The 264,811-nt window shown below is 37.7% G+C and overlaps 1 protein-coding gene across 6 annotated transcripts; it reads left to right on the forward strand.

Annotated features, from left to right (window-relative positions):
• The first annotated feature begins 44,351 nt into the window (after positions 1 to 44,351).
• On the forward strand, positions 44,352 to 215,508 carry STXBP5 (syntaxin binding protein 5). Of its 6 annotated transcripts, none has more exons than XM_055432787.2 (28): positions 44,352 to 44,655; positions 45,876 to 45,973; positions 64,671 to 64,752; positions 68,633 to 68,733; positions 98,020 to 98,154; positions 98,500 to 98,563; positions 103,462 to 103,545; positions 110,439 to 110,562; positions 122,519 to 122,597; positions 150,434 to 150,588; positions 151,778 to 151,850; positions 153,885 to 154,032; positions 154,236 to 154,303; positions 154,570 to 154,610; positions 155,454 to 155,674; positions 156,166 to 156,344; positions 162,477 to 162,602; positions 164,683 to 164,834; positions 170,569 to 170,634; positions 177,331 to 177,390; positions 177,488 to 177,535; positions 188,283 to 188,333; positions 193,123 to 193,362; positions 194,469 to 194,838; positions 195,145 to 195,310; positions 203,520 to 203,631; positions 207,598 to 207,818; positions 210,392 to 215,508. In XM_055432787.2, exons 1-28 carry the CDS (start codon positions 44,503 to 44,505, stop codon positions 210,431 to 210,433), a joined length of 3,459 nt encoding a protein of 1,152 aa, XP_055288762.1. In that variant the 5' UTR covers positions 44,352 to 44,502; the 3' UTR covers positions 210,434 to 215,508. The 6 variants fall into 6 exon arrangements, with proteins under 6 accessions (XP_055288762.1, XP_055288763.1, XP_055288764.1 ...); XM_055432788.2 differs by having other exon boundaries at positions 170,572 to 170,634; XM_055432789.2 differs by lacking the exons at positions 177,331 to 177,390; positions 177,488 to 177,535.
• The last annotated feature ends 49,303 nt before the right edge of the window (positions 215,509 to 264,811 follow it).

Below are 264,811 nucleotides of genomic sequence, written 5' to 3' on the forward strand. Positions count from 1 at the left end.
TCTCACATCCACACATGACTACTGGAAAAACCATAGCTTTGACTAGAGGGACCTTTGTTGGCAAAGTAATATCTCTGCTTTTTAATATGCTGTCTAGGTTGGTCATAACTTTTCTTATAAGGAGTAGGCGTCTTTTAATTTCATGGCTGCAGTCACCATCTGCAGTGATTTTGGAGCCCAAAAAAATAAAGTCTGTCACTGTTTCCACTGTTTCCCCATCTATTTGCCATGAATTGATAGGACCAGATGCCATGATCTTAGTTTTCTGAATGCTGAGTTTTATGCCAACTTTTTCACTCTTCTCTTTCACTCTCATCAAGAGGTTCTTTATCTCTTCTTCGCTTTCTGCCATAAGGGTGGTGTCATCTGCATATCTGAGGTTATTGATATTTCTCCTGGCAATCCTGATTCCAGCTTGTGCTTCCTCCAGCCCAGCGTTTCTCATGATGTACTCTGCATATAAGTTAAATAGGCAGAGTGACAATATACAGCCTTGACATACTCCTTTTCCTATTTGGAACCAGTCTATTGTTTCAGGTCCAGTTTTAACTGTTGCATATTTACATGCAAAAGACCAATTTTTCAAATTAACTGTAAAGCTCCTAGTGTTTTTGATTTTTTAAGGGAAACTGCTCTACCCTCTTTCATTTCCTTGTATTTCTAAGACCTGGAATGAGGTTCTTATCCACCATGCTCATGAATGTTGAAGGTGATAATGGTCTCCTGGACATTACTTGCACTTTTTTCTCATAGGAAAAAAATAAATCCTACAAAAATATATATTTCAAATCATAAGAATTCCAACAAGATAGACTGATGGAGCTGAAAGTTTCAGATGAATAGCACAGTCTGGGAATTTGGAAAGTATCCAATAGAACGTGTGTTCTCTGGCTAAAGAGTTGATGAAAAGAGACCTTTAAGCTGTGTCTTGATTTCCTTTCTTTGGGACTCCAGTCAGCCCCTAACACACACACACACACTCTTCAATCATTCTATCCTACTGTATTCAAAATCAGAGAGAAAACTTCTTGACAGTGAAATGAACGTAGAGGAGCTTTCAGATGAGCATGCACTAAGATATAGAGTGAAAAGCAAACAAAATCCAAAAATATTTCAGGCCGCTGTAGCTTGTGTCTCTGAATTTCACCCAGGATTCTGAGGAAAGAGTGAGCTGCAGTTTTCATTTAATTCAATAAGACACCCATTTGGCAGGGTTAACCTTTTCCCTTTTGTGTCTTCATTGTGACTTAGTTGATACAAATTGCTTTCATTAGGGCATTAACGGGCTTCTGGCTGTAGTCTCAAATGGAACCTGTTGTAGGGGTTCAGTACATAAGTGGTCAGGATGCTGTTAACTGTGGTTTAACATTGGGAAGGAAGAGATGCAGGCTTATAAAGGATTGCTGAAAGTGTCTGTCTGAATGGAAATTCTGGGACCTTAAGGGATTGAAACAGAATCATGGATTATACACCTTTCTAGTCTAAGACAAGATCACTGAAGACCTTTTCGAAATTTCCTCAGTGACATCAGCTATATACTGTATATAGGAAGGCTTGGTATATTTGACGCTACCATATTTCTCTAATGTGACCAAGTAACAGTAAAGCTGGAAGAAATGGAAAAAAGTGTGCTACATGGGCTGAAGACAAATGGAACACAACAGCACGCCTAAGGCTCTGAGACAGATTTTAAGGAGTGATAGGCCAGAAAAACTGGAGAAGGCAAAGGCAACCCACTCCAGTACTCTTGCCTGGAAAACCCCATGATCGGAGGAGGCTTGTAGGCTGCAGTCCATGGGGTCGCGAAGAGTTGGACACGACTGAGCGACTTCACTTTCACTTTTCACTTTCATGCATTGGAGAAGGAAATGGCAACCCACTCCAGTATTCTTGCCTGGAGAATCCCAGGGACGGGGGAGCCTGGTGAGCTGCCGTCTATGGGATCGCCCAGAGTTGGACACAACTGAAGCGACTTAGCAGCAGCAGCAGCAGGCCAGAAAAACAAACTGGCAATTTTTCAGAAATTATAATAAAGATTAAATTTTCATCATCTCTTCCCCCACAATGCCAGCCGACTGACAAGGTAGAGATGCCAAACTGCTTTGGAGACAGTTCTCCTAGCTTGACTCACAAACAGAGGATAACATAGATCCAAGATGTTTGGTACTTTGCTACTAATTTTGGAACTCAGATTTAAGGAAATACTTGTTCAGTCATCTCAGTAATCCCACTCAAAATACAGATTATAACAATGGATACATTGAGCATCCTCCACCTTCATAACAACTGAATATCTCTCATTGTTTGAATCATGTCTAGGCTATAAATTACAATAAGGAAGCTGAGATATTGGCATGTACTAGGCACTTGGTAAATATCTTTCGAACAAATGTATGGATGAACTACTAGCTAAATAACTGGAGGTCTCAGTATATGGCTACACAAATCCTGCCAGTGCAGATAAAACAAAGCCTAAAAGAGTTTGTATGTATCACAGATAAAGATAAATATTTTAAAGATGAGGTCCAAGCAGATTTGCTTGTAGAATTCTATATGGGATGGTTCTTGGTGAACACATTTCTAATCGTGATAAAAATATCAGCAGCACATTAGAGCAAAACATTCATGTATTTCTCATCCAGCAGACTTTACCAAATTAGTGTCTGTTCTTATCATTACTGTTCGATAGATCCTGCGTATTAAAAAAAATCAATGATTTCTCCTTGGAAAGCAAAGGATTTGTGATATTGCTATGGAATCTTTCTTCTCTTCATTTGGGTAACATTTTGATCTTCTTTGGAATAATATACATCAAACATCAGTTCAGTTCAGTAGCTCAGTCATGTCTGACTCTGAGATCCTATGGACTGTAGCACACCAGGCTTCCCTGTCCATCACCAACTCCAAACATAGCATGAAAATATTTTTCATCATTTTATGGTGTGAATGGTACCTAGAATTTGGAAAACATGCTATTCTACACGAAAGTTGAGGAACTTGCTTGAAGGTACATAGAAGAGTAGAGACAGGACAACATTATGTGTCCCAAGATTTTAATCTGATCCTAAATTCTTTTGCTCAGAATAATGTTCAGCTCTAATCCTTTAATTCTGAGGAATAAATACCCATCTAATCTAAAAGCCACCTTTCTGAAATTCTCTTTTATAAGCTTCATTAATTATTTTATTTATGCTCCTGGAAAACAATGTTCAAATATATACAGGGCCCAGGCAGGTAAAACACATAAATGAAGTGATGTGACCAGTGGCAAGCGACCAAAAGCCCTGGTTTCTGGGAGATGAAGATGATGAGAACTCTGAGAAGCTAGAGATTCAAACCCAATGTTGCGGATCCAATTTTCTAAGAGAGGGCAGAAATTCAGATTTGTGTACAAGGCTTTTCAATTTCATTGTGTTTATTTTGGGAACTAATTAAAATGTAAAACACCGTCCAGGCCAAAACCGCAGACCAAACTAAGCATGTCTGTGGGCTGCATACAGCTAGAGGGACAGCTCGCTTCCTTTTTATATTGCCAGATTGAGCTGCTGGGGGTATTTTGCTTTCGGTTTAGATTGGCTTCTAATTTATTGGCAATAAATTAAGAAAGCACAGGAATGTTTTCAGTAATGCCAACATAGATGGACTTGCACAGCCTCCCAGGATGAATACACAGCAGGAAAACACATTTGAAGTTGAGAGGTAGTGTTGTGTGCTAGTTAAGTATATAAACTCTGGATCCAGCCGTCTGGGATCTTTGACTCACCAGCCATGAAACCTTGGGCAAGAGATGTAATTTCTCCATGGATCAGTTTCTCATCTCTAAGATGGAGATAATATCAGATATCATGACAGTTACATGAACACACACACACAGAGTACTTAAAATCTAAGTTGCGAGAGTGCATGCTCAGTCGCTTCAGTTGTGTCCAGTTCTTTGTGAGCCGATGAACTGTAGCCCGCCAGGCTCCGCTGTCCATGGGATTCTCCAGGCAAGAACACTGGAGTGGGTTGCCATGACTTCCTCCAGGGGACCTTCCTACCCAGGGATCTCCTGCATTGGCAGGTGGGTTCTTTACCACCAGAGCCACCTGGGAAGCGCAAAATCTAAGTTCAGTTCAGTTCAGTTCAGTCGCTCAGTCGTGTCCGACTCTCCGCGACCCCATGAATCACAGCACGCCAGGCCTCCCTGTCCATCACCAACTCCCGGAGTTCACTCAAACTCATGTCCACAGAGTCGGTGATGCCATCCAGCCATCTCATTCTCCGTCGTCCCCTTCTCCTCCCGCCCCCAATCCTTCCCAGCATCAGAGTCTTTTCCAGTGAGTCAACTCGTCGCATGAGGTGGCCAAAGTATTGCAGTTTCAGCTTTAGCATCAGTCCCTCCAATGAACATCCAGGATTGATCTCCTTTAGAATGGACTGGTTGGATCTCCTTGCAGTCCAAGGGACTCTCAAGAGTCTTCTCCAACACCACAGTTCAAAAGCATCGATTCTTCGGCGATCAGCCTTCTTCACAGTCCAACTCTCACATCCATACATGACCACGGGAAAAACCATAGCCTTGACTAGACGGACCTTGGTTGGCAAAGTAATGTCTCTGCTTTTTAATATACTATCAAGGTTGGTCATAACTTTCCTTCCAAGGAGCAAGCGTCTTTTAATTTCATGGCTGCAGTCAGCATCTGCAGTGATTTTGGAGCCCAAAAAAATAAAGTCTGACACTGTTTCCACTGTTTTTCCATCTATTTCCCATGAAGTGATGGGACCAGATGCCATGATCTTTGTTTTCTGAATGTTGAGCTTAAAATCTAAGTTAGTGCTATCTAATTATTTGCTATTACTTATGAATCACAAATCTTAGCACTGTTGAAAAGTAACAAATGTCTATGTCGCATTAGACAACAGTTGACTCCACAAGTGGCCTCAGGAAACTTTCTTCCTCAGACAGAGCAGGTGTGAGAATCAGGCTGCTTGTGGTAAATTCCCACTATTTTGTCCTTAACACCAGATGCCACCACTTCTTGGAAATGTCATAACTGCATATTTCAATGAGAGGAAGAAAACTTTTGAAACACCAAAAATACTAGCAGTTAATAATATGTTAAGCTATCTTTTCACTTTTCCCTTTTTTTTTGGAGATCACCCATTTTAAAGTCAGAAACATTCTATTCTGTTCCAGAGTTGAAAGGCAGAAAAATCAAAGGACTTTATTTTCCTCTTTCAGGTGATTGAAGCATGAAACTTATGACAGATGCTTGAGTTGGATAGAAGTTATCATGCTAATTCATTCAAGACAATTTTCACATTCTGGAGGTTTTTGCCTTTTTAAAGGGTACCCTCCCAATTTTTTTGGAATGTCTAGAAATAGAGAAAACAGAAGTTCACATGACATCGTATCCATGTTACTGAATCAATTGTACATTTTTTAAAATATTTTTTAATTTATTTGGCTGCACCAGGTCTTAGTTGCAGCATTCTGGATCCTTAGTTGTGTGTGTGAGCTCTTAGCTATGGCAGGTGGAATATATTTCCTGACCAGGGATTGAACCCCAAGCCTCTGCATTGGGAGCATGGAGTCTCAGCCACTGGACCACCAGGGAAGTCCTAATCATGTTTTTGAATAGCAAATGATGACACAAAACTCATTTTCTGTGGCACAAGCACATTTGCTCACCAAAGAAATTGAAGGTACACTACCCTTTAAAGGTTCCATAACTTTGCTTTAAATTTCCCATATTCCGGCAAAGAGATTAAAATTGCCAGGCCCACCATGTTTTTCATGCTACCAAATTCTTTCTTCCAAAGGCAGGAGAGACAAGTGTGAACTCTCAGAAACGATGCTGGCCAAATTTATCGAGACTGAGAACATCTATTTCCACTCTGATCTTGTCAAGTGCTGCTAGGCAGTGGCCTGATGCTCATGTGAAACCCAGCCCAGGAGCCAAGAAAAGCAGACGTGCCGAAGCACAGAGTCACATTATAAGATGGGAAGGCACATTAGAATTAACAGGCTCCACACCCCACCTCACCCTGCACTTAACAATGAAGTACCAATGCCCAGAGAGAGATACAGTTTACAAATGTGCAGCTAGACATTTGGTGGCTGGCACACAAACCTAATATTGTCAACTGATTAAAATATTTTTTCAATCCTATACTGTGTCTACATGTTTCTAGAAGTGTATTAAAATTAGAGATGAATAACGTATAACATTAACTGTTTTTCCTCTCAAAACTATTTGAAAATCCTCAGTTTTTCTCAAATATGACGGCTGGATCACTTGTATATATAGACATCACCTGGTGACTATAGAAACTCCAAATCCCCCAGCCCACTGCAGACCTACTGGGTGGGGAGGAGATTGGCTCCATGCACTTTCAGTACACATCTCAGGGGACTGTTATAAAAAATAAAGTTTGAGAATAGTTCATGTCTGTGATCTGCGATGTACATAATCCAGGTGGGATTGTCAGAATAAGGAAAAACATTCCTACTTAATTTATTCAAAAATTGATATACTTTAAAATCTCAAACTTGAGTCTGCTTTATAAATTCTAAATGTGCTCTTGCCTATGTGTACTCAGTGATTTTTTCATAGTCACTTGCTCACCTGGCTTTGAATTCTGGGGAGGGACCCAAAATGAGTCTTCTTACTCAAAAGTCAATGAAAGCATTTGGCATATATTAGGTTGCATGCAGGGGTGCTCAGTTGTGTCCAACTCTTTGAGACCCCATGGACTGTAGCCAGCCAGGCTCCTCTGTCCATGGGATTTTCCAGGCAAGAATACTGGAGTGGGTTGCCATTTCTTCCTCCAGGGAAATCTTCCTGACTCAGGGATCAAACTCCTGCAGTAGGTTCTTTACTACTGCGCCATCTAGGAAGCCCTACGTTAGGTTAAGGAGTTGTATTTTCCTGCACTTAAAACAGACCTACAGTTCGAATTTAATACTGTTTCTGAAAGTAGAGCATACATACAGGCCAGGGCATTTCAAACTCAAAGAATGGCATAGGAACTATCATCTAAAGATAATGCTTTTGTAACACACTGCTTTTCAAGTGAAAGTGTTAGTTGCTCAGTCATGTCCAAGGCTTTGCAACTCCATAGACTGTAGCCCACCAGGCTCTTCTGTCCATGGAATTCTCCAGAACACTGGAGTGGGTTGCCATTCCCTTCTCCGGGGATTCCTGACCCAGGGATTGAACCTGGGTCTCCTGCATTACAGTCAGATTCTTTACTGAATGAGCCAAGAGAAAAGCCTACTTTTCTTTTTAATTCAGTCCTTAATGTAAAAAGAAATACCATAATTAAAATTAAACATTATCACAGGTTAGAGTTTAAATTGTACATCAAATTCAGAAACATGACAACTTTTAAAACACATTAAACCAGCAAGTGGCATTTCAAATACAGAAAATCCACAGACCAACTTTTAGAATTTGAACTTAAATTTGGCTGTCTTCTTTTTCTCTCAGCCACTATTCCCATCAGTGTCATTCAAAACAGACTTGGCACTCTATGGGTGAATTAGGGTGTTTGGTTTTTTGCGTTTTTTTGACATTCTATTTTAAGACCAAAAACAAATAAATTTTGTTTTAATTTAAAACAATAATGATCGGTAAATCCCAAGGATGTATGCTCAGTGTTTCATTATAAAGGAGATATTTTTTCTTGTTTTCTGAAAACAAATATAATATTACATTGTTTTGGTATTTTTATTATGGTAAAATCTCTCTATTTATTACATTTCCAGGATGCATAGTTCATTTTTATTATTTCCACATTAAACTGGAGCTGTTTTCTTGATGTCAGCCATTCCATTTAGACAACTAGATACTCGGTACTCTTATACCCCTGATATTTATATCTTTTAGGAAACAAAGATATTTAGAATAGTCAAAACTAATTTAACAACCATCTAGAAAGATGAAGAAAGCGAAAATTACCTCTGAACTACAAAATTCATATCCACTGAATATGATGAATATCTATAAAACAGGGTTCATTATGTAAAATTTTCATCACTTTTTCCATACATTGCTTTTATGTTGTCATATAAAGCTATAGCCATCTATAATACTGTGACAATTATAACCGGACATGGAACAACAGACTGGTTCCAAACTGGGAAAGGAGTATGTCAAGGCTGTATATTTTCACCTTGTTTATTTAACTTCTATGCAGAGTACATCATGCAAAATGCCAGGCTAGATGACTCACAAGCTGGAATCAAGATTACCTGGAGAAACATCAACAACTTCAAATATGCAGATGATACCACTTTAATGGAAGAAACCAAAGAGGAACTAAAGAGCCTCTTGATTGAGGGGGAAAGAGGAGAGTGAAAAAGTTGGCTTACAACTCAACTTTCAAAAAACTAAGGTCATGGCATCCAGTCTCATCATTTCATGGCAAAGAGATTGGGGAAAAAGTGGAAACAGTGACAGTTTATCTTCTTGGGCTCCAAAATCACTGCAATGGTGACTGCAGCCACAAAATTAAAAGACGCTTGCTCCTTGGAAGGAAAGCTATGGCAAACCTAGATGGTGTATTAAAAAGCAGAGACATCATTTTGCCAACAAAAGGCTGTCTAGTCAAGGTTATGGATTTTCTAGTAGTCATGTACGGATGGTAGAGTTGGACCATAAAGAAGGTTGGGTGCCAAAGAATTAATGCTTTCCAACTGTGGTGCTGGAGAAAACTCTTGAAAGTCCCTTGGACAACAAGGAGATCAAACCAGTCAACCCTAAAGGAAATCAACCCTGAATATTCATTGGAAAGACTGATGCTGAAGCTGAAGCTCCAATACTTTGGCTACCTGATATGAAGAGCTGACTCACTGGAAAAGACCCTGATATACTGGGAAGGACTGAGGGCAAGAGGAGAAGGGGGTGACAAGGATGAGATGGCTGGATGGCATCACCGACTCAGTGGGCACGAATTTGAACAAACACCAGGAGATAGTGAAGGACAGAGAAGCCAGGCGCGCTGTAGTCCATGGGGTTGCAAAGAGTCAGACATGACTGAGTGCGCACACATGCATATCTAAAATTTTATTGGGAAACGAGGGGCAGAGGAATTCCATCTGATTGGCTGACATTTAGAAGAATTAATATCAATAACAAACCAAAATTCAAGGATCCAAATCCTTCCATATCTGAATTGTTACATTAATGCAAAGAGATGGATGACTTGCTGTGAAATTCTACACCTGGGACCACATTTCTGCACCTGGTCAGCCTCACACTTCTAATCAGTAATCTCTCCAAAGTTCATTCCAGATTAGAGATCAGAGCTAACATTTACTTCTACATGTACCATTCTGTGGGCCCTTATTTTGTTCCAGGAGTTGTACTAAATTCTTTACAATCCTATTAGCTTGTTTAATTATAAATCTTATTTTACAGTTGAGAAAACTAAGAGTCTGTGCCCTTAATAACTGTAGCACATAATTGGAAGCATCGTTTCTTGTAAATGTTTTATTTTTTATCCATTTATGTTTGGTTGCAATTCTTTTTCTTTTGCTAAAAATATTCCCTAGGTGAATAGACATAAATATATGCTACCATATTTCAGATAAACAATGTAATATATCTCTCTCGGGTTCCAAGTGTAAACATTTGTATCTCTCTGGGAATGGAAAGTATGCTTTCTTGTTGCTGTTGTTCAGTTGCTAAATTAGGTCTGACTCTTCGCAACACCACTGGATTGCAGCTTGCCAGCCTTCCCTGTCCTTCACTATCTCTCGGAGTTTGGTCAGACTCATGCCTACTGAGTCAATGATGCCATCCAACCAACTCATCCTCTGTCACCCTGTTCTCCTCCTGCCCTCAATCTTTCCCAGCATCCTTTCTTATGTAAACAACACTAGTGACTAGGAGTGTAATAATCTTTGGACTGAGAAAGCATTCCAGTCAATCCTAGCCAGTATTCTTCTACTGCAGAACATTAGTAAGGGCTTGTTGTCTATAAACCCTTAACATTCTCCAAGTGGACATTTGACAATTCCAACTCCAAGGTAAGCAGCAAAGAGATTACGATCTTTACTTTAGAGATGAGATAACTGAAAGGAGGGGCTCTCGAGTCAACTGATTTACTCAAGATTATATAGTTAAATAATGGCAGAGTTTTGTCTATACCCTTGGCCTTCTAATGACTCGGTCAATGCTTTTCCAGTAGAATGTCCCTCAAATAACATTCACTCTCTGAATATTCAGCCTTTATAGCTCACAACTTTTAGGGATTTGATAATTTTTCCAGAAATAAACAACTTTATATAGAATACAAAATTAAGCTGAACAAAAAAAAAAAAGGCATGACAATACAAAGCAAAGATGTAATAAATTTCAAACCTATCATAAACAGTCACAAAAATATTTTTTGGAATATTGGATTTGACCTGTCAAAAAATTTATTCTCCTCTCTGAAGATGCCTTTTTTTTTTTTTTTGCTTATTAAAATCCTTGTTTTTCTGTGTTCTGTCTGTGGTTTTGTATCTATTTCTTTTTTCCTTTCTAAGGTCCTAAATTTTCATATTTTACAATTCTAGCACTGATATTAACCACTCATAGTTTTGTCTCTTAATCCAAATTTTCATTAGATATGACGAATATACTCAGTCCTGTCTTTGGGTATGTTTCAATCAGATAATGATAAATAGGATTAATATATAAATAAAAAATATAAATATATATACATGTAATACCACTAAAGCCTACCAAGTCAGGATAGAGGATGGGCCAGGCAAACACACAAAACACGTCTGCTATATGTTAGTAAATGTCTATAGAACATTATCCTAGTGGCTACAATAAAGGAAAACGTACAGCATTATGGATGTACATGGAACAACACGTAAACTACACCAGAAAGCATAACGCAAAGTTCCAAGAGGGGTAATATATGAGCTGAGATTTGAAGGATGAATGGTCAATAAGAGTTCAGGAAAGATAAGAAAGTTGTGTGTTTAAAGCAATGGAATCAACATGTACAAAAATAAGATGTATCATAGACTTTGACATCTTAAGGAACTATAGGTATTGCAATATGAAAAAAGTAGAGGGTTAGAAGGGGAGAATAACAAGAAATAAATCTGGAGGGTTTAATAGGGACCAGATTACAGAAGATTAGTCAGGCTCATTAAGGGGAGTGATTTTATCCTAGAAGCAATAATACTCTTTTAAGGAATCCTTGAAGGAATTACAGGATTAATTATTAAAGGAATAATAATCCTTTAAGGAATTTTAAGAAGAGTTATGATATGGAAATGCTAATAATAATGTTCAGTTCAGTTCAGTCGCTCAGTCGTGTCTGACTCTTTGCGACCCCATGAATCACAGCACGCCAGGCCTCCCTGTCCATCACCAACTCCTGGAGTTCACTCAAACTCATGTCCATCGAGTTGGTGATGCCATCCAGCCATCTCATTCTCTGCCGTCCCCGTCTCCTCCTACCCCCAATCCCTCCTAGCATCAGACTCTTTTCCAGTGATTCAACTCGTTGCATGAGGTGGCCAAAGTATTGCAGTTTCAGCTTTAGCATAAGTCCTTCCAATAAACACCCAGGATTGATCTCTTTTAGAATGGACTGGTTGGATTTCCTTGCAGTCCAAGGGACTCGCAAGAGTTTTCTCCAGCACCACAGTTCAAAAGCATCAATTCTTCAGTGATCAGCTTTCTTCACAGTCCAACTCTCACATCCATACATGACCACTGGAAAAACCATAGCCTTGACTAGACGGACCTTTGCTGGCAAAGTAATGTCTCTGCTTTTTAATATGCTATCTAGGCTGGTCATCGGAGAAGGCAATGGCAAGCCACTCCAGTGCTCTTGCCTGGAGAATCCCATGGCTGGAGGAGCCTGGTGGGCTGCAGTCTGTGGGCTCGCTAAGGGTCGGACACGACTGAGCGACTTCACTTTCACTTTTCACTTTCACACATTGGAGAAGGAAATGGCAACCCACTCCAGTGTTCTTGCCTGGAGAATCCCAGGGACAGGGGAGCCTGGTGGGCTTCCGTCTATGGGGTCACACGGAGTCGGACACGACTGGGGTGATGCAGCAGCAGCAGCAGCAGCAGCAGGCTGGTCATAACTTTCCTTCCAAGGAGCAAGCGTCGTTTAATTTCATGGCTGCAATCAGCATCTGAATGGTTAAATTTTTTGAGTACTGATATATTTCAGGAACCATGCTAAATGCTTGGGATGTACCATATCAACTAATTATCATAAAACTCCATAAGGACACTATAAGTATCTGCATTTTTCAGATGAAACCGTTGAGACAGTACTTACTGGCTCAATAAAATCATAGCCTAGTATGAATTTGAGGGGAGCAAGATTAGAGATAGAAAAAGAAGGTATAGGGTTGCTGCATGAATCCTAACCTTAGATGGCTGGGACTTAATCCAAAGCAACAGAGAAGTGTAAGGAGAAAAAGGGCTGGAGAGGCAAGTGATAAGGGAGTCAGAACCAAGAAGTCGTTCAGATTCTATGTGGGCCAAAGGAAAAGGATTATCGGATAAGAACTCCATGTGTAATGGATAAGTCATCTGGGATGGCAATGACACCAGAAAGAAGTAAATTTGAAGAGAAATACATTAGACTTGGGATATCTTCGAGATACTAAGGTCGAAATATCTAGTGAGCACTTGAATACACAAGAAGAGTTCTCAGGAGAGGCACCAAAAAAAAGGTAATTGCTCAAGCAATTGGAAAATATTTCTCACATGAAATTCGAGGACAAGTATTTCAGGCTGGTGGATGGCTCTTCCTCATGCAATTATTCAGGGGCCCTGGCTTATGGCAGCTGTTCCATGTTCAACTTGTGGTTTCTCTAGTCTCTCTGCTTAGAGAAAACAGTGGAAGTTTGAGGCCAGATATTTCCTCTTAAGCAAGTAGGAAGTTGAGTATGTATCTTTTAATCATCTTCCCCAATGCTAGAACCACAACATGCCCATACCTATTGCAATAGGGCTACGAAATGCTATCTTTAGTTTAGTGGACACAAAGCAGTTACAATTCTACAATTGTGGAAGAAAGAACAGCTATCGAAGTAGTTGGAGAGCTTAGCACCATGGAAGTGAGTTAGATTACCTAGGAAGAATGCCAAGAATGGGATGGACAGATTAATAATCCTTTTCAGTCTATGCAAGAACCATCAGAGAGATTTCCTTGTCTTTTTGTAAATACTGAGTCACACTTCTTATAACTTGGCCCCCTGCTTTTTGAGTACTTGATTATCTGACTCTTATTTATTTCATAACACAAAATACTATGGCAAGAAATGGCCCCATTTCCTGTTACAATTTCAGGTTTATCACCCTCACCACCAACAGCATGCTGTAGTCTCAACCATCTGCTTTATCTGTAGAGATCAACCAAAGCATATAGAAAGCATTTTATAAAACATTTGTATAAGAGATAATTTGTAGGACAATTAATATATTACCTACGCCAGGGTTAAAGGGGCTTAAAGGGAAGGAATGGTGGTCAAATCAAATTTATCTGATGATCAGATAATATTTCACAGGCAAACGTACAACACAGTTTCAAAAAACTAAGTTTATAAGAAAAGAGGTATCAGATCTTGCTTGACAACAGTTAACATAAAGACCTCAAGTTTTATTTGACTACAAGATCAATATGCAGGAACACTGTGCTACAGCTGTTTAAAAAGTAAAGCAATCTTAGGCTTTATTAGCTGGTTTGGCACACACAACAAAAAATGTTGGTACAAAAACATTTTACACTGTGCAATCGGGAGTGCCATGCTAGCATTTACAATGTATATTCATCTCAAATTCCTCCTCTCCCTTCCACTTATACTCAATTAATATCAGTTCAGTTCAATTCAGTTCAGTCGCTCAGTTGTGTCCAACTCTTTGTGATTCCATGGACTGCAGCACACCAGGCTTCCCTATCCATCACCAACTCCCAGAGCTTACCCAAACTTATGCCCATAGAGTTGGTGATGCCATCCAACCATCTCATCTTCTGTCATCCCCTTCTCCTCCCACCTTCAATCTTTCCCAGCATCAGGGTTAATTAATATCAGGTCCCACCTATTCTACATTTTAAATATTTTTTTATCATTAGGATATTGAATTGGAATTGGAGATAACAAGTCTGAACTCATTTATATAAATACAGACATATATACACATAATGGATAGTATATAATTTTACAGGAAGAGGTATAAACAAACAGAGTGGGGCAGGAAAACCATAAAATAAGTCTAGAACTTTTCATTGTACCAGAAAGTACGAAACTATTAAAATAGGGACGTGTCAAAAAAGACAGGGGATCCATCCTAATGAATGTTAAAAAGAAGGGATGAAAGTTTGACAAGCATGAAAATACACAGTTTGAGAGTAATTGCCACAAGTTACTTATTAATTACAAAGAGAAAAAAATAGTAACTTTATAGTAAATTAATCTAAAAATACAAATTTATTAAAGTTATCAAGATTAATGTCACTCATAAGAAAGGCAAAATGATAGTATGTGCTTCCTGATATGATACCCTGAGAAAGACACAACATAATTGCTATGCTATTGCAATCAAAAATATGAAATCTGAAGCTGATATCAGGAAACATCAAAGAAACCCAAACAGAATATTCTGCAAAGTTATTGGCTTTACTTTTTGAAAACATTAAGATCATGGGAATTCCCTGGTGGTCCATTGGTTAGGACTGGGCACTTTCACTGGCAAGGGTACAGGATTGACCCTGAAGAGGAGGAACTAAAAGCCCACAACCCACATGTGGCCAAAAAAAGAAAAACTCAAAACACATTAAGATCATGAAAGAAAAAGAAAAGTTGAGGAACTGTTTAGGATTAAAGAAAAGGAAAGAAACGTGACAATTAATACAACAAGTGATCCTGGATTGTATCCTGGGTGAGAAAAAAAGCTACATATTATTTGAATAAGTTGTAAACTTTGAACAAAAAAGTAAGAATTAGATATAACATTGTACGAATGTTATATTTCCTGATTCTGATAGAAAACATATTAAAGTATTTGTGCATAAAAAGAAGATAAATGGAAATAACAATACTGAAGTAAATGGGGCAAAATATTAAGAATTGTTGAATCTGGGTGGAGGATATAATAAGAGTTCTTTGTAATACGCTTTCCAACTTTCAGTGAGTAAGGAATTGTCTCAAAATTAGAAACTAAAAAGGTAAACTTCTGAATCTGACCCAAGTTATTAGCAATAGATCATTTTCTAAATGTGGTAAATATTTCCAAAGCAATCTAGGAGGGAGATTTCATCTGCTATGTACAAAGAAAAAAAAAATGGAAAAGTATATAAAGCCTCTGTTTACCCTGTTGTTCAATAGGCCTATTAAAACATACCCTGTACCAGGGAAATCATATCATTATCCAGCAATCACTGGAGTAGTCAGCTTTCAATAATGGAATTTCAAAAACTAAGAAAAGTATAAAACTAGATGTAAACGACTATGTTTTAGGGTACTAAGAGATCTAAATGTAAAAATATGCCAAAAGTGTCATGTTTGGGCATTTTCATATTCAACATGTATCTGCTAGAAGCAACACTGAATGCTCAAAAGAGAATTCTTAACAGAGTGCTTTACCCTGTTATAATTCAATGTCACTAGTTACTAGATGAATTTTAAAAGATACCACTTACATATTTTAGTATATTTGTATTCCTAATAAGGACCCTATGAATAAAATACTATTATCCCACTTTTACAAATAAAGAAACTTAAGCAAAGAGATGTTGACTAGCTTTCCAAAGTTCACCTGTTCTGTAAGAACTTGACCTGGGGCTCAAACACTGTAGCACCATAAAAGATGTTACCATCTCTTCTTTCTCCTCTCTACCTCCATGGAACTGACATAGAAAGACTCCAAAGGGACTTCCTATTGGTCCAGTGGTTAAGACTCCATCTTTCAAAGCAGGAGGAGTGGGTTCCACCCTTGGTCAGCGGTCTAAGATCCCACATGCCTCGAGGTACAGCCAAAATTTAAAAACATTATGAATGACTGTTTGTCAAAATATAAATGAGCAAAACTGATTCAAGAAGAGACAGAAAATAAAAAATGCTAGGAGAGATGGAAAAGATTGTTTAAACTTTACCTTTAAGAGAAAAAAAGACTCTAAAGACACACATGTTCTAAGAGACTTTGCTCAGGCATGGTAAGTAGAAGAAAAACTATATAGAGTCAGCACAGCTATCCTCTCACCCAAGAGTGTCCAAAAATGTTATTCATGCTGGCAAAAATACATTCGAAGCAAGCTAAATGTCCAACAATAGAAATTGCTTAAATGAATCACAGTAGATACAATGAAATATAACATTTTCAGAAAATGCTAATGGATCATAAGAAAATGAATGCCATAGAATGATCGTTAAAAAAGAGAAGTATACAGAATTATTTGAACAGTATGATTCACATATACAGACCTAACATTTTGTATATGTGTGTGTGTGTGTGTGTGTGTGTGTACACATACATAGGAAAAAGGCTAGAAGGAAATAAATGCTTATCATGAGTATTGCAGGTTTCATAGGTTTACATTTGTGTAAGAAAGTGTTAGTCGTTCAGTCATGTCTGACTGCGAACCCATGAACTGTGACCCATCAGGATCCTCTGTCCATGGAATTCTCCAGGCAAGAATACTGGAGTGGGTAGCCATTCCGTTCTCCAGGGATCTTCCCAACCCAGGGATTGAACCTGGGTCTCCCCATTGCAGGCAGATTCTTTACCCTCTGAGCCACCAGGGAAACATTTGTGTATATTTGTGTACCTTATCTTTATTTTCAAAGCTTTCTAATAGTTGTTTCTATTATTTTATAATTTTTAAAAAAGCCAATAAACAACACTAAAAAGTTTCAATGCAGTTTTTGAAAAGATAAGAAAGACAATCAATAATAGACAGTAAATCTAAGAGTCCTGGGAGAGAGACTGAGTCTACGTTCATCAAACAGGCCAGGAAGTGAAACCTAACCAGTTGAGTCCTAACCAGTTGTGGGCTCTTTGAGGAAGAGATTTGGTAAGTCACTGACCAAAAGAGTATGAGAGAATTGTCAGTCTCACAACCACCCTCACGTAGGTTTCCAATAACGACACTGGGACCATCTTCTAAGTAAGGGATAGCAAAAAAAGCCAAGAAAAGTGTAGTGTATCCACTGTTTATAAAAATATTCAGAGAAAAAAAATCAAAACTAATAAGTCTTTGAATTCAGAAATTAAAAAGAAATGAAAATAGAGAACTGAGGTTGTTCTGTACAATACTGTAATGGTAGATACATGGCATCCTGCATTTGCCAAAACCCATAGAATGTACAACATCACAAGTTAACCCTTAATGTAGATTGTGGACTCTGGGGCATAATGATGTGCTAACTTAAGTTTATCAATCATGACAAATGTCACTCTAATGTCGATAAGGAAGATGTTGTATGTGTGGAGACAGAGAATATATGGGAACTCTCTGTATTTTCCACTTAATTTTACTGTGATCATAAAGCTAGTCTAAGAAATAAAGTTTCCTAACTGAACTGAAGTAAAAAATAAAATTTTTTAAAAATGGAATTTTCTTATAAAATCCAGCTTTCTATGAAACCACTGAAGGAGATCTACTTGGATTGATTTAATTTGAATTGATTTAATCTTGTTGCATTTACTTGAATTTAGATTATAATATGTGCCTCTGGATTTTATGCCTACATCCCTTAGGAAGTAGGACAATTATTTTTTGGGTGAGTGTGTACATGTGTGACTGTGCAAGTGCGTGGGCTCACATGTGGATACAAGGATGACAGAGCTAGCTACTAGAGATAACAATATTTCAAGGCAAATGTTTGCCCTTTAAGAAAGGGTAGACTCCAGCAGAGAGGCAGACGTGCAGTCAGGGCCACCTCTATAGATATACATGCTGTGTACTGCATTAACCCCAGGGGGCTCTCCACAGAGCTGACGAGGAAATGACTGTCATAACCTGGAATTGCTTGTTTGTCCTATATAAAGTTAAAGATGGGCCATGCGGGCATACATGACTAGGCACCCATTTCTTGGAGGCAGTGATGGAGGCTTCATAGGCGAAGTGACAGAGGACTTGAGACTAACATGATGAAAGATGGAGGGCACCTGCCAAGCATAAGCCAAAGCAAAACTGGGCAAGAGAAGATAGTGTTCCAAGTTTCTGGAAAGTAAAATGAAAGGTGAATAGAAATAAGATATACTGGAGAATTCGTAAGGGACAACATGGCAAGGAGTGAAAATTCTACACTGGAGGCCGGGAGTGAAGAGATATGAAAAGTTTTGAATGAGGACATGAAAAGATTAGATTTTATTTTAGAAAATAATCTTTCCTAGCAAGAAGGGGTTCCATACTAAAAGCAGGAAGCCAGTGAACTCAACACTGCAATAAAATAAGGGCAAATAATGAAGATCCAGAGTAGGGTGAGTGGTGTGACAGGGAGGAGAGGAGGAAACAGAACAAAGGGCTATTGAGAAGGCAGAATCCTGGGTATCTAATTGAAGACGGTGGTGAAAGGGAAGACAAACTCTCCTGGCCGTATGTCCAGAGAAGACCATAACTCAGAAAGATATATACACCCTAATGCTCACCAAAGCACTATCTACAACAGTCAGGACATGGAAGCAATCTAACTGTCCATTAACAGAGGAATGGACAAAGAAGGTGCAGTATATATATGTACAATGGAAAACTACTCAGCCATAAAAAGGAACAAAATTGTGTCATTTGCAGAGATGTGGATAGACCTAGAGACCATTACACAGAGTGAAGTAAGTCAGAAAGAGAAAAACAAATTTCATATATTAATGCACATATGTGAAATCTAGAAGATGGTATAGATGTTTTTATTTGAACAGCATTAGAGACACAGATGTGGAAAACAAATGTATGGATACCCAGGGGAAGAGCGGAGGGGTGAGATGAACTGGGAGATTTGGATTGACACATATACACTATTACCTATAAAGTAGATAAATAATGATCACTGAAGAATTGAGGCTTTTGAACTGTGGTGCTGGAGAAAACTCTTGAGAGTCCCTTGGACTGCAAGGAGATCCAACCAGTCCATTCTAAAGGAGATCAATCCTGGGTGTTCATTGGAAGGGCTGATGCTAAAGCTGAAACTCCAATACTTTGGCCACCTCATGCGACAAGTTGACTCACTGGAAAAGACTCTGATGCTGGGAGGGATTGGGGGTGGGAGGAGACGGGGACGACAGAGAATGAGATGGCTAGATGGTATCACCGACTCTATGGACATGAGTTTGAGTGAACTCCGGGAGTTGGTGATGGACAGGGAGGCCTGGCGTGCTGTGATTCATGGGGTCGCAAAGAGTCAGACACGACTGAGCGACTGAACTGAGCTGAACTGAATGAGAACCGACTGTACAGCATGGGCAACTCTACTCAATGCTCTGTGGTGACCTAAATGGGAAGGAAATTTTAAAAAGAGGGGATATATGTAAACATAGCTGATTCACTTTGCTGCACAGTAGAAACTAACTCCACATTGTAAAGAAGCTATTGTTTAGTCTCTAAGTTGTGTCCGACTCTTTTGAGACCCCATGGACTGAAGACCACCAAGATCCTCTGTCCACAGGATTTTGCAGACAAGAATACTGGAGAGGGGTGCCATTTTCTTCTCCAAGGGATCTTCCCAACCCAGGGATCGAACCTGGGTCTCCCACACTGCAGGCAAGATTCTTTACCTCTGAGCCACCAGGCGAGCCCTATAAAGCAACTATACTCCACTAAAAGTTAATTAAAACAATAAATAGCAAAAAAAAAAAAAATGAAGACAAACTCTCAAATGACTGCTCTGGCCACATGGCATGGTCACTGGATGGGCAATGATAGTCTTTTCTGAGGAGAAGAACATAAGGAAGGAATCATGATTGAGGGAAGAAATGAGAATGTTGAATCTATGACCCACCTCCCAGAGTAATGGAAATAAAAAATAAATGGGACCTAATTAAACTTAAAAGCTTCTGCACAATGAAGGAAACTGTAAGCAAGGTGAAAAGACAGCCTTGAGAATGGGAGAAAATAATAGCAAACAAAGCAACTGACAAAGAATTAATCTCAAAAATATACAAGCAGCTCATGCAGCTCAATATCAGAAAAACAAATGACCCTCAAAAAAATGGGCCAAAGAACTAAACAGACATTTCTACAAAGAAGACATACAGATGGCTGACAAACACATGAAAAGATGCTCAACATCACTCATAATCAGAGAAATGCAAATCAAAACCACAAATAAGGTACCATCTGATACCAGTCAGAATGACTGCATCCAAAAGCCTACAAACAATAAATGCTGGAGAGGGTGTGGAGAGAAGGGAACCCTCTTACACTGTTGGTGGGAATGCAAACTAGTACAGCCTCTATGGAGAACTGTGTGGAGATTCCTTAAAAAACTGGAAATAGAACTGCCATGTGACCCAACAATCCCACTGCTGGGCATACACACTGAAGAAACCAGAATTGAAAGAGACACGTGTACCCCAATGTTCACCGCAGCACTGTTTACAATAGCCAGGACATGGAAGCAACCTCGATGTCCACTGGCAGACAAATGGATAAGAAAGCTATGGTACATATACACAATGGAATATTACTCAACTAATTTTTCCCTGGTGGCTCAGAGGTTAAAGCGTCTGCCTCCAATGCGGGAGACCCGGGTTCAATCCCTGGGTTGGGAGATCCCCTGGAGAAGGAAACGGTAACCCACTCCAGTATTCTTGCCTGGAGAATCCCATGGGCGGAGAAGCCTGGTAGGCTACAGTTCACGGGGTTGCAAAGAGTCGGACACGACTGAGCGACAGAACGGAACGGAAGGGAATAAAAAGAACACATTTGAATCAGTTCTAATGAGGTGGATGAAACTGGAGTCTATCATACAAAGTGAAGTAAGTCAGAAAGAAAAACACCAATACAGTATGTTAACACATATATATGGAACTTAGAAAGATGGTAACAATAATCCTATATGCGAGACAGCAAAAGAGACGCAAATATAAAGAACAGACTTTTGGACTCTGTGGGAAAAGGTGAGGGTGGGATGATTTGAGCGAATAGCATTAAAACATGAATATCATCATATGTTAAATAGATCACCAGTCCAAGTTCGATGCATGAAACAGGGCACTCAAAGCCGGTGCACTGGGACAACCCTGAGGGATGGGATGGGGAGGGAGGTGGGAAGGGGTTCAGGATGGGGACACATGTACACCCATGGCTGATTCATGTCAATGTATGGCAAAAACCACTATAATATTGTAAAGTAATTAGTCTCCAATTAAAATAAATGAATTATTATTTTTTTTTTAAAAAAAAAAGGGTGCCAGTGTGGTATCCACATAGAAATGTTCTGCTGACAACTGGATATTTGGATAATTTCTGTGCCACTGACATGGAAAAACCATTGCCTTCGGACGATCTCTATTTGCTATGCAGACACACAAAAGGACCAAGAAACATGCAGAGGGAGGTGGTCCTGTTAGCTCAGAGACAATGTTCACCCCGGGAGCAGGGAAAGACTGATGGTGGCCCTGAACCAAGGTCAACAATTTCCTCTCTTCTAAGGCATCATTCTTTTGCTGCCGGGCTGCTATTCTGGAGCATGTTGGCAGGATAGAGCATGCGTCACCTCTCAGCTCAGGGGGGTGCTTAGCTAGTGTCTTCCTTCGTGCAAATGGTACAAATGAAGCTGAGTACACACACAGTGAGATTTTAAAACATCCAAAGAAGAAAAACAAATAAACCACTTGTTTATCTATCTTGCTATATGAGCATCAAGACTCACATTTATTATTAATAATATTACTGAATGAAGCCCTCTGGTAGGCGTTCCAAAAAATTATTACACACTGTGCATCATCCCAGAGATTCCAGAGAACAAAACTTCAAATACAAAAATGGCAAACAGAAACACAACCCTCAGGTTTAAAGGGTTTAAATGAACAAATACATAAATATGGAAGTATGCAGTTTGAAGAATGGGGAGCTTAGAGAGTTGTAGGCAAAATTAAACAGAGAGAAACAGCCACCTCCCTTCCAAACTACTAAGAAAAACTTGAGTGAGGACACAAAACTTTTATGTAGAATGATGAGTTTGGATTTCTGGGACTAGGAGAACTAGCAATATAAAAGAAATCTCCTGGAAGGGTTTGTAGGAAGGGGTGGGATAATCTGATAAAAGGAGAATCATGTCAGTTTTCTTGGGAAGAGATAATATGTTGGATTACAGAGGCAGAGAGTGGGGATCCAAGTTTAAACTTTCAACGGGAAATCGTTTTGATTACTATTACTGATATAATGCCTGCACTTAATAATATTTGTTTAATTGATCTATATAAGTCATGAGGGAAGTTACCCTATATTGTGGCTTATTTGATAGAAGTAAAATTCAAATTACATCACAGTTTTCTAAAGCATTTTTTCCAAGGGTTAATTTGAGTGCTGTTACCTCTATTGTTGTAAGTTTCCAGTTTTCAAGTATAATGACAATGTGCTTAAAAGTGCATATTTTAGCAATTAAAAACACATTTCTATTTTAGGTGAGAGAAATAAGCTGACAAGAGGGACTCTTGAACAACAAGGAAATTATTTTCATCCAAATATCCTTAGTAATTAAAAAGAGACTGAAAAGAACTCAGAACATGTTCAGTACTATATTTCTGCCACAAAATATTGGTACAATGAGCATTTTTATAACTGCAACCAAAGAACTTTCCCCACTGGTAACTATCAGGATCTTCTCTTTTATTAGCCTTTGACCTGCTTCATTTTGTACTCCAAGACCAAATTCGCCCATTACTCCAGGTATTTCTTGACTTCTTACTTTTGCATTCCAGTCCCCTCTAATGAACAGGACATCTTTTGGGGGTGTTAGTTCTAGAAGATCTTGTAGGTCTTCATAGAACTGTTCAACTTCAGTTTCTTCAAGATTACTGGTCAGGGCATAGACTTGGATTACTGTGATAATGAATGGTTTGCCTTGGAAATGAACAGAGATTATTCTGTTGTTTCTGAGATTGAATTCAAGTACTGCATTTTGGACTCTTGTTGACTACGATGGCTACTCCATTTCTTCTAAGGGATTCTTGTCCACAGTGGTAGATATAATGGTCATCCGAGTTACATTCACCCATTCCAGTTTTAGTTCACTGATTCCTAGAATGTTGACACTCACTCTTGCCACCTCCTCTTTGACCACTTTCAATTTGCCTTGATTCACATTGCCTAGACCTAACATTTCAGGTTCCTAGGCAGTATTGTTCTTTACAGCATCGGACTTTACTTCCATCACCAGTCACATCCACAAATGGTACGGACCTAACAGAAGCAGACGATATTAAGAATACACTATACAAAATAGATCTCCACAACCCAGATAACCACGATGGTGTGATCACTCACCTAGAGCCAGACATCCTGGAATGCAAAGTCAAGTAAGCCTTAGGAAGCATCACTATGAACAAAGCTAGTGGAGGTGATGGAATTCCAGTTGAGCGATTTCAAATTGTAAAAGATGATACTGTGAAAGTGCTGCACTCAATATGCCAGCAAATTTGGAAAACTCAGCAGTGGCCACAGGACTGGAAAAGGTCAGTTTTCATTCCAATCCCAAAGACTGGCAATGCCAAAGAATGCTCAAACTACTCCACAATTGCACTCATCTTACACACTAGCAAATGCTCAAAATTCTCTAAGCCAGGCTTCAGCAATACATGAACCGTGAAATTACAGATGTTCAAGCTGGATTTAGAAAAGGCAGAGGAACCAGAGACCAAATTGTCAACATCCGTTGGATCATCGAAAAAGCAAGAGAGTTTTATTGACTATGCCAAAGTCTTTGAATCACAATAAACTGTGGAAAATTCTTCAAGAGATGGGAATACCAGACCACCTGACCTGCCTCCTGAGAAATCTGTATGCAGGTCAAGAAACCACAGTTAGAACTGGACATGGAACAGCAGACTGGTTCCAAATGGGGAAAGGAGTATGACAAGTCTGTATATTGTCACCCTGCTTATTTAACTTATATGCAGAGTACATCATGAGGAACGCTGGGCTGGAGGAAGCACAAGCTGGAATCAAGATTGCTCGGAGAAATATCAATAACCTCAGATATGCAGATGATACCACCCTTATGGCAGAAACCAAAGAAGAACTAAGGAGCCTCTTGATGACAGTGAAAGAGGAGAGTGAAAAAGTTGGCATTAAACTCAACATTCAGAAACTAAGATCATGGCATCTGGTCCCATTACTTCATGGGAAATAGATGGGGAAACAGTGGAAACAGTGACAGACTTTATTTTGGGGGCTCCAAAATCACTGCAGATGGTGACTGCAGTCATGAAATTAAAAGACGCTTGCTCCTTGGAAGAAAAGTTATGAACAACCTAGACAGTATATTAAAAAGCAGAGACACAACTTTGCCAACAAAGTCTGTCTAGTCAAAGCTATGGTTTTTCCAGTAGTCATGTATGGATGTGAGAGTTGGACTCTAAAGAAAGCTGAGCACTGAAGAATTGATGCTTTTCAACAGTGGTGTCAGAAGACTTGGACAGCAAGGAGATCCGACCAGTCCATCCTAAATGAAATCAGTCCTGAATACTCATTGGAAGGACTGATGCTGAAGCTGAAACTCCAATCCTTTGGCTACCTGATGCGAAGAACTGACTCATTTCAAAAGACCCTGATACTGGGAAAGATTGAAGGCAGAAGGAGAAGAGGATGACAGAGGATGAGATGGTTGGATGGCATCACCAGCCCAATGGACATGAGTTTGAGTAGAGTCCAGGAGCTGGCAATGGACAGGGAGGCCTGGCATGCTGTAGTCCACGGGGTGGCAAAGAGTTGGACACAACAGAGTCACTGAACTGAACTATCAGTATAAAACAGGTTTTGCAAATCATAGCTTATAAACAGAAATTTACCAGGCTAGAATTATTTTATCCCCTGTAGACATTAGTGATAATATTTATTTTAAGAAGGACTTAAAAGTGACTTAACTTTGTAAACTTGCAAGTCAGAAGAACAACATACACTTGACCTTTAGAACCAAATACATTTTAAAATCTTCCTCAATCTGACCTGAGAGAGATTCACTTCTCGTACTCCATCATATGCCAAATAAAAATACTAGCAGTAACAAAACTGTTTTAACTGAGCATGTACTGTGTACAAGGCATTGTTCTAAATGTGTTTCATGGGCGGAATAACCTAAGCCTCAAAGTCCCAGTGAGGAGGTACCTTACATGATGGTAAAAGTATGGACTATCTACGGCTTTAGGCCCTGAAACGTTTTTATAAGGGTTGCTCAGTCTCTCAGTCATGTCCAACTCTTTTACAACCCCATGGACTGTAGCCCGCCAGGTTACTCTGTCTGTGAGATTTCCAGGGCAAGAATACTGAAGTGGGTTGCCATTTCCTTCTCCAGGGAATCTTGCCACCCAGAAATGGAGCCCTAGTCTGCCTCTCCTGCATTAGCAGGCGAATTCTTTACCACTGTGCCACCTAGGAGGCCCCTTTATAAAGGCTAATTAATATGCTTGAAAGTGAAAGTGTTAGTCGCTCAGTATTGTCTGACTCTTTGCCACTGCATGGACTGTAGCCCATCAGGTTCCTCTGTCCATGGAATTCTCCAGGCAAGAATACTGGAGTGGGTTGTCATGCCCTCCTTCATGGGATCTTCCTGACTCTGGGATAGAACCCAGGTCTCCTGCATTGAAGGCTGGTTCTTTACCATCTGAGCCACATGTTTGGAGTATTAAGTGAAGATACTCAGAAATGTAAGAATGTAGGACAGAAGGGATTTCTCTGGTGGTCCAGTGGGCAAAGAATCTACACTCCCAATGCATGGGGCCTGGGTTCAGTCTCTGGTCAGGAAACTGGATCCCACATGCCACAACTAAAAGATCGTGCATGCTGCAACTAAGACCCAGCACAGCCAAATGCATTAATCAAGGCTTTTAAAAAGAATGTACTACAGGAAAGTCATGGTAATTGTACTTTAAAGATTTTTAATGGAGAGAAGAAAATTTAGCAGATGAAGAGTGAAGAAATTTTACAGCTGAGTCAGATTTGACCTTGAAGAAGAATTCACAAGGAAAAGGATAGTGAAAGAAATGGGGGAAATCAGGTAGAAGATAGGGACTAATCTTCCAAATAAAGCTGAAGCAACACATGTTCCCCCATAATCCTGGTTTCTTGTTTGTTTCGTTTGTTGTTTTTGCCATTCTATAACTTGGGCTACTCACAAAGTGAGTTTGGTAGAATTAAAGGGTTCTAGACAGAGCAGCCAAGAAACTGGGTTTTCATCTTTACTCTGTCATTTATTCACTGTGTGACACTTTACAAGTCACTCTTCTCTGAGCTTCTTTTCCTCACTCCTAAAATAGGGGCAGTGCTAGGTAGGTATTGTGAATATTAAACAGATAATATGCTTTTAAAAGTGTAAAATCCTATGCAAATGAAGGATATCCTCTACATTATTTTCAGGTTCAGTCACTGAACATGATTCTTCCTTTTCTTCATCTTTTTTTTCTTGTTGGCATAACGAAGTATCTTGGCATCAGCTTAGTATTCTGTTATGCTAAACTTTTTAAATTCTTAAGTAGAAAGGCAGTTAGTTAAATGACAGAATGCAAAAGCATTTCTGAGCTGGAGCAGGACTAAATTCCTGAACCCGCACTTCAACAACCCCTAGACTCAGGTCAACAAGTCTCAAGTCAATAGAATTCTTTGTCCATCAAGCCAGTCCATCATCCATCAGGGAATCTATTCTTGGAGAATGGCTCCAGGCAAGGGATAAACCTGAATTTGGAATCAGACATAATTAAACAATCCCTTCCGTTTCCGTTCCGTCGCTCAGTCGTGTCCGACTCTTTGCAACCCCGTGGACTGTAGCCTACCAGGCTTCTCCGTCCATGGGATTCTCCAGGCAAGAATACTGGAGTGGGTTACCGTTTCCTTCTCCAGGGGATCTTCCCGACCCAGGGATCAAACCTGGGTCTCCCGCATTGGAGGCAGACGCTTTAACCTCTGAGCCACCAAGGAAGCCCAATTAGTACAAATGACCAGCTGAACAATCTATGCTGTGGTAAGATATAGTTTATTTTCTGATTATGGTATATACATCTTGGAACAGTTTAAGTTAATAGAAGCTTACTATATACTTTAAAAAGTGAAAAGTGAAAGTTACTCAGTCTTGTCCCACTCTTTGCTATCCCATGAACTGTAGCCTGCCAGGCTACTCTGTCCATGGAATTCTCCAGGCAAAAGTACTGGAGTGGGTTGCCAACTCCTCCTGCAGGAGATCTTCCTGACCCAGGGATTGAACCCAGGTCTCCTACATTGCAGGCAGATTCTTTACCCTTTGAGCCACCAGGAAAGTTCTAACACTTTTCCTCACTACCCTGTCCTGATGAACTTAGATGTAAGAGTTTCCTGAGGTTTGATGTAGCACAATAGTGCATAGGGGAAGCAGAGGTAGCCAGTCTGCCTCAGAGTTACAGTGGTGATGGCTGGAGTCAGTGGAAAAATATCATATGTTGTGCTCAAAGGAGTGCCATTACCCCAGAGTCAGAGGTAATGGCAGAAAACCATGTAATGTATCCATTGGGGCAGAACAAAACGCTGAGCCAATATCTGGAATAAAACAGGACAGAGCAACTGAGCCTAGAAGGTGGGAAACCAGCCTAACAGAATTATGATTTGCTGTGCCAACATTCAGTGTAGATTTACTAAAAGAAGGTATAACTAAAGAGTATGGTGGTCCTCTGGTTAAGACTCCAAGCTTCCAATGTAGGAAAACTAGTTCAATCCCTGGTTGGGGAACCAAGATCCCATATCCTGCAAAGCATGGTCAAAATAAATAAATAAATAAAATGTTAAAATAATAAAAATAAAAAGTTTTAAAAAAGAAAGCATGTAACTAAAGTATAATATATACATGCATATTTATTGGTGTTGCTTTCATTTGGTTTTTGTTTTTTTCCTAACGTGTTGAATCAATATCTCCATACATACACCATTTCAGTATATAATTAATTATGGATTATTGATAATGGAAACACCAGCATCAGGCACCATCACAACAACATCACTCTGACCACCAACTGTGATGCTGAACCTTAGGATTGTTACAGTCTTTTGAGTTTTCTAGTTGTTTGGATTGTGAGCAATCAAGAATCCATGCAACATTCTCCAAATTACTGATTTAGAAAATTCATTAATCACAAAAAGTAAATAAAAAGTCAGTGCTAGCAAAGGAAAAATCACAAAGGCAGAGATAACGAAATATTAGGAGGAATGGCATTTATTCCAGTACTTGGGTAGAAAATCAACTCAAAACTTTGATAAGTGAAGTGAAATGGGATGAAAATCTGAGGAAAAAGATAACTGGCTGCTGGAGAAGGGTCAGTTAAACCTGGGAGGAAGTCAAGGTCAAGGTGAATTCACAGAATACTTGCTATGAGGCTGCTTAAACTTTGATTTTGAATCTTAAATTTTTCCCTGATGAGGTATATCCCTAAATTCTAATTAGGAAGGAAGGGTTGAAGAGTTATATATAAGCATGGGGAGCCCTACTCCCACACCCTCAGATGGAGTGCAGAATTGGTGAAAGGTACCACACCGCCGAAGAATCGATGCTTTTGAACTGTGGTGTTGGAGAAGACTCTTGAGAGTCCCTTATACTGCAAGGAGATCCAACCAGTCCATTCTAAAGGAGATCAATCCTGGATGTTCTTTGGAGGGACTGATGCTAAAGCTGAAACTGCAATACTTTGGCCACCTCATGCGACGAGTTGACTCACTGGAAAAGACTCTGATGCTGGGAAAGGTTGGGGGCGGGAGGAGAAGGGGACGACGGAGGATGAGATGGCTGGATGGCATCACCGACTCTGTGGACATGAGTTTGAGTGTACTCCGGGAGTTGGTGATGGACAGGGAGGCCTGGCGTGCTGTGATTCATGGGGTCGCGGAGAGTCGGACACGACTGAGTGACTGAACTGAACCACACAAACATAACTATTCAATATCTTATCAAGTATCTTCTTTCTCCTTTGGCTCTCTTTAAGTCTGATGATCCACAAGTGAAGAACCTGCACTTCCTGAAACTGAGCAGAACCCTGTGGGGTCCCTCCGTGTCCTCCACCTCTTACATGTAGAAAAACTGAGGTCTCCCAGGTCTCCTCTGAGTCGCAAAAGAGCTAACTTAAGCAGTTAATGATAAGGACAAGAGAGTCACGGAATCCTTCCATGCCTGATGCACATTCTTAAGTTGTTTTACAGATACCATAACTGCCACCAAAGGGAAAGAACTAACTGCATGATGACCAGACTATAACTATGACATAACTGCTCCTTCTTGAACAGCACTAAATCTGTGGCTAGCACAATTCCAAGAAATGGCCTTAAGAGAATGGGATTAACAATAATCTGTATTTTTGTGTGCATCCAAATAACTGTGGCTTGTACTGCCTGTACATGTAAGCAGACACTAAAACTGCCAGCAAAGAAATGCTACAGGCCCACGTCAGCATCTTCCACTCTAAGACTATGGTGTCCTATGTCAGCCTGAAGAAGTTAAAGAAGATAGACCTTCACCCATAATCCCATACGAATGTAGTCACGTTTGACACTGGGGATTTGTAAGCAGCTCTTTGCAGGAGGCTCTCTGTCTTGTCACATTACTAAAGCTATATTTTAACTAACTTTCATATGTGATGTCCCCATGCTTAACTAACTTCTGGCCCAAGCACACCTTTCAAATACTTTGCTCACACAATGCCTCACATAACCTGCTGAATCTTTTCTTAGATTAAAGAGGTAGAAATGAAGAATAAGTGCTTAACAGATGACTACAACTTTTCCCCAGCTTCCCCTTTAGTAATCTGGAGAGCAGACTCTGTGAACAAGATAGCATCAAAAGAAGGCTCACGAGGAGTCAGCACTTGCATGCAATGGCAGATGGCAAAGAATCTGATGCTCTATTTTAACAATTCACTGAGATTATTTCCCCGTTTTTCCTTTAAAAACTTTCATGGCTGTGCAGAATCTTCAGAGTTGGTTCTAGGACACAAGCCTGCCTTCTCCCCAGGTTGCTGACCTCCTGAATAAAGCAAATTTTCCTTCTCCAACCAACACTTGCTTCTCAAGTATTGGCTTTTGAGTGGTGAGCAGCCAAAACTGAGTTCAATAACATTCCATTCCAGGTAAGGTTCAGAGAAACTACAAGCTTCCCAGAAAAGAAAGCAGGCACCCCCATCCAGTTGGTGAAGCCAGGAAAACAAACATATCAGGACGTAGGCATAGGAAGGCTGAGAAAGGTCCCCTGGTTTGAGGCTCACAACTAGACAAAGAATGCCATATTAGATGGGTATAGCATAGGTACTACCCCCTAGAAATCTGTTGATACATGGCTATATCTCAGCAGATCCAGGGAATAGAGTTGGGCTCCTAGGACCATCTCTTTCTCCTTTGAAAGACTTATTTATTTCCTGTGTTGAAGACCTGGTGAGTCAAACCAAGGCTGACAAGTCAACATTTCTCTTTATCTACCAGGGCAGCATTGAGAAAGGGGACAAAAAGCAAACACCTTGGAATGACTGAGTTTACAAACTTGTGGTTGAAAAAGCCCTCAGTTTACCTGATGTAACAAGACTAATTTTCCACATCTGCTTCAAACAAATGGTGGGTAAGCTTCAAGTCAAAAAATAATTTTATCATTTGAAGATGAAGAATGTTTCACTGTCTTGTATACTGTGAACTTTGTGCCTGCTGCTATAATAATCATGTTTAAAATAAGCAAAAGAGATCCTCCTTTGGGGATCTCTGTCCCTTTCCAAAATATGCTCCTGGATAATTATTTGGCTGCCACCAAAGCAACAATCAGAGCTGCATGGTGGCCAAGAAAATCTCAGATCCTATGTTTGCTAATTGGACATAACAATTCATGCTCGGGGCATCAGGCAAAACGGGATTTATTCCGCCAGGATTGTTTTGGCTCCCATTTTTTGGTTAGCATCAATAACTCATTCCAAGTTTTTTGATCCCTAAAACTACTTTCTTGGCAAGTGGCACCCAGTTATCTACCCAAGTATAAGAAACATTCATTCCACTATATCTGGAGAGACCAGAACTTTCTGTGGGAGAAGATGAGGATTTGTAGCTGGGTAGATCTTTGTGCTTCTCAGAAACTTGATCACTTTAGAATAAGACCAAGTATGAGAATTAATTCACCAGGAACTATAGTTATAAACAGATGACAATAATATTCTGGCATACGATCTTTCCATTTAAATATCCTATAAATATAAATCATAGCTTGTAAATCAAATTACTGAGAAACAAATAGGCCAATGACATAACTTAAGGTTTAATTAATTAAAATTTGAAAATTTTCAGTTCTTCAATTACAAATGGAGGCCCAAATAATCAGCTCTGCCTGATCTCTGTAGTAGATGCTTAGGTTATAAAACAGTATTGGGGAAAAAAAGAAACTCAGATTGAATTTTCAAAGGATTCTTAAAGATTTCAATTTTTTCCTCTGTATACAAAACTTGAAGCAGAGAAAGTGACCTAAAGAGGACACTACTTCAGTCTTGTAGAACTCCAAATAAGGGAAAGTTCTTTGATTTTAAGAATAGTCAATTTTTCCTAAGAGAGATTAGCGTGCAGTGTACTGACAAAACTTACATTTCTATTACTTTTTATTTTTTATTTTTGTGTGTTGGTAGTTACTATCTGATTTGATCTCTATAGCATGTCTTGTCTTTTTCCCACTTCACAAAGGGACATTTATAATTTGAGGGGTTAAGTGACCAGCTAAAGGGTTATTTGGCTTATACTAGAAACGAGAAGGAACTCCTGCCTTCTGGCCCAGAGCCCATTAATTCATTCTGTCTCAGTCAACTGTTCTATGCCCCAGGGACACAGCAGAGATGAAAACAGCCCCTTACAGATAAATGGAGAGTGTGTCAGGTAGTGAGCAGGCTTGATTTTGCCAGGATTATTGTGGCTTCCATTTATGGGTTAATCCCACTCCCTCGTTCCAAATTCTCTGACCCCTTAAAGCTATTTTTCTGGTGAATCCTCCTGAATTTCCAGTTCTCCACGCAGGTGTAAGAAACATTCATTCCATAATACCTGGAGAGGCCAAGGCTTTCTGTGGGAGAAAACAAAGTTTTGCAGCTGGACAGAGCTTTTTGTTTCCTTCAAACTTGATTATTTTTAGAATTAATAAGAGCAAACATTAGAATTCACAATTAATTAGAATTAAATAGAGCAATTAATTAGAATTAATTCATAAGAAAATAAAAGTCTCTTCCAAAAAGGGGAAAAAATAAGGAGTCTGGAGCAGATATGGGAAGTACCAGTGTGTATGTTTGTGAGTGTGTGTGTTTGCACACACACATGCATGCACGCACATATGCACATGTGTGTTTGGGAGGGAGGAGGGGTGAAACATGGGAATGGATCACATAAATATCTGAGGAAAGAGAAATATTGGCCAGAGGTCAGAGGTCGGCTAAATTCAGCTCACCACCTGCTCATGTAAATAAAGTTTTATTGGAACACAGCCACACTCATTTGTTCAGTGCCTATGGCTTTTTGCACTATATTAGAAGTGTTGAGTCATTGTGACTGAGGCTGTATGTGACCCATAGAACTGAAAACATTTACTCTCTGGCCCATTAAAGAAAACATTTGCTAACTCCTGGTTCATGCAGAAGGAAAAACAGGCGCAAAGCCCGTAAGGCACAAAGTGTGTTTGTTGGGTTCAAGGATTAGTAAGAAACCAAGTGTGGCTAAGGTGAGTGAATCAGTGAAGCATGAGATGAGATAAGCACAGACTGACAGGGACCCTGCAGGGCCTTTCCAGGCCCCTGCATAGAACTTTGACCTTTATTCAGAGTGAGGTGGGAAACTACTGGAGGAGGCTGAGTGCCCACAGACACACTCTGACTTACATTTTAAATTGATCACTTCCTTAAGAATAGAGAGGGTGTGAATTTGGTATATACTGAAAAAATCCAGGGGAAAATTATTCTGACCTGGACTAAAGCATGAAGTTGGAAATTGTGAGAACTGGTACATGAATATACTGTAAAGAAAGTTTTGATGGGATTTTTTTTTTTTTTTGGTAAACTTGAAATAGAGGTATGTGGCATGTGTGGGTGTGTGACGGGGGCAGGTAGGGAAGTAGATGATCCAAGATGACCTATGTGGGCCTGTACATCTGGGTGGACAGTCACCATTTACAGACAAAGAGACGATTATGAGGGAAATAAACTGTAGACTGTGGCTGGAAGTGAAGAATTCAGTTTGGATACTAAAATTTTAGATGTCTTTTGAATATTCAAGTGGTAGTGTCAAGAGGCATATATGAATCACATCTGGAGTTCAGGAGAAAGGTTTGAAACAGACATACAAATCTGGGAGTTATCAATGTTTAAATAATGGTGAAATCACAGGAATGGAATAAGATCACCTAGAGTACATACAGACATCCACAGAAATTGATTTGAATAAAATTCTAAAAGATGATGCTGTTAAAAGTGCTGCACTCAATATGGCAGCAAATCTGGAAAACACAGCAATGGCTACAGGACTGGAAAAGGTTAGTTTTCATTCCAATCCCAAAGAAGGCAATGCCAAAGAATGTTCAAACTACTGCATAACTGCACTCATTTCACATGTTAGCAAGGTAATGCTCAAAATCCTTCAAGCTAGACTTCAACAGTATATGAAACAAGAACTTTCAGATACACAAGTTGGATGTACAAAAGTCAGAGGAACCAGAGATCAAATTGCCAACATCCACTGGATCATAGAAAAAGCAAGGGAATTCCGTAAAAACACCTACCTCTGTTTCATTGACTATGTGAAAGCCTTTAACTATGTGGATCACAACAAACTGTAGAGATTTCTTAAAGAGATGGGAATACCAGACCACCTGACCTGCCTCCTGAGAAATCTGTATGCAGGTCAAGAAGCAACAGTTAGAACTGGACATGGAACGATGGATTGGTTCAAAATTGAGAAAGTATTACGTCAAGGCTGTATAATACCCTGCATATTTAATTTATATGCAGAGTACATCATGCAAAATGCCAGACTGGATGAAGCACAAACTGGAATCAAGATTGCCTGAAGAAATATAAATAACCTCAGATATGCAGATTAAAGCACCCTAATGGCAGAAAGTGAAGAGAAATTAAAGAGCCTCTTGATGAGGGTGAAGTGAAGTGAAGTAGCTCAGTCGTATCCGACTCTTTGCGACCCCACAGACTGTAGCCCACCAGGCTCCTCAGTCCATGGACTTTTCCAGGCAAGAGTACTGGAGTGGGTTGCCACTTCCTTCTCCAGGGGAACTTCCCAACCCAGGGATCAAACCTGGGTCTCCCGCACTGCAGGCAGATGCTTTACCGTCTGAGCCATGAGGGTGAAAGAGGAGAGTAAAAACAACTAGCTTAAAACTCAACATTCAACAGACAAAGATCATGCCATCTGGTCCCATCACTCCATGGCAAAGAGATAGGGAAAAAGTGGAAACAGTGACAGATTTTATTTTCTTGGGCTCCAAAATCACTGCAGACAGTGACTGCAGCCATGAAATTAAAAGACACTTGCTCCTTGGAAGAGGTTATGAAGAACATAGTGTATTAAGAAGCAGAGACATCAGTTTGCTGACAAAGGTCCATCTAATCAAAGCTATGATTTTTCCAGTAGTCATGTATGATATGAGAGTTGGACCATAAAGAAGGCTGAGCAATCAATGCTTTCGAATTGTGGTGCTAGAGAAGCCTCTTGAGAGTCCCTTGGACAGCAAGGAGATCATACCAGTTAATCCTAAAGGAAATCAGTCCTGAATATTCATTGGAAGGACTGATGCTGAAGCTGAAGCTCCAATACTTTGGCCAACTGATGCAAAGAGCTGACTCATTGGAAAAGGCTGATTCTGGGAAAGACTGAGGGCAGGAGGAGAAAGGGGAGACAGAGGATGAGATGTTTGGATTATATCACCGACTCAACGGACGTGAGTTTGAGTAAACTCCAGGAGATAGTGAATGACAGGGAAGCCTGGCAAGATGCAGTCCATGGGGTTGCAGAGTCAGACACGATTTAATGACTGAACAGCAACAATTTCTGTATGTGAAAAACCTGTATGTGACAGGTTTTGAGCTAAGAACTTTGTATATTTTTTCTCTCATCTTACAACCCTCTACTTAGGTTTTCTTTTACATATAAGGAAATGAACACTTAAGTGAGCAGTCTGACGTTACCTAGCTAGTGACACAATCCACGTATGCCTGCCTCTGTGGTAGTGGCCTCTCTGCTCTGCCAGGACATAAGGAATAGGAAGACAAGAGTGAGCATCAGCTCTGTATATCTGAATACTGAAGGACTCATAGTTTCCCAAGTAGGCTACCCAATAACACAAAATTATCACCAGATGGGCACCTCTGCTTTAAGTTTCAGCTGCAGTGAGAGGCTTCGTAAAGGAAACCACTAGGCTGGTGAAGCACGATAATGCTATCATGGAACTTCCTTCTCAACTTCCTGAATTTAACAAACTCTCGCATCATGAAGAAGCAGAAAATTTCTCATTTAAGAGCAGATTAAGAGGCAGACACTGCAGAGGAATGCACGCATCAATGTCCTGCACTGCATCACAGGCAAGTTGTAGGTTACTAAGGTTAGATGCTCTTGCAGGACACTGGACAAATCCTTCATTAAGTCACAGGAAAGAAACCTCATGACTGAAAACTGGATATGAATCATTTAAAACAGCACAGAGACAGAGGCTATTACTCAACAATAGATCTGACCCATGATGCTACTAAAATCCTTATAGCATTAATTAATCCTCACAAAGAAAAAGTTTCCTGGTTGACCGGTAGTCTCAAACATGATCTTGCTTCCACTGGCCTCATGGAAGTGCAGTCATTCAACAGCTAAACATAACGTGGAGCATCATGCCTCTGTCTTCCTACAGGCCCGGGCTGAAAGTAATCATCACTTATTTTACCCCTACAGAACTCAAAAGAGGTTCATCTCTCCATGTTGAAGGGTGAACAGGAACTAACCTATGTGCACAAGGGCTTCCACTTACCCTAGTTAGGAAGCCACACCTTGAGGTTACACCCTCTTTATGGTTATGAGGAAACCAAGGAAGGGATGTTGTGTTTTGGGCCCTGCTGAACAAGATTGTCTTGGCAAAAATATTTAGGTCATGCTGGTCTGGGTGAAACCTAGTCAGAGGTTTTGGATGAATAATAGGGAACTGAGTGATTCCAGGGTCTTTCCTCCTCCACCCTTCATGTTTCCCAAACCTAGGTGTTGCTTCCACAGAAACCCATCCTCTGGGACAAGGTACCATGGCGATAAGTACATACCCGATGGGAGGGCATTATTAGTATGGAGAGATTGAAATGATACACAGTAATAATCCTCAGGAGAATCAAAAGATGCTTTTGGCATTGATGTTTGTCATTCCTTTTAGGGATTTTGCTTCTTTGTCACTGAACTGCCATCTTTTTGAGTGCCATAAGCAAGTTTGTCATGTTTGTATTTCCCATAACGCTCAGCAAAGTACCTGTCACCAACTGGGTACAGAGCAAATCTTTGTGAAATGAATACCAGTCATCACCCTGCTGGCAGATAAACATAAGCACCAGAATTCAGTCTCCTGATCCTGTCTTCTGGAAACTGTGCTAGGTCAGCACTCTTCTGTTTCTCCCTTGCTCTATAGACTTTAAACATTTTGTGTCCTCAACATCATAATTATTATCTCTCTGGATGTATTTATGAGCCAGGAACAAACAGAACTAAACCACTACAATGTACATAATCATGTTTCTTGCCCCTTCCCTGTGAAAAGTATTCTTTGTTTGTGCTTCCAGGCTCTTCACTTTTTTTTTCCCCCTGATTAACTGAGAATATTAGGTGAGTGTCAGAGAGAAGGGAGTAGATGCTGTGATACAAGAACATGTCTAAGTGGATTGAGGAATGGGGATTTGCAGACAGTGAGTAAGTTATCCAGCAAAGGCTAGGATTCCTAAGGAGAGAGGGATCTGGGGTACTGGAAAAACTGCCATGAGGTAGGGAAGAGTAGTGGGGCATGTATAAATAGGTGAAGAGAATGTCCTGTGCTAAATGCTTTACCTTCCATAAAAGTTCGTCTTAAGAAATCATTTAAGAAAGATCGAATTCCAAGGCTTCAAGAGCTAGGGATATGTCACATTTTGGTGTACTGACGTGTTAGTAGGTTATTTAATGGGATTCCCAGGTGGTCCATTTGTGTGTGCATGTTGTGGGGGACCATAGTTGGAGACAGGGGACAGGTGAGGTGGAGAAGAACAAAGCAGTGGGGTTGGGGGTGGAACAAAATAGTAACTTTAACTGCTTTTCAAAGCTTACTCAGTTTCTTCAACATATTAAATGTGATTAATTGCATAAAGTACAAACTTCATGGTTAGCTCTTCAGTCCACAAATCAAAATATGAAAAGTTATTTACAGTAAGATTTAAATACTAAAATAAGATACTGTAAAAATTCTGGAAGCATTATTTCTCACCTCAAATATGGCCCCATTGTAGGACTATCATTCCCACTGTAGAAAGATTATATAATTAGAAATATTATAGAAATAGAAATATTTATAAATATATAAAAATATATATTAAATATATATATAATAAATATTTGCACTATTTATATTATATAAATATATATAATAAATAAATATTTAGAAATATATCTCTAGAAATAGAATTATATAATTATAATTTGAAATATATTAGAATTTATTGAGGACCTGATTGCTCAGTTTTTAAGTTTTAAGAATCTGACATTATTTCTCTATTTCTGAATGCCTCACATTTTCTGTTTAAGTGCTCATTTGGTTCAATTTGTATTGTTTTGCATTTCCCTTGCACTTTCCCTTGAACTTCAGTTCAGTTCAGTGGCTCAGTCATGTCCAGCTTTTTGTGACCCCATGGACTGCAGCATACCAGGCTTCCCTGTCCATCACCAACTCTCAGAGCTTGCTCAAAATCATGTCCATCGAGTCTGTGATGCCATCCAACCATCTCATCCTCTGTCATCTCCTTCCCCTCCTGCCTTCAGTCTTTCCCAGCATCAGGGTCTTTTGCAATGAGTCAGTTCTTCACATCAATTAGCCAAAGTATTGGAGCTTCAGCTTCAGCATCAGTCCTTCCAATGAATAGTCAGGACGGATTCCCTTTAGGACTGACTGGTTGGATCTCCTTGCAGTCCAAGGGACTCTCAAGAGTTTTCTCCAACACCACAGTTCAAAAGCACTACTGTGGGCAAGACTCCCTTCAAAGAAATGGAGTAACCCTCATAGTCAACAGAAGTCTGAAATGCAGTATCGGATGCAATCTCAAAAACAACAGAATGATCTCTGTTCATTTCCAAGGCAAACCATTCAATATCACAGTAAGCCAAGTCTATGCCCCAACCACTAATGCCAAAAAAGCTGAAGTTGAACGGTTCTATGAAGACCTACAAGACCTTCTAGAACTAACACCCCCCAAAGATATCCTTTTCATCACAGGGGACTGGAATGTAAAAGTAGGAAGTCAAGAGATACCTGGAGTAAGAGGAAAGTTTGGCCTTGGAGTACAAAATGAAGCAGGGCAAAGGCTAACAAAGTTTTGTCAAGAGAATGCACTGGTCATAGCAAACACCCTCTTCCTAACAACACAAGAGAAGACTCTACACATGGACATCACCAGACTGTCAATACTGAAATCCGACTGATTATATTCTTTGTAGCAAAGCTGGAGAAGCTTCATACTGTCAGCAAAAACAAGACCAGCAGTTGACTGTGGCTCAGATCATGAACTCTTATTGCAAAATTGAGCCTTAAATTGAAGAAAGTAGGGAAAACCACTAGATGATTCAGGTATACCTAAATAAACTCCTGATTAATTACTGATCAATTTTCTTTCCCTTGAACTTACTGATCTTTGTCTAGGCACTTTTGTATTTAGTTCAATGATAATCTTACAGATAATATTAAATGGTAATAGAGGTAATCCATGGAATAATGAAGGCTCATTAATATCTGACTAAACTATTTTTCTAGAAAGGCTAGAGCTTGACAAAGAAGATCACAACATAGTGGATCCTGCTTGTTCCCAGACAAGGCTTGTTTATTTAGCTGATGATATTTGTCCAGTTCATGCAGGTACAAATGGTGACTGGAAATTCTCCAGAAGTCATAAATGTGGAAATTAAATTGCAACACCACTCTTCTAAGTGCTCAGGCTGAAAACGGGGGCATTATCCTTCCCTTTTCTCTTTCTCTGATACCCTACCTCATTCTGTCAGCAAATCTTGGCTCTACTGCTAACATATAATTCAGAGTCAGACCCTTTCTCACAGTAACCACTACTTTTAACCATTCCAAGCCACCATTTCCTTGCTGGGCTACTGCAGTAGCCTGTTAACTGTAGGGAGAATTGTGAGTATAAAGTAAAAAGGGTAGTGAAAAATGGCTACAATATCTCTACATTCCTTTACATTTGGGGCAGGTTGTATCTAAATTTCTGACCAGAATATTTGATTGCAAGAACCAGAAACCTATTAGAACTCATGAACACAAAGAAAGAAAGTATTGCCAGATTTCCCAAGGAATAAGGATTGGGAACTGGAAAGTCAGGAATGGAGACTTTCCACCTCACTAGAGTCACTTCCGGAGAAGGCAATGGCAAGCCACTCCAGTACTCCTGCCTGGAAAATCCCATGGATGGAGGAGTCTGGTAGGCTGCAGTCCGTGGGGTCGCTAAGGGTCGGACACGACTGAGCGACTTCAATTTCACTTTCACACATTGGAGAAGGAAATGGCAACCCACTCCAGTGTTCTTGCCTGGAGAATCCCAGGGACGGGGGAGGCTGGTGGGCTTCCGTCTATGGGGTCACACAGAGTCGGACACGACTGAAGTGACTTAGCAGCAGCAGCAGAGTCACTTCTCTGGTATAGTTTGTGTGTCTGCTCGGTTCTCCTAGGTTCCACAGATGTCTGGCCACTCTCAGATTTAATCCCAGCTCTACATGACTTCTTAGTTTGAGGCTAATTAGCATCTTTATGAGTCAATTCCAGATTCCCAAAAGAAGCTGATCTCTTGGTTTGGCTTACTTCAGGTGTCTGCCTTTGAACCAATCAGTTTAGACCAAGACACATGGTCATGGGATCAAAACAGAGGTGCCCAGTTCTAGCATTTCAGCAGGGCCTAGGGGACCCATTCAGAAAAGGGGGCGTGAACCAGGCAAACTAACTAATTAACATCTCTACTGCAATTTACGGATAATTTAAATTCAATATTCTGTTAAATGGTGTAGTGAATCAATTATTGTCATGCACACATCCTTTGGGACTCAACAAATGAAAATTAAGTCAATACAAATGAATGCTTAGCAGGTGAGGCAGAGTTTGTCTACCTTCCAGAAAGCTTTTGCCAATAACATAATTTCTTTTTAAAATATTTATTTTCAGTTTCTACTTTATCCTTATCAGTCAGCATCCAACTGCCCCTGTGAGACCAATAACAGAGCCTTTGTTAGCCTGGTAGCCTTTAAACAAGATAATGAAGATGGGTAGATTCAGGAATGTTATGAATTCTTGGTCTTTGCCTTTCATGACAAATAATTGAATAAGCTGCCTTACTTTTTATGTATCTTTATTTTTACCTTTTAATTTCTATTGAATTAACAGTATTGCTTAGAGCTGTCCTGACTCAGCTAAATGTATTAATAATACAGCTATTTATAATTTGTCAGTGTTATATATTATTATGTCATCATCTCCTGGTCCCTTCTTCAATAAGCAGGTAAGAAAGAATTCCATTTGGAAGAATATCACAGAAAGCCATTGAATTCTCCCAAAGGCAGAAAGCTATTCAATTGTTTGGAATCGATACACTGAGTCTTTCAAGCAAACAAAACAAGAATAAATAAATAAAATTTTGTTGTGAGATTACTATGGGTAAAACTACCCTATGTGCTAAATTTTAAATAAATAATATAAATTATTGATTTTTTAGTCATTTTTTTGTAAACTTTAAATTTCTAATTAATTTTAATTTTAAAATAAAATCCTAATTTAAAACCAATTGATTAGTTTAAACTGATAAGAAATATCATGAGTTTGAGGATCCCTTATTTTATCTTTGCCATCACAAAAGTAGATGTTTGGGAGTGTTGTTGCTTTTTACCTAACAGAATTCTAGATATGTCTATGAAAGAGGAGAAGATGGATTGCAAGTATACAAAGCTAACCTACAGTAGCAGATATGCTCAGTATTCATTTTAAATTGTTTAAAGTTTACATATCCTCTAGGAACCAAAGTTTTGAGAATGTCAGGATGAGTTCATAATCTGATGAGAGGGATGAAGTATAAAAATCAAAACAAAATTCCAAAAGTCCCCGCCCCTTAAATTGGTGTGGTACTGGCCTAAACTGGTGATCTGTTGAAGTCCCTTTCTCCCTAAGGACCCTGATAGTAGTTTTTCCATTTTACTATGTGTACCTAATTAGTGCAAACTTTACATTTTTCTTCCCCAGTTTATCCTCCAAAATTCAAGGAAGAAGGTAGTATTAACCTCATTTTACACATGAGGAATCTGACCCTTAGGAAAAGTAAGGAATTTGTCCGAGGTTGCCCATATTACCAAGGTCTGGATTGAAATCCATGTCTGGCAGAAAACAGAGTCTAGGATTTTTCCACTATACCACAAAGCCTCTCAGCAAGAAATTGTCCCTTCTCCAGAGTTTCATAATCCAGTGATGACAAATCATCCAACAGATATATTTTCAAACTAGGTGAAAAGATGGATCATAAAATTCTGTGGGGAAGTGATCTGTTTTGCAATTTACTCCTATGGAGATATATCTATTTTTAAAAAGCTATCCAGGTAATTCTGACCATCTCAGAGCTGGCTTCTAATGCTTTTCTCCCTCATCTTCACCTAGCCAACTCTTCATCTGGGCTCAACTATGATGAGTTCCCCTTCTCCAGGCCTTCTCCTGCCTTCTCTTAACCTACTTCAGTCCTTCTCTTGCATGATTCCCTCAATGAACTCATCACATTGTTTCATAATTATTTATTTACTTGAGGTTTGCTCCCATTTGACTGGGGAGCTCGTTGAAAGCTTTGAGTCTTCAGTACCTAGCAAAGCGTTCGACACTCAAAAAATGTGTTTCACAGAACTAAATCAGTAAACAAAAATTTCAGAGCCACTTAGAAATGGCCTGAAAAAAATCTTAAAACTTGTTTTTATCGCTGGTTACACCTAGTGAATTAACTAAGTAACTCAATAAATATTAAAAACAATTTTATAGGTTTCAAGTGTGAGACACCGTTCTTGGATGCGGAAGCTCCGGAGTACTACATTTCCCGAAATTCCTGAGGCTCAGTCGCCACTGGTTTGTTGACTGTTCTTGACAGCCCATCACATCAACCAATACCCTGACGAGAATTTCCCTGCGCCGGGCGGGAGGCGGCCAATCATAAGGAAGAGGGCGGGCACTTCTGATTTGTGCTCAGAAAAATCCTCTGTAACTCAGAAGCTTGAGGGGTGGGAGTTGCTAGCTTTCGGAGAGTGTGCTTCTTCCCACTCCCACCTCACGAATTAGAATTCGTCTTTATGGATTTCCAACCTTTTCTTTACGTTTCTCCTAGTTTCCACTCCTTCTTAATCAAGTACCTCTGCTTCCCATCCACCTTTCCGTGTTAAACGCACTCTCCGGAAAAGGTAACCGCAGCATGAATCTATCTTTTCAAACTTGAGCTAGACATCTGCCTGTGAGCATCCAAGTGAGATTGTGACAGTGAAGCAATGGAAAGATTCGAGCGAAAACTTCCTTCTTTCCCCTTTCTCTTTGCAAGAGTGAAGAAGCTGCTGGAGATTGCTCAGTGGACAACAGCATTACAGGACGGATTGAAGATTCTGAAATGAGTGGCCTCGCTGTTTACTTCCACCCTCGCTCCCGCCCCCATCTCCACCACCTTAGCGTGCGGACTGAATCCAGGGTTGGTGTGTCATTGGTTGGGGCAGACACCGAGCCCTGGAGCCGGTTCCCTTTGGCAGCCTATCCCTTTCTAGCAGCTACCTGCCAGGTCCACGCTTTCATCCTACCAATAGTAAGAGCTTCAGGAAAGAATTCATTTCCCCCCCTCTAGGTTCATCTCCTTTCTTAGTACCTTTCTAAGTCTGTCATACTCTTGCCACAGAAATAACCGTTGTCTAGACGCTCTTTTTCCAAAATCCAAATCCAAATCAATCCAAAACAAAGACCATCAATAAAGCAGCAACAATCATTTTGCAGCCAGCAGCCGGGAGTGTGTGCCTCGTTAAAGGGTGAAAATATAAACCCTCGCTTTAATGACCGATTTTGAAATAAAGGTTTCCTGCTGCTTGGTAGTCATCAACATTTTTACTACCCCAGCTGCAGGAGAAGCAGCTGCATCCTCTGGCAGGGCGATTGAGATGGGAGAAATTTAGCCACGGTCTGGGATTTTCGCAGAGGATAATTTAAGCCCCAGCTCCACTCCCGCGGCGGAGGGGGTGGGTACGCGCGGTGCGCATGCTCAGCAGCCCGGCTCCGCCGAGGCCCAGCTGCCGCCACCGCCGCGGCCAGCGCTGTACCCGCGGCTGCCGCTGCTGCTCGGAGCGGGCGTTGGTGCCCTGTGCCGAGGCGCCCTGTCAGACGAGAGGGAGCGGCCGGGCGGGACCGCGGGCGGCGGCGACGGCGGTGCCTGAGGAGGGCAGCCGGGGCTCTGGAGGAGCGCGGGCGGGCCGACCCAGCCGCGGAGAAGCGAGGCGGAGAGCGCGGGGACCCACCCCGGGCGCCCTGCGTGCGGTGCCCGGCGGGCAGCGGCGCTGAGCGGCGAGGAGGCCGAGCGGCGGACGCGGACGGAGAGCCGGCGACCCCCGGGAGGAAGAGGAGGCGGATCCGGAGCGGGGGGCAGCGCCGAGGGGCTGCGGGGGCCCGGCGGGCGACGAGCGGCGGGGCCGCGGGCCATGGACGCGGCGGCGGCGGCGGCGGGGGCGAGCCGGGGCGGCGGCGCGGCGCAGAGTCAGCCCGCCGCCAGGTGAGGCTGGGCGGCGCGGGCTCGGGGCGCCGCCGCCACTGCTGTGCCGGCCGAGCCGCGGAGCGCGGCGGCGGCGGCGGCGGCGGCTGAAGCGGCGGCCTCGGGGCGAGAGGGGCCGCCGGCGGGGCTTCTGGTCGCCGCTGCTCTCTAGTCGTCGCAGCGTTTCCTGTTCGGATTATCTCTCGCTTCTCCCCAGCTGCCTCCTTCCCCTCACACTCCCACTCGCGCCTGCTCCTCCGCGCCCTCGGTCGAAGCTGCTCTCGGCCCGGGCCGGTTCCCCCGCCGCCTGGGGACGCCCCTTACCCCTGCTCCCGGGGTGCGGGGGAGCCCCGCCGCGACCATGAGGAAATTCAACATCAGGAAGGTGCTGGACGGCCTGACCGCCGGCTCGTCCTCGGCCTCGCAGCAGCAGCAGCAGCAGCAGCACCCACCTGGGAACCGGGAGCCCGAGATCCAGGAAACGCTCCAGTCCGAGCACTTTCAGCTCTGCAAGGTGAACAGAGCGCGCAGCCCCGCGAAAATTGGGGTCGTTCTAGGGGCACCTCGGGCTTTACGCCCGAGTGCCAGGGTGAGAACGCCAGTAATACTCAACACCGCGAATAAAGGGCTCTCTCCCCCAGCACACATTTGCTTGGTGGGCTAGTTTGGAGATTGACATCATCTTACTCCTCTTTTCGTTGATTTTCACATGCGGCAGTCATTTCAGGATTGCTTCCAACATACTGACCTTTAATTCGTATTCTTAACTACTTTTGTATTCAAGCATTTTGGTAGCTCTTTCACCGACTTCCAAGTTTCCTTTGGGAACAGTGTCTAACGAATATTGTTTATGAAAAAGCTAGACGTGTTCAACTAGATGTTGGCTCATTTTCACTTTTAAATGTGGTAGGAGACTTCACATATGAAATCACAGGGTCTTGTTAGCCTTGTGTTTGGTGAAAAAGTTAGAAGTGGAATTTTTGCCTATTAATGGTACGGCAATTGCCATAGTGATGTGTAATTCAGAAAGAATGATGCAGCGAATTAACTCACCAGCTGCTCAATGAGAAATACAAATTTGTGTCGGTATTAATACCTGCCTTCTTCATAAATACCAGGCGTTCGTAAGTCAGAGTTTAAGTGTGTATATACTTTTTGCTTCAGTAGCCTAAAATTAAGGATTTAATACCAAGATACAAAAATAGATGCTCTATTTATTTTCATTCTGTTAGGATTGCAACGTGATGAGATAGATTTTTGCTAATTCCTTTGCTGAATCCTTAATTATGACAGCGTTTCCGTAAACGTATTTGAATTTAGCCTAGAAATCAAGTAAGGATGAAGTTATCACACTTGAAATAAGCATGAGTTGCATTTTTAAATGAATTTAGAGAATTTTTTTACCACTGTCAACTTTAATAATTTGTTCTCAGACATAAGAGTAAAAAGAATGTTCAATTTTCTTTTAAAGAGTACCACTGTGATGAGAAAGTAGAAATGTAACACTGAGATCAATTTTTTTTTTTTTGGTTTCAGTTTTTACTTGCATAAGTTTTTATGTGATGTAGAATTCATAGTTTTCATAGTTTTTTTAAATAGCAGTGCATGTATGTGTGTTTTGTTTCAGTTATAATTGGATCTTAATTGGTTCTCGGTTCTAATGTCTGTTGACTTTTCTGTTTTAAAACTTTGCTTCCTGCCCTGGTTGCTGTGATGTCACTTGCCCATGCCCAGACTGTTCGCCATGGATTTCCCTATCAACCCTCAGCCCTGGCCTTTGATCCTGTACAGAAGATCCTGGCAGTGGGAACTCAGACTGGTGCTTTAAGGCTGTATCCTTTCATTTCATTTAATTGAACTTTTCCCCAGTCATTCTCTATTGCTGATTAGTTGCTTTTCCTGTGTAATTCTAAAGAAATGGTATGATCAGGTATTAATGTGAAATCCTGTGGTTGTGTTTTTCCCCGTGATTATACATACGTTCAGGTTGTGTGTTCTTTGTTGTGTCTTGACTCTCAATTTATACATAGCTAAAAACATGTATCCACAAAAGAGTTCTAAAGGTTTGCGATAATCATTACTGTCTTTGCCAGGAGGTAGAAGTTTTTAAGGGGAAATATATCAACTTATAGTAGTGGTCTATTGAACAGACTATGTTGAGGATGAAGCTTAAAGACAATTGCACAAGGCACATTTTATTTGCTTTTTAAAAATGTTGTTCATGGTAGATGTTCCAGTTATGACCTATTTATTATTCTCTTGAATTAGAGATTGAATTTGAATTTGTTTCTGACGTGATCATCTAGAAAAATTAGAACACAAATGTAAATTTTATATAGTTATGAAGTGTTGCTGTTTTCTAGAAGTTTTAGAGCATTTTCTTAGTATAATGCAAATAGAGAAGTATAGTGTCTTGATATGTTTTCCCATCGTGGTCTACATTTGTGATGTATATGTAAATACTGTGAGGTTAACTACTCTGAAGTATTAGTATAGAGAAATTTTTCCTGGTTATGCATGAACTAAATTTTATCATAGCATGTTTTTCCAAATATCTACTCGTTCTTCAAGATCATTTTTTCAGTCTGAACAATGGAGAATATTTAACAATTCCTCTCAAACTATTTAAACTTGAAGTAAAATTGTGTTTACTTTTACTATGGCATTTACCTACATTGCCTTTATTTTTAAACTTAAGCTTAATATTTTAAAAAGTAAATGCTTTGTTCACCATCAGTAGTGTATCCGCTTCCTATATATTAGTGAAGTAATCTGTTGGTAATAAATAGGAAAAAAACACGAGATAATAAACAGAGAAGCAAGGAACTGTGCTCTCCACATTTTAGATTTATCTGCCTCCTTGAGAAGGGGGAGGGGGTGGGAAGCTTGCATTTGATTTAACATGTATCTTGCATTTCCTTACCTTTCAAAGTCTTCATTTCAACATAGGTTTGTATATGGTATCAGGATATGCCTCGTTTCCTTTGTGATTAATGTGCTATGTTCAAAATGCTTATAAAAGTTGTCATTGAATTGTTACTAAGTGAAGACTATCATTCGTAGTAAGTATCAATAGTACTGTCATACCTAGTAAAATGGTAATATCTGACCAGGGTAGATCTCAGTTTGTGAGTTTCTAAGACAGTATGTCTAAATGGTTCTTGCCCAAATATCTGGTTGATACTGAGATATTTTTTATTTCATTTGTTTCAATATTCCTGTCTCCAGTGATCAACACCTTTCTAGTCTAGGGTTCCTATTTTAGTCTTGTGAAGGTGGGATTTAAATTTTGGCAGTGTGGGTACTAGTTGTCTGGCACAACTCTGTGTAGTGACAAAAGTAGTGCGTTGTTGGATCTAGATGGACTGTTTACAATGAAAAGCAAATTTTTTTGTTCCCAAAAGGAGTATCACCTGGACTCAAAGGGGGAAAAATGTGGAACTAAATTAGTTATTTTTAGATTATTTTGGTTTTCTTTTCAGTGGGTTTAATTTTTACTATTTTGCCAATTGAGACCCAATGTGGTCTCAATTTTTTTATGTACATAACTGTTTTAACAGCCAGTCTGCTCCTTTTATAAGTTAATGTAATAAGTACTGCAAGCAAGGCTGACTTTATAAAACCAAATATTTTTCTTAAACAAGACTTTTTATCCTTCATGCATTTGAGTAATTAGCATATTATTAATACACAAAGGGAGAGGTTAAAGTGTTAGGCCTCATGTTAATTGCCAAATGACAGCAGGGATCAGGTGTACAAAATCATCACTTATATCAATCTTTTGCTTTTGTACATGTTTAATAGTTAAATACTATATGAAAAGTAAACCTATAATTTGCATTTACACTTAATTTTTTTTAGAACTTTTCTTACTATATTTAGAATGAAATTAAGAAAGGAATTTATCAAATATATTTCTGCTTTCCCTTTTTATGAGATTTATATGAACATTCCAGAGTGATAAATTGGTTTGCCTACCAGTAATACCACCTAGTCATTCCTCCTGTTAAGTTTAGGTAGAAGATAAGCTCATGAGCTTTATTATGGCTTTGATTTGTACAAAGCGACTAAGATCTTTTTATTCTTATATAATTTCTACCATATGTGGTTTAAAATTTGTTCATTTTTCCATGAAAACTGGGCAGCTATAGTTTATTTCCAAGCTCCATGTTGATTTAATGTGCAGACTTATTCTAAGTCTGTTCTTTTGCCCTAACTCTTTTATGTTTTTCACTATTTTATTCAGTTTCTTTTAGTCTTTTCTTTTCTTCTCATATTAGACTCTTATATCCTATAACACTGTTGTTCTAAAAGATGTCTTTAGGATAGAAATATACTTGTAAATCAAAGTTTTTTCTTTCATTTAACTGTGGAGCAGAGTAGATTTTTAAAAGTGGGATTGGGCTATTAGGATTTGAATTGCATATCTAATTTAACTAATAGAATATCTTCCTAAATGTTGAAGGACTATATTAAGTTCTGTTTTGAGATTAGGAAAAAAATATGGAATTTACGTCAGATATCTAATGTTTGTAGATAAGAACTGTGGAAATCTGAATCCTTGAATAGTATCTAACCAATAATGAGGCAGGATAAATTGAATGTATTTGCTGCATTAATGTATAGCAAATGACTGATCTAATTATATAAACATGCTTTATGCTCAGCCTTCTTGGCTTCTGGAGTGAATGTGAAGCTGGAGTGAACTTATTGATAGGAAGCAGGAGAGCATAATTTTATATGCCAAGTCATATAGTAGTGATTTAATTATCTTAATTCTCCTCTTGCCATGTAGAAGTGGGTGCAGTTTGATTCTTCCAAGTAATCTAGGCATCAGAACTATTGGGATAAAATAATCATCTGTCCCCAAATGGAATACATAAAAGGGAAAAAAAAGGTTCTAACTGAAGAATGAAGGTATTGCTAGGAATGCTGCTGTTGTCCTTATCTAGACTCCTGGTTTACTAGTATAATTTTGAATTGCATCATAGTCTGTTGTAACCATGGTCTACCCTGATCTTATTTTTAAGGTATTTTTCCTAAACATAATATATTTTACATGTATTTCAAGGGCTGTGCCAAAAAATGGAATTTCAAAGTTACTGAAGTTTTGTAAAAATCCGTGAGTTTTTTAAGTATCAAAATTATCAAAGGACCTCATTTTTGCTTTCCTGACTTGTGGAAAACATGGTCGGCAGTCTCTGCTTTGATAAGGTATAGACCTGTCTTTCAAATTGCAGTGTAAGGTTATTGAATGCAGAGTTACAAAAGGCTTTAAATGTTAACATTTGATTATGAATTGTGCCCTTATCTCTTGTTCATGTCTTGCCATTAAAGAATTATGTGTCCTTGAGTTAGGTTTTTTTCTTACTTTTAAAATGAAGATGCTGTATTAGATGATTTCTTCAAGAAACAACTTTTTTATTCTAAGTAGCTATATATTGTCCTGAATGGGGAAAAGAAGTGAAAATGTTTCTTACTTTAAAGGATTAGAACAACACATAGTTGAAATTCGAATTATTTAGGGGTCTACTTCCCAGGTGGTGCTAGTGAAAGAACATCCCTGCCAATGTAGAAGACATAAGAGATGCAGGTTCGTTCCCTGGGTGGGGAATATCCCCTGGAGGAGGGCATGGCAACCCACTCCAGTATCCTTGCCTGGAGAATCCCATGGACCGAGGAGCCTGGTGGGCTATGGTCCATAGGGTTGCAAAGACACGACTGAAGCGTTTTAGCTGCAGTAGCAGCTACTGACATAACACAAAGTGAAACTACAGTTGAATTTATTGCATTTGCTGACATTTCTGCACATTAGTAGATGAGGATTCAGAATGGTAGGAAAGAAAAAATCGGAAAATTATTGTAGGCTAACTGAGGTCAAAAGTAGAGAAAAGAGAATTATGGTAGTTTGGAGAGATGCTAAAGAGACTGGTTGAAATTGTGATCCTGATTGAGTTGGGAGAAATAAGGAACCAGTTGGTGGAAAAACTTGAGTGTCAACTTGAGTTACCTGGGTGTTATTCAGTAAGGAATCATTGTAGTTGTGGGAGAGATATGCTGTCAGGTAGACTGTGACCTTTCGGATGATTAACAGGGCAATGTGTCATGGATGAAAAGAATAGAACCAAGGCAACCTTAGTATGTAACTGTTAATCCATATGGGTAGTAAAGTGGATCCAAAACAGGGGAAGGAGAATGGGAACTGGAGAAGGACTTGAGGACTTCTTTGTATCAGATCTTAGAGGGAGCTGCAGATAAAGTTCTCAAATACTGCCCTGAGGCAATTACAAGACAGAAATGGAAAACTTGGTAAAGAAGGTGGCAGAGTAGTATTGAGTTTGGAATTATGTCATCTTTTAGTTTATTCCTCTTGCATTTTGAGAACGTAGCTTATACCTATTTTAGCTTAGGAAGTTGGTACAGTTTTATATTTGATTGCCCTTGGGTTGGTCCCCAGTGATTTCTTGGATTTTGTTGTTGAGCTTGTGTAAAGTCACTGTTAGCTGTTTGGCTTTGTCCATTTATTCTCGGTCAGTGTCTCTCAGTAATGCTAGCATTTGGGGCTGGATAATTCTGTGGTTTTGTCCAGCATGTTGTAGTCTGTTTGGTATCCATGGTTCCTACTTACTAAATGCTAGGTTACCTCTGCTGTCAGTGTGGCGACCCAGATGCCCTCACACTTCCAGATGCCCTCACACTTCCAGATGCTCCTGGTTGAGAACCACTACACTCTGCCTTAGGTCTTCCACCAGTTAAGTTGGAATAACCCTCCTAGCTCATGAAGTGAGAATCAGAATTAAATGCAATAATGTCAATATATAGTTTTTAAGAGCCTGCCAGGACTGTTTTGGTGACTGTTCAATATGATATTATTATAAATACGAGTTTTTCCTGTGGTTTTAATTTTCACTTCTTTCATTTATTTCAGCAAATGCTTGCTGAGAGGCAACTCAGTGCCAGGCACTGTGTAGGAAGGCCTTAATTTCATTTACTTTTATAGCTGACACAGTCTTCGAAGAAAAGATCTTAAAGTACTATTTTTGTCTCTTTTAAAACGGTTGTGTTTCTTTCAACCACAGGTTTGCAAAATTGTTATTTAGATGTGATAATATGTGAAGATTTGTTACATACAGCGGTTGTTAAATGACTGCTTAATGATTTTGTACTATAAGTTAGCATTGCAGTGTTTGACTTGCTGCTTACGAATTTTATTTTACAGAAAATCACAATGTTGGAAAAATTTGGAAATAGATTTTTGTTCAAAGTAGTTAAAAGTGAAACAGTTTAGCTAGAAACTGTTTTTTAAAAGCCACATTTTTATTACTATTCTTCCCCACCATCCTTTTTGTTCATAGAGGAATTCTAGTCATTTGAAATTCTAGCTGTAGAGGAGAAACAAGGACTTTGAAACACTTTTATTCCTCTTAACTCATTAAAGAGGACTTTGTATAAAAGGAAGAATGAGTACTGTGTCAGCTATAGGTTGTGCTTCTCAGCATGGATTATGGCAGCAGGAAAAAAAGACACATTGACTTTAGAAACTACCAGAAAAGCTGTCTGCCTGCAAGCAGTTATTTTACAATGAATTTCTTGTGGAGGGGAAAAAAGTGTGATAGAATGTGAATGGAATTGAAAAGGGATATGTTAGTTACTGGTGAATCAAATTTGTGGTTGGTAAGCACTTTTAGCTTTAAGTAAGATAGGTTTGTTTGTTTTCTGTTAGGTATTCTCTTTGTTTTCCATTTGTTTTTTAAGTATAATTTGCTTTTAAAATTATAACCTGACTTTGCCATTCTGGCGGAGAAAGGTAAAGGAATGTTGGAGGAATTACCTTATTAAAAGTTTATGTTCTGGTCTTCAGACTAATTTTGGATAAACCAACTAAAATCTCTAGGCTTTTAGTTTCCTTTTCTGTAAAACTAGAAAATAGGGATCTGTGATTTCTAAGAGTCCTTCAAGCTCTATGATCTAGAATTTCTGCGGAGGATTTGGGAATGCTATGGACCATCTCTGTCTATAGAGTATCTTCTGATTGGTTGTTCTGAGTACCTGTTAGAGAGGGTGAAGTGTTGGACTCACTTCCTTTGTGGGTTCCTTTACTTTGTACCCATTGACTGCATTCATAAGTCAGCAGATAGAGTTGTAATCTTTTGTTTACAAAAGGAAGCAGGGAAGAACATGTGAAGAACATTTTTTTATTGTTGAAACAGCAGCTGACATTGAATAAGATGGTGAGTTGTTGCTTTTCCTTGTATAATCGGTCAGTCCTCAATATGACATAGGAAAGTTAGGGAATTTTTAAATATTGTTAACAAAGTTTCCTTTATTGAGTGTTAGTGGTCAGGATGTAAAATTAAAATGAGATTACTTAAAAATAATGCTGGGTATGATTGATATGATTTTATTTAATTTTATATAAGAAATTTAATGGAGACTAATTTCATTGACCTGCTAGCATGTAATTTGAATAGCAAATCTGGTAATTGTATAGTACTTGGAATAGTAATAACTAGCAATGTACGTGTAAATAAGTGAACTCTAGGGATGATTATACTTTAAAAAAAGATAAGCTTTGGTTGTCTTTCTTTGACTTTAACTTCATGCACTTGGAAGTGACACCTTATTTACAAGGAGGAAATTAATAATCAGAGTGTCAGCATTGATTTGTAATGTTTAAATGAGAATATCCTGTCCTGATTTGGTGCATTATCATCATTGGAAGGTGTATTCGGTATTTTAAGATTGAGCATTAATGAAATGTCTTTGGTTTGAACTAAACAGATGTCTGTTTAAAGGTATACCAAAATGATACAGAGAAAAGGACCTTTACCTATATACTATCTTTTAAATTTGGGTCTTCCCTGGTAACTCAGCTGGTAAAGAATCCAGCCACGATGCAGGAAACCCTGGTTCGATTCCTGGGTCAGGAAGGTTCCCTGGAGAAGGGATTGGCTACCCACTCCAGTATTCATGATCTTCCCTATGGCTCAGGTGGTGAAGAATCCACCTGCAGTGCATGAGACCTGAGTTCTACCCCTGGGTTGGAAAGATCCCCTGGAGAAGGGCATGGCAACCCACTCTAGTCAGTACTTGGCCTGGAGAATCCCCATGGACAAAGGAGCCTGGTGGGCTATAGTCTATGGGGTCTCAAAGAGTGGGACATAATTGAGCAACTAAGCATACCTTTAATATTTGAATGCCTTTTGTTAAACATAATATAGTACTGTAAAACTTTGGAGGAAGTAGAACAGAGTAACTGACTTGATTTCTATTAAATAAACAAAGAGTTCATAAAACTGTCATCATCAAAGACTACCAAAAGGTACTTGCTATATCTCCCTTGCCTTAATCACTTGTGAGATAAGTCACTCTAAGAAGAAAATAGTACCTTCAGATTTAAATACTCAGACTTCTTACTAAGAAGATGTTCAGGCTTCCGTATAATGTCTTGTACATTTAATTTGAACCCATTTCTGATTTTTATTTGTAACATCGAAGAAGAAAGACAAGTTAGTTGTCTTCCATATACCATTATTACAACTTTTAACATTTTTAAAGAATTTAGAGAGTAGTCATCTACTTCTGGATTTGGTGATCCCAGTTGCTTTAATCTCTCACTCTTTTGTATTCATTTTAAAGAAATTTTGAATTCTGTTAATTGCTCCATTCAATGTGTTACTTTTGTTTTTTGGTTTTTTTGGGGGTGGGCAGTGCTTGGGTGGAAGGAGGGTTACTATTAGCGCTCCACAGTGGGTCATGTGTTTAATGATTCCTTAAGTCTAGACTCCTTTTTTTTCTCCATTAAAATAATTTAAAGCTGAATGCTTTTGTTTTTGTGATGTATTTTTGGTTTTAATTTCATCCCTACTTCCACTCATGTAGCCATCTTTTTCTTAATTCACCATTGAAAATCTAAATTTCTGTATTACTATCCTTTTATAAGTAATATCACGTAGTCATTAAGTATCTAAAAATAGATCTTTAGGAATTTATTAACTGTCAGAAATGTTATGAGAAGATGCAGTAGAGTTGAAAGCAATGCAAATTAGAATCAACCAGTATCCTCTGCCTTATAAAAAGTTCAGAAATTTGGACAGTTGGTCAGTATACAATTATAAAATCAAAACAGAAGGAACATGCAGATTCTTAAATGGTTCGCTTAGTATGGTCTCTACTAAAGATCATATAAAAGATGAGCTGTATGTGTCCATACAAATGAAGTAATGAAGATCTAAATCTTTAATTCAGGAGTCAGCAGATCTTTTTCTGTGAAGTGCTAGGTAGTAAATATCTTGGCTTTATCATCTCTGACCCAGCAACTCAACTCTGCTAGTGTAGCACAAAAGCAGCCATAGACAGTATGTGGAAAAAAGAATGTAGATACTTCAGTATATAACTTTATTTAAAATCAGGCAGTGGGCTAGATTCAGCCTGCAAGCTGAAGTTTGCCAGTCTTTGCTCTAGTTTATTAGGCTTCCTTGCTTTTAAATTAGGGAGGAATGCTCAGGAAGGAATTATTGGGCTTCCCAGGTGGCTCAGACAGTAAAGAATCTGCCTGCAATGCAGGAGATCCAAGTTCAATCCCTGGGTTGGGAAGATCCCCTGGAGAAGGGAATAAACCCACTCCAATTTATTCAGCTTCCTTACTTTTAAATTATGGAGGAATGTTCAGAAAGGAATAACTACAGATATTTTTATAGTTAAGTTTTATAAAGTACACTTGCACACTCAAATTTTTAGTCAGAATTAGAAAAATACTGTAAAGAACCAATGATACATGGTACTGTTATATGCCAAGTTAACTTATTTTCATAAGTATTTTTTTGACCCTGTGAAAGATGCATTATTTTTCTGGTGAATTATAATTACTGTGATAATGAAAATAACTTCTCAGGAATCCTTTGGGGACAGTTCAGTCATCAGTTCTATTATTGAAGTATTCAGCTTGTTTGAGACCTTTTCTTCCTAATTTAATTTAAAATATATTGATATTTGTAGTTTTTTCTTAATATTTTCATTAATGTTATATTAAGATAAATAGGAGCATTTAGATACTTTTAAAAATAAAAATGAATGTAAACATTTTGTTAAAGTGTTGTGATTTCTTAGATGTCTGCAAATTTTGATGAAAAATCATTTTCATCTGTGGAAGAAAACCTGAAAAAATATACTAACAACAGCAAAAACTCGTAAAGTTGTGAGAAGGAAATTTGTGTGCATGTTACCTTCTTTAAGAGTCAGAGAGGCTGCTCGTCCTTTCTTGGGATGAATATACACGGTACTTGAATTGAAAAATTATATCTACTTGGAAAAATTTTTATCGTTGTTCACTATCTGCCTGTAACTTTTCACTAGCAGTAACTGCAAACTTTATTCAGTAAATAAAGCGAATTTCTACTTAGTTTCACTTTTCCAACTGGTGTTAATCCTTCTGCTGCTGCTGCTGCTAAGTCACTTCAGTCGTGTCCGACTCTGTGTGACCCCACAGACGGAAGCCCACCAGGCTCCCCCGTCCCTGGGATTCTCCAGGCAAGAACACTGGAGCGGGTTGCCATTTCCTTCTCCAATGTGTGAAAGTGAAAAGTGAAAGTGAAGTCGCTCAGTCGTGTCCGACCCTAAGCGACCCCACGGACTGCAGCCCACCAGGCTCCTCTCCATCCATGGGATTTTCTAGGCAAGAGTACTGGAGTGGCTTGCCATTGCCTCCTCCGGTTAATCCTTCTAAAGGTTATTGTATAAAGACAAATGAAATGACATACTGAACATATACATTTTTACTGGTGCTATGATTTAAAAATGAACATTGATCTAGAATAACTCCCTTAATATGGGCATGAATACAAAGAAAAGAAATTAGCTAATGCTTTTGACTTTAGTACAGACTTCATTGGGAAATTAGAGTTTGCTAAGCACATGATGCTATTTGCAAAATAATGTAGACTTAGAAATTATACAGTAGTTACTATTGAATAATGTTTTATTTTTTTAATTCGGGATATTTTTATAACACCTTTTGGTTGTGTTTCCCTTTCATTAGGGGCTATCTAGAACTTTTGAAGCTTTTCCTGGTGAGGTTGTCTGTTGAAGAGTGATTAATCCTACCCTTTCTTGAAAGTACATAATCTTTTGTTGTAATGGTAGTACCTTGGCTTTTTCACAGCAGTATTCTGCCAAACGTGACTAAATCTAGTGGCATCAACTATTGCAGTACTTTCTGCCAAATTGCTTTCCTTTTGTGTGTGTTTGTATATAATATGTATATATTAATATATATATATATGTAGTCTTTTGAAAGGGACAAAAAGTATTGAAACAGATTTTCCATATTTACAGTCTTTGTACTATATTTTTCATAATGTGTTTTATTTTTCTTATAAAATTCACTTGTCCATACATACTTAAGAACTTAGCCATTAAGCATCTGAGAATGGATGCTGGGATAAAAGACTGTTACTTGATACATAAGAATGTATGTTCCTTTTTGTTTCTTTAACCCAGACCACGATTATTTATGACTGTATTTCACAGATCACTGAGCAAGTGGTTCATTTGAAAATATATTTATGTATCAAAAGCCATTCTAAAGAACTGCTGTGATAGTAAATATAATTCATTTTGACCCCTTTAGAGATAGTCCTAACTCCAAAGCAGTAAATAATAAGATTAAATATTTTTCAACCACTCTGTTCAAAAATAATACATTCTCATTCAAAACAATAGTGGATGATGTAGCTCAAGACCTATTCCAATCTATTCAATTAATGCTATAATTGGGGCTTCCCTGGTGGCGCTAGTGGAAAAGAATCTGCCTGCCAATGCAGGAGACGTGAGACACGGGTTCAATCCCTGGGTCAGGAAGATCCCCTGAAGTAGGAAATGGTAACCCACTCCAGTATTCTTGCCTGGAAAATTCCGTGATAAGCGGAGCCTGGCGGACTACAGTCCATGGGGTCACAAAGAGTCAGATGTGACTGAGCATAAGCACTGTGCTGTAATTGCACTTTAGATGCTGCAGTCACTTTGTGTTGATGTGTCACTCACAAGAAAAGCAGTCAAATGGCATTGGACATTTACTGTAAATTACTAAAAATTGTGTTAAGAAAGTTTTAAATGTTGACCTGTGCATCTTTCATGGTTAATTTTAGTATTTTGTTTTACTGTAGAAATAGTGCACAGTATAATTTTGCTTAGGTAGCAGACTAGCAGAATGTTAGAATTGTGAGTAAGAAGTAAAAATTACGTCCACCCTTATGAGAGTGTGGCTAGTTGCACTTCTTAACGTCTTAATTTTCTTGGTAGACTTTACTCTTCAGAGCAGTTTTGGCTTCACAGCAAAATTGAACAGACAGTACAGAGATTTCCTATATATCCTTATTTCCACTTGGCACAGACGCCCCCATTATCAGCATCCCCCCCAGAGTGATACATTTGTTACAGTTGATGAACCTACACTGACACATCGTCACTCAAAGTCCATAGTTACGTAAGGGTTCCTTCTTGGTATTATACATACAGTGGGTTTTGACAACTGGATATCGACACGTATCCACCTTTAGTATCATACAGAATAGTTTCACTGCCCTAAAATTTTCTGTGCTGTACCTATTCATCTCTCCCCTTTCCCTACCTCTTGGTAACCAGTGATCTTTTTACTGTCTCCATAACTTTGCCTTTTTTTTGGAATGTTTTATAGTTGGAGTCATACAGTCAGCAGCCTTTTTAGATTGTATTTCACTCAGTAATATGCATTTGAGTTTTCCTTATCTCTTAATAGTTGATAACTCATTTCTTTTTTGTGTTAAATAATATTCCATTGGCTGAATGTACTGTGGTTTGTTTATCCATTCACCTACTGAAGGACATCTTTAGTTGCTTCTAAGTTTTGAAAAAGTAGGTATACACATCCATGCATGGTTTTATGTGTTGATATAAATTTTCACCTCCTTTGGGTAAATACCAAGGACTAGGACTATTAGATTGTATGAGTATGTTTAGTTTTATAAGAAACTGCCAAACTGTCTTCCATCTGTCTTCCATTTGGTACAGTGCTGTACCATTTTGTATTCCCACCCAGCAGTGAACAAGAGCTATTTGGCTGCATGTCATCATCATCTTTTGGTGTTGTCGGTTCTGAATTTTGGCTCTTCTAATACATTTGTAGTGATATCTCCTTGTTCTAATTTGCATTCCCTCCAGTAACCTATGTGGGGCATCTTTTCATATGCTTATATGCCATTTGTATATCTTCTTTGGTGAAGTGTCTGTTAAGGTCTTCGGCTCATTTTTAATTGGGTTATTTGTTTTCTTATTGTTGAATTTTAGGAGTTCTTTATATATTTTGGATAATGATCCTTTATCAGTTGTGTTTTGCCACTTTTTTCTTCAAGTCTGTGGTTTGTCTTGTTATTCTGAGTTCTGCGTTTCACAGAGCAGAAGTTTTCAATTAAGTCCTGTTTATCAATTTTTCTTTCTTTCATGAATTGTGCCTTTGATGTGTCTAAAAATTCGTTGCCAAATACAAAGTCATCTAGGTTTTCTCCTATAAGAATTTGATAGTTTGGCATTATACATTTAGGTCTGCCATCCATTTTGAGTTCATTTTTATGAAGGATGTAAGGTCTGTGCCCAGATTAATTTTTGGTGGTAAGGGAGGGGAAGTGTTCTGTAGGCCTGTGTGTAGGTCGCAGTCTTTTTGCAAGCCTGTGCTTCGGGACCGTGAACTTCTCAACTGTTCTCAATTCCCTGCTCCTCCCATCTCCACCGGAGGAGTTAGGGTGGCTGGAGAGGGTTGAAGTTGATTTCCCTTCCTTCATACCAGTTAGGTTCTGATAAACCCCCAGCAGTTTAGGCTCTGTTTATTGCTCCCAAGGGTAGACCTTGTTACAAACAGAACACTCCAGTATATTTAGAAATGGTTGCTTTTCCCTTTCCAAGAGGGCATTTTTCTCAGATAGAACATGGTAGAGCTCTTGGAGGTAAAACTCCCAGAATTGTGGGAAATCCCCCCTCCCCATGACTGGGTCCACCTGGGATTTCTCACAAACTTGTCTACGGTAAACCTCCAGCAGTTCATCATCAAGTGCAATCTAGGTTTTCGTGTCCCAGCACTGATTCCTGCAAACGTGTCTGCTGGTTGGTTCGTTTTGTTATGTTGTCATTCTCTGTATTGGCCTGTCTCTGCAGTTTTGGGAGCAGCCATTTGCCCTATGAATTCTTTTAAATCTAAGAAAAGTTGTTGATCTTTAGTTTGTTCAGCTTTTTATTTGTTAGGATGAAATGACAACTTGCAAGTGTCTTATGTGCTGGACCAGAAATCGGAAGTCTGCATTAATTTTTATAGGTGAAAAATACATGATATTTAATTTTTAAAAAGATGTTTAAATTGATGTTTGTCAAGTCGATGAAACTATAAAGTTAGGGGTACTGTACTATAAAAGTGAAAATGAAAATAATTGCTATTTGACAAAAATTTTAGTATTGTAGATACAAAGTTCATAAAATATAAAATGAAATGTTCTTCACTATCTTAAACCTATCAAGTTGATTAGAACTAATTCAGATGGAAGTAGCAAATTTTTAGAAGTTTGAAAAGTAAGACCCTTGATGAGATTAAGGGGATTCATGATAATTTTTCAGATTATTTTTCTTCAAATGAAACAGTTTAATTTGTTGTTCTTTAATAACTAAGTTGTGCCTCACTGTTTGTGACCCTGTGGACTGCAGCAGGCCAGGCTCCTCTGTCCTCCACTGTTTCTTAGGGTTTGCTAAGATTCATGTCTGTTGAATTGGTGATGCTAACCATCTCATTCTCTGCCACGCCCTTCTCCTTTTGCCTTAAATGTTTCCCAGCATGAGGGTCTTTTCCAATGAGTCAGCTCTTCGCATCAGATGGCCAGGCTAATTATTCATATATAAATATGTACCTTGTGTCTATGTGCATGTGTATATCTATATGAATTTCATAGAAGATAATTCTTAATTATGCTTTTGCCACAAAGTTTTCCAGGTTTTCTCAGCCATGGCTACACATTAGAATGATTTGTGGAACTGGAGGGAAAAAAATGAAATAAAACAATGCCCAAACATGTGCTTAGATTTCCTCTCTAGATAGAAAATTCTGATTCAGTGAGTCTGGCATGGAGTTTGACATTTGTTATTTCTTTTTTGTTGTAATTGTCCATGGCTGCTTATGATATAGAGCCAGAATTAAGAAGGACTGGTTAAATGTTTGGTAGACAGGGTAGTATTCTTAGTGAGGCAAATGGTAGATAAGAAGCACATTCAATACAGTGTATGTAGAGAGGATGTCATTTTTAAAGCAGTCATAACATCTTGAGATTTGTGGTATTACCGTGAGGAAACAAGCTGACACTTAGTTCTGTCATGGCCTTTGGAGCCAGTGCTGTGAAACTGATGTGCGAAGTATTTATGAAGATGAAAAGGAACTGGAATTCTGGGTGTGCCTTACTCATCTTCCTAGCAGTGTATCACTGGACATGAGAAGCAGTAGTGAAAGGCCACGGAGTCTGATTAAGAGGTTGAAAAGTCCAGTCTTGAATTGCAGGGGATCCTTAAACCCGTCAGGTGAGGCAGGCAGGGGCGCAGTTCACAGGTGAAAGCATGGCAGCACACGTAGGTTGGCTTAGTTTTCAGGGTCCAGTTTGCATTTTTCCCATTTTTTTCTGGTTATCTGCTGCCTTTAGAACTTTCTTTGAGAACAGATTGTATTTTTTGTTTTCCCTTTTGTTTGTTGCCCCATTTATTCCTCATAACAGTACAGAATAACAGAATTGAAAGCTTTCACGTGCAATGTGATTTATGTTCACACAGAGTAAATGGTAGGCTAAAGCTCATCCTCTTTTCATTTTCAGAATCCTTTTGTCAATATTCTTTGACCACACTATGGCGGTATTTGGAATTTATCTTTGTTACTGAAAAATAATCACATTACAGTTTAAGACTTAGGCCATTAAAAGTGAAAATCATCCACCAACCTTTTATTCGCAGAACAGCATGCCGGTTCAGTGTAGACACCTTGAAGGCTTACTGGAATACTTAAAGAGGTATGAATTACCCTGTTTGCTGAAAGTCTAAGGATGTATTAAAAGAAGTGGTAACAGAAGTTAGTGGAAATCTTCCGGCTTTCTGAGGGATTCAAATGCTGCGCCTGGGCTTACTGTTTTTAATGGCGTCAGGGAAGAACAGTTTACTCTTAAAAGTCTTTCTTAGTTTGTTGGCAGAATATCTGCTCAAAGTTACATTCACAGAATGTTACATAATTAAACATGGGATAATTTATTAGTTATAATTTATGAGTTCATGAAAAATATGGCTATCCACATCCTTGTTTTAAACTTTGCAACATATAAATGTATTTTCAGATACTGCACAGGATGTCAAAGTCCTCCAGTTGCTTTCCACTGTATTCCAGTCTTCTGTTTCTGGTTGCAAAATTGATTATGTCATTTCTGTTGTTGGAACAATACTGATACTCTCTTTGACTTTTTCTTTGTTGACAGGAATTGATGAACAGATTCTCTAAGAAGATATATAATTTAAAAGATCTTAATAGTTTACTCAGTACAGTACAGTATGTAGCACTGATCATTACCACATTCTTCATAAAAGTAGAGGTTGTCCAAGCATGTATATACTGCACAGTGGCAATGACAGCAGTGAAGTTTGCCGAGGAATTATTCTTTCAGAACGTGTGACTGGCTGAGGTCCCATTGCCTGCTTCTTTTACTGTTTTTTATTCTATTTTGCTGACGGTACAGTGGAAAAATCCCAGAAGAAAGAAGAAGCAATAAGAGGAGCTATTGCTATGATTGTAATACCGACCTAACAAATGACTGGAAGGTCAAATGAATAGGCTGGAAATACAGATTTCCTGGAATTTTGAGAGCTATAATCGATCCTAAAGACAACCTAGTCTAGTCTCCTGATAGAAATAAGAACTTTGAACGTGTTTCTAGTATCCTGTACTGTTCGTTGACTTTCTGAAAAACGAGCTTAATTTTACCTAAGAAGCTATGACAGGACATAAACAGGTTTCTTAAATTTTATAAAGTCATTCATTCATAGATATTTATTAAATGCCTGCTATGTGCCAAACACTATTGCAGGTTCTGGGAGTGAAGAGATAAGATCATCATATTCCTATTAGCTGAAACTCTTAAAAGTCTAGGTAGGCTGTAAGGAAGGCTTTCAAAACTTTATTGTTTTTATGGTATTTACTTGCTACGAAAAGTTACATTTGGTCTGGTTTTATTGTTTCAGACTAGTCTGACTTTCCTGGTCTCAACTATAAGTGTTTCCTTTATATTCTCAGCTTTAAAATGACTTGAAATAAGTCAGGTGATGTTTAGATGTGAAAATTTTGGGGAAGTGAGGTTTGATGATGGTGTGTTTGTGTCTCTGTGTATGTCCTGGAGTTATTAATAGACTGCATGAGTTCAAACCCCAGCTTCCTTACTAACTAGCTGTATGGCTTTGGGTAACTTATTTAACTTTGTGTATAAGTTTCCTCATTTGTAAAAATGTTGCTTATAATAGAGGGTACTCTTTGTGAGGTAATACATGTATATAGTGCTTGGCACATTGTTCTCAGCAAATGTTAGCTAGTATGATGATAATGATGATGTACTTACTTCTTCACTCCCTCCATTTCCAACCAAATATGTATGTGTGTGTGTGTGTAAAACTGTTTAGGCAACTGAATGAATGCTTATTTTGAATTTAAATTTGGCACAGTATATAAAAGATTCTACTAGATCTAGTAGATCTTTGTTCCTGCTTATCTGTCCTCTGTCCTTACATATGTCTTCCTGGTTATTCTTCATTAATAGCTGGTTTTATTATATTACTTATTCCTGTAAATATTTCTCCCTTCCCTCCTCCCCCCATTGCTTTCTTAGAGGATTCCCTGCAGGACATCTGGTCCTATCTAAAACATTCATAAGATATATGGTCCATGCCAAAAGCTTCTTGAATTTGGTCCTGTCTAAAATGTCCGTGAGCATACTTGATCTATGCAAAATGGTTTTGGACAGGACCCAGTTTCAGGAACCTTATGGTGTGGACCCCAATGTCTTAATGGTCATTTGAGACAGGATTCAGTGTCTACTCACCTTGAGGGTCATGTCTAAATTCGGAGATCATGTCTGTATTCAGAGACTCTGCTCCCAGTCAAACAGCCTCGTCTTCTGCAGTTCCTCTTCAGGAGTCTTGCTGGTTGGTGCTTGTCTGGACAAGAACCACGAGTGTAGCTATGTAGGAAGTGTCTGGCATATGTCATGGGTCAGGTATATTGTTGGTTTACTCCAGAAACAAAGATGACTAGTAGGATTAGGTAGATATTAAAGCCTTTGATAGGTAAGCTGTAAACAAATTAAAGGTATCTAAGGTAGGAAGATTGCAACATTTTAAAAAGAATACATTGGAGTTCAGAATTAGAAGGTAAGATAAAATGACACAAAGAAATGTCAGTGTAGCCTTATCTCGGCTATACTTTCTAGTTGTGTGACTTGAGAGAAGTCATTTTCTCTGTGCTTCAGTTTCCTTATCAATTTGTGTGTGTGCGTGCTGTCACTTCAGTTGTGTCTGACTGTGTGAGACCCTATGGACTCTAGCCCACCAGGCTCCTCTGTCCATGGGATTCTCCAGGCAAGAATACTGGATTAAGTTGCCATGCCCTCCTCCAGGGGATATTCTGATCCAGGGATCGAACCCACATCTCATGTCTCTTGCATTGGCAAGCGGGTTCTTTACCATTAGCGTCACCTGGGAAGCCCCCTTATATGTTTATATGAGGGATGTTTTATATTCTTCATGGTTGTGAGGATTGAATGAGTTAATTTGTATACTAAGTTTAATATAATGTCCAACATACAGAAAATGCTGTCCGTTTCCTGTTATTATATGGAAATTAATAGATATTTACATTTTAATCTGTATTCTAGTATATTGTAAGAGACTGATAACATTCATTGGTGATATAACTTGCCACAGTTAAACATATTTATGCGGTTCTTCATTATATTTTTAGCCTATGGTATTTAAAAATGACACTACAGGAATAAAAAATACTAGTGAAAAGATAGTTGTTTCTAAAAGCAGTATTCCAGAATGACATATGTCTACTTTTCAGATTTGTTTACTGACTTGGGAAAAATTGGGTGCTCTGTAGATCAGCTACCTTTTCTTTTATTTTAAATGAAAGAAAAAGACTAGGGCCAGAATAAAGTATATTAAATACATGTAGCTTGGTTCTGTATATTGCTGTTTTTAACTTTTTTTTCTAGAAGAGATAGCTGTCTTATTTCTTTTAGATCTGAAATCTCTGAGATTTCTGACTCTCAACAGAAAGTAGCTGATTAGATCGATGCGTAATCTAACTCTAAATCTCAGCCTTAGTAAATAGCCTGTATTGAATATCAGGCCATCAAAATGTTTGTCTGTTATGTAACTTTATCAATTGCTATAAAAAGCCCACACATACCATAAACTCCTTAATGAAATTCACGACAGCTTTGGTCGTCCAGGAGTAGAATGTTACTGCCAACATGACAGTGGAGCTGCGGTAATTCAGCTTCAGTTCCTGATAAATGAGGTTAGTGAGCTGCTTTAATCTCTCTTTGCTTACCTATGAAATAGGGCCATATCCCATCTTTCAGAATTCTTGCATGCAATTATATTTTAATATTTGAGTAAAACCAAATTTCTTGTAGGCCAGCACTAATAGTAATTCACTTTAAGTCATCATCATGGACAGTTCCATAAATAATGTAAGATGTTTCTCAAAACAGTGTTGAAAATAGAATGACATAAAGTAAGATCTTTTTGGTACAATGTGCTGCATTTAAATTTTATTACACGGATATTGAAAGTTACGTAACGTATAAAAATCTGCATTAATTTTTTTCAAAGATTGATCTTATTATAAATAACAAAATGTACTTCTTGCCAATGAAATACAACCAGGAAACCAAAATCCATTAGACACTGGTTATTGTCCAGAGTTCTTGCTGTATCACTTATTGGGTGAAGTAATTGATGCCTTTCTTTCCAATACAGTGTAAAGTTGGGAGGGAATTAGAGATACATCATTTTATTAGCAGAGTAAACAATGTGTTTGCAGGTTTTAAACAAGTTTGAGCAGCTCTGACAATAGATGTTTTCAGATGTAGGAACAGGCAGGAAAAGTTGTTCATAGAAGAAAAGCAAATTACTCCAGAAAAGATTCTGCTGTACTTGGATGTGAGGGTATGTGGGCATTCTTTTTGCCCCTGGGTCCTTGGGTTTCATGGAATGAATTTTTAGATGTAAATAAGAGAAAGGAAATACTTTTCTTCATATCAGAGGATTTAAGTGAGGCAGTAGGGATATACAGAGCTAAAGAGTAATATAAAGATTTTAGTAAAACTAAAAAGGGCAATATATTTTAGTAAAACTGTGATCCAAATAATACACAGTTGTGTAGGTTTTTCAAGGTCAGAGGGAAAAACTTCAGTTTTCAATTCAGTATTCTGTGTAAGATTGAGTAATAGGCCTTGTAAAATGTTAAGATACACATAAAAAAATCACTATGTAGAAAGTTGTTGAATCCATATGTGAGATTTTTTTCCTTTTTTAAAAAAAAATTATGAAATAATTAGAATGGCCACTAGCTTCAAGATAGAGAGCCTATGTACCCTTTCCCCTTTCACCCATAGTAATGCTTTACATAACGATAGTAACATATTAAGCCAGGAGAATGACATAAATACTAGTGACTAGACTACAAGCCTTATTTCGATTTCACCACCAGTTTCTACACTCTCACTGTGTGTATGTGTGTATAGTTTCGTGCAATTTTATTGCATGCATACGTTTCATGTAATGACCAACGGTAATAAGGTACAGGTCAGTACCAGCACATAAGGAATGCCCTCAGGCTACCTCTTTATACTTGCAGCCCTTATTGCTCTCAGTCCCTAATACTTGGCAACAGCTAACCTATTCTCCATCTTTATATTTGTGTTAAGATCATTTTTTTTTAAAACAATATGAGCGATGTAAATAACATTGCAAATTGATTAACTATGCACCTAAATTTGGTCTACCCTGGTAGCTCAGGTAAAGAATCCACCTGCAATGCAGGAGACCCCGGTTCAATTCCTGAAGCAGGAAGATCCCCTGGAGAAGGGACAGGCTACCCATTCCCGTATTCTTGGGCTTCCCTTGTGGTTCAGCTGGTAAAGAATCTGCCTGCAATGCGGGAGACCTGAGTTTGATTCCTGGATTAGGAAGATCCCCTGGAGGAGGGCATGGCAACCCACTCCAGTATTCTTGCCAGGAAGATTCCTGTGGACAGAGGAGCCTGGTGGGCTATAGTCCATGATGTCGCAAAAAGTCAGATACAAGTGATCAACTAAACACAGCACACCTAAATTTTAGAAATCTTAACTAGTCGATTAAAAATATTATAATCTTATTAGTTGATTATATATCTTAATTGATCTTAGTCATTATTCATAATCTAGGATTGTTTTCTGTAGAATTTATCATAAAGTTCTTTGATATTTTACATGTTTAAATGTTACACTTTAAGTACTTCAAAAGGACAGTTTTAAAACATGCTTAGCAAAATATGACTGTTTAAATGGGAATGGCTATGGAAATGTGAAAGTTGAGAGTAGCTGTTTGCTTTCAGTTTTGGAAAACTATTATGTAGGTAAATGAGCCACCATAGGCAGTCAGCTGTATTTTGGCTCTGCATCTTCTCTTCTTCCTTGAGATACTAAGATGGGACAAACATCTTGAGAAAGAAGATGACCTGGTCTGAAACTATGGTGGAAGTAAGAAGGAAGAGTCAAATCTTGGATACTCTGAATCCTTTGAGTTATCTGCTTCAGAGTGATGAAGATGCCTTCTAGTGAAAAGGAGAGTATGTGGACTTTAAGTATTTCTGCTTTCCAAGTCATATTGGGGCAATAGGAGTAGTTACCCAGTAGAGTAGCCCTCATCAAATTTCACAGGTGGAAAGGACTTGGTGAGGTCATTGAATGTAGATTGTCTTCAGAGCTATTTTAGTTCTCTTGGATAAATGAGAAACTCTTCCTATTTTAAAAGACAGATTTTAAGATTTCTCATCATAACCTGAAGGATTGGAATTGCAAATCGTTTTTGAAATTAAGTTCTTCATGTTGAATCTATTATCTTATTCTCTGTTAGATGAAAAGTATCTTCTTCCTCTTTTGAGGAAAAACATTCATATGTCTTAATAAATCAGCCTTAGTCTATAGATTTTTAATCCAATTCACACATCAAAATCACTGCTGGCGATTTAGAAAAATAAATCTGCAGTGGTCCTTGCTCTAAAAATTCTGATTTGTCAGGTTGGAGGTGAGACTGAGTCCCCTGCATGATTCTCACACGGTGCCAAAGGTTTTCTTTTTCAGACCTGATAGTGTTTAATAGTTTTGGCTATTCTAACTTTCTAAATTAGTCAGATTCTTCAACCCTTTGGACTCTGAAATTGTAGAGAGCTGAATGCTATCTTTGTTTTCCATATCATTCTAGTAGTAGAATTATGATCTCAGCAGAGTACGTTCATTTGTCTTAAGCCAAATCAAAGTTACTTCATACCATATATTTATCTTTTAGTCAAGGGAGTATGTACGGTAAGGACAAAGTAACTTATGGTCTGACTTCTAATTTTACATAACTAGTTGCTGATAACTATATCCAACTAGATCCTAGTATCAGTTCGATTCAGTCGCTCAGTCATGTCTGATTCTTTGTGACCCCATGGACTTTAGCACACCAGGCTTCCCTGTCCATCACCAACTTCCAGAACTTCCTCAAACTCATGTCTATCGAGTCTGTGATGCCATCCAACCATCTCATCCTCTGTCATCCCCTTCTCCTCCTGCCTTCAATCTTTCCCAGCATCAGGGTCTTTTCTCATGAGTCAGTCGTTTGCATCAAGTGGCCAAAGTATTGGAGCTTCAGCTTCAGCATCAGTCCATCCCAATGAGTATTCAGGACTGATTTCCTTTAGGATTGACTGGTTTGATCTCCTTGCAGTCCAAGGGACTCTCAAGAGTCTTCTCCAACACCACAGTTCAAAAGCATCAATTCTTTGGTGCTCAGCCTTCTTTATAGTCCAACTCTCACATCCATACATGACTACTGGAAAAACCATAGCTTTGATAGACGGACCTTTGTCAGTAAAGATCCTAGTATACTTTTAGTTTATAAGCTATTAAATTGTACTTTAATTAAATTGTTGAAGTTTAAACATAATTTTTATATATCCGTATACACATAGTACACTTTTCTACGTCTGCTGCTTAGAATTTGGGTGAGGCAAATGTTTCTCAGAACTAAAGCTAATATTGGCAAAAAGCTTTGAAATTTGAGAAGGAGATTTTTTGGCAGCTCTTTTAGTAGCATTAATGTTTGTAAATATATTCTATATAAAATATATATTACACTTTATTTTTAAGGGAGCTCTTGTGAGTGCCTTGGCTGATGACACCTTACATTTATGGAATTTACGTCAAAAGAGACCTGCCATACTACATTCACTTAAATTTTGCAGGGAAAGGTAAGAATTTCCTCAGTTATTTTATGTATATGCTATTTTATACTTCTTGAAAATTTTTTGAATATTATTCTTTAATCTTTTTTGTGTGTGATGGATTTTGTGTACAATCTAAAAAATATTTCAAAAACTTAAGCTGCTGTACAGTAAAAGGCATGTTTCCTTCCTTTTCATACCCATCTTCCTCTACAGAAGTACCCACAGAAATTTCTTTAGTGTCCCTCTAGAACTATATAAATACATAAGCAAAAATCTCTGTGTATAGCTTTTTTATTTGCATAAAGGTAAGGCATAACATATTCTCTGTGTAACTTGTATTCATTTAATAAAACTGATCAATTTTTTTCATGTTGCTATATTTAAATCTTCTTTAGTCATTTTTATAACTGCTTAATACTTCATTGTATGGAATCTCCATAATTTATTCAGACTGTCTTCATGAATTAACTGTAAGTTTGATATATCTAAGACTGGGTTTAATATGAATGGACATTTCTGTCATTTTCAGTTTGTTCATTTGCTCTGTGATGTTGCATATTTCTGTGTCCACTTAGGCAAGTATATCTGTAATATAAATTTGTAGAAGTGAAATGACTTGGTTATAATATAAATTTGTAGAAGTGAAATGACTTGGTTATAGAAATCTCACATGACGTGAATTTTGTGGGTGATTGGAAAAGGCTTTTTCACTCCAATTTTGTTAAACATTCTCCCATATTTTTTTAAAGTACTCTTAAAGCTGCATTTTTGTGCTTAAACTTTGATTCATGTGGAACTTTGGCATGAACTGTGCATAAGGAATACAGTATCCCCTCCCCATTGTTATGAGGTGTATTTTTTTGTTGTGTATATGTGTATTTGCTATGCTGTACTTAGTCGCTCAGTTGTGTCAAACACTTTGTGACCCATGAATTGTAGCCCACCAGGCTCTTCTGTCCATGGGGATTCTCCAGGCAAGAATACTGGAGTGGGTTGCCATGCCCTACTCCGGGGACCTTCCCAACCCAGGGATTGCACCCAGATCTCCCACATTGCAGGAAGATTCTTTACCATATGAGCCACCAGGGAAGCCGTAGAATATGGGAGTGGGTAGCCTGTCCCTCCTCCAGGGGATCTTCCTGACCCAGGAATCGAACTAGGGTCTCCTGCATTGCAGGCGGATTCTTTACCACTTGAGCTACCAGGGAAGCCCATGTATGTGTGTGTATATATATGTATATCTGTGTGTATGTATATATATGCATGTGTGTTAAGGTTAAGAAATCTGAATCTCGCTAGCATCTGAATGCGATGGAGTTAGTGTCAGGCCATGTCTGTGAGAAGGTAGTCATTAGACTCCCCAATCCATGTCTAAGAATCAGGCCATGTCCCTGCCTTGATAAATATCAGTCCATTCAGGTTATATAAACTGATCAATCTGTTTGTGAATTTGGGCTTCTGCCCACAGTGGCCTTCCAAAGTAGACAAGCTAAAGAAGCTGCTGGGAATATAGCATAGACTTTTCTAGCCAACACCAGAGCACGTCTGCACTGTATGTCAGACCAGAACTGGCAGGTGGTCAGTAGCATAGTTAGCTATTGGGCTTCATCTTGTCTAGGAAGATAAATCCCTAATGGCTTGGAATCGTGGTTCTACTGCTAGGAAAGGGGCAAATATGGTAGAGGAGTTTATGGAAGGAGGGAGCAATGAGATAAGGGAGAAAGAGCATGGAAAAAGTCAAGGTTCAGTTCTTCTCCACCCAATGGGAGTAGAGCCAGCCTATCAACTTGCTGGGCAGAGTTTCTTAGTCTATTTGCCAGTGGGCTTTCAGAAGAGGCCCTCCATCAGCCTCAAATGCCCTTGGGCTGGTGAAAGTAGTGGTGGGCATCTTAGTACTCATCTTCTTCTTGTTGGTCTCAAAGCACCTACTGGCAATGGAAGTGTAGGTATATCAGAGTTGTTGTCAACCTGGTGCATTGTTACCCTCCAGAGGGCATTTGACACTGTCTGGAGACATTTTTTTGTACACTTGAATTGGGTTGGGTGAGCAGTGCTACTGTTATCTAGTGGATAAAACCACAGTTACTGTCAAACATGTTAAAATACACAAGACAGTCCCCTATAACAGAGAATTATCTGGTCCAAAAGATCAGTAGTGTCAAAGTTCACAAAAGCCTGCACTCTGGCACATCAAAGTGATATCATTTGATCACTGTGGGGTGCCGTGCAAGATCTCTTAATCCACCACCCACTGAAGGGATTCTTCCAGGATGTAGAATTCTAGTAGAGGAATACCTCTGATAATTTACCAGTGGCATGCCCATATTGCTTGCTGGGACACAGGAATGTGGCAGTATGTCATCCAAGTTCACAAACATACTCTGCAGGTTATCATGATAATCTTCATGCAGGAAGGATCAGGCCTCAAGTAGTCCCACAGTGGTCAGAGTCCCATGATTGTCTGGTATGTAGTAAAGTTTTCTCTGTAGTACCCCTAAGGTTGGTTTCCAAAAAATTCTAATAAATGTGGATAAGGAACCATAAGCTAGTCGATAAGGTACCTATAGGCACATATATTGACAAACGGATGGCACTTTTGTGTGAAAAATGAAAAAGTATCCCCTTTTGGTGGATACAACTTAAGAGTCCACCATTCTCCTCCTTAGTGGGGTGCCATTGTGCAGGGTGCAGCTGATACAATTGTGTGAGGTGATCCTAAAAGTTACAAATCAAATCAACTGATGGAGTTCCCATTTTCAGTTCTGTAATATACTCTACCCACCTCACCAGTAGAAACTAGTTGGTTCTGATCAAATTTCAGCTTCCCTTCAGCCTTTATTGTGCTGTGCTTAGTTGCTCAGTCGTGTCTGACTCTTTGCGACCCAGTGGACTGTAGCTGGCCAGGCTTCTCTGTCCATGGGGATTCTCCAGGCAAGAATACTGGAGTGGGTCACCATGCCCTTCTCCAGGGGATCTTCCCGACGCAGGGCCTTAATTAGGACAACAAAAAGCAAGACACTATAGCATGGGTAACTTGGTTCTTGAATATTCTCTTTGCATGAAATCCTCTAGGATGGCCACAAACGTCTGTAGCATCTGTTGTACCTCAGTGCTGAGAAATGGGACCAATGCCTCATGGTAGAACTTTGTTGTGTTTTCTTGAGACTAAAGTTCAGATTTCCTCAAATGGTAGGAAGGGGCAAGATGGCGTTTGGGAGTCTACTATTCTGCAGCGTCTGGTTCCAGGTGGGGAGGGGAAGACCTGCTACAGCTCTAGGAACCTGCCCCTTATTCTGCCCCTCACCCTGAACTCTGTCATTTACGACTTTTGACTCTTCATAATGCCCTGTAATCTCTGCTCTGGTGGAAGCCTTCTGTAGGAGCAGCTGCCCCAGGCAGAAGGAGGGATGGAATCCTATCATTTCCTGCCCATCCTTCCATTTCCCTCATTTGCAGGTATCCGTTCTTTTCTTTATACAGCTGCTTCGCATTCTGTTTTTATATCCGTGTCAGTCAGGATAGTCTGGTATTATACTCTAAAATGTTAAGAGTTAAAGGAGCAACAGTTTATTTTTACTTATGCTGTATGTTCTTTGTGGATTTGCCTGAACACTCTTTATTATCATTATCATTTTTATTCCAGAATCTTGGCTGAAAAACAGCCAGTCTTTACAGCATTAGCAGTCAGTGTAGTGAAGAGTAAAAGAATATGGAGAAGCATGCTTGGCTCTTAAAACTTCCGCCTGGACGTGATATATATCTCTTCCATTCTCATTTCTTGGGCCAGAGCAAGGAACATGGCCATCCCTAGTTTTACTCATCTAAACTAGAAGAAAAAGAGCTGGAATATTTATGAATACTTATAACTACCATGCTGCTGATTTTTATTATTGACATTGAAGTACAATAAGCAGTAACCTAGTTAATTTTATCCTCATTCCACAATGGATTTGGGCTAACTGAATAGTTAAGTTACTCTATTTCATCTTTATGCTATGTATTTTTATTCTGAAACTAGGAAAGGCAGCAAAAGTATGAAAATTTTATAAATCTATTTTATTACATTCTGAACAATTGTTAAATGCTTCAAAGTTTTTATTGTAATATGGTCTTATTTTAATAAATAGTTAAATTTTCTTATTTTAGTAGAAACTTACATAGGAATTACAATGGTTTAATTGTAATTTTTCATAATGTGGATTTTTTCTGGTCTTAACTTTTTGAAATTATGCTATATGTTTGGCCGCTAAGTTGTGTCTGGCTCTTTTGCAACCCCATGGACTGTGCCACAATATACATAACATAAAATTTACTCTCTTCACCATTTTTAGGTGCACAGTTCAGTTGTGTTAAGCAACCACATCATGTGGATATTTTGATAAGATTTCACGTTTATGATTAAGAAAAAAATGTAGAAATTGAAGTCTCAAATTTTGGTTGAACTATATGAATTTAGACATTACATCACTGCTTTGTTTGTTGGTTTTGGTAGAAACTTTGAATTTGACAAGTAAAATTCTATCTGGCAGTTGCCTTATCAGAATATGTTCAGTTTAGCTTCTATGTTTCTTTTTTTCCTTTAAAGAAAGTTTAATTGGGAGAAAGGTGTGGGTTTATAATTAACTGCAACTATCTGCTAATCTTTTTACATCACCTTGAACTATCATGACCAGGATTCTTTTTTAAAAAAAGTTTTTATTGGAGTATAATTGATTTACAATGTTGTGTTAGTTTCTGCTGTACAACGAAGAAATAGCCTGTATGTCTACATATATCCCTCCTTCTAAACCTCCCTCCGATTTATCCCCTACCTCACTCCTCTAGGTCATCACAGAGCACCAAGTTGAGTTCCCTGTGCTATAGAGCAGGTTCTCACTGTCTGCTTTACACACGATAGTGTATATCTGAGCATGACCAATATTCGTAACATTAAATTTTTTCATAATAGTTTTGAAGTAACTGTATATGAAACAGCTCAATATTAAGGAATAAATTTATATATCTATGCTTTCTTATGGAGGATCTGTTATTCTCTTAGTGAAATTTCAAAGGCTAGAATTTTTCTCCATAAATATATTAGACACCTCAATAGCTAAGTCTTTATATTGAAACTAAAATACTTGTCTTAAAGATACGTTTTCTTTTATGCTAACACTCTGATTTACAGTTTACTCTCTGATTTAAAGCATTTCCATTTGATGACAGATATATATTTTTAGAGAATAAAATAAGCATGCATTCTAAACTAATGGTTAGGAAAATATTATATGAATTGATAATCCATTGATAATCAAAATTTCATCTTAGCAGTTATCAATGGAACATCAGTGACCAAAGTCCTCTAAAGAAAAAATGAAAAGTAACCAATAATAAAGTAACCCATTCAGATACCAACATAGCAGTTGAGAGAGTTGATGCCTGTAATACTTTAGGAGCTGACTGCTGCCATAGCGTCTGATTTTCTTAGTAGCATCAATAAAATAATGTAGTGACAAAAACTAATTTGTCTCATTATATTCTTATTATAGTATTACCTAAATACTGTTCTTTGAATATTTATAAGGCTTAAAATTTGCTTAGTTTGCACAAGAACAAGGCATAGCTATAAAAGAAAATTTGGCTGGGTATCGGCCCTCAGTCTCTAGAGGTCTTGCAAATACTTTAAATTAATTCATTGCACATACTTAATGAGAAAAATATCATAATATTGGAACAGATTCTATACCTGAAATTACAGTTTTTGTGGTAATTGCAAAATATCAGCAAAATATTTTTCTTTGAAAGCAGCTTAATGAGAAGTATACATGCATTAGATTTGAGAGCAATTTGGTGAGAGGAAATTCAGAACTAGAACAAAGCAATGGAATGAAAGCCAGACCTGTTAGGAAGACAAGCAGAGAGATCTACCACTCTGGACCTAATTCTAGTCCACAGAGAATTGCTTGCTCATATGGAAATGATGAGTCACCTTGGGAATTCTCAGTGCAGAGAACCACACACTGATAGAAAATTTAAAAAGGGATCAGACATTCTCAGTGTTCAGAGGAAAAACAGTTGTGGACTGGTGACCTTGAGACTATAAAAGTCAGGAAGTGTTGGATAACTTCCTAGAGTAAGTTTATAACTAAGGAATTCTGACAAGGAAATTGAGGCAGCCAAAGAGACTCATATACTTGCACCAGGGGTTTATAATGTACTCAGGTGACAGTGGTAAATAATCCACTTGCCAATGCAGGAGACACAAGAGACTCAGGTTCAATCCTTGGGTCAGGAAGATCCCCTGGAGAAGGAATAGCAACCCTCTCTAGTATTCTTGCCTGGGAAATGCCATGGGCAGAGATGCCTGGCGGGCTGCAGTCCATGGAGTCGCAAAAAAGTCAGACGACTGAGCATGCTTGCACGCAGGTGCAAAAAAGATATAGAAGGAGACGATCCCTGTAACAGATATCTAAAAATATAGAAATCACTTTGGAATCAAGCAGTAGGTAGAGGTTGGAAGAATTTGGGGAAACATGATAGAAAAGCCTAAACTGCTTTGACCGGCTGTTTGTAGGACTCTGGACTCAGAGACTGCTGCCAAAGAGAGCTCAGAAGGAAGAGAGGAACATGACTTTAGAGGTTGGAAGAATTTGGGGAAACATGATAGAAAAGCCTAAACTGCTTTGACCGGCTGTTTGTAGGACTCTGGACTCAGAGACTGCTGCCAGAGAGAGCTCAGAAGGAAGAAAGGAACATGACTTTGGAAACTGAAGGAAGAAGTTCCTTGTTCTATAGCAGCAGAAAGCTTAACAGAAGTGTCTCTTTGTACAGTGTTTAAATGTTAACTTGTATATTTAGCTGAAGAGATTTCCAAGGAAAGGCTTAGAGGTGTGATCTGACTTTTTCTTGCTGCTTTATAATAAAATGCAAGAGGAGAGGAATAAATTGAGAGAAATAATTTTTAAATGAACTAGGACTTGATTTGCGAAATTCTTAACGCTGATATATTTGGCACAAGACTGCTTCTGAAAGTGTGGCATAGGGAAAAACCTGAGGATGTGGCTGAACAACTTTTCACTAAAAATCTTCAGTAGAACAAAAGGTCACAGTATTTAATTACATAAAGAGCTCTTTTAAGAGACTGAAAGTCTGCCTTATAGACCTTCTCAACCAAACTAGACAGCCTGTAGGAAGTTTGAGTATCATTCTTGGGCCCTCTCAGCAGGAGCCTTGATAGAGAAGGTATTGCCACCAGAAGTTTGTGGGTATGACTTTTTCTAATGCAGAAAAACCCAGTGAAAGGTATTCAAGTCCACAACTTTCTTGAGAAAATTGTATAAAAGAAATATTGCCAGCTTGGACTTAAAGAGAGTACAGAATGAAAGGAGGCTACAGCAAAAGTACTTGGCTGTAAACAAGTGCTACCTTTCATGAGAAAGGATGATTAAGGGGGCAGAACTGGGGTACATGGAGGCTTATTCCCAGGCCTTGAAGCCTTCTTAAGAAAAATGCAACATTTGGCCAGTTGGACTTCAGAAATGTTATGGACTCATTTTCACCTTCCCCTTCCCCCCATTGTGGACAGGAATTCCTACAATTGTTATGCTATGCCTGTTCAGCCATGAATGCTTGAGGTGTTGGGGGCAGATAATCGGTCTCTTTAGTTTCAGATGAAGTGGAGTTGTGCCCAAGATCAAGACTGAATAGTTACACTCAGGACCCTCATCTGCTACAAATTTAGATGATGAGATTTGAATTTTTGAGCTGATGTTTGGATGAGATTTTGAAGTTGAATTAATGCAGTAATTGGTTGAGACTTTGGGAATATTGAGATGGGTGAATGTATTGCATTTCGAAGGGATGAATCTTTGGAGGTTGAAGGACAGACAATTAGAGGCAGAATTCTAAGATGGCCTCCAAGATTTTCACTCTTTGGTAAACACATACCTTCTCCTAAGTATTCAATTCTAATCAAAGTATACTGTCATGAAGGAATTTTGCAAATGTAGTTGAGATCCCAAATCAGTTGCCCTTCATACAGGAAATTTATCTGATTGGCTTGGATTATCTGACTTAAAATGGCAGTAAGTGGGTGGAATTACCCATGTTGATTTGGCCTATCTCTGGAATTCAGTTCGGTTTAAGTGTCTCCCAGAGTATGTGGGTACTTGAGGAAGCTATGGGCACACTGATGAATCTCTGACTAGTGTTAGAAAGGAATGTACTCAAGAGTGGATGGTAGACAGGTAAACAACCTGTGTCCACGATACTTTCCACTGCCTTCAAAGTGAAGTTGAAACTTCTACTCAGCGTGCCCTGAAAGGTCTTGCAAGAGCTGCACCCCTTCTTTTTACTCACTGTAGTTTCATTTCACTATGTTTCTCCCTCTCTTGATGCATTATAATCCAGCCACCCTGGTTTTTCAGCTTTTTAATGAATTATCCTCTCTTATGCTTATTTGTATGAGCTGCCCTCCCTGCTCAAAAATCACCTCGATTATCTTTCCATGGATGCCTTTTCATCTTTAAAGTCTTGTCATTTCCTTTACAGGTTTTTCTGTAAGTTCCCAAGTCTGGGTTTTGTATTACTGCATAGTGTGGTGCTCTTTCCCTAAAACGGCGCAAACCATTGTTGTTGTTGTCTAGTCGTTCAGTCATGTTCAACTCTTTACGACTCATGGACGGTAGCCCACCAGTCTCCTTTGTCCATGGGGATTCTTCAGGCAAGAATACTGGAGTATTTTGCCCTTCCCTTCTCCAGGGGTATTCCCGACCCAGGGATTGAACCCACATCTCCTGTGTCTCCTGCATGGGCAGGGTGATTCTTTACAGTGAGCCACCAGGGAACTCCACATTTACTCTTATGGCCTTGGTTTCTTAATTGTCTTCTCAATTAGAAAATAAACTGTATGTATTTTCCTTATTTTTTTCTCAGCAGCAGTCTCAATGCCTGATATTCAGTAAATACTCAAAAAATGTTTGATTCTTACCTCATTGCCTTTGCAGAAACAGAGGAATCTCTTTTCTCTTGAAGGCATGACCCTCCACACACTGTTACTGTGTGGGAGATAGGTTCCAACAGGGAGAGTCTTCAAATGAAAAAAACAGGAGTGTTTGCTTCAGGCTAATTTGATATAATCTTTATTCCTCCCACTAATCCAAAACGTGCTAGGTTGTTTGATTATCCTTTAAGTGCTGGAAAAGACTCTGATGCTGGGAAAGGTTGGGGGCGGGAGGAGAAGGGGACGACAGAGAATGAGATGGCTGGATGGCATCACCGACTCTGTGGACATGAGTTTGAGTGAACTCCGGGAGTTGGTGATGGACAGGGAGGCCTGGCGTGCTGTGATTCATGGGGTTGCGGAGAGTCAGACACGACTGAGCAACTGAACTGAACTGAACTGAAGTGCTGTTTGGTCCATAGGTCCATAGCAAAGCTTTTACATTTTTTCCTTTTTTTGTAAAAAGAGTGAAATGGGACAATAGAGCTTTGAGCAGTATATTTCTTTTTCCTAAACAAGCATGCCTTAAAGCACACTTCAATCTGTAATAATCTGGTAGTGATTTTCAAAATGAAGATGGTTTTATTTTTCATTTTTCTGCCTTATTGTATTAGCAAGAATATTCAGTGTTCAATGATATTGTTGATAGCAAGTAGCTTTTTCTTTTTAATAATTATAATAGTACTGCTTCTAGAGTTTTATTGTTAGCATAATATAGGATGTTGATTTAAGATAAGAGTTTTTCCCCTTAAGAACTGGTTGTCAATTATGGCAGTTAAAGAGTCCACCTGCAATGCAGGACACGTGGGGTTAATCCATGGGTTGGGAAGATCCTCTGGAGAAGGGAATGGCAACCCACTCCAGTATTCTTGCCTGGAAAATCCCTTGGACAGAGAAGCCTGGTGGGCTACAGTCCATGGGATCACAAAGAGTTGGACACGACCAAGCAACTAACACTTTCATGGAAGTTGCATTTTATTTTAATGCCTTTATAACATATTTTTAGATGACCATGTGATTTTTCACCTCCCTTCTCCCTGTGGATTTAATCTGTGACATTAATAGATTTCCTAACACTAAGTTTTGGAGTTTTATGGTGGAGAGGACAGGAGAAAACAGAACAATAGGAAGAGGAGTAGTGATTGGAGGCATAAGTGAAGAAAATTTTGTGGAGTTAAAATATCTGTGTCAATTATAAACAGTGCTGCAATGAACATTGGAAAAAGAATACATTTGAATCAGTTCTAATGAGGTGGATGAAACTGGAGCCTATTATACAGAGTGAAGTAAGCCAGAAAGAAAAACACCAATACAGTATACTAATGCATATATATGGAGTTTAGAAAGATTTTAATGATAACCCTGTATACGAGACAGCAAAAGAGACACAGGTGTATAGAACAGTCTTTGGGACTCTATGGGAGAGGGTGAGGGTGGGATGATTTGGGAGAATGGCATTGAAACATGTATATTATCATATGTGAAACAAATCACCAGTCCAGGTTCAACACATGATACAGGATGCTTGGGGCTGGTGCACGGAGATGACCCAGAGGGAGGATAAGGGGAGGAGGGAGATGGAGGGGCGCTCAAGAAGGGGAACACATGTACACCTGGGGCGGATTCATGTCAATGTATGGCAGAACCAACCAATATAATATTGTAAAGTAATTAGCTTCCAATAAAAATTTTTAAAAATTTGTTTAAAAAAACAAAAAATAAATATCTGTGTCAGGAGTTAGCCCTTTCAGCCTAACCAGTAGAATTAGAAATACCTTAATGAGCTGTATTGTAACACTGTCAGCTCGGAAAGAACTCAAAAAATTTAGTGCTTATCTGACACTGAGCCCCCACAAATACTCAATCTTTTAGACTTTATTGGAAAGCTATGAAGTTAAATGTGTCTTAGATGTGGAGTTACTGCTAAAATAGAAAATATATAGTATTAAAACCATTAGAGAAGGAAATGAAGAAAATAAATAGGGGTCAGGAAAAGAGATAAAACATTAGAAAATCAGATGTTTAGGAGAAAAAATTGGTTCAACCAAATCAGTAATCAGAACCATTTAGTATTCAACTAAATCAACTACTGAAATTTGGGGGTTTTGAGACTGGATTTAAAAACAACAAAATATAGCTGTTAAACTGTTTATAAAAGATATGCCTAAAACATAATTATACAAAGTTTGAAAGTAAATGTAAGGAAAAGGGAAGAAAGGCACAGATCATGCAACAAAGGTTAACAGTGTTGATAGAAATACCACTAGCAAAAATAAAAACTTCATTCCAGGAATAAAAGAAAAGTTTTAACAAATGGAAAGCTTCACACTAAGGAATACTCAAGTTTTAAAATGTCACTCATCTCCATGTCTATAAATTCAGTACTGTTTGAATCAGAATTTTAGCAACATTGCTCATTGGACTTAATAAGGTGATCTGCAGTACCTTTGGAAAAAAGAAAGTCTCAGAGCAACCATGACAGTTTTGAAAAAGAAATATGAGATAATAGGGTTTATTTTATTAAATATCAAAAATCATAAAAGTGTAGATTAAAATGGTTCAGTAATTACAAGGGGAAGACAGATGAATCAAAACACAGTAAATGGATTCCAGAAATTTGTATATGAAGAGAAAGAAAGATACACACATGCTTGATACATGACAAAGGTGTCATTGCAAAAAAAAGGATGCTGCAGTAAACAAAAGATGCTGTGACGGCTTTTATCTAAATGGGGAAAAGTGGTCCCTACTTCGTGACTAAAATAAATTGCATGCCAGGTAAAAACCTAAATGCAAAATGAACAAAGAAAATGTAAAACTTGAAAGAAAATAACAGGGAATATCTGTAAGACCTGAGCAAGGTGTGCTTAAATAGCATAAATAAAAAACACAAGCTAAAAATGAAAGGATTAAAAGTTCTCTACAACACACTTACCATAAAGTTAAAAGACAAACCTCATTCACCAGGTACTGATGGATAAGAACAGGAAGTTCAGAACAATTTGTACAGTACTCTTTTTAGAAACAGTGACTCCCTCCCCACTCCAAATTCATGTTGTCTTATGTATATGTTATGAATATGGAGCAAAAATATGGAAGAATATGCAGTTCCAGGCTATTGCTATGACTTACAGAGAGAGTAAATTTTAGAGAAGATGAACATAATAAAAAACTATTAAATGATTTAAGATAAGTCTGCATAAATGTACAAATGGAATAATATTTATGTACATGTATATGCATATATATATGTATTAATATTTATTCACTTGTGTGTGTGTGTGTATCTGTAGAGAGAAAGAAACTTCTTCAGTAATCAAGCCATAGACTGAAAGATATTTAGAGTATGCCCTTTACTGTTTAAGTAATCTGATATAGAAATGGAAAAGTATAGTTAACAGTTGCACATGAGTTGTTCATTCACTGAGTTGTGTCTGACTTTTTGCTACCCCAAGGACTGCAGCATGCCATGCTTTCCTGTCCTTCACTATCTCCCAGAGTTTCCTAAAATTCTTGTCCGTTGAGGTCATCCAACCGTCTCATCCTCTGTCACCTTCTTCTCCTCCTGCCCCCAATCTTTCCCAGCATCAGGGTCTTTTCCAATGAGCTGGTTCTTCTCATGAGTACCAGATAGCTTTTGTTTATCATACCGTTTCTTATATAATAATACTTTGACACCTTTATTCCTAAAGGTGAGTGATACATTAAAAACAGAACTTTAAGAAACCGAGATACCCTCTATACAACAAGGAACAGTTTTTTTCAGATGTTGTTGTTATTTCTGTAGTTGACATACACTGTTTTCCTATTTGATGGTCACTGTTTTACTTCCTGATGCTCAGTTTTTTGACATCCATTGGTGATGTTACGGAGAAGGCAATGGCAAGAGGTCTCATTTCACAGGAAGGGTTATTAATAGCATGATTTATTTGGACATATTTCCAAGTTCTTAAATGTTTTTTAAAAATTGAGATGTAATTGATAAAGAATATAGCAAATCAATACAAATGTAAAATGACCTTCAAAGATCTCTGAGGCTTATTTTTTGAAACTTTTATTACATTTTACTTCTGTGTTACAGATATGATGAAGATTTTTCTAAAGTAGCTGTGACAGTTTATCAGAAAAGATATGTGGGACTACAAATAGAAAAGAAGTCCTTTGGACAGATTTATAAATTGCTTTCAGCTGACTCTGCTGTTTTGAGAATATTTGAACATTTCCATGTCATTAATGCAAACTTAAATTTTCATCTAATAACAGGACAGTATAAGGTACAATTGATTTAAGAAAAAATATCAAATAACATTTGCTTTTTTATTTTCTTTTGCATTAATTCACTTCATAAACAATGATTAAGATTCTGACTCATGCAAATATTGTAATAAATTCTGGAGAGACATGTAGTTGTAATTGTCTAAGGGAGATGGAATAGCTAATTACAATGCAATGGAAAATGTGATATAAATGTAGTGAAATTTTCTTATGAAATTATAAAGATTAAAATTAACCAGAAAAGGGGTGTATCACTGTGTTTGGGGAATTTTAGATAAAGCATTACAAAGGAACCCATATGAACAGATTTGTAGGGTTAGTAGGAATTTTCTACAGTGGCAGAGGGGAAAGGGAATTTCCATAATGTTCAGATGTTCTGATTTATAAAGCAATCTCGCATGTTTCAGGAACTATATCTTGTTAGATATTGTTAGGTGTATGGAGAAGGAAATGGCAACCCACTCCAGTGTTGTTGCCTGGAGAATCCCAGGGACGGGGGAGCCTGGTGGGCTGCCGTCTATGGGGTCACACAGAGTCGGACACGATTGAAGTGACTTAGCAGCAGCAGCAGAGTCCATAGAGGATAATTTTGGAAAGATGAACAGGGTCTCCTTCCTGAAAAGCTGTGTATGCAATTATAAGAAAGTTATTTTCAACCTTTTTCCAACTTTTAAATCGTTAAATGAATAATGTTGTCTGAACAAGATATGTTATTAAGTAGGTATTTTTTGGTCACTTTATACTATCATATAAATAAGTAGCTGATTAGGTATATCTCTTTGCTGTGTTAGTCAGGGTTCAACATAGGAATAGAAAGCACTGTAGATATTTTTAGCTTAAAGGAATTTAATTTAAGCATATAACTTTATAATATGTTTGGAAGTATGCTTGAACTGTTAAGTTTTAGAACTTACTATTACTGCCATACAACTGCCTCTTGCCATGTAAATCTCAGGAGCAGATCTTGGAATGCTGTGTTCAGTTTCTGTTGCTCTTACCCTCTTAGTACCTCTTAGACCTTAGGTTTCCATGAACATTCTTGTCAGCAGAAACAGCAGCAGAAAAATCGTCTTCACCTCACTTCTACCTACAAATCTTAAGCACATTCAGTTAGTAAAAACATAATATCATCTAAAATTCCAGGTGTATGAGAGTCTGGCAAATATAAGTTTTAGCTTTCTAGCATCTCAAAAAGAAGGCCTGTAGGAGGATATGAAGAGTAGCAGTTGACCAAATCCAGACTATAACCTCCTTTCTGTGACATTTATACCACAAAGTGTCAGTAAATATTGCCTAAGAAGCATCACGGTAGAAGATAGGAAGCCATTAGAGTCTTTCAAGCAAGATAATGGTGTCTGTGACCTCTCTTGGCTTTGAAAAGATAACTCTTGGGGCAGCTTGGAATTGATTTAACAGTCAGTGGTAATGGTTTAAATTAGGCCCAGGCCACAAGGCTAGAGAAAGATTAAGTCAAGAATATCTGATTGTTTTGTTAACTAACTTAATAAATTCTCACAACTTTTTATAGTTCATTTGTCCATTTAATGAATATTTGTGGAGTATTAGGTGCATGGTAGTCTAATATTTGCAAAGGCTGTAAAAGTGATGACCTATTTCCTGTCATCTTGGGCTGATCGAATGGTGGTCTAAGCATGTAGAGGAGCTTATTGGCTCATATTTCTTTCTATGGATTAAATTGTAAAGTTGTAATCATCTGTGTATTATGCCCTTCTTTATGGGTGGTGAATTTCAATATAGGAGGCTGTGTGTGTTCTCTGTTAATGAAAAGTGGTAACGGTAAATCTTCCTTACAGTGCTCACTGACTACATAGTATTTGACTGCCAAGGACAGTGAATAGAATATTTGTATCACTCCCCAACAGTTAACATATTGCACATTTTTTTAAAGTTCTTCAAGCAAATATAAAAAGTGTTGTGTTCTGAGTAATGCTTTGTGTACATTAAATATATTTATGTGTAAGTTCAGTGTAAGGAGTTAGAATACAGCTCCATTTAGTGACACACTGAAGAAATTCAGCTTTATTATCTGTGTATTTCCAATGTATTAGTTTCATTCACACTTTTTATTTTTTTGGCTCAACTTGTTCATTTTAAAGTTTCTTCTCAGCCTCAAGTTAATATTCCATTCTTATTTAACCTTATTAGTGTTTACTGAGTTTTAATGTTTTCCATGTGGTCTCAACTATATGTAGTATTATGAATTATTTTTGGTATAACTTTTTCCCTTAATAATGTCAGCACATAAACTTAACTTGGTCTCCTGGTATTAGTAAAAATTGAAGTCACTGTCATTTATTATGATGTTTATCACCTGAAAATAAAAAATCTTTATGATAAAAGTGCATGAAAAACAATAGTTATGAATTTGATTTTAATCACAGGTAATGTTTTAGCTTTGTGGTAAATACACTTACATTCCCAAAATGTTTTCCTGAGGCCTTTTTAACATAGCTCTAGAGCTTTAAGAATTGGTTTGCCCATGTTTTATGACTTCATTTTCAACTAAAAATTGTAGTTGAATAGATTATATTATGTAATAGATCAATTATCTATACCTGCATATCAGAGCATCCTGAAATTTAAGAGGCTGAAACAATGATTATTCTGTTTGCGTACCATTCTCTGCATCAGCCACCTGAGCTGGGCTTGGCAGGAGTCGTTTTCTCCTGTAGTCGATGTACCACACTCATGTGGTTGCTCTGCTGACTTGGGTGGTCTAGGCTTACCTTACTCATGTGTCTGGTGGTTGATGCTTGCTATGGACTGGGCCGTTGTCTCCAAAAGTTTCTTCTGGGTTTCATCACATGGCATCTGGGTTCCAAAAGTGAAAGGAAGAGGGAAGCCCTAATGTGCAAGTTCTTTTCAGTCTCCACTTGTGCACAACAGCTAATGCTCCATTGCTCAGTGCAAGTCACATTACCAATCCTAGCGTTAGTGTTGGGGAGACTATGCAAGAGAGAGCGTACGGCGGGTGGAGATGAGATCTACTGGAGCTATCACTGTAGTATTTTCCATATGTGATATTTGGTTCATTGTAGAAACCTTATTTCCAGTATTTTTCACATCTTTTGATCTGAACTCTCTTTGAAATGATTGTTCAGTCCCCTTTGTTTCATGACTACTTTTACTGAACAAAATTTAATTTTCATCATAGATTGCTTTCTTCAGTCCAGTCTCTCAGTCATGTCCAACTCTTTGCAACCCCATGGACTGCAGCATGCCATGCTTCCCTTTCCATCACCAACTCCCAGCAGTTGCTGAAAGTCAAGTCTATCGAGTCAGTGATGCCATCCAACGATCTCATCCTCTGTCATCCCCTTCTCCTCCCGTCTTCAATCTTTCCCATCATCGGGGTCTTTTCCAATGAGTCAGTTCTTCACATCAGGTGGCCAAAGAATAGAAGCTTCAGCATCAGTCCTTCCAATGAATATTCAGAACTGATTTCCTTTAAGATGGACTGGTTGGATCTCCTTGCAGTCCAAGGGACTCTCAAGAGTCTTCTGCAACACCACAGTTCAAAAGCATCAATTCTTTGGTGCTCAGCTTTCTTTATAGTCCAACTCTCACATCCATATATGACCACTGGAAAAACCATAGCTTTGACTAGATGGACCTTTGTTGGCAAAGTAATGTCTCTACTTTTTAATATGCTGTCTAGGTTGGCCATAGCTTTTCTTCCAAGGAGTGAGCGTCTTTTAATTTCATGGCTGCAGTCACCATCTGCAGTGATTTTGGAGCCCAAGAAAATAAAGTCTGACACTGTTTCCACTGTTTCGCCATCTATTTGCCATGAAGTGATGGGACCAGATGCCATGATCTTAGTTTTCTGAATGTTGAGTTTTAAGCCAGCTTTTTCACTCTCCTCTTTCACTTTCATCAAGAGGCTCTTCAGTTCCTCTTCACTTTCTACCATAAAGGTGGTGTCATCTGCGTATCTGAGGTTATTGATATTTCTCCTGGTAATATTGATTCCAGTTTGTGCTTCATCCAGCCGAACATTTTACATAATGTACTCAGCATATAAGTTAAATAAGCAGGGTGACAATAAACAGCGTTGATATACTCCTTTCCCAACTTGGAACCAGTCTGTTGTTCATGTCTGGTTCTAACTGTTGCTTCTTGACCTGCATACAGATTTCTAGGAGGCAGGTAAGGTGGTCTGGTGTTCCCATCTCTTGAAGAATTTTCCACAGTTTGTTGTGACCTACACAGTCAAAGGCTTTTGCATAATCAGTAAAGCAAAAGTAGATGTTTTTTCTGGAATTTTCTTGCTTTTTTTCGATGATCCAGCAGGTGTTGGCAATTTGATCTCTTGTTCCTCTACGTTTTCTAAATACAGCTTGAACATCTGGCAGTTCATGGTTCACAGACTGTTGAAGCCTGGCTTGGAGAATTTTGAGCTTTACTTTGCTAGTGTGTGAGATGAGTGCAATTGTGTGGCAGTTTGAACATTCTTTGGCATTGCCCTTCTTTGGGACTGGAATGAAAACTGACCTTTTTTCATTGCTTTCTTAGATTCATTAAATAGCAAAAATCTCTCTCTAAATGTACATATCAGACATGTACATAATATGTGCGTATAGTTTTCAGTACACCAATACATGTTATTCTTTTTAAGTAACCAATTAACATAATTTTCCACCAATTTAATTATTTCATAAAAAGCTTCCTTAGTTATATATCTTAATTTCCAACAGAGAAGACTAAGATTCTTATTTTGGTAACAAGGAAATAAGGTCATGTTTGTATAACAAATTTAAAGGACACTAGCTCATTACAGTAAGTCAAGTCCAGTTTGTGTTAACTACCAGCTTCATATTTTGGTAACTGACTAATTAAATTGCCCCAAATTTTAGAATCTTTCATTTCTTCGTAAAGCATGTTGATTGACTTGCTTCATTTAATAGTGTATTTCAGGGAACCATATTTTCTTATTGGCCTTTCCCTAAAGCACTAGCATGGTATTGTTTTATTTGATTGCAACATGGAATTTTATTTTTCTCATTATATTCCTAATCTAACATGTTCATGAAAATTTGCTACTTAAGAAATTATCAAGTTAATTGTGATTAAAAAAAAAAAATTTGACTTTCCCCCTTCTCAATTGATTTAAATAATCGTGGTTGTTTTGGAACAGAGTTAAGTTTTAAATTTCGTGGGGCGTTGTACAAATATACCCCTATGGTTCGTATTGTTTTTAAGTGTACAAGACTCATTCTAGGGGTAATATTAAAGTCTTTGTGCCAGATCAGTAAGTAAACATTTTAAGTTCCTTTTTAAAATGTTAAACATTAAGTAGGATAAGGATTAAAAGATAAAGATGCTTAAAATTTCCCAGCAATGTATGTTGGTTTTATAGTTGACTGGAGGAGAAAAAAAACCTTACTATGTAACTAATATTGAAAAAGTGAGTCTAGGGAAAAACTCTAGATTTTTTTCTAAACAGTAAAGAATTTGTTCTGACTTCACTTTAAATATTTGAGAAACAGCTATAGTATGGTGTTGCTGTGCTAGGAACAGAAAATATTGTATGATATATCCAAAATCTCTACCATTAAGGGGATAAGTTTAAACTTTGTAAACATATTAAATAATGTTGTTAGTATTAAAATCAAAGGTGGATCATGTAATTGTATTAAGCCAGTAACTACTGCTTTTTTGAAGAAAATGGATAATTGCAAAAAAAGCAGTACAGATTAGGAAGTTGGATATTTCTGTTTTTGGTGATTTTTTAGGTCCAACTCATGATTTTGGCTTATTTTGAAATTATTTTTGAATTTTCAGAATGTTTCAGCTCTACCCATGTTTCACTTTAGGTCACATTTCAAATGAGAGAGTTTATGATATTTATTGCATTGTTCATTTTGTACCTGGCATGCTGTGAGTGTAATTTATTTTCTTCATGTTGTTAAAATTTGCCTGTAACTTCTAATTGGTAGAGTAGCATTTAGTTTTTTATAATAATTAGCTGACATTTATTGAGCACTTACGTATGTCAAGGCCCCATTTTAAGCATCTACCATGCTTTGCCTATTTGATCCTCAATCACTGAGGCTCTGCTGCTTAGAAACTGAAGCTCTGAGAGATTGAATGGATTCCTGAAGGTCATGCTAGTGAGTGTTGGAGCTGGAAGTTAAATCAAGGCAGTTGTATTAGAGTTACCATCTTGTTTTCATAATTGCTAAAACCACACAGCTCTGAAAAAAATTATTTTAAAAAGCTTGATTTAAATAAAGTTAAAAAATAAAATAAAAAGCTTGATTTAGGTATATTGACATACAGTAAACTGCACACATTTAAAATGTGCAGTTTGATAAGTTTTTACACATATGTGCACTCATGAAACTGTCACCGTAATCAAGATAATGAACCTGCCCATCATCCCAGAATATTTCCTGTGGTAATCCCTCCTGTCTTCTGTTGTTGGTCCCTACCACACAATTCCAGGCAAGCACTGACTTGTTTTTTGTTACAGTAGATTAGCTTGCATTTTTCTATTACATATAAATTGTACACGGAACCATGTAGTATATCTTTTTTGTCTAGTTTTCCCTCATCTTTGGTACTTTGAGATTAATTGGTATTGTTGCATGTATGGTTTATTTTTATTTACTACTGAATAATATTCTAAGTATATAACACTTCAAATAATGTTCTAAGTATATAAGTTTGTTCATTTACCTGTTGAAGGACCTTTGGTTTATTTCTGCTTTAGGGCTCTTGCAAAGTTGCTATGAACATTTGTGTACAGGTCTTGTGTAGACCTGTACATACGCTTTCCTTCTTCTGCTTAAATACCTAGGAATGGCATGGGTGGTTCATATGGTATGTGTACATTTAGCTTTTTAACAAACCACCAGTGATTATAGGTAATAACACTGTTATATATTTCAACTTTTCTGAGAGAGTAGGTATTAAACATCCTCATCACAGAAAAAAAACTCTTACTATACCTGTATCTATGGATGATAACTAGATTTATTGTGGTGATCATTGCATAATATATACATATATTGAAGTGTTATGTTGTACACCCAAGACTACTGGTTTTTTTAATTATTTATTTTTTATCAGAGTCTAATTATTGTAAAATAATATTATATTGGTTGGTTTTGCCATACGTTGAAATGAATCCACCCTGGGTGTACATGATTTCCCCTTCCTGAACCTCCCTCCCACCTACCTCCTCCCTTTATCCTCCTTCTGGGTTATCCCCGTGCACCAGCCCCGAGCATCCTGTATCATGCGTCAAACCTGGACTGGTGATTCGTTTCACATATGATAATATACATGTTTCAATGCCATTCACCCAAATCATCCCACCCTCGCCCTCTCCCACAGAGTCCCAAAGACTGTTCTATACACCTGTGTCTCTTTTGCTGTCTCATATACAGGGTTATCATTTGCATCTTTCTAAATTCCATATATATGCGTTAGTATATTGTATTGGTGTTTTTCTTTTTGGCTTACTTCACTCTGTATAATAGGTTCCAGTTTAATCCACCTCATTAGAACTGATTCAAATGCATTCTTTTTAATGGCTGAGTAATACTCCATTGTGTATATGTACCAAAGCTTTCTTATCCATTCGTCTGCAGATGGACATCTAGGTTGCTTCCATGTCCTCACTATTATAAACAGTGCTGCAATGAACATTGGAGTACATGTGTCTCTTTCAATTCTGGTTTCCTTGGGGTGTATGCCCAGGAATGCAATTGCTGGATCATATGGCAGTTCTATTTCCAGTTTTTTAAGGAAACTCCACACTGTTCTCCATAGTGGCTGTACTAGTTTGCATTCCCACCAACAGTGTAAGAGAGTTCCCTTCTCTCCACATCCTCTCCAGCATTTATTGCATGTAGACTTTTGGATAGCAGCCATTCTGACTGGTGTGAAATGGTATCTCATTGTGGTTTCGATTTGCATTTCTCTGATTATGAGGGATGTTGAGCATATTTCCATGTGTTTGTTAGCCATCTGTATGTCTTCTTTGGAAAATGTCTGTTTAGTTCTTTGGCCCATATTTTGATTGGGTCGTTTATTTTTCTGGAGTTGAGCTGAAGGAGCTGCTTGTATATTTTGGAGATTAATTCTTTGTCAGTTGTTTCATTTGCTATTATTTTCTCCCATTCTGAAGGCTGTCTTTTCACCTTGCTTATAGTTTCCTTTGCTGTGCAGAAGCTTTTCATTTTAATTAGGTCCCATTTGTTTATTTTTGCTTTTATTTCCAATATTCTGGGAGGTTGGTCATGGAGGATCCTGCTGTGATTTATGTCGGAGAGTGTTTTGCCTACGTTCTCCTCTAGGACTTTTATAGTTTCTGGTCTTACATTTAGATCTTTAATCCATTTTGAGTTTATTTTAGTGTATGGTGTTAGGGAGTGTTCTAGTTTCATTCTTTTACAAGTGGCTGACCAGTTTTCCCAGCACCACTTATTAGAGAGACTGTCTTTTCTCCATTTTGTATTCTTGCCTCCTTTGTTAAAGATAAGGTGTCCATAGGTGTGTGGATTTATCTCTGGGCTTTCTATTTTGTTCCATTGATCTGTATTTCTGTCTTTATGCCAGTACCATACTGTCTTGATGACTGTGGCTTTGTAGTAGAGCCTGAAGTCCGGCAGGTTGATTCCCGCAGTTCCATTCTTCTTCCTCAAGATTGCTTTGGCTATTCGAGGTTTTTTGTATTTCCATATAAATTGTGAGATTATTTGTTCTAGTTCTGTGAAAAATATCGTTGGCAGCTTGATAGGGATTGCATTGAATGTATAAATTACTTTGGGTAGTATACTCATTTTCACAATATTTATTCTTCCAATCCATGAACATGGTATATTTCTCCATCTATTAGTGTCCTCTTTGATTACTTTCACCAGTGTTTTATAGTTTTCTATGTACAGGTCTTTTGTTTCTTTAGGTAGATATATTCCTAAGTATTTTATTCTTTTCGTTGCAACAGTGAATGGAATAGTTTCCTTAATTTCTCTTTCTATTTTCTCATTATTAGTGTATAGGAATGCAAGGGATTTCTGTGTATTGATTTTATATCCTGCAACTACTGTATTCATTGATTAGCTCTAGTAGTTTTCTGGTAGAGTCTTTAAGGTTTTCTGTGTAGAGGATCATATCATCAGCGAACAGTGAAAGTTTAACTTCTTCTTTTCCAATTTGTATTCCTTTTATGTCTTTTTCTGCTCTGATTGCTGTGGCCAGAACTTCCAGAACTATGTTGAATAGTAGTGGTGAGAGTGGGCACCCTTGTCTTGTTCCTGACATTAGGGGGAATGCTTTCAGTTTTTCACCATTGAGGATAATGTTTGCTGTGGGTTTGTCATATATAGCTTTTATTATGTTGAGGTATGTTCCTTCTATTCCCACCTTCTGGAGGGTTTTTTATCATAAATGGATGTTGAATTTTGTCGAAGGCTTTCTCTGCATCTATTGACATAATCATCTGATTTTTATTTTTCCGTTTGTTAATGTGGTGTATTACATTGATTGATTTGCAGATATTGAAGAATTCTTGCATTCCTGGGATAAAACCCACTTGGTCATGATGTATGATCTTCTTAATATGTTGTTGGATTCTGATTGCTAGAATTTTGTTAAGGATTTTTGCATCTATGTTCATCAGTGATATTGGCCTGTAGTTTTCTTTTTTTGTGGGATCTTTACCAGGTTTTGGGATTAGGGTGATGGTGGCCTCATAGAATGAGTTTGGAAGTTTCCCTTCCTCAGCAATTTTCTGGAAGAGTTTGAGTAGAATAGGTGTTAGCTCTTCTCTAAACTTTTGGTAGAATTCAGCTCTGAAGCCGTCTGGACCTGGGCTTTTGTTTGCCGGAAGATTTCTGATTACAGCTTCTATTTCCGTGCTTGTGATAGGTCTATTAAGATTTTCTATTTCTTCCTGGTTCAGTTTTGGAAAGTTGTACTTTCCTAAGAATTTGTCCATTACTTCCAAATTGTCCATTTTATTGCCATATCATTGCTGATAGTATTCTCTAATGATCCTTTGTATTTCTGTGTTGTCAGTTGTGATCTCTCCATTTTCATTTCTAATTTTATTGATTTGGTTCTTCTCCCGTTCTTTCTTGATGAGTCTGGCTAGTGGTTTGTCAATTTTATTTACCCTCTCAAAGAACCAGCTTTTGGGTTTGTTGATTTTTGCTATGGTCTCTTTTGTTTCTTTTGCATTTATCTCTGCCCTAATTTTTAAGATTTCTTTCCTTCTACTAACCCTGGGGTTCTTCATTTCTTCCTTTTCTAGTTGCTTTAGATGTAGAGTTAGGCTATTTAGTTGACTTTTTTCTTGTTTCTTGAGGTGTGCCTGTATTGCTATGAACCTTCCCCTTAGCACTGCTTTTACAGTGTCCCAGAGGTTTTGGGTTGTTGTGTTTTTATTTTCATTCATTTCTATGCATATTTTTATTTCTCTTTTGATTTCTTCTATGATTTGTTCGTTATTCAGCAGCATGTTGTTCAGCCTCCATATGTTGGCATTTTTATAGTTTTTCTCCTGTATATGAGATCTAATCTTACTGCATTGTGGTCAGAAAAGATGCTTGGAGTGATTTCAATTTTTTTGAATTTACCAAGGCTAGATTTATGGCCCAGGATGTGATCTATCCTGGAAAATGTTCCATGTGCTCTTGAGAAAAAGGTGAAATTCATTGTTTTGGGGTGAAATGTCCTATAGAGATCTATTAGGTCTAACTGGTCTATTGTATCATTTAAAGTTTGTGTTTCCTTGTTAATTTTCTGTTTAGTTGATCTATCCATAGGTGTGAGTGGGGTATTAAATTCTCCCACTATTATTGCGTTGTTGTTAATTTCCCCTTTCATACTTGTTAGTAATTGTCTTACATGTTGCGGTGCTCCTATGTTGGGTGCATAAATATTTATAATTGTTATATCTTCTTCTTGGATTGATCCTTTGGTCATAATGTAGTTTCCTTCTTTGTCTCTTTTCACAGCCTTTGTTTTAAAGTCTATTTTATCTGATGTGAGTATTGCTACTCCTGCTTTCTTTTGGTCTCTATTTGCGTGGATTATCTTTTTCCTGCCCTTCACTTTCAGCCTGTATGTGTCCCTCATTTTGAGGTGGGTCTCTTGTAGACAACATATATGGGGGTTTTGTTTTTGTATCCATTCAGCCAGCCTTTGTCTTTTGGTTGGGGCATTCAACCCATTTACGTTTAAGGTAATTATTGATAAGTATGATCCCGTTGCCATTTTCTTTATTATTTTGGGTTTGAGTTTATACACTCTTTCTGTGTTTCCTGTCTAGAGAAGATCCTTTAGCATTTGTTGGAGAGCTGGTTTGGTGCTGCTGAATTCTCTCAGCTTTTGCTTGTCTGTGAAGCTTTTGATTTCTCCTTCATATTTGAATGAGATCCTTGCTGGGTACAGTAGTCTGGGCTGTAGGTTATTTTCTTTCATCACTTTAAGTATGTCTTTCCATTCCCTCCTGGCCTGAAGAGTTTCTGTTGAAAGATCAGCTGTTATCCTTATGGGAATCCCCTTGTGTGTTATTTGTTGCTTTTCCCTTGCTGCTTTTAATATTTGTTCTTTGTGTTTGATCTTTGTTAATTTGATTAATATGTGTCTTGGAGTATTTTGCCTTGGGTTTATCCTGTTAGGGACTCTCTGGGTTTCTTGGACTTGGGTGATTATTTCCTTCCCCTTTTAGGGAAGTTTTCAACTATTATCTCCTCAAGTATTCTCTCATGGTCTTTCTTTTTGTCTTCTTCTTCTGGGATTCCTATGATTTGAATGTTGGGGCGTTTAACATTGTCCTAGAGGTCTCTAATATTGTCCTCATTTCTTTTAATTCGTTTTTCTTTTTTCCTGTTTCATTTATTTCTACAATTCTGTATTCTAGTTCGCTTATCCTGTCTTCTGCCTCCGTTCTTCTACTGTTTGTTCCCTCCAGAGTGTTTCTGATCTCATCTATTGTGTATTGACTCTTTTTTATTTCCTCTAAATCCTTATTAAACCTTTCTTGCATCATCTCAGTCCTTTTCTCCAGGTTATTTATCTGTAACTCCATTTTGCTTTCAAGATTTTGAATCATTTTCACCATCAAAATTCAAAATTCTTTATCAGGTAGATTCCCTATATCTTCCTCTTTTGTTTGTGTTGGTGGGCATTTATCCTGTTCCTTTACTTGCTGGGTATTTCTCTGTCTCTTCATCTTGCTTATAATGCTTTGCTTGGGGTGGCCTTTCCCTCTTCTGGCCGTTTGTGGAGTTCTCTTTATTATGTAGTTTCCTCGCTGTGTGTGGGGTTGGACGGGTGGCTTGTCAAGGTTCCCTGGTTAGGGAAGCTTGTGTTGGTGTTCTGGTGGGTGGAGCTGGATTTCTTCTCTCTGGAGTGCAATGAAGTGTCCAGTAATAAGTTATGAGATGTCAGTGGGTTTGGAGTGACTTTGGGCAGCCTGTATATTGAAGCTCAGGGCTATTTTCCTGTGTTGCTGGAGAATTTGCATGGTATGTCTTGCTCTGGAACTTGACCCTTGGGTGATGCTTGGTTTCAGTGTAGGTATGGAGGCATTTGTTGAGCTCCTTTCGATTAATGTTCTCTGGTGTTCTCAGGATTCGGGCTTAAGCCTCTTGCCTCTGGTTTTCAGTCTTATTCTTGGAGTAGCCTCTAGACTTCTGTATCTGTCATTTCCAAGGTGGTTCCTTCTGTTTTAGCTTCTGTTTGCTGGTCTCTTCAGTGTCTAATTTCCACCCTGACACTAGGGGGCGGTGGTGGACACTTTTTAAGGCTCACTTGTTCAGTCCTGTTCTGGGAATGGAGGAATGCTGCAGACAAATATCTCTGGCGTCTGTGGGGAGTGCTCGCCGCGTCTCGGCCACACTGGGTTTGCCCCCACTCATGGCACGTGTGCTGTCCCAGTCTACACTGCACAGGCTCTAGGTTGCTCTGCTGGGAACTGTCTGAGGCTGGTGCTGGGCTGAGTGCTCTTCCCAGGTCTGAGCGTCTCAGGTTCAGGTCCTCGGGTACTCCACAAAGGCGCAGACTTGGTTGGGCCTGCCTTTTGCGCCTTCCCTGGTTCAAGCAGCTCAGGTGCCCAGGTGTTTGGCGAGTGCAGTTGCTGCAACTTATCGCCTCCCTGGTCCCTACTGCTGGGTTTTCTGGGTGGACAGCCGGCGCACATTCTCAGGTGGATGTTGATCAGTCAGAAACCCTTGGTTAGCAATGAAGCCTGCCTGCAGTTTGGTATCGGACTCCTCTCTGGGGCCAGGATTGCCCGCTTCTGACTCTGGCTGCCCTCCCCTGCCTGTCTTGGCGGGGGATGGGCCGTCAGCAGCCGGCTAGCTCTGCTCAGTCCTTTGTTCTGTGAGCGGGACTGGCGGAGTCTTAGGTTAGGGCTTTTCGCCTTTTTGCAGGGTAGCTATCCCACAGTCTGCTTTGCTATCCCCAGTTATTTCTCTCAGGTTGCCCTTGTGGCATTCAGGTCCAGTCCTCTCTCTAAGCAGTTCAACCGGCTCCTCCCTGCCCAGCCCCCGCTTGCTAATGGTGGATGAGGGCATCTCTGCTGCTTCTCCGCTGGGAGTTACCGTTTGGCAGGTAATCTGTGGGGTTTAATTATTTCTTTCTTTTTCCTCCCGGTTATGTGGCCCTCTGAGGTTCCAAGGCACGCCACAGACTCACCAATGAGAGTGTTTCCTGGTATTTAGAAACTTCTCTCTTTTTTAAGCCTCCCTTCCCGGGATGAAAATCCGTCCCTACCTCTTTTATCTCTCTTTTTATCTTTTTTCCTACCTCCTTTTGAAGGTAATGGGCTGCTTTTCTGGGTGCCTGATGTCCTCTGAGGGCATTGAGAAGAAGTTTTGTGGAATTTACTCAGCGTTCAAATGTTCTTTTGATGAATTCGTGGGGGAGAAAGGAGTCTCGCCGTCCTATTCCTCCGCCATCTTGCTCCCTCTCCCAAGACTACTGTTATATGATGATTATGTCTCAAGTAAACGTAATTGCCAGAAATTATTCCTCAAAAATAATCAGTGCATTCACCAAATGTTACCACATAAAGAAGCCGCCTGCCAGAGCAGGATATGTAAGAGACATGGATTCAATCCCTTGGTCAGGAAGATCCCCTGGAGAAGGGCATGGCAACCCACTCCAGTTTTCTTTCCTGGAGAATCCCATGAACAAAGAAGCCTGGCAGGCTACAGTCTATGGGGTCGCAAAGAATCAGAGACGACTAAATGACTTAGCACCCACATACTACCGTACTTAGGAAGATCCTCTGAAGAAGAAAATAACAACCCACTCCAGTATTCTTGCCTGGAAAATCCCTTGGACTGAGGAGCCTGGTGGGCTACACCCTATAGGGTCACACAGAGTCGGACACAACTGAGCAACTAACACCCTACCATGCTAGTAATACACAAAATACTCATTATGTACATTTCTAAAATGTGGAAAATTCTGAAACCTATATAGCCCTGCTGCTGCTAAGTCACTTCAGTCGTGTCCGACTCTGTGCGACCCCATAGATGGCAGCCCACCAGGCTCCCCCGTCCCTGGGATTCTCCAGGCAAGAACACTGGAGTGGGTTGCCATTTCTTTTGTAGAAGTACTGTGGACTTACTGCCTTGTGGAGTAATGTGTGTCTGCTTCGTTGCTCAGTCATATCCGACTCTTTGAAACACCATGGACTGGAATCCACCAGGGTCCTCTGTTCATGGGAATCTCCAGGCAAGAATACTGGAGTGGGTTGCTATACCCTCCTCCAGGGGATCTTTCCAATCCAGGGATCGAACCCAGGTCTCCCACATTGCAGGCAGATTCTTTACTGTCTGAGCCACCAGGGAAGCCCAAAAAGTAATAAGATACTATAAGATGTTTTTTTGATTCAGTAGTCGTTTTCCTTGCTTTGTTCAATTTACACATAAATCCTTTGGAAAGATGACATGCTATCATATAAAACGCTTAACAAAAAATATAGATGATGAACCCTAAGTAATTATCTATTACCTTGGGAAATAGTGAGACCATGAGTTACATGTATTTGAAGTGTTTTCATCTTGAAATTTCTCTGTGATGAAATTATGTTAATAGGAATAACAGATGTTCGATATGTTGTATCTTGTCTAATGCTTAGTGTCAGTTAAAGAGTTCAGCAGTGATTATCTTTATTGTATATTATTTGAAGGGCTATTCCATTAAAATCTTAAATAGTATTTTGAAAGATACAACACGTTGTCTGAAAAAAATGAATTTATATGATTTCATAACATACTATGTTTTTACTAAAAATAAGTTCTACGAAAAGGACAAGGTAGGTTCCATTCTTTACCTTGTAATCAATTGAGCTTATATAGGAAATGTTTGAAATTGTTTGAATGATTATAAACTTTAATTCATGCCTGTAAATTTTTATAATGTGTCAACAAAGATCGCTTACATCATCGGAAAGAGATTGTTTGAGTATATTCCAATATCATTATCTAAGGCTGGATCTTTGCCCTCCAAAGGCTTACAAGTTAGTGAGAAAGGTAGACCGTTTTATAAGGCAAGCCAGATAGAGATACAAAAGTATTGGGATATCGATTTGAATGAAGGTGGTATTTTAACTAGATCTTGAGCAGAAGAAAATTGTGAGCAGGAGGAGCGTTTTGCATGGAAGGAATAGTCAGCACAGGTATTGAGGTGGATTAGTGTGTTTAGTAACTTGTGAGAAATATGGTAGTGCCTAGGAGTGATGAGTGTTAGCTCAGTTTGTGGCTTTACAGATTGAGCCTGTGATGTGCCTGAAGTAACACAATGGATTTGAAATAGCCAGATTTGAAATACATACTAATGTCAAAACTCGTCTTTTCTGTGTTTTGCTATTTATTTTTGTAATGACTTATATTTGACATTAAAGTAGAATTAGCATAATTGAATATTAACTGCAGTGAGGTAAATATGATGGTTGTATCTTTTTTGTTTCTTAAATTGTATATATCAGTATTACTCCTCTAATACAGTTAATAAAATTTACCAGGTATTTTTCTAATTTCCTTTGGATATATTTTGTTTTGCAGGATCACATTTTGCCATCTGCCTTTCCAGAGTAAGTGGCTCTATGTGGGCACTGAGCGAGGTAACATACATATTGTCAATGTGGAGTCCTTCACACTCTCAGGCTACGTCATTATGTGGAATAAAGCCATTGAACTGTGAGTCTGAGCAAATACTGCATATCTGTTTCTACTCTGTAGGCCTCAGTTCAGCTGCATTCTTATCTGTATGACTTCTTTTTCTCTGAGTAAATATTAGTAGAACTTTTTTTTTTTTAAGCATGATGCAACTTTTCTTATTTTTGATACAAACTGTATAATTGAATGACATACCCCAATTGGAGGCTAGAACTGAGTAAAATAAAGACAGCAGTCATTTACTGAAATGTTTTCAGCCCTTGTAAATATATCTTTATTTTCCAGTCGTTGTTTCCGTTGTAATGAGTGTGCAGTTGTATTGCAATTTTTGGTTGAGAAAAAAAATCGTGACTTTTTTTCTTTCAGGTCATCTAAATCTCACCCAGGGCCTGTTGTCCATATAAGTGATAATCCAATGGATGAAGGAAAGGTAAATTGTTTCAAATAAATATGTTTATTATTTAAATGCATGAATTCCAGTATTTTTTACATATGCAAACTATTCTGGAATCATGCTTAGTCTGCAAATTTGAGATTGCTAACAAAGGTTGTATATCATATAAACAATTGCTTATTTGTAGTTTATAAGGAACAAGTGAAAGAATTAAAATCACTTATATTTTAAAGAAGAAAACCCTAAAACAAGTAAAATTTAATAAATACAGTTAAAGCTTATTAACTTGTTTTTTGCTTATTTGTAATAATTCCCCCGATTCTCTGATAATCCTGACAAAACCCATTTTCTTCTGGTTTTGAGTTCTTTTTTATACTTTGTAGTTATACAATTTTTATAATACTTATCACATAACACTTCTCTTTCCTAAATTTTTCTTCTTAAAAATCTCAGGTTAATCAGTTCAGTTCAGTCACTCAGTCTTTGCAACCCCATGGACTGCAGCACGCCAAGCCTCCCTGTCCATCACCAACTCTTGGCGCTTGCTCAGACTCATGTCCATTGAGTCGGTGATGCCATCCAACCATCTCATCTTCTGTCCTCCCCTTCTCCTCCTGCCTTCAATCTTTCCCAGAATCAGGGTCTTTTCCAATGAGTCAGTTCTTTGCATCAGATCGCCAAAAGTATTAGAGCTTCAGCTTCATCATCAGTCCTTCCAATGAATATTCAGGACTAATCTCTTTTATGATGGACTGGTTGGATCTCCTTGCAGTCCAAGGGACTTCAAAGAGTCTTCTCCAACACCACAGTTCAAAAGCATCAATTCTTCAGCATTCAACTTTCTCTGTGATCCAACTCTCATATCCATACATTACTACTGAAAAACCATAGCTTTGACTAGACGGACCTTTGTTGGCAAAGTAATGTCTCTGCTTTTTAATATGCTGTCTAGGTTGGTCATAGCTTTTCTTCCAAGGAGCAAGCATCTTTTAATTTCATGGCTGCAGTCACCATCTGCAGTGATTTTGGAGTCCCCCAAAATAAAGTCTCTCACTGTTTCCCCTCTATTTGCCGTGAAGTGATGGGACCAGATGCCATGATCGTAGTCTTTTGAATGTTGAGTTTTAAGCCAACTTTTTCACTCTCCTCTTTCACTTTCATCAAGACACTCCAGTACCTCTTCGCTTTCTGCTATAAGGGTGAGGGTGGTGTCATCTGTGTATCTGAGGTTATTGATATTTCTCCTGGCAATCTTGATTCCAACTTGTGCTTCATCCAGCCAGGCATTTTGCATGATATACTCTGCATATAAGTTAAACAAGCAGGGTGACTATATACCACCTTGACGTACTCCTTTCCTGATTTGGAACCAGTCTGTTGTTCCATGTCCATTTCTAACTGTTGCTTCTTGACCTGCATACAGATTTCTCAGGAGGCAGGTAAGGTGGTCTGCTATTCTCTTTAAGAATTTTCCACAGTTTGTTGTGGTCCACACAGTCAAAGGCTTTGGCATTTTTATTTTATTAGCCAAAGTTAATATTAACCAAAGGCTCATGTTAATAGGTATTTTTGAAAATAATACTTTTTTTATACTTGAAACCAGTTCCATGCAGTCATTACCTAGCTTTTGTTAATTACCCTGAAAAGCAATAAAATTTAGTTTCGGTTCTTTAATACACTAAAAAAAAGTTAAATTTTCTTTTCTATGAATCTGTTTCATAATTTAAACCAGTCTCAGTTCTGTTGTGTTTTTTCTACTTATAAAGTTTCATGATAGTCTGCATAAATACCAGGAAGTTAATCACTATCAGAAATCAGTGAAATGAAACTTCTGGATTTTGTGAAGCAGTTTACTCAGGTTTGTCCTTTCCTTAATTACTGGGAGTGGTGATGCCTCTATGTTGTGTCAACACCGTTCTCTTATTTGACACTGGGAAAACAAAAGAATGGCTGTACTCTGTTGTTTGGAGCTGACTTAATCATGCCATTGTATGTTTTGAGAGAAACTTTCCATGAAGCAAATTACAGTAACCTGTATCTTCACTTATTTATTTTTGGTATAAGATAATTGTCTAAAAGCCAGCCTTTAGATAGGGGACCTGGTAGAAGAGTTGAGAACTTCCCTTTCTTTTACACTGCATAGGTCACTAAATCATTTCAGTCCCACTGCAGTGTCTCTTTGCTCTTCAGTCTCCTTCCCACCACTGCAGTTCAAGGCATCCAACCCATTCTTGAGTCATCTCCAGATCAGTCTTCCTGGAGTGCCATTTTAATCTTCTTGTTCTCCTGTTCCAAAGCTTTCAGTGGTTCTATGTTATCAAACAAACAAAGCAGTGTTTCTGTAAAACATAACCCTAGGTTTCGTTATCTTTGAGACCATCCTTACCTGAACACTGTGCTGAGGCAAATAGTTACTGTTGCCCAAATATGAGCTGCTCTTTACTATCTCCATGACTTATTTATGTAAGACCTTTTGTTCCGAATTCCTTCTCACTGTTCTTTCTCTGCTGAATTCCTACTCACATCATCAGATTAAAATAACGTATCTTTCATGATACCTTTCTTGATAATCCTGACATAAAATGCTTTCTATCACTTGCAAATTTATTAGCACCTTAGTTGTGCAAGTTTTACAGTATTTACTGCGTATTGCCTTGAATTAGAAATGTGTTATCTCAACTCCCCTGAACTTTTTATGCAAGTTTATATTTCCTATAGCACTCAACATACAATAAAATAATAACTGTTCAATGTGTTTGTGCTAAGTCACTTCAGTCATATATGATTCTTTACGAGTCTATGGACTGTAACCCGCCAAGCTCTTCTGTCCATGGGATTCTCCAGGCAAGAAATCTGGAATAGGTTGATTCTTAAATGTTATCTTTTTCCATCTCTTTCCTTATTCCTGAAGTTCCTCTCTTACTTCCCCCATCAAAAAATGCCATACACGTGTCTAGGATGCTTAGAAAGACTAAAAAGGGTAAAGGAAACAAATACCAGTTTTTCCCCAGAAAGAGTATGTATTACAGATGGTCAAGGAAAGAAGATTTTATGTTAGGAAAATTAGCTATACTTCTTACCAAGATGTAAATCTGTTTTGTTAGTTTCAGTGACTGGGTCTTCTAAGTGGTGCTATACACTGAAATATGCTGAGTTACTATTTAGTGAAAATTACTGGGCCTGCCTCCAAATTTCTTCATATCTCCAGATAACGTGAATGATTATTAACTAGTTGCTGATTATTCATGTACTTATTTAGCAAATATTTATTGAATATCTACTGTGTGTTAGACGGTATATTAGGTCCTAAAGACGTCTATAGAGACTAGAGATGAAAATACATGTATTAATATAGGAGATGGAGCATCTTTGTCCAGAGGAACTGGGTAGACTTACCCAAGGTACCAACACGAAAAGTGAAGAAAAAGGGAGGAGCTTACAAGCAGACAGAATACTGAGATTTATAAAATGCCAGTGTAGGCAGTAGGCAGTTTGTGAGGCAAGAACATGGGTATCATTCTGGAACTTACTTAGTCACAAAAAATGGATTAAGTACCTATACCTTAAGGTATCTATTAAGTACCTTATAGGTATACTCTATATACCTATAAGACCTGTCTGTCTTATGTTAGAAGTATAGTAGTAAACAAGATAAAACCAATTCTTGCTTAAATAAACCAATGTTATAGTCTGCAAGATAAGAAAAAGGACATTATTAAGTTGTAGAGTGACCTTTCAGGCTAAAAAATGTACAAGTTGCTATTGGAGCATATAAGAAAGGAAGGCTTCCAGGAGGAAGTGATAGCTAAAATGACCTGAAGGATTAATAGAATTAGTCAGGCAAAAAGGATGACTTCAGATGAAGTGGTCCAGTTAGGATGACAGCATATGCCGAGGTGTAAAGGTAAGAGAGAACATGACCTGAAAGATACACTGGAATGTATTGGGTAATAGGAATGTGGAACGGCATGAAGCTGAGGGGTTAAGCCGAGGTCAGACCATAATATATCTTGTAGGTCAGATTATAAAGTTTGGATTTGATCCTAAAAATAAGCATAAGGCATTAAAAAGTTTTAAATAAAAGCATACATTACATGATCAGACTTGCATTTTAGAACTATCACTCTGGCTACGATTTGGAATGAAGTAAATAGGAGCAAGACTAGCGACTCAGAGAGACCAGAAACTAGAAAAGAGATCTTTGTGTATTGAACCAGGAGAGATGTATTGAAAGTGAAAAAAAATAAATTATATATGAGTGTAATTTTTAAATTACTTGATGATTTTACCTGATGGGAGAGACACTAGGATTAAGGATGATACCAAAGTTTTTACTTGAGCTTCTTAAAGAATATTTTAAAAAATACTGAGAAAGCCTCTGTAATAGGAAATACCAGAAAAAGACAGTAGGGAAGAAAATAATGAATTTACTTGTGGATATATTTGCTTTGAGGTTCTTGTGGAATAAATATGTGAACATGTGACCATTGGAATTATAAGTCTGAATCTCACAAGAGAGGTCTAGGCTAGATATAATTTGGAACTAATCAGTAGACGAATAAATGAGATTGCCTGATAGTGTGTTAAATTAGAGAAGTTTGTAAACTTTAAAGCACATGTAAATTTTAATTTTTATTAGTAAGTTAATGAATGGAAATGTACACTCTGGACTTCAAAATGGTGCTGTTTTCATTTTCAATAATTGGTTGTATGATGTATGTTGAAATCCTAATGATCAAAGGCATATAAATGTGCAATGCAGTATTCCCATATGTCATCCATGTGATTAGCGATTAGCAATGCAGATGTTTAATGATGCTATAATTTTGTACCCAAAGCATGTGAATGATAATAGTTATCTTTATTGGCAGAAAGTAAATGTTTCATATGATTAATGTCAATCCTAGGTAATGTGGCATTTTCTTTTATTACAGCTTTTGATTGGCTTTGAATCTGGAACAGTAGTGTTATGGGACCTCAAGTCAAAGAAAGCAGACTATAGATACACCTACGATGAGGTAATAACATTATTTTTGTCATTTCTCCAGTTCAGAATGGCTTCTCTAAGAACTCCTTTAATTTATGACTTTAGGCAATCTTTGTAGTTACTGTAACACACAAATTTTTGCATATGTATCATATAATATATTCACATAGCTCAAAAGATACAAAAATGTATCTCTGGCTCCCGTCATTTGGCCATCCAATTCTCTTACCTCATCCCAATGTTAGTTTCTCATGTATTCTTCCAGAGGTATTTTCTGCATTTACAAACAAATTAATAAATGTGTGCTAGCTTTTTATTTTATACAAATGATAGTATACTGGAAATATTTATAGCTTGTTTGCTTTAGAATCCAAATAAAGATTGTGATTAATAAAAAAAAGACTTTTATTGCCTTCAGATTTCCTGTAAGTTGGATGGTTTACTGAGATGACCAAATTTAGGTTCATTTTTTTGTTTTGTTTTTAGCAAGACTACTTCTTAGATGATGCTTATGCTGTTCTCCCAGATTGAACATTAGTGTCTGTGACATTAGCAGTCAGTTATGTTCAAGGCCTAAATCCATTACCACGTAGCTGTTGCAAAGTAGAGAAGTTCTAATTTTATAATTCCTTGTCTATCGATTATCTGGGATACTTCTGTAAAGAGAAGCTTCTCACCTGCTCTTTTGATTATATAGTTGTACAATTTGGATAAGAAAGGCAGGATAAATGCTTGTTTCTTTTTATTTCAGTAAAAGGGGATGTTCTCTAGTAATCTTAATGATAAGAAATTTGATCTTGTTTCCCATTTCACTGTATACTAAAAGATTTAAACATTATTTCATATGCTTCAGTACACTAAAGTTGTTAACCTTATTGATTTTCAAATTGTCCCATCTTTCATCAGTGAATCTCTTCCATTTGTTTCCTAAGTCCTTTGATAATAGTCTTGGATAGCTTCCTTGCCATCTGTTATAACAAAGCATCCCTTTTAAACTTGAATATTTCTGTCCCAAATTTAGAGTATCCTTTTCCTTGAAACTGGGTTCTTTCAGTGAGAAATTGTGTCTGGTGACCATAATTTGGGTACCAGGAGTGTTCACAATTTCTGATTCAGAGAATAGATCTAGGAAATGTGTAAGTGGTCTTTTTGGTTTATTTTTAAGAAATGTCATGTGTTCATATTGATGCTTTCAGTTAGTCAAACAGATTACATTGAGTAACTATAGCAAAACTAGGAATACTTTGTAAATGTCTGCATATTATCTTTATAAGCCTGACCAAAAGAGAATTTTGTTTGTTTCCATAACTGTACACTTTTTTTTTTTGTATTTTAAAGCCTTTTAGTTAGTAAATATTCTGTCATTTACCAGTCAAGATCTTGAAATTATTTTGAAAGAGTATTTTTAATAAAGAGTTCTTGTCATTTCTCTGGAAGCTTTGGCCTGTAGAGCTGTGTCTTATGTCAAAATGAAAACATATTTTAAGCATATTTTGCTTTTGTAATTTAAATAGTTATCTTGGCTTTAGCCACTATTGAATCACAGGGAATTTACCGTCTCAGTTTAAACAAACACACTGGGAAAATATATGTAAGAACAGTTTGTAGAAATTAACAGATAGTATAGAACAGGGATTCCTTAGAGGGAAAAGGTGAGGCTTTCAGTTGCATTAGCTTATGGCCTGGAGAGATTTTCCAGGTCTCAATCCATGAAGGGAGGTGAGCAAGGGAGAACCTACATTAAACCCAGCAGTCTCCCTGAATTGAGGAAACAGAGTTGGGAAATGGGGAAATACATCCATAACTTATAAGACAAGGTAACAGAATGTAGAGACCTGCCTTGTGAGAGTGTTAAAAATCCACAAGGAGCCCTTCACCTTAGTCTTAAGTTGAACTGAATAATGATTAGTGCATGAGTGTGAGGTTTAGAATAGATCCATTGAAAAGGAATGGGTAAAACAATTCTCATAGCACACACAGGACTAAGAATAGGTCACATTCCCAACAGAACAGAGAATGCTTGTAATGGACATGGCATCAGGAAGAATACTCACAAAGGTATTGGCCTTGTTGTAGGGACACACTAGCCCTGCATTAAAGACTGGCTTAGCTAGCCTGACAGAACTTAAGCAAGCCTCAAAAAGTCCAGTTTCTGACTCTTCCAAGTTCCATTACTTGGAACTGTTTCCAAGTAATATTTTTAATTACAAACCAGAAGAAAAGGTGAAAATTATTTAAAAGAGTATAATTGGGCTTCCCTCGTGGCTCAGTGGTAAAGAATCTGCCTGCCAATGCAGGAGACACGGGTTTGGTCCCTGACCTGGGAAGAATCACACATGAGTGAAGCAGTTAAGCCCTTGCCCCACAACTTCTGAGCTCGTGCCCTAGAGCCTGGGAGCTGCAACTGCTGAAACCTGCACACCCTAGGAGCTCATGCTCTGCCACAAGAGAAGCCACTGCAGTGAGAAGGCTGCACACTGCAACTAGAGAAGAGCCTGCAGAGCGACAAAGACCCAGCACAACCAAAAAAAACAATTTGTTTTAAACCCAATGTCATGATTTATGAGACTGAAACATTTGATAAAAAATAAGAGTATAATTAATATATACCTACATATCTGCCATTCTGGTATTCTTCATTCCTTTGAGTAGATCCAGATTTCCATCTCATATCATTTACCTCCTGCATGAAGGACTTCTTATAACATGTCCTATGTGAAAATCTGCAAATGATGTATTCTTTGAGTTCTTTATGTGTGTAAATGTGTTTATTTTACCTTTGTTTTTGAGAAGATAATTTTGATGGATATAATCCTAGGTTGACAGTTTATTCTTTCAGAACTGTAAAGGTATTATTCAGCTGTGTTCTTGCATTGTTTCTAAGGAACTATCTGCTGTCATCTTTATCTCTGCTTTTCTATATTTAATGTGTCCCTCTCCCTGTCCCCACCCTCTGGTTGCTTTTAAGGATATCTTATCACTAAAGTTCTAGTTTTAAGCAATTGAAATATGATGTACTTTTATGTAGTTTTCTTCAAGTTTCTTTTGCTTTGAGTTCATTGAATTTCTAAGATATCTATGTATTCTAGAAGTTTATAGAGTTTAAAGTTTTCATCAGATTTGGGAAATTTTGGGTCATTATTTCTTCCAATATATTTTCTGTCCATAGACTCCATTCTAAGACTTCTGTGACATACATATAAGTCTTCTTGAAGTTGTACCACAGTTTACTTATGTTCTGCTTATTCTTGGCTCATCTTCCACATTGAGTAGTTTCTGCTGCTGTGTGTCTTCATGCTAATCAAGCTTTCTTTCCGCTATATAAAACTGTTGGCAAACCCATCTGGAGACAATTTTTCATCTTAGACATTTCTCATCTCTAGAAATTCCACTTGTGTTTTTGAAGGCTTGCATGTCTTTCTCAGCATTTCATGTTTTCACTTACCGTTTAGAGCATGTGGAATCTATTTAAAATATCTGTTTTAATATCCTTGTCTGCTAATTCTCCCATCAGTATCATTTCTGTTTTTATTGACTACATTTTCTTCTCATTTTGCCTCACATTTCCTGGTTTCTTTGCATGCCTTATAGATTTTTGTCACCTGTCTTGAAGTTCAATATGAGGTATTTTCAGTCAATCTTAATTCTAAATCTGCATTCTTATCTCTTGATTTTTAGTTAATTTGTAAAATTTATTCAGAACAGTCACTGAAACTAGTTTTTCCAGTGGGATATTGATTATAATTACTTGGTAATTTATGTTTTCAGTTCAGTTCAGTCACTCAGTCGTGTCCGACTCTTTGTGACCCCATGAATCACAGCACGCCAGGCCTCCCTGTCCATCAGCAACTCCCGGAGTTCACTCAGACTCATGTCCATCGAGCTGATGATGCCATCCAGCCATCTCATTCTCTGTCGTCCCCGTCTCCTCCCACCCCCAATCCCTCCCAGCATCAGAGTCCTTTCCAGTGAGTCAACTCATCACATGAGGTGGCCAAAGTATTGCAGTTTCAGTTTTAGCATCAGTCCTTTCAGTGAACACCCAGGATTGATCTCCTTTAGAATGGACTGGTTGGATCTCCTTGCAGTCCAAGGGACTCTCAAGAGTCTTCTCCAGCACCACAGTTCAGAAGCATCCATTCTTCGGTGATCAGCTTTCTTCACAGTCCAACTCTCACTTCCATACATGACCACTGGAAAAACCATAGCCTTGACTAGATGGACCTTGGTTGGCAAAGTAATGTCTCTGCTTTTTAATATGTTATCTAGGTTGGTCATAACTTTCCTTCCAAGGAGTAAGCATCTTTTAATTTCATGGCTGCAATCAGCATCCCCAGTGATTTTGGAGCCCAAAAAAATAAAGTCTGACACTGCTTCCACTGTTTCCCCATCTATTTCCCATGAAGTGATGGGACCAGATGCCATGATCTTCGTTTTCTGAATGTTGAGCTTCAAGCCAACCATTTCACTCTCCTCTTTCACTTTCATTAAGAGGCCTTTGAGTTCCTCTTCACTTTCTGCCATAATGGTGGTGTCATCTGCATATCTGAGGTTATTGATATTTCTCCCGGCAGTCTTGATTCCAGCTTGTGCTTCCTCCAGCCCAGTGTTCCTCATGATGTACTCTGCATATAAGTTAAATAATCAGGGTGACAATGTACAACCTTGACGCACTCCTTTTCCTATTTGGAACCAGTCTGTTGTTCCATGTCCAGTTCTAACTGTTCCTTCCTGACCTGCATACAGGTTTCTCAAGAGGCAGATCAGGTGGTCTGGCATTCCCATCTCTTTCAGAATTTTCCACAGTTTATTGTGATCCACATAGTCAAAAGCTTTATCATAGTCAATGAAGCAGAAATAGATGTTTTTCTGGAACTCTCTTGCTTTCTTCATGATCCAGTGGATGTTGGCAGTTTGATCTCTGGTGCCTCTGCCTTTTCTAAAACTGGTTGAACATCTGGAAGTTCACGGTTCACATATTGCTGAAGCCTGCCTTGGAGAATTTTGAGCATGACTTTACTAGCGTGTGAGATGAGTGCAATTGTGCGGTAGTTTGAGCATTCTTTGGCATTGCCTTTCTTTGGGATTGGAATGAAGACTGACCTTTTCCAGTCCTTTGGCCACTGCTGTGTTTTCCAAATTTGCTGGCATATTGAGTGCAACACTTTCACAGCATCGACTTTCATCATTTGAAATAGCTCCACTGGAATTCCATCACCTCCACTAGCTTTGTTCGTAGTGATGCTCTCTAAGGCCCACTTGACTTCATGTTCCAAGATGTCTGGCTCCAGGTGAGTGATCACGCCATCGTGATTATCTTGGTCGTGAAGATCTTTTTTGTACAGTTCTTCTGTGTATTCTTGCCACCTCTTCTTAATATCTTCTGCTTCTATTAGGTCCATACCATTTCTGTCCTTTATCGAGCCTATCTTTGTATGAAATGTTCCCTTGATATCTCTAATTTTCTTGAAGAGATCTCTTGTTTTTCCTATTCTGTTGTTTTCCTCTATTTCTTTGCATTGATCGCTGAGGAAGGCTTTCTTATCTCTCCTTGCTGTTCTTTGGAACTCTGCATTCAGATGCTTATATCTTTCCTTTTCTCCTTTGCTTATTGCTTCTCTTCTTTTCACAGCTATTTATAAGGCCTCCTCAGACAGCCATTTTTCTTTTTTGCATTTCTTTTCCATGGGGATGGTCTTGGTTCCTGTCTCCTGTACAATGTCACAAACCTCCATCCAGAGTTCATCAGGCACTCTATCTATCAGATCTAGTCCCTTAAATCTATTTCATACTTCCCCTGTATAATCATAAGGGATTTGATTTAGGTCATATCTGAATGGTCTAGTGGTTTTCCCTATTTTCTTCAATTTCAGTCTGAATTTGGCAATAAGGAGTTCATGAGCTGAGCCACAGTCAGCTCCTGGTCTTGTTTTTGCTATCTGTATAGAGCTTCTCCATCTTTGGCTGCAAAGAATATAGTCAATCTGATTTCATTGTTGACCATCTGGCGATGTCCATGTGTAGAGTCTTCTCTTGTGTTGTTGGAAGAGGGTGTTTGCTATGACCAGTGCGTTCTCTTGACAAAACTCTATTAGCCTTTGCCCTGCTTCATTTCATGCTCCAAGGCCAAATTTGCCTGTTCCTCCAGGTGTTTCTTGACTTCCTACTTTTGCATTCCAGTCCCCTATAATGAAAAGGACGTCTTTTTTGGGTGTTAGTTCTAAAAGGTCTTGTAGGTCTTCATAGAACCATTCAACTTCAGCTTCTTCAGCATTACTGGTTGGGACATAGACTTGTATTACTGTAATATTGAATGGTTTGCCTTGGAAATGAACAGAAATCATTCTGTCGTTTTTAAGATTGCATCCAAGTACTGCATTTCGGACTCTTGTTGACCATGATGGCTGCTCCATTTCTTCTAAGGGATTCCTGCCCACAGTAGTAGATATAATGGTCATCTGAGTTAATTTCACCCATTCCAGTCCATTTTAGTTCACTGATTCCTAGAATGTCTACGTTCACTCTTGTCATCTCCTGTTTGACCGCTTCCAATTTGCCTTGATTCATGGACCTAACATTCCAGGTTCCTATGCAATTAGTTATTGTTTATTCTAAGAAACTACAAGAATGCATTTTGTTTTCTTGAATTTGTCAATAATACATAATCACTATTATATTATTATCGTGCTCCCTTAAGGAGTAAATAAAATTTTGAAAGTTAAAAGAGTGTTAGAACCAAATTAAATCTCATTTTTTGGGAAGGACAATTAAGTTATGGGAATTTAATGTTAATATATGGGCTTCAGCTTGGGAAATAAGAAAAAGGTTAATATGAAAAATTAATTCCAGTTCCAATTATGAATAACTTGGTGTCTAAATAAGTTTTTGTTTTTAAAGGTAGAATTTTTTACCCCTCTTCTATAGGCTATCCACTCTGTTGCTTGGCATCATGAAGGAAAACAGTTTATTTGCAGTCATTCAGATGGCACGTTGACTATATGGAGTGTGAGATCCCCTGCGAAGCCTGTGCAGACCATAACGCCACATGGTAAGAATGGATCCCTTTTAAACACTACCTAAATTGTGGTGGACAGAAAACTGTTTTGAGTTTGCATTTAGGTTTGTTTGTTTTTGATGACAAGGATGGGTTCTATTTTGAATTTAAAATTTTAATTTAATTTAAAATTTCTATATTTGCATGTATAGAAATAATTTGTAGCAACTGGGTAAATGAAATCTCGAATAACTATATTTGCAGTTGAGATTGCAAATTTGAGCTTTCAGAAAGTGAAAGTTACAAAATTTTCTGAGTAATTTTTCTCCAATAGTCCAGAAAGGTGATAATTTTGTGAGTGTTGTAGGACTTATTGTGAACTTTTGTCATCTTAATGTTATCAACTGCAGGTTGCTAGCCTACATATAATATGTATTGAAACACTTGATACCCTCCAGAAAGTAATTTTATACCTTAAAATATTGTCTTCAGAATCTCCCAAATGACCCTAAGTTTGATTCATTAGGAATACTCATAGGACTCAGCAAAAGGATGCAAAGTGAAATCAGCAAAGGGAAAAGGCACAAATGATGGAGTCTAGAGGAAGCCAGGCTCAAGCTTCCATCAGTCTTCTTCAAGTGGAGCCACACAGGACATGCTTGTTTCCTCTTGCAATGAGTTGCCACATGTATGAACTGTCCTCTGCTAGGACAGCTCACCTGAACCGTCCTCTGCTAGGACAGCTCACCTGAACCCGGATGTCCAGGGTTCATATTGATGTCAATCTATACGCACCCTCTGCTTTAGTTAGCATGTACCAAAATTTCAGATGCTCAGAAGGAAAACGGAGATTGGTTGTAAACCATAGTGTTTGTACAAGTAGTACAGACATCGTGTGCCACCCTTTTCAGTCTGGGAGTGGTGGAAGCTGTCTTGAACGTCAGGTTACCAGTTGTTAACCAAGAGAACTAGTCCTGCAAGCTGCCATTTCTAGGGATGGTGATCTCAAGCTGATGTGTTTAACTCTTAGTCTACAAGTAATGTATATAAAACCTCCATGAAAGTTTTATTAGAGTGGCTTCCCTGGTGGATCAGATGGTAAAGAATCTGCCCTGCAGTGTGGGAGACCCACGTTTGATTGATCCCTGGGTCTGGAAGATTCCCTGGAGAAGGGAATGGATACTCCAGTATTCTTGCCTGGAGAATCCCATGGACTGAGGGGCCTGGCGGGATACAGTTCATGGGTTTGCAAAGAGTGGGATACAACTGAGCAACTAACAGTTTCACTTTTTATGAATAGATTATGAAGGACTTTGAATTCTGGATGAGGCCTGGAAATTTGCATTCCTTTGTTAGTCTGCATTCTCAGGATTCTACGCTAAGAAATTCTTAACCAGCAAATTTAGGGAAATGAACTGTTGTTTGCATTAGTAGCATATGAAAAGAGTACTTTTATAGTTATTGTTAGTGTTTCATTGTTCACTTTAAAATATGACTGCCCATTTTCTTTAAAAATTGGTACATTCTGAATTATTGCAATGTAAAAAATAAAGTTAAAAACTTACCTTGTCGCAGTATGAGTTTTTAGACTTGCTTGTTTTCTGGTAAAAATAGCAGTTCTTTTAGCCACATATTGTAATATATTTTACCACTACTTTTTGTTTGCAGTCAGAGACTTTTCTGGAAAAACACTTATTTTAAATTTGCTACAGTTCTGTTTATGTGTGCCTCCAGAAGATAGCCCTTTTCATAATAGGTTCCAGTTTTCCCTAATATAGTTTTGTTCTTCCTTCTCTTAGTGCCTAAGCCCCTAATCTTTGTGGTATTCCTGAGTATTTCATAAATTTTAGAATCTCCTATCCCCACTGGAATCTAGGAATTCAGAAAACGAAAAAAGTTGATGATTAGTTTAGAAACCTTTCATTTCAAATCCAGAAGGAAGTATAAATAATATTGAAGATAGTAGAAATATGTATATTGGTTTTAAAAGTTTATCTAAACTTTCATCTCTTTTGTAAGTATAGTTCAAAGAGGTTTTTTTAACCGCTTGAGAGTAAGTTGTCAGCATATTGCACAATCACCCCGAAATAGTTCAGTATTAGTATCTTACAGAGACATTCTCCTGTATCACCAGGTTTTGCCTTTTGTCGAAAGGATCTGTATGCAGATTAGATTTAGTTACCATGTTTCCTCAGACTCTTTCAAACTAGAACTCTTCTTGAGCCTTTCCTTGACTTTCCTAACTGATAAATTTTAAGTGTTGCAGGTCAGTTATTTTATAGAATGTGCTCCCATTTGGTTTTGTCTCATGTTTTTTTCATGATTAGATTCATGTTGTGCATTTTGAGCAGGACCATCCCAAAAAGATTGCTGTGTTCTTTTAACAGCCTCAAGTGGAGCTTGGGTTTGATTTGTCATGGTGATGTCTCATACCCTGATTCCTTGATTAAGCTTCTGTCTACTAGGTCTCTCCATTATAACGTTATTTTTTCCTTTTGAAGTTAATAATTTTTTGATTTGTTATTGTAATCAATAAGTTTTGATTTGAAGGAAATAGTTGAGACTTTATAAATATACTGTTCCTCATCAAAATTTATATCCCCTGGTTTTAGCATCTGTTGATGTTTCTTGGAAGGATTGCTTATTACTGTAATGGTTGCCAAATGGTGATTTTTCTATTTTAATCTTGATTCTCTTTTAATACTAAAAACATAAATTCTTGAGAGCAGGCTTTTAGAAGTAGCATAATTAGATTTCTGCAGTTTGTAGTATCTTAGTAAAGAAGGCAACCATACACATATTTGTGGTATGTAGTTTTTAGTATACAAAATATCTACTTTGATGGATTAAAATTTAGGGATTTTTTTCATTACTATCTGTGTTGTGGGCTCTTGCTCTTCCTTTCCTACAGGAAGGAAGGAAGGATTTATGGTAAATCATGGATTTTTTTCATATCTAAATCCATGTAATGTAATGGTTAAGTATCCTATTCTTAAAAACATTTATAAGCATTACCTTGGTAATTGATTGGAACTGATTGTACTTTTATTCATTCAACAAATATTGGTTCTACCAGGAGATAAGCACCATTCTATACCTTTGATCAAGCAAATTTAAGTAAAAGTACTTGAAAATTATGACATGCTATATACATATGTGATTATAATAAATGTAAATTTGGCTATCTTATTTACTTGGTAGGATAGCACAAAAGATACTTAGATAAGTTTTCCCTAAAATATATTTTATAATACTGATGCTTCCTATGTTAATGAGTTATTTGGTGAAAAAGCATGTTATGATCAAAGAAGTTCTAGAAATGCTGAAATAAAGTTGAATGTTTTCTTCATTGAAAGATGTCTTAGTTTTCAATGTACACTATGAATTTCTAAAGGGAAAATATGTATAAACTTACACACATGTATACAGTTGACTCTTGAAAAGAGAAGAAGGTTAGGGGCACTCATTGCTGCATATTAAAAAATCTGCACATGACATCAAGTCAGCCCCCAGTATCTGTAGATAGAAATCCGTGGATTCAACCAACCACAGACTGTGTAGTCATCCAGTATTTACTACTGAAAAAATCTTGCCCTTAAAGTGAACCCACGCAGCTCAAACTCCTGTTGTTCAAGGGTCAACTGTATGGTAATTATTTGTGTCAATTTATATATTTTGTGTGGCTTTTCCTAAATTTACTTGACTTTAGCATCTTTTACTCACAGAACATCTTACAGAACTCTGCTGCTGCTGCTAAGTCACTTCAGTCGTGTCCGACTCTGTGTGACCCCATAGACGGAATGTGTTCCTCAAAATAGCACTTTGAGAAATGATGGCCTGGCGCTTGAACTATAATTGAATTATAGGTTCAATATTCAGTTTACCCTCAAATGGAATCATTCATTGCCAGAGTTGTTAGATAGTGGATTCTTATTCTGAGGGTTGTGACAGTTATGTAGACAATGATGATAAAATGGCCAGTAAAGGAGAATAATTTGAATTCACTTAAGATAATTTTATGATATAATGTTGGATAATTTTATGTGTATCAAGATGGTTGACAGTCACATTTTTTCAGAAAGTTTCTATTTGGGTGTCTGAAATTAATCAACCGGTGATTTTTTGACTAAAATAAAAGATACTTCCCTTTAATCTAGTTTTTATGATTGTCAAAGAACTCTTTGCCAGTAATCAGACAATCTGGAATGTAATTCTAGCTTTGCTGTTTGTGAAATATTTTGTAGAAATAATACTGTTTTCTTGGACTTAGTTTCATCATATATAAAATGGAAGGATTGAAGGGATGATTTTTAAGGTATAAGTTTTTTGATTATGTGGAAATTAATGAACCAGGATTAGAGAATTTTTATTAAGGGTTGCTAAAGGGAAAAATAAATTCATTCTTCACATAAATAAAAGTGAATTTATAATATTTTAAGGATGTAACATAAATTATATTAATCTACTTCTAAGATTTACTTGAAGCCTAAAACACTCAATGAATCATAAATCCATACTATAATTCTTTAATGTATTAATAGTTCATTACAAAAGTTTTTCCCCAGTTTTTATATTTGAAAGAACTTACCAGACTCCGCAGAGTATACTCAAATAAGGCTTTTGTTTAAAAGCAAAGGATACTGTGCAGCAAGAGAAAAAGAATGTGTGTAAGCATTCTAAGAGATATCCCATATGAGTCTCGCACTCTGCACCTTTGCTCACAAGGACTGTGCTGAGTCACCAGCTCCAGCTCCCAAACTCTGGCTTCTGAGAAACTCTGAGTGATCCTTTAAATGAACAAGCCAGTATTGCCAGTTAGGCCAGTTGCCAACCATCCAAAACTACTACACTGAGAGTCACCAAGGGGAATTTGGGGAGTTTTGGGTCTTGAAGAAACACATCATAAATCCCACTGCTCTTGGCTATGATCCAAAAACCACATATCCCGCAGGTCATCTGTCCAGCTATAAATCACCTCTCCACACTCATCAAGGAAAGAACACCTTCCCCATTTCAGACCAATGGTATTAACAATGTGATTCTCCAATTTAATCATCTTATTTTCTAGAGCATCATTGTTCAATAGAAATATGAGATCTGCATGTGTAATCTTAAATTTACTAGTAACCATACTAATAACAATAAAAAAAGTAAAATTAATTTTAGTAACAAATATTATTTACCCCAAATATGCAAAATATTGCTATTTCAGCGTGTAATCAGCTTTCTTTCTTTGTGCTCTTTGAAATCTAGTGTATATTACAGCACATCTTAACGTGGAGTAGCTGCATTTCAAGGGGTCAATAGCCATGTGTGAGTGGTGGCTGTCGTACTGTGTAGCCCACTCTTGAGAGAGCCCATAGCTGCTGTGTAACAACAAATATGTTCTACATTCTAACTGGCATTCTGCTTCCCTAATTAGAAACTAGGGAAGCACTTGCTTTTTTGACAGCAATCCTCATTTATTTGTTAATGTATCTCATTCATTCATTCCATAGACATTTATTGATCACCTCCTAAGTACCGGAGATTAAATACTAGAAATACATTGCTCTTGGAGAACTCATAGTCCAGTGAGTGAAAATGGTATATAAACTAAAATACATACAATGAGTGCTGATAAAGGCCTGCATAGTATGATGTAGAAAGAGAAGTGATGAGTATGTTTTAGGTGAAGGCTATAGGAAGATTCCACAAATTCAGGTTGGATGAACTTGGTCTTAAAGGGTAGTGGGGAGTTATAAGAGCAGAACAAGGTTATTTTAGTCAGAAGGTACAAAGACATAATCAAAAGCAGGGTATTTTTGGAAAACCGCTAGTTTAATATGACCAGTATTTAAAATTCCTTTGAGCAAGTAGCCAGAAACTAATAACTGTATACAGAGGCAAAAATGTACATCATAGTATGCTAAAGAGTTTGGACTTCATGAAGGGAGACCTCGGAAATGATTTCACAGTGAGAAACATAAAATTTATATTTGGAAATACCGCTTTGATGGTAGTACATCAGATGAGCCAGGATTAGAAAAGAGAAGACAATTAGGATGTCAACAATAAATAAGGAGGACTTCAAATATGACTATAAATGGAAAAAAGTGGACATAAAGGAATAAAATTCCGGAGTTAGAATCAACAGGACTTTGATTGTCTCTGAGTCATTTTGGGTTGTGAGAAATAGGGCTTAGTAAGAGACATGAAGAAATCACATGTTACGTGGAGGTTTCTATGATTTATTAAGTCAAGCTTTATATTTAACCAGATATTTCCAGTGATTTATCAAAGTAGTTCACAGGTAGTTGAAAGAGTAAGTACATTTCTACTGAGGTGATTTAGCAATTAAGTCAGATGACAGTGGTGAAATCCAGTGATCCTCTAAATGTCCTTTAGTTATATGAGCTTTGTAAAATTTTAGCTGCTGCTGCTGCTAAGTCACTTCAGTCGTGTCCGACTCTGTGTGACCCCAGAGACGGCAGCCCACCAGGCTCCCCTGTCCCTGGGATTCTCCAAGCAAGAACACTGGAGTGGGTTGCCATTTCCTTCTCCAATGTGTGAAAGTGAAAAGTGAAAGTGAAGTCACTCAGTCGTGTCCGACCCTTAGCGACCCCACGGACTGCAGCCTAGTAGGCTCCTCCATCCATGGGATTTTCCAGGCAAGAGTACTGGAGTGGGGTGCCATTGCCCTCTCCAAAATCTTAGCTCGTGCCTTATTATTTGATTTGACTTAGAAAATGGTTAGTCTAGGATTATCAGTTTAGTCGCTCAGTCGTGTCCGACTCTTTGCAGTCCCATGGACTGCAGCTTGCCAGGCTTCCCTGTCCATCACCAACTCCTGGAGCTTGCTCAAACTCATGTCCATCAAGTGGGTGATGCTATCAAATCATCTCATCCTCTGTCGTCCCCTTCTCCTCCTGCCTTCAGTCTTTCCCAGCATCAGGATTATAGATGAATAATCTAGAACATGAGCAATAATCAGTGACGTAATTTTTAAAATCTGAGTTAAAAAAACAGATCAGAGTATGCAAATCAAAAGGACTCAGTAATTTCCAAGCAAGATTAATGAAGAAAGATCACTATAAAAACTGCAGAATTTTTACTTTGCAAGGATAATGAAACTACTCTTAACATCTGTGCAGGGGTTGGACAGAAAGTATATAAAGAATTAAAAATCAGACTGGCTTTACATTTTATTGTAAGTATAAATATTGGACACAATAAAGCAGTAACAAAAGACTATTGAGCAAGACAAAAGTTAAGAATTTTGTACCTGGCTAGATTTTATGCAAGATATATAAGCTCAAACTTACGAAGGCTCACTAAATATTCCACCAAACGCCTGCCCTTTTTCAAGATTGTTCCAGCCACTGAAAGATTGGTGGTGAATATTGAAATAGATTAAACTGAATGATATCTGAATAATTGTTTTGCTTCATAAAATAAAATGCATACAAAGTAATTTTTTAAATAAACGTAAAAATTTTACCTATAATCTCAAATTATATCAACCTGCCACTCCTATTAGAACTTTGGGTGGTAGAGAAAGGCTGAAGGTCTGATGGTAGTCTTCTTCAGAACAGACTTTTAAATTCTACACTGAAAGGTCATATATCTCTGAACAGATTGAAATAGAGGTTGAAATTCTTAGTTTGTTCCTTGTACAGCACGAGGGACTAGTTTTCAGATTTAAGACTCCTTTTTCCCACACCTTTTTTATTTCCTCATTCTCTCTCCCACCTCAAAAATCCAGTCTTCTCCCCTGGCAGTCCTTTCCAGCCTCTTCATCTGATGTTCTCTGCTTAACTGTCTCACTAGTCACTTGTTGGTTCTAATAAATTAGGATGCAAGAGACTCAAGGTTCCATTCAGTTCAGTTCAGTCGCTCAGTCGTGTCCAACTCTTTGCGACCCCACGAATCACAGCACGCCAGGCCTCCCTGTCCATCACCAACTCCTGGAGTTCACTCAAACTCATGTCCATCGAGTTGGTGATGCCATCCAGCCATCTCATTCTCTGTCATCCCCGTCTCCTCCCACCCCCAATCCCTCCCAGCATCAGAGTCTTTTCCAGTGAGTCAACTCGTCGCATGAGGTGACCAAAGTATTGGAGTTTCAGCTTTAGCATCAGTCCTTCCAGTGAATACCGAGGATTGATCTCCTTTAGAATGGACTGGTTGGATCTCCTTGCAGTCCAAGGGACTCTCAAGAGTCTTCTCCAGCACCACAATTCAAAAGCATCAATTCTTCGGCGATCAGCTTTCTTCACAGTCCAACTCTCACATCCATACATGACCACTGGAAAAACCATAGCCTTGACTAGACGGACCTTGGTTGCATTGCAACATTGTTTTCCGCATAAAGAGGGGAAGATATGTTTCCCTAGGATCTTAAGGCAGGAGTATATGCTCTAATACCAGTTGATCAGTGTGTATTTATGAAAACTTAATGTAATGAGGGTGAATTTCACTTTAGTGGGGAAAGCTCTGGTGGTTCATTGAGAATGCTGGCAGTTTTTGTTGTTGCTAAGTTGTACCTGACTCTTTTGTAATTCCCATGGACTGTAGCCCTCCAGGTTTCTCTGTCCATGCCATTTCCCAAGTAAGAATGCTGGAGTGGGTTGGAATGCGTCCATCTTCCCGACCCAGGGATTGAACCTACGTCTCCTCATTGCAGATGGTTTCTTTACCACTGAGCCACCTGGGACACCAGTGCTGGCAGACACATAACTATATCACAGCTCATCACATTATACACTTTAAATACTTTGTCTTTATTGTCTGGCAGTTATAGGTCAATAAGTGAAGTTGCTCAGTCATATCCGACTCTTTGCGACCCCATGGACTGTAGCCTACCAGGCTCCTCCATTCATGGGATTTTCCAGGCAAGAATACTGGAGTGGGTTACCATCACAAATAGCGCTGAAACTGCTAGAGAAAAAAATCTTTCCTATACCAAAGTATACTTCAGAAAATTAATGTAATAAATGAAACTATAAAGCATTTACAAGAAAATGCTTCCCAAAGTTGTAATGGTATTTGTGTGGGAAGAACTTCCTAACCATGAAACCACAGCAGTGACAAAAAAATGATAGTTTTTTATATACATAAACATACATACATATATCATTGTAGATAAACAGGATCATAAAATACCAGCCTCTTCTCCATAAACCTTCCTCTACATTAGCAGGCCCTTCTCCTTTCCTGCCTCACTGGATAAGCTATGTCAAAAATCTTGCAGGTGTTCTTCCAAAATACATATATTTTCTAAAATCATACATATTTATAGGCACATATAAGAGCATATGAGATTTTTTGGTCATTGTTTTACACAAAAATAGAATTATATTATTTTTTCTTGCATCTTTTTTTAATCCTCTATACTTGAGGAAAATTCCTCCTTTCATCTGGCATAGTTCTTAATTCCTTTATTTTAATGCTTATGTATCAACCAGTTGTTTGTCTCACATTTCTTCATAATTTATTCAGCCATGCCTAATTGATGGATCACTACAAATTATGCTGTAGTGATAAATTTGAAACTTTCAAATAAAGTAGTTTCTAATTTGCAACTGTATTTTCAATTTCTGATCACTATAAAATATGCTGCCTTTACCTTTCTTGTACATATTCAATAGGAATTGATCCTTTTATTCCTACGGAATAAATGCTTAAGAATAGAATTGCTGCTCCTCAAAGTGGGCTAGTTTTATATATTTCTATTTTTCATAAATGCTCTCAGCCTGCTTTTCAAAAAAACTGTACCCTTTGCATTTTTACCAGCCATTTTAATCTCTGTTCCATTGTTTTTGCCAGCAGTGGTATTATAGCTTATTTTACTTTCTGCAGTGGTAGTACAGTTCATTTTACTTTTCTTACTTTTTTTTTTTTAAACTTTGAGTTTGCTCAGGGTCTCAGAGTTGGCCAGAGATGAATGACAAGGGCCTTTCCTGGGCCTGCACATTCCCTTAAGTACAGCCTGGAGTATGTCTAGTTCTTAAGGATTTTTTTTTTTAATTCCTGCCCAACCTTTTATTTGCCTCAACTAAAACCACAGCCTTAGGCAGGTACCATGTTGCCAGCAGATTACTGTTATTTCTGTGATGTCTGGAGGTAGGGCTTTTGGTCTCCTTGAGCTGATGTCTGTTGTGTCAAATGAAATTGCCACAACATCTTGGGATTAGGGTTTTTCAGGAAGCTGCAATTGGGGATAATATACTGGTTGGGCTCTAAGGAAACTGGTTTTAATGGAACCACACAAACTTCAGTCCTATCTCTTGGCTGATGCTATTACCTTTTTATGGCACCATGCCATGGAGCTGAGGAGCGTAGGGAATGGAAATAGCCCTTCATCAAAACAGCCTGGGCCCACTCCCAACCCCGGGTCATAACAAGGTTCCGTCATTTCCATTGAGTAGACAGTGTTGTGCCCATTTTGTGGCTTCAGTTAGTTGGCAGAGTTCTGAAGTGATTACCCTTAGTTGTTTTGCTAGTATTTCAATTTTACTAAGTGAGTGAGTTCACAGAGGTCTCACTCGGTCACTCAGGAAGTCGTCTCCTTTTTAGTTTCTTTAGCAGTTCATAGGCATTGAGTCCGCTGTGTTAACTTTAAGGTCATTTTGTCAAAATTCAGGTAAAACTGTTGGAATTCTAATTCAATTAAATTTATAACTTAGTTTTGGAAGAAGTGCCATTTTAGGATTTTAAGTTTTCTTAAATAGAAGCATGATTAGGACTAATAGACTTGATTATTTAAATGTACACTTCTATGCAATTTTTTTTAAAGTCTTAAAATTCACAAGTGACACTAGGAAAAGTGGTTGCAACATATGGACACAGTGTTAATGAACTTTGAATGTTAAATTTATTTTTAAATATAAAGAAGATAATGTATAGCCATGGGTAAAAGATATAAGCTATTTTTAAAGAAGAAATACAGATGACTAGAAAGCCAAAGAATTTTCACAGAGATTAAACAATACACTTAGCAAATCAGAAAAAAATAATAGCATTGTTCAGGAAAGGTGGGACAAAGTACTCGCATACTTTCTTCATCATTTCTGGAATACAGTTCTACCTAAATACCTCTTTTCTTGTTAATCCTAAAGAAAGATCATTAATTTATTCACTTATTAAATTGTTATTAAGTGTCCCCTCTATGCCAAACAATGTCACCATGGATACATAAGCAAAAAACACATACACGCTTAAAAATCTTTGGTTTCATGGAGTTTACATTCTTGTTGGTGAGGCAAACAGCAAACAAAAGAAAATTAAAAATACGTTAGAATGAGCTAGTTCCTGGGAGGAAAAAGCTGGGAAAGAGGATAAGAAGTGTTGGTTTAGCAGTGTGTGTTTGGGACCTTCACAAGTAACATAATGGTGACACTGATTAATCTGTAAGAAACCGGAATTAGTATATCTTATTTTCTTTTAACTTTTTCTGAATTGTTAATACAGTGAACATGTAAAAATTGATAATAGAAATCAACCTTTTTAAAAATAATCAAAATTCTTTAACAGTATGAGTTTGACACATTTTAAAGAAATTGGTTTATTTTAGCAGTCTCTTGGACAAGACAGTGGATGGGTTTTACTTTAAGAGAGTAAATATAATTGACTTTATTAGCAGAGGGATTAATTTTGCAGCCTGTCACTTTGGGTGAAAATATAATTTAGACTTATTTTCCTCAAACAAGCTATATTAAAACTTGAATTGATTAAGCAAATTGAAATCCTGTTTTCCGTATCTTTAAAACATTGCAAAGACTGAATTCTCTTACTGGAATTTTATCACAAATGTTGTTGACAAGTTATTCATTTTATTTACTTTTTAGCACTGGATTTCAAACACTAAATTGATCATTTAAAATATCTTATTTTGTATTAAATACTTCTTTCAAAATCACTTTAAATATTTCACGTGGATTTGATTATATTTCATTTTATAAACTATCAATGTATAAGAATTTAGAGTAACTTAGAATTTTAGAATTTAATGCAGGAAACTATATTTTAGGAAAACAGTTAAAGGATGGGAAGAAGCCAGAACCGTGCAAACCTATCCTCAAGGTGGAATTCAAAACGACTAGATCTGGGTAAGATTTTATTTCATTGACAATATTCATTGTATACAGTTACTGAAATAGCACTGCCATTACTTTTAAAAGGCTACTTTAGAATGGTCCGGTGAGGTTTTAAATTTTATTCTTGCTTTATTTAACGACATAACTAAAATTGGTAATTTCAGGATAAAATATTTCATGTGTTCTCTGTCTTTAGTAGTTTTACAATATTATCTTGGAAAGCTGAATTACTTTTCTTGTCAAACTTCATACGTTCTGTTAGTCTTCGATAGCAGTGTTTATTCACTAGTGAAAATTGTGGAATAAGCAATAAAGAATAAAACTTAAAATTTAACCTGTTAATGTAATATGTGTTAATTATGAAAGTTGTATGTATTCTTCACGAATTAAATCTTATTTTAAGAATATTTGGCAATTTGAATAATAAGTACAGCTTAATATTAAAGGAAGAGTATCAGTCCTATTTGAATAGATTGACACTGACTCAGGGATAAGACTTATATGGTTTTTACAGTTTGCATACCTTACACATAGTTTTTAGTGTATCTGTGTGTGTGCATGCTCAGTTGTGTCTGACTCTTTGTGACCCCATGGACTGTAGCCCTACAGTCTCCACTGTCCATGGAATTTTCCAGGATTCTGGAGTGGGTTGCCAGAGGATCCTCCTCCAGGGAATCTTCCCAACTCAGGGATCAAATCTGCCAAATGTTATATTTTAAAATATAATAATGCAAACAAATAAACATTTCTTTGAAAATTCTAACCTCTAAAGGAGATCCTTAATGTTCAAGTTTTCTAGGAAAGTGTACGGTTTTATTTACTAGAAATGTGTAAGAGAGTGAATTTAGGTAGTGTATATAGTGCTGCTGCTGCTGCTGCTAAGTCATTTCAGTCGTGTCCGACTCTGCGTGACCCCATAGACGGAAGCCCACCAGGCTCCCCCATCCCTGGGATTCTCCAGGCAAGAGCACTGGAGTGGGTTGCCATTTCCTTCTCCGTATATAGTGCAGTGGTTCTCAAACTGTGACCCCTGGAGCAACAGGGGGCAGCAGTCTTGGATGAGAACTCATCAGAAATGTACATTCTCAGAATTCACCCCAGATCTCTGAATCACAAAGTCTATGTTGTGTGGGTGGAGCCCGGCAGTGGTATGGGTGGAGTCCGGCAGTTGGTGTGGGTGGAGCCCGGCAGTTGGTGTGGGTGGAGCCCGGCAGTTGGTGTGGGTGGAGCCCGGCAGTTGGTGTGGGAGGAGCCCGGCAGTGGTGTGGGTGGAGCACGGCAGTGGTGTGGGAGGAGCCCGGCAGTGGTGTGGGTGGAGCCCGGCAGTGGTGTGGGTGGAGCCCGGCAGTTGGTGTGGGTGGAGCCCGGCAGTTGGTGTGGGTGGAGCCCGGCAGTTGGTGTGGGTGGAGCCCCACAGTTGGTTCTCACTAGACCTGCAGGGACGGGAAAGCCTGGTGGGCTGCCGTCTGTGGGGTCGCACAGAGTCGGACACGACTGAAGCGACTTAGCAGCAGCAGCAGCAGATCTGCAGGATGCACACTTACCTTTGGAACCACTGGGACATTTTTTTCATATGCCAGTTTAGAACCACTGATTATTATAACTGGCTTCCTTTTCTTTTTAATCTGTTCTTTTCTCGGTCTAATTCAATACAACCTTTTTTCTCAAGAGTTTAGTTCAGTCGCTCAGTCGTGTCCAACTCTTAGTGAACCCATGGACTGCAGCACGTGAGGCTTCCCTGTCCATCACCAACTCCCAGAATTTACTCATGTCCATTGAGTTGGTGATGCCATCCAACCGTTTTATCCTCTGTCGTCCCCTTCTCCTCCTGCCCTCAATCTTTCCCAGCATCAAGGTCTTTTCAAATGCGTCAGTTCTTCGCATCAGGTGGCCAAAGTACTGGAGTTTCAGCTTCAACATCAATCCTTCCAATGAATATTCAGGACTGATTTCCTTTAGGATGGACTGGTTGGATCTCCTTGCAGTCCAAGGGACTCTTAAGAGTCTTCTCCAACACAACAGTTCAAAAACATCAACTCTTCGGTACTCAGCTTTTTTTATAATCCAACTCTAATATCTATACATGATTACTGGAAAAACTATAGCTTTGACTAGACGGACCTTTGTCAATGAAATGTCTCTGCTTTTTCATTTGCTGTCAAGGTTGGTCATAGCTTTCCTTCCAAGGAGCAAGTGTCTTTTAATTTCATGGCTGCAGTCACCATCTGCAGTGATTTTGGAGCCCCCCGCCCCCCCAAAAAATAGTTTCTTACTGTTTCGTTTACCCATCTATTTGCCATGAAGTGATGGGACTGGTTACCATGATCTTAAGTTTTCTGAATGTTGAGTTTTAAGCCAACTTTTTCACTCTCCTCTTTCACTTTCATCAAGAGGCTCTTTAGTTCTTCTTCACTTTCTACCATAAGGGTGCTGTTATCTGTGTATCTGAGTTTATTGATAAATTTCTCCTGGCAATCTTGATTCCAGCTTGTGCTTCCTCCAGCCCAGCGTTTCTCAAGATGTACTCTGCATATATGTTAAATAAGCAGGGTGACAATATACAGCCTTGACGTACTCTTTTCCCAATTTGGAACAAGTTTGTTGTTCCATGTCCGGTTCTAACTGTGTCTTCTTGACCTGCATACAGGTTTCTCAAGAGGCAGGTCAGGTGGTCTGGTATTCCCATCTCTTGAAGAATTTTCCAGAGTTTGTTGTGATCCACACAGTCAAAGGCTTTGGCATAGTCAATAAAGCAGAAATAGATGTTTTTCTGGAACTCTCTTGCTTTTTTCGATGATTAAATGAATGTTGGCGATTTTATCTCTGGTTCCTTTGCCTTTTCTAAATCCAGCATGAACATCTGGAAGTTTATGGTTTCCTTACTGTTGAAGCCTGGTGGAGAATTTTGAGCGCTACTTTGCTAGAGTGTGAAATGAGTGCAATTGTGCATTAGTTTGAATATTCTTTGGCATTGCCTTTTTTGGGGGTTGGAATGAAAACTGACCTTTTCCAGTCCTGTGGCCACTGCTGAGTTTTCCAAATTTTCTGGCATATTGAGTGCAGCACTTTCACAGCATCATCTATTAGGATTTGAAACAGCTTAACTGGAATTCCATCACCTCCACTAGCTTTGTTCACAGTGATGCTTCCTAAGGCCCACTTGACTTCACATTCCAGGATGTCTGGCTCTGGGTGAGTGATCACACCATCGTGGTTATCCAGGTCATGAAGATCTTTTTTGTATAGTTCTTCTGTGTATTCTTGCTACCTCTTCTTAATATCTTCTTCTTATTTTAGGTCCATACCATTTCTGTCTTTTTTGTGCCCATCTTTGCATGAAATGTTCCTTTGGTATCTCTGATTTTCTTGAAGAGATCTCTAGTCTTTCCCATTGAATTGTTTTCTTCTATTTCTTCGCATTTTCTCAGAGTAGGATGAAGAATCTTAAGATTGCTGTTGTTTCTCCCTGATCCTCTTTAGCCTTCCTCTGGGACCCTAAGATGTACTGTGCTCAGACAAAAGGTTGAGTGACCTCCAAGAGGAAGAGCATCTGTTTAGTTGACCCTGCATCCCTCACCGTGTGACCTTTGGCACTGAGTTCTTTGACTTCTTGTGCTGGTTTCCTCATTTAGGACATAGATTTGATAATAGGTCAAAGGTTTGTTGTAATGAATTGAGTGAGAGAATCATGTTTTCAAAACATTTCACACAGTGCCTGGTACATCATAAACTTTCTACAAGCGGTTGCCTTTATTTTTGGGGGGAAACCTCCTACCACCAGTTGCTTTTTTTTTTTTTTTTTTTTTGCTGTATTTGTCTTGTAGCAAAAGTACGTGAATAGACAGCATGACAGTGAAGGAGGGTGGGGTGGAGAACCAGAAAAAAAAAAACAAAACCTGTGCTTGTAATACAACGTAAAATGAATTGTCTAAACAGTTAAACTAATAGGGCTACTTGTCCTCTGAATTACCTAATCATGTTAACAGCTGTGGTTTGGCAACAGAGGCAGACATCCTGGGAAGATTTTTCTCTTGTGTGTGTTCTACCTGTTCCCATGTTCATTCCTATATATCGGGAGTATTTGTAAGTTCCTGATTTCTTCAGGATGGCAGGGACATTTCCTCTTTCATAGGATCAGAAATGTAAAGCAGTCTGACTCTTTTATATGCATTCATGGTGGTAGTTTAGTCGCTAAGTCATGTCTAACTCTTTACAACCCCATGGACTTTACCCCTTTAGGCTCCTCTGTCCATGGGATTTCCTAGGCAAGAATACTGGAGTGGTTGCCATTTCCTTCTCCCGGGAATCTTCCCAACCCAGGGGTCAAGCTCAGGTCTCATATATTACAGGTGCCACCAGTATGCATTTGTAGGTGCTGTTAATACAAGATAAATCAATAGGGTAGGCATCTGGTAACAGTTCTCTCCAACTTTCCAGTGTCTTTCTCCACCTGGGATAAAATTTTCAGTAAATGAATGGGCTCTTCCCTTAACTCCATGGCTCGTTTCTCTGTGATAGCTCCCCAGAATTCCAGTTCATACCCAGCACTGAGAAGTGCTTCACCGAAAGAAGGCTCACCTGCTTCAAGCAAGCTGGGCAGCACTCAGCCTTTCCTGTTCCTGGCGAGTGTCTTGGGCAGGTGCCCACAGAATATGTTCTGTCAGTTTATGTTGGAAAATCACCAGATTTTGTTAGAAGGGCTGTCCTCCCCTGCTCAGGATCTACCATGTCATCTTCTCTTTACCTGGAAATAATTCGAGCCCAAAGATTCCCTCACATCCTCTGTAACTCCACATAGATGTCACTGCTTTTCAGGCTGTCTTGTCCATCCGGACTGGATCGTGTCTGCTAGTAATTACTCTCAAAGCATGCTGTATTTTTTTCCTTTCTAAAACTTATATCTGTCATTAGTAATGAAATTATTTACTTAACGCATGCCTTTCCCATTAAATATTCAGCTTGATGAAAACACGAGACACACCTGTCTCACTTTTAATTGTCCAGGCACAGCACTATTGAACATAAGAAGATAGACAGGTGTATAGAAAAGTGCAGCCATGAAGAATTAGCTGTTATCGATTAGTGATAAGAGCTTGCTGTTACTTTTAAAGGTAAACACTGACAGAAAAATGAGTCAAGATGTTGTGTGCCTTTTATTTTCTAGTAAAGCATATATTACTCCAGGAGAGACAAGATTTTTCCCTTACCTAGAGAACAGTGACAATTTAATTAACATAACATTTTAATAGCACTTTTATTAAAGACATGCGGCTGTTTTTTACATGTGCTGTGCTTAGTTGCTCAGTTGTGTCCCCGTGGACTGTAGCTTTCCAGGCTCCTCTGTCCATGGGGATTCTCCAGCAGGAGTACTAGAATGGGTTGCCATGCCCACCTCCAAGGGACCTTCCCAACCTAGGGATCGAACCTAGGTCTACCACAGTGAGGTGGATTCTTTACTGTCTGAACCACTGCCCTGACCGGTTCTTAATAAAATTTCAGAAATTAAATGGTAAGCCAATTCTGTTGAAGTTATTTCTTTGAAAATCTAATATGACCCAGGTGTGAAGTCGTGCAGCCAGTGGTGCTTGACCAGTGAGTGTGAGTGAGCGAGCTCTTGAGCCAGACCTCCTGGGTTCGAATCAGCCTTGGCTCTCCACTGGTGTGCAGTCATCAGCTAGGCTTCCTGTGCTTGTTCTTTCTCTGTAAGATGGGAATAATGGTAGTATGTATGTCAGAATTGTTGTGAAGATTAGAGACTTCCCTGGCAGCAGAGTGCTTGGTACTTTGCCTTCCAAAGCAAGGCGTGTGGATTCAACCCCTGGTCAAGGAGCTGAGGTCCCACATGCGTTATGACCAAAAAAACAAAACATAAAACAGAAGCAATATTGTGACAAATCAATAAATAGTTTAAAAATAATTAAAATAAATTTTTAAAAATTTTATGAAGACTAAACAATATATATAAAGCACCATTCATAGTACCACCAGGTTGTGAGGAAGCTTTTCTTGTTAGGGAACCTAAAAGTGAATATTACCACAGTCAAATATGGCAGTTACATTTGGAGAAGCACATCTAAGAGATTCATTTAATCCCTTTTGTCATAACACATGCTATGACCAGCCTTTTGTGTACGGGGCCAGAGAGTAAATACTTTAGGCTTTACAAATTGTTTGGGTCTCTTGCAGTTACTCAGCTCTGCCACCATAGTCCCAAAGCAGCTGTGGACAACTCATAAATGAATGAATGAAGAAGTGTTATAATAAAACTTTCCGTTCCGTTCCGTTCCGTCGCTCAGTCGTGTCCGACTCTTTGCGACCCCATGAACTGTAGCCTACCAGGCTTCTCCGTCCATGGGATTCTCCAGGCAAGAATACTGGAGTGGGTTACCGTTTCCTTCTCCAGGGGATCTTCCCGACCCAGGGATCGAACCTGGGTCTCCCGCATTGGAGGCAGACGCTTTAACCTCTGAGCCACCAGGGAAACTTTACAGACTTGAAAATTTGAATTTTCACAAAATTAAAAATTTTCACTTAATTTTCACAAAATATCATTATTATTTTGTGTTATTTTTTTCATCTTTTTAAAAACATAAAAACCATTCTTAGTTTGCATGCCATACAAAATCAGGCAATGGGTCATGGTTTGATGACCCTTGATAAGCACACATACACACACATGGTATATTTGTTAACCTTTAAGGAAAAGTTGTTGGGATTTTGTGTTTGATTATTCGCTTACTCTATTCCTCACTCCCATTCCTGATGCCAGAATGTGTTTTCAAGTAGTTCTGTAGATATGGTGATTTAATTTACTGAGTGGGCTAAAAGCTATAGATAGATTACCTATATAATATAAAAGACCAGATAATAATAAAAATTCAGGATATGCTGGTGATATTCTGGTTCTCAAAATATCTAAACGTCTATTTCGGTCACTCCCACAAACTTCATACTTCTGAGTCCCACTGCTAACAAGGCTGTGTTTCTGATGAGAGAATCCTAACTTTGAGAAGTCTCAAAACAAACTCCTTGTACATAAAATAATTTATCCAGAACATGGGCTCAATTTTTATGATTTTTAATCCTTCCAAACTTTTTTTTTTTGCTGGAAATTTATTTTATTATTAATAAGTCACATGATACAAAAGGATAAGGATATTTAAGTGGAACTTAGGAAAAGGGCAGGCAGAAACAGTTAAGGCACAGTGGAGGCATAGAAAACTAGAAAAAGAGGCTGCATAATCAAAAGAAGTAATTTGTATACACACACACATACACCCTCCACACCCCTCAAGCCCTCAGCCCATCAGAAAAGAATTTTCCTAGCATTAAAACAGTGAGTGGGACCAGATAACCTAAGGGCTGGGAGCCACTGAGGACTCTAGGAGAGATTAGGTTGTTCTTAAATAACTACATCTATTAACACTCATATTGGGCTTACTATGTGTGTGCTGCCCAACACTGTTCTGAGTGCTTTACACATATGTATTTAATCTCAGCAACTACCCTGTGAGGCAAGTATTATCTTACAGATGAGGAAACTGAAGCAGAGAGGTTGAGGAACTCACCCAAAATCATAGCTGAAAGAACTGAGAATTACTCTTAACCATACTCGACTGCTGCCTACTCTCTTTGCATTAATGGCCAGCCCTGACAGTCATACTTTACAGATAGGTTGAACATTGAGAACAATGTTTGGGGATCCAGGTTTGGTAATAGTCGTTCAGTTCAGTACAGTCACTCAGTCGTGTCTGACTCTTTGTGACCCCATGAACTGCAGCACGCCGGGCCACCCAGTCTATCACCAACTCCCAGAGTTCATCCAAAGCCGTGTCCATTGAGTCGGTGATGCCATCCAACCGTCTCATCCTCTGTCGTCCCCTTCTCCTCCTTCCCTCAGTCTTTCCCAGCATCAGGGTCTTCTCAAATAAGTCAGATCTTCACATGAGGTGGCCAAAGTACTGGAGTTTCAGCTTCAACATCAGTCCCACCAATGAACACCCAGGACTGATTTCCTTTAGAATGGACTGGTTGGATCTCCTTGCAGTCCAAGGAACTCTCAAGAGTCTTCTCCAGCACCACAGTTCAAAAGCATCAATTCTTCGGCGATCAGCTTTCTTCACAGTCCAACTCTCACATACATACATGACCACTGGAAAAACCATAGCCTTGACTAGACGGACCTTTGTTGACAAAGTAATGGCTCTGCTTTTCAATATGCCGTCTAGGTTGGTCATAACTTTCCTTCCAGGGAATAAGCATCTTTTAATTTCATGGCTGCAATCAGCATCTGCAGTGATTTTGAAGCCCAAAAAAATGAAGTCTGACACTATTTCCACTGTTTCCCCATCTATTTCCCATGAAGTGATGGGACCAGATGCCATGATCTTAGTTTTCTGAATGTTGAGTTTTAAGCCAACTTTTTCACTCTCCTCTTTCACTTTCATCAAGAGGCTCTTTAGTTCTTCTTCACTTTCTGCCAGAAGGGTGGTGTCATCTGCATATCTGAGGTTATTGATATTTCTCTGAGCAATCTTGATTCCAGCTTGTGCTTCCTTCAGCCCAGTGTTCCTCATGATGTACTGATCATATACATTAAATAAACAGGGTGACAGTATACAACCTTGACATACTCCTTTTCCTATTTGGAACGAATTTGTTGTTCCATGTCCAGTTCTAACTGTTGCTTTCTAACCTGCATGCAGGTTTCTCAAGAGGCAAGTCAGGTGGTCTGGTATGCATATGTCTTTCAGAATTTTCCACAGTTTATTGTGATCCACACAGTCAAAGGCTTTGGCGTAGCCGATAAAGCAGAAATAGATGTTTTTCTGGAACTCTCTCGCTTTTTTATAATCCATCGGATGTTGGCAATTTGATCTCTGGTTCCTCTGCCTTTTCTACACCCAACGTGAACATCTGGAAGTTCACGGTTCATGTACTGTTGAAGCCTGGCTTGGAGAATTTTAAGCATTACTTTACTAGCGTGTGAGATGAGTGCAATTGTGTGGTAGTTTGAGCATTCTTTGGCATTGCCTTTCTTTGGGATTGGAATGAAGACTGACCTTTTCCAGTCCTGTGGCCATTGCTGAGTTTTCCAAATCTGCTGGCATATTGAGTGCAGCACTTTCACAGCATCATCTTTCAGGATTTGAAATAGCTCAATTTGAATTCCATCACCTCCACTAGCTTTGTTCGCAGTGATGCTTCCTAAGGCCCACTTGACTTCACATGCCAGGATGCCTGGCTCTAGCTGAGTGATCACACCATCGTGATTATCTTGGTCATGAAGATCTTTTTTGTACAGTTCTTCTGTGTATTCTTGCCACCTCTTCTTAATATCTTCTGCTTCTGTTAGGTCCATACCATTTCTGTCCTTTATCGAGGCCGTCTTTGCATGAAATGTTCCCTTGGTATCTCTAATTTTCTTGAAGAGATCTCTAGTCTTTCCCATTCTATTGTTTTCCTCTATTTCTTTGCACTGATCGCTCAGGAAGGCTTTCTTATCTCTCCTTGCTATTCTTTGGAACTCTGCATTCAAATGGGTATATCTTTCCTTTCTCCTTGGCTTTTCATTTCCCTTCTTTTCACAGTTATTTGTAAGGCCTTCTTAGACAGCCATTTTGCTTTTTTGCATTTCTTTTACTTGGGGATGGTCTTGATTCCTGTTTCCTCTACAATGTCTGGAACCTCCGCCCATAGTTCATCAGACACTCTGTCTATCAAATCTAGTTCCTTAAATCTATTTCTTACTTGCACTGTGTAGTCACAATGGATTTGATTTAGGTCATACCTGAATGGTCTAGTGGTTTTCTCCACTTTCTTCAATTGCAGTCTAAATTTGGCATTAAGAAGTTCATGATCTGAGCCACAGTCAGCTCCCAGTCTTTTTTTTGCTGACTGTATAGAGCTTCTCCATCTTTGACTGCAAAGAATATAATCAGTCTGATTTCGGTGTCGACCATCTAGTGATGTCCATGTGTAGAGTCTTCTCTTGTGTTGTTGGAAGCGGGTGTTTGCTATGACCAGTGCGTTCTCTTGGCAGAACTCAGTTAGCCTTTGCCCTGCTTCATTCTTTACTCCAAGGCCAAATTTGCCTGTTATTCCAGGTGTTTCTTGACTTCCTACTTTTGCGTTCCAGTCCCCTATAATGAAAAGGATATCTTTTGGGGGTGTTAGTTCTAGAAGGTCTTGTAGGTCTTCGTAGAACTGTTCACCTTCAGCTTCTTCAGCGTTCTGGTCAGGGCATAAACTTGGATTACCATGATATTGAATGTTTTGCCTTGGAAATGAAGAGAGATCATTCTGTTGTTTTTGAGATTGCATCCGAGTACTGCATTTCAGACTCTTTTGTTGACCATGATGGCTGCTCCATTTCTTTTAAGGGATTCCTGCCCACAGTAGTAGATATAATGGTCATCTGAGTTAAATTCACCCATTCCAGTCCATCTTAGTTCGCTGTTTCCTAGAATGTCTATGTTCACTCTTGCCATCTCCTGTTTGACCACTTCCAATTTGCCTTGATTCATGGACCTAACATTCCAGGTTCCTATACAATATTGATGTTTACAGCATCGAACCTTGCTTCTATCACTAGTCCTATCCACAACTGGGTGTTGTTTTTGCTTTGGCTCCATACCTTCATCCTTTCTGGAGTTATTCCTCCACTGATATCCAGTGGCATATTGTGCACCTACCAGCCTGGGGCTTTCATCTTTCAGTGTCTTGTCTTTTTGCCTCTTCGTACTATTCAATAGTCTTTACATGTTTTTTAATATGTAATTTACATCAATGAATATATCTTCTCAGTTACTCATTCATAGAGCCCCTGCTTTTCTCTGAACTCTTGCCACCCAAGCACTATTCAGTGAGGTGAGGTGAGGTGATGTCGCTCAGTCATGTCTGACTCTTTGTGACCCCGTGGACTGTTGCCTACCAGGCTTCTCTGTCCATGGGATTCTCCAGGCAAGAATACTGGAGTGGGTTACCGTTTCCTTCTCCAGGGGATCTTCCCGACCCAGGGATCGAACCCGGGTCTCCCGCATTGGAGGCAAACGCTTTAACCTTGAGCCACCAGGGAAGCCCCCACTATTCAGTAAATGTTCCCTATTCATTCTCTCTCCTCCACCTCAGTTCTTGCTAAGCCATAGCAACGAGAAGAGAAACTCATTTGGATAGCACACCCTCATTCCAAATCAAAAGGACTTTCGTTATGTCTTGTTCAGTTGCTCAGTTGTGTCCATCTCTTTGTGACCGCATGTACCGTGGACTGCATCATGCCAGGTTTCCCTGTCCTTCACCATCTCCTGGAGCTTGCTCAAACTTATATCCATTGAGTTAGTGATGCCATCCAACCATGTCACTCTCTGTCATCCCCTTCTCCTCCTGCCTTCAATCTTTCCCTGCATCACAATATTTTCTAATGAGTTGGCTCTTCACATCAGGTGGCCAAAGTATTGGAGCTTCAGCTTCAACATCAGTTCTGCTAATGAATATTCAGGACTGATTTCCTTTGGGACTGACTAGTTGGATCTCCTTGCAGTCTAAGGGACGCTTAAGAATTTTCTCCAACACACAGTTCAAAAGCACCAATTCTTTGGTAGTCAGCCTTCCTTATGATCCAGCTCTCATATCCATACATGACTACTGGAAAAACTATAGCTTTGACTTGGCTGACCTTTGTCGCCAAACTAATGTCTCTTCTTTTTAATATGCTGTCTAAGTTTGTCATAGCTTTTCTTCCAAGGAGCAAGCATCTTTTAATTTCATGGCTGCAATCACCATCTGCAGTGATTTTGGAGCCCAAGAAAGTAAAGTCTGTCACTGTTTCCCCATCTGTTTGCCATGAAGTGATGAGACCGGATGCCATGATCTTCATTTTTTGAATGTTTAGTTTCAAGCCAGCTTTTTCAGTCTCCTCTTTAACTTTCATCAAGAGGCCCTTTAGTTCCTCTTCACTTTCTGCTTTCAAGTTGGTATCATCTGTGTATGTGACCTTATTGATATTTCTCTGGGCAGTCTTGATTCCAGCGTGTACTTCATCCTGCCTGGCATTTCTCATCATGTACTCTGCATATAAATTTAAATTAAATAAGCAAGATAACAATGTACACCCTTGATGCACTCCTTTTCCAATTTGGAACCAGTTCATTGTTCCATGTACGGTTCTAACTTTCTTCTTGACCTGCATATAGGTTTCATAGGAAGCAGGTAAGGTGGTCTGTTGTTCTGATCTCTTTAAGAATTTTCCAGTTTGTTGTGATCCACACAGTCAAAGTCTTTAGTGAAGTCGATGAAGCACAAGTCTTAACAATTCTTATATACTTACTTGAGATAAAAATAGCATCTTAGATCTTACTGTTCTCAATTCCCTTACTTAGATGGCTTGGCTTTCAAGAAGAAAAAAATTAGTAGATATGGTGAACATCTGTTCCTTGCTTACTATGTGTCAGATATTCTCCTGTGAAATTTGAATGTATTATCTTTCATAATTCTCCTAGCAGCACTATGACTTGGGTACTTTTATTGTCTCCATTTAGGATTATAGATAATGAGCCATGGAAAGCTTAACTAGCTTGACCCATGAAGTAATAGAGCCGATTTTGAGCCCAGGTTGACCCCAGAACTGGACCTCTTAATCAGTATACTGGACGTGCTCACAGATAGCCTGGGTTAGGATTGGATTATACTAATCACTCATAAGTCACGCAGTTCACCAAGAACTGCATTCTTTTTTATATTTGCTAGCTTATCAGATTGTCTTTTTAAATTTAGTATTAAATCATACTTGGTGCATATAATGACACTAATGTGAGCTGAGGAATCTATCTGTGCCTCTTAGCCTGGATAACTTAATGCAAGTAACCCTAGCTACTCATGACCAGAGAGCTGTGTAGTTTGCTTCCAGGCTGCAGATTTAATTCTAACCTGATGATGCCCACTTGGTTTTTATAGTATCCATGCATGGTCATAGCACTTGGTCATTTACCCATGTTGTGGAAAATTCCACAAGCAGATTTATATTTAATTGTACCTAATGGGAAAAGACCTTTCTGAATCCACGGGCTCTTAACATTTCAAATGTCTCAACAGATAACCTTCCCTATTTACTTGTTACTTTTACAAGTAAAGTTTCAATCAACTCAGCAAGTTTTAATCTCAAATTGGCTGATTTTCATCTTATCACTCTCTCCAGAGACATTCTTATGCCCCACTGCAGATTTAGCTATATTATTTTCATTCTCTAAAAAGTAAAACCTTCTCTCCCAGTCTTACTCTTTAAACCTCATACCTAACTAGTATAAGTTTTTATTCACTTTCTTGATTATAACATAACTTTTGACTTGCAGTGCCTTAACATTATTGTATAATCCTGTGTAGCTAGAAAACTGAGACTACTGGATTGATAGCTGTTTCTTCTGCCATCAGAACACTTCATTTAGTAGCTGTATAAGTAGATGCTCAAGATTGGGTTTTGTCCATGGCATCTATCAATTTAAAGTACTAAGATTTTTCTGTTTTTAAGCATCTTTATTATTATTTAATTTATTACAGCTAAATTAAAAATTATATCCATATTTAATCATGTCTACTGATATCCAAATCCATTTTGCTGTCATTAGCAAATTTTACTTGTTAACTTTTTTGGAAAGTGGATGTGTTATCAAGCCTTCGAAGTATATTTAACTAGTGGCAGTTGCTAAAATGGAGGTGATGTTGCTTCAGTATAAAATAGAGCAGCATATACAGGATGCTTCCCTGACAGCTCAGAACCCTGTAGCACCAACACTCCCAGAACTGGTGTTTTACCTTAAAAGAAACTAAAATAAAATAGAAATGAAGACTGCTGCTGCTGCTAAGTCGCTTCAGTCGTGTCCAACTCTGTGCGACCCCATAGACGGCAGCCGACCAGGCTCCACCATCCCTGGGATTCTCCAGGCAAGAACACTGGAGTGGGTTGCCATTTCCTTCTCCAATGTGTGAAAGTGAAAGTGAAGTCACTCAGTCGTGTCCGACTAGTAGCGACCCCATGGACAGCAGCCCACCAGGCTCCTCTGTCCATGTGATTTTCTAGGCAAGAGTACTGGAGTGGCTTGCCATTGCCTTCTCCGGAAATGAAGACTAGCAGACTCCAAACAGGGGGAATGGAAATTTAAGATAATCATAATCTTGAAGTGTTTCTAGGACAGAGTAAGCAAGTATTGTTTAGTTCTGTAGAAAGATAACAGAAGAAAAGTTAGGAGATAAACTTGTAAAAATGTGCCTGAATAGTATCATTTCAAACATGAACCAGAATGTAGGGACGTTAAAAAAAAGAAAAAGAAATGAATGGATTCATAATGGAAAACCCTCATGTAAAACATGTATTTAGTGAATTCACCAGTAGATAGAAGTAGCAATTATGTGTCATCAAGAAGAGTAAGGTGCAGATATTTTCTTTTTTTTTTTTTTGAGAGTAGAAAGCAGTATTTATTTATTTTGGCCATAGTGCATAGCATGTGGGATGTTAGTTCCCCAGCCAGTGATCAAACCCTTGCTGCCTGCATCAGGAGCAAGGAATCTTAACCACTGGTCCACCATGGAAGTCCCAAGATGCAGATTTTTATTTTCACTTTAAATTAGAGAAGACCTCCGTATGACTAATGGCAGAAAAGTAAGAGCCTTTGGAATAGGAGACACTGAAAATGAAATATGTTTAGAAGAAAGTTTTAGAGTGGATTTCTCTTAATGATTTCGAAGTACAGATGGAGAAGATTTCTTAAATTTTGAAAGCATTTGTATATGCTTATGTGATCTATTCTTCTAGAAAAAGTTTTGGCGTTGGACATGACTTAGCAGCTAAACAATGAACAAAACCGAAAATCTTAGAATTATATAGATTTTAGATCCTGAAATGGAACACTGGAGTAGGTGAAGCAGATGATAGGAATAAGCAGTGCGGCAGAGGGCGTGCATCGGTTGAAGAGCGGAATGAAACGAGGGACATTAGAGGATGGAAAAGAAGCACAGTGACCCCCACACATGAAGCACTCAGTAAAATGATAGTTGAATGAGTGAAACATAATAATAGCATGACTTAATTTGCTTTTTCTTGAGTGATCTAGAAAGCAGAAAAATTTTCAGCGTAAGCTACATTTTAGCAGGACAAAGTATAATGACAGATATGGAAATGACATTAAAAATTGGCACGTTATTCAGATATTTCACAGGAAAAATGCACTTCTTAAAAGTTTAATTAGTCATGAAAACTTAATTTCATTTTAACCGCTGTTATTATCTTATTCTCTGAACTGTTTTTGGAAGTATCTAGATTTTTTTTTTTTTTTGATTTGTGACATTAAATAAAATCCTAACAAGAGAAACATAGGGCCTGTAATTCCACTATTCTAAAATAATTTTTTTCATGTGTTCATTTCCCCTTTTTTCAAATGCATATCCATTTTCACTTAACTTTATTCTTTGAGGATATTCAGTTTGGTATTTTTTTGTCCTCTTACTCTAGCTAAAGTATCCTAGTTTTATCAATTTTTAAAATGAGTTTCAAAGGCTATATAGTTTACTCAGACATGCCTCCCTTTTTTCAAACATCTAGTTTTTCACATTATAGATAATCAAGTTATGATATTACTAATATAGTAGTGAACATATTCTCTCATGGTACTATAGAGAATTCAACAGAAGGTTTTTGCTATTATACTGTTTCTCTACAGTAAATTTCCAGTGATAAAATTTTGAAGATAAAATATTTTTAGGAACCTTGACAAATAGACACATTTCTTTTTGAAATTATACTTTAAAGAAGTATAAAATATAATAATTTCATAGTCTTATCAATGCAGTATGACTTTGTTTTTAATAAATTTACTACCTTAAAATCAGCATTTATGCTTTAGCATTATCTTTAATTCTCTAACCATAATGTGAACTCCTAAATGAATGCTGTTAATGGAAAGGCAGCGTGCTGTCATAATTGGGGGTTGAAGTTAAATTTATTTCTATCTGCAGGTAAAGCAGCAATGATTCATAGAAACTTCCCAATTTAATTTTTTGTAAGCATTTGTCCAGCTAAGCTTTTATGTTTTGACAGGAATCAGAAGTTATTCGTAAACTTGTCTATAGTTTTGAATATGCATTACTTATTAAAATACACAGCTTTATCTCAAACCTAATCATTTTCAAAATTGTTGCTTATTTGTTATGACTATTAAGACATTCCCTTCTTCTACTGCTTCTAGTTGATCTCTTCTACTTTGCTTCCTACTGGAGTTCATTCTGAGCTTTCCCACAGTTCCTTTTAGAGCTGTGCTTCCTCTTCATGTAAGTTGGTTCTCTGTGGGTAGTTGCTCAGTCATGTCCGACTCTTTGCAATCCCGTGGACTGTAGCCTGCCAGGCTCCTCTGTCCATGGGGATTCTCCAGACAAGAATTCTGGAATGAGTTGCCAATTCCTTCTTTAGGGGATCTCCCAACCCAAGGATTGAACTCAGATCCTCCCACATTGCAGGTGGATTCTTTACCTTCTGAGCCACCAGGGAAGCCAAAAAAAAAATTGGTTCTCTAGTGCATTCTTACCCTGGAGGAGGAAATGGCAACCCACTCCAGAATCCCATGGTCGGAGGAGCCTGGTAGGCTACAGTCCACGGGGTCGCAAAGAGTTGGACACGACTGAAGCCTTATGTATTATTCAAGCCAATCTAAGAGTATATTTCCCATCTTTATTCATCCTAATCTACAATTTTTCCTATCCCTAAAAGGACTTCACCGTGATCTGTACATAGACTCAATGTCTTAGTGATAGTTCATTGGTTGTTGTTTTTGTTCAGTTGCTAAGTCTTGTCTAACTCTTTGTGACCCCATGGTCTGCAGCAGCATGCCAAGCTTCTCCGTGCTTCACTATCTCCCTGAACTGGCTCAGATTCATGTCCATTGAGTCAGTAATGCTATCTAACCATCTCATCTTCTGCTGTCCTCTTTTCCTTTTGCCTTCAATCTTTCCCAGCATGAGGGTCTTTTCAAATGAGTTGACTCTACGCATCAGGTGGCCAAAATATTGGAGTTTCAGCTTCAGAATCAGTCCTTCCAATGAATATTCAGGACTGATTTCCTTCAGGATGGACTGGTTTGATCTCCTTGCAGTCTAAGGGACTCTCAAGTCTTCTCTAGCACCACAATTCAGAAGCATCACTTATTCAACACTCAACTTTCTTCATGGTCCAACTCTCACATCCATACATGACTACTGGACCTTTGACTATATGGACCTCTGTCAGCAAAGTCATGTCTCTGCTTTTTAATACTCTGTCTAGGTTTGTCATAGCTTTTCTTCTAAGGAGCAAGTGTCTTTTAATTTCATGGCTGCAGTCACCTTCCGCAGTGATTTTGGAGCCCACTATTTGGATGTTTATAATATATATTGATATTAGCTTACATAATTTAGGTTGTATTTTCCTAGAAGACAACAATAAAATCCATGTAAGACTGTTTGCAGTAAATGACTTTTAAATGTTTTATAAATAAGCTTTGAAATTATACTTGTGACACTGTGAACCTCATATATGATTCATTTCATTATAATTTAATTCCATATGGCAAAGACTACATTAAAAAGTTTAGATTTCTTTTTGGGAAAGAAAGAAGAAAGTCTAATTGTAACATAGTTGAATTTTTCTATATATCTTGGCACTAGAAAAAACCAGAGTATTACACTGGTATGAACTACTGTTATGTCCTTATAAATCTTATATATCCTAACGAATCTGTGTATAAAAACTGTAAAATACACAGCATAAGTTTTGTGGAATTTGTATGGTTAGGATAGGTCTACTAAACTCTGTATCTTTATCTCATTGATTTACCGTATGATGCTTACTGTTTTGCTTTCTGTTTAACGTCACACTACAACTGATGCTCTGTCCTGAAAAGCACAGGTGGAGAAAAGTTATGTTGCCATTGCATGGCAACTTCATCATACTAGCTTTTATTATCGTTATCAGCCTTTATGGACTACTAGAGAATTATTGCAATTCTTCTGAAGTTTTTATGGTTCATGAAATTTTCAGTTCATAGTAGCACTTAAAGAGGTTTTTGCCTCCAAGGTGGGAATGGTGTTCTGAGATCCTATTTCCCTTTCCTAATGAAGCAAGGACTTTAGAATTCATGGATTTTTCTGCCTTTATCTTTAAATTTGTGATTTGTGGGCAGTTATTTAAATGAGAATTTCAGATATTAGAGGACCGATACTAAATAACTCTTAAAAATTCTTAAATGATTAAGGAAGACTTTAAAATTTGACTAGTATAAAGAGAAGTCATTTTCCTGGGTTGGGTAGATCCCCTGGGGAAGGGCATGGCAACCCACTCCAGTATTTTTGCCAGGAAAATCTCCATGGACAGAGGGGCCTGGCATTCTACAGTCTGTGGGGTCACAGAGAGTCTGTCATGACTTGAGTGACTAAGCACAGAAGTCATAGGACTTTGATAAATATCACTATACTCATGGTCAAAAGAAGATAATTTAGAGAAGAATGACACTTTATTTCTTTGTATTATACTAATAGAATCCGCTAATAAACCCAAGCCCACTACTAATACCTTTTTTTAATTATAATACCATTTATATAATTATATAATCTCTTAGTAGTTATAATAACCCATTAACCGTTACCACCTTTATTAAAATGAAAACCTGTCATGGCATATTTTCTTTTGTGTGGGCTTAATTTTTAGGTGTATACTAACTATCCACTCTCACATCCATACATGACCACGGGAAAAACCATAGCCTTGACTAGACAGACCTTTGTTGGCAAAGTAATGTCTCTGCTTTTTAATACATTATCAAGGTTGGTCATAACTTTCCTTCCAAGAAGTAAGCGTCTTTTAATTTCCTGGCTGCAATCAGCATCTGCAGTGATTTTGGAGCCCAAAAAAATAAAGTCTGACACTGTTTCCACTGTTTTTCCATCTATTTCCCATGAAGTGACAGGACCAGACGCCATGATCTTTGTTTTCTGAATGTTAAGCTTCAAGCCAACCTTTTCACTCTCCTCTTTCACTTTCATCAAGAGGCTTTTGAGTTCCTCTTCACTTTCTGCCATAAGGGTAGTGTCATCTGCATATCTGAGATTATTGATATTTCTCCCAGCAATCTTGATTCCAGCTTGCGCTTCTTCCAGCCCAGCGTTCCTCATGATGTACTCTGCATATAAGTTAAATAAGCAAGGTGACAATATACAGCCTTGACGCACTCCTTTTCCTATTTGGAACCAGTCGGTTGTTCCATGTACAGTTCTGACTGTTGCTTCCTGACCTGCATACAGGTTTCTCAAGAGGCAGGTCAGGTGGTCTGGTATTCCCATCTCTTTCAGAATTTTCCACAGTTTATTGTGATCCACACACTCAAAGGCTTTGGCAAGAGGCAGGTCAGGTGGTCTGGTATTCCCATCTCTTTCAGAATTTTCCACAGTTTATTGTGATCCACACACTCAAAGGCTTTGGCATAGTCAATGAAGCAGAAATAGATGTTTTTCTGGAACGCTCTTGCTTTCTCCATGATCCAGCGGATGTTGGCAATTTGATCTCTGGTGCCTCTGCCTTTTCTAAAACCTGCTTGAACATCTGGGAGTTCACGGTTCACATATTGCTGAAGCCTGGCTTGGAGAATTTTGAACATGACTTTACTAGCGTGTGAGATGAGTGCAGTTGTGTGGTAGTTTGAGCATTCTTTGGCATTCCCTTAGAGTTGGACTGTGAAGAAAGCTGATCGCCGAAGAATTGATGCTTTTGAACTCTGGTGTTGGAGAAGACTCTTCAGAGTCCCTTGTACCGCAAGGAGATTCAACCAGTCCATTCTAAGGGAGATCAATCCTGGGTGTTCATTGGAAGGACTGATGCTAAAGCTGAAACTGCAATACTTTGGCCACCTCATGCAACGAGTTGACTCACTGGAAAAGACTCTGATGCTGGGAAAGGTTGGGGGCGGGAGGAGAAGGGGACGGCAGAGAATAAGATGGCTGGATGGCATCACCGACTCTGTGGACATGAGTTTGAGTGAACTCCGGAAGTTGGTGATGGACAGGGAGGCCTGGCGTGCTGTGATTCATGGAGTCGCGGAGAGTCGGACACGACTGAGTGACTGAACTGAACTGAACTGAACTATCCACAAGCTAATCTCAGGATCCTTTACACTTTTAATTATGAAGAACCAAAAATAACTTTTATTTTTGTGGGTTTTTATCTTTTGATATTTACCATATTAGAAATAAAGTTTATAATTTTAAAAATGTGTATTAATATATTTTAAAATAACTTTAACATTCTAAAAAAATTAGGGGATTTGTTTTATTTTGGAAATCTTTAAAATAATAAACTATGGCTCTTATACTATTCCTTGGAAGGAAAGCTATAACAAACCTAGACAGAAGATTAAAAAGAAGAGACATCACTTTGCCGACAAAGGTTCTTATAGTCAAAGCTGTGGTTTTTCCAGTAGCCATGTACGGATGTGAGAGTTGGACCATAAAGGCTGAGCACTGAAGAATTAATGCTTTTGAACTGTGATGCTGGAGAAGACTCTTGAGAGTCCCTTGGACAGCAAGGAAATCAAACCAGTCAATCCTAAAGAAAATCAACCCTGAATATTCACTGGAAGAACTGACGCTAAAACTGAAGCTCTATTACGTTGGCCATCTGATGCGAAGAGTCAGCTCATTGGAAAAGACCCTGACGCTGGGGAAGATTGAAGGCAGGAGGAGAAGGGGGAGACAGAGGATGAGATGGTTGGATGGCATCACCGACTCAATGAACACGAGTTTGAGCAAATTCCAGGAGATGGTGAAGGACAAGGAAGACTGGCGTGCTGCAGTCCAGTGCATCTCAGAGTCCGACACGACTTAGCAACGGAACGATAGCAACTTACATACTGCTACTCAGATACTACTCAGATCCGCTCCCATTATCTCAGCACAGTGTTGGACATTTCTTTCCATGGTACTAATGAAACCCCTTTTAATAAACTAAAGCCCTAGGGTCAGGATGCACAATTTTACTGCTTCATCAAGGACACTTTAAAGTGAGAAAAAAAAAAATCCTCCTTGACATGTGGAAGTAAAGACTATAGCTAGTAGAGTTTGGTGCCACTGTTTTGATTCATGCTGATTCAGTTCAGTCTGAGGTACAGGAGTTTTATTCAATTACTGTTACTTTTGTGCCGTCAATGCAAATATCAACATAGTAAAAAAGGCAAGTGATGTCTTAATATCACAATGAAAATAGTTTTACCCTTAGTGATTTTTTGGAAATAGTCTTGGGAACCCCTCACAGACACGGACCATAGTAAGAACCACTGTTGCATATCACATAGATGTTTACAGGACTTATCCAAAAGGAAATATTTTGAGATTCCATATTTTTATTACCTTAAAGGATGTATATGAAATCCAATTACTCTTGACAATTTAACATAACAAAAATTATAATAAAATATTTGACATAAAATTAAAATCTTGTATTTTATGCAAATACTGTAGTATAACAGACCCACTCTACCAAAACTGTATTATCATTGTTAAATTAGTCATAAAATGAACAGAAACTTGTTTAAATGTTACCTTCTTTTATTTTTACTCCAAACTCATAACTTTTTATCTGTATTAGCAAAAGATTCTTAGGGTTAGTAACTAGTGAAACATGGCCTGGAAGTGACTCCCTTGGCTCCTGAGGGTTCGCTTAAAATTGGCAGATGTACAAATGTGAACTGGAAATATAGTTGAACATCATCTTCATCATACTAGCAAATTATCTCATTGTCATAGTGATTTATTCTTATGGTACCCAGATATTTCTCTGTTCACTCAAATAATACCCTGATGAAAACTTATAACTAAGCAGTTCAGTTCAGTTGAGTCGCTCAGTCGTGTCCGACTCTCCGCGACCCCATGAATCACAGCACGCCAGGCCTCCCTGTCCATCACCAACTCCCGGAGTTCACTCAAACTCATGTCCGCAGAGTTGGTGATGCCATCCAGCCATCTCATTCTAGGTCATCCCCTTCTCCTCCCGCCCCCAACCTTTCCCAGCATCAGAGTCTTTTCCAGTGAGTCAACTCGTCGCATGAGGTGGCCAAAGTATTGCATTTTCAGCTTTAGCATCAGTTCTCTTTTTATCAAAGAATTGTTCTTGTAATCAGCCTCTCTATCTATCCAGGCCCAGCTAAAGAGTTCTGTGGTTTCTGATTGAAGTCTGAAGAATGTAAGGGGTGTGGGGTCTTATAGTGAGATCCTTAATGACACTAAGTCAAGTAGTACCAGTCATTAGAAGGCTCAACTTTCTGTGCTCCACTACTCAAAGTGTGATGTGTGAATGAGTCCACTCTGCTAACCGATCTGAGACAAAATAAGTATAGAAATCAAGAGTAGAGTATAGAAACTTTAATCTCATTTGACATTGCCACAACATCTACACACACTTTAGTTGTTATTTTTCTTACGAAAAGCATAGATTTCCAGTGAATTTTAAAATTTTTAAATAGTTCTTGACCACAGATAGTTTGAGCAGCCTTGTTTGAGACTGCAACATTATATGATTAAAAATTCATCTCCCAATGTTTTCTTCTTTTATCTTTATTTTGTATTATTTTTTTGCCCGTGCCAGCCACATGCCAGAATCTTAGATCCCCCACCAGGGATCAAACCCACATCTTCTTCATTGGAAGCCCCTGGACCACCAAGGAAGTCCCATTTCCCTGTATTTTCAATTTTATTTTCTTTTTTGCTTCCTGGGCTTTACATTAAACATTCACATTTTTGAAACTTTTGTTTTTGCTTATTCCATTTTGATTTCTTGGCTCAAAAACTCGGTAGAAGAAATTCACTATTGCTTATTGTGTGTGCTTCACAGTTTGTTTTCTATTCAACCATGTGTGCAGGTGAATCTAATTTGACACCAAATAAGAGGTCGTAATTGCACAAATTTCTCTTAGACTATTCAAATTAGATAATACAAATTTACATTTGAAAGGTGAACTAAGAATCTGAGAAATATGATATAGGGTCTTATAAAAATTAATTATTTATTAATTCAGTCAGTATTAAGTGTGTGTGTGGACTTCATGTTAAGCTCTGAGATTAGAGTGGTAAGGATAAAGTATTTGTTATCTGGTAGCTTTCAAGAGCTATGGTACAATTCTGCTCACCAAATGTAAAGTGTTACACCACTCCAGTATTCTTGCCTGGAAAATCCCATGGACTGAGGATCCTGGCAGGCCCATGGGGTCACAAAGATCAGCGACTAAGCTGATCGACTGAGTGACTAAGCACAACACAGCACACACCTCTGAAATAGAATGGCATATCTCCATTTGGGAAAGCTTGGGGAATTTGATAAGATTAGTAGTATAAATCAATGGCATATGAGACTACGTATTTAGAACTTGAATTCCAATCTTAAAAATATATAGGAGCAGTGAATAATATAGGTAAGAGTACTCATTATGCAGGAGTATCAGAATAGTACAACAGTTGTATGTCAAGCTTCTTTAGACAGTGTTTCTCAATATTGTTTAGTTGCTAAGTTGTGTACAACTCTTTAAGACCTCATGGACTATAGCCCACCAGGCTCCTCTGTCCATGAAATTTCCCAGGCAAGATTACTGGAGTAGGTTGCCATTTCCTTCTCCAGTCTGACTGAGATGTGGGGCTTCTCCTTCAGGAGTCAGTAAGTCTAGCACCAGTGACCAGCTGAGCAGTAGGTTTAGTGATGTTTACAATGTATGTGACAAAAACATTTGGGGATACCTTGCCTAGGGTCTATGAGTACAGGGATTAAATACCATTCTGTGTCCCGAAAGAGCTCACAATACAGATGGAAAGTAGATAATGAAAACGGTGTGGAAATCCTGAGAAGAGGTGTGGAGGGTGCTTAGGAACACAGGAAGGGCATCCAACTCAGGAAGGATGGGTCAGGAAAAATATGGATTGGACCGAGTTTTAAAGGAGAAATAGATATTAGCCCAACACAAAATGAGGGGCAAGTATATCTCAGGCAGTGAACAACCAAACGCTATGGTAAGAATATAAGTGGGAGGTTATTAGGGCCAGAACTCATGTTGATTAAGAAGATGAAGTAGAGAACGGTCAGGTTCTTGAGGTCATTATGGTGTAAACAGGATGTGTTTGCACAATCTGGGGTCGTGTCATCTACCACGTATTGCTTTACTCAGTGTGTTGCAGCCATGGTGGCCTTTTAGTTCCTCAGGTAGCCCAAGCTCATTCTAGACTTGACGTCTTTGCAGTGGTTATTCCTGCAGGCTAAACTGTATATCCTTCTCTTCCAACCCTGAGATCTTTGATTGGCTGGCTCCTCTTCTTTCTGATTCCAGGTCACCTGTCATTACTTTAGGGGCCTTTCCTGACTGCTCCATTTTACAGTAGCCCCTCTAGTCCCTCCCTCGCTTTCAGCACTCTCTACCTTGTTTTATTGTCTTCATACTTGTCACAGTGTGTTAACTGTCTGTCTAGAACAAGCAGGAAAGCACCATTTTATTCTCAGAAGTACAAGTGCTCAAATGAATGGGTAATATTATGGGACTGAGTTGAGCAAATTGGTTATACAAATGATTTCTTAAATAGAAAAAATGAAGAATGCTTAACCTGGAAACACAACTTTAGCCAAATCTATTGTCAAGGCCAGCCTCGGGAGCTTAATCAGAGTCAGGAAGCATGTATGCATTTCTAAAGTGTCTAGCCTCTTAAAAATAACAATCAAAATTGTTAAAAGTTCAGACTAATACCTTCCTAACCTAGATGCCTTCAAAAGGCAGACTCTTGGATAAAACTTATATTACTTCTAGATCTTATTATGACATCAAAAAGGATAATTTATTAAAAAAAAGATTATCCACATCCATAATTCACGTTATCTAGAAATAATCTAAATTCCTAGAACTTTGAATATAATTCCAAGTGTCAACAAAACTTCTGAATTTTTGTGGTTTTACCTGTCAAATGTTAAAATATTTAACTCGATTTTATCATTGTATTTAAGACTGGTTTCTTCTGGTAAAATATTTATTTCCTTAATATTTATGCCTCAAGATTTGGGACATTAAGTTTGTAAGTCAGGTGATTCCTGTCTGGCAAACTGAGGTGATTTTTTAAAATCATCCCATAAGATAAGAAAAAATATGCATACGCATGCATTTATTGCTGAATTATGAAAAGTTTTATCATTATGAAAAAGAATATTACCTTGATACTCCTTTCAAACTATTTCTTATTCATGTATTTTTACCCCTAATTTTTTGTTGTTGTTGCTGTTTTTTCTCCTAAATTTACAAAAGAAGTATAGGCCTTTACAAGGCCACTGAGCAAACACATGGTTGTGTTTTGAGGACAAACTTACCAAAATGCCATGGTATTATTTAAACCATGTTAAGAGTGTGTCTAATAAACTGATTACCTACCTGGCAATACCTACTTGGTATCTCCATGGAAATTTTATTCTGTAATGTATCTTAGCATCTTCCTGTTCATAGTTCTTATATTAATAATGCAAGTTTTATATATATAAAAACAAACTTGTCAGACTTTTTCTGAAATATTACATATTAAATACCTGCCTCTCATTCTATAAAAGTGTGATAAGTTGTTAGACTCTTCACCCTTTTTAGTATTTTATATTCAGTTTTATGTTGTATTTCAGAACAAAAAAGAGTTATATTGTTTATTCACTGTATGTAGTGAAAAGTAGAAGAAAATTAAATATACTTTCCTGACTACAGTCAATAATCACAGTAAGTCAAGAATTGAGAACAGTGAAAGTATGGGTATAGGTTTGTTACACGAAACAGTTTAGTGCTGAAAAATCTAAATGTTAGTTAGCTAGACAATGGTTAACATAACATACATTTTTGTTAATGTACTTATTTACCAACAACACACTGTTTTGCATATAGCAGTGAACAAAACAGATAAATACCCTTGCCCTCATGGAGGTCATGTTTTCATGAGGAAAACAGTAAGCAGAATAATTAGTTCAGTGAATGATGATTTGAAGATAGTAATAATAATAATAGGTAATTCTTTACACCAGGCACTGAATCCAGTGCTTTGCATATATTAATTAATTCAGTAATTGTCTGAGGATAAATACGCTTGCTCCTTCAAAGAAAAGCTATGACCAGCCTAGACAGCATATTAAAAAGCAGAGATATTACTTTGCCAACAAAGGTCCATCTAGTCAAAGCTATGGTTTTTCCAGTAGTCATATATGGATATGAGAATTGGACCATAAAGAAAGCTGAGTGCCGAAGAATTGATGCTTTTGAACTGTGATGCTAGAGATGACTTTTGAGAGTCCTTGGACTGCAAGGAGATCCAACCAGTCAATCCTACAGGAAATCAGTCCTGAATATTCATTGGAAGGACTGATCCTGAAGCTCCAATTCTTTGGCCACCTGATGCAAAGAACTGACTCATTGGAAAAGACCGTGATGCTGGGAAAGATTAAAGGCAGGAAGAGAAGGGGATGACAGAGGATGACATGGTTGGATGGCTTCACCAACTCGATGGATATGAGTTTGAGCAAGCTTTGGGAGTTGGTGATGGACAAGGAGGCCTGGCGTGCTGCAGTCCATGGGATCACAAAGAGTAGGACACAACTAAGTGACTGAACTGAAATACTTAGCACTCTAGCTCCATGTTATATAGATGCAGAAACTTGGCAAGGAGAGATTAAGCACTTTATGCAAGGACATGGGGAAAGTAGAGCCAGAGCTGAGATTTACACAGAGGCAGTGTAGTTCCAGAACTAACTATGATTAACATTACATATTATCATCACATGCTACTTGTCCTAGGTGTGAGAGGAGGGGGATAGATCCACTGGACCCAGAGGAAGCACTATAAAACTACCTCAAAAATTATAAATCAAGAGATTTAAGAGATCATATGGGAACATTTTAAATCATCTGTGTGATGCACCATAAACAACTCCCCACCAACAAATGGGAGGATACATGTGGCAGATCAAGAGCTGATTTCCTTAGAATGCAAAGAACTTTTAGAAAACAGTTAGAAAAGATACTAACCAAATAAAACGTGGATGAAAAACATGTTCAGGGAAGTCAAGAAATACACATAGATCAAAGCATATGAAAGGATATTTAGGTATTTTTCATATTTAAATATGTAGCTTTTAAAAATAAATCATTACATTTACTAATGACTAATAAGAAGACAAAGTTATAGGGCTTATTAGAAGTGTCAAAAGGGCAGTTAATAGATGTGCATGGGAGTTTTATTTCTGAGGATACCAGCCAAGCTTCCAGGAGAGAAATAAGCCCTATAGAAAATGATTTGAGTGACCATTTTTTCAGTTTTCTCAGGGGTGATTTGTGGCTAGTACGTTCTTGATGCATCTTTGAGAAGTTAATTTCATTGCATACAATGGGTGCCTTAGGGTATTCACATTCTCTCTTAAAATTTCTGTTGAGAAGGTCTGGTTATTAGGATTGAAAATAATGGCAGTACATTTAAGAGACTTAACAGGAGAAACCCAGAGAGAATTTTTTGAAAATTGTATAAAGAGGATAAAGGAGAAAAAATATAGGGACCAAAAGAAGATATGAGAGTAGAATGTGGTCAGTGTTCATACACACTGTAGATTAATTTTTAAGAATTCACCTCGTTTTTACCTATTGCAATTTAAAAATCTACATGTGAGTAATCAATTAAATGGTGCCTAAAAATGTTAAAATTTAAGATTTTATTATTTCACTAAAAAAGAATTTATGATACAGCAAGAAGATAGACTCCACTATGCTATTTATAATCCTAACTGTGTATTTTATTTCCAGGGAACCTTTTATTATTTTATCAGGAGGTTTGTCATATGATACTGTAGGAAGAAGACCTTGTTTAACAGTAATGCATGGGAAAAGTACTGCAGTGCTAGAAATGGACTACTCAATTGTTGACTTTCTGACGCTGTGTGAAACGCCATACCCAAATGGTAAGTGTTGTATCTTTAAAATTCATTCTCTATAGATGTCTATTATTCAGAGCAAGACCTCCTTGTTTTCCAAGTAGTTAACTTATCCCATTGTGCTGATTCTTCTGGGGTAGGAATGCTGCCTTCATAACTTTATAAATTTTATTTGAGAAATTTTAATAAACTGTGTCTGTTTCATTCTACATTTTGGTAGTAAATGCCTCTGAAAGATAGACAAAACTGTCCACATTAAGAACAACTTAAAAATCCTCTAAAAATCTAGTGTGTCAGTTACAGTTTTCCAGAATAACAGAACCAAAAGGAGATTTTAGAAGGTGAACAAGAGAAGAAATATGAATTTATTTTAAAGGAATTATGAGAATGTACTACCGATTTGAAAACTCAGGAAAGAGTTTGATTTTCAGTCTTGAATCTGAATTTTTAAGGCAGGAAACTCAGGCAGATTTCTGAGTTGACATCTTGAGGCAAATTGCTTTTTTTAGAACACCTCCTATCTTTGTTCTTCAGGCCTTCAACTGATTGAATGAGACCCACCCAAATTATCTACAATTTTCTACTTTACTTGGAGTCTACTAACTTAAATGTTAATCACGTCTAAAAAATGCCTTCACAGCAACATCTGCATTGGTGTTTGACCAAACAAATGGACACCATAGCAGAAACAAGCTAACACGTGAAATTAATCATTATCATTGACATGTTATTATTTCAGGGGAAATTTAGCTGTATCTTTTTTACTTTTATTTAAAGCTAATTGAGATATAAGTATGTAATACATTTTATAGTTGATATGCACATAGAAAATACCCAAGAAAGAGTTATAATATTGTAGTGGTAATCTAGTGGGTTTCTATGAGATCCAATAATGAGAGTTGTTCTTAAGGGTGTTCAGATTTAAATTTGAGATATATTATTCATGTACTGTCTTGGACTTTGCAATACCATGGAAAGTACTGAACTTGTCTAACTCATCTTTACAAAACAAATAATTATTTATGGGGTATTATATAGATTTATCTCATTTAAAACATATTGTCCTTACATTATATGAAGTACAATATCAGAATGTTAAATACTTGAGTGAATGGAAGAAAATAAAATAAAAACCACGCCAACATGTTTTGTTATCTAATTTGCAGTCCTCTTGCATATTTGTAACTATTGTTCATGTCTTGTTGTCCTGTTCCAGATTTTCAAGAACCCTATGCTGTGGTTGTTCTACTAGAAAAGGATTTAGTACTAATAGACCTTGCACAAAATGGGTAAGAAATAAAATTTGGTGAACAGTTACTTTAGTATGTGGTGAAGAGTCTCTTTAGGATTGACTGTTTCATTTCTTTGAAAATGCTGCATTTATATTCATAAGTTGGACCCCCTTTTAGAACTACAGATACACATTTCTCATTACCTGCCAAATTTCTCCGTTATGGGACTCATATAGAAATCCAAGTTTAAATCAAAATTTGTTGAATTTCTGAAATTTTTTATGATTCAACTTAGTACTTGAATACCCTGAAAGTGAAAATGAAAGTCACTCAGTCATGTCCAACTCTTTACGACCCCATGGACTTGGACTATATGGTCCATGGAATTCTCCAGGCCAGAATACTGGGGAGTGGGTAGCCTAACCCTTCTCTAGGGGATCTTTCCAACCCAGGGGTCAAACCCAGGGTGGCTTCTTTACCAGCTAAACCACAAGGGGAAGCCCAAGAATATTGGAATGGGTAGCCTATCCCTGTTCCCCAGTTTGTTTCCTGGGTTTGGAAAATCCGCTGGAGAAATGTATAGGCTACGCACTCTAGTATTCTGGGCTTCGCCTGTGACTTAGCTGGTAAAGAATCCACCCCAGGTCCAGTCCCTGGGTTGGGACTGTCCCCTGGAGAAGGGAAAGTCTACCCACTCCAGTATTCTGGCCTGGAGAATTCCATGGACTGTGAAGTCCATGGGGTTGCAAAGAGTCAGACATACATGACTGAGCAACTTTCACTTCACCAATCTTGTTACTCTTTTCTTTAAATCCCTTTGGATCTCCCTTGGTTTTTTATGTAAAAACAGTCTCTCAGCCTGCTACTCTACATAGAAGGAATTCAGCATACATTTCCAACCTGGTACCTGTTCTCTAGGAAAACTGAACAGTATGTTAAACAAGCATCACACTTCCATGTCTTTTCTTATGTAGCTCCCAGCAGCTGAAACATTCCACTTGTGTCACTGCCATCAAAAATCCACATAACTTTCAAAGGCAGCCTTATTTTCCTCTTCAAGTTTCTCCTATTTCAAAGCAGCCTTCTTTTCCTCTTCAAGCTTTTCCTATTCTCTCTTGACCAGATATATCATAACTGACCTGTAAATTCTCACCATAGCTCCTGTGCAACTTTTTGTGGTATTTCCAATATTCTGCTTGTTCTAGATTAGATGATAGCATGTTTACTTATAAATTTTTTGAATGGAAGAACATTGTATTACATTAGTTGTATTTCCTGAGAGATAATCATTAAATATGGTTTTAAATGAGTTTTCAGTTCAGTTCAGTCGCTCAGTCGTGTCCGACTCTCCGCAACCCCATGAATCAGAGCACGCCAGGCCTCCCTGTCCATCCCCAACTCCCGGAGTTCACTCAAACTCATGTCCACAGAGTCGGTGATGCCATCCAGCCATCTCATTCTCTGTCATCCCCTTCTCCTCCTGCCCCCAATCCCTCCCAGCATCAGAGTCTTTTCCAGTGAGTCAACTAGTCGCATGAGGTGGCCAAAGTATTGCAGTTTCAGCTTTAGCATCAGTCCTTCCAGTGAACACCCAGGATTGATCTCCTTACCCAGTCAGTATTTCTGGGTTGGGGGCAGTTTTGCCCCTCAGGAGACGTTTGACAATGTCTGTGTAGACATCTATGACTGAGGGGAGGGGTGCTGCTGGCATCTAGTGGTAGAGGACAGGGGTGCTGCTAAGCATCCACAGTGCACAGGACAGCCCCCATAATAAGCTGTCTGATCCAAAATGGAAATGGTACTGATAGGAAAACCCTAAAGTGTAAGTGAATGGTATTATTTGCCTTACTTTAAGGCCTTCCAAATTCCAAAATTCACGTCAACTTAGTGTGTGCTAACTGCAATAATGATTTTTTTTTTCTTCTTGAAAATAACAAGACCATGTCGAGCAAAGGAATTTAAAAACATTATCTCTAAATGATAGCCCTAGAATAACCTATTATTAAATAAGTTTAAATATGTTTTTCATTGTTTCATTAATCATAGGTAATCATTAATTAACAAATATTTTTTCTTTTCCTCTTGTTAAAGATATCCTATATTTGAAAATCCCTACCCTTTGAGTATTCATGAATCCCCTGTTACATGTTGCGAATATTTTGCTGATTGTCCCGTGGACCTTATTCCTGCACTTTATTCTGTTGGAGCTAGACAGAAACGTCAAGGCTACAGCAAAAAGGTATTGAACGTGAATTTTACTCATTACTCTACATTTCAGTATTTTATACTTCTCACCTTGACGTGGTTGATAATGATACCTTTTCTAGAGAAATTAAAAATCCGTTTTGGCAATGAAATGCGTTGTTTACTCATGTCATAAATATATTATGAAGATACATGCTATGCTTGGAAATTGCTTTATACAATAATCTTTTCTTATAGGAATGGCCCATTAATGGTGGTAATTGGGGCTTGGGTGTGCAAAGCTACTCAGAAATAATTATTACAGGGTAAGTAAAAGTCTGTTTTCTCCTTAAAAAAAAATCATTAATTAAATATGATTAGGACTACATGAATATTAATCAGTTGGGCAGGTAGTCCTTTTCTTTATACAGTAACATCATAAGTTATTGTATAGAACCTATGAATTTATCCTAAATTTTACCTTTTACCTCATTTTGGTAACTGTGTTTAAGTAACAATATGTTTAACTTCAAAGAGAAAAATAGTGTAAATTTTTTCTTCAACACATCCTTAATTCATTTGCTTTTCACAGGCATGCTGATGGATCGATTAAGTTCTGGGATGCTTCTGCGAGTAAGTATTCTGAATATTATTTGCTCCATGCTATGCAATTATTGCTTTTATGTTTTCTGTTTTGTAATAATTGCATAGCTAACATTTAATTTGAAATTTAGAGGCTGTAAAGTTAATGCTTGATTTATCAAGTATTTGAGTAGAATTTATAATAGATGAAGATATTTGAAGGATGTTAATTAGTAAATCAAGAATAAGTCTCAGCAGAAATACTCAAATCCTTTCTTCAATATTTTTTGAAACCTTCTTTTCCTAACTCAGAGATAAGAGAAGTGAGAATATGTTTCAAATCAACATAAATCTGTTCAATAAGTTTAGTATCTGCTTCTAAACTTATATCATGAAAGTTTATGCTCTCTATGTGAATTATATACAGTGGTTACATTAGCAGAAAGGAAAGAATGCTTTGAGTGAGTAGTGTACAAACACTACTAATTACAAAATTAGAATCCATTTAACTCAGGGTATATTATATTTCATCATGAAGAATTGTGTTAGATCATAGTGGTATCTTTCAGAGAGAAAATAATTCTGTAAAGCAAAATATGTGCTTTATTATTTTTATTTATGCTTTTCTGTACAAAATCTTTTAGTTACTCATTTTTTTCAGATAATCTAAGTTCATCGTGATGGTGATTTTTTTTTTTAATGAATACAATGAGTGTACCTTCTTTGGTCGATGAAGTACAGTGAATACATTATGTAAAAGAATAAGAAATACAGACATAGGAATAAAAATATGATTCAAAAAACAGGCTGTTTTTATGATGTGGTATGACTGATTAAATATTCCCTTTTATTCTTTTTGTACTAAGATATTTTATCCCTTTTTTTTTTTTTTAGTAACTCTACAAGTATTATATAAACTAAAGACATCTAAAGTATTTGAGAAGTCAAGAAATAAAGATGAGAAGCCAAACACAGACATTGTAGATGAAGATCCATATGCCATTCAGATCATCTCCTGGTGTCCCGAAAGTAGAATGCTGTGCATAGCTGGAGTATCAGCTCATGTCATTATTTATAGATTCAGCAAACAAGAAGTGATTACAGAAGTCATTCCGGTAGTAGTGTCTTAATTATTTTCAATGTCAAATGTCTGACATTTAAGTTTTCAAATCACTTAGGAGACTATCTGTAGTCATTTTTAAAACACCTCCATATTTACATTGCATTTACCTTTTGTGAAGAAAAGGCATATTTTTATGTATATCTTTTTACTGAACATTTATTTAAATCTTTAAATGCTTTCTGTTTCATTTAAGGAAACCTAATATAAGTATGAGCCTAATCTAATTTAGTATTAACAGGAGTGCCATAAATCCTAAAATCATAATGTATATGTGTGAATGCACTTGCACACAAACACACAGTCATTTTTAAAAAGCTGAGTCAGAAACATTTTTTTTGTTTGTGAAATCTTTACCTTTAGTAACCTTACTAAATTTTTCCTTTAAAAATGTTCTTTCCACTGTCGTGTACATGTGTGTATGTATAAACTAACAAAATGAACAGTAATTGTTAGGAGAGGGTTAACTGTCTTCTTTTACAACAGATGCTTGAAGTTCGATTGTTGTATGAGATAAGTGATGTGGAAACCCCGGAGGGTGAACAGGCACCACCTTTGCCAACACCGGTTGGGAGTGCCAATCCACAGCCCATCCCTCCTCAGTCTCATCCTTCTACCAGTAGCAGTTCATCTGATGGGCTTCGGGACAATGTCCCTTGTTTGAAGTAAGTTAAAGAAAAAGACGGATGGTTTGGAACTTACCTTTTAATTTAGATAAATTATAAGCATTAGTAAAGTTGAGTAATGTTTTCCCATGACAGAGTAAAATGGTATAACCACTTTTCTTTCTGAATTTCACTGTGGTTAATTCAACTCATTTTTTTGTGGCACCAAGAGGAATATGATTGCATTCCATGATTTTATCCTTAAAGTAATACGATTTGATCTCTAAACCTACTGGTAGACCAGAGTGGATCTTTCCTCTGTATCTAGCTCATTCTTCTCAATCCATCATCATTTTTTAGTATGGGTTTATATGTGGATAAAATGTACATATTGACTGCTTTCTGGCACTCTGAAAATTCTGTTTTTTCAACCTTTAGAGATACAGTTGTTTGGTAATCATTTTCTTTCTTTTTCTGAATCTTCTTTAATATCACAGCATTGTTATGTAAATGCCTTTATTGTAGAAATCCAGATTTAATGCATTTTGCTTTTCTATAGGAGTAAATTGGACAAAATTTATTTTTACTTTTATATTATTGATTGGTTAAAATTTTTAAAGCATCAGTTGAGTTCAGTTGCTCAGTCGTGACCAGCTCTTCGTGACCGCATGGACTGTAGCACGCCAGGCTTTCCTGTCCATGACCAACTCCTGGAGCTTACTCAAAGTCATGTCCATTTGAGTTGGTGATGCCATCCAACCATCTCATCCTCTGTCATCCCCTTCTTCCGCCTTCAATCTTTCCCAGCATCAGGGTCTTTTCCATTGAATCAGTTCTTCGAATCAGTGGCCAAAGTATTGGAGCTTCAGCATCAGTCCTTCCAGTGAATATTCAGGACTGATTTCCTTGAGGACTGACTGGTTGGATCTCCTTGCTCTCCAAGGAACTCTCAAGAATTCTCCAACACCACAGTTCAAAAGCATCAATTCTTCGGTACTCAGCTTTCTGTGTAGTCCAACTCTCACATCCATACATGACTACTGGAAAAACCATAGCTTTGACTAGACAGACCTTTGTTGGCAAAGTAATGTCTCTGCTTTTTAATATGCTGTCTAGGTTGGTCACTTTTAAAGCATATGAGCCTTAGACATGGCATATAAAGAAAACAGAGTTAAAATCACTGAATGATTTCATGAAGACTATGATTAAAAGTATTATATTTATAGAGAAGTCAATTAGGGTGTAAAGAGAAGTCAATTAGGGTCATGCCTGAAAGTGTGTGGAAAATGTCAGAAATTGAATACAAAAGTTGGGGGCGAAAGGCAGACTGTAGTAGATTCAAGATAGGGAGCATAGTCAGACACTTTGCATTTGTTGAAAGAACCAGGCTTTATACTGTTTTGACTTTAGGTCTACTAGAACCATTCAGTAGTTGCTGAGGAGAATGTGTGCATAATCAAAAATGCATTCAACCAGAGATAAAGCAGATTTTTTTATATCACGATCGCTCATGATATAGATCTATAGAAAAGTACAGCTTTTTTAATCTTCTTTATATGGTTACGTAAATTTGAGATTGTGTTCTATGCCAGTGGTTCTCAAACAGGGATGATTTTGCTCCTCATAATGCTTGGCAATGTCTGGAGACAATATTTGTCACAACAGGAAGGCGTGCTCCTTGCATCTAGTGTGGAAAGTGAAAGTGAAAGTCGCTCAGTCGTGTCCGACTCTTTGCAACCCCATGGCCGGTACAGTCCATGGAACTCTCCAGGCCAGAATACTGGAGTGGGTAGCCTTTCCCTTCTCCAGGGGATCTTCCCAACCCAAGAACCTAACCGGGGTCTCGTGCATTGCAGGTGGATTCTTGACCAGGGATGCCCAGACATAGAGACCACGGGTGATGCAAAACATCCTGCAGTGCACAGAACAGTGCCGCACAGCAGATTTAGCCAGCTCAGGATGTCAGTAGTGCCGAGGATGAAAAACTGATCTGACCTTAGAATATGAGCATTGAGGTTCAGCAGCTGCTTTCTTAGAAAGGTCTTAGGTTTCTTCCCTCTTTCTCTCACTCTTCCCCTCACTCTCCCCCCGCCCTCCCTACCCCCTCCCCTTTCCCTTCTTTCCTTTCTGCTACAGTCTGGCACACGTTTAGATCGAATGAGACTTGCTAGTAAAAGAACTCTACATCTTTCCCTTTTGTTACTTACTCTGTAGTACTTTAAACTTCAATTTTTAAAATTTACATTAATGTCACTTCTTCTGATTTTCATGTATATTTCTCCTATTTTTTGTTTAATTTTTATAAACATATAAAGTAGTTTATGTTTGAAGTTTGTTTTGGTAACAAGTTCGAGATTTTTGTCTAAAATCCACATATTCACTAGTGACTTTTAAATCACAGGCAATTTGAATTTTATATCTATATATATATATTTTTTTTTTACCATTTTAATAGTTTTCAGGTGAATGCAGTTATTGTTAACTTCACATCGTTTTAGTCCACAATCTCAAAAACCAATTTTAAAAGTCAGAGATATAACTAAATTGATGTGAAAATAACTAATACTTAGATTTTGTTTGTTTTTTGTACAAATTATTTTTGTACTTAGTTTGGTTTTTTTTTTTCCCCATTGAAGTATAGTTGATATACAATGTTATATTTCTGCTGTACAGCAAAATGATTCAGTTATACCTATATATATATATTCTTTTTTAAATATTCTTTTCCAATATTCTTTATCATAGGATATTGAACATCATTCCCTGTGCTATACAGTAGGACCTTGTTGTTTATTCATTCTTTATATAATAGCTTACATCCGCTAACCCCGGCCTCCCACTCCGTCCCTCCCTGTACATAATTGTCTTTTGAAGAAACTTTTTAAAAGTAGCTGTTTGATTTTGTTTTTAAGTATTTTAATTGTGCTTTTTGCAGGGTATTAGTCAAATCAGACAAATTTTTTTGTAATTGCCAGGCCTCTAAACATTATTTTTAAATTTAAAATACATTTGTACAAATTGCGGAGCTTTTCATAAAAATAAGTTCTACCCTTTGTCTTTAAAAAGTAAACAAATTAATATATTAAAAACATTAAAATGATAACTTGCATATAACCATTATAAACATTAAACATAATGCCCACCCAGCCCTCATTTTGTGTTTTTAAAATCTAACATATGTCATCATTTCTTGATTCGATTTCTAATTCTTTACCAGTTGAGGCTTTTTCAGCTTGTTTGACTGTTTAAAGTTATTTTTGCTTAAGAATGTTTGTGTTTCTTCATACTAAGTAAAATAAGAATTCCATGACTTCTGTGTGTCTTCATCACTTACATCTAAAATGTGCTCATATATGCCTATCTGAAATTATCCCTAAATGCCTGTTCCTGCTCTTGAAAATCTAAGTGTGAGTATATAAGTGCAAAAGGCACTCAGTCGTGTCTAACTCTTTACAATCCCATGGACTATATAAGTCCATGTATATCTCCAGGTCAGAACTCTGGTGTGGGTAGCCGTTCCCTTCTCCAGGGTATCTTCCCAACCCAGGGATCAAACCCAGGTCTCCAGCATTGCAGGTAGATTCTTTACCAGCTGAACCACGAGGGCAGCCCTGAGAATCAGGTGCACATAAATATTTCAGTGGGAGAGTGGGTACTTCCTTGAAGCTTATTAATTTATACGGGGAGAAAATAGCACACTCAGACTCTGCTGGCTATGCTTGTATCAGCGGAGTCTGTCTCTGGTGGAGATGAAATGCTGCTCAGTCTTTATTTTTGTCTCTTGAGGTAGATGGCTGTAGCCGATCAGTGGGTGTTTCCCGGAGGAAAATTAGAACTTCTGCTTTGGCCAGTGTGTAGTTCTGAGTATATTAACTTGCAGACTTTGCACAGGCAGTTGTAACTGCAACTCGGGTCATTTTAAGAATACCCTTGGTGATTCACATTTACTCGGAAACTTGGATAACATCGTGACCCTTTTCTTAACTGGACTGAGTCTAGCAAATATGACAGCAAAAGGCCTGGTGTTGTGGTGTTCTTCATGGAAGTACCAACTAAATGATCCAAAGGGTTCTCTGAGTTTAGTGTCAGAAGGTTAAACATAGAATAGACTTCCGGCTGTCCTTCTTTATACATTTACTCCAAGACAGAAGCCTCAAGAATCGTTAGAATAACCTGGCTTTGTGTATGTTTTACAAGAACAATTACTGGAGAGTCTGTGCAATCAAAAATGTCCCCACCTTAAAGTAAAAGTAGATTTTTTTAATAGTAAAAGTAGTCCCACAAATAGCTCATATTTTATAAAAATTTTGTCTTCCAAATTCACTTGAAGTTTACAAGTAATAAAGGTATTAGCTTAGTAACTTCATTCCTTAGAAAGTCTCACATTTATAAACAAACCCTTCCTTCGCTCCCTCTAACATGCTTATAACAAGTTTAACCAATATAAGTCTTGTGGGAACTCACTCAACATAAGTGAGTATAACTGTTTGCTGAATAGTTCACTTGAAGACCCCTACCATCCCCTTAAAGTTACCACATCTTCTAAGACTGGCTCTTCATCCTCACATCTTTTTTCTTTTTCAAAACTTAGAATCACTGTCTTTTTTTTCTCCCCTCCTCCGCCTCTAATCAGCCTGCAGCTCATTTATTCATTCAGTAAATATTGAGTACCTCATCTGCTGGAGTATTCAAAGTAACTGCAAGGTATCTACCTTAATGGAGTTTATGAACCTATTTGAGACTTAGTTCATGCGTTTCAAATCTGTCTTATTATTTTGCATCACACGAATCACAGAAAGTTCATCGTGAGTCTTCTTATTGTACTTCATCTTGCAAAGTTCTACAATTAATCTTCCCAAAATATTTCTCCTAAACCCTTCACTGGCTTTTAATTCTTTAATAATGAAAATGTATGCCTTTTGCATGATTTGGTCATTGAAAAAATTCTCTCTTAGGCACTCACAGTATCCTTATACTGTGACTAAATAGTAATATTCCCACTTTCAAACAGGAAGACATTAAGTAGCAGAACCAAGACTCACACTCTAGCACTTCAGAGCCCTGAGTTCTTTCTACCAACATCAGACCTTTGCAGCCAGACCTCACAGACCCTCCAAAGTCTGGCCCTGGCCTATGTCGCTATAGTGACTTTTTTTTTTTTTTAATTCTTACTATTACTGCACATACCTTCTACTGTGACCAAACATATACACTTGTTAATCTTTGTCTATGGCTTTCCTACTTCTTTATCTTGTTAGCATATTTTTTTGCAAAAGTAATTTTTTGACACTATCCAGCAGTTTTGGGGGGAAGAATCCATGCTATCAAGGGGCTTCCCTGATAGCTCAGTTGGTAAAGAATCCTCCTGCAATGCAGGAGACCCCAGTTCGATTCCTGGGTCGGGAAGATCCTCTGGAGACCAGAACGGCTACCCACTCCAGTATTCTTGGGCTTCCCTTGCGGCTCAGCTAGTAAAGAATCTGCCTGCAATGCGGGAGACCTGGGTTCGATCCCTGGGTTGGGAGGATCTCCTGGAGAAGGGAAAGTCTACCCACTCCAGTATTCTGGCCTGGAGAATTCCATGGACTGTACAGTCACAAAGTCGCAAAGAGTTGGTCAACACTGAGCGATTTTCACTTCACTTCACTTCTATGCTATCAAAAATACTACCAACTCAAAGTCAAATTAGATTTTTTTAGTAGTAAAAGTGGTTATGCAAACAAAAATAAATTGCTCACATTTTTTTATACATTTTCCTTAATTCCTTTTGTTTTAGGCCAGTTTTCATCTACTTATACTCTGCCTTTTTCAAGTTTTAAGTCTACTCTTCTACCTTGGGTTTTTTCTGAAACTTGATTTTTTTTTCCTCCTAAAACCTAGAATGCAGCTTCTCTTCGTTCTTCTCTCCATCCTTCCCTGGTCTTCTTTCATTCCTCTCTACCCACTTCCTCCTTCTCCCCTCCCTCCCCAGTTTATATGTGGAACTTACCTATGATTTGTTGCTTATCTATGTGTTTCATCTCCAACTAGATTAAATGATTCTAGAGGACAGGATTCTGATTTTTGTATTTTATATCATATACTTTCATATAGTTATTTTTGTATAATTATTGATGGATGTTTTTATAATTACATAGGCTAATAAGATAACTGAAGATGTTTTAAAGGGCGACATGTTTTCCTTCCTTACAGAGTTAAAAGTTCTCCACTTAAACAGTCTCCAGGTTACCAGACAGAATTAGTTATACAGTTGGTGTGGGTGGGTGGAGAGCCACCACAGCAAATAACCAGTCTGGCAGTTAATTCTTCCTATGGATTGTAAGTATAATTTATGTATTTCTGTGTCTCTTCATTGTATTCCATGCATTTTTATATTTTTAAAAAGAGAATGGGTAATCGTTATTATATCACTTAAAATGTTGTATAAGCGTCAATGTCAGATCAAATTCAGTGTTTATTTGGAACATAATTCCGTTCTGAATAATTTACTCTGGATGTGCTTATTACTATTTCCTTATCTAAAGTTAAATATCTCCTGGATCAGTGAATCTGTCCTCACTTTGATGTACTCTGAGAAATAATTTCCTTGTTAAAATTTGATATAATAAAGGCCTAACATCAACCCCGAAGACTGTGTTCTAAACTGATTCTGTAAATGTTGAACCATAGCTGCATAATTTATTTTTTCTCCTTCCATAGTTAACTTGTGAAAACTGTAAAGACATAGTAATAGCTTATTAAAGTATTCATCTGTACTTCAGATGTGTTTTTATCAGTTCATGCCTTCAAGTGTATAGTGTTTGTAGTACACACTTTTTATTATAATAGGATAGAATCATAAAGTATTTACTTTTGTTTTAAAAATCAACACTGTCAGGCATCCCGGTGGCTTAGTGGTGTAGAATCCACGTACCAATGCAGGAGACACAGGTTCAGTCCCTAGTCTGGGCAGATCCCACCTCCCCAGAGTAACTTATGCCCGTACACAACTACTGTGCCTGTGCTCTAGAACCCAGGAGCCTCAACCACTGAGCCACGGACCTCAACTACCGAAGCCTGCATGCCCTAGAGCCTATGCTCTGCAACATGAGAAGCCATTGCAATGAGAACCCTACGCACTGTAACTAGACAGTAACCTCCACTGACCTCAACTAGATAAAAGCCCATGCAGCAACAAAGACCCAGTGTAACCAAAAATTAATCAATAAATAAAATTTTTTTTTTTAAATCAACATTGTGATAAAAGAGAAACCACGTGCCAACTGTTTGGTCCAGAGCTGTTTATCTTGTGTAGGTCACTGTCTCCTTCCTTGATTCCAGCCCTCGGAACTCATTGCTCTTCCTTCTTCCTTCTAATAGCTACTACCACCTACACTATCTCTTGCATTTGTGCACATAACTAAGACTGGCTACAGTCTGAAATAGCCTTCTCTAATGTCTTTTATTTGCTGTCCCACAATGTGAAGGTACAGGCGTTCCTTTTTTTTTTTTTTTTAATATTTGGCTGCCCACAGCCATAAGAGAAACAAACTGAAAATAAGAATTAATAGAATGTTTCAAAGGAAGTTGCAAATCAGTGGCTCACAGTCCTGATTGGGTTCACAACTATATTTTGTTTAGGCTTTCTTGTGTATTGTTAAAATTTGAACTAGTTGCCAAGACTTTTTAATGTGAAAATCCATATTTAGACCTTTATTTGAAAAGTTCGATTATCTAGCCCATGTCTCCATTCCTGGTTGGCCATAGTCAGCAGGAGCTGAGGTGAAGCTTCCCCTGTTTAGATGAGCTGTTCACTCTTCAGGTCACCACAGTCCTTCACTGGCATGTTTTACTTACTTATATAGCCCCTCTGTGTATGTTAGTTTTCAACGCCTGGCTTACGGGATCTTAAATGAATAAAGTTCCTTCATTCATAGTTGCTTTTTTTTTTCATAGTTTGTTTGTACTTCCCGACTCATGATTGAGAAAGTATTTGGAATACTCCAAAGGGAGGCCTCCAAGATTTATGCTTTCTATGTTTTACCCTTGACTGTAGGGATTACCAAAACTTTTCCAAATGTATAATGCCCTATTCCCCAGTAGAAACGAGTGTCTTCCCCTGAGGAGTTCAAAATAGTCAGAAAAATAGATGTCATATTGCTTAGCATGGGGATTTATGTCTTTGGTTAAATTTCAACTCCTACATCAAATTTTTTATGTTGATTTGTACACGTTGATACAGAAGATCTGCACAGCTCCCATCAGAAGGCATATGTAGCCTGTATTTGCATGTCTGTAATAATGTTTTGTTTCAAAAGGAATTTTCTTAAAGACCCATCATGCTTTTTTAGCCCTGTAGACTACATTTTCTTCGAACTATTTAATTGTGCTAAAATGTTTGTTCTTTTCCTATTCCTAGGGTAGTTTTTGGCAATTGTAATGGCATTGCGATGGTCGACTACCTCCAGAAAGCAGTACTCCTCAACCTTGGCACTGTTGAATTGTATGGCTCCAATGATCCTTATCGGAGAGAACCCCGATCTCCTCGTAAATCTCGACAACCTTCAGGAGGTAAAAAGAAAGAAATCCTGAGCTTTAGGATTTCCATAAATGCCAAGTTACTTCTGTGAATATAAGTACTTCTGTTAGGTAAATAGCTTATCTGATTGTATCTGTTTGTATAAATTGTCAAAAAAGTAAAAGGTATCAACCTCTTTTTTTGTTTTGTATTGTTATTAGTTTATGCATTTGTTTTTAATATTCTAGGATTTTATTTAACATTGGAAGGAACCACAGTTTCAGACTTCTTTAGCTAAATTACTATGACAGGAAAATTTATCTCATTACAGAGCAAAAGTTAATTTCATAGTTCTGTCCCTTTTACTGTTTAATAGTGTGAGGTCAGCGGTTTATTGAGTATCAAAGGAATAATTTCCTACATGAAAAAAAAATGTAGATTCAAAAATGAATTTGAACTCTGTGAGATACAGCATTCTCAGACAGCTTGGATTCAGTGCAAGCCCAGATCCATTAAGAATTCTATCTATAGCATTTTTTTGTGTTTTCTAGGTAATTAATCTTATTTTAAATGTTTCAGTACTAATGCCTCATGGAACACATATATAGTTAGCTGTTTATACCAGTACTCCTCACCCTTTTTTTTTTCCCAAACCTCATGGCATACACAGAAAATGACATTGGATCTCTGGCATGTAGACATATGTTAATGGGGCCTCCAGTGGTGGTAACTGACCTCTCGGCTCCAGACTCCCCAGGACCTGCCTAGGGGGACCAGGGATTCAAGAGAACTCCATCTGTGGCAGACGTAACCTAACCTGTTTGCAGAATGCCACTGGGAAGGCCTGATCTACATCTGCTAACTCAATCTCTGAATTAAAATTCTTTTTGACATTCATTTCTCAGTTGCTTTCAGGACATTTTTTCCTGATACTAAATGCTTCTCATAATTCATGACAGAAGAAAAGAAAAAGGTGATGGGATATAGACCTTACTGTCACTTTGGCAATAGTTGAATATTTTTTTCTGTTTTTGTCTATGTGATCATTTTGTCATGTGTTATCTTCAGCAGAAATTGTTGTCCCAACCATACCATTCTAGTATCTGTGTCTCCTATTTTTTTCTTTTGCTTTTCATTGCTTCACTGAGGCATGCTGATTGTGACTTCTTGCATGTGCGGCGTTTCTAGCTTATATTCTGAATCTGTGAAAAAACTCCGTTCTTCTATTTTAAGTAAGTTATTCATTCCACATCAGTAAAGTCATGACAGTGTATTTTGTCTGTAAAACTTTTTTTTTCTCATTTATTTTTAAAAGAGCTTATTAAAGCATTCTGTATCTAAAATAATATACTCATTACTTAAATTCATCTGATAATATATATATGAAAACAGCTACTGAAATATTTGTGTTCCAATCCAGTTTCTTTATAAAGCAGAGAAATTAATGTATAGTGTCAGGAGGTTAAACATTATCTTGATAGAGAAGGAGTGGTAAAATTTTTATTACTCACAAAATTAATTTCTTTTCTTGTTAGTACCTCATCATAACTTAACATAAAATTACTAGAAATTAAATACCTAAATTCATACAAGGTTAGAAACCAACTCTGCCATGTGATTTTAATTTTTTTTTTTTGCATTCCATTGTATCCTATTTTATTCTTTAATAAGCATTATCATTATTCATATTATTATTTGCTTCAGTTTGTATTGAAGAGTTACACATTTAGGTGGAGAAATACTTAACTTTTTATAAGTTTAAGATGTTATTGTTGTTATGCTCACTTGAACAATATTAAGGAAAAAGAGAAAGTTAAAAATTAAGAGAAAATTATTTTAAAACATACTTTAACATTTTAAGAATATTTGTGTCTTGCTTCTAAAATATATTATTTATATTTTAAATAAAGTCAAATATAGAATAATTGGTACTAAAAATTATTTGCATTGATGCAAAAAAGATTTTTTGCTAAAGTATATATTTTAGCATATATTCTTGAAGTGAAGCCCAAATACCATGAAATTGTTTTTCTGTCTTTCATAATAGATCAGTATGAATGGAGAAACTTTTTTGTTACTACTTGGTGCTAATAGGTTTTCATAAAGAATGTGATGGCACTCATGAAATTATTTTATGAGATAAAACATTGTCATTTAAATGTTTTGCAGCTGTCGTAAAATACAATGGAACTATTGACTAAAATATCTACAATATTTTTGTAATAGAAATTATGAAACTGTCACAGGGTACAAGTAGTGGTGAAATATTTCAACCACATATATGTATCTGCTGATTATCGTAATTCTGTTGGGGTGTTGACCTGAAAGTTCAGTTGGGTTTCTCTATACCATCTTACCAGGTAGTGCAGTGGTAAAGAATCCGCCTGCCAATGTAGGAGGCAAAAAGATGTGGGCTCCATTCCTGGGTTGGGAAGATCCCTTGGAGTAGGAAATGGCAGCCTACTCCAATGTCTTTGCCTGGAAAATTACATGGACAGAAAAGCCTGGCAGGGTACAGTCCATTCATGTTTCAAAGAGTCAGACCCCCCACACACACACATACCATCTTATGGAATAGCCCAAACAGTATTAAAACAGAGCAAATTCTCTACCCTCATTATACTGGAAAAGACAGAGTTTGAAAAGATAAGTGATATATAGTAAGTTACATAGTAGTGCCAAAGGAAAAAATAATTAAATGAGGGGGATTTGAAATAGTGACAAGGGTGTTACATTCTAAATAGAGTATCTTGAGCAAAGATTTAAAGCAGACAGCTGTTCTCCATGAGGATGTCTGTAGAGAGAACATTTCAGATGGAGAATATCAAGTATAGTGGCTCAGAAGCAGTGTAACTGGTGAGTTAAGGTTACAGTGAAGGGTCAAAGTGGCTGATGAGAGAGAGTCAGGGAGATGGTGAAGTAGGTAGGAGAGGAAATAAAGTCAGAGAGGTAATGGGATACCCATAGTCACATAATACCACAGTCATGTACCATAGGATCATATACATCAACCAGTCTTCTTGGGCTTTACTTTAGCTTTTACCCTGAGTTACATGGAAAGCATGGAAGGGATTTTTAGCTTATTTCAGAATTTAATAACTAAACTATTCCTATCACACTTGAATTTAGCTTCCTAAATGATTCCTCCTAGGCTATTTTAAGAATGAAAATTAACATCTCTTACTACATTTTTATAGTTTAGTTGTCGTTCAGTTGCTAAGTTGTGTCCAATTCTTTGTGACCCCATGGACTGTAGCACACAAGGCTCTTCTGTTCTCCACTGTCTCCCAGAGTTTTCTCAAACAGTTGACAAAATACCAAAGACTTATAATTTCAAAATTGATATTTTTACTCAGTACCAGGCTGCTTGTAATACTGGAATATACTATCACTATTTATTTACTTAGTTGAGGAATATGAGCTCACATGGTATTCGTCTTTCTCTGCCTGACTTACTTCACTTAACATAGTGTCCTCAAGGTCCATCCACATTGTCATAAATGGCAAAATTTCATTCATTTTTATGGCTGAGTAATATTCCATTATATATTTATAACTCTTTTTCGTCTATGCATCCACCAGTGGACACCTGAATTATTTTCATATATCTCTACTGTTTAAAGACCTGCTATCTTAAGGCTTTATCAGGAAAAAGTTTATCTATATATATAGATGTTATGTCAGAGATTAATACATGCATACCTATAATTAATCTATCATCTTAGAACTATAAAGACTAGTTTTGCTTTTTTTCTAGAATCATTAGTTTGATGAAAGGTAAAAAGAAAAACTGTCATTCAAAAGCTTCCTATTCAATGAAAAGACAGTAATACACAGTTCAAAATAGAAGACACTCCTTATAAACTCAATTCAGTACTCGTGTGTGCTAAGTTGCTTCAGTCATGTCTGATTCTTTGTGACCCTATGGACTATAGCCCACCAGGCTCCTCTGTCTGTGGAATTCTCCAGGCAAAGAGTACTAGAGTGGGTTGCCATGCCCTCCTCCAGGGGATCTTCCCGAGCTAGGGATCAAACCTGTGTCCCTTATGTCTCCTCCATTGTCAGGCGGGTTCCTTACCACTAGTGCCACCTGGGAAGCCCAATTCAGTACTCAGCATTCTCTAAATGTTACTCTAAGAGCTCTCTTAGGGACTGTAAAGATTGTGACATTATGTCTTTTACCAGAGGAATAGAAAGGCAGATACTGGTCATAATGTGCACATATGTTGATTTCATACCTGATAACTTCTGAGGCCTAGACATGCAGCTTTTGTCCATTGCCCAGCTATCCCAAGCTCCCTGGCTATGGAAGTCCTAAATGGCATCTTCCAATAGAAGGCTGTTTCATCTACACTGGAAATCTGTTGACTGGTATAGCCACCTTCATTAATTATCTTACCAGACTTCCTGGATAACTTGCTGCTTCACTTTGTACTTCTATGTTGTGGAGATGGCTTCTGTTCTTAATCCTTATAAACCAGCCTCTTCCAGCTTCGGGGTTTTCTGCAGCTTCCATATCTGTCTCAGTCTTCATAAAATTAAAGAGAGTTAGGGCCTTGCTCTGGACTGGGTTTTGGGTTAAAGGGATGTTGTGACTGATGGGATCTTCTATCCAGACCACTGACGTTTTCTGCCTATCAAAGAGTAAGGCCGTTTCACATGTGTTCAGTGGAGTAGCACTTTGAACTTCCTTCATGAACTTTTCCTTTGCTGTCACAACTTGGATAACTATTTCGCTTAAGAGGCCTAGATTCTTTCTAGGCCTTTCTGAATTTTTGACATGCCTTCCTCACTAAGCTTAATTATTTCTGGTTTTGGATTTAAAGAGAACGGAGAGTGACTGACTGACTCATCCTTTCACCTGAACTCTTAGAGGCCATTGTAGGGTTGTTAACTGTTGTACTTTCGATTTTGTGTCTTAGGGAATAGGGAAGCCTGAGGAGAGAGAGAGAGAGAAAGATGGGAAGGGCAGATCAATGGAGCAGTCAGAACACAGATGTTTCTTAGCTAAGTTTGCTATCTTATGTGAGTGTGGTGTGTGGTGCCCCAAAACAATTAAAAATAGTAACATTAAAGATCGTGATCACAAATCACCATAGAAAATGTAATATTTCAAACTTTTTTGTTATTATTATGAGCGTTAACCAAGATATGACATAGAAACATGAAGTGAAAAATACTGTTGAAAAAAATGGTGTCTGTAGGCCATCTCCACGCAGGGTGCCCACAACCTTCAATTCGTTTTTCAAAAAAAGCAATTTCAGCAAAATGCAATAAAACAAGGTATGATTATATTTTAAATGTTGCAAATTTGGTGGTACAAAATATTTTCTTAATTGTCAGTAATATTTAAGGGAGTATATTTGAAAGATACTTAGCAGAAACAAGTTTGAGATATGAGTTGAGAGTCCCTGTGATGTAAAAAAAAAAATCACCAAAAAAGTCACCAAAAAAATTTTTCCCTCAAGAGAAATTGAATAAGCAGTATATCATATGCCCTCAAATTGCTGACTTTGAACAAAATCCTGTGATATGTCTATTGTCCTTGAAGAACAGCAGATTGAAAATTGTTACTTATTTAACTGGTGACTTCTGTATTAGTTTTAATATCAGAATGTATATTCCTATCTCAAAGTTATTGAGCATAATATCAATGCCAGCGTAGTCTGATAACCTGCTGAGTTTTTTAAAATGGACTGTAATTAGATGTGTACTGCAAGTAGGAGGTACAGCTGCACTTACATAAAGTTGTGTGTGGTATGACTTGGCCTGGGTTCTGTTTTTCAGCAGGTCTGTGCGACATTAGTGAAGGAGCAGTAGTCCCAGAAGATCGCTGCAAATCTCCAACTTCCGGTAATTTGCTTTTAATTTTATTAATAGTTGTAGTGCTACAAAAAATATAATGTGCCAGATCTTTACAGATAAGCATTTAAAATAACACCTACATGGAGCTTTTGTGTTACCTATTTATTCTTAAAATTATAACTATATTCTTTGCATTCTAATTAAGTTAAAAGAAACACATCAGATAAAAATCTACAGGTATTACCTGTTGAGAGTAATGCAGGTGTTTATTTAGCTTTCTAATATTTACACTTTTGGGGGGGAAATAGTTCTTATTTATTACCATTGGATCAGAGGTTTATTTATCTACAGCCTTGTCTTTGCATGTGGTAGTCCTGGAGTCAGCTGGTAAAATAGTGCTCTCATCCTTGAATAATGTCTGTTTAAATGTTATGAGAGATTTTCTTATGAGAGATTTTTAACACTAACTATCTAATGGTGACTGTGGACAGTTAGAATAATTATAGACTAGTTATATTTGGTTTTGATTTGATCAAACTAATATATAATTTTATAGCTATGTTAAAGCATTTGTCCTTTGTTATCCATATACTGGTCTTATGTAACCTATGTATATGTTACTGTTTCAGAGGAAAATTACTTTTAATTCTCCTTAATTAAAATTAAGAGAATCCTGAATTTATTGGGCTTTTTTTGGTAGATTGAAAATTTGCTAAATTTGATGAGTTTAACCTAATAATTTTAACAGACATGTTTGAAGGCTGGGACTTTTCATCAGTTTTCTCCTGGAAAGACTGTTCTTAGCTTATAGTAACACTGTTCATGGACAGATTTTGATCCTCCATAGATAGTTCTACCATATCATAAATAATTAAAGAATAGGAAAAACTAAAGTGCACTTTTTCCTCATATTTCAGTTGACCATTTTATTAGCTCTAGGACCATAAAAGCTTTTGTGAGGTTTTCTTTTTAAAATTGCATTTTCCTAATATTGCTCAAGCTAATCATTTCTTCTCTTAAAATATATACACCTTCTGGTTTTCTTATTATTTAAGTTTCATATTTAAGTTCAATCATTACAATAATAAGACACATGGAACTATAATATGTATACTATTATAAACTGTAATATTAGGGCTGAACATTGGTAGAATAACACTGAACAAATAATGTGGAGCAGTATGTACTTCCCATCTCACAGGATGAAAGCTATTTCTAAATATAATTTTGAATTATAATAACTCTTAATTATGGCTGTTTTTCCTCCAACAATATACAGTACTATTCTGATCTCACCTTATCTCAAGGCCGTGTGAATGCACTTATCAGTATTTTATGTCTATAAACCAAGCTGGAAAACATGGACATATGATATATTGTCTTTTAATACATTAAATGACCATCAAAAGTGTTTTGACAAGATTTAGCCAAAGTACATTAATACTCCTTGTAATCCTAAGGCATACTTTCAGTAGGTGTGTATAAATTGCAATTTGAAATAACCCAACAAGAGGTATTGTAGGTAAATATGTTCAGTTCAGTCAGTTCAGTTGCTCAGTCGTGTACGACTCTTTGTGACCCCATGAATCAGCACGCCAGGCCTCCCTGTCCATCACCAACTCCCGGAGTTTACCCAAACTCATGTCCATTGAGTCGGTGATCCCATCCAGCCATCTCATTCTCTGTCGTCCCCTTCTCCTCCTGCCCCCAATCCCTCCCAGCATCAGACTCTTTTCCAGTGAGTCAACTCTTCGCATGAGGTGACCAAAGAATTGGAGTTTAAGTTTCAGCATCAGTCCTTCCAATGAACACCCAGGGCTGATCTCCTTTAGGATGGACTGGTTGGATCTCCTTGCAGTCCAAGGGACTCTCAAGAGTCTTCTCCAACACCACAGTTCAAAAGCATCAATTCTTCGGCGATCAGCTTTCTTCACAGTCCAACTCTCACATCCATACATGACCACTGGAAAAACCATAGCCTTGACTAGATGGACCTTTGTTGGCAAAGTAATGTGTCTGCTTTTTAATATGCTATCTAGGTTGGTCATAACTTTCCTTCCAAAGAGTAAGGGTCTTTTAATTTCCTGGCTGCAATCAGCATCTGCAGTGATTTTGGAGCCTCCCAAAATAAAGTCTGACACTGTTTCCACTGGTTCCCCATCTATTTGCCATGAAGTGATGGGACCAGATGCCATGATCTTAGTTTTCTGAATGTTGAGCTTTAAGCCAACTTTTTCACTCTCCTCTTTCACTTTCATCAAGAGGCTCTTTAGTTCTTCTTCACTTTCTGCCATAAGGGTGGTGTCATCTGCATGTCTGAGGTTACTGATATTTCTCCCGGCAATCTTGATTCCAGCTTGTGCTTCTTCCAGTCCAGCATTTCTCATGATGTACTCTGCATGTAAGTTAATAAGCCAGGGGACAATATACAGCCTTGACGCACTCCTTTTCCTATTTGGAACCAGTCTGTTGTTCCATGTCCAGTTCTAACTGTTGCTTCCTGACCTGCATATAGGTATCTCAAGAGGCAGGTCAGGTGGTCTGGTATTCCCATTTCTTGAAGAATTTTCCACAGTTTATTGTGATCCACACAGTCAAAAGCTTTGGCATAGTCAATAAAGCAGAAATAGATGTTTTTCTGGAACTCTCTTGCTTTTCGATGATCCAGCGGATGTTGGCAATTTGATCTCTGGTTCCTCTGCCTTTTCTAAAACCAGCTTGAACATCTGGAAGTTCACGGTTCACATATTGCTGAAGCCTGCCTTGGAGAATTTTTGAGCATGACTTTACTAGCGTGTGAGATGAGTGCAATTGTGCAATAGTTTGAGCATTCTTTGGCATTGCCTTTCTTTGGGATTGGAATGAAAACTGACCTTTTCCAGTCCTGTGGCCACTGCTGAGTTTTCCAAATTTGCTGGCATATTGAGTGCAGCACTTTCACAGCATCATCTTTTAGGATTTGAAATAGCTCAACTGGAATTCCATCCCCTCCACTAGCTTTGTTCGTAGTGATACTTTCTAAGGCCCACTTGACTTCACATTCCAGGATGTCTGGCTCTAAGTGAATGATCACACCATCATGATTATCTTGGTCGTGAAGATCTTTTTTGTACAGTTCTTCTGTGTATTCTTGCCACCTCTTCTGCTTCTGTTAGGCCCATACCATTTCTGTCCTTTATCCAGCCCATCTTTACATGAAATGTTCCCTTGGTATCTCTAATTTTCTTGAGGAGATCTGTAGTCCTTCCCATTCTGTTGTTTTCCTCTATTTCTTTGCATTGATCACTGAGGAAGGTTTTCTTATCTCTCCTTGCTATTCTTTGGAACTCTGCATTCAGATGCTTATAACTTTTCTTTTCTCCTTTGCTTTTGGCTTTTCTTCTTTTCACAGCTATTTGTAAGGCCTCCTCAGACAGCCATTTTGCTTTTTTGTGTTTGTTACCCATGGGGATGGTCTTGATCCCTGTCTCCTGTACAGTGTCATGAACCTCTGTCCATAGTTTATCAGGCACTCTGTCTATCAGATCTAGTCCCTTAAATCTATTTCTCACTTCCACTGTATAATCATAAGGGATTTGATTTAGGTCATACCTGAATGGTCTAGTGGTTTTCCCTACTTTCTTCAATTTAAGTCTGAATTTGGCAATAAATAGGGAGTTCATGATCTGAGCCACAGTCAGATCTCGGTCTTGTTTTTGCTGACTGTATAGAGCTTCTCCATCTTTGGCTGCAAAGAATATAGTCAATCTGATTTCATTGTTGACCATCTGGTGATGTCCATGTATAGAGTCTTCTCTTGTGTTGTTGAAAGAGATAAATATGTAAGTATACTTAAATATAAGTAAATAAATATAACAAGTGCATAGTGATAAAATCTCCAGATTCTCTCTTTTGTACCAGAGCAGCTCAAACATCATTCAGCATTTTCAAATATACTGTGCTCTTTGGTTCAGAGGAAAAGACGATATAGTTGTAACATGCAGAATATGACACCAGGCATTTTTCAGGTGTTTGAAATGCAAAGTAAAAATTGTGACCTCAGAAATTATTGCTAAATCACAGATTCTCATCTTTAGACACAAACTCATATTTAGTTTGGCCTTTGACTTTGCTCTGAAGAGTTTTTGAAGAGTCATATCCATTCATGCATACCAGGGAAGACCACTTTTACAAAAGCAAACCAAACTAGTAGGCAATAATTGTACCTAAAACATGTTTTATATACCAGGAGATAGATGTTAGTCATGCATGAATGCTAAGAACTATCATAGAAATCAGAATAAACCTCTGGAAATAGTTACTAGAAAACAGTGTTTGTATTTATGAACAAAGAGGAAGTGCATAAAAAGTGAGTTGGAAGTGCAACTGAATCATAAATACTAAGAAGAGTACCTCTATTATAGAAAATGAAAGGTAGTCATGTGCCCTTTATCACAACTAATGTGTTCATTTGAAATAATACATACAAGTGAGGAGAAAATTTTTGAAAAGCATTTGAATCCCATAACCAAAATTTGTGATCTGAATAATTTAGCCAACTAATATCAAATCTCTAATCAAAAATCATCTTGAGAAAATCCAAATTACGAGTATAGTTTTCCCTGTCCGTTTATTTTTAAATAAACCAACAATAGCTCTTAAATAGAAAATTCTTGCTATCCTGAATTAAGATAGAAAATTATTTCTGCCATCTCTCTTTGATCTTTATTTCAGAGAACTCAGATTGCTTCACTGAGCGCTTTAGTAATGTTGGGATATTTTTAGTACTGTATCTAAAATTTATGTGTATGTGTGTATATGTATGTATGTATTTATATATGTACATTTAAAATTGAAGAAAACACAGGGCCACATATGAGATGGTGACCTCAGGAGTTTCCATGTACCCTAGAGAATAAAAAATTTTAAGCTATATATATTTTCTGTGCTTGTTTAATCATAGTAATTTGTAAAATATATTCAAGTAGGAAATGCTAAAAACATTTTTGGAACTTTTTCATAAGCTAGCATGTAAGTTATGACAACTAGTAGTAGGCATTTTCAGTTAGGGGGAAAAAGATCTGCTTCTTTTACTTATGTTTATGGCTTATGTTGCCTATTTTTATGTTGGAGTTACTGAACATTTTTATAATTTTATATTCGCGTTTAGATATGCTATCTTGCTATTACTCTGATATAAAATATATCAAATAAGATAAGTATTAATCAAGTTTTGTACAGTCGTGTGGTTATATAGTGTCAGAGATGAGTAGTATTTTAAATTATATATAACATCTTCTCATAACCATTATCTTCTTTAAATCTGAATTATATTTATATGAGAAAGGAGGGTACTCATTTGTATTCCTGAAAATGTTGCTGAGCTCAGTGTTTCCTGTGTGATATTTTTGGATATAGCATTTACGGGGCTCTATAAATGCTATTTAGCAAAAATAAGGTTGTTTTAGAAGAATAATTTTTATGAGACTGTTTTAGAAATAATTGGCTCTTGCCAATGTTGACAGGTTTTACCTGTTCTAAGAGACTTCAAGGATATTTTCCACCTGGCCAAAGAAAGAAAGTATGATTTTGTGGGGCAAGGTCAAATTTTGACCTCATTTATTAAGGCTCAGTACTTTCATTGGGATAAAAAAGAAATCAGCACAGAAAAACCGCTTTAATTACTTCCAGTTATATTCTAGACATTCACTTCTAGCAGAAAAGCTTTATTCATTTAGTAAATGTTTACTTAGAGATGCCTACATGCAGAGCACCCCACTGAGCCCTAAAGGGATGAAATCAGATAGGGGTCCCAGCTTATCACTTCAGTTCAGTGGGAAAGGTCAAGTGTGTGTAAACTCAAAATATAAGGTGTTAAGTGATTAACATCATAAGAAACGTAACAGGTAAACTTTAACAGGAATTCAAAGGAGGGGAAGTGATTTATAAGCCGGAGAGATTTTAAAAATTTTAATGGCTATCATTTGAAATGTGTTATAAAGAATAGATAGTTTGACTCTTACAGTCAACTAGAATACTGCTTAGAATTTCCTTTATAAAAAAAATTTGTATTAGAAGTTAAAGAAATACAATGAAAATTTAGAAACATCTTTTTAAGAAAAAAAGGACAAATAAAGTCTCAATTATAAAAATATTAGATAAGCTTATTGAAAGTCACAGTTGAAATAAAGTATTTCATGCCTCATTAAAATAAATATTTGAACATACCTAAAATTATAAGTATTATCCTCAGTATTTTAAAGACCTGTATGGTAATAGTACAATTTATATAAAATTTTAAAGTTCGTATCTAGAAAGCTAACTCTAAAATTAACCTTATCAGGATAGTACTTATACAGGATTCTATATGCCACTGGATAAACCTTATTCAGTTAACTGATCAAGAATTTTTACATTTTCTTTCACAGTTAGCTCCTTATATTTTCTTTATCTATTCTCTAACTTACAATATATACAAAGATTTTGCCAAATACTTATATCTTATGTAAAAATTATTATAGGTTAGAGTTAATATATATACTAGAGATTGGTCTACCACGAAAGATAATGTACTACTGATTGCTATTGCTACTGTAATATTATATGAATTTTCATTAACTATATACACGATATTTTCTTGTGGCCAGTAGTGTGGGAACTTATCCTAGGGGTTACCGGATTACTTTGTTTGTACTTTTCCCTGTGACAACTCAGTGTTTGTGACTGACTATATGCCTGTTCCTTCCATTGTCTTCATTTGTGTAGGTTCTTCATCACCCCACAATTCAGATGATGAACAAAAAATGAATAATTTTATAGAAAAGGGTATAGTATCTTTAAAGTATTTTCTTTTAATTACATTTAATTCATTTAGTTTACTTTGAATAGATTTTGACATTTTATATCAAAATGTTATTTTCAGTGAAGATCAAAAGCAGAAAGTTTTCCAAGATGGTAGCCAGTGATATAGGTAGGAAATAGACATTTCTATTTTGTTTCTAATCCTTGCTATATGCAATGCTAACACAGCATCAGAAAATTATCTAATGCATTGCATTTTGTATATATTAATTTGTTATTTCTATGCTAAATGATAATCTCTTGGGCTGTGTTTCTTCCAGACTCATTGGGACAGTAATTATTAAAAATCAGTTAAATTGGGGTTGCAGTCCTTCCTCTGACTTAACCGTGTGAATTGTTCTATTAATTTTTATTTTTGCTTATTTTAAAATAAAGCAGGGTTCAATTTATGACACAAGTAGTACAATTTTTTACTCCAAGGCTGTGAATTTTTTTTATGTATTTGTATTTTTCCTGCCTTTTCTCTGTCCTCCTCACATTATTAAGACTCAAGATTTCAAGGAAATGGTTCTTTGAAAGATTGCCATTTAGGCTATAAGCTGTACTGCCCTTGAGTTAAATAGGAATTTTCTAGGACTCTTGCCCCCCAAGTAAAAATGAGTGGTACTTTGAAATTAATTACTCGGTCCAAGATTTTCAAAATTTCAAGTTGGGGGATAAAAGACATAGTTAAATTTAGGGATATAATCCAAATAGGATTTTTTAGTCATAAAAGTTTGAATTTTATCTAAAGATTTTTAAAAGCCAGAGAAACACCATTTTACTAAAAGAGAATACATTTAATCTTTGATTTAAGTCCAAAATTTTTATTGTATTATTGATATTTATTTCCCCCCAACCTCCCTCCATATATTCATTGAACTGTATTAAATTAGATGAGTTTCTAGATAGCTGGAATAGATTTACTTTTTTTTAACTCAAAGTTTAATATGTAGTAAAATTAAATTTCAAAAACTCTTAGAAATAGCACTATATTGTCTGTATGTTGTAAATTGAACCCTGTTTGGTCATATTAACATTGGCTGACTTTTGGCACCTCTGATCATTTTTTGAATAAGGCGATTTATTCTTGGGCAAAGGGCTCTTCATTTATGAAGAATCAGTTGTTCACTTCTTTGTATTTGTGGTACCTTAGTGAATCATCTGGTAATATTTAAATCACTTTCATCAGCTACGAGCACTGTTGCATAATTCTTTTTCAACCAATTTCCTTTTTAGTATATACTATCTTAATAGTACTTTAGAAGTTCTTTTACTTTCATATAATTTGAAAAATTTGAAGGGACTTTGTATGTACAATTTATCAAAGAACTTGCAAAGTTTAATTACTTAAGAATTTTGCCTTGTGTAAAAGTTACTTTCAGTTCAGTTCAGTCGTTCAGTCGTGACCGACTCTTTGTATATAATTAAAATTTTTGAATAATTTATCTGTTTGATTTTTGATCCTGGGGTTATGTTGCTTTGTTAAATATATTGACTCAATTTTCATGTTTTTCTGTGTAATGAATATATAACATGGAATATCTGAGTGTGATTATTTGAAAGACTTTAATTAATTTCTTAGAATTGAGAATATTATTGGAAGGATAGTTCTTTGATAGCATGAAAAAAAAGCAAGAATGTTATCAACAAGTTTTTTTGTCATGCCGGTTTCTATAGCTATATTTTTGGGGAGACATTGTTAACTTTCTTCAACTTTTCAAATTTATGTTAGTTTTTCACTTCCAGAAACCACAGTTGCAGCTGTGGTTTATATATTTCTGTATTTGTTTTCAGTTGGAATCTTTTGGTATTTTCTATTGATGTATAATTGACTTAAACTATTAGATTAGTTTCAGATATACAATGTTGAATACAAGATTCAGCATTTTTATACACCATACAGCGTTATTACAGTATTTGTGACTGTGTTCCCTGTGCTATACATTACATTCCTGTGACTTACTTTGCAAATGATATTTTTATATTCCCAACATATATCCCAAGTGATATAGAAGGAAAAATGTACTTCTCCATTTCTTCTTGATTTTCTTATTTAATCCACTCAGTAACCTCAGTTAGCTACTTATTGTTATTTCCCTGTTTTAAGTCTGACAGCACTGTCAAAGGGTATACAGAGTATCTGTCGGTTACACAGCTAGCACATGTCAGAGCCACAGTTTACACTGAGGTTGTCCAACTCAACTGTTTGTCCTCTTCAACACTGTACTGTCTTACCTCTTAAGAAAATTTACTGAAGACTGTAAGGATTCAAAGACAAATCTGTCATATGAGTTTTAACTAGATCATCTGGTTATGACTCTGTTCTATCTACATGGTAACCTGGAAAAGTAAAAAGATGGCTCATATCAAACTCTGTCTAAGCTCTAGCTCATGGGTGCCATCATGGTACCCATCACCCAACTATAATATACAGTGCCTGGAAGTCTGCCTTTCTCAAAGAGCAGACTCAAGTGAAAGTAACAGGAGTCAACAGTAGAGTTCCCTGCCCTGTCTATCTGAAGCCTGGCTTCATTGTTTCCTAACTGACAATTAACTCAGGTAAATGACACTGACAGTGAGGTCATTGTTCATGCATAAGAATAACAGCCTAAAAAGATATAACTGTAGTATTGTGAATTAACAGTAAAAATAAAGCAGAGTATCCTGTATAATGTCACTGTGGCATCCCTATGCATATAGTGATTTGTTTTGCCTGTTCATACTTTATGATTAATTTTTGCTACTAAAAATCTTAATGGCCAGCATTTTAAAACTCAATAACTTTCCCTTAGTTAGCAATTTCTGTAAATCATTTCAAAAATAAGATTGGTTATCAATTTTTTATTCATTATTTACATTTTATAAAATTTCAGAAATATATAAAGCTTTTTGTTATTCTAAATTTATATAAAAATAGTCCTAAAATATGTATCTTTGTTAAAGTATTAAAAATTTTTTTCTTGATGTACTTGTGAATAAAATATGGTCCAGATGTTAGCATTCTTTGGTAGATTTTGATTAAACTTCTCTAAAGATTATTCTCTCATTATGAGTACTTTATTCAGAAAGTAGATACCTAGCTCTATTCTGTAGTCTCTTATCCTGCCCATGTCCCATTTTATTACTAATATCCATATAGAAGGAATGAAAGTGTAAGGAAGAAGTAATATTGGAGATTAAAGAATAAAGAGTCAGGAAATAAGGTCACTTAATTAGTGCTGCGCCAAAACAAGCAGGAGTAATAGCTCCATGTAATGAGCACCCCTAAGTTCTACATGTTACACTAGGTGTTTGTCATATGGTATTTGTTAATTGTAAGAAAGATAATACCTGCAGGGCCCTTTGTAATTTCTCAAATTTCTGAATTAGCTGTTACTTTGGGAATGATTGGTTTTCTTGCTTAATAAAAACTAAAGTAAGTTTTGAAGTCAATTTAAATGAAAATAATGCCCAGGTGCTGTTTTCCTGAGTTCTCCTGTACATGTGTGCGTGCTCAGTTGCTCAGTCATGTCCCTCCTTGCAACGCCGTGGACTGTTGCCCGCAAGGCTCCTCCTCTGTGCATGGGATTCTCCAGGCAAGAACACTGGAGTGGGTGGCCATTTCCACCTCCAGGGGATCTTCCCAACCCAGGATCGAACCCACGTCTCTGGCGTCTCCTGCATTGGCAGATGGATTCTTTACCACTCTGCCACCACATGTGTTTTTTTTATTTAAGTGTTCTAACAGACTTCAGTCTGTTCTGAATCATATTTTAAATCACTGACTCATTAAATCCTACATTTTAAAGCAACTCAGCCCTTTTGTTTTTCAAGAAAAGAATTTGAGCCTCAAAGAAGTCAAATGCATATCCAAAGTGATAGCACATGGTAATGACTTAGTCAAGGTCAGAATCCCAGTTTCTTGATCCTATACTCCAGCATGTCTCTGCTTTCATAATGTGTGGCCTCTTCTTGTGCTCTCTTCCCAATTCATTTATGTTTACAATTTGAAAAACAAGTTCTCAGAGGTTTGTTTGGAATTTTCTATATGAATTTGAAAAGATATGTATGAAATTAAGGTTTGGTTTTTTTTTACAATTTTAATTTGTTTTTATTTTGTTCTAAGAATTTTAAGTTTTAAACTTATTCTAATTTATTATAAAACAAAGTAGTACTGATATTTCTAGTTTATATCCCTCAATACTCATCCCAAAATGCTGCTGCTACATCTATAGAAGTTCAACTTTATATTTAATCCTCTATATGGCCATTGAAAGAACAGAAGCTTGTCTTGAAAGAGGAGATGAGTCAAGTATTCATTAAAACCCCTTTTACAGGTAACTTTAATATTTTCTACTTTGAAAAAAGATTATTAGGTAATATTAATACTTACCCTCTCTTGGTCAAGAACTAAATTTCACAGATAGGTACTTTAAAACCACTGTATAAGTCAGAGTTCCTCTAAATGAATTTCTTTTTCTTTTTCAGGATTACTAAAGTCTGAGGATTTTGGCATATCATGTGTTCAAACTCTAATTCTGTTTCTGACTGTATTTTCTGTCAAATTTCATAATAAAATCTGCTCAGCAAAGTCTGTGTTTTATGTACCAGTACTTAATGTATATGCATCTCTATAGAATCATCTTTTTCTTACATTCAAAGGCTATACAGTGATCTCTCTAGAAATAACTTGCTGTTTGCTTCCTAACATAAAGAAAATTAGTCCAAACTAAAGTTACATTACTGAAATATTTTTTGTCAACTGTTGTTTAACCAGAACTATTAATATTAATGTGGCGATCAATTTTATGTCATAACTTATTATATTTATTTGGTAGAGTTGGCATAGGAAAATACCACAAACTGAGTGGCTTAAACAATAGAAATTTACTTTCTCTAGAATGGTTCTGGAGGCTAGAATTCCAAGATCAAGGCAGTGACAGGTTTTTGTTTTTTGTGTGTTTTTGTTTTCTCCTCTGAGGCCTCTGTCCTTGACTGCCTTCTTGGCTGTGTTTTCAGATAGTCTGTCTTCTAGGCACATGCACCCCTGGCATGTCTGTGAGTCCAGATTTCTTCTTATACGTGCCAACCAGGTTGGATTGGTCTACCCACTTAGTGGCCTCATTTCAACTTAATCACTTTTTTAAAGGTCCTGTCTCCACATAGGTCACATTTTGAAGCCCTAAGAGATGCTTAAGCCTTCAGCATACCAATTTGGGGGAACAGTTAAGCCCGTGGCACTTAACTATGTTAAGTTTGTTTAATGCCTTCTCTAGGAAATGCTATGAGATGTCTTTAGTTATGATGATATCCTAGATGTTATATTTTATGAATTTGTGAAAAGTACATAGAGATGGGAAAAATATTGAAGACAAAAGCTCTAGGAGTTCAAGAATTAAGAGAGCTTATAATAGCCAGGTCTTTACCAGGCAGGTATTAGTATCTCTTTAAAATTTCTCCTTCATTTTAGATAATGGATAAGTGTCTTGTATTTCCAAAAGTTGTCTTTTTGATTAACAAGCTTATATTTAATTTGTCCTCTTTTTCTCTTTATCTGATTTCACTTGTGAAGAAATTCAGCTTCTTTCTAAAAATTCCAGTGACAGCTTTTGTTTATTTATATTTTCATTCATTGTCATGTTTACTGAACATGCACACTAAGAGACACATACACGGATGCAGTATTTTGCAAAATAAATTGCTCCCAAATTAATAGAATTTATATATTCTAGTATGGGAGGTAGAAATTGATGTTATTAGTTCCAATAGCTATTAAAATAATGTGTGATAGGAGAGTTTCTACTTCTTGGTCCTACTTTCCCCCTGGGATCACTTGCCCTAACCTACAAGCTGATTTTTAGTCTTTTTTTTTTTTTAAGTTCTGATTGCTCTTATTTAATACGCATACATTATCCTTGAAAAGAGTTGCATTGGATCTCTGCCAGTGAGAAAACTTATCTTGCCACTTTGTTCTAACTATTGAACCTTTCTCGATAATGAAGATCTATTTGCTTTTTTGGCATCTTCTTCATAGTGTCATAAGAAGAAGTCATTTTACCTTGTATTGTGGGTACGTTGTTTAATATAAAAGCCACATTCTAAAAAGCAGAAGTTATAATTCTGTTTTCCTTTAAGAAATCATCCTTAGAAAAATAAGATGTGAAACACAGTGGGTAGAGAAGCTAAAGGAAAATTACAAAGCATCTGTTTAAATTCAGAGGAACAGAATCTCTGTAACAGAGAAACTTTTCCTTGCAAAGAACTAAAAAGCATCAACCATGACAGAGCTGTCATCTCTAGTATAATGGTTCAGCCAGTCCCCTTACCTCAAGATTTGCTTTTCTTAAATATCACGCATCTTTCATTGGTATTGAAACCACTATTGCAGACTTGATTATTGTGATCAAATATAACAATTATTCTTCCCAAGCAAATGCAGCTCTTTACTGCTTATTCAGCCAGCCAGCTTGATGTTCTCATTCAGATTTATAAAAAGAGAGAGCAGAGACTCAGGTTAGCAGCCTGCTGAGATATATCTCTGACTGCAGTTTTCTCCAAATTGAATAAACTTCTTTACTGTCATTCCATTGTTTCTACTGTGGACAAAGGCATAGAAAATGAGAGCTATTTCATAGCTTCTAGTGACAAAGGATTTCAAAACAAGAAAGGTACTGGGTTACAGGGGCAAGAGTTGAAGAATGCACAAATGAAGAAGAGAAAGAGACAGTTTGCCTTCCAGGAACTCATTCAGATGATGTTTTCCATTTGAAGACCTCACTGAAAGCTGGATAACTTCAAAGCATGGACAGAAGTTTCTTTTCCAGGGTGATGAAATCAACTGACAAGATAACTGTGTTGGCAAGTGCTTCTGAGATGCCTGAGAAGTAAAAATATAATCTTGAGGAAGTACTGGATAAAGTCTGCAGCTACTTTCTGCCCCAGCTCTCTCTGACTGGAGAGTACTTTCCTGTTGTACTTCAAAGTGATTCGAACCCAAGTGGAAGTATAGCCTTATCAAGCTAAGGAGGAAGAAATGGAAGTTCTGGGCTGCTAAAGTGACTTGAACTTGAGGGTGGGCGCTGGAGAGAAAGGAACTGCTCCAAGTGGCATTCCTAGAAGTCTTGTGTGTAGGTTCAGTGTAGGTCCTCGCCTTCTGCCTGGGCCGCATATGAGCTGGTCAAGACTCCACCACCAGGCCTCAGGCATCTGCTCTGAGGCTGAGAGCTGCCCAGTGACACAAGAAGTCATGCGGTGCTAGGAGTAGATGTAGTGAAACCTTGCTGAGCACTTCAGTCATTCTGTTGAAATCCCAGAAAGGCCACTTATTAAGAGTAAGAATCACTTCTTAGCATGAAAGCCATACCCTAAAACAAAGTTCTAACTGATATAGACCCACCCTAGTAAAGAGTAAAACCAAGAGTGATCAGAAGGATCCACCAGGAATTTAACTGCATGTCAGACTAAAACTCCACACCTGTTAAGTTTGATGATATAATCCATACTCAACTTCAACATATTGTCCACTGTTCAGTCAAAACTTACATCCACATTCAATCAAAAGGTCCTAGGCATGTGAAATAAAGATTCAAAATCACAAGAAATATTGGGTTGGCCAGAAAGTTCAGGTTTCTGTAGGTGCTTATGAGAAAATCCAAACGAATTTTTTAGCCAACTCAATATGACCCATAATCAAGAATTTTAAAAATCATTCAGTAGAAACAGACCACAAGCTGGCCTAGATGTTGAAATTAGCAACCAAGAGTTTTAAAGCAGCTGCTGTAATATGTTCAAGTACTAAAGTGGGAAAATGGTCGTAGTGAGTGAACAGATGGAGAATATCAACAGATAAAATTTAAAATTTATCAAAAATTGAAATACTCCTGTGGAAAAATTCAGTATCTGAAATGATATGATCAGTTCCTCAGATAAGTTTAGATGGAGACTACAAAAGAAAGGGCTGTGGAGCCTGAAGACATGAATACAAATTATACAAGAAGAAATGCTAAGGAATTAAATCTTTTCCCGCTCCACCACTTCCCCTCTCCCCTTCCTCATAAAAATATCTTACAGTTTACTCAAATTGTTTCTCTTTTTACAATTAGATATATATTGAATTTACTTTTTGAAATGAACTTAAAAAAGGTTGAGCTTGTAGTTGTACATGCCGTTCTATATTTATGTCCTAAAAATTGTTTTCTTAGTTAATTGGGGTTTAATTACCGTAGAATTAAAGAAATATTGGGCTGTGTACAAGTATGTTAATGGCTCATCTGTATAACATTTTACAGCTTATGAAAATTATTTCACTTGTTTAGTATTAATAGTAACTAATGTTTATCAGCTCTACACTATGTCAGATAATGCGCTTAACGTTTTGCTTATGTCTTCTTATATAATCTTTAAAACTATGAAATTGGCATTATTATGCATCTCTGTTTTCCAGGTGAAATTTGAGGTTTAGAGAGGCAAAGTGGTTGGCCTAAGGTCACAGACCTAGTAGTTTATTGAATTCAGTTCAGTTCAGTTCAGTCTGGTCTGATTCCAAATCCAATCCTAACCGCCATACTTGACATTTCATGTTTTACAAACAAGATTTTGAAGCTTATTCAAGAATTGTTTGCTGTGGACTTACGGTATCTACATATGGGTCTGATGAATTAATCTTATTTCCTATCTTGAAGTTACTTGTAGTCTAGGGACCTTGATGCTTCACAGACCAGGAGCATCAGCATCTCCTGGGAACCTGTTAGAAGTGCAAGAATCTGATTAAACAAGTTCCCCAGATGATGGAAATGCACATTCAATATTTATAAGCACTGGTCCTAAAGATATAGAATAACTTAATCAAATCAGATTAGTCAGGTCTAGAGAGGCATACACATCTGATTGTGAAAGGGTATCTTTAGACTGTACCAGGCTAGTTTTTCTCCTTCAGTTACTATATAGATATTTATGAGTCTGTGTACATTGTACCTATGATATGTAATAAAAACTTCTAACTTCTTTCAAAAGTTAAATGTTGCACTTTAGAAAATGTTTTGAGTTGGGTAGATTTCAGTTTAGTTGCTCGGTTATGTCCAACTCTTTGCAACCCCATGGACTGCAGCACACCAGGCCTCCCTGTCCATCACCAGCTCCTGGAGTTGACTCAAACTCATGTCCATTGAGTCGGTGATGCCATCCAACCATCTCATCCTGTGTCATCCCCTTCTCCTCCCGCCATCAGTCTTTCCCAGCATCAGGGTCTTTTCAGTGAGTCAATTCTTTGTATCAGGTGGCCAAAGTATTGGAGTTTCGGCTTCAGCATCTGAATATTCAGGGCTGATTTCCTTTGGGATGGACTGGTAGGATCTCCTTGCAGTCCAAGGGACTCTCAAGAATCTTCTCCAACACCATAGTTCAAAAGCATCGATTCTTCGGTGCTCAGCTTTCTTTATAGTCCAACTCTGACATCCATACATGACTACTGGAAAAACCATAGCTCTGACTAGGCGGACCTTTGTTAGCAAAGTAATGTCTCTACTTTGTAATATGCTGTCTAGGTTGGTCATAACTTTTCTTCCAAGGAGCATGCATCTTTTAATTTCATGGCTGCAGTCACCATCTGCAGTGACTTTGGAGCCCCAAAAAATAAAGTCTGTCACTGTTTCCACTGTTTCCCCATATATTTGCCATGCAGTGATGGGACCAGATGCCATTTATATGAGATCAACCATGATAGATTTCATTTGGATATTTCGGTTTTCTATTTTTTATGCTTTAACTGAGGTTAAGTCTGTCGTCTGTCAAAATGGGATAAGACTGATTTGTATATTTGACGCTTTTTTGTTGTTTTTTGAAAGGATGCTAATTAGATTAATGAATATTAGAAATAAAAACCTGATTTCCCCCATCTCTTCCCACTTAGCCTAATGCCTCTTCCCTAACAATGAATTTGTCATTTTTTTAGATGTGGAAGTTATGTGCTATGACTGGATTTCTCTTTGTTTACATGGCGCCCTTATGGACTAGCAGGGTCTGTTCTTTAAATATCTCCTAACTGTCCAAAATTTAACCCCATATACACATTCATGTATTAACACACAAATGTGTATTCAGAATTTCGCTTAGGAAGCTCTGTTCTGTTACGCATGCACTGCCACTAACACAATAGATGTAGTAAAGCACCTCTTAACTTTAAAGCACTTCATAGATTTAGGCGATAACTGAGGATGGAAAGTGAATTCCAGCAAGATTCTTACATAGACTTTTTAAATATTGTAATCCCAAATAGAAATATCTGTAGTTTACATTTGTGTAAATACTCTAGACTGAGCATGGCTTTGGTTTTTTTGTTTTTGTTTTTTACTAAAGTGTAAATAGAGATGTTAACATACATGAAGAAATGGATGACTCAGATATTTTGGTGATGTAATCAAATACTTCAGTTTGATGTAGGTTTATCCTATATTCGAGATACTAACTTTAGAAAGAATGAGCCCAATAGCTGTGAAGATGAGGAGCTGGAAAGATTGTATCATATCACATACCCAGACTAAGTCCTATGCCTCTGTTGTCCTTATCTGCAACATCTTCTTTCTGAGAAATGACTGCTTCTCTTAAAAAAGCCTAGCCCTTTCCTATGAGCCTAAGAAATAATTAACAGAATTTAAAAGGCTTCCTTGAAGTGAGAGCTTCAAGCACTCAAAGATATTATATCAAGTAAGTACAAACTTTTTAAAAAACTGAAAAAATAAGATTTACTTTCCACCCATAACATTATTAATCATATTTTAACTATCTTAGTCTCTAGATTTAGTAATAAAAACATTCACTCCTATCTTGAAGAACAATTGATAGAAATGAGAATGAATCAGATATTCTTCAGAACTTTAAAAGTGCATTTTATTTTTCAGCAAAAATGTCAAGGAAGTTAAGCTTGCCTACTGACCTAAAGCCTGACTTAGGTAAGTAAAATAAATGAAAATATGCAGTAGTTAAAATCTCTTTAATGGGAAAACAAAAAAGTCAGGAAATTTAAAATGACCATAGAATAGATTTTCACTGAAAATTCAGTTTAAAATGACTGTTTAAGGAATAATAATAGCCTTTTGGATGCCATCTGTATAAGATAATTATACGTTTAAGCAAACCAAAATAATCTATTTACTCAATCCTCTCATACTTTGTATCTAAACAAAATTCAGTGTAAGATTAAAATTTATATCATTTTTAGATTAATTTATATTAGCCATCTGAAAACTCATCTTGAGCACTATGATTTATTAACTTATTTTTATGAGAATAATATTTTCAAAATATATGACTGGTTTTCTGTATTACAGTGACTCTCATGTCAAGAATCAATATTACTTTTTGATGATAATAAGTTGGGAAATATTTGTTTCTCTGTAATACTGTATATACAACCTATCCATTAGGGAAGTGGAGTGAATATATCTCGCATATTCCTTTTGCTTTATATCCATCTCCATAACAGCTTCCTGATATTCCAGAATAGGGAAAAATGATGTTTCAATAAAGATCTAAAGAAGATTTCACATAGTACATATAAAGCAGATTTCTTTTAGAAATTTCTACTGCTTTTATTTGAGTAACTGCATATGTATGATTTCACCCGTGTTTGTCTTAGAAACTAGATTTGCTCCTTTGTGTTTGCTCACCCACCTCATCTTCTCACTTGGAATTCTGTAGATTCCTTGACTATCTTTTTATGTATAATAGAGACTTAGATATTGGTCCATTTCACCTTACTGATTTTAGCATTTCCAAACCCCATAGTCTTATCTCAGTTGTGTTATTATTAGTAGGCATAATATCATCCACTGTCATCAGAGTTTCCATTCCTGAACATAGGAAAGGCAGTACGGCAGACCCCTGTAGTAACACTGGTGTTAAGGGACCCAGAAAAAGTTCTAGAATGTACGATAACATGTTTTGAGAAGAGAAAAGATGAAATATGCAATTTGAACAGAAGTTTATCTGAAGCTAACCTTACACATTTTTCCTCCCAACAAGAGTATCCAGAGTTTACTTCAGACTTTGAGAGTCCCAGAATTTCAGTAACACTAAATACCATTAGTTTAATTTTTGTAACACTATGGTTTTGTGTCATTTAATATCTACAAATCTGAGAAAATACATGTAGGAGTACTTTTTTAAAATCAGTAAAATATGATATCAATTTAATTTTAAAAGAATATTCACACTTAGGTACTATTTAACTATTTTAATCAAAGTGTGTGCTCCTTACTTTTATAGATTATCTTTCTTTATTCAGCTTTTCTTTTACTGTGTGCCCATGTATTTCAATGCTGTAAGCTAACTGCAACTTCATTTAACAGATGCATTGAAACAATACCTATATTGCCAAAATAATTTCCCTTTAAGGTCTTCATGCTGCTGAACTATTTTTTGGTAGAGATTATTAACTGGTAATTATTTTACACTGGCCAGAGGCTTCCCTTGTGCCTCAGCTGGTAAAGAATCCGCCTGCAATGCGGGAGACCTGGGTTCGATCTCTGGGTTGGGTAGATCCCCTGGAGAAGGGAAAGGCTACCCACTCCAGTATTCTGGCCTAGAGAATTCCATGGACTGTAGTCCACGGGGTCTCAAAGAGTCTGATGACTGAGTAACTTTCACTTTCAGAGAGTCACTGGGGGAAAACAAATATTATCAGTAGACTCAAACTGCCAAATGTTGCCGTGTAGTTACGGTTCTTACTTGTTTTCAAACAATTCCAGACACATAAAATAAGCAACTTAGTTCTGTAAGTTCAAAGTTGATTCTGATTCAGCTCATTTTCCCATATTGATCTAGCTATAGGAGTTTCTTTGATAACCTAATTTTTATAGAGAAGTCATATAATAAAAATGCAGTTGTAGTCTATAAACTTTATATTGTTAAATTAGTCTATTAAATTAAAATGTTTTGTTGGCCTATGAATTAACATTTGAATTATAGATTGTTGTGAATCACCTATTGTAATTTTAATAGAGAGCAGTAAAAAGCTTTTATGCAGCTTAATTTTTATTGAAATTTACAGTATCAGATTTTCTTATATCACTGATTTATATTTATATCACTAAGTCCCAATTGATAATATAGGTCAGTATGTGTGATCACCTTGTATGTGTCTGTTTTATTAAAATAACAAATATTTTAATTGAAAGAAAATAAATTTTAAGTTTCTGTTATTTTACTGTAATAACTGTGGAAATCTGAAGCGTTGAGATTTGCCATCACTACCATATTACGCTTATCCAATAGTGAGCTGTCGCTTATAGAAGGTTGTTTTATTTATATTAACTAGTTCTTTTCTCCTGTGTCATTATCTGTAACAGGACACACAATCTCAGGCAAAAGAAGAGCATTTTTAGAAACTACAGTTAGAAATAATCCATGCTGCTGTCATAACTAGTGGCTTTATTGTTTTCAAGGCTAACTATAATCAAAATTATGTTGTATATAATTATTTTGGGGGAGAATTTTTATTTTAACTTATGAATCTAAATTTGACCATAAGAAGCTTTTGTGGAGGTGTAAGTAGGATTCAGTAATACCTTTTTTAATTCAACGAAATACAGTTTAGAAGACTTGAACGTGTTTTTCATTTTTCACAATATTATGAAGTCATTTCTTTCACAATAACATTGAAAACATACAATTTGAGGAATGACTTATTAGATGTGAATGGTAGAAGCTACTGGAAAGTTTAATATATCCCAGTGGTCTAGTGGAAGCTCGTGGCTCTAGACTCTGAACTGTAGGTCTGTCTTTAGCAAGTATCAGTTGACTGTTTTCATATACAAGGTACTATGCTAAATTCTGCAGAGAATTTCAAAAGCCCTTGTTCTCAAGAAATGTTCAGTCATGTTAGAACAAGGCCCAAGACAAGTCAGAAATAAGTACAGAATAAATGTGCTATCAGTGCCATGGGGGAGATAAAAAGCTATCAAGATTCAAAAGAGAAAAACTATAGATGGTTTTAGGCATCAGGATAAACTTCATGAGGATGGCAGTACCTGAGATGGAAAATAAACACCGTCTCGGTAGGTAGAGAAAAGGCAAGGGTAGCAATCAGAAAGAAAAGCATAGGCAAGTGCCAAGTGTGTATGGAGAACACTGAATAGCGTGGTTTATTTCCCACAGTGAACTGACGCAAGGCAGCACTGGCAGAAGGGGCCAGGATGGTAGGCTGAAGATGTTTTGTGGAGAGTTTTATAGACCTGAGTAAGACTATAAAAGGAACCATTGTGGATTTGTAAGGTAGAGGTGATAGAATTAGAGGTACTTTGTAAAATTTGAGTTGTGATAGAACGATGACAGGGTGAGGGTGGGGCCGTCTCTTGGGAATTGTAGCTGAATGGTGATAAGGCCTGAACGTAGGGTCATGGAACTTGATTGGTAATGGAAAGAAGAAGACAGAAATATTAGAACAGTGTAGGACTTGTCATCCCATCAGAGACATACAGTTAAAGGGAAGAACCAAAAGTGCGACTCATGTCAAGAACGGGGTTGTCATCAATATAAATAGTACAATTAGAAGAATTTAGAGACTTGGGGAAATGGTGGGTTTTGATTTTGCATAGTGAGCCATAACAGGAAAAAAATTTCATGAAGCATTTGGAAATGCATTCCAAGAGAAAAGAGGCCAGAGCTTGAAACAAACTTAAGATTGGTCACAGAGAAGAAGGTAACTGTAGACAAGAGAGGGTTTATTAGTAGAATTTATAAGTATCCCTGAATATACCTGGGATCGAGTGAAGAATGAGCCAGGTGCTGGTCGTCCAGGTTGATGAAAAATGCCTTACTTGAATGTTGAGTCCAGTTAAAATAGCATTTAAGAAAAATAAAAGCTAAATTTTTTGGATTAAGGCTTTCATATGGACAGATTTGAAGAAAAAAAGTCCCTCATACAATAAATTTGAAGGTAGAATCAGAGTACTTATAAATGCATTTTTTTAAGTCTAGAAAATTGAAAATACCAGCTTTGCTGCTACTACCTAATCATGAACTATATTATACCAAAGGAAGAGGCAGCACATGGGAAAAGATGGTGGTGGTGGTTTAGTTGCTAGGTCGTATCCAATTCTTGCGACCCCGTGGACTGTAGCCTACCAGGCTCCTCTGTCCATGGGATTCTCCAGGCAAGAATACTGGAGTGGGCTGCCATTTCCTTCTCCAGGTTGCCATTTCCTTCTCCATGAGATAAGGTAGTAATGACTAAAGTTGGAAAAGCAGCCAAGATACCAGCAGAGAGCTACACCAAAACTGCAGAGATCATGCATCCAAAAACCCCCTGGCTGCCTCCAGCTCAGTTCTCACAAGTGTGGATTTTTCCCTTTGTTTTATGTATGAGCAATGGGCAAAATTGTTAGCATAAAAGAAATTGTTATTCTTTTCAATTAAAATTAAATATGCTTTAGATTTTTCTCTTTTTGCAGATTAACTATTTGATAAAATTTATAACAAACTAAATGGGCTTCGCTGGTGGTGCAGATGGTAAAGAATCCACCTGCAATGAGGGAGACTTGGGTTCAATCCCTGGGTTGGAAAGATTCCCCAAGAGAAGGGAGTGGCAACCCACTCCAGTATTCTGACCCAGAGAATTCCATGTACCATGTGGTCTCAAAGAGTCGGACACGACTGAGCAACTTTCACTCACTTATACCAAACTAAAAACATGATTATTTTATAACTTGAGTAATCTCATGACATTTGAAATCATTTCAGACATAAAAGATAATTCCTTCAGCCGATCACGGAGCTCAAGTGTAACCAGCATTGATAAGGAATCCCGGGAAGCAATCTCTGCTCTTCATTTCTGTGAAACTTTTACTCGAAAGACAGATTCAGCCCCATGCCCGAGTTTGTGGGTTGGTACTACACTGGGAACGGTGCTTGTCATCGCACTGAACCTTCCCCCGGGAGGAGAGCAAAGACTTCTTCAGCCTGTGATTGTCTCTCCAAGCGGTATGTGTGCTCTGCTGCCGGGCTACCCTTGAAAGTGTGCTTTACTATAAATTGATAGAAGCCTTTGCTTTTCATCTTTGAATCAGTCTAAGAATTCTGAATGCAGATAGTTACAGTCTTTTGCTTTTAATTGAAGGAATACATGGATTAAGATTTCAGAATATCATTTACTTATACAGCCATTCAAGTTTTGCATTTTTTTAAACATTAGGATCATGTCTAAAATGATTACTACATAAGAAAATGAAAACAAAATACTGTTGTTCTGTCACATTCTAGGATACCTTGAAATAGTATGTTCTATAAGGAAAAGGATGGTATATATTTAGGGAAAACAGAAAAGTTTTTTAAGTATTATACACTTAGCTATTTTTAATCTCTTAAGTGTGAAGTCTTAAGATCGTTTTTCTTCTTTGAAGAATTAGAAAAGGTTATTTAACAAAAAATTTTAAGAAGAAAAAATTTATACTCTTCCTATATTAAAAATGAGAGGAAAACATGATTTTGCTCTCTAGTATATTTCTTGTTTATATATTATACATGTAGTATTTTAACTTTTCTAGTAATCATATTAAAATGATAAAAGAAACAAGTGAAATTAATTTTAGTATAACAAATTTCATTTAGCCCAGTCTGTGCAAAATGCTAAATCATTTTAGCATGTAATCAGTATTTTTATATTACTGAGTTATTTTATTATAATTTGATTGTGCTAAGCCTTCAAATCCAGCCTATATTTCACTCTTACAGCATGCCACAGTGTGGACGAGCCACAGTTCATGTGGCTAGGCACTGGGCTGCTATATTGGACCTTGCAGCTGTACATGCCATCTACTTATATTCAGCAGTAGTACACTTGCCAGGTGTGGTTATGAGACCTCGTTCTAGACATCCCAGCATTTATCAGTTTGGTAACACTTACTGAGATCTTTTTCCAGATTCAGATATCATGCTTGAGGTTTGAATCCTGTCAATGAGCCAGTATACAATTTTGATGCAGTATATATTCTACATATTTTTGAGTGTCTAGTGTGTGTCAGAGTTGGAATAAATGTATTTCCTGTCTGGAGTAAAATACTTTTTATTTACTGAAATTTCAATTTTAGGTACTATATTGAGGTTAAAAGGGGCGATCCTGAGAATGGCGTTCCTGGATTCCACAGGCTGCTTGCTGCCACCTGCACATGAACCCTGGAAAGAACACAATGTCCCTGAAGAAAAGGATGAGAAAGAGAAACTGAAGAAAAGAAGACCTGTCTCTGTATCTCCCTCCTCTTCTCAGGAAATCAGTGAAAACCAGTATGCAGTGATATGCTCTGAAAAGCAAGCAAAAGTGATCTCATTGCCAACCCAGAACTGTGCTTACAAGCAGAACATTACAGAGACCTCATTTGTGCTTCGTGGAGACATTGTATCGTTAAGTAACAGCATCTGCCTTGCCTGCTTCTGTGCCAATGGACACATTATGACTTTTAGGTAAGAGGTTTTTGTTTGTTTTTTAAACACAAATATAGCATTTCCTCCCGTCAAAACATAATCTTGCAGAATTGTATTCAGTTTGGAAGAAGTGCTTTTAATTTGCTTACAGTCATATACACTGAGAATTTATATTCCTTCAGTTACTAGTGAACAAGTCCGTGAGGAAAAGAAATCAGTTTATCTCCCACTCAGGTACACTAAATCATGAGGTTTAGAAGGTCCCTGCCATTTTCACTTCCTGTAGTATTTGTTCAAGACTAAAGCCTACCTGTCTGTTAATAAGTTTTTCATTGTGTTCTCAAGTTTGCCGAGTTTAAGGCCTCTGCTGGATGTGTATTACTTGCCCCTTACCAACATGCGGATAGCCAGAACGTTCTGCTTCACCAACAACGGACAAGCCTTGTACCTTGTCTCACCTACAGAAATCCAGAGACTCACTTACAGTCAAGAAACCTGTGAGAATCTTCAGGTAAGTAACAAAACTATCACTATCATTTCTTCAGAGGTAAAATATTTTCTCAAGTCCCTTACATTGTCCATCCCTTGTACTTCATGAGAAAATTCAAAGCTTTTCTTGAGAACTTGAGAGCATATGCTTTGATTCTGGCAATAAAGTATCTTCATCAGATTCCTGTTATAAGAGGGACTCCATCTCATCAATCCATATTGTTTCTCGCCAGTGATGTCAAAGAAATACAAAATACTACATCCGTTTTATACCACTCATCACACAGATTAAATATCTATTATGTAGAAACAAAAGAAAATTCCTTTTTAAAGGTATATGTTGATGTGAAAATAATTATATCTATTTTAGGACAAATTGTGTCATTCCTTCTCATATACTCTGTATTCAAAGTATATATACACATTATCAGAAAAAGTAAGATTTGATAATTTTCCTCTGAATTTTTTTGTTGATCTATTTGTGAGAGATTACAAAATCTTTATAAAACTGTATCTTTTAAAAGTATTGAGTGCTTTATGTGCTTGTATATTTATTAGAAATGATCAGTTTAGCTTGAACTTTTTAAATAAAAGTGCTCTTTAAATATTAGAGCTAAAATAGTCATTGATATTTAGAGAAACCATTATCTAAGGGAACTTTATTGTGAAAGTTTTTACTTAGCCATATTTTACTGGTTTATAAATTTAAATTTGTAACTTATTTTTAGAATATGAGCTTTGGAGTCAAGAAGAATGAATTTAAGTCCTAGCTTTGCTAGTTTCACAGTTATGTGACCTTAGACAAGTTAGTATGTCTGAACTTCATTATATTTAAAATGAGCATAAAAATAATATCTAATGTCATAGGATCTGTTAAGGAGACAGTACACATAAAGTTCTTACTAGCACAGTGCTCAGTAGAAAGTACGTGCCCTCACATGTTAGTAGTAGTATTTCAGTAAGCTAGACTATACCAGAAACATACTCCCGATATTATATACCTTGAGAGTGAAACAAAATTACAGTTATAACTGTATTACGATTAGAACTGTATTCTGGTAGCTCAGCTGATAAAGAATCCACCTGCAATGTAGGAGACCCCGGTTCGATTTCTGGGTCGGAGAGAGCCCCTGGAGAAGGAATAGGCTTTCTACTCCAGTATTCTTGGGCTTCCCTGGTGGCTCAGGAATCCACCTGCAATGCAGGAGACCTGGGTTCAATCCCGGGTTGGGAAGATCCCCTGGAGGAGAGCATGGCAACCCACTCCAATATTCTTGCCTGGAGAATCCCCAGAGACAGAGGAGCCTGGTAGGCTCCAGTCCATGGGGTTGCAAAGAGTCGGACACAACTAAGTGCCTAAGCATGTATACTTAAAAGTTAAGTAGAAACATAGAAGATATAAAGACCAAAATTGAATTTGTAGAGATGAAAATCTACAGTGTTAGAGATGAAAAATATACTGGATGGAATTAACAGATTAGACATTAGAGAAGAAAAGATTAAGTAACTTGAAAGCATAGCAATAGAGAAAAACTATTGAGTGTTTATACTTGGAAAATTTTTGCACTAAAATACCTGTATTCGAAAAGACATGGCATGTATGCTCTGTCATGTCCGACTCTGCGAAAAGAAGTTCTCATCAAATCAGTGACTTCACCATCTACCTTAAGAAACTGAAAAAGAAGAGCAAGTTAAACCCAAGTAAACAGAAGAAAGAAAATAATAAATATCCAAATGGAAATCAATGAGATAGAAAACATCAGTGAAGTCAAAAACTTGATCTCTGAAACCAATAAAATTGATCTCAAGCCAGACTGATTGTGAAGAGAGAATTTAGAAATTTACCAATATCAAGAATGAGAGAAGTGACTTCTGTAGATTCTACAAATGCTAATTAAAATGGATAAGAAGGAAATACTATGAACAGCTTTAGGCCAGTAAATTTAAAAACTTAGGAAATGTGCAAATGTAGTGTGAGACACGTATTAACCAAAGTTCATTCAAGAAAACAATAGATAACCCAGAGAATACTATAGGAAAATTGAAGTTAGAAACCTTGAACAAAGAAAATGGAGGCCTCGGTGGCTTCATTTGTGTATTCTATCAACATTTCAGGAAGAAATAGTACCAGTTTTATATAAAACTCTTTGAAAAGTTAAAGAGGGGAAATGCTTTCAGCTTGTTAATGGTATGTTCATAGAACATGTTGCCAAAACCAATGATTTTAAAGTAAAGAAAATTACATATAGATCAATATTCTTTACAAATCATAGATGTTAAAATACTAAGCAAAATTTTAGGAAATTGAACCAAACAGTATATCAGATGAATAATTCTGGTCATGATAATTCGTCATAACCAAATAGGATTTATCCCAGGAATGTAGAGTTGACTTCACATTTATAAATCAGTCTGTGGAATTCACATTAGTAAATTTAAAAAACAAGAAGCAGTTGACAAAATTCAACATCCATTCCTGATTAAAGAAAAGTCACACAAGGTATAAACGGGAACTTCAGAGGCATCTAGGAAAATCTACACCTGGTGTAATACTTAGTGTTGAGATAGTGCCCTGAGTATTGGTGTTTTCATTTTCTTCAGCTACATACCCAGGAGTGGAATTGCAAACCCCAATACACAGGGCACTATCTCAAAACTAAGTATTATATCAGGTGTAGATTTTCCTAGATGCCTTTGAAGTTCCCGTTTATACCTTGTGTGACTTTTTTTTAATCAGGAATGGATGTTGAATTTTGTCAACTGCTTCTTGTTTTTTAAATTTACTAATGTGAATTCCATAGACTGATTTATAAATGTGAAGTCAACTCTACATTCCTGGGATAAATCCTATTTGGTTATGATGAACAACAGAATAGGAAAGACTAGAGATCTCTTCAAGAAAATTAGAGATACCAAGGGAACATTTCATGCAAAGATGGGCTCGATAAAGGACAGAAATGGTATGGACCTAACAGAAGCAGAAGATATTAAGAAGAGGTGGCAAGAATACACAGAAGAACTGTACAAAAAAGATCTTCACGACCAAGATAATCACGATGGTGTGATCACTCACCTAGATCCAGACATCTTGGAATGTGAAGTCAAGTGGGCCTTAGAAAGCATCACTATGAACAAAGCTAGTGGTGGTGATGGAATTCCAGTTGAGCTATTTCAAATCCTGAAAGATGATGCTGTGAAAGTGCTGCACTCAATATGCCAGCAAATTTGGAAAACTCAGCAGTGGCCACAGGACTGGAAAAGGTCAGTTTTCATTCCAGTCCCAAAGAAAGGCAATGCCAAAGAATGCTCAAACTACCGCCCAGTTGCACTCATCTCACACACTAGTAAAGTCATGCTCAAAAGTTCTCCAAGCCAGGCTTCAGCAATGCGCGAACCGTGAACTTCCAGATGTTCAAGCAGTTTTAGAAAAGGCACAGGCACCAGAGATCAAATTGCCAACATCCGCTGAATCATGGAAAAAGCAAGAGAGTTCCAGAAAAACATCTATTTCTGCTTTATTGACTATGCCAAAGCCTTTGACTGTGTGGATCACAATAAACTGTGGGGAATTCTTCAAGAGATGGGAATACCAGGCCACCTGACCTGCCTCCTGAGAAATCTTTATGCAGGTCAGGAAGCAACAGTTAGAACTGGACGTGGAACAACAGACTGGTTCCAAATAGGAAAAGGAGTACGTCAAGGCTGTATATTGTTACCCTGCTTATTTAACTTCTATGCAGAGTACATTATGAGGAATACTGGGCTGGAAGAAACAAAAGCTGGAATCAAGATTGCCAGGAGAAATATTGAACACCTCAGATAGGCAGATGACACCACCCTTATGGCAGAAAGTGAAGAGGAACTCAAAAGCCTCTTGATGAAAGTGAGAGAGGAGAGTGAAAAAGTTGGCTTAAAGCTCAGCATTCAGAAAACTAAGATCATGGCATCTGGTCCCATCACTTCATGGGAAATAGATGGGGAAACAGTGCAAACAGTTTCAGACTTTATTTTGGGGGGCTCCAAAATCACTACAGATGCTGATGGCAGCCATGAAATTAAAAGACGCTTACTCCTTGGACGGAAAGTTATGACCAACCTAGATAGCATATTAAAAAGCAGAGACATTACTTTGCGAACCAAGGTCCGTCTAGTCAAGGCTATGGTTTTTCCCGTGGTCATGTATGGATGTGAGAGTTGGACTGTGAAGAAAGCTGATCGCCGAAGAATTGATGCTTTTGAACTGTGGTGTTGGAGAAGACTCTTGAGAGTCCCTTGGACTGCAAGGAGATCCAACCAGTCCATTCCAAAGGAGATCAGTCCTGGGTGTTCACTGGAAGGACTGATGCTAAAGCTGAAACTCCAATACTTTGGCCACCTCATGCAAAGAGTTGACTCATTGGAAAAGACACTGATGCTGGGAAGGATTGGGGGCGGGAGGAGAAGGGGATGACAGAGAATGAGATGGCTGGATGGCATCACCAACTCGATGGACATGAGTTTGGGTGAACTCTGGGAGTTGGTGATGGACAGGGAGGCCCAGCGTGCTGCAGTTCATGGGGTCGCAAAGAGTCGGACACTACTGAGCGACTGAACTGAACTGAAGGTAGTTCTAGTTTTTTGGAGAACTTCCATGCAGTTTTCCATAGTGGCTGCACCAGTTCATATTCCTCCCAACTGTGTACTAAATTGCCACCAGCAGTTTCCTTCCCTCCACATTCTTACCAACATTTGTTATTTGTGGACTTTTTGATGATAGCCATTCTTAGAGTAGCCACGATACGGAAGAAACTTCAAGTGCCCCATCAGCAGATGAATGGATAAAGAAAATGTGATAGATAGATAGACATACACACACATATACATACATATGATGGTATACTACTTAGCCAAAATAAGAATGAAATTTTGCCAGTTACCTGTATAGACATGGAAAGTATTATGCTTAGTGAAATAAGTCAGAGAAAGGCATACAGTGTATTATCACTTGTATGTGAAATCTAAAAAATAAACAATATATATAATAAAACAGAAACAGACTCACACATGGAGAAAACTAACTAGGGGTTACCAGTGGGCAGAGGGAAGGAAAGAGCAATATAAGGGTAAGGGATTACAACTATGTATAAAATAAATAAGCTATAAGGATATATTGTACAGCATGGGCATTACAGTCAATATTTTATCATAATTTTATTTTTTTAACTTTAATTTCTTTATTTGGCTGCTTCAGGTCTTAGTTCTATCTTTGTTGTAGTATGCAGGATCTTTAACTGCAGCATGTGGGATCTAGTTCTCTGACCAGGAATCAAACCCAGGCCCCCTGCATGGGGAGTACAGTCTTAGCCACTGGGACCACCAGGAAAGGCCCAATTTCATAATAACTTTAAATGGAGTATGAGCTATACAAATATTGAATCACCATGTTGTACATCTTAAGGTAATAAAATAAGTCAACTAATAAAATATTACAGTTCAGTTTAAGAAAAAAATTATAAAGCGTATGCATTGACTCACTCGTGAAATTCGTTTCCTATATTTTATCACTTATTAACACAAATGACAAATGAGATACAGTTGTCTAACATCAGACAAGTATATTTGTTTCTGTACCTTCATATTTTAGAGTAGTTTAAAAGTTCCAGACATTGTTTCAGATATATTACTATTACTAGATGTAGAGAAATATCATAGATAATACAAATCTATTTAGATTTCACCAATGTTTATTAGTCATTAAAGTTAATTGTTCTAAAGAATATGTTTATCATAATTAAAATTTTTATTTAAATACAAATGAAAAGTATTTAAGATACTATTCAGTGGTATTGAAATACATACTTTTTTTAACATCTGTATTCCTCTCCAAATCCTAATACTAACCACAGACTGTGCAGACTCTTTAAGAAATGCCTATTTTTAAACTTCCTTTAAAGATATATGTTCACAGTGGTAATCTAAAGATAAATGACTTCATATTTTCTAACTTGTTTCATCTCCATGTGAAAGGAGATTTTTCTATTTAATGTATACATCACTCAGTATCTAATCTCGGCATTTTGCATTATCTTTAACTCATTAAAGATAATCTTCATTATCTTTAATCCTGGTAACATTCCTGAGAGGTAAGTATTAGTATTACTTCTTTATTAAGTTAAGGAAACCAGTTCTCTGAGAGACTGATTTGCCTAAGATCCCTCTGCATGTAAAAGGCAGAGGTGAGAATCAAACCCAGGTTCATGTGGTTCCAATTTATACTCATACCAATACACTATGCTGCTACTGCTAAGCCACTTCAGTCGTGTCCAACTGTGTGTGACCCCATAGACGGAAGCCCACCAGGCTCCCCCGTCCCTGGGATTCTCCAGGCAAGAACACAGGAGCGGGCTGCCATTTCCTTTTCCAATGTGTGAAAGTGAAAAGTGAAAGTGAAGTCGCTCAGTCGTGTCCGACCCTTAGCCGACCCCATGGACTGCAGCCCACCAGGCTCCTCCATCCATGGGATTTTCTAGGCAAGAGTACTGGAGTGGCTTGCCATTGCCTTCTCCGACCTATACATATACACAATACCAATACACTATAGTGACTCTTAATTTACAACTATAATCTCTGCATTTTAAATATCCTACTTTATACTTATAAAATTACATGATCATTAAACACTAAGTAAATTAAGAAGGGTAAACCACAATTCTAAAGTGAGGTAAATTTGAAAGAGCATATTTTTATGCTGTGACTCTGTATATGTCTTATTATTGATTTAGCATAAAAGACACTCAAATGGTAGCTGTTTGCAGTTTGTTGTATCGACTTAATAAATGCAGTTTAAATTATAATCTGCAGAGTATTATATAAAAAGATTGGAAATATGTCTAAAATTACCTTTGTTACACAGGCAAATGTAAATTTGAATTAAATAATAGGTATTAGTATATTCTGTGGTGGATTTTAACAGGTTTGATTTATTGACTTTAGGGAGTTTTTCATTCTAGTTTTACTCCACTTTATAGAAATCCAGAGGAAAGAAAATTTAAATGTAAAGCCTTCAATCCACTTCAGCCTTATAAATGAAACTCTGTGTTGTATATTGTTAGCATTATCTCCTTTCATTTATAATCTGGTTGGGGAGACAACATTAATATGGCTGTATCTGGGAATTCCGTGGCAGTCAGTGGTTAAGACTGCATGCTCTCACTGCTGAGGGCCTGGCCTCAATCTCTGGTCAAGGAATTAAGATCCCAGAAAACAAAAGGTGCAACCAAAAAATGAAAAAAAGAAACATGGATATATCTAAAAGTAAAATCTTGGGACATCCTTTATTAACTTGCTTAGCCCAGCGCTAAAAAAGAAACTCTAAAAAATACACATTTTTAGCTCCAACTTTAATGTAATATCAGACAGAACTACCTGGAACCAATCGTGTACTTGTCATTTCTATCATAGCTACTTCTCTTTACTAGGCAGAAATGCAATCCCAAGCCTCACTATACTTTTATTTTGCTTTTAAAGGTTCCCAGAGTTGCCTTGTAAATGATATTGCTACCATCCGTCTTTTATAGAAACTTCTCTTCCCTCTTTATGTCTCATCTACAATGTCAGTAAAATGTCAGCAGTTTTTCTTGTCTGCTGACTTACCCTTCCTGTTTCTGTGCTCTGAAGAATATTGACAAAAATTTCAGGAAAATCTGACAGTATAGAAAGAAGCCTTTGCATCTCTCAGCCTGATTTCTGGAATTCCAGGTGTATGTTGGCATAATTCTGTTCCCAGCATATGTTTATGAAAAAAGATGTGTGTCTTTCTAAACTAATAATTTTCTGACTCAGCTATCATTCCACTAGCCTTTTCAGTTTGCTAATATATTTTCTTCTTTCTAATGTAAGAAGACCTAGTTATTAATACAGTTACCAATTCTTGATAATAAGTTATAAAGTTATTTATCATAAAGATTGGAATCTCCTTACAGTTTAAATTTAAATCATCTTTGCTTAAAATGTGGAGAAAGTAATCTAGCCAAAGTAGCAAACAAGTTACTCTTAGTCAAGTTAATCTTAATAACTTAGTGTTTCACCAAATCAGACTGTTCTAGATCTGATCATTTGAAATGTGCTCATTAATTGTGAACCTCAACAGCTAATGTTACAAGTTTTAGTTAAAGAGTTTACAGTGCTGGTTTTGTGATTACAGTTTAGTGTCCCTGAAACTTTAACAATTACAATTTGTTTTGATTTTAAAGGAAATGTTGGGTGAACTCTTCACTCCTGTAGAAACACCTGAAGCACCAAACAGGGGATTCTTTAAAGGCTTGTTTGGAGGTGGTGCACAATCTCTTGATAGAGAAGAACTATGTAAGTTGATTTATTTAATTTGGATAATATATCTATAAAACAAACATTCAAGCCATGTAAATTTTTCTTATGTGTATAAATTTATGTTCACCTTTTTCCTCTCTGTCACGACAATTGATGGATCCATCTTTTAGCAAAATGCATAAAATTGTTTTCTGCCGTATACTAACTTAAATCAGGGGAATATTTTACTCAGCAAATACAAAATCAGCATGGCTTCAGGCTTAAAAGGAATAAGCTTTAAGTGAGTAATTTGAAAATATTTTCTAACTTTCGTTAAATATGATCTTTATTATTATTTTAATTCTATAATGGACTTTAGTTGATAACCTTAACTTCGAAAAACTTTTTACGTAAACATTTATTTTATCTTACAAAACCTCCATCTACTCTCATTGCACTTAGAAGATTATTTAAAATGTAAAGTCTAGTTCATGTACTATCTTCCATATAATTGGCACAAATTGGAAATTGGTCCTTGAATGAACTAGTAAATCAATGAATGTTTCACCTTTCTTTCAAATAGGAGCTATTAGCTATTGTTGAATTTTTATTTTCTTTTATTCTTTTTTACTAAAATATTCTAGAATTTTCCTTTTCTGTTCTGTTTACTAGAAAAACTGTAAGATTAAATATTAGCAAGTAAGAGTGTAGTACAGTTTCATTTTTAAAATTTATCCTAATGATTGGTCAGTCATCTGGGTAATGAAGATTGGTCAGTTCTAATTCATTTAAAAAATGAAGACTGCTCTTCAAATCATGGGGGACTGATAATTTAGAATAACATTTTTACCAAGATTAATTGATAAAGCTGTACAAAGTTCAGTTTTTATAAACATCAGTGAGCTAACGATGTAATGAAGACAGTATACATGGGGAAAGGTGGTAAGCATTGCAACCTGAGGCCACTTTTGCCCTGGAGTACTTTGCTAATCTAAAGCAGCAAACTGAAATTCTGAACTGTGTTAGGACCAGCCAGGTAGGCTTCCAGAATTGGCTAAGGTGGCAACCCTGATAAATAACACTTCCTCTTTGAAAGGCCCCCCAGGACCAAGGGCCATAGCTTAAGAGTAAAACTGATGTGAGCATATACACAAATAAATATTTAATGAAGCCCTTATCAACTTGCTGCCCCAAACTTTGTAACTTATTCTAAATTTTATTTGGGAATTCAAAAGGTCTCACCTCTTCTGTTTAACACTGTACTAGAGTCTTTAACCAGGGCAGTTAGGCGAAAAGAGAATATAGTTGGCATGCAGTTGGAATGGAAGGAATGAAACTGTCTCTGTTTGCAGATGACAGCCATGCCAATAGAAAATCTTAAGGAAACCACACACATACACACAGTGTTTCTAACTACTGGTGGTTAGGACTCAGCACTTTCACTGCCATGGCCCTTGGCTCTCAATCCCTGGTTGGGGAACTAAGATCCTGCAAGCTGCACAGTGTGGCCAAAATAAATTTTTAATTAAAAAATTAAACACATTCTAGGCAATAAACAAGTTCAGCAAGATTTTAGGCTACAAGGTCCATATAAAGAATCAATTGCATTTCTATACACTAGCAATGGACAAACCAAAAATTAAATTAAGAAAGGAGTTTCGTTTATCAAAAAGATGAAATACTAGAACATACACCTTAAAAATATGCTAAAAACTTCAAACATAATTTAAATAAATTAAGACATAAATAAATGGATTAATATCTACGTTCATGGATTGGAAGATTTAATATTGCTGAGATGGCAGTTTTCCCCATATTGATCAATATATTCAACATAATCCCTGTCAAAGTCCAAGCCAGTTTTTGAAGAAAGAAATAAGCTGTTTCTAAGATTCATATGAAAATGGAAAGGATTCAAAATAGCCACACACACACATACACAAAATTTTTTTGAAAAGAAAAAAGATCTGAGTCACATTTTTATTTCCAGTCTTGTTACAAATCAGGAATCAATCAAGATAGTGTGGTACAGGCATTAGGATGGATACATAGACCAATGGAAAAGAATTGAGTGTCCAGAAGTAAGCCCATACATGTATGGTCAATTGATTTTCTACATGGATGCCAAGAAACTCCAATGGTGAAAGAGTGGTCTTTTAACAGATGGTGTTGGGACAGTGGATATCCACATGCAAGAGAATCCGACTCACACTATACACAAAAATTAATAACTCAAAATGGATCAAAGACCTCAGTGTAAGAGCTAAAACTATAAAACTCTTAGAAGAAAACCTAAGTATAAATCTTTGAGACCTTAAATTACACAGTGGTTTCTCAGATATGACACCTAAATAAAAACCAACCAAAGAAAACAATAAATTGTGTTCTAAAATTAGAAGTCAGAAAACGTAATGATATCTATTGAGTCTAATAGCCAGAGTGTTAAAAAAAAAAAATTCTTCAAACTTTTTTATTCTTACTCAACAATAAAAAGCCAAATAGTCCGATTTTAAATGGGCAAAGGGTTTGAATAGACTTTTCTCCAAAGAAAACATACAAATTGCCAATAAACACATGCAAAGATGCTCAATATCGTTTGTCATTAGAGAAATGCAAATCAAAACCACAATGAAATACCACTTCACATTTACTAGGATGGTTGTATTCAAAACACTGATCTCAAGAATATGGAGAAATTGGAACCCTTACAAGTTGCTGGTGCAAATATAAAATAGTGTAACCTCTTTGGAAAACTCCAGCTGTTTCTCAGGAAGTTAAACATGAAGTTACATGACCCAGCAATTCCATTACTAAGTGTAAACCCAAGAGAATTGAAAACATGTGCTCACACAAAAATGTGTACAGATGTTCATAGCAGCATTATTCATAACAGCCAAAAAGTGGCAACAACTCAAATGCCCATCAACTGATGAATAGATAAACAAAATGCCATATATCCATATCCATACAATAGAATATTACTGGGTTATTAAAAAGGATGAAGTACTGCCACATGCTACCATATGATTGAATCTTGACATTAAGTGAAAGAAGCCAGACACAAAGGCCACACAGTGTGTGAATCGTTTGTATGAAATGTTCAGAATAGGAAAATTTATGGAGACAGGAGATTATTGATTGCCAAGGACTGAGATGAGGGAGAAATGGAAAGTGACTGCTAATAATCGTGCAGTTGTTTGGTGTTTTGGTTTTGAGTAATGAAAATGCTTGAGAATTAGTAGTTGTACAACCTGAATAAACTTCAAGTTACTGAATTGTTTAGGAGCAAATTTTATGGTATGAATTAACATTTCTAAAGAAAGAAATATATACTAAAGTAAGAGGGAATCTGACATCAGTTTTTAACAGAATTTTGAAGACTTGCAGTCTTGAAGTTGTTAGGTCATAAGGGTCTAGGTTGCAAAGGGAAAGGAAGCAATAAATTCCTGAGATCTGTTGAAGACAAACGTGATCTATTTGGTAAGCAACAAGATAAATGGATAGAAAGGAATGTGGTTATGTACAACTTTTAGAGACTGAAAAGAAATACTAACTAAATTCTACATTTTTCTTCTAAGCCGAAGCATAGTATTTCAAGTGTGAGGAAAGTACAGTGAATAATACAAATACTTATATTTAAATCTATGTCTTTGAATTTAAATATCTTTAATTTGTCTTTAATTTTTGGACACTTATAAGAGTGATTTTTTTACTGTTATTAAAGTGATATCAGTATACCCATCATCCGTTCCAACAAATAATTGTTACTTTTTTTGCTCAAGTTCTACTGTATGAACTAGAATGAAATATTTATTAATGTATGTTGTATTTCTATATACTTGAAAAGTATCTAAAAGTTAATTGTTAAAACAATCAAAATACGTAATAATTACAAAGTAAAATATAAAAATACTTCAATTATATTGTCAGTCAAGTGTGTTTTAATGCTATCAGGAGATAGAATTTTATATTAATTAAAGTTTTCATTTTCTGGCTTACTCTTTCACGTATCAAATCTTTCAGTTGGAGAGTCGTCCTCAGGAAAGGCTTCAAGGAGTCTTGCTCAGCACATCCCTGGCCCTGGTGGCATTGAAGGCGTGAAAGGAGCGGCATCTGGAGTTGTTGGTGAACTCGCACGAGCCAGGCTGGCACTGGATGAGAGAGGGCAGAAACTTAGCGACCTGGAAGAAAGAACTGCAGCTATGTTATCCAGTGCAGATTCATTCTCTAAACATGCTCACGAGGTATGTCTGTCAAACAGATACCTAAGCCAAAAAGCCTAGATAAAGCAAGTATGAAAATTATTGTATTTTTATATCTGTTGTATTTTGACACATAAATTTTCTTCTCATATCCTCAGTATGGTTGCAAATTCCTAAATTTTGCCACTAGAGGGAACCATTACAAGACTCTCAGTAGCCTTTGGTCTCTTAACTGAAGTTTATGAATTTTGAAGGAACCTGCTCCCCCTTCAGGCTTTTTTTTAAACAAAACCAGTGGCTTTGCAGTAGTTACTTAGAGAATACAATAAAAACAAAGTTAATTTTCCTAAATTCCTCAGATTCTACTACTAACTTCTAGAAAAGAAAATAATTTATCTCTTGATTCTTTCAGTTCAGTTCAGTTCAGTTGCTCAGTCGTGTCCGATTCTTTGCGAGCCCATGAATCACAGCATGCCAGGCCTCCCTGTCCATCACCAACTCCCGGAGTTCACTCAAACTCATGTCCATCGAGTCGGTGATGCCATCCAGCCATCTCATTCTCTGTCGTCCCCGTCTCCTCCCGCCCCCAATCCCTCCTAGCATCAGACTCTTTTCCAGTGACTCAACTCGTCGCATGAGGTGGCCAAAGTATTGGAGTTTCAGCTTTAGCATCAGTCCTTCCAATGAACATCCAGGACTGAACTGATCTCCTTTAGAATGGACTGGTTGGACCTCCTTGCAGTCCAAGGGACTCTCAAGAGTCTTCTCCAGCACCACAGTTCAAACGCATCAATTCTTCGGCGATCAGCTTTCTTCACAGTCCAACTCTCACATCCATACATGACCACGGGAAAAACCATAGCCTTGACTAGACGGACCTTGGTTGATTCTTTAGGTAGACTTAATCCAGTGGTACTGGAGAAGACTCTTGAGAGTCCCTTGGACTGCAAGGAGATCCAACCAGTCCATTCTAAAGGAGATCAATCCTGGGTATTCATTGGAAGGACTGATGCTAAAGCTGAAACTGCAATACTTTGGCCACCTCGTGCGATGAGTTGACTCACTGGAAAAGACTCTGATGCTGGGAAAGGTTGGGGGCGGGAGGAGAAGGGGACGACAGAGAATGAGATGGCTGGATGGCATCACCGACTCTGTGGACATGAGTTTGAGTGAACTCCGGGAGTTGGTGATGGACAAGGAGGCCTGGCGTGCTGTGATTCATGGGGTCGCGCAGAGTCGGACATGCCTGAGTGACTGAACTGAACTGAATCCAGTTAAACGGTACTAAATGTGTCTGTAGACCAATTCACGCAGAGGAGTAATGTGCATTTTTGCAGTGAATTCATCTTGAGGAACTTGGAAGCTGTGGTGGAGGTTAGAAACAGACTATGAAGTAAGGGAGCCCTAATTGGCCCTCTTAAAAATACACTTTGTTAGCCAGAATAACACCCTTGAAAAACTGGATTTAAAGTCTGTTAGGTGGAATGGAGTACATGTTTCTCATTTTGACAGGTCTGCCACTCCATGATACTTTATACTGGGCTACTTCTCACATTTAGTTCCTAGCCTTGCCCTCAACGACATTTTGCTTTTATTACCTGAAGACACCATATTAAGGTTATTTTTACGTTTGAGTACCCAGTCTGTCAGTAATAGCTCTTCTTTAAACTTTAGGTCAAAAGCCATCTCTTCCTTGCTCAATAATGTTGACATCTAGCATGTATGAAAGAGATAACTTGGCCTAAGAGAGACTTTTCCAGGTTTTCAAAGAGATTTTTGTGAGTCCTTGTATGAGGGCCACATACCTCAGATAAAAGCTAGTGCCTTCAAATCTAAGTCAAGACTTATGTTCACATAACTCTGAACCTGACTGTGATCTCTAAGGCATGTAAAATTTCAGTCAGCCTCAGAATGTATCTATACGGTCTAAATATTTAGCCAAGAGCTCATTCCCTAGCTATTAGCTTTTCCCTTCTACCGAATGTTCCTCAGCCATATTTGAGAGTATAAAAAAGACAGTACGTTGTGTTGGTTAAATCATGGGTTTTGGGATTAGACTACATGGGTTCAAATCCCAGTTTCACCACTGTGTTATCTTAGCTAACCTCTTTAAGTCTTAGTCATTTGTAAAACAGGGATACTAACAATGCCCAGCACGTAGAGTTGTTGTGAGGATCAGATGAATCCATGCAGGAAAAGTGCATGGCTCAGAGTCAGCTACTCAGCAAACTGTAGATGGCAGCAGTACTAGTTTCAGCCTTTCCTTCTCCAGGTTCTTTAGGCTTTATTTTTAATTCAGTTAAGAGAACTGAAAGTTACTTATTTTTTAAGTTATTAGCTTATGTCACCAAAGAATGCACTGAGCTAAAACTTACCTATATCATGTATTTTAAGAAATGTGAGGACCTTCTATCCTCGTTCTTCATAGTTATAGTCTTTTTTTCCTTGAAACAGAACAGTTCGTATTTCTTGCGTTCAGTATGAATACTGAATATTAAAAGCCGGAAAATGCTTCAGAATAATTTAATGTTTTAGAAAACTATAGAAACAAGTTTATAAATGTTGTTATTCTGACATTTTTAAAACATGTTTTTTTCTTATTTTCTCCCCTTTAGATGATGTTGAAATACAAAGATAAGAAGTGGTACCAGTTCTGATAACCAGAAACCCAGCTAAAGTTCAGCGTCAGCCAGGAGGAAAAAGAATTTTCCTTTTTTATGTTATTGATTTCACTTTAGGAAAGTTAACAAGAAAGGGATGTTTGTCACTGGATACTGCTCTTTCCTAGCACAATTATGCCCTGTCTTACCTCAGTCACGTGGCTTTAACTGAGGCGTGCTCACACACACACTCAACGAGGAGTAAAGGGTGCGGGCCAGCTATGAGCTGACAGTTTGGGAATTAGGATGGTGGTCACACGTTACAAATGAAGAAACAGAGGGATTTGAGGAGACGTGGCAGGGACTATTCCTGGATCATTCCTGTATTAAACTTTCATATGCCAACAGATTCCGTGCTGTCCTATTTGCCATCAGTGTTTGACTTCTTTGAGGGAGAGGCAGTAAGTCAGAAGTCTCGAAGCTGAAACAGTTGTGTTTGTGTCGTTGACTGAAGTATAAACTGCTGTCTTGGACTTTCCCTCCCTTCAGCTGACTGGTCATCAGTATCATTAGTGGAAAAACAAAAACAAAAAACAAACTGTTTGTTACCATATCTTTAGACAGATAAGCTGAATGGTGGGCTTTAAATAATAAAAACATACACATGGTTGACTTGTGTATGGGCTACTCTTGGATTCTTGTTATTGTATACTTGTGTTTAGTCCATATTTTGTCAAAAGCAAAACAAGGCGATACATCACTTTTCATTGAAAAGAAAAGTGTAGAGCATGACTGAACTGCTCATCATTCTGGGAGTTTCCATGTAGTGACTGTGCAGTGTGGAAAGTGAGAAAAACCTCCATTGTGCTGAGGAGAATACTTCAGTGTCTCTTATCATTGTGCTCATTAATTCAGCTGAAGGTGGATTTGACCAAAATACTTACTGGTTAAATTTGTGGAGATGTTGAAATCGGCTAAGTTTTCAATTTTGCTTGAATTTTTATAAAATGTTTAACCCAATGTACCTTTGCATTGTTTGATTAAAATTGCTTAAAAAAAATGTTTCATTATTTCAGTAAAATGTTCAGCTCCCTTTAAAAAAAAAAAAAAAACAGCAGCCTTTATTTGCTAACAGTTCCAGTGCACTCAGGTGATGAGGCAGTTAACTCTTAGTGCACATGCCATCGCATGGAAAAACTCAAAAGCATCCATTGTCAATAATTATCTAAGAGTCTAGTCTGACCTACAAAGTATTTTCTGTAGAAATATACTATAAATCCGTACGTGTCCCTTCAAGGTTTTAAAAAACCGAAAAGGAAAATACGTGCATTTTGGTAACTGAATTATTTCTGTATTGGAGTATAAAGCAAATGAGACCATCAGTGGACAGTAAATGACTGGTACTAACACAGCACACACAGGCAGAAGAGAGAATGGCAGAGACCTGTACGTAGGTAAGCTCATTCTGCAGGCTCATCTGAGACTATTACCGATCGTTCTGAAAGCGACAAAGGATGAGTAATCTCAAAGCATTGTACTTAATGAAATTTAAAATATTTTCTTCTACAAAAAAAATAGTTTAAAACCATTTTCTTTTGTCATTAAGAGGTAATCAGAGCACAAATTGATAGCAAACATGATGGTTGTTTTTCCATTCCATACAATCATTAAAGGTATATATAGAACACCTTAATGTCACAAGTCTGTTTTGCGTTTTTCCTCTTTACTGTTTTCATTGGTAAAGCTCTTGTTTACATTTTATGACGTGCACTACGGGATATGAAAGTTTACATTAAAATTTACTTTGTCATTTGGGAGGGATTGAATATATGTGATAGAGATGATTGATCAAGCCAAAAGAAATATTTTTAAAATACAGTCATTTTCAAAAGTTTTTGAATTTGTAGGAAGACCTATGAGTAACATTTCTGTTTAGTTAATGCCAGCTTTATGATGAACATGTAGCAGTTTACAAATTGCTTAATTTGTATCATATATTATCTAATAAACCCATTGTTCCATGATATGTCACAGGAAGTTTTCAAAGGCCATTTTTTAAAGGTACAGTTTCGTGTCATCGCTAAAATCAGTAGTTAATGGATTTGAAGTTGAGAAGCACTAAGTAAAGTAATATACATGAATGGTTGGTTCCCCATTCATGTGTAAGGGCATATTAGCTCCAGTTATTTGATTTGCTATGTTGTTTTGTGTTAATTGTATATCAACTTGATTTTTATATCAACTGTCATTTTTCCTGTTGTATATAAAATGAACCAATCTTGTAATTATTTTCAAATAGAGAAGTAGATACATTTACCTGAGGTGGATTTTATAAGAAAACCTTGAATCAATATTTCGAGTTATTTTATTTCATTTTTAAATTAATCTACAAATTGTGCACAGCAAACTAGAAACTCATGTAGGATTAGAAAGTATTGAAGTATTTTTGAAAATAGGAAATAAGCTTCTCAGAGTTATACTTGATTCAGTCTGTAGATAAGAGACAGTCTGCAGTAATAACTAACCCAGGGAATTTATTGTAATTTGAGAGGTAACATCTCTATTTTTTTTCTAACACAAAAAGTTATAGTCACCAGCAAGCCAAGATTTCAGGAAAACCAAAAAAAAAGTCAAAATAGAAAATATTAGAAAAATGAAAGATTTTTGTGTGCTTCCTCCATATCCTCAAACATTATTTTTTGTTGCATTTGTCCTTGACTCTAAAATCATGGAAGTAGTCATTGATTAGCAGTCTGTCAATAGGAAGTGGTTTCCCTATATGTACCACATATCTGGTTCATTTCACTTTTCAAACCAAAATCCATGTGTTTTTGCTTTAGAAGTTTATTTGAAACTTTCTGATAACTTCTGTGTATTACATCATTTGAAGTTTTGCATCATCTTAATTCCCTTGGTTTGCATTTCAATTGTACTGTTTCCAAAAATGGCTATAGATATAACTGAGCTATTGCTAACTTCTTAATTTGTTTGATTTTTTTATGGATGTGAAAAAATGCTGCTAATTGTCTGTTATTATGTGTAGTATATGACAATTTAAGTACAGAACTTTAAAGAAAGAAATATCTCTTTTCCTTAGAACTTTTTAATTGTAGGTTTCTCTGAAGTTATTTTGTGTAGATCTGAGTTTTAAACAAGTCTGAAAGTGTTACATAGTTTTTGATTACAGGAGTGGTGGGAAAACAACTGAGGAAAGGAAAAATATGCGAAAGACACCATGGACTTCAAAGTTTTACCCTGAGTTCTATATTCCATATATGTTTTGCTTAAGGCATTTTCTCATGTGACATTGGAAAAGCTATATCCAAAGGTAAATTTTGTGTGGCAAAGATTTATTTTACATTTTAACTTTTGGGATTTTGTTTGTTTTTTCAAAATAAAGAGCACTGAACTTTAAACTTGAATTTTTTCTGCACTTTTTTAGGTAAAGAAAACTTTTTATTGTCATTGAATTCACATTTCTCCATTCAAATCAAGTGATACATATGTATAAAACATACCAAAATCATGAATATGCTGCTAGTTTAAACAATTAAACTGATCATAGTTTTAAAACCTTCAATAGGGTTTTATATAGTTTTCAGGGATAAAAAATAGTAAAATCATTTGCTGTTTGTTTCAGTGTTCTAGGTCTTAAATTATTGCAACACTTTCAGATTTGTTTTAAGATCATACAGTAACATGTTATATTTATACATACTGCTAGAGAATATACTTTTAGTTTTAAAATGGAATTTTTATAAATGTATTCTTTAATTTTAAAAATGGTGAACTTGTTAAGTTTAAGTCGAAGTACTTAAAAAGTATGTATATTATCCATACAAAAAGTTATGTTTTACGCTTATAATAAGAAATACTGGTATCTCATATCGAGATACAATTAATTTTAAAGAATCATACATCATTCAAAAGTCTTCACACATGACAGGAAAGATACCATTCCTATGGTTAAAAGAAACCCTCTATTGAGCATTTTCAAATATTAATTTTATTTTGGGGAAAATGCCCACAACAATAATTACAAGGTCTTTCTCAATACCTGCAGCTTGCTGTTGGATGCCTACCTTAACTATTGTTTTAAAATATATATATATATATATTTAAAATAGTTTTCCAGATATTTTCTTCTACCTTTTTTAAAAATAAATTTCCAAAAATGAAAAGAGTTTATGTATTTTTGTCAATGAAGGTTTTTATTTTGTAGTTTATAGAATTTGTTCCTTATCAGTTTGATACTTGATCAATATTCCTAGACTTTTTAATCTGTATTTACTTTGAAAAAGAGTACTTCTCTATCTTAAATGTCCTCTTTTTGTTCTTTTCCCTTTCAGGGTATTTGTTTTCTTGAAATTTATGCCCATAAATTATTTTTTTTTTTCATTTGAAAATGAATGTGAAGATAACTGTTTACAGTTTTTGTTAATTATACTTTTCATCACTCTGATCAATTTCTTGTAAAGTGCTATGGGGATTATTTTTCCTGTGAATATTAATGATCTTACTATACCACAGAAGTTTTAAAGGTTCTGTGGACAGAAAATAGTGGTAACAACAACAAAATTAAAGGGAAACTTTCGCTTACCTTTCTCAGCTGAATTAAATGGTTTTAATAACTTCCCAGTTATCAAGGTTATAACATTGCTTTCCTCAGTTTCTAATACAGTGTTAAATTGTTAGACACAGCTCATTTACACAGAGTACGGTAGTCCAGGACTATGTAATTGCTCTTTTTATTGCACTCTTTACATCAGAAAAATCATGAATGTCAGTTTTGCCAGTATTTCACAATGAGGCTTACAAGTTAAATTAAAATTTTATAGTGTATGAGATGTTAACAAATCAGTATTAATTTATTGTGGGTTGTTTGGCTCGGGCATTTAAAATGGATATAGGCTAATGACAATGGAATCCTATTTATTTGGGAGTTTTGGGTTTTTTTAATACTTATGCAATGTGTTTTGTGTTGTTTAAATTTTGCTTCCACTGAAGACAATGTAAGGAATTGGAAACAGATTCAACATACCAATAGAGAGTAATGCAAAAAGGGTAAATCATGTTTTAAATTTTTAATTTTTTTTTCTTTTTTTTGTAAATAAATGGTACTGTGATCTTTAGGTGTGACCTCTGCTTAACATGATAGAACTGGAAAAACATCTTGCTTTCTAGTTATACTATTGGTTCATTGTAAATGCAACACCAAAAACAATGTTAAAAAGAGCAAGATTAAGTTTTTCTAACACTGTCCACTTCAGGGGCAAGCATGCTTGATATAGAGCTCGAGCTTGTGTCCACCTTGAAATGTACATGCAGATAGTTTTCAGTTGCTGCACTTTTTTTTTTTTAATCTTGCTCAGTCCAGTAACTATCTCCAAGGTGATTGCTGGAATATGCATTTTCAATATGATTAAAAAACCCCTCTGTGTACTGTTTCATTAAAAAAAAAAAAAAGCACTATTGCAAACACGGAAAAATGTGTTAAACTTTGTAGTTATTTTGCATTCCTGTACTTTACAAACTGTCATCACAGCAAAAGGTTTAAAATTAGGTAATGAAATATTTTTGTAAATAAATACCGTTAAGCTGGTATTTTAAAAAATGTATTATAAATTAATGTTTCTGGAAAATGTTCATATATATGTATATGAATGTCTCTTTATGCTGAAGGGCTCTGATTGGGCAAAATAAAATACTCTAATCTCTCTGAAAACTAAATAAGCCCTTTTTTTCTGAAAAATTTGTTTTAATTTTTTTTCTCTAAATTGTGGAATTAATCCAGTAGTTTAACCTCGGCAAGTAGTGAAGTAGATTTCTACATCTGCAAAGGAAAAGTCAAGTTAATCATATAATTCAAGTAAAACAAGCAATACTTTTCTTAACTATCTGAACTTTTTGGTGAAATTTACCTGCCCATTCATCAGGTGGGAAGTACAGGTAAGGGTGAGGGTCCAGCTGCAGATGAAAGCATCTTGAACTTGAACATGTAGGACAATCCTTAGCATCTTGTCAAAAATGCAGATTTGGATTCCAAGTTTCTAAGGTGGGGCATGACGTTGCATCTCCAACAGGCTCCCAAGTAATACCAGATGCTGTGGGCCTGTGGAACACACGAAGTAGTGAGACTATAGATAATTTCTGTAAACAGCATTTTGCTAGTTAATACTGTTCCGTGTCCGACCTACTTGTACCAAAAATAAACATCACATTAATGGATTTAGAACATGTAGCTCACAGAGGACTGACCATTCTTATCATTGTTTCCAGTTCATTTTCAGAATAAAGAATATGGTCATTCTCTTTATTAAATTGAAGGTTTATTTGATTTTGCAATCTGTATCATCTTATTGCCCACATGGTGGCAGTCATGTCTCCTTATCTGAGCCTTTAAGAAGAGTTTTCAGTATGGTGTAACAATGGAAAGGTGCAGACTTTGCAAAGGTTAATTTTTACAATTGATACTTTTCATCCAGAAAAGTATTAGATATGGAACAGACAAAATATCTAAGTTATTTGTTACAAAGTGATGTAGATCATTTGGTAGTGATCCTGTATGTAATCAAAATAAATAATATTTTTTCCATAAATATAGGCATAAAGTGATAAAATTTTAAAAAGTAAAGAGACTGTCTTCATGTCTCTGTTCATGGCTTTTTAAAGAACTTTAGGGTATGTCCTGCTTAAATGGTACAGTGCTTTTCACTGTTTTAGATAGAAATATTCTGTCATTGTCAGTCTTCATAAGCCTATATAAGACGATTCTGATTTTCTTCCATTATTTTAAAAGATAATGTGACTGCTGTGTAATAATACTTGTTTTTAGTTTTTGTACAAATGTTATCCTTTAAAGAAGAAAAACCTCTCAAAGTTGTCATACTTTTTCAAAATTTAATTAACATCAATACAGTATATATTCACTCAAAACTTACGAAAATATTCTGACCTTTAATTTTGGTCACATTGTCTTGTTGTATACTGTTTTAAAAACGAAACCTCGTAGTTTTTTATCACTGTTAAAAACAACATAAAAGTAAGGTCCACAATTAATAAAAGCATTTTCAGAGAATATAGACTATGTTGTTACAGTATAGAAGTCTGAGAGCTTCATTTAAACGTCAAACTCAAGTATTTAACTTGTCTGTTGCAAATCTGTCATCCATGGAAGACCAAGTACAGCTCTCAACAGGTATCCTAAGGGACAGTTAACCAGCAGTGTTACTATCACAGTGAGTGTGGGAGTGTGCGTATATGTGTGTGGGATTGTGTATGTCTGCTCCCAAATAGAAGACCTCTGTGCATCTCCCTGGTTGAATTTATCTCTGAGTGTTTCTCTCCCGCTTCCTTCCTCCCTCCCTTTTTCTCTGTTTCTCTTCCCTATCTCTCTCCAGTACCTCTCACCCCAAATCTCTTTACTCTTTATTAGTGTTTATTTTAACCAAGCACATTTCATTGCCAATTTGGGTCCCAAATACTGTTGGGTTGGCCAAAAATTCCATAACATAGTATGGAAAAACCCAAAGGAACTTTTTGGCCAATGCAATATAATTCCTTATATTTCTCAAGGTCCCCCACACTCAATATTGGGTGAATTTGTAAATAATTTTCATAAGCAGTAATGCCATCCCTACTCCTTATGATTATCTCCAGACATGCAAAAATCTCAACAGATAAAAACAGTTTGCACACAGAAGACCTATGCTGAGGCAGAAATTTTTAAAGCATAAGCGCTAGAGAGGTGTGAGGTGACAGAAAGCACTGTGCTGACAGCCCTCAGGTGCAGCCCCGCCCTCTTCGCTAGAATGATTAACCAAGAAAGCATTGGCCTTGCATAGGTGTAAAAGCCAGAAGGCTGCAGTTAGAAAAGGTAGTAACCTCTGCGTTCCTTTAACAATAATGTGACTGCAGGTACCATTAGTCCAAGCAGCTGTGCTCAAACTTGAGCATCAGTATCTCCTGGAAACCTTGATAAAACACAGACTGCTGGGCCACATCCCCAGAATTTCTTGTTCAGTAAGTCTGGAATAATAAGAATTTCTATTTTCAACAAGTTCCTGAGTGATACCGACACTGCTGACTGACTCACCACACTTGGAGATGCCTAATCTAGAGCATGCCCCAGAACCAGTTTCCCATTCACATCACAGATATTGTGGATGTGTCATTTACTATACTCTCTAATGAAACTCATAGATAATTGTTACCGTTCAGTCACTAAGTTTTGTCTGACTCTGTGACCCCATGGATTGCGGCACGCCAGGCTTCCCTGTCCCTCACTACCTCCTGGAGCTTGCCCGAGTTCATGTCCATTGAGTCAGTGATGCCATTCAACCAAGTTCATGTCCATTGAGTCAGTGATGCCATTCAACCATCTCATCCTCTGCCACCCTTTTCTCCTTTTGCTCTCAATCTTTATTAGCATCAGAGTCTTTTCCAATGCGTTGACTGTAGATGATATACTTGCCTATATATGTAAATTTTAAAAATTGACAAAATACAACATTGTAAATCAACTGTACTCCAATAAATCTTCTTAACTGATAAAATAGCCTAATACACTACAGAGGTATGAAATTAATGTGGTTTATAATTTTAAAGTTGTTTTTCAATGTGTAAATCTTAAGGTTATATACTACCAGAACAGCAACAACAAAAGGCCCCACAAATTTCCAAAACACTCCCAACAGGGTAGTCCCTCTTTCTGGCCCTCTTCTAACTAGCACTCACTCCCAGCCTCACAAGAGCCACTGGCCCAGAGAATAAGACCAGTAGTAGGACACATTCCGAGGGGCTGTCAAACATGTGTTCATAAATGGCTCTGCCGAGGTGTGTATAAGAAAGCATAGGGAAGAAGTCCAGGCTATTTAAATGCTAGTTTAGATTTTAGTGCATTTGCATTAATTTCTCTTATAAGTTCGCTTCCTCTTTTGCATTTAATCTGTGCTTTTGAACTAGTCAGAGTAGGTGAGCAAGCCAGGTAAATTTGTGCCTGAAGCTCACAAATCTTAATACCTGATGTGGTTCTCTGAACAAAAACTCCCCTTGGTAAGATGAGCAGTGAATCCATTTATAAGGTTCTATTATATAACTTTTCTAACAGTTAGTGGAGTGAGAATATGATTAAGTCCAACTCTTTGAGACCCCATGGACTGTAGCCCGCCAGGCTCCTCTATCCATGGAATTCTCTAGGCAAGAATACTGAAGTGGGTAGCTGTTCCCTTTTCCAGGGGATCTTCCCAACCCAGAGATTGAACCCAAGTCTCCTGCATCACAAGAGGATTTTTTACCATCTGAACCACCAGGCAAGCCCAAGTATACTGGAGTGGGTAGCCTGTGCCTTCTCCAGGGGATCTTCCCATCCCATGAATCGAACTGGGGTCTCTTGCATTGCAGGTGGATTCTTTACCAGCTGAGCTACCAGGAACACCATTCTAATGGTTAGCCTACTAGAAAATTTTATCCCTCCTGATCAATCACGAAAACTCAAGGAGTGGTTATTGGTTAAATATTAGGCAAGTGGATTTACCTTGTATTTAATGCCAAGTTTATTAAAAATGGGCCTTATATGTAGCTCCTTTCAGAAGTGCAGTTTGACCTGAGTGTGAAAGCCAGTCTTCCATTCCTAAGTTGAATGCTATGCCAGTGACCTTTCCAAGTCACATGACCTGTATTTGCCTGTTTCATTATGTGTAAAACTAGGATGCAAATACTAGCCTTACCTACCTCACAGAGTACTTGTAGAAATATAATAAAATAATCCCTGAAAATGGTTAGAAAACAAAATTACCACACAAACACAAGGTTTTATGACCTTAAAAATACTAGTCCCTTAGAAGATCTGTGAATCAGAAATACACGTGAATAGGACAGAGCAAGTAGCAGACCTGGTACCAGGATCAGCAAGTCAGGTAATATTAAAATTGCTACAATCAGGATGAAAGCAAAGTGATACATTGTCTTTAATACAGTACCTAATGGAGAATCAATGATTTTAATCATGTTTGAATTTAATAAGCCCCTTTAGTTCAACCGAATTTCATGTTTGCAGTGTGAGACTCCAAAAAGCCAAACCAGGATGCGTTTATGGCCAACTATCATCAAGATATAGGATCGGATTAAAATTAAGATGTAGTTGCCTTTCAAAATAAAACAGCCAGTATCCCAGTGCCTAGCACTTTTTTGTAATAAATACAAATTTATAAACGTTACTTTTTTTCTCCCTGGTATAGAGAATACATACTTTGCAGGGTTTAGTCGTAGCAGATTTAACATATATTTTCACAGAGCATTTATAAAATGTCTCTATAAATAAAAATAAAAATTGTCTAAACTTAGGATGTTGTTTTCCTGTCCCTTTATTGTGCAGATTACCTTTCAAAGTCTTTGTTTCCATTTAGCTGGTAAAAGAGAGACTGGATCAGGTCAAGGTCCAAGTCCTTTTTCGCTGTTTGCCAACAATATGACCTTACATTACTTAACCTTTTTTAAACACTTTCCTCAGATATTAAATAGGAATGAAAGCAGCACCAATTTATGACTGTTTTAATGACTCCATGTGATAATGTATAAGGTAACAGCAGAGAAACTTAGCTGTTGGGGCACCCTCTGTAACTGTAGAGACATAGTGTACAGATAAGCATGGGCTCTGAAGAAAGCTGTTTTAAATCCTTCTGCATGATACACATGGCTTTTAGCAAGTTGTGAAACTTATCCATGCCTCAGTTTCCTTGTCTGTATGATGGTAGTGATTACTAATACAAGTGCTCAGGACAGTATCCGATGCACATAGTATTGCATTAAACTAAGGTGCCACTGAAAATTAGACACCAGTATTTGTACCACTAACAACAATGCTAATAATTACATTTGCATAACCTATCCTGATTTCCAAGATGTGAGCTATGTGAAAAAGGATCTAAGAATTGATGAAATATGGTAATAAGCTTTCAAAAGCTTACCACTTTTCAGAGAACTAGGAAATGAGAATCCTTCCACTTATATACAATTCTAGACTATCACCTGGGGGTGTAGGAAAGAACTTCTAATAATTTCTCTCCTCAGTGTGTTCCTATGCATAGATCTTGTTCACATGAACCTACTGAATCAAGAACTCCCAAGGCTTTGTCTCAGGCGAGGTGGTGTTCCAGAAAGCACAACATGACAGATAAAAAATAATTTTAGAAGAATCCAACACTTAATTCAACTTTCTCAGAAGATGCTAAGAGGAACCCAACTCATAACACCGAAACTCTTCTCAAAGCCTTTTGCCTTTAGAATTTTTCATAGCTGTTTGCTCTTGGAAGACTTTCAGATGCTAAAACCTTCTTATGTTTCCTGCTCTCTCCCCTTAGACGCTGGCTCCCAGACGTGCCTGAGAAGGATGATCTAAGCTCGCGTCTCTCCTCCTGAGCCTCAGGTAAGGTGCTGTCCTAGTCTCTCCGCCTGGGGGTGCCATCCCAGAATCTCAGCTGTCAGGCCAGCATGGTGTGGAGCACTCCTCTGAACTCCAAAGGGAAATGGGGTCCCAGTTCTCCCTCCTCTTAGACCCTCAAACTTTTCAGCCAGTTCCATCTTTCCCCTGTCCTCCTTGGAGCTAATCCCTGAAGGGTGTCAGGCTCAGAGCTCTGCCTTCTCTCCCCATCCCAGCCTCTAAGATTCTCGTCTAATCTGGACAGACAGGAGAAAATCATAGTCTGCTTCCTGCTTAAGCCAGGAACTTAGTTCTTGACATGGAAATCCGAGTAACCATTTACTTAAACCCCCTCCCCCCCGCTTTTTTTTTTTTTTTGCCTAAAAGCTGTTGTCTATACCATGAGTTCCAAATTCCATTTTGACATTCAAAATATTGGCTTTCTTTTTAATTCAATAAATATTTATTAGACACCAGGATGTGTTAGATTCCGTTCTACATGTTAGATATGGAAAAGTGAACAAGGTAGAACCGTTCCCTGGAGTCACATCGAGAAATACTTACTAAGCACCTATTCTTCTCCCTACCTCAACATCTAATCTGTCACCAGTGCTTCCTTTATAACCTCACAAATGATTTCCAAATTTATCCTCTTTCTTTCCTGCTCAATGATTGCCTCTACTTCAGCATCTTACTGATTCTATTCCTAACTACTCTTCCTTTTTCAACCTCCTCTTTCTCTGATATATTCTGTCGCAGCTCCTGTAAAGCTGTTCTCTTTTTAAATTTCTCAGACTCCTCTGGGGACCGACCATGAATTCAAAGCTTTCATTGTCAGCATGGCTCCTTAATCGTCTACCTTCTGTGTTCCATGATTCTGGTACCTTATACCATTCCAAACACATTTCCTTCTGCCCTTACAACCCATGCTGTTAATTTTCCATGCTCTTGTTCATGCTTGGAATACCCTTCATTTCTTTCTTATCTTGGAAAAATCCTACTAATCCCTTATGGCTAAACCACAATGTCATTTTCCACTGGAAGCTTTCCATGGCCCAGGAACGATGAATTGCTCTCTCCTCTCTGCTACAATAACCATTCCTCATACTCCTGGTTGGGTTCTTATCACAATGTGGTCCAGCTATTCGTTCACGCATCCATCTCCTCTCTAGATTATGGGATCCTTGAGAAAAGACTGTTTTACCCATCTTTGTAACTCCTCTAATATCTGGCATAATACCTGTCAAGTACAAGGTGCTAATTAATATTTGTTGCTAAACTCCAAAACTCAAGTGCTTTGTCACATACAACACATTTACACATATGGTTAAGCTTTCAGATATACCCACATGCACATATATTTTTATATATTTTGTATTTCATCTAATTTTTAATATCTCTGTATTTCTGTTGTGAATGTTCAGTAGCTGCTATTTCTGTGGAAATTTCTCATTAAATATAAAACATAAAATTGTCTTTTATTTTAATTGGACTAATATTCTATTCGAAGCCTCTTATAGTTCAGCCTTTGACAGTTCTGAAAACCTGACTGGCTCCTGAAAGCTTATTATTAATTCCATAACACTTTATATTCTGTACTATGCATTATATTTAGTACCCTGTTTAATTTAAATAAGATTGCCTACATGGTCAATAAGTTACAAGTGAAATGTATAAGTCAGTGGCAGGAATCTAGCAATGCCAAATCAAGTGATATGATGGTCTGAATTAAGTAATCAGATTCTTAAGTCTATTTTATGATCACTATATAGCTACTCAGAGAAGAACAATTAAATTTAGCTTTCTAGCTGAAAAACTAGAATGCTATAATACCCAGGAGATTATTCTAGTCTTATTTCTCTTCTTTTTTTTTTGCATTAGTCTGTGAAATAGTTTCACATGGAAAGACGAGATCCTCATTTGAAAGTTTTAGTCTAAAGAAAGGTAGAAATGACAATTGAGTAAACTAATAAGAAGTGGTTTCATGTGCTGGGTTAAAAGCCTGATTTATCCCTCCCCATCACCACATTTCGTCTCCGATAACTGTAAGTTTGTTCTCAGTGTCTGTAAGTCTGTTTCTGAACAGTCATTTTTTGAAGTGTGGAAATTCAAGCAAGTGTCGGCTTTGGATATCGTTGGAAGAATAAGGACTTGTGAACAGCCTGAGGAGAGGACGACTGTGCCAATGAGACAAAAAGCGGCGTAAAAGCACTAACGGGAAGGAGGCCCAGAGGCAGGAAAGGGAGCCTTGCGGTTAAACAGCAGGTCTCCAGGAGGGGTGTGGAACGTGGACCCTGAGAGGCCGCCAGCGGCTGGGGAGTCATCGCGTTGGTGGGGAGGTCAGGGCATTTGTACGATGACATCTCAACCCTCCTCTTGCCGCCCGTGACTATCCTGCTTCTCTTCCTGTTTTCATTTCATTGCCTGGAATCCCTTTTCTCTTACCATTTCAAGTAGTCCAAATTGAGTTTGGGCTATATTTTTCCTATTTGACGACTTATAGACTGAGCAACTTTCAAAGACAACTGAGTGACTTTCAAAGACCCATAGAAAATTCAGTCTAGTATCTGACGTGGTCTGAAGGAAAAGTGTTAGTCGCTCAGTTGTGTCTGACTCTTTGTGACCCCATGGACTGTAGCCCGCTGGGCTCCTCTGTCCCTGAAATTCTCCAGGCAAGAATATTGGAGTGAGTAGCCATTCCCTTCTCCAGGGGACTTCCTGACCCAGGGATCGAACCTGTGTCTCCTGCATCACAGGCAGATTCTTTACCATCTGAGCCACCAGGTGATGTTATGCTACATAAATCTGAAGATAAAGAAAATGTCTACTTTATTGTAAAATGTCTACAACACGGTGCATTTCCAAGAGAGCTGACTTTAAGTCCTCACACTGAATATTTCATATATATTCTGCAGCTTACATTGATTAAAGTATGTATTTACTTACTTATTCATTCAATAAATACTTGAGCATATAATATATACCAAGCAATACATTTAACCATCCACCTATGAAGACTGTTAATTAGAGCTCCTGATCTCAGAGACTTGAAAGCAGCCACTAAAATGCTCCAGCAAACATCAAGAAACCTCTTTTAAGAGAGTTTTTTTTTAATAGTAAAAAAAAAAAATTTAAGATATTAAAAAGAAAATACTGACAAAGGACTAAAAGATATAATAGAAAACTCATGGAACAGAATTAAGGCAAAGGTAAAAATCAGAGAAGTTGAACATAGGTCAAGAGAAATAATCCAATGTGAACAACAGAGAGAAAAATGATTGCTAGAAAGGGTCAGAGCGTTGGTGATATCAGAAGGATATCAAAACAAGTTTTCGGTGGGGACTTCTCTGTCGGTCCAGTGGTTAAGACTCTTCACTTCCAATGCAGGGAGTACCAGTTCGATCCCTGGTCAGGGAACTAAAATCTCACAAGCCACTAGGCCAAAGCAAACAAACTACCACTACCAACAACAACAATAACAACAGATAGGCCTTAGATCTGAATCAGGAGAGTCGCAGAATTGTGGTCACAGTGGGTCTTTTCCTCTCCAGGTGCAGCCCTGAGGTGGAGTTTCCTGCATGTTCTTCGGGCCTGGAAGAAGGCCAGTCTTGGCATGAGGGGTTTCATCAGCTCCCCACCCCCACCCTTGCCTTCTCCTCTTTGCACATGTTTCTCTTCCACTGAAATCCAACTCTTTCCCTTCCTGTTATCCACCTGACCCAGAATCTCAGAATCAAACGTTTGGCTCAGTGTTTGCACTTCATGTTAAAGGTATCCCTGCAAGCCTGCTAAGTCACTTCAGTTGTATCAGACTCTTTTGTGACCCTATGGACCATCCGTTCCATTCCGTCACTCAGTCATGTCCGACTCTTTGCGACCCCGTGGACTGTAGCCTACCAGGCTTCTCCGTCCATGGGATTCTCCAGGCAAGAATACTGGAGTGGGTTACCATTTCCTTCTCCAGGGGATCTTCCCGACCCTGCCAGAATCCTCTGTCCGTGGAATTCTCCAGGCCAGAATACTGGAATGGGTTGCCATGACCTCCTCCAAGGGATCTTCCCGACCAAGGAATCAAACCCAAGTCTCTTATGTCTCCTGCACTGGCAGGCAGGTCTTTACCACTAGTGCCACCAGGGAAGCCTGAAGGTATCCCTAAAGTGGTGCAAAAGTCCTGACTTTTTTTCGCGAAGTCTGAAACCCAGAATGGAGCTGGGAGTATCCTCCCAGCTGTGCAGGAGATGGGTTAGTGATCTTTCCTCTGAAGTCCTTTTATGAAATGCAAGTGATTCCACCACACATCTTCCCCGCAGGAATCCCCACTGGAGATCCCCATGGAGACCCCTGGGTTTCTCCAGGGACTGAAGCCAGCTCCCTTGGTAGGTCACATCCCTAGTTCCAGAAGTTCTTCCCCAATAGCTGATGGTAAACTGTCTTCTCTCCTGGTGGCTCCTGTGTTGTGCATCTCTGGAGTGCATGCATGTGGCAAGCTTTGTAGGTTTCCTCTACTTCAGGCTTTACAATGGCCATTTGGAGCAAAGCCTCCATGAGGTTTGAACTCACTTGTGATCTTCCAGACTATGACAGCAACAGCCGAACCATCTAACCATCTTGTAGTGACCAGGAACAATCCAGAGCCACGGTGATCAGGGTTTATCTGTCATTTTTAAAAGATAAACTAGAAATTATGCTCTGATCCTAATCCTAAAGGAAATCAACACTGAACATTTATTGGAAGGAAGGACTGATGCTGAAGCTGAAGCTCCAATACTTTGGACCAACCTGATGTGAAGAGATGACTTACTGGAAAAGACCCTGATGCTGGGAAAGATTAAGGGCAAAAGGAGAAGAGAGCAGCAGAGGATGAGATGGTTGGATGGCATCACTGACTCAATGGACATGAATTTGAGCAAGCTCTGGGAGACAGTAGAGGGGAGAGGAGCCTGCCGTGCTGTAGTCCACCGGGTCACAAAGAGTCAGACACAACTTAGCGACTGAACAACGACAACCTAAAACTTAGATTGGGCTTCCCCGATGGCGCTTAGTGGTAAAGAACCTGCCTGCCAACACAACAGACACAGGACACGTGGGTTCAGTCCCTGGGTTGCGAAGATCCCCTGGAGGAAGTGGCAACCCACTCCAGTATTCTTGCCTGAAGAATTCCATGAACGGAGGAGCCTGGCAGGCTACAGTCCATAGGGTGGCAAGGAGTCGGACACGACTGAAGAGACGTAATACTCGTATCCGTTACTAACACGTTTACTTAGGCTTAGACAGCACCATTCAAAGCATCCAAATCATTACAGCAACTGCACAGGAACCCACCTGAAGCCGCCCGGCCTTCTCACTAACACATCTGGGAATTTGGCTCTCAGCCTCCCTCCTACTCCTCCCCCCACCTTGCAGGGGTCAGTCTGACTTTGAACTCAAGAATGTATCCTCCCCTTCTCTCCTCCTTCACTCGCCTTAATATCTTGTATGGGCCCTCCTTCAATTGCACGTTCCCAAATGAATTGCCATGGTGTGGAATATATGTGTGCATTTAGCTTCCTCTGCACAATTACCTCTTCAGCGCCTCTTCCTTCATGCTTTCCTGGGCCTATTACTCATCCTACTTCTGTCCTGCCAGCCGCCCTGAGAACTCTTCTTCCCCCCTTTCAGGTCATTTCAGAGCATCCCAACCGCTTTTTCTTGTAAGTCATTCCTTCTGTGCGACCTGTTCTTTATTCCTTTCATGTTTTTGCAAATGACTCTTTTGACTTCTACATTCAGAACAGAGAGGAAAAGCCAACTCACCTTCATAATGTGCCAGGTGCTTTCCAATGTCCTCAGGTAATGCTCTCAACTCTTTTACAAGAGAGAAATGGCTGAATGCATGAAGAGGCCTGAGGCCCAAGGAAGGAGATTCCGTAATTGTCCTGGGTTGCACGGCTGGTAAGGGACAGAACTTAGATTTAAACACAGAATCTGTATGATTCCAAAACTCCGGTGGTCTTTCCGTCCTACAGCACTGCCTCAGTGACATTTTTTTTTTTTTTAGTATTATCACATGTGAATTTTTAAAATTTTATTTATTTATTATTGGCTGTATGTGGGATCTTTGTTGGGGCTCAGGCTTAGTTATCCTAAGCACATGGGATCCCGGACCAGGATCAAACCCACATCCCCTGCCTGTGGGTAAGGCAGATTCTTAACCATTGGACCACCAGGGAAGTCCCAACACAATTGAATTTTAAATAAAAGTATCCAAAGATACATTCAAATTCTATAAATAGCCCTCTGAAAGACTCAGCATGGTACTGTTTCAAACTACATGTAGGTGATCCCTTAGCAAACAATCTCTTAGAATCAGGAATTCTGGAAATGGGAAGGACCTGAGAAAGGACTCTATATTTGAGGTGCCCAGAAACACACACAAATTTATTATACAGTAAAAGACACAGTAAAACAAAGTCAAATCTAAAATAAAAAAAAATAGAGAAAAGAATTTGCAACATATATGACAAGATGAAGTGACATTTCCAATGGACAAGGAGCTCCTATTAAGAAAATAATAACTCCAAACAAGCAAATAAATGAATAGGCATTTCACAAAAGAGTTAATTCAAGTGGCCAATAACCATATAAGCTGATGTTCATCTTCATCTATACTTGTGAAAATACAAAAGAAATGATGAACAGCCAGTTATCTGTGAAATTGACACAACTTTTAAAGAACAAGATCCAGGCTGGGAAAGACTTAAGAACAAGTACTCTGTTTACTTGGGTTTCCCTGATAGCTCAGTTGGTAAAGAATCTGCCTGTAGTGCAGGAGACCCCAGTTCAATTCCTGGGTTGGGAAGATCTGCTGGAAAAGAGATAGGCTACCCAGTCCGGTATTCTGGCCTGGAGAATTCCATGTACCGTAGAGTCCATTGGGTCACAAAGAGTCGGGCATGACTGAGCAACTTTCACTCTGTTCACTGGCTATGAGATTTGTAGCTGATCTGTTCCTTCTCTCTTTGAATCTGGGCTGGCTTTCAGTGACTTGCTTGACAAATAGAATACAGAAAAAGTGAGAACTTACAAATGATAGGTTGTAAAAAGACCTGCAACTCTCACCTGAGCCCTGAGACTGCCATATTGGCAACACTTCTATTTTGGAGATGACATTTTGGAGAAGAGGCTCTGAGATTACATGGAGAGGGAGAGATGTCTGGCCAGCCCCCAGCTGTGCATCCCCAGCTATGCAAGTCATCCCAGCTCCAGGTCCAAACACATGAGAAGCAAAAACTAAATCATGCCCCCTAAATGCCACTCAAATTGCAGATTCATAAATAGGGTAATCAATTGGTGGTGTTGTTAGCCATTAAGAGTTGAAGTGGTTTGTAATACAGCAATGGATAACCAGAACAGGAATGAATTGCTACTACCATTCAGTAAAGTAACCTGGTAATACAACTAAAATAAAAATATAATTCCCTTCAAACCAGAAATATTACTCCTTGGAATCTATCCCAGGAAATCAAAGCACCAGTACATAGAATATATGAATAACAATGTTTATTGCAGCCTTTTTGTTGCAGAATTAAAAACAAACAAAATCTAGTGAAAAAAATGATATCCCATTGCTAGTGGAATAGTGAATATATTATAATACATGCTTAAAAAGGATTAGAGTCTTATCACTTTTCTTAGAGGGATTTCCACAAATTAAAAGAGAAAGAAAAATGCAGAAAAATAGGTAAAATGTGATCAGATTTTTTGTAACACAAAGAGTGAGAGGAAAGGCTCCCGTATATATGTGTACGTATACTCATAATGCAACCCACTCCAGTGTTCTTGCCTGGAGAAGCCCAGGGACAGGGGAGCCTGGTGGGCTGCCATCTATGGGGTCGCACAGAGTCGGACACGACTGAAGCGACTTAGCAGCAGCAGCAGCAGCGTATCCATACCATATTTCATTGTATCTAAAATTGCAAGACATATAGCAATTTCAGCAATGTTAAAATTTGAAAAAGATAAAAGGTGCATCTCAGATCTGATGTGATACAGTGTGTGTGTGTGTGTGTGTGTGTGTGTGTGTGTGTGTGTGGATGCGCGTGTTACACAGACTGAATAAAAGTGGAAAGAGACATGCCAGTTTGTGAACACAGCTTGGAGGCCTGTGTTTGGAGTAAAGAATGAGAAAAGGAGTAGGGTGACAAGAAAAAAAGGCTTAATTAAAAAAAAAAATGAAAATATTCCATTTATTAAAAATAGGTGTGTTTACAAAGAAACTAAACTGAAAAAGATGGTTTATGTCTAAGATTAACTTGTGGGAATGCCCATGAAAAATGTCAGATTTAAAAAAGCAAATTATAGAGTACAAACATAGTATGTTTATATTTTGGCAAAAACAAAACACTTGCATATGATCATATCTTTGTGAACATTGTGCATACTTCAGTTTGGGAATGATTATTCCTTACATTGTTCCACTGTGACAAGCATTATTATTTTATGATTTTAAAAATAAAATAAGGTCTTCCCTGGTGGTCCAGTGGTTAAGAACCTGCCTTCCAATGCAGGGGACATGTGGGTTCAATCCCTCGTCGAGAAACTAAGATCCCACATGCCATGGGAACGGTGTGCCACAACTGTTGGGCCTGCAAGGAAAGATCCTGCATGCTTCAACTAAGACCCAGTGTGGCCAAATAAATAAATAAAAGTAAATAAACATTTTTTTAAAAACTAAATAAAATTAAAATGGATAAAAACTTATGGGGCAAAAATGACAAGTTACTCTAAAGCTAAAATAAATGTAACACTTTTATTTATGTTTCAAGCGTCCTTTTCTAAACTACCATTATTATTTCTGGTCCATAATGCTAATTCCCCAGTGACTGATTACAAAATTTAGCCAAGCAGTCCATGTGATTTGTGTATCTTAGTTTATTGTCACCATTCCTGTCACCATAATCACTTGGTTCAAATATTTTTTAAAACTACCATTAATCATTCAAAAATTAAAGGTTTTATTCACATTCTAGCACTGAAAAAAATTAATGTTATATTACAGTTAAGAAGAGATAAAGTAGAACTAAAGCAGTCCCCAAGCACACCTTAACTGGGGGCGGTTTTCCCCCACCTCTGGGAGGTAACTAAAAGACCACCAGAACCACCATTAAGAGAACCCCATCACACAAGTGGTGTGATTTCTAGGTCTGCGTACCCTTGAGGGTATCATTTCTCTCTCTGAGGTTCAGTTTTCTCATTTATAAAAGAAGGGTAAAAATCCTCAAGGATCATTAGGAAACCTAAATGAGAGAATGTGGTTGAAAAAATCTAAATTATGACTGCCATGTAAGAATACTTGCTACATTCCAAGCATCATAATTAAGATGCAATGGAAAGAGAAAAGGAGTGAGGATCAGAAACTAAAGGCTTTTTCTCTCCATTACCATAGCTGAGTGCTTATAGCCATTCCAGATCACCACTCATGGCCTTAATTTTTCAACTGTCCAGTAAGCTGATGACAAGGTCTAATGACCTTTTCCAGTGCTTTATTTCTAATATTTAAAGAAAAAAAAACTCAATAGTTAATATTAGAAAACTTTTTATAAATTTATTAATTTGTATTTCTTTGGGGGAAGAGAAGAATTCTTAAATTCTTTACTCAGCCCCCTAAAGCTAAATGGGTTTACCTGGTGGCCCAGATGGTAAAGAATCTGCCCACATTGTGGGACACCTGGGTTTAAGCCTCAGGCTAGGAAGAACCCCTGAAGTAGGGAATGGCTACCCACTCCAATATTCTTGCCTGGAGAATTCAATGGACAGAGGAGCCTTGCGCGCTACAGTCCATGGTATCAAAAAGAGTCAGACATGACTGAGCGATTAACACTTTCACTAAAGTGTTAACTTAACTGAATGTACTTCAGGTATATTTAGTCACCAAAACCATTTCTGTAGTATTCAATGATAATGAAAAGGATTTCACAAGATTCAGATAACAAATGAAGACAAATGTTTCTATAATCCTCTTTCCATAAAAGTACACAATCTTCATTTATCTTCAGGGATGACATCTGTTCCTTTAAAAATATTTCCTTTATTAGACGCGCTTTAGTGTCTGACTGTGCCTCTTCACAACTCTTACATCTATTATAGACTGTCCAGCCCTCAAATCTCTCAACTGAGACTCAGATCTGCTGACTCCCTGCATTCTTCCAGCTGATTGATGGGCTTCTTTCTAATGGAGCTGCCGAAAGAGCAAAATGCACGAATTGTACTTTGCCCCTATTATGACTCTGGTCCAATAGAATTCTTGTCAACTACCGTATTTCACTTCTGCCTCTGCTCACTGAAATGTGTGATTTATTTTATAATTAATAGGGTTTCTAAATGAATATAAATAAAGTATAACTGATTCAAGCCAATTTTTGAGTCTTTTTGTCTCATGTTTAGTTCATTCAACATCTCTCTTGCCACAGTTTTCAAGATAGCATTCATCTGCCAAATTTGATATGTCAACTTGATTGGGCCAAAAGGTGCCCAGGTATTTGGTCAAACAAGCCGAGTGTATCAGTGAGGAGGTTTCTACTTGAGATTAATATTTGTATTGGCAGACCAAATGAAGGGGCTTTGTTTTAAAATTTTGAAAGCTGCTCAGTCGTGTCTGACCCTTTGTGACCCCATGAACCATACAGTCCGTGGAATTCTCCAGCCCAGAATACTGGACTGGGTAGCCATTCCCTTTTCAGGGGATCTTCTCAACCCAGGGATTGAACCCAGGTCTCCCGCATTTGCAAGCAGATGGTTTACCAGCTGAGCCACAAGTGAAGCCCCATGCCCGCCCCTGAAGGGGTGGGACCTTCCAATCCACAGATCCCAGAGAAAAACAAACAAGCTGGGTAAGAGGGAATTTCAGAGCCTGACTGTCTAAACCTGGCGTGTTGGAAGCTGAGGCTGAGCACAGCTCAAACTCACACCGGTACTGAAACCACATATTTAATACTGAAGAGTATTTTTTAAGCAAAGGAAAATTCCTTGAAGTATTATTCCTCATAGTGCACACCTTTTGCTACTTGGGTTTGGCCCACAAGGCCTAAAACAGTGTTAAAACACTGTCATCTCCTAACACATCCCTAGTCTATCCCCCCAGCAACCACCCCAGCACCTTTGCTGCCTCCCCACCCTGACCCCCGTCCTTTGCACTTTGCCACTCTTTCCCCTCTTCCAAGGCCAGCTGCAATGCTTTTGCTTTATGAACCCGGATTCTCCACCCACCTACCCACGGTTAATTCTCCTGGCTTGTTGGTTGTAAGTTTTTCTGTCTTTGCATCAGGAATTGCCAGAAGGGAGTTTAGGGGCTGCTTCTGTCACCTGGAGCCGATCCATCCCACCCCCCCATCCCCATCGCGACCACTCAAAGCGCTCCTGTCAAGAGCAAGCCTGCCAAGCCTGCGCAGTGGCCGCTCTGTCCCGCCCTAGGCGCCCGGAGACTGCTCCGACTGGCCCCAGGCTGCGGGGGCATTCCTCCCCAACCCCACTCCCACCCTCACTCTCAGCCCCACTCCCGTCCCCCACCCCGCGATGATCAGCTAGCCAGGAGCCTCTCCTCTCTTACTTTACCACTGCCTTCCCTGGGGCGTCCCTTGACACGTTGTGTCCAACTGGCTTCAATCGTGTCTTTATGATACCATGGACTGTATAGCCCACCAGGCTCCTCTGTTCTTGGGATTTTTATTTTGTAGTTAAAAGAAATGACTTCAGACAATTTAAAAAATCTGCCTGCAATGCAGGAGACCCAGGTTTGATCCCTGGGTAGGAAAGATCCCCTGGAGAAGGGGATGCTTGCAATCCACTCCAGTATTTTTGCCTGGAAAATCCTATGGACACAGGAGCCTGTCTGGCTACAGTCCATGGGGTCACAAAGAGTGATACAGTACTGAATGACTAACACAAACACACAAAGAAATTTAAAATATTTTTGCATTGATCTTATCAACACAGTTCAATCCAGGTTGTGTGTGTATACATAGGGCACACACATAGACAGATATGTATACAGGATACCCAGTAGCCAAGAGATTAGTGTGTTTATTATCCCTATTAACAGTAGACAGAATGTGGTCATTCTTTTTTTCAAGTTGAATTGGATTTGCTTAACTTCTGAACTTCCTTCCTTTAGATCATCTTTCTTTAAAAAAAAAAAAAATTGTCTACACTGGGTTCCAACTGCAGCATTCAGGATCTTCAGTTTTCACTGGGGGCATATGGGCTCTTTAGCCGAAGTGTGCAAACTCTTAGTTGTGGCATGTGGGATCCAGTTCCCTGACCAGGGATGCAACCAGGGCCCCTTGTATGGAGAGTGCTGAGTCTCAGACACTAGACCACCAGGGAAGCCCTTGCATCATCCTTCTGGACACAACTATTATCATTTTGTTCCTGGACTAATTGTATCCAGTCATTAGACTTAAGTTGTGTCTTTTTCGGTTTTCTTTCCTGCTTTATTATCAAGCTTTGGAGTCTTTTCAGATTTTAGATCTCTCTTTGCTTTGTAATTATTTCCAACTCAGTTTCACTATTTGCAAAATAACTCAAAACCTAAAAAGCCCTCCATGTTCAGGACTCTAAACTTGTTCCCTAAAACTTACCAAAGAAGACTTAGAAGCATCCAGGAAGTTATTTATTTTTCTTTACCCTCATTCCACTTGACTGTGTCAAAGATGGAATGAAGAATGACAGCAAATCTACTCATAAAACGAGCTGAAAATTCAGAGACTGTGAATTCTGGCTCTGGCTTTGACGTTCACATATTTATAACCCCAGGAAAGTTATTTAAGCTTTTTTTCTGGTGTATGACACATTTGTCAAATCATATAGGATTTATGATAAATGTCATTTGTGATATATGATAGATACCGAAAACTAAGCCTGGTCTTATCTGTTGAGCAGGATAGAACAATTAGCAAATTCATTTATTACAACAGTAGTTTGCAAATCTCAAAGATGAACAGAATCTTCTTTTTGACCTTTAAAAATACAGATAGTTATGGTTCATCCCAAATTGGCTGTAGTTGTTGTTTTTTTGTTTGTTTTCAAAGATTTATTTTATTTTCTGGCTGTGGTGGGTCGTCCTTGCTGCCTGTGTGCTCTCTAGTTGCAGGGAGCGGGACTCCTCTTTGTTGAGGAGCACAGGCTCTAGGTGCCTGGGCTTTGGTAATTATGCTTCATGAGCTCTAGAGCATGGGCTCAGTAGCTGTGGTGCATGGGGTTACTTGCTCCACGGCATGTGTTATCCTCCCGGGCCAGAGATCGAACCAGTGTCCCCTGCATTGCAAGGGAGATTCCTAACCACTGGGGCAACAAGGGAAGCCCCACATTTGTTTTTAAGGAGGTTTTCTCACGTAGAGGCAGGTAGGAAGAGCCCTAGAATTGTAGGACAGGATTGAGAACTGTTCCTGCAGTGGATACTTACCATCCATCTTTCAGAGAAATTAGTCCAAACTTTTATCATCCTGCCTAATTTATCAGTAACTAATGAAAGATGACCATGTTTGAATAATTGCAGACAAGCCAAATTTGGATCCCATGCTGTTCACAGCAAGCCCTATGCTGTCAGATTGCTCATGTGCACTTTCCTGCAACCAGACATGGAGATTTTTACTTACACCAATTAGTGATTTTATTTAAAGTAAAACTATAAATAAATGGTAGTGGGAGAACAGGGCTTCCCTGGTGGCTCAACAGTAAAGAATTTGCCTGCAATGCAAGAGATGCAGGGGATGTGGTTTCGATCCCTGGGTCAGGAAGATCCCCTGGAGGGTGGCATGGCAACCTACTCCGGTATTCTTGCTATCTCATGGACAGAGGAGCTTGCCGGGCTACAGTCCATAGGGTCACAAAAAGTTGGACTCAGCTGAAGTGACTAAGCATGCGAGAAAACAGGGTTGATGCTTTCCATCGTGTAAGTTTCTGCTGTATATTTCAAAGTCTCAAAAAAAGTTGAATGCAGTGAAATGTAGGCAAATTATTACATTACCTAAAGGAATCTTTCAAGAAGAATCTCAGATATGAAAGTGTGCCTTTGGGTATTAGGACATAAAGAGATTATTCACCAATCAACCATTTCTTAAATAACTTTGTGCCAGGAAAAAAAAAAAAAAAGATCACCCTGCCCCCACAAAGCAAAAATTTTCCTGCAAAAGATGAGTTCTTAAATTTTATTCACCAGAAAATATCCCCTCCCTCCTGCTTCTTTGTACACTTTTTTTTTTCTGACATTTCAAAATAATGAGTTAGTGGCTTAAAGGGCACCAGGATTTTAATCTCTTCTGATACAACTGAATCATGGATTGTAGAGCATACTTATGATAGGCAAGGTTAGCTGAGTCAAATCTCTCAGGGTCTCTAATCCCCCATCCCAAGTCAAGGGTTTATCTTGAAGAAACTGTGCACCTCTAATAACTATGACTGTTAAAACCGGGACTTCAATCCATCTCTTGACTTGTGGACATAACCGTTTCTTACAGTCACAGGAATCTTAGTGCAGTGTTTCTCTGGGCTCTGCTTTACAGGTTACTTCCTAAACATGCCTAGAAATAACCCCTTCAATCTGAACTGCCTTCATGGGACTTGAGGGTAAGAGGAATTGATGCAAGTTTGCTGACTCATGCTGCTTATTTCCTGAGTAATAATATCCTTTGTTTCTGACCCAGGAGTTCTGTGTCTTCCCTCAGCAATGGCACCCGGACTTGTTAATTGGCGAGTAGTAAAATCTCAGAACATTCACAGATCTTGACATCTGTCAAAATATCAGAAAATAATGAGTAATGAAAAATAGTAAGTAATGAAAACTGGAATGGTCGGGGGAGAGAGGTCAATGGAAGTATAAATGTCAATCTCATTTTTTTCGTAGATAAATGCTATCTAAAACTGAAATATGTAGTTTAGAAAGGGAATAACGGTATTTTAGTGATTTTCATTATCTTATTTCTTATCTTTTTAAAAAGAAATATTTCTTCTTTTTTATACTGTTAAGCTTTTTCCTTTCGATTTTGGTGAGATATAATTGACACACAGCATTGTATAAATTTATGTATAGCATAATGACTTGATTTACCTTCATCATGATTATCACCGTAAGTTTAGTGAACATTCATCTTTTCAAAATTAAAGACATAGAAAAGAAAATTTTCCTTGTGATCAGAACTCCTAGGATTGATGTTCTTAAAAACTCTCGTATATAACAAACAACAATGTTAATTATAGTTATCATGTTATTACATTCTTAGTACTCGTCTGTCTTATAATTGGAGTTTGTATTTATTGACTCCCTTCATCCAATTCCCTCTACCTTCATCCCCCACCCCACCTCTAGTAACCACAAATCGGATCTCTTTTTCTGTGATTTTGCTTGTTTTTGAAGTGTAATTGACCCACAACACTATGGTAATTCCTGTTGCACAACACAGTAATTAGATATTTCTATACATTTCAAAATGATCACCATGATAACTCCATATCATTCCCCTACTGATAACTTAGGAAAAAAGTGAATCAAAGTAAGTGTGAAACAGAGACCCCCTGCTAAGTCTGGGAATTTTTTTTTTTTTTTCTTTTTGAGAGACTGATCCACAAGACTTGTCTTTCAAATCATGCAGCTCATGATGATAATATACAAACCTGGTTTGTAGAGTTGCAGAGCCAGGACCCCACTGTGGTCATATGTTTTACTGGCCTCTGAGACAATGTAAGCTTCTGACGAGAAATTTTCCTGATGTAGAAGGCACTGGGAATCATGAGAAGACCATTAGCGCTCAGAGAACGTTTGTCCCATCCACCTGTGGAATCTGGATCTAGAGAAAGCCAGATGGACCGCAGGAAATCTGTGCACACATCTCCCATTTCAACAAATGACTTTATACTCCTTCCTGCTGCTGATCCAATTTCCATATTCACAGCTGGACTCATGTCATAAGACGTCCGAGGCAATAGCCTCCAAAATGGGGCATATACTCTCTGGGAAATGTGTATGACAGAACGAGGAGGAGCAAAGAGAAAATATAAGGTAGTTTGTTTGTATTTGCTTTTAAAGTTTCCATTTTTGTGATATTTATAAATGTAGAAATCAAAATATACTTTCACATAGTGTGTGTGTGTGTGTGTATGTGTGTTAGTCGCTCAGTCGTGCCTGACTCTCTGCGACCCCATGGACTGCAGCCCTCCAGGCTCCTCCGTCCATGAGATTCTCCAGGCACGTACACATAGTACTGGGTGCTCAAAAGCTCTTTATTAATAAAGATGAGTAGGGACTTCTCTGGTGTTCCATTGGTTAAGAATCCACCATCCAATGCAGGGGACATGGGTTCAATCCCTAGCCAGGAAACTAAGATCCCACATGCTGCAAGACAAGAATCCCGAGCACGGCAACAACTGAGCCCATGTGCTCTGGAGCATAAAAGCCACAATTAGAGAGAAGGCCACATGCCGCAATGAGGATCCCGCATGCCACAGCTAAGACCCGATGAAGCCCATAAATAAACAGTGACAACGATAAAGCTACGGACTCCAAAGACATTGAAATAAGATGCATTTGCTGTTTCAAAAACCTGGTCACATTCAACTCAATTACACTTTTGGACGCCTCAGCTTTGGGGGGTTCCTGGGCTGTCTGTGCCCTCTACACAAACCCCTAACCCCCTCCCCCCAAAAAAGACACACACACATTGAGATGTGTCCAGTGCAGAGTAAATGAGGCCCCAAGGATGAGAATCCACCCTAAAGCACTGACACAGCCTCATGGCTTCAGGATCATTAAGAAATCATTAGCAGGGAGGGATTGCTGGTTTAAATTAGAATGACAATGATAGACTTATAATTAGTAGAAATAAAAATTGTTAATTAAAATTGCATCTTATTTCCCCCAGGCATGATCTCTATTTGCCACGTGGTTGAATAAAAATAAAGTCTTTAGATACAATTTGTCAACCCAAAAGACACATTGGGAAAGTAGAAAAACATTTTAAAAGCTTCACTTTTTAAGGATGACTCAGAGCTCGTGTTTAAATTAGACTGTGTCTTGATTAAAAAAAAAATTTTTTTAACTTTTTTGTTGTAAATTGTTATGGGCTGAATTTTGTCCACTCAAAATCCATGTGTTGAAGTCCTCAGTATAAGGACTCAGAATATGACTGTTCGTGGTGATGTGTCTTTAAAGAGGTAATTGAGGTTAAATACTGTCACTGGAGTGGATCCTAATCAAGTCTGACTGGTGTCCTAACAAGACGAGGAGACTAGGGCATAGATAAGTGCAGAGAGAAAACCATGGAAAATACAGAGGAGGATGACCATCTGTTAATATTTACAAGCCAGGTAGAGATCCTTCCTTGATGACCCTCAGAGGAAACTAACCCTGCTGACACCGTGGTCTCAAACTTCGAGCCACCAGAAACGCAGGAAAATAAATTTCTGTTGTTTAAGCCACTTAGTCAATTTAGGAACACCTAGTACACCTTGATAGTATATTAAAAAGCAGAGACATTACTTTGCCAACCAAGGTCCATCTAGTCAAGGCAATGGTTTTTCCCGTGGTCATGTATGGATGTGAGAGTTGGACTGTGAAGAAAGCTGATCGCCGAAGAATCGATGCTTTTGAACTGTGGTGTTGGAGAAGACTCTTGAGAGTCCCTTATACTGCAAGGAGATCCAACCAGTCCATTCTAAAGGAGATCAATCCTGGGTGTTCACTGGAGGGACTGATGCTAAAGCTGAAACTGCAATACTTTGGCCACCTCATGCGACGGGTTGACTCACTGGAAAAGACTCTGATGCTGGGAAAGGTTGGGGGCGGGAGGAGAAGGGGACAACGGAGAATGAGATGGCTGGATGGCATCACCGACTCTGTGGACATGAGTTTGAGTGTACTCCGGGAGTTGGTGATGGACAGGGAGGCCTGGCGTGCTGTGATTCATGGGGTCGCAGAGAGTCGGACACGACTGAGCGACTGAACTGAACTGAACTGAGTACATTTTAGCGGAGAAGGCAATGGCACCCCACTCCAGTACTCTTGCCAGGAAAATCCCATGGATGGTGGGCTGCAGTCCATGGGGTCTCTAAAAGTCGGACATGACTGAGTGACTTCACTTTCACTTTTCACTTTTATGCATTGGAGAAGGAAATGGCAACCCACTCCCGTGTTCTTGCCTGGAGAATCCCAGGGAAGAGGGAGCCTGGTTGGCTGCCGTCTATGGGGTCACACAGAGTTGGACACGACTGAAGTGACGCAGCAGCAGCAGCAGTACATTTTAGAGACACTAATTTCACCTCTTACTGAATTAACTTTCAGAAGTATCAGAATTCAATAGTCCGTAGATTAATCCTGCCTGTAAAAATTCCCTCTCTACTAAGGGCTTCCCTGGTGGCTCAGAGGTTAAAGCGTCTGCCTCCAATGCTGGAGACCCAGGTTTGTTCCCTGGGTCGGGAAGATCCCCTGGAGAAGGAAATGGTAACCCACTCCAGTATTCTTGCCTGGAGAATCCCATGGATGGAGAAGCCTGGTAGGCTACAGTCCACGGGGTCGCATAGAGTTGGACACGACTGAGCTACAGAACAGATCAGTAGTTAGCATGACTTAGCCTATTGAATGTGTTAATAAATATGGAACAGCATGTTATTTGTTGAAAATTTTTATGCATGAAATTATCATCTGTGGTTCCAAGAGTGAACATCTTATCATAAATGTCATCTTCCTTTTAAAAATGACTCAGAACAATCTCTTTTTACTACAGTTGAAAAACGTTCAAATATGAAAGGAAAATGTGCACTGCAAATGGTGTATACTCCAAAGTTCTGTGTTCTTTGAGAGATCTGAATGCTTTCACATATACATTCAGGACTTTAGATGTAAATGCACCGACAAAATGAATTTCATTTTCTCATGACTATAAATATGACTTTTGAAATACAAAGTTATTAATTGCCCTCCACTGTCTTCTTGCAATTATAGAAGTTTTCCACAAGTAGATATAGATCGAAATGAATTGTTGCTGATGTCCACCATGAATACATTGAAGATGGTATCTTTATTTATTTATTTATTTATATTTGGCTGCCCTAGGTCTTCACTGCCACACACAGGCTCTCTCTAGTTGCAGCAAGCAGGGGCTACCCACTAGTTGCAGTGGGTAGGCTTCTCTTATGGAAGGGCACAGTCTCTAGAGTGTTTGGGCTTCAGTAATTGTGGCATATGGGCTCAGGAGTTGTGGTTCCTGGGCCCTAGAGCACTGGCTCGATACTTGTGGCAGACAGGCTTAGCTGTTCTGCAGCACATGGTATCTTCCCAGATCGGGGATCAAGCCCATGTCTCCTGCATTGGTGGGTGGATTCTCTACCGCTGAGCCACCAGGTAAGCCCCTCAGATGGTAAGTTTATAAGAAGGAAACACGTAATACATGAGTTAAAACCACAATAGTTGTCTGCTGTTATGGACTACATGCTGATGGCTGGGCTACATAGATGTTTCATTGTGACTCATGCTGTCACAGCCAAGAGAAAAACAAGCACAAGGGCACTTGTTTATAGACCTCAGGAATGACAATCCCTTTGTGCATAAGTCATATTCTAAAACAAATGATTAACTCACTGCTGTTTTTAAATCTTTGTGACCGCTCAGCACTCCTCCCAAGCAATATCCCCCTCCATCTTGTATATGTTGCTGCTGCTGTGTTGCTTCAGTCATGTCTGACTCTATGAGACCCTATGGACTGCAGCCCGCCAGGCTCCTCTGTCTGTTGGATTCTCTAGGCAAGAATACTGGAGTGGGTTACCATACCCTTCTCCAGGGGATCTGCCCAACCCAGGGGTCAAACCCAGGTCTCCTGCAATGCAGGCAGATTCTTTACCACTGAGCCACACAGGAAGTACACATCTTGTATATTCTTGTATCTAAACTCACACGTATTGAGTTTAGATACAGGTGATTAGTTAACATAATTTTATATCCTATAGATACTTAGTCAAGCATTTGTTAACATTTATTACTTTCATTCTGCAGTATTCCTTCAAGATATGAAATCTCTTTTTTAAAATCACAGATATTTCATGGTATCATGAAAAGGTCATAGGCTCCAGTGTTGTGTTTATGGTGTCCAGTGGATTAAAGAGTCCTGCCGTGTTGTAGGACCTTGCAGACCAATGGTTTACTCCCGTAACTGACTAGTTGGCTGTGCCTTAGAGACTATTTCTCAAATTTTCAGTTTCAGAAATGGCTTAGTCAGTTCATCTGAAAGCAATTGGACAAATAGTACTGACAAGCAGTGGAGTGGTAAACCAGAAATATGGGGTAATTTATAATGAAAAGCACAATAGTTCATAATGTTCACATCATCAATATGGCATATAATTATCTCTGGAGGGAAAATGGCTTAAGTAAATTAAGTGTGGAAGTCAGATTATGAGTCATTCCTATACATTTAAGACTGAAGCAGATTTGTCTCTTTGGTTACCTCTCTTTCCTAAGGTGTATCTGGCCATATTAGTTGTCTAGGATACTTATCAACATTTCACTTGGTTATTCTGGTTTGAATACTGAATGTATGGCTAACTGTGTACAAACCTAACAAACCCTTCCATGGTGGCTGCAAAATTTTGCATTTCTCTCAGCAGTGTATGACAGTTCCAGTTATTTCAAATCCTTGTCAACCCTTGGTATTGTCAGTCGTTTTTTTTTAATTGTAGCCATTCTAGTAGGTGTATGATGGAATCTCATTTTAATTTTAACTTGCATGTCCTTAATCCCTAGTGAGATTGAATATATTTTCATACTTATTTGCTGTTTTCATCTCTTTTACGGTCAAGTCAAATATTTTGCCCAGTATTTTGTTGTGGTCAACAAGCAGATTCTATATAAGTTTTGCTAGATCTATCCCTGCATTTTTCTGGTTTTGTTTTTGGAGCTATTGTAAATGGTACTGTAAAAAAAAAAGTTTTCATAGATTTCTACTGTATAGGAAGATGATTCGGTTGTATATGTTGACCTGGTCTCTTACTATGACTTCGCATATGAGTATTAGAGTGTTTTTGTTTATTCCTTGAGATTTTTATTGTAGATAATCATATCATCTGCAAATAGGGTGATTTTATTTCTTACTTTTCAATTGGTATGCTACCTTCCTATCTATCATCTATCCATCCATATAAAATCTGTCTTGTCTTCTTGTACTACCTAAGATGTACTATGGTCAATAGTAATGGTAAGAGCGGCCACCCTTCCCTTACTCTTGATCATTTTACTTTTTCAGTTTCAAAATTTCAGTTTGGTTCATCTTTATATCTTCAATTTCTTTGCTGAAGCTATTTTCCATTAGTTTCTAGAATGTTCGCAATTGCTGGCTGGAATATTTGTATAGCTACTGCTTTCAAGTCTTCCTCAGATCCTTCCAATATCTGTGTCATATCAGCGTTGGCATCTGTTAATTGTCCTTCTCTGTGGAAACTGTCCTGATTCTTCATCATCCCCCAAAGAAATTCCATACCCATTAGCAGTTATTTCCCACTTCCTCTGTTTTCAGGCCTGGTCCTAGGCAATCTACTTTCAACTTCTGTAAATTTTCCTATTATGAATATTTTATATAAATATAATCACTCAATATAGTCTTTTGTTATTGGCCTCTTTCATCATTATAGTATTTTCAAGAATCATCCATGTTGTAGCACGTATCAGCACGTCATTCTTTTATTGCTGAGTGACTGGAAGGACTGATGTTGAAGCTGAAACTCCAGTACTTTGGCCACCTGATGCGAAGGGCTGACTCATTTGAAAAGACCCTGATGCTGGGAAAGATTAATGGCAGGAGGAGAAGAAGGGGATGACAGAGGATGAGATGGTTGGATGGCATCACCGACTCAATGGACATGAGTTTGAGTGAACTCCAGGAGCTGGTGATGGACAGGGAGGCCTGGTGTGCTGTGATTCAAAGGGTCACAAAGAGTCGGACACGACTGAACGACTGAACTGAACTGAATTTTCCATTATATAGATAGAAGCTATTTTATTCTTTCATCACTTGATGGAAATTTAGGTTATTTCTAGTTATTCATTATTATAAATAATGCTGCTATGAATATTCCTGTATAATTGTTCATGTAAATGTATGTTTAAATTTATCTTGGGTAGATACTTAAGAGTGGAATTGTTGGATCATATGGTAAAATCTATGTTAATATTTTGAGAAACTCCCCAAATCATTTCCAAGGTAAGTGCATGATTTTACAAGTTCATTAGCATTGTGTAAGTGTTCCCAATTCTACACATCCTCACCGTCATTTTAGATATAAAGTCATATATCATTGTTGCTTTAATGCTCGTTTCCCTGATGGCCAGTGGGTTTTTTTGCTGAGGACTGAGGAAACGTCTGTTCAAATCTTTTGCCTATTGTCACTTGTCTTTTTATTATTATGAGTGTTCTTTAAATATGCTGAATACAAATCCTTTATCAGATGAGTGATCAGGAAAATTTTTTCTCAATTTATAGGTTGTATTTCATTTTTGTAATGTCCTTTGAAACATAAAAATTATAATTTTGATGAACTTATCTTTTTCTTCAGTTCCTTGTACTTTTAATGTTATATCTATGTTTCATTCTAAGACTTTAAAGTTTTACCTATATACGGAGTTCTCTGAACCATTCTGAATTAATTTTTGTAAATGGCATAAAGTAGGAGTCCAGTTTTATTCATTTGCATTGTATATCCAGTTGTTGCACCCCTATTTGTTTAAAAGACTATTTTTATCTTGTTGATTGGACTTGGCATCCTTGCCAAAGAGCAGTTGACTGTGAATATGAGGATTTATTTGTGTACTTTTGATTCTATTCCACTGATCTATTCTACCCTCTGCATCGACCCTTATGCTGGCACCACCTTGTCTTATTACTGTAACTTTGTAAAAAGTTCTGAAATAAGCAAATAAGAGTTCTCCAATGTTGTTCTTTTTCAATACTTTTTTTTGCCTATTTCTATTTCATGTACCTTAAATTGACATCTAAATTTTAGGATCATCTTGTTAATTTCTTCCAAAAAAGCCAACCATACTCTGGGTTGCATAAAATCTGTAGATCAATTTGAGAAATATTGCCATTTCAACAATATTAATTCTTCTGAACCAAGAACTTGGGAAATCTCTCCACTTCTTTAGGTCTTCTTTAATTTCTTTAAGCAATGTTTTATAATTTTCAGAGTATAAGTTCTATACTTCTTTCATGAAATTTATTCCTAAGTATTTTGTATGCAATTGTAAATGGTACTTTTCTTCTTGCTTTCATTTTGCATGGTTTCTGTGAATTTTAATTTCAACACTGTATTTTTAATTCCTGAAAGTCCCGTTTGTATCTTTTTTCATAGTGACCTAATAATTCAAGCTTTAGCATATATTCTTTTAACATAAAAGGTGATCAGATTTGGTATTTCAATATATGAAATCTCTGCAAGTATGTTTGCTCACCTGTTCTCATCTATGACTCTCTTGTAGAGATTTATTTCCTCCTTTGTTTTCCCCCTTTAATTGCAGTTCTGATGTAAGATAGCTTGAAAGTGTTCAGAGATCCTTTGGAACTGCTTCTGCCAGATCTTTGGGGACACTGACAACCCTTGATCACTCGGAGTTAACTTTACCACCCAGGGATGTATGCATTTCTGTACCAAACCTGCCTGAATGTTAGGAATCTTCCAGGGAAACCTGTGTTTCCTCTGACACTCAGAGCTAAATTTGAGATGTTCGCCAGTGCTCTCCCTTCACATGGTCATAGTTCTTTAGCTTACCTTATTACTGAGGTTATCATCCTTTGTAAAGTGTATTTTTACGTGGGGGGATCAACTATATAAACCTCTGCTCTGCTCAAAGTGCCAGGTTTTGTATGTGGCTTTTTTTTTTTTTAAGGCCTCATATGTTATTTATTTTTCAAATACTTATTTACTTATTTGACTGCCACATCTTAGTTCTGGCATGGGGTATCATTAGTTGCAGCATGTGAGATCAACTGGATCTCTAGTTGACCATGATCCAATCCAGACCCCTGCATTGGGAGCATGGAGTCTTAGTCACTGGACCACCAGAGAAGTCCTTGTATGGGGTTCTGTAAATCCCAAATCCTTGTCCCCCAGAGATTGCCAAATACCATGGACAAATACCTGATTCCAGCACTTACATGCCACTCCAAATTCACACTTTATTATCATTTTTGTTCTTATTATTATTTGTACTTTTCTATCAGATCAACCATGCATTATAAAATACTTAAATTTATATACCAATTTTCCTTTCTTCTGAACATTTAGTCTGCAATGTTAACTGCAGTGGATTTTAATTAATGCCTTTTTAATTTCACTCCAGCGAAAGTGGGGAATTTGATTCTGGTTCTAGCAACATGACCTTTGGTTGGTCTTTCTTTCTCTCTGTGTCTTAGCAACTCCAACTATGAAAAATGAAGAGGCTGGGCTAAATTATCCTTATGGACCCTTTCATCTGTAAATGTTCATGACTGGCAGATGCAATAATTCTTAATTGTGCAGAGACTTCAATAGTTATTAATCACTTAGTGGGAGTTTTTTTTTTTTTTACATCGCAGGGATTAGATTGTTTTACTCAAAACTATAGTTTTTCTCTGACCCGAGTGACTCATTCATTTTCTCTCCTGTAGTGGGAGTTCTTGTATTGGGACCATGTACACCTGATTGATGACTATTATAATTCCACTTTAAAATATTAGAAGAGTAAAACAAAATGCACCAAAATAAAAAATTGTTTTTTTCCTTCACTTCGATTTTAATAATACCCAGAAGAGGTAAAATAGCAATGACATATCCTTGAAAGCAAGATGTTCCATAATTACTATTAATAACTTTAACATTTTATTTTATTTTGTCAGCATCACGTGGTTTGTGGGATCCTGGTTCCCTGACCAGGGATCAAACCCAGATCCCTGGCAGTGAGAGCATGGAATCCTAACCACTGAACAACTAGTGAATTCTTCTAAAAGTTTTTGAGATATAGTTTGGTTTTCTTTAGAAGAGTTATTGGTTATAGAAATTCTCCTAAAATTTCAGATAGCATTCAGAGATAACTATATATTTAGCCAATTCAACACTTTCAAAGCCGTTCAAAAAACAAGCCATAAATCGGCAGCAGGCACTGAAAAGGAAAAAGCCTCTTGGAGCAAACGCTATTTACTACCAAGAACCCATGAATGATAGAGAACAATAGAAACCAAAAGAGTGTTTTCCTTCTGTCATTTGAAGTTGCAGGAGCAAGTCTATATCCTTGAAATGAAATGCACTGAGACAGCATGAAATACATTATTCAGTTGCTTGCTACATAATGTGATTTAAATTGTTTTTCCTTCCATTATCCTCGGCTCGTGGGCACTTAAGTTGAGGCAGATTTATGAGCAGTTCATAATTAACAAATGTTCCTCTCCAACAAAGATAGTAGCCTAATTTGGGGGGAGATGGGGTCTTTCTCTCTGTCCCCACTGAGCTTCTCCACCAGCACCTTTGCTTCCCTCCAGCCTATGACTCCATTAATTTCAAAAGCAAATTAGAATCTAGTGTTTTTAACTGTAGTTACTCCATTCAAATCAAAAGATACTTAATTAGTTTGCGTCTAGGATATATTAGTATAATAGCATCTAGTATAAATAGTATAACAGGATGTCTTAGTATAACTAAGAAGAAGTGGGTTCAGAAAAGATTTTGAACCTGAATTATGACCAATGCCTAAAGGACAGCCTGGACAACATCTGTGATTCTAGCCTACATTCGTTAGACTGTCACCCATTTATAAACTCTTAAAAGACCCATTTGGCCATGTTTGGTGGGTCATGAGTCAGTCCTGTGACACAAGTTAAAGTTAGAAAGTTGTCTTCTCCAAGATGGTTTTTGCAAAGTCTATTTTCAACAAATATGAGGAGCTCCAGAAGGAAGTGATTTACCTAGTTTTCTTCCACTGCCTCCAATTTGCCCACGCCTGGCACTCCAGGCCCCGAGAACCCCTTCTTGTGCCAGCAGAGCCACACCAGCAAAACGTGAGAATGAGCAGAAGGAGGCTTCTGACGGTCGTGATGTTGCTTTTCTGTCTCTACCTCGTGATCACCTGGGAGGAAGTCCCTGGGCATTTCTTAAATTCCATCTCACTTTGCCCAGCTTGAGAAAGTGCAATGTACGTCCTGCTGTGTGTTTCACAGGATGGTTTAGTGATGCAGAAGCCAAGAAAAGAAGTATTTCCAGAGAAGGGAGTGGGTAACTGCATTGAATACTGCTGAGAGAACAAAGAAGAGCTCTTTAAATTTGACAGTGTCGGGGGAGTCAAGGGTGACCTTTAAAGAGAGTGATCGTGAAGAGGGGAAGGACATTTGACTGCAAGAAGCTAAGGAGAAAAAAGAGGTAAAGATAACTCTGGTACATCTTCTATAAAGAATAATAGGAACTAGGGATGTACCTCGAGAGGATCATGGGAGTCAGGGAAGTGCTCCTAAGAAGGAAAACATCAAAGAAGTTTCTGTGCAGATGACAACAATCCAGGGGACATTAATAATGCATTTCCTCTTCTAGGAACTTAATGAATATAATTAGAAGTGTGAACAAAAAGAAATGTACAAAAATGTTCATTTTATGTCCATTTAAATTAGTGAAAAAATGTGTAAAAGTGGAAAAGAAATGTGCCAAAATGCCAACAGCAGTTAACCTTGATTGATGGAATTATGAATAAGTAGTGATAAAAGTAAGATACAAGAAATTATTTTCTCCTTCATTGTTTATTTTCTAAATTTTCAATGTGAGTGTATATTTCTCTTAAAAGTAAGAAAAATATTTTCTTTTTAAATGTGTGAATGTGTCAAATCCCCATTAAATATGTTTAGATATTATTCCTCATGATAACATCTAACACAGTCTGATTAAGGAGAAGGAAATTCTTATTTGTTGAGAAAGCCAGAAAAGACATATGTCTATAAGAATTTCAAAATGTTTATTTCCAAACCTAGCCTATAACTTTAAAGATGGAAAAATAAAATTTGCAGGTAATATTTATTTTTACAAAAAGAGAGCTGTTTACTTTCTACTAGACCTGCAAACATTTCATGTGAATACGCAATTTAACCAAATGGATTTAGGTGCATTTACAAAGATCACAATAGGTGTATAAATTATGATAGAATAGAATGCCTCATGGTAAGTTAAGGTGTAAACCAAATATTTAAGAAATGCTTCTGTTAATATCTTAAGTATAATAATTCTACTGTGTGCAGGTTGTCCAGTTTAAAACTCATAATTGGAATCTAGTGACGCAGATGACAAAACAGATGCCTAGAATACAAATGTGTAATTTATCCTTGTATATGATTAATTTATGATCCACTCTGCTTTGAAAATTTTGAAATAAGCCCATATATATTTCAAAAACTCATTTTTATTAAAAGTGGTTTGTTTCACAGACAACATAATTTTATATTTAATTTAATTTTCATTATTATCTTCTGGAACAACTGTTTTTTTCCCTGAAATATTAAAGAAGAAAAATATTTTATGAGATATACAATTTACAACAACAGCAGGATCTGCTACTTTATTTTTTATGACATTTATTTTCTTGTATTTTTAAAAATTCACAAGACAATAAATTCCTTAGTGAACTATTTTTCCCATCTTCAAAGCACTGGTTTTTATTTTTGAGATTCTGGTTATGTCCAAGTTTATAATATGTGTCCCTTATTTTTATTAGCATCAATTTCAAGTATCATAGCTAAAAATCAAGCAAATATCTTTATAAAGAAAAGTAAAATCTGAAACATTTCACAAGAAATACACAATAGACTGTGACCTTATTAAGACTGCTTGACTACCAACCACACAGAAGATCTTGTTAAACTTTAAGCTCCTTCTTATACCTTTAATAATAATACTTTATTGAGTGTTAGGAGGTACACTGTGGCTCCACAGAGACGCTGTCGGCACCTGGAGAGACAGTTGGTTTACTGCCTGCTTCTCAACCTCTTTCTTCAATTATGGAAGATCTACTCTTGACAAGGTTTTTGCCATTGCTTTTACATAGCTGCCTTTGATAAGTTTTTAAAAATCAGATTATTTCAGGTGCTTTGATAATTGTTGATCAAGGATCAACAAGGATATGTTAATGTAATGCAATGAAAAGAACATACAATTTGGAGCTGTGAGACCTGGGGCTGATAATCCTTTGTCTGTCACTTAATAGTTATGTGCCTATAAATGACTGAGAGCCTTTCTGAGCCCTGGTTTCCACATCTTGAAGTGATAAAAATACTTATATCAAGGCTTATAGTGAATGAGGTGCACAAAAGATAAAGTTCTCAAAAGTGCTTTGTACAGTGAAATACTAACGCAATTGTTATTTTAAAACTGTAATGGTTCTGACTTTGTCTTCTTTTACTCCTAGTTGTCTCTGAGGCTTTCCACATCTATAATTGAATCTGCTATTTTCTCTTTGCTAAAATTAAAGTTTATGCTAAAACCTAAATGCAACCATGCTCTGGAGCCCACAAATTAGCACGTTATTCTTTCCCAGTTTATCTATAGGACACACGCATGGTTCTAGGCAGAGGAGCGTGCAGTGCGGCATGCTTAACTTTAAACAATGAAACGACAGAGATAAATTAGAAAAGTGCTAGGAAGAGCTAGTAAGAATAAGACCAATTTTCATTTTATTTCAAAGTTCTTTGAGGCTGCTCTAATCATTCTGCTTCAAATCTGTAAACACAATAGACAATCAGTGTTTCAAAATAAAATCATCTGAAGGAATAGGCCAAGAGGGCCAGATAACTTAGAGGGCTTTAAAAATCCTAATAACTAAGTGTCTTTGAATTCTACAAATGGTTTCCAAATAACTGGAGTCATGTATATATACATTAATACAGTAACATACATTATTCCAATTATGCATATAATGAAAGTATTCTCTTTACCAAGAAATTACAGAAATCATGCACACTCTTTAACGCAAGCTTGCTAGGTCTAGAAGTGCCATGTGGATTTTTCCACCATATAGATCTTTACTCTTTTAAAGAACTGCTCATCATTTCTGCATTCATTCCAAAAATAGTCATTAAGCACCTATCATATATTAGGAAATAAGTATAAACAGTATACAAAACAGCCACTATCCTGCCCCCAATCTCTGTTCTGATTGAACCTCATTAAATATTGCGTTAGATGATAATAAGTTCCAGGGAGAAAAATAAAATCAGGGAGGAGAGTGAATTGTGCAGTAGTGGGGGATAATTTTTGCTTATTTATTTGCTTGTTTGTTTGACCCTTTAATTAGGGTGGCCAGAAAAAGCCCATTTGAATAAAGATGAAGGAAGAAGTGAGGGAGCAGGCCTGGCAGGTCAGGTAGGGAAGCTTCTTCCGGTGTAGGCAGCCCCAGGGTTAATTTAAGGTTCCAAGGGTCAGCGTGTGCATCTGGCATACTTGACCATCAGCAAGGAGAGGACTGTCCTGGAGCGGAGTAAGGAGGTGGGAAGGTTGCTGGAGCTGTCAGTGTATCCTGTAGGGCTTTACAGAACATTGTGAAACCATTGGTTTCTCTTCTGAGAGAAAAGATAGGCAGACACGGAGGGCACCAAACAGAGGCCTGACTAAATCTGAACAGGATCGCTCCGGCTGCTCTATCTGAATACACGGGATGGGGGCAAGTGCAGGAGCCAGGAAATAGGGTTAGGATGCTGCTGTGAGAGGTGATGGAAAGCCTGAACCAGGCTGGCCGATGCTAAGATTACCTGAAAGTGTCATTGCAAGCATCCAAAATGGTGGCCAGTGAAGAGAGGAGATAATTCAATTTAGAAACACCTGTATCTGTAAGGGCTTCCTTGGTGGCTCAGATGGTAAAGTGTCTGCCCGCAATGCGGGAGACCCGGGTTCGATCCCTGGGTCGGGAAGATCCCCTGGAGAAGAAAATGGCAACCCACTCCAGTACTCTTGCCTGGAAAATTTCATGGACGGAGGAGCCTGGAAAGCGATAGTCCGTGGGGTCACATAGAGTCAGACACGACTGGGTTACCACCCTGGGAGTATTTGTAAGATACGAAAGAGAAGAGAAAACCAGATAGTCTCAGAGTTCCCAGAGTCCCCGTCTCTGCTAGAACCTCCACCTAAGTTTTGGTTTAGATGTCAAGACTGATAATGCCACACATACCCTGGAAGATTATGAAAAAGTTAGTTGCTTAAATAATTGAGGTTTCTGGGCAGCAGGGATGAGAGGAGAGGGGATTGGAGGGGAGGCTCCTCTCCCAGGTCAAAATGGCTTGAGAGCGGAAGGAAAGGAAACTAACTCAGGGTTTTTATTGTGGTTGAGTGTTGGGACCGTGGTGGGAATTCAGAGGTTTGTGTGGTTTGAATTTCCCATTGGATCCACTTGCTCTTTCTTATCAACTTGCCAGTTCATGACACACCAGGGAGAGAAGGATAAGGATTAAAAGCTGTGGGCAGCCAAACATCAAAATTGGAGTCTGACTCTTTATTATAGCCCCTAGCCCAGTTTTAAAGGAGTCGGGTCCTCTAAAAGGTCCTTCTCCTCCTGAAGAAGTAATGGCAGAGATAATACAAATATTAGAAAATGATATTCATTGACTCATTCACTATTTCTTGTTTGTGCTTGTAAATATATTGTAATTGTAAAAATAAAAAAATACAGAGAAGTATAAAACAAATTAAAATTTCCTCATAACCTCATCATCCTAAAATAATCACAGTGATCCTTTTTGTGTATTGCCTTCCTGTATAGATTAGTTTGATTGTCAGAAAAATAAATTTAAAAAATAATGACATGAATTTTTTTCTGGTGTACATTTCTGTACATTGACCCCTTTTCTCAGTGAAGTCTCTATTTAACTGCTGTTCTCAAACCTTTTTTTATAGTAAAGTTAACGCTACTGTTCAATTTTGCTTATTGTCTCTGGTGATGCTTTCAGCCTATTCTCTTTTTTTTTTTTAAACATGACAGAACTGAATCTGCTGTATTTTTTAAAAGTCAGAAAATCTATGTTTCTTTGTCAGAGAAGTGTTATTTTTACCAGATGTATTTTTATTTTTCTGTCAAGAATCCGTGGGAATTCGAACTTGACCTTTACTATTCAATGCCTCTTGGAAAGCTAAGAATCACAAGACCACACAGTTCTACACCACTCCACAAAAAATACATTGTATATTTGAAAATTCATAGTCTCTTACCAGTTTCATCTTTCAGGTGCTTAAAGAACGTGTCAGAATCAAAGGCAGAACCATGAACTTTTATGTTTAAAAGATTACATGGAAGTTTGGCGATGGTGCATCTGAAGTTAACTAGAATGGGCACTGCTTCCCCCACTACTCTCATCTTTCCGTATTCCTCACTGCTGTTCCTCAGAGTACTTTTCATTGCCACAACTCAGGGACAAATAGGAAAAAGAATCCTGTGTCATGTGTTGCTTGTCATCTACTCATTCTTGGTCACTTTTTGTTTGTTTGCTGTATTCCATTTAGTAAATATCAACCTACATAGTCAGCTCCACGATAAAGTGAGTGCAGTTAGCTTTGTCATAAGGCGAAGGTAGTCACAGCCTTGAGCTTTGAAAGAAAACCCTCAAACTTGCGAGGATCTTCAAAGATTTTGGTTCTCAGGGACTTCCCTGGTGGTCCAGTGTGAAGACTGCACCTTTCAATGTAGGGGTTGTGGGTTCAGTCTCTGGTTAGGGAGTTAAGATTCCACGTGCCTTGAAGCAAAAAAAACCAAAACGTAAAACAGAAACAAGATTATAACAACTTCAATAAAGACTTTCAAAATGGTCTACATCAAAGATATCTTAAAAGAAAAAAAAAGGACCTTGGTTCTCAAAGTGGCCCCAGAAAATCCCACTGCATGCACCCCCGTCGCGCAACCCCATGGACCATAGCCCGCCAGGCTGCTCTGTCCATGGAATTTTCCAGACACATGGGGTGGGTTGCCATACCCTCCTCCAGGAGATCTTTCTGACCCAGGAATTGAACCTGTGTCTCCTGCATTGCAGACAGATTCCTTACCGCTGAGCCACTGGGAAAGCCCCAGGAAATCACCTTATGGCTTTTCAAAAGAAGGTTGACCTTGGATCATAGAAATATGTGAATGTGTTTCCACTTCACTTACATCAGAGACATTTGTGTAAAGGATACAATATAAGTATATGTAGATGACAAACTTTTTCAGGGGGAAATGCATTTTGGTCTCTTCGTGGAATGATTGAGAGGAGTGTTTTCTGATACTTATGCAGAACACAAAGCCTAGAACATTTACTGTTGGTCCTTTACAGGAAAGCAGATCCCTGCCCTGGTCATCCATGTTCACACAGAGAGGACTGTTTATATCAAAGTTTGTTAAAAATTGGTAGTTAATTTGGCATTATAATTACATACATTAATTTAAAAAAATAAATTATTGTCAGGTACTGACTCATAAACAGTGAGATTATATTTATTGCAAAAATGTCTAGAAATGAGGAATATCATTCTCGGGCAGGACATTGGAATCACGTAGTAAAAAAAAACAAAGCAAGTGACTTTGGAAGGAAACACGTGGTCCTTTGTTTAACTTATTCTTTGTCATTGTTTTTGTTCAATCACTCAGTCATGTATTGGAGCTTCAAGGCCTCGTTAGTTCCTGCACTTGAACTACATTGTGATAAAAACCAGCATAAAACCTACTTTAACTTTATGAACAGTATTAGGTGAACTTAGCTTGGTGTGATATATACAAAGCTATAAAAATCTAATTGTTCTCTCAAGAAGTTAATATTAACATTATTATTAATAATCGTACTAAGCAGGGGCTGCTGGATCTGAGAATCCATCTTTCACTGGTGTCTTTAAAGCCCATTAATTTGTACTGGTATTAAGAAGCAGAAGATATTTTTTTCTTAGGTACAAAGAATATTTGCATTTCCTCTTGACTTAACTTGATGTAGGACACATGAAAAATCTATATGAAAGGGAAATTCAGGTTGGGATTTTATTACAGAAAAATGCAATTTTACAAAAAGAAGTTAGTCAAAATATTTTACTTATAGAGTACTCTGTACTGCCTGAGACACTTAAACTATTAGGTGATTTCTGTGACATATAATATCATATATTTGTGCTCGGTTGCTCAGTCACATCCAATTCTTTGCAAGCCCATGGACTGTAGCCAACCAGACTCCTCTACCCATGGAATTTTCTAGGCAAGAATACTGGAGTGGGTTGCTATTTCCTACCCCAGGGTATCTTCCCGGCCTGGGGATCAAACTTGCCTCTCTTGCGTCTCTTGCACTGGCAGGTGGAATCTTCACCACTAGTGCCACCTTGGACGCCCACAGCATTCCCATGAAAGTGTAGGAGCTTTGTGTATCTTAAAGAAAGGCACGACCCTGTATCTTTCTACTACACACTAACATCTATGACATTTATTTCAATAATTCTGCCCTTACCCAGAAATTCCATAAGGAATTAGAAAATACACAGACATAAGTTCCTGTAATATTGCATATTTATCATTTTATTCATATTTATCGGGCTTCCCAGGTAGCTCAAAGTGTAAAGAATCTGCAATGCTGGAGACCTGGGTTTGATCCCTGGGTGGGGAAGATCCCCTGGAGAAGGGCATGGCAACCCACTCCAGTATTCTTGCCTGGAAAATTCCATGAACAGAGAAACCTGGCGGGCTCCACTCCATGGGGTTGCAAAGAGTTGGACACGACTGAGCGATTTTCATTTCACTTCACTTCATATTTATCATTTAGTATTTGCTTCATAGAATTTCTATTTTAGTGGACATCCTAATTTTTTTGTCAAGAAACTTTTAAATACTTTTTCCCATTTATCTTATAAAAGTTCTTGGAAAATATAGTTTTTCTAAAGATCTTCTTTTTAGATGTCTTCAGGAAAAGTCTACTTTATAGCTTTTATATTTTATAAATCTTTCTCGATATAAATTATTCCCACCTTCCTTTTACCTTTGGCAGCACAATCTTTCAGAATTTTCTGGAAAGAAAAAGCTTAAGTCATTTCCCATCATTTCTAGGTATAGGATTAAATTAATCTAACAAAATTTAGAGAAGAAACTCTTCCTTTCCTGGAGCTTTTGTGCTCTTTTCTTTTATTTCCTTTGTACCTGAAATTTACGTGCTCAAAGGGATTTGTAAATCATTTTTGCCATCTGCACCACTAATCTCAGACCCTGGAAAAACATTTTTGAGTCTTGCTTTCCTTTCCTGCAGCATTTTCAGGATGACAGATTATACTAAGATAAAAATTTCGATTAGAATGTAAATTGGATTATCTGGAATTCTATCAAGTATAGTGATTGTCTCCTCTTCGCTCTAATATCAAGATTAGTACCATGATGATGTACTGATTAGTACTGAACTGTACTCATGTATCGATATACTGTAATGAGTAACTGATGCTCCTATTTATTACCCCAACCTACCACACTGTCCTGTGAATCAAGAAGGTTGCCAGTAAGGTTTCAGTAGGTATTTTATTTATACTAATACTTTAAATATGTACAATCTTATTTAAAAAAGTCCTGTTAGCCAGATTATTCAGTTAACTAGATCAATTCTTTCTTTGCTTTATGTTGGATAACAGAAAGACTGTCAAATTTTAAGTTTGTTGGATTATTCCACTTTTTCATTTCCTACATGGAAATCCTCTCTTGCATCTTATTCTTTTTTTTTCTAAGTCAAGGTGTATTTAAAGTGAATTTTCCAGCAGCTCTGCAGTTGCACCAGAGCAGCTCAGTGCCACTGAAGAACACACAGTGCTGCCAACCGGTCTCATTCAATTTATGGCCATAGGCTGCAAACATGAGTCTGGGATTCCTGGCATCCCTGCTACATTTCTCTGGTCAGTTCACTCTCCCACTCTCTAGAATGACTGTTCCTACACGATCTCCTATCTCCCTTGCCTTCTTCTTCCTCACCAGATGACTTTGCCTTTGGTCATCAATCAGAACAGAACTTCCACATCCTCCCACCCCCACATCTACTCAGCTACCTGGGTCTGTCCCCACAGACTTGCTTCCTCACCTGTTACAAAGGAAACACCCCAGTTGGGCTCCTACCCGAGGCCAGAGCACCTACGCCTGCCTTGGATTCCATTTACATTCCCTCGCAGCCACCCAGGGGCTCTGCTCCTGTATCACCCTCGCCCCACAGCTTCCCAAATCCTTCCCTTTGGCAGTCCCACATGCAGAAATTCCTCATTACTAAAAAAGACCCTTCCATACTGCATAACATTCTCTAGCCCCCATCCATTTTTCTGGTCCCTTATGGTTACAGCCCCTATATTGTCACAGCCACTTGCTCCCCTCAGTGTCTCTTGAGTCCATCCCCATGGACGAGATTGCTCTGGGCAAGGCCAGAAACTAGCCTTGTTGCCAATCCAGATCAGTTTCAGTTCTTACAGCTCTGGATCCCTCTGCAGCAATGGATGCAGTTGCTCATCTTCAAATGGCTTTATTCACAGATCCCACGCTGAGCTCACCGCCTGATCCTTCTCCTCTCCTGTGGCTCCTCAGAGTCCCTCCCAGAGTCTCTATGTTGAGGTACATGTTCATTGCTTGCCTTCTTTAATCTAATCTCACTTTATCCTACGATTTTATGTACCAACTACATGCTGAAATGGCCAAGGTGACTCAGTGGTAAAGAATCTGCCTGCAGTGCAGGAGACTTGGGTTTGATCTCTGGGTTGGGAAGACCAGGAGGAGGAGAAGGGTATGGACCAAGCTGGAGGAAGGTATGGAAACCCACTCCAATATTCTTGCCTAGGAAATCCCATGGAGAGAGGAGCCTGTTGGTTTATAGTCCACGAGGTCACAAAGAATTGGACACAACTGAGCAACTAAACAACAACACAACAATGTTATTTTTACCTCCTGTTCTCCCCTGGCTGCAGACACCCCTTGAATAATTCCACTTAGATGACTGTCAGGTGCCTGAAACTTGGTATGTCAGAATGAGGACTCTTGCTTCTTCTCCCTCCCCACTCCCAAACTCACTTCTGTCTCTTCCATTTTAGAAGATGGCAACTGGTCCCTCATTTGCTCATGTCAAATATTTAGGAGTCCACAGCCCACATCTAGCAAGCATTCCTACTCCAGACAGTCTTTGGAGGTATTGCAGGTTCAATTCCAGACCACTGCGATAAAATGACTATCACAATAAAGCAAATCATAAGAGTTTTTTTGTTTCCCAGTGCATATAAAAGTTATGTATACACTATATTGAAGTCTATTAAGTGTGTGATAGCATTGCATCTTTAAAAACAATGTACATACCTTAATTAAAAGATAATGCTGTTGGGGAAAAAAATTATGCTGATAGAACTGTGCAACTCAGGGTTGCCACAAACCTCCAATGTATGAAAAATTCAGTATCTTCAAAGCCTAATAAAGTGAAGCACAATAAAATGAGGTATGTGTCATAAATTCTGAACATTTCTCACCCCAGATTTGCCTCTGTAGGGACTAAGTCCAAGGCTTTGCTAGACCTACTGAACACTGCTTTTGCCCTTGATCCCTCTAGTCTCTATTCCATGAAGCAGATAGAGTAGTCCTGTTAAATTATGAATCAGCTCAAGTTCTCCTGGCCCAGAACCCTCCAGTGACTTTTCATCATATTTGTGTGCTGTGTGTTAAATCGCTTCAGTTGTGTCCGACTCTGTGAGACCCTATGAACTGTAGCCCGCCAGTCTCCTCTGTCCATGGGATTCTCCAGGCAAGAATACTGGAGTGAGTTGCTATGCCCTCCTCCAAGGGATCTTCCTGATCCAGGAATCGAACCTGTATCCCTTATGTCTCCTGAACTGGCAGAAGAGTTCTTTACCACTATCGCCACCCGGTTTAAAACAGGGCCAAATACCCCTTACAGCAATTTGCTCCTGCCTCGCCTCTCTGATTCCTCTTGCTTCCATTCTCCTGTGCTTTTACTTTTCCCCCCACAGCTCATAAACCTCGTTTCTCCCCAAATGCACCACGTTTGATCCTGCCTCAGAACCTTTCCATTTGGTGTTCCGGCTACCCAGAACGCTCCTTCCTCCAGGTATTTCATGACATGTTCTCTTCCCTTTATTTTTCTTTATATTTTTATCTTCATCTGAAATGATATAGTGTTTTATTTGAAACTTTCAAGGACACAAACTTTGTCCCTCTTTAGGCACTGCTGTATCTCCACACTTACAAGGGTGTGAGAACCATGACAGGCACTCAATGAATATTAAATGATAAAAACTAATCAATGAAATAAGGTATATAAAATTTTTTTAGTTCTAGTTCCACCTACTTGTGTACTGGACACTGATTATACTCTTTGAAATGGAGCTTTTGTCTCAGGTGTAGTTCTAGTTGTCTGCAACTCTGGACCTTTACATAATCTCTCTGATCTCTGTCAATGTCAATATCATCTCTTGAGAGTGGCATGCGTGCCCCGTTGGTTCAGTTGTGTCTGACTCTTTGCGACCCCATGGACTGTAGCCTGCCAGGGTGCTCCGTCCATGGTTTTCCCAGGCAAGAATACTGGAGTGCGTTGCCATTTCCTTCTCCAGGGGATCTTCCCAACCCAGGGGTCGAACCTGTCTTTCTTCCGTTGCAGATGGATTCTTTACCATTGAGCCGCCAGGGGAAGCCCCCTTGAGAGTGGTAAGGACTGTAATTACAACAGGCCACTTTGTGTTCATCTAAGAGTTTCAAGTCACCCACAGAATAATGTGGAATTTTCATTGCCTGTGTATTTATTTACCTTTTATTTTGAAAATCAGAAAATGTAAAATCATAAAGAAAATAATATAATGAACCCAATTTAATATCACCCAGCTTCAACAGTTAATTCATGGTTGAATTTGTTTCATGTATTGGGTTTTTCAAAAAGTTTCTTTGGGTTTTTTTAGCCAAAACTTTTTGGCCAACTCGGTATCTCAACTTCTCCAGGTTAACGCTGAAACAAATCTAGGCATTATCTCATTTCACCTGCAAAATTTGCATCTCTATTGAGTGGCTACATTCAAAAAAAAGAAAAAGAAAACACACTTAATCATAATACTGGTATCACACCTTAAAATGATCAATTTCTTAATATCAGTAACTATTTAGTCAATATTCACATTTTTCTCATTTTCTTATAAAAATATTTAACAATGCTTGTTTGAATCAGGTTCCAGACAAAGTCTGTATTTTTTAATTGTTTGATCTGCCTTTTGTTCCTTGTCAAAGTCCCTGTCTCCTAATCCCCCTCCCCACCCACTCTCTATTTTGCCACTTTTGTGGAAGAAACAAGATCTTTTTTCCCCTGCAATCGCCTTTCATTCTGGATTTTGCTGATTGTACCTTCCACATGTTTATTCTCACACTCTTGTAAGGGTGGAGATATAGTGTTTCCTATGAATTGCTAATTATTTGTAGAGCTTTGATCAGAATCAAGTTCAACATAACTTTTAGCAAAACTTCTTCATAGGTAGTGTCTACTTCCAATTGGAAGTAATAGTAATATCTGGATGTCTCTCCTTTAGTGATGCTGTCAGCTGTTAACATACTACTTAGATTAGCAGTTATCGAACTTCTTGCCTTATGAGTACATTACACTCTTAAAAATTATTGAGGATCCTGCAGAGCTTTTGCTTTTGTGGAGTTTATCTACTTGTATTTACTATTTTAGAAAGTAAAACAGAGAAAACTTTAAAATATTTCTTTGTTTGGGAATTAACTGGCAGTCCAATGGTTAGGATTCCACGCTCTCAACAGCTGAGGGCCCTGATTTGATCCCTGTTCAGGGAACTAAAGCCCACAAACTTAAAAGAGTTATTTGTTTAAAACAGCAATAATCAAACATTATATGTTAACATAAATAGCTTTTATGTGGAAAACTCTATTTTCCAAAATAAAAAATTAGCAAGAGCACTGTTTAACATATTTATTAATCTTTTATTAATCTCTTAAGCCAGACTGTTGAATTCTTCCTTTTGTTTCTGTATTCAATCTGTTGCAATATTTTGCTTTACTTGAAGTACATTAAAAAAAAAAATCCATCATCACAAAGATGTGTTGTTAGAAGTGGAAGGATTGTTTTAACACCCTTTTCAGATAATTGTAGATATTTTTCTTGGTACTATATGAAACCTTGATGAAAACCTTTAGTTTTATAAAGGTTAGTTGCAATGTGAGGTCTAAAACCACATCAATGAACTTTTCCTATTCAGTTACAGAGAGGTTTATTTTCCTCTTTTAGTGGATCTCTCAGCAGGCATGGATTTGACAATATTTGGAAAATATACTGATATAGGTAGAACTTCCAAATGTGGATGTATTTCTTTATTCAATATCAAAGAATCACATTGACTAATAACCACTGGCTATTTTTTAAAAATCTGTGTTTAGAAGCTTTGAAGCTCATGGTGACAAACTAAGGTTTCCATAGGGGCCCCAATTACATGCAGGTTTCCTTTAAGTTAAACAGTTCAAGAGTGTTCAAGAATTTTAGAGTGTATATCCCAACAGCAAACTTAAACCAAGTAAGAAGAAAGAGGTGAAAACAAATATATAAAATTAGTCTGTCTCAGAAAAGAACACCTACAACCTCTCAGTCAATAGGGAGCCAAACAGACCAGGAGGTAGCCTCACCAAGACCTGAGACCGGATTGGAAATCAACTGTCAGGTGGGAACAACTAATATTTGTTAAGTTTTTGACACCTGTTCATAAACAGTGATTTCACAGTTGTGATTAGGTAAATAACTTGTACTTGTCTGAGATAGCTTTCATCAATATCATGTCACTTGTATTGAGATTATTTTGATTATATCAGTATAACCTAATTTTTAGGTGGTAAGTTAACTTTGCTGATTTAAATGAGAGAAAAAAAAAACTACTCCTAAGAGCTCCCTATCATTTAACAAAATAGCTTCACCTATCATCTTTACCTTAGGAAACGCCAAATTAATTCTTTCCTCTGCTTCCCAAGAGCATTTGAAAATATAGAAATTGGGGGCTTACCAGAGTGGTAAAGAATTAGCCTGCAATGCAGAAGACCTGAGTTTGATCCTTGGGTCAGGAAGATCCCCTGGAGGAGAGCATGGCAACCCACTCCAGTATTCTTGCCTGGAGAATCCCATGGACAGAGGAGCCTGGTGGGCTACAGTCCATGCGGTCACAGAGAGTCAGACACAACTGAGCAACTGAACAGCAGGAAAGCGGACCAGAGATAAGAGTATAAGATTGTTAAAAAATGGATCTCATTTTATTTTCTATCTCTATTAATCTCTTGCTTGGCTCTTTCTGTTAGTGATCTCCAGGTCTCTGACTTTTTGAACATTTTTTTTTTTACCCTTTGTTCCTTCCTTAAAGAAAGAAAGGCCTGTTATAATAGTAATGAATTATCTAATGGAATCCTGCTGCTGCTCCCTACTGCTCCATGTCTCTCTTTCTTTCACATACGTGTTGTCACACACAAGCATAATGTATACAGCTCAGACATATTAACAGACATCCCCGCCCACCCTGCCCCCAATTAAGTTGCCAACCCAACGCCTGACTCCCAGCCACTGGGGAACAGATTGCCTGTTACATCACTCAAGTCCATTATTCATTTTTTTCTCCCTATGGCATATGCTCCTCCTAGATGCTTTTCAGCTCATAGTTTAAACAGAGGCAAAGACATATTCTGCATTTTAAGATTAATATTATATATCCTTGACTTTTACAAGCCTAGACACCCTGGGGACTGACATTTAATAGATGTTAATGGAATTTAATTTTTACACACCCTATGTGTGAACATTTATCTTAAAAAAAAAATGCTGTGAAACCCCATGAAACCTTATGTGGCACCAAGAAAATTTCAAAACAAATTATTTTTCATTCTATATCCTTAAATCAAGTTACAGAGTCTGAGCAAAGGAGAAAAGCTGTCGTCTGAGATTTAGAATTTAAAACTTGAATATAATTATCATTAATTTATTACACTGAGTATCAATAGGCATTTTGCCAGTTAGTATCATTACAAAACAGTTCAAAAGAATGCCTAAAAAGAAACTTTTAGAAATTTTGTCTAAGATAGGTTAAAAAAGACAACCTATTTTATCATTGATTTTCATCAGGCGAGTGGTCCTCTCTGTAAAAAAAATCTGGCCACAAACATTAAATAATAATCAGCATCATAAATGTTTTGGACATTTTTTAAAAAAGAAAGAAATTCTAATAAAGAAATACCACTTGAGAATACTTATAAAATTATAGGTACTTGACAATGTGTGTTGAGTAAATTAATTTGGTGTTCTAAGCTTATTTAACTTATATGCAGAGTACATCATGAGGAACGCTGGGCTGGAAGAAGCACAAGCTGGAATCAAGATTGCTGGGAGAAATATCAATAACCTCAGATATGCAGATGACACCACCCTTATGGCAGAAAGTGAAGAGGAACTCAAAAGCCTCTTGATAAAAGGGAAAGAGGAGAGTGAAAAGGTTGGCTTGAAGCTCAACATTCAGAAAACAAAGATCATGGCATCTGGTCCCATCACTTCATGGGAAATAGATGGGGAAACAGTGGAAACAGTGTCAGACTTTATTTTTTGGGGCTCCAAAATCACTGCAGATGCTGATTGCAGCCATGAAATTAAAGATGCTTACTCCTTGGAAGGAAAGTTATGACCAACCTAGATAGCATATTAAAAAGCAGAGACATTACTTTGCCAACCAAGGTCCGTCTAGTCAAGGCTATGGTTTTTCCCGTGGTCATGTATGGATGTGAGAGTTGGACTGTGAAGAAAGCTGATCGCCGAAGAATTGATGCTTTTGAACTGTGGTGCTGGAGAAGACTCTTGAGAGTTCCTTGGACTGCAAGGAGATCCAACCAGTCCATTCTAAAGGAGATCAATCCTGGGTGTTCATTGGAAGGACTGATGCTAAAGCTGAAACTCCAATACTCTGGCCACCTCATGCAACAAGTTGACTCACTGGAAAAGACTGATGCTGGGAGGGATTGGGGGCAGGAGGAGAAGGGGACGACAGAGAATGAGATGGCTGTATGGCATCACTGACTCGATGGACATGAGTTTGAGTGAACTCCGGGAGTTGGTGATGGACAGGGAGGCCTGGCATGCTGTGATTCATGGGGTCGCAGAGAGTCGGACACGACTGAGTGACTGAACTGAACTGAACTGAAATGAAGGCTGTGCCTAGTAGCGTAATAGCCACTTGTATTTTTTAAAGTACATTTTTGTCTGGATGTAGAATAGCTTAATTACAAATTTTGGCTAATGTAATGATTCATGGAATTTGAATAATTAATTAAAGATAGAAGAAAATATCACCTTTGTAATCTTAATTAATGAACCCACATACAAAAAAAAAAAAAAACTATGGGTTTATTCTCTACATATTTAGAATGCTGAAATCTCTCCAGTTCCAATTAAAAACTTCTCTTTTTGCTTCAGTGCCTGGCACTGAAGTGCCTACTTAATAAACATTTGATGAGTAAATGAATGATTTTGACAGTAGCCAGACGCTTACAGCAAAAATTAGGTAATGCACTGCATTGTGAAGAATACATGAGGAAACAGATCTGGGTTCCTGTCCTAGATTTGTCACCAATCAGCGGTGTGACCTTAGGTAAGTGACTTGACTTTCAGAGCCTCAACTTCCTTTGTGTAAACATGGATGCTTGAGATGACCTTGAAAGGCCTTCTAGCTCCAAAAAACTACAGTTCTAAATCTTTAAAAATTGCCTATTTTACTTTAGATTTTAGCCTTGTGTCTCTCACTCCTGTTAAACCTACAAAACTTTTGTATTTGAGATTACATGTAGTTGCCTCCGGAACTAAATCTATTTAGAGAGGTTCAATATGCTAAGGCAAGCAGAAGAAACAGCCTTGAGGGCTCACACATAAAAGGCTTGAGCAAGTGCAGGAAAGGAGAGAGGTTAGTACAAGTATCTGGAAAGTGTTTCTGTCGTTCGGACTAGTGAAGACTCCACATAGCAGGCTTTCTCTAGAGGT

The sequence above is a fragment of the Moschus berezovskii genome, chromosome 10, assembly GCF_049115385.1.
Source record: "Moschus berezovskii isolate FMDL1 chromosome 10, NW_MosBer_1.0, whole genome shotgun sequence".
Lineage (NCBI taxonomy): Eukaryota > Metazoa > Chordata > Mammalia > Artiodactyla > Moschidae > Moschus > Moschus berezovskii.

Bases quoted from the DNA above. Each gene is read 5' to 3' on its own strand.
- STXBP5 (XM_055432787.2), top strand. From the start codon at position 44,503: ATGAGGAAATTCAACATCAGGAAGGTGCTGGACGGCCTGACCGCCGGC. The intron at 64,753-68,632 runs GTTAGTGAGCTG...TTTATTTTTAAG, and splicing joins TTCAGTTCCTGATAAATGAG to GGAGCTCTTGTGAGTGCCTT. The intron at 98,155-98,499 runs GTGAGTCTGAGC...TTTTTCTTTCAG, and splicing joins TGGAATAAAGCCATTGAACT to GTCATCTAAATCTCACCCAG.